General features: G+C 40.2%; 4 protein-coding genes, 1 long non-coding RNA gene and 1 other non-coding gene across 9 annotated transcripts; 4 read left to right on the top strand and 2 right to left on the bottom strand.

Moving 5' to 3' along the window:
* Positions 1–92,672: 92,672 nt before the first annotated feature.
* Positions 92,673–111,648, bottom strand: LOC132652474 (uncharacterized). The gene is made up of 3 exons (XR_009590108.1): positions 108,225–111,648; positions 97,385–97,464; positions 92,673–93,162 (listed from the first exon to the last, which is right to left on the bottom strand). It is a non-coding gene; the product is annotated as an uncharacterized LOC132652474 (long non-coding RNA).
* A 3,908-nt stretch (positions 111,649–115,556) lies between these two features.
* Pfn2 (profilin 2) lies at positions 115,557–121,417 on the top strand. Of its 2 annotated transcripts, none has more exons than XM_021646714.2 (3): positions 115,557–115,829; positions 117,775–117,967; positions 120,114–121,417. In XM_021646714.2, the coding sequence occupies exons 1-3, from the start codon at positions 115,698–115,700 to the stop codon at positions 120,209–120,211; spliced, it is 423 nt and encodes a 140-aa protein (XP_021502389.1). In that variant the 5' UTR covers positions 115,557–115,697; the 3' UTR covers positions 120,212–121,417. The 2 variants fall into 2 exon arrangements, with proteins under 2 accessions (XP_021502389.1, XP_021502388.1); XM_021646713.2 differs by having other exon boundaries at positions 119,793–121,417.
* A 6,208-nt stretch (positions 121,418–127,625) lies between these two features.
* Rnf13 (ring finger protein 13) lies at positions 127,626–217,179 on the bottom strand. Of its 3 annotated transcripts, XM_060378343.1 has the most exons (12): positions 217,024–217,143; positions 208,229–208,273; positions 205,966–206,103; positions 194,367–194,490; positions 190,874–190,954; positions 181,832–181,957; positions 163,658–163,745; positions 158,266–158,356; positions 151,337–151,442; positions 138,496–138,589; positions 129,705–129,785; positions 127,626–129,257 (listed from the first exon to the last, which is right to left on the bottom strand). In XM_060378343.1, exons 4-12 carry the CDS (start codon positions 194,478–194,480, stop codon positions 128,893–128,895), a joined length of 1,146 nt encoding a protein of 381 aa, XP_060234326.1. In that variant the 5' UTR covers positions 194,481–194,490; positions 205,966–206,103; positions 208,229–208,273; positions 217,024–217,143; the 3' UTR covers positions 127,626–128,892. The 3 variants fall into 3 exon arrangements, with proteins under 3 accessions (XP_060234326.1, XP_060234325.1, XP_021502390.1); XM_060378342.1 differs by lacking the exon at positions 208,229–208,273 and having other exon boundaries at positions 217,024–217,173; XM_021646715.2 differs by lacking the exons at positions 205,966–206,103; positions 208,229–208,273 and having other exon boundaries at positions 217,024–217,179.
* LOC132652685 (U6 spliceosomal RNA) lies at positions 165,359–165,465 on the top strand. The gene has a single exon (XR_009590262.1). It is a non-coding gene; the product is annotated as a U6 spliceosomal RNA (small nuclear RNA).
* A 27,731-nt stretch (positions 217,180–244,910) lies between the features above and the next one.
* Positions 244,911–273,290, top strand: Ankub1 (ankyrin repeat and ubiquitin domain containing 1). The gene is made up of 6 exons (XM_021646709.2): positions 244,911–245,470; positions 246,408–246,551; positions 254,880–255,096; positions 259,156–259,270; positions 263,816–264,751; positions 270,954–273,290. Exons 1-6 carry the CDS (start codon positions 245,378–245,380, stop codon positions 271,081–271,083), a joined length of 1,635 nt encoding a protein of 544 aa, XP_021502384.2. The 5' UTR covers positions 244,911–245,377; the 3' UTR covers positions 271,084–273,290.
* Positions 273,291–277,811: 4,521 nt separating this feature from the next.
* Positions 277,812–281,691, top strand: Commd2 (COMM domain containing 2). Its single transcript, XM_021646710.2, has 5 exons — positions 277,812–277,966; positions 278,047–278,124; positions 278,651–278,733; positions 279,173–279,346; positions 281,165–281,691. Exons 1-5 carry the CDS (start codon positions 277,900–277,902, stop codon positions 281,360–281,362), a joined length of 600 nt encoding a protein of 199 aa, XP_021502385.1. The 5' UTR covers positions 277,812–277,899; the 3' UTR covers positions 281,363–281,691.
* The last annotated feature ends 6,667 nt before the right edge of the window (positions 281,692–288,358 follow it).

Raw genomic sequence — 288,358 nt, 5'->3', positions numbered from 1 at the left:
CAGTTACAGAAACTGGAAAATTCAAGATCAAGTTTCTGGTAGCTGGTTAAATATTTTTCCTGCTTTTAGGAAGATACCTTGGCAAGATGGCCCCACTAGTATAGCAGTGTCCCAGCTTTTTGGGATGATGAAGTGCTTTCTGATGAGAGTGAGGACTGCTCCACAGGAAGAAACTTCATGCTGTAAACCTGCTCAAAAGCCCATGGCTGGTGAAGCTCCAGGGTAGAAACTGCTGTTGTTATTTTGCTAAACCGTCATGTTCTCAAATTGGCTTCTAAACACATTCATATCCATACACCTAGACTGCTCTCAATCTCCGTCAGAGAAGCTTCTTTTTGCAGGGGGCAGAAGCAGTCAGTATAGAGGTGCACACTGCTGAGAGTGATTGGGAGTACTCAGCCCTAACGGAGACATCTTTACCACGCCCTCCTTGCCCCTGCTGAGACTCAGAGAACACTGAGGAAGACAGGGTGGAAACCACACAAGAGCCAGAGGATGAGGCTGTCTCCTGCTCATGACATGGCTGCTGCACGTGTGAACTCACATCGCCGATGGATTGTGCATAAGAGCAAGCCAACTAGACTACCAGCTACAATGAGAGAGGATTTCTAGATTGTGCTACCTCTGAGGAGCCATTTGGGACAGTTGGAAACTGCTGGGGGACAGAGAGTCATACTTCTTTGGTGTGTGTGGCCACTGCTAGGATGACCCCTCACCCATGTACTTATGGATAGCACTAATTAAGCTTAGTGGGTTATTAAGGAAAAAAAGAGAAAAAAGAAAAGAAAAAAAAGAGGCGACGTGAAATAAAGCTGAAGTTGGGAGGAGTAGTTTGGAAGGAGCCTGGAACAAAATTGAGGTAGATATGATTTTATTTCATTGTATGTGTGTAAAAAAAAAAAATCCCAAAAAGTAAAACATTTAAAAATAGAATTCGTTGAATGTTATTTTCTCTCGAGTGAATGGATAGTGTGTTGTCATATAATGAAAATGCAGAAAATCCAATAGGGTCTCACTTTCCCTAATCCATTTATAGAGCGTTGGTTTCACCCTCTTAGGTAAGGTTTATAAGTGAGGTTTATGACCTGCTGTTTCTGAAAGTGCCACCATTTAAGACTGTTGCACTGAATTTAATTTTCAACGTGGCTTTTGGAGGCTACACAAACATTCCAACCACTTCTGTACTTTTCTAAACATACTTAATTTGTTTTCTCCAAGTAATTAGCATTTTGAGAAGCTGCTTCATGGATTGAGAGCCATATAACCTCCTTACAGTATAAAGGGGTTTAGTATTTCTGTTTCTAAAGAGATCAGGAAAACCTTGGAGGAAGTATCGCTTTTCTTTTTTTTCTTTTTGTTTGTTTGCATTTGTTTTTCCTTTGCCTCTGCTGGGAAGGCACAAGGAAGGCAGATATACCTTCTTTTTCTTTTTGTGCTGTTCTGGGCTTTGTGAGGAAAGTAGAAGGAAAAGAGATTGCAAGAGTGTGGTTCCTAACAGAAACAGAAATTTGAACACAGGGGTCTTCCCAGAGACTCATACTCCAACCAAGTACCATGCATGGAGATAACCTAGAACCCCTGCACAGATGTAGCTCATGGCAGTTTATTGTCCAAGTGAGTTACATAGTAATAGGATGAGGGACTGCCTCTGACATATCTGATAGGCCTGCTCTTTGATCACCTCCCCCTGAGAGGGGAGCAGCCTTACCAGGCCACAGTAGAGGACAATGCAGCCACTCCTGCTGAGATCTGATGGACTAAGATCAGAAGGAAGGAGAGAAGGACCTCCCCTATCAGTGGACTTGGGGTGGGGCATTCGTGAAGAAGGGGGTGGGAGGGTGGGATCGGAGGGGAGGTGGGAGGGGCTTATGGGGGATACAAAGTGAATAAAGTATAATTAATAAAAAATAAAATTAAATTAAAAGTGTGGTTCCTGCAACACAATTCTTAGGTGGAAATCATACTGATGGTAGGAGAAAGTGGTCTGAAAATAAATAAATAAAATAAGAAAGAAGTCTTATCCTAGAAAACCAAAAGGAAGTTAAGGCTAGACGAAGTCAAGAGGAAATAAGGAGACTGACTTCTGTAGCAAACACCAGCATTGGTCTCGAAAGCCCAGGTGAAGAACTCCAAGGGCTTGTTCAGTAGAGCTGGTAAAGCATCAGTAATTTCATGATCTGAAATTACTGTTTACACTCAGTTAAATTAGCGTTCCTAAGTGTAGTTAAGAGTAGCCCACATATTAACTTCATGGATGAACTAAGACAAACAGTCATTATCGTGTCTCACTTAGAGATACTACAAAGCAGTGTGTGCACGCTGAAAGTCTTGGCGGTCTTGCTATGGCTGCAAGGGACAAAGAAAGAGGACAGGTCAGAGGTGGTGATGTTCATCAGCCCTCTTCCCATGCTCAAAGAGACTCTTTTCTGCCCTACCCTTCCCCCAGCTGTAAGCATCTATTGAGAGAGCTGCCTGTGGAAAATTAGAGAAGTGTAGCTTCCTGTTGGATAGAAGGGAAAAATTACATAACAATTACAAGTATTTTAATTTAAAAACATTTTTTAAAGTTGAGAGAAAGGAAAAAAATGTAGATCCTGTCATGGTCTGTGGTCTCAGATATACCCCTTCACAGGCCTCCCTCCAGGTAAATAATGACATAAGAGACAAGCTTTAGTCAACTAAGAACCACCCACATTTCAGAATCAGGTGTCCCTCACCTCCCCACCCATCCCCCAACCCTGCTTCCATGACTCAGCACCAATGGCCCCATCATCACTAACAGCCAGTGCAACACGTTCTCACCTTCATCACTGTCTCCGTATTTTCCCACCATCCCTGAACAGAGGCAGCCGTTTTGCATCCTCCCTCCCCCATAAATCTCTTGTATGAGGTCTGTTGTGTGGTGTGATTTTTTTTTTATGGCATTCCTTGGCCCTTGATTTTCAACATACTCATTCAGTGGGAAAACCTTTTCATTGGTGACAAGACTTGGTTAGATAGTCTTTCCTGATGATGTCTGCATTCCCCATCAGGGTCTGATCTACACTGTACCCTATCCCTCATCTCCAGTCCACTTACAACAGCTTTACCTTTGCAAAAGACTCATCTTCCAGCTCACTGATTGCTGGGCTCCCGGACCATCACCAGTAATTAGCAAGGAATCCCTCTCTGTTGGTATAAACGCTTCCTGAGTCCAAGGAAGTGACCATTGAGTGTCTGGCACCCCTCTGGTACTCTTGAAGGCAGAGGTACCGCCAGCCATGGTCTTGACTCTGATGACTCTTCACTCTCTTCACCAACCCTGCTGCTGACCCTTTCCCTTAGGTAAAGCTTGGTTTGAGCTTTGGTTTTTGTTTGTTTGTTTGTTGTTGTTATTGCTTTGTTGTTGGAAGATTTCATATCATGTACTGATCATGCTCACTTCCCCCACCCTTGTGACCATCTGCCCAAAAAAGAAGAAGAGAAAGAGGAAGAGAATGAGGAGGAGGAGAAGAAGAACAAGAAGAGGAAGAAGAAGAACAATAACAACAAGAAAAACAAGAGGAAGAAGAAACAAGAACAAGAATAAGAAAACAAGCCCAATTTGTGATGCCTATATACTCACTCCAGTTAGTAAGGTCAAACTCCCAGTGGCCAGCTCCTTAAAGAAAATTTGAGTCCTTTTCCATCCCCACCCCACCCCCACCAGAAGCCATTATTTGTGGAGAGCTACACTTTAGGCTTCACTGCCCTGGTACCAGGTACCAAGTCTCTCTCCTCAGGCTATTTTCCCAGACTCTGAGGTGAGTTGTCACTGAGCAGCCTGGTCTTTTCTCAGTCCTCCCTAAGCCCTGGGGATGCCCTTGAATACTGGCTTAGAACCTTAGTCTCTTCCTTACCTATGGGAACACGGTCTGGGACTCCTCCAACCAGCACCAGATTTAAGGGCCTCTAAACTTAACCACATTTTCGGTCAGATTTTGTCCTCAAATATTCCTTAGATAACTGGTCCTCTCCCTAGATACCAAAATTATTCGAGCTCTTTACAAATACTAGGAACCATAGGGGAAATGAAAAGAGAGTCCCCATTCCTCATTTCTCTTTTCTCGGCTCCAAGCCATTTGTTTTTGTTTGGTCTATCATGGCTCTTATAGAAGTGACTCACTATGTGTAAATGGACTGTCTTTGAGTTACCATTGATGGATCTGTAAGTTTATTGCCAAGTGGGAGCCCGAGTCTGACCTAGCAGGAGCAGGGGATGCAAAGGAGTGGGCCAGCCGCAGCAGCTAGCACACACTCCTTGCTGGCTGGTGTCTCTGAGCTCCCTCCTGCAACATCCTGTGTCTTTAGCCAGGACTCAGAATTTCCAATATCTAAGTAATCTCTGCTCTTCCTGGTCCTCCAGATACCCTTCCCAATATAATCTAGGCATTTTGATTATCTGACTCTTTTTTTTTTTTTTTTGGCACCTTTTTTTCTCCTCCCTCTTCCCTGTACCCTCTACTCTCTCCTCACATGGCTGGGCTTGTGGTCATGTTCACTCTGGTCTCTCCCAGGTGTCCCAGGTTTATCTGCAATAAACCTTCTCTTCCACCATACCTAGGAGCACTCATGTCCTTCCTATTTATTTCTCCCTTTTGTTCATCTGCTGCCAAAACCCCAGAAGAGGCAGAAATGAGTACTCCCCAAAAGAACACAGCTGCTCTGAACCCAAATGCTGATTTGACTTTTCTGAGGTATATACATATCATTTGTTTCTGCTGTCTCCAACAAATGGGACCCCAAATGGACCCCCTTTCTCAGCTACTTCTTCTCTCCACAGTCTCTAACCATCCTCTCCTTTTCTATGCCATAACTGTCGTTCTGACTCCTAGAACCCGCATCACTCTCCTAAGGGACCAGCCTAGGCACGTCTCCCACATCTCTAGGCTCTGCCCTGCTACACCTCTCTGGGTCTCCCTGTTCCCCTGTCCTCTCATCTCTGCCCGGCTTTCCCCCACCTCTTCCTAGGAACTGCACTCCCTGAATCCCACCTGCAGTCTGGCAGCTTTTTCTCTCAGCTTCCTCCTAAGCCTGAGCCTGTCTGGGCCACCACATACTCTTTCCCAGCTCTTTGGAGTTCATAGAAATTCCCTCCAGCAGATTTTTGTTTTACAACCCTTTCTCTCTTCCTCCAGAGACTCAGATGTTATTAAAGCCTCACTGTCTTACTACAAACAGCTTGACCTCAGTACAGATCAATGGCCAAAAAGTAGGGCACTGGGTTTCTAAATTCTCACAAATAGTAGCAACTGCCACAGCACAAATGAATAATCCCCGAATCTCTTTTCTTTAAGCTTGCTCTGTTCTACATTCTCTCTACTTTCCACTCTTAAAAATCTTTTATCTCTATGATTTCTCTGTGCTCTGCTTTCAAAACACCTCATAAGGCTATGCTTTAAACTCTATCTTGGGATTTATTAGTTTATTGAGTATGATTAAAAGAATCTGTAAAAAATGGCTTTAACCTTATAACAAAGGCTTATGATTAAAAAAAATCTGTACATGAGTAATCTTACTTTGCTACAACATATTGTATATGTGAGTCAGCTCTTCTTTAGAATATACTATATATGTAACTTATATTCAACTCTTGTTTAAAAATATTTCTACAGAAAGTAGATATTTCAAATACCAACCACATCATTGGCAACTATCTTTACTAAGGTTAAAGGGTGCAAGCCATGTGACTTCACCACCATCGTATGATGAGCACATAGTATCAAGCAACTAAAGCAATAATTAAAAATAGACCTACAAAACTATTCGTTCATCATTGTACCTCCTTTTGGACTGAGGAATCTACAGCAAATCTCCAAAATATTTTAGATTGGTATGGACTTTTGTATGATAATAAAATTTTAAGGTTATAAAACTCTACTCTGATTAACAAAAGCTGATTTACAAAAGAGATTTGCACCTAACTACTTATGTCTTTACTAACTGTTCAATACCATGCTTCTAAACATTTAAGTAAATAACAACATATACTTGATCAATAATATATACAATAAATAAATAATATATATTTGATAAAGAAGATTTATAAATTCCTAAGGTCTAATCAGCTTCCCAATAATACTTGTCTACCTTCCTTGTATTAGCTCACTTTGTTAAGCTTTAGCTATTTAGATAAACTGATTCATACAAAAAACTATGGTATTCTACAATGGTGCACTATAAAAAGACCAGATAAGTTACCAGACTCCCTATGGACTGTATTTATGGTTTAAAGTTTACTGCGTTTGTGGTTTAATGTTTTATTTTGATGCTAAGAGATCTTTGATTAAATCTCAACTCAAAATTTTAAGAGCTCAAACTCAACAGGGTTCAAGCTATAAAGTCTTAATCTTATAAAAGTGATTAATTTGTAAACTGTTATGTAATTCATTTAGTGAAACTTTGTTTAATCTCCTGTGAGTGTTTTTAAGGTTAAGTCTAAAATCAGGTATACTTAGTAGATAGACGCTCCTGAAACTCTTCAGAGATCTGCAGAATATAACATTTAAAATGTTTAATAAAAAATATTCTCATGATAAACATGCCAGCTCCTCCTACCAGGAACCCTAGGGTCTCAAAAGAAGATAGATGGGCACAAGGACTCTACATGAAATGACGTGACACAAACCACTGGGGAAAACTGCCCATATTATCAGTCACAAGCTAAAGGTTTTAAACTTCCTGTGGTGGGCTTCTGAGAGCAGACTTAAAGGTGCTTCTCAAAACAGCTCTGTCTAATCCATACATCCAGGCCTCTGAAAGAGCGTTAAATGCTTTTAACCCCGAAGCACTTTTGGGTTCCTAAGCTTTTACTGTGAGTCAAAGGTGTGTGTCCACTACCTTTGGATTTCAATACGGACTACACACAGCGGTGATGCTAACATATCTAAAATTTTTATCTCTTTTTGTAAACTTAAAAATTCTGAGCCTGGGCATGGTGGCTCATGCCCTCAGGGAGGCGGAGGCAGGCAGATCTCTGTGAGTTTGAGGCCAGCCTGTTTTATAGAGGGAGTCCAGGACAGTCATGGCTACACGGGGAAACCTTATCTCTTAAAAAACAAAACAAAGAAAGAAAGAAAAAGAAAAGGAAAGGAAAGGAAAGGAAAGGAAAGGAAAGGAAAGGAAAGGAAAGGAAAGGAAAGGAAAGGAAAGGAAAGAAAAGAAAAGAAAAAGAAAAGAACAAAATGTTCTTGGAAGCCTCAGGGAATCAACTTGAATCCACCTCTCACAAGTCAAAAGGACTCCAGATAAGTACTCCTAAGTTTTCCCACCTGTTCCTGAAGGTGGGTGCTCTCTCTCTCTTTCTCTCTTTCTCTCCTTCTCCCTCTCTCTCTCTCTCTCTACACACACACACACACACACACACACACACACACACTCACCTGTCTTTGGACTCTACTCTCCGCCTCCCCAACTACTAGAAGTTTCAAATGTACACTCAAGATAAAATTTCCCCTAAACTCCTTAACTTTACCTTCTCTGTCTAACACATATTTGTTCCAGCAGCTTTCCAATCAATCAAAGACTGCCAAATGTTCCAGTGTGGCCTGTACTTTCCTAACCCCAGATGGTTCCACAGAGCCTGGACAGCAATTGAAACAGCCTGCTTCCTGACCCTGGCCAGCATTCAGATGTCTTGGGTCCCCAAAGATGTCAACACTCCGAAAGAGCAGAAAGCAGTGTTAAAGAGCATGGTACCCCGGTCACCCTTTCTATTTTCTTACCTTATATGACATTTTTAAAAAGAGAAAAAAGAGAAATCAACTAAGAACTGCCCACATTCCAGAACCAGGTGCTCCCCCACCCCCACCCCGCCTTTAATGGCTCAGCCTCATCATCACTTAGACCACTGTGACACATTTCTATGTCACCACTGTTGCCATATTTTCCCCATGTGAATGCTCCATAATCCCGCCTATAAAACATCAGGATATGGTTGTCTCCATCCGTGCTCAGGCATCCATTTTGCCTGCCCCGCTCAATAAATCTTTTGCCTGAGGTTTGTTGTGATGTGATTTTTGTGGCACTCCTTGGTCCCTGACTGCCAAAATACTCTTTCACCACAAAAACCTTTCAACAAGTCCACACCCAGGAGGAAGGAGACAGCCTTTAGAAAGGGCATGGTTTGAACTGTGGGCCTCCCACTGTCACTCATTTCAAACCTCATCTTTTCCTGTGAGAAAGAGATGACATCACTTGATGGCTTCCGGTGTGTCTCCCTCTGCATGATTTTTAGATGTTTACAAAGCAGTTTGTAGCAATTAGGCCTCAGTCCTTTGCGGAGTTTTGCCACTTGTCTGACAGTTGGCAATGCCAGAAAGTTTTTAGAAACCCTCATCACTTTGTAATAATAGAAACTGTCTTCTAGACATCCTTGTTAGTTCATGCCTGACATCCCGGCTTTAAAGAGGACAAGGCAGAAAAATGTGTGAATTCATGGCTTGTCTAGGCAACACAAAAAATCCTGTCTTATGAAAGAAGAGACATGGAAGGGCAAAAGAGATGGAGGAGGAGCAAGAGAAGGAGGAAGTGTAGAAGAGAGGAAAAGGAAGAGAGAGAAGTAAGAGAAGAGGAAATGAAGGGGTGCAGGGGAAGAAAGGGAAGGGGAGGGAAGAAAAGAATAGAGAAGAAAGAAGGGGAGAGGATTGGAAGGGAGGGGAGGAAAGGAAAAAGAGAGGAAAGGAAAGGAGGGGAGAGGAAAGGAGAGGAGAGGAAAGAAGAGAAGAAAAGAGGAGAGGACAGGAGAGAAGAGAGAAGAGAAGAGAGAAGAGAAGAGAGAAGAAGGGAGGAGAGGGGAGGAGAGAGTAAGAAAGGGAAGGAAAGGGACAGGAAGGGAGCAGAAGAGGTCTTCTATAACCTCAGGAAGATTTCCTAGCTTCAGCAAAAGCAGAATGGAAGGAGAGTGGGGAGTCATTAGCTATGCCAAACCCCAAACTTACTAAGACAGAATGTGAATTCTACCTATATTTTCCAAGTTATTTGGACATAGATTTTAAAACCATTGATCTAAAGTATTTGATAAGTTCACCTTTAATTTAACCGATCTGAGATCAAATCTCAGCTCCAGCACTTACTTGCTGTAGACTTTCAAGAGGAAGTCACTTCCTACCGAGTCTGAGTTTTCACATCTAGAAAATGAAAACAGTCCCACTTCGTTGGCTACTGTAATGAAGATATATGATCCTGTGCGTGTAAATCATGCTGCCTAGCAAAGGTAAGTGCTTAGGCAAAACTAGTTAACAGTAATGTACTTCCCTTTGATGAATTGAGGACATGACCACTCCTGGTGGTGGTTGAGAAGAAGGATTTTATTGTAGATATGAGGTGGAGTGCAGCCACAGGCATCTGGAAGAGTCCATGTCAGGACAGGGAGAGAAAGTAGTAGTCTAAACTTGGCCAGTAGAAGGAACTGGGGCATGAAAAGAGAAAGATGTGGGGAGAGCAAAAGTGGAAAAAAAAAGAGAGGAGAGAGGGACAAGAGGATCAAGAGAGAGCCAAGGGAACCAAGAGAGAGCATATGGCTAGAATAGCAGGTTATATATATGAATGTGAAGCTGAGGAAGGGAAGTGAGCCAATGGGCTGGAGAGGTTTAGGGAAGGGGGTTGGGTGAGAAGAACTGAGAAAAGCCGCAGGCCTGGAGGGAGCAGGCAGGTCAGTGTGCTCTTCATTATACCAATAGGCACCACAGCTTACTGTTTGTCCAGACACCCTTTGCTTGTAGAAAATCAGCATTCTACACATGAAAGGATGTCTTAGAGCTGGGACGATGGCTCAGCACAAACATGAGGAGCTGGGTTCAATCCCTGTGACTCATGTAAAAACCCCGGCACCCAGGTAAAAACACAGTATTCTAGCACGTGCTTATAACCCAGCACTGGAGGATAGATGAGACAGGTGAATTATAGGGCTTTGCTAGCTGAAAGGCTGAGCTCCAGGCCAACGGAAAGCCCTAGGTAAAAAAACAAACAAAAAAAAAAACTGTGGTGATCCATAGAGAAAGAGACCAAACCTTGACCTTCGGGCTCCAAAAACACCCAAGGCACACACACACACACACACATACACACACAAGGATGTCTCAAATTGCTTAACACTTTCTTCTCAGCCTGTATTCCTAAAAGGCTTTTAAACAAAACTTCATACCTCTCAAAGACCACAAACAGGACTCACTTGTAATTCACTTGCTAGCAGGGCTAAACCAAATAACTAACAAGTACAGAAATGAGAAAGCTTGGCTTTCCAGGAAATGTTACGGAAGCGTCGTACTGCTGCTTTGTTTGGCCTTGGGCCACTTATTCTGGGGAAGGCCAGATTCCATGTCATGGGGACACACAAGTATCCCTAAGAAGTATCCACATAGCAAAGAACTGATTCTATCCTCTGCCAGCAGCAGCTTATCAAACAAGAAACGGTTATCCCAGAGTAATACTCACAAAAGATGGCTACGATCCTCCTTATAGTGGATAATATATAGTATTGTTTTTCCTAACAAGATCCTCATCTCAAATCAGTAGTAGAAGTAAAAAGAAGGAAATAAAATTCTAATAAAGTATTCTGGAAGTTCCAAACAGGCACCAACTACACAGAGAAACTGGCAAAGGCAAGTGTTTTAGTTAGGGTTTCTATTGCCGCGACAAAACGTGAAGACCAAAAAGCAGGAGCCAATCACTTACTAATTCAGGGTAGATGGCAGGTCTAGCTGTAGATTCCAAGCTGCTGCCTGATGTGGTGACTCTCCTTCTTCAAAATCATGCTTAGCTTGAATTAATTGCATAACAGACTCAACCAGACATTGAAACACAGCTTCTACATCCGAGAAAAGATGGGAAAAGGATGTGTCAGGAACCATGCTGATTCCAGCTTGTTTGCACTAACAGCAGATAGCAATGCCCAAATTCAGGCTTGCTTCATTAGTTTCCCTTAGCCTGTAGGTACATGGCCACACAGGCTGCTATCATGGGTCTCTGGCCATAGATTCTTGGGTACGCTGACATGTGAGCAGCTAATGCCCCTGATGGAGCGGAACACCTCTAAGAGGGCTTTAGAGTTGGTGGGCCTCAGCCACAGTTTCTAGTTGGCGTGTTCTCAAGTGATACTGATGCTGTCTACCTGAGGTCTAAACATTTAAAGACTTTTATCACCAACTACAAGGAGCCCCATGGATGCTACAGGGAAGCCAAACCTAAGATACAATGTTTGGTGACAAAAAAGCAGGGAGGGAGCTAGTGAAAGGTGGGAGGTTCATTACTATTTGTGTGGGGATGGGTTGATACACTTGCAGGTTGTATGTAGAGAAACTATTTCTAGAAGGTTCCAACGAAAAGGCTAGTAGTTTCCTTGGGGATCTGAGATGAGAGCTCAGCACTTTTATCGTTGGTTGTTCTGTAGGCCCCACTCAATCCCAGTTTCATCCCTCCTGCCCTCCTTAAGCTTTTATACCCTCCGCAGAAGACACAGTCAGTCAACTATGCCTCCCTTGATGAATGCCTTGGGTTTCTCTAGTATGAGTCACAGCAAGAGATCTCACAGGGAGAACACGGACCAAGGATTTCCTCCCTTGCTCTCTCCTTCTTTGGTACCGGGCCTCTCAAACCAGTTCCTTCTCAACTCAAAGTAAACTACACTAACAATTCTTTCTTCTTTAGGCTACAGGCTAGTGTCTGGATTCCTCCATGTCTTATGTTTTGCCATTAATTCTGGCACACTACTGTAAATAGTACTTTCACTAACGCCTCTTAATTTGAACCCTCTATCCTAAGTAAGGGACATATATCCTTTTGTATCATTTAAATATTTTACATGTATTTGTAATACCTATCCAAAATGAAAATACTAAAAATAAAATAAAATCACAGGAGTAGAAATTTAATGTTGAGTAATCTTCAGCAGTAAGTCCCCAAAACTGTCTAAAGAAGACTGGTCAACTCCAGTACCTTCATCTTGTTTGGCCTTAATCTGATTTTAACAATGAGCTTCCATGTATCTACCTATACTATAACCCCACCAACATACCAAAGTTGAAAGCTCCTGAAAGACAAAGAGAGTCTAGGGCCTCTCTGTAATCTCAATAATCTACATGGTCCTCAGGTAGTTAGAGAAATACGGTGGGAAGAAATTTTCAGCCTTAGAGTCACATGCCTGAGTTCAAATGACATCCATGCCATCTTCTTGCTGGCTTCCCATCAAGTTACTATCCTTTCAGAGCCCCTTAATGGACTCACGGCAGCATAGGTGAGTTTGCATGGAGTCTCGGTCACAGTTCTACGGCTGCAAAGAGACACCATGACAAAGGCACCTCTTAATTGGGGGCTTGCTTACAGTGTCAGAGGGTCAGTCTGTTATCATCATGGTGTGGGCACAGTGGCACTCATAGTACTGGAGCTGTAGTTGAGAGTTACATCCTGATGCACACACAGAGAGAGGGGGAGAGAGGGGAAGAAAGGGAGAGAAAGGGGGAAAGACAGAGAGAGTGCCTGGACCTGGCATGGGCTTTTGACACCCCAAAGCCTCAGCCTCATGACACACTTCCTCCAACAAGGCCACTAACCCATCTTATTCTTTCAAATAGTGCTATTCTCTGCTGACTATGCGCTCAAATATATGAGCCTAGGAAAGCCATTATTGTTTTTGTTTGCTTGCTTGCTTTGCTTTTTTGGTTTTGGTTTTGTTTTTTTGAGACAGGATTTCTCTATTTAATAGGCTTGGCTGTCCTGGAACCCACTCTGTAGACTAGGCTGGCCTCAAACTCACAGAGATCCATCTGCCTGCTTCTGCCTCCGGAGTGCTGGGATTAAAGTTGTGCCGCAACACTGCCAGGCATGAGGGCCATTCTTATTCAAACCGCCACAAATAGCTTGGAGAAAGCCTCTTGGATGCCATGAGCAATATATAACACTTGTACATTATTCTGCAACACGAAGAAGAAAGTCATTACACTCTTAACTGTTCTCATTCCACACACACCCTTACTCCATCCCTGAGCTGTCTGGAGCAAGGATGGACAGAGCCACACTGGGGAAAGGAATTAGACCTGAAGCGTGGAGATTGGGAGGACACAAAACTCTAGGTAACTGTTTGGAAAGTTTAATACCTATTTAGCAAGAGTAATGATTTAACATGAGAAGCTGCCAGATGACATCCACTGTTAAGATCTCCCCTCTGTGAGCCATACTGTGAATTATCTCCCACTGTTTGCTTCAGGTGCCAAAAATGCCTCCCTACAGATTCTGGGTCACACATGTGGTAAGGAAGTCTCAAGGTACATCTTTCTTGACATTATAATAAGACTTGCACACTAATAGAAAAGGTCATGGGTGCTATTTAAAGGTAAAATATTTGTGGCATCCAGAATACCATGTTGACCTGTTAGAAGGCCCTGCCTTACACACAAACACGCCTCTGGAACCTGCCAGAATCTCAGCATGGTTTTGAACCCCCTGGCTTCTGAGCATGCCACCCTCACCGAGGCTCTCGACAAGACTTCAGACTCCCTCACAGTACGGGCCAGTTTGCTGTTGTGTCTCCACCTTGCCCCCAAGACTCTTCCCTTCCCACCATCAGAGCTGTAGTTGGCGAATATCCCCGCCGTTCTCTTTGCTCACTCAGGACCACCTGAATAAATGAGCCCAGCTCTCTGCCTCCTGAATCTCTTAGGGCCGGTGTCTCCATCTGTAATGCCAGAGCGGAAGCATTCCAGCAATGATTACTGAAAAGCACTTGGTGAAGGGTGGTAAGAGCAGCACGGTAGAGCAACCCTAATCCACTCACAGGACATTCCACTTACCGTTCCTTAGAACCAACCCCTAACCCTTTGCTTTCCATCTGTTTGCCCAAATGTCCACTTCCTACTCCCTAGGAAGCTCTAATCAGCCTCTTACTTTAAATCGTCCTTATTCCCCTCAACAATAGGATTTCCTTCCCAATATCCTGAAACAGCCTGGACACACATGACCTTGTGTGGCTCTTCATTACTTCACTTGTGCTTCTCCTACCTCTCAGACAGAACAGAAAAAAAGAAAAAAGAAAAAAAAATTGTCTCCTGTGTCTTTATATCTTCTCCCATAATGCATCTGACCCAAAGCTGGGAACAGGGGGAAACTTCGTTATTCCTGTTCAGTATGGAACAACCTTGTCCAGTATCAATTGTCTTTAACCCTTGCCGTACATCGGAACACCTGGTAATATTAAAGTAGTCCAGTTTTCAAGCCTTGTGCCAGAGATCCAGATTAGTTGGAATGGAGCCCGCTTTTAGGTATTGCGAGGCTCCCCAAGCAGATTTAATTCTCGGCTGAGAGCAAGAAGGCCTGCACCATCTTATCCAGGATGGCTTTGTCCTCAGGAGGGCCCTGTTTCCCATGCACTTGCAATTTGTCTTCCAGCTATGCTTTCTCTGTTTTAGCATTTCAAATTTTATCTTATGAATTAAATTGCAACCCTTAGCTCTCTTCTGATGTAATAACCAAGGGATCGTGTTTAGGCAAGTAACAACTTTCAGTCATTGCCTCATTGGGCAGAAAATCAGGCCCTGACAACAGCAGCGAAGTAATTCCCTTGAACATGAGAAGCCCATCAATCAATGATCTGTTCTCTAAGCGTCCGCATAATGGCAGGTCAGCACCGCTGATGGTGTTCCGCTTTCTCCCCTCCCCCAAATAAAGCAGACAGCAATCTAGCAAGCAATGAAGACCAGGGCTGACTTTTAAGAATTGGGGTCACTGGTGAATGATGATGAGAAAATGGGAAAGGGAGGAAAAAGCAAAACAAAAACCAAGGCTGATGACTTAATGAGGCTATGGTGACAAATGATTCGATGGTAAATACTGAACATGAAGGTGAGTCAACAGGCTTTGATGCTATCTACAAGTGTCATTTCACTTACATATCTAAACGAATTCAACACCTCCTGAAAAAAAAATCAAAAGGCATTATATTTTGAAGACTTTCTGCTACCAAGACAGAAAAAAAGCAACCTCAAGAAATATAAATCTCATTTTCACTGTAGAGACTTACAGCAGTTTTAATTACTCATGAGATGAAAACCATGATGTGAGAAGGGGGGAGAGAATCCCAACAACACACATCTCTGGAGCAGCCATGTGCTTTTAACTGTGTGTTTTTGCACAATAGTTAAAACAAAGAAGGAGAGGAACTCGTTAGGAAGCGTGTGTACTGCATAACAAACATATATCTCTAAATTATGTTTTTTAGAGTGGCCCAGGAGACCAGTGAGTCAGAGGCTTAGAAAGCAGATCTGCTGAGCAGTCGGAACCAGCCGTGTTCTCTCTTTACTGTAAACCACGAAGCTTGCTGACAGAGGTCTATCTCCTTCGCTTCTCCTCTCTGGGACACGGTCAGGACCACCAGATGACATTCTGTACATACACTTAGAGGTTTACACACTTTAATTCTTCTCACTAAAATGTGGACACTAAAATAAAAAAATCTACCAATGTGAAGGCAAGTGCCCCCTCCCCCTGGCAAAAATATACAGGCAAAAGGAATGTAGATAAATGAATGATTATGGAAAAAGCAGAGAAAAACATTGAAGCTGCCAGAATGCATAGCCTCTGGGGGAAAAAAGAAAGCTATTGCATTAATTAAATAAATCAAATATGAAAAATGATGAAAATCAAACAACAAGCTATATGATCAGGCAAATTAAAAATATAATAGCAAAAACTAAAATTTCAGACATTTTGGTTACTGAAAATGGAACAAAAAAGTCAAGGGTAGAATAGAGTCAAAGGAAATCCTCTATAAGTAGAGTGCAAAGAAATAAGAAATTAAAATAAAAAAAAGAAAAAGATAATAAATGACCCCAGATTCCAATGGGAATCTAGAAAGGGAAAACAAAGGGTGAGGGATGAGATGATGAAGGTAATTACACAGAAAATTTCCAGAGCTACTGGACCTGACAAGTTTATTACAGTGAAGTAGTGGATGTGGGATGGGGGCAGGGAGAGAGACAGACAGACAAAGAGAGAAGCAGTAAGAGTCAGAGAGAGACAGAGGAACCTCTAGGCAAATCATTTTAAAATTTCAGACCAACGCAGAAGAAAAAGACATGTGGCCATGTCTTTCGTGCTCATAGTATTCAGAAGGAGAATTAAAATAGCTTCAGCTTCTTCAAAGGCAACACTGAGTACTAGAAAACAGTACCACCAGATTCAAAATCCTCCAATATTTAGGCCTTACCCATTCTTTCCTAGAAAAGGATCAGAGATTATTTATGCCAGTAAAACAGGACATGAATCAAAACCTAAGAATTCCTCAGTGGAAGAAAGAAGGGATGCTTCCTTCACGTGAGAATGGCGACGGGAAGTCACGGAGAGCTGTTCTAGATCCTCCCAGCCTCCGTCGTCATTAGCTAGTGGGGTTTTTGTTTGTTTGTTTCATTGCTGAGTTTGGTTTTCCTTTGCTGGCTTATTTTCTCTGGGCTGTTCAGTGAGTGTATATTGGTATGCCTTTATGGTTTTTATTTGCATTTTTCCGATGACTAAGGTGCTGGGTAGCTTTTTGTTTCTATATTGCTCATTTACATAGTATTTTGTCTGTTCAAGCCCTTCTCCCATGTCATGAACAATATCTCCATTTTTTTTATTATTGATTTGTAAGAATGTGTAAAGTGTATTTTGAATGTGAGCCTTGGGCTCTTGTATTCCTATCCCAAAATACTTGACACAAACAACTTGGATGGAAAGACTTAGTTTGGATCCTGGCTTCAGAATATCCGTTTATCCTAGCAGGGAGGGCACTGTGGCGCAGGACCAGTCACATCCATCATGGTGGGCAGGAAGTAAAGAAATGGAGAGAGCGGAAGAACCAACCGATCTAAACCCCACTTACCCCATCTATAATAAGAGAACAGTGACATTAAGAAAAAGTTAACTATTACTGTCCTTGCCTGGGAGATAGATGGTATTATTGTTAAAGATCTGTAGATTAAAATACTGTTTGCGTAGACCGAATTTATGTTGGAAAGAATGTTGCCATTTATTATGATGTATTTAACAAGTTAAAGGTTGTTGTAATAAGAAACAAGGAGGAGATTTAATAAAGTTAAAATTTAAAACTTTTCATTTAGCTAGGCATGATGACTCATGCCGTTAATCCCAGCCTTCAGGGAGGCAGAGGCAGGCGGATCTCTGTGGGTTCCAGGCCAGACTGGTCTCCAAAGCAGGTCCAGGACAGCCAGTGCTACACGGAGAAACCCTGTCTTGAAAACCAACCAACCAACCAGAAACCACAAAACCACAAGAACCTTTTTATTTAAAATTAGAATATATAATATATATATATATATAACTATTTATAGTTATAACTATAACTATATATATTTTTTCTTGGCTCTACAAACAGTAAAAAGTGTTTTATTTCTCTAGCACTGAAGACTTGGAGGGAGCCAGATGTCATACATATATATTTATTTACTGGCAGGAGACCTGTCATTGTTTGGTGACAGGCGTGGTGTTCCACTCAGTGGGTTGAAATGAAGGCTTCGCAGCAGCTACTTTGGAGGGACTGTTATTCATCACAGCTGTAATGTTCCCTTCAGAGAGCTTCCCCTGGAAGAGAAAAGGCACACTGGCAATTTATATACAAAAACCAACCCACGTTTGGCTTTGAAAAGTACCTGGGAAAACTGTACTGTACGCAGTCTGTTAGTTATTCATGGACATGTTCTGACTTCTGACAGAAGGGCTGTGGTTTCATTTTGTTATCATCACAGTAAAGTCAGAAATCAGCAAAGACATTTTAAAGGACTGGTTTGTAGACTTCTCTAGCTGGCATGTATGCAAGTTTTCTTGGTTCAGTTGCCATGTAAAAATAGTCATAATCACACAGTCCTGTGTTTAGAATTAGTAAGATGGCCTTTGTCCCTATTATCTATTGCTGTCCTTACCCTCCTTGGAGATAATTGTGAGGTCATTCTCTTTCCTAGAAACACTGAACATTCCTTCCAGAACGCCCTGGGTCTGGGATCCACAGACTTTGCTTCCTTAAAGCAGGGCATATACCGAAACTATATAGAAAATATCTCTTAACATTGAAAGAAATGATGTGACTGAGAAATGTTTAAGTACAGTTTGGTTGGCAGGTGAATCTCAATTTAGAAGTAATAACATTTCCAGTTAAGCCCACAGCGTTACAGCTTCTCACTCTCCGATTCTCCCCAAATCGGAAAATCTAGCATTGGAAAGAGGGTCAGGTACTGTGCTGTTCAAAAGTACATTCCTATACATCACCAGGCCTAGCTGAAACAGGAGGTGAGAGACACGACTAAGCACATAGAGTACATTTTCAGATGGGAACCCTGAATCCCAAGAACACCTACCAATTTGCCTTACATCTCACAACTAGTACAGAAGCGGGGCTGAAACCCAGTAAAGGAAATGACCCGGCATGTAACACTATGTACCTGAAATGTTTGCTGCAAAGTAAATAAGACTCCATCTTCTGTTGTGGTGCACCCAACCTGAATTTATGTAAGCAATGAATCCGGAACATCGGTAGTTCTGTTCCGTCTTGGCCCAGAAAGTGTGATCCTATGAGGTACACGACGCTGCAGAGGCTGCAGTTCTGTCCATTGCCCGCTCTCGCAGCATCAGCGCTGTATCAGTGCCCGCTGAACTGGACCGCACTGTACAGCCAGCAGACAAGCAACAGCAATCACAGGGTTTCATTCGGTCCTTCTCTCACTGTCCATTAGAGAGACAGACATATACCACCAAGCGTTCTGAGCCCTGTGGGAAGACACAGGCATGATGCTTTATGTATGTCATCCCAGAACTTGGGGAACTGAGATAGGATTACTACAAGTTCAAGGCTAACCTCAGCTACAAAGTAAGACCTATCTCAACAAAACAGACAAACAAGCAAACAAACAAACAAAAAAACCCAAACACATCATCCCACAAATACCTAGAGGCGAGTTTAAGTGTGTCCGCTAAGAAAGATTTTTCTGGGGTTAGAGAGATGACTCAGCAGTTAAAAGTGTGTAATGCTCTTACAGAGGACCCCTGTTTGGTTTCCAGCAGCTACATGGCAGCTCTCAGCTGTCTTTAATTCCAGTCCCGGAAATCAGATACTCTCTTCTGACCCCTTTGAGTACCACACACACATGCGGTGTTCACATAGGCAAAATATTCATACACATCAAGCCAAAACAAATAAAATTTTAAGGAAGGCTAGGCTTTCTGTATGAGAAAATGACGAAGCTTGGTTGTAAAGGATGAGGAGGAATTCTGCGAGGAAAGAAGAGCCGAAAGCATGGTAGTGTGCCATAATACTAGCTCCCAGGAGTCTGAGGCAGGTACCAAGCCAGCCTGGGCAGCTTTTCTCCATAATATCATTGCTGTCATAATATCAGACGCTGTCTCAAAACAAAGACTAGACAAAGCAAAAACTAGAAGGGTGAAAGGAAATTCCAGGCACAGTCAGAGACAGAGTCAGGAGACAACAGGAATAAGTAAGCCTTATGGCGGGGGGGGGGGGGCATTTTAAAGGGGAATGGTACGCAATTATGATGGTCACTAATGCTCACATAGCATTTGCCCTGTGACAAGCTCTCCAAATGCATTTAATCACCATCATCACCCTAGGCTGGGAGCCACAAGGAACCGAGGGCTGCTAAGCGATTCACCTGGTATTTCACGACCAATGCTTCCAACACTGCAATACACTTCCTTCAAAGTATGTGCCTGAGTATGCGTGGGCAAGAAGAAAGGAGGACCAGGGAGATCCCGGGCACAGAGCGAACAGCCCTGGAAAGCGTGTGAGCAGGGGAGGGGGCTAATCCATTGAGGGATTTTACAGAAGAGGGCTGAGAGAGCGGCATAAAAAGCGAGTCTCGATATTCGTAAGAAAGCCTGACAAATTAAAACCAGGTGTGAGTTTCCAAGTGTGATTAGAAGTTGCATCACAAAGGGGCTTGACTGTGCTTCCTTCAGGATTTTGGGCCCCAAAATGTTCCAGGTTGTGTGAGTCGCACAGGAGTCTGTGAAACCGTGTTGCCCTGTGACTATAGGTGATCAGTGAAAACCAGCTACTCACAAGCTGAACTTAGTGCTGGAGGTGGTACGGGTAAGAATGCAATAAGGACAGGTTTTGTACTTTCCTTTTCTTTCTTCCAAGGAGTTTAATGGCTATCACTGGCCCACTAAAAAGCCCAAAGTTAAATTTGCTCTCTAGTTCCAGAAAGACAAAACTTTGTGACAGTAACTATCAATCTTGCCCTCTTTTGATCGGAAGTCTTCAACACTTATTTCCTCCCCACTGTTTTCTTTGAAATTTTTATTGTAATATATTTACGTATCTTCATGGATTCAGAGAAATACCTTTAAAAAATGACGCAGGTTTTTTGCAATGCAGTACAGTAGAATTAAACAAATACCAGAACCAGATGTTTCTTGCAGAGTCAGAGATTAGGTGAAAATTAGTTTATTTCCAACCCTTGAACCTCAGGGAGTCTGATTTTTACATTCCTGTGGGCCATGTCGGCTAAAGCCCATCTGCTTGTTACGTCTACATCTAGCTACTAACCACCAGCAAAATCCCAGCCATTGTTACAAGCAATGGCAGCGCTGTTTACACTACAGATAAATTCTTCTTCTGGTTGGACTGACATGCTGGCAGGAGGCAGGCAAACAAAACACGGAGAGGTGAAAAATAATTCAGAGCATGAAAAGACATTTTCAGAAGGAAAAAAACAATTGGATGAAGATAATGAAACAGGGCAAAGGAAGACCCCAGGTGTTGCGACTTGCTCTGCCCCTGTTGGGTGCAAATCCTCTTTGAAAGATGGCCTTGGACAGGGCCTGTGGGTGTGGGAGATGAATTCCTTGCAGAGAGAAAACACCCCATCAATGCTCCTGAGCCTGGCTGACCTGGGCATGTTTATGGAAATAAAGGGCAGGTGTGAGTGGCTAGGGTTGGTTGCACCCTGGAAAAAACCTTGGAGAACTTTGGTGGATTACGTGGAGGGGCATATTGCATAGAGATGGCTAACCAGAGTTGGAAATTTATCTGGACAGGGCATCTTATTCCTGACTTTGAATAGTCACCATTTCTGCTGGAGAGAAGATTGCTCCAAAACAGAAAAACCCATCAGGAGGCTCTTGTTGTTGCCCCGAGGACGGGGGGGGGGGGAGCTTCGGCTGTGAGATGCTGGACATATAACTGGCAGCGAATGGAGCAGGGTTCAGTTTTCGAGACACTGGCAGAAAGACAAGCCTCAATGTTAACCACACAACCTACTTCCCTGGCTGACTTCTGCGAGATATTCACTTGAACCAAGACTGCAATTTGATCTGATAGGGAAGGGTTCGCTTTAGGGGGACATGTGCGTATCTTTGGTACAGCTCACTGTGCCCCTTGTAGATGTGTGCTGTCCACTTATGACCCTCCGCTCTATGCAAATCCTCCCGCATAAGTAATTTCACCTCCTGCCCCTCATGGCAAGTACTGAAAATAATGCCACACTAAATCTCGTTTACGTGAGTTGACTTGTGGCTGACTACATGATAGGCTGTTGCGGTTTGTAGGCATTTAGTTGACATTTATTTTTATTTTATAGTTTCATTTTCTGACGTTGAAAGCTTTTTTTTTCCCCCTGTAGCAGGCCCCACACATTTTGGGAAGTTCACATGCTTTGTATGGCTGTGGAGCTTGCTGCAAATAGCTTGTGACCAGACCTATCTGTGTGGCCCAGTCTGGCTGGCACTCTGGTGAATAAAATTGTCTCCATGTCACTGCACACAAGATGAACTGCAGTGTCAGCAGGTTTCCATGACACCGAGGGTTGGGAAAGACACATCTCTCCCACACTCCACTTGTTACAAGGCCTTCATGGAGCTAACAGCACTGTCTATGCCCACCTCCTTTCACTTTTTTTTTCTTTCTCTCTCTCTCTCTTTTTTTTTTTTACTCACCAGTCTTCTGCAGCTCCTACGCTCCCAGCAGCCCAAATCTCAGACCTGTAGGCATTGATCCATAGTGCCCATGAGCAAAACTTCTGGGCACTGGGTTTCCCATGACTAGCCAGAACAATGCCATATAGATTTGCTCAGAAATCCACAGCCAGAGGCTACAGATAGAGGTGAGGCAAAGGTTAGAGCAAAGAGAACAGCTAAGACTCAAGACTAGGTGAACAGGAAACTAGGGAGTAGGCATGGAGGTGACATGGAGGAGAGAGGGCTGAAGCAGAAGCAACAGGGACACTGTAAATCACCGATATCAGGAAAACAGCTAAGAAGGCAAGCCCATGCCAAGAAGACTCTAGAAAGGACAGCCTCACTCACCCCCGCTTCAGTATAGCTCCAAGTGCCCCTCCCTTCCTGCCTAACAGTGTCCACCCAGCCTTCCCACAGCGTCCTCTGCCAGCCCACCACTTCTGAGACAAGGCCTCCCACCCCCACGGAAACCTTCAAAACCGAGGAGCAGATCTGAGGTTGAACACAGCAGGGTTGGACCCAGCCTTCAGCCCCATGGCTTACTCACCAATGGCCTTGAGCCATTGGACATTTGTTTTCATGGACCTGGGTCACAATTTGCTCAGTGGTAAAACAGAATGATAATTAATTGCTGCTTAAATTGTCTCGGAATTTTCAAAGACCCTAACATATGCTCTCCATAAATGCTTAGTTATTAATATTATGAAGAACTGTCAAAACAGGGTCATAAAACTGTAGTATGTTCTTAACATTATTATTTAACAAATGATAAGCTTTAATTTTAAAAAATGTAATGGTATGTAGCTGTGGAATTCATGGGTAATTGCAGAGTTTCATTGAGTGCTGTTTTTAATTAACTGAAAGCACTCTAGAGGTAGAATGGTACAATCATGGGACATGAGTTTAGCGCTGAAGAGAAGCATCTGTGGCCAGGACTGCAGTTATAGCCATATTTGGAAGCAACGTTAGAAGTCTAAGTTTGAGGTTCTTTATGAATATTTGCCTCCAAACCACATTCTTTTCCTGCTCTCCTCCAGGACTCCTGCTCCCTCCCCCATTCAAAGGGTAAGCTGACTAGAGCAGACAAAAGCAGCAAGCGATTCCAAGTGGCTGCCACTTTCTGTCCTCAAATTTCAAACCTAGATTAATAGAGCAGGGGCCGCTATTTCTCTAACTGGATGGTCGGAAGGCTTTTCTCTGTTAACATACACACGGAGGCGGGAGGGGGGCTCGCAGAAGAGGAAAATCTAGAAGGACAAATAACGCAGGCCTCATTTCACCTCTAAACAAAGCAGGTGGGTCCTGAGCAGGATCGGTAGAGGAACTTCCTGTCCTTACCTCAGAACTGGGTTTTAACTCACGCACAGCCGGGAGGGGTGTAAAAGGCAAGTCAAGGAAGTCTGCTTCTTGGCCGCAGCAGGGCCCTAAGTTACAACTGACCATAGAGCAGTAGCGTCAAGTGGGACACAAGGGGAGCCTCTTCCGGAAACATCTTTGCCATGCATTCAGCCGCGGGCTGGGTGTTGGCTACACAGCCTGAAGAACGTTAAAGCAGGCGCCTCACCAGCTCTCTGGGACACCTGGAGGGATGGTCCGCTAGAGCGCAGCAGGCCAGCTAACTCTCGAATTACCCTTTCACCTTCGGACGTCTGTGGTTTTGATGCAGCGCTGAATACTTTTCCACCTCTTCTTGCGGTGGGCAGTGGAGGCACACACTTTTAATACAAGCCCTCAGGGAGGCAGAGGCAGGTGGATCTCTCAATATGCACCCAGCCTGGTCTACAAAGAGAGTCTAGCATAGAGAGGATACACGGAGAAACACTGTCTCAGGGAAAAAAAAAAAAAAAGAAGATGAAACAAAGAAAAGACATGAGATAGAGGACCTGACACAATGCTAGTTCACGGTGCATTTTTCTAAAGGACTCAAAAAAAAGAATAAATATTGAAGTCATTTCCTAAGCGTGATGTGATATGAAATTTAATTTTTTTCTGCCTAGTAGATCTAAGAGTTCAGAATTACTTTTTTTTTTAGGGTGGGAGGCACACACACACACACACAAGAATTTATTGTTGCTCCATGCACCCCTTGGTAACTTAGCACCTTATTTTTTGTGCAAATTTTCAGTGTTCCCCATATCTTTTATTTATTTCCTGTGGGGAGCAGGAACCGAGGGGAAGGAAGGTGAGTGGCAACAGAGCCCACGCAGATTCTCAGGAATCAGAATCCAGCGACCAGACTCAAAGGTGCAGATCTAACTTTATTGTATAACAGCCTTTAAATGATCGAAGGACCAATCAGACCGTTCCAAGCACCAGTAACAATCAATCAAGGTTAGTGGGCGAGAAGGAAATGTGGGAGATGGGGGTTGGAGGACCAAGGTCACCTTAGGAGACTTCCGTAAAGAAGGGGGAAGCAGGCGCCACCATAGCCTCTGATCCATTTTGAGACTTCACTAGTGGGTTAGGAGTCCCTAGTGGATCACCACTGTGTGTAGTGGATCAGGATCTTTTGAAGAGTCTTAATGAGTTGCTGACGCTTCACTTGCCATTCCTTATGGGCCTCCAGAAGGCTTACCTCGGCATTCCCTACAATTTCACCTTGTTTATTATTGAAGTTGATAATAACTTTCTTCAAAGAAGTTAAGACATTGAATAATGATGACAACCTGAGACATAGCTGCTGTTTTTTGAGAGCACAGCATAAGAAGCCACCACAAAGGTTAATTTCTTCTTAGGGTTTTACGGGTAAACCTGGCTCAGCTGAGTAGTCTACCTACTCTGGTGGAAACGGATGGGGCTGAAATGTCTAAGCCAGCGTCTATTGCCTCAGCAAGACAGTGGGAAGGCTGGAGCTTGGCCGGTGATCTTCACCAGGTGTTCTTTTCCAGCAGGACGTCCCAGTGGCTTTATATGGTGGCTCAGGACTCCAAGAACAAGTTCTAAAGAGTTCAAACCCTTACTGACAAGACCTGGATAAAACCCTGCTAGTATCCCAACAGCCAGAGGAAAAGAGCTTAAGTCATAGGATTTAGGGCTCACTGGGGCTCACTCACACCAGCATAACAGCCAGCCATAGCCATATATACTGGATCTAATAGAACAGCCAGCCATAGCCATATATACTGGATCTAATAGAACAGCCAGCCATAGCCATATATACTGGATCTAGTAGAACAGCCTTATGCCTTGCATTAGGTGCCTTATTTCTGTTAATATTTGTATAAGCCCATACAATCTGGCAAAGAACACACTCAGAATTCTCATTCTAAAGTGAAGAAAAGAAGAGAATAGTAGACTAAGTTCCTTAATGAAAGCCTTACCGGGAAAGAAGGTGGAACAGAATTTGAATTCAGACCATCTAATACCAGAAAATTAACTTTATGTCTGAAGGCACAGCATAAGAAATTAACAACTTCAGGAAGTAAACGGTGTCTCAGAAATGCTTGGTTTATGGTTTGAGGCAATTTTTAGCTTGAGGTCTTATATACCCACTAGCAGTATAAAAATCCTGTTCTTTTTATAAAAGAAAAATTGCATATATCTTACTTCTTCTAAAAATCAATTCACAGTCAGGAATAATTCCCAGCATTTGGAAGGCAGAGGCAAGCGGGTCTTTGAGTTTGAGGCTAATTTAGTCTACAGAAAAAGTTCCAGGATCGCCTACTTAGAGAAACTGTCTCAAAAAAAAATTAATAATTCACATTGGCAACATTTCTGGCTTGATGAGTCCCCTTTGACCTGGGTTGAATTTTATTTCTCCTTATTTGTTGTGACTCAGTTTCCTCAACTATCAAGTAACAATGATAATACCTAACTTACAGGGCTATAGCAAGGGTTTAGTGAAGCGCCTCAGTGAGCATTAAGTACCTAGAATTTCTTGATGCATAAGTGTTCATAGCTACATGCAAAAGCACAGTGAACAGACAGAGTGTGGCAGGCTGTGAGTCAGATTCAGGGGTCTCATTATAGCTCCCACTGTCACACAAGTAGGGCTGTGAGTCTTAATCATAAGTAGACCTGTGAGGCCTGGAAGATGGGTCGGGCCACCAAGCTTAGAAACCCAAATTCAATCCAGAATACAGATGATAGAAGGAGAAAAGTAACTCCTGCAAATTGTCCTCTGACCTCTTAATGTGTCCCACACAGACTTTTGGTAGGCTTGGGCATCACCAGAATAAAGATGGAGAAAATGATTGGGTTTTTGAACCTGATCCTGGGAATACTAGGAAAACAAACATTATGGTTCTTGGAGAACTCAGAATTGCTCATCAGCATAGGACTAGTGTAACAGCGCCATTCTGGGAATGCTAGAAAAATAAACAGTGATCCTTGGAGAACCCACAACTACTGATCAATAACTAGCTCCCACTCTGTATCTGCAGGTTCTATGTAGGTCTAAGACTTTTCAGGGTATCTCCAGATGTGGCATTGGAAGGATGAATTCGTTGTGGAGTCCTGAGATTTTCCAGGGTCTGAAACTATTTGGATGAATATAAAGATGAAGAGACAGGAAGAAAGAAAAAAAACTTATTGTGGGTAGCTTTCAACCTTAGTTTCTGTTTCCTGGTTATGCTAGCAGCTGCAGGGGGATAGGGGAAATGAAACAATTTACAACCATAAGAAATAGGACTCCGTGCTTCTTTCTTTGGAATCTGAAAGATGGCCTTTTCCATAATATTATGGTCACTATTTTATACATGAGTGATGACATTTCTAAATTACAGCCACAACATTATGAGTAACAGGATAAATTTCTCACTGCTCCTTTTTTTCACTGAAGCCCAGAGGAAGAGGGGTTGGTGAGGCCACTTTCCCAGAAACAATAACATGAGGGTAGAGGATATGCCTGTGCCAGGAAAGGCAGGTGGCAGCAGACTGCATTGAAATGCTCACAGGACAGACAAACCTCTCCTCCACAGAGATAGGAGGAAGGACAACGTGGGGTATGTGTGTGGAGAGTGAGACTTTCTAAGAGTCACTTATTGCATTCTGTCCCTGGAGCATATTGCCCAGTCTTTTCTGAGACTCGGGATACTCTTTCCAGGGAGGAATTTGGTATTGTCTTTTAAATAGTCTTCTATAACTCACTTAACGTGGTCTCACAGGCCTGAGCAATTCCCATTTGTAGTTCTTAAATGCTCTGCTGCAATTTCTTTTTTATTTCATTGTATGTGCGTTGGTGTTTTGTCTGCTTGTATGTCAGTGAGAGGATATTGGATACCATGGAACTGGAGTTACAGACAGTGGTGTTCTGCCTTTGTGGGAGCTGGGAATTGAACCTGTGTCCTCTGGAAGAGCTACTGGTGCTCTTAACCACTGAGCTATCTCTCGAGCCCCACACTTTCTTTTTTTATTAGCTCTGTGAAGCTGTTTTGTAAAATGCACAGCACGATACCTTCACTGTAATATTTGGGAGTAGCCAAATAAAGCTGATTGTACGCTCCTGACCTTAACCCTTCTATATATCAGTGTGGCGTCCTACACACCTCTGGAGTGGACTTCCATTTTCATCCTCTCTGTATTTCTTCATGCTGGTGCACCATCTCACTTGGATTATGTCCCAAGCCTTCAACTAGGCTTTCCTATTTCAAATGCCACAGGGACCTTTCAGAATGCACAGTAACCATCCTCCTACCAAATCCCATCAGCAGGAGCGATAACTTAAATCCCAGCAGAGCACCGAAGCTCTACGGCTCCGTGGGCCAGCCATCTCCCCCTCCCACACCACCTAAGTGTCCACACACAGCTCCCCCCTGAACAAAGCACACTGCAGAGTCTGCCTTGCCTTCAGACTCTGGATCTCACAACTCTCTTTCTCTGCACGAAGGGCTCAACTTTCTTACACCCGTTGCATTTCCATAAACTTTTCAAGACTCCAGCCAGGAACCATTCCTTCTTCTCTTTCACCTGGGAAGATTCCCGCTCTCTCCTTTGCATGGTGTCCTGTATCACCGGGAGACCCCTTTCCTTTCTTTTTAGAATAGTTGTTTCCACTGTGTCATCACCTGCTGCAGCAACCAATGGAGATCCAGTGTGTTGCCTTGGTCTGCAGAGAAGATGGACTAGGGATGAACTGACAAATGCAAAGCGCCCCTGTGGCCTTCTTTCCCTCCCTTCCTTTTTCATAGCAGGTTTCCCTGTCAGTCTACTTTCTAGTCTCAATAAGTCAAACTTACCTTCAAGAGCAATGACTAAGTGAATGAATGAAACACACAGGACACTACGGAGCCAGAACATCAAGCACAAGAAGAGAGAGGGAGACTGAAAACAATCAGACACACAATGCTGATGATCCTAAGAGCTTTCCTTTTATCTGTGGGTGTACTCCATACATTTCCCCAAAGTATCTCGGACAGTTCTCAGCTACGAAAGTATCTAGAAAATATGATGCACTGTAAAAGGAAAATTGGAAACAAAAAATATTCTAAATATACCAGAAAAATAAATGTCTCTGTCTCTTAGAATCAGGACTGTTCTGTGAGAAAGAAGATGCTGGGTGGATGTGGAGGGGATCACCCTCCATCACTCTGTTGCTTATTGGAGAAATAACAGCTGCAGTAGTGGTATAACTGTTATGGGGTGAACAACTGCTTTTGTTGTTGTTGTTGTTTGTTTTTTGTTTTGTTTTGTTTTTGTTTTTGTAGTTGTTGTTGAATTTGTTGAGGCCTGTTCCATAGGTGGGAATTTCATGATTAGTTTTGTAATCCTGATCAACATCCCTTGGCTATGGAGGTCATAAGTCCTAGGGTAGAGCTTACTATTGTCATTTTGGCTTCATTCTCATGCTGTCAGTTTGATTTCTAAATATTGGTACTTATACCCACAGGCTTGGGCTGCTTTCAGCTGTAATCAGAAAAAGTGTTTGTTTGTTTGTTTGTTTGTTTGTTTTTATGTAGGCAGCAGTCAATGCAGAGACTCACAATTAGTCAAATCGAAAATAACAAGTGCTCAGTCCTAGATGAGCTAAATGAGGAGGCATCTTCATCCCTCTCTACCACTGCCAAAGCTTAGAGAACATTATGGAAGAAATGAAAATAATGCAAGAGCCGGAGGACAAAGAGGACTGTTACAAAATACCCTTCTAGAGGTGGCACGGCTATTGTCCTCATGAGCTCCCAACAGATGAGGTTACTAGCACAAGACCTACTACACAAGATCCAGCCAGAATTCCAGCTTAGATCAGGGAGAAACTCTTGAGGCCTCAACCTTGGCTGAGGATAGCTGTTGGGGGAGGGACGATAGTTCTTTTGGAGAGGTATGGTATGTTTCCCATGGACGGCTCCATGTCTATGAACATACAGGTATCATAAACTGAACTTATTGGGTTATCAACAAAAAGGATAATGACAAGAAGACATGAACATGGGAAAGCCCATATTGTCAGTGCCTGAGGAGAGCAAAGGAAGATAAATGAGCATGGATTTGACTGTATTTTACTGTATACATGTATGAGCTTCAATAATAATAACTGAAAACATTTTCTGTGGCATATTTTCTTTGAAAAGAGTTCTGAGGCTAAATACCAATGGCAAGTAGTCAGAAGCCAAGCCAACAGCATCAGATGAGTTAGTGCTCAAGAGTAGCTGGGGTCTGTTAGAAGGGCAATGCCTCTCTTTTGTCATTGTTGTTTTCCCAAGATCTAAAGGACACTATGCATATTTACTTTCCTGGAGTAACCCCAGTCTTTTCTTCTCAGGAATTCTGACTTAATTAAGAACTCAGTGTTCTCCCAGCTAAGGACCACAGGTGTGGGCCGGGAAGGAGCAGCCAGGTGTCGCTCTCAGTGGGAGAAGGTACAAGTGAGGAATACCATGGCTAACCCAAAATAAGCACCTGATAGGTTTCACTGGCTTCTGACCAGCAGTGAGAACACAGCAACAAACAGCTCTGGAAATTTCTGTTAGCCTGAAGAGCTGGCTGATCAAGTTACTGCTGACTTCACGGCTTGCCTCCACAAGCCTGAAGAAGGGGTTGGGCAATCATAACGCTGGAAGTCCTTTGATAGGCCCACCCACACTCTTCCACATCATTCCCACACTTGTTATTATCATTTGCCCACATTTTCCATTCCTGGCTGGGCCCTGGGTATTCTAAGGCTTATGGAAACTCCTGCAGTTTTGTTGGCAAATAATAGACTGCCTGAGGCTATCAGTTGGAAGAAATAAAATTCTTTTGTCCCTGCACCTCCACTTCACATCAAATATGCGGATCACCATGTGCTTGGCTGTTCTCTGAAGTCCAGGTCTCCCACGTTCCTGTCCTCCTCATGGGGCTCTTGACACAGCCTTACGGGAATGCCCCCTGTTACCTATCCTGCTCAACATGCTTAATGGTCTGGCAAGAATCCCCATCAGATGCCAGCTCCTATCCTGTGACACCACTGTCATGGCTCTGTCTCTTCCCAGATGCCAGTTACAGCTGCTCAGGTACAAGATGGTGATAACTTCTCCCTGCTGCTGCTTCCAGAGGCTTCTTTCTTGGTTTGCTAATCCCATCCATATCTTAGTAAATAGTGCATTTGTCTTTTTTTTTTTTAATTAAGCCCTTCACTATTTAAACTGACATCAGTCAGGAGAGGGATCACTCCAATTTCCCTATGCTGTGATGACTTCTCCAAGCCTTTAAGATAAACCTAGAACTTCCTCCTAGACCTCACCTCCCACTGTCCTCTGTCACTAGGCTCCATGTTATCTTAACTTTTTTACTTGGGGGACAATTGCATCCATTATCCCCTGTCTGGACTACCTCCCCACCCCTAATCAGTGTTGCTACAGCCAACCACCCTTCTCATTCTGGTTGTAGGTTACAAGTCAGCTCTTTAATAAGTACCACTCTGTATATCTCTCCTGTCCTAGGCTGCCTCAATGTCATTACTCCAAGTTTCTTTCTATTTTTTTCATCCTTATCACGATCGAAAGCTATAACAACTGTATATCACACATATTTGTTACCTATCTCTTCATACTAACTTGAGATCCAAACAGGCCAGGCCTTTTTATTATTTCTTATTACATCATTCAAAATTAGAACAAGAAAGTAATGACAGCACACCCACACAGAGTTAGATTTAAAATTAAGTAAGGGTAGCAAAGGTTAGTGCAGTACCTGGGCAAGCGAAGCCAGAGTAAGCAGAGAATCAAAACTCTACGAGACACCATTTATGGCTTTCAGCTGCAAACCCAGGGCAACCTGACAAGGAGGCAGGTACAAGGGCCTTCTCTTTCACAGCCATCTGGTATCCTGCTGGCTGTTTTCTTTATCTAGTAAGAGAGCCAAGGCATTGGGACAGTCCTCACAGGTTTGTTTCCTAGGACAAGGAGTAGAGGACAGATAATGTATCTGAAGATGTGGACAAGGCTAAACAGGGCCCACGAGATTCCACCTTCCCAGAAAGTACCACACACCTAGACTTGTGTGACAGGACAGCCTCTCTGGGCAATAGGATGTCATGGAAGGAACTATGAATGAATCCAGAATTCTTAACGATTCTCTCCACTTTTTGGAAGCCATTTTAGGAGACCATTCACTTTCTCTGACAACAGGACAATCTAGACAACCGAAGATTCACTCCATGGTTGTTCCCTGAACAGGGTTTCCAAGATGTTAGCCATGGCCCTGTAGGACACACAGAGAAAATTCCTGCGGCTGGCAGGACTGCGAGATCTGCGCTAACATTTCAGGATCTGAAGAACAATGTGCAACAGGAGCTTGTTTTCGTTGTGTAACAGGTAACACACTTGCAACATTTCTGATTCTGTAATGGAGTCTGGAGCTCCCCATCCTTGACTGGAGGTAGGTACAATATCAGGTTCTACACACAGGGTCAGTAGCTAAAAGGGGAAGATGCCAATTCATCACTCATTTCGGCCACCAGCTTTAAACAAGCTGAAGGGTTGTTATGGTGACAGCTGTGGGGTGGGTGTATCTAAGTGAACTGGTAATCAGAAGTCCCCCTTGAGTGCTTACAAGTTATGAGGCATGGTAGGAATCACAGCTATGTGAAGACAGAATCTTGTCTTCAATAATAGATGAAAAGAGCCATCTATGTGGAGTGAAGAGACAGCTATATACTATATCACCAAAGGGGAGGTGGGAGCCACTTCAAAACGCTTTGAACAATAAGCTAGACAATATATGAGATACAAAAAAACAAAAACAAAAACAAAAACAAAAAGCTGGAAGAACAGGTTTCTCCCTTCCTCAGGATAAGACAGATTGAAGGAGAAGGTGAGCTTGGATGTGTGGGGAAATGAAGAGGCCAGAGCAGACAAGACAGACTATGGAATATGAAACTCAGTCCAACTGCATAAGGACTGTGGCTTCTTATAAACACGGCAGAGTCATGCAAACAGCTATGCACACTGATGTTGCAGGTACCTGGTAAATTTAATTTTCCCAAATATCTTTATATTTGAGCCATCTTTACTCTTTGGATAAAATACCAGCATTTCTTTCAGTTGCATTCATTTCCTTTGTTACAAAATACAGATGAGTTCTCAGTATGTGTTAACTTTTGGTAGGAGTCCTAGCTTCTCACAGGCGAGGCTCTGGTGGTTTGTTTACTGACAAGAGTAAAACAAACAAACAAACAAAAAACATGTATGAATCTCGGGGAAGGAGGTGTTAAACCTTGTCTCCAGTGCAGAATCGTGTTTTTTTCCATTAACCCACAGGTACCAGATGGTGTTAGACTGAGCAGCTAAGCTTCTCAATGAAACTCAAATATCATAGGAAGACCTTGCCTTATATGCTACTCATGGAGCCTTTACTATGTGGTCTGTGGAGAGCATAAAAATAAAATCAAAGATAGATGAAAAGTGTCATAGGAGGTAGGGAGGGCAGGGAGTGATTCTGGGCTCGTGAGACTTATGGGGTGTTGTAAGACTTGACAAAAGTCCCCAGCGCTGTTAGAATACCTTCAACATGGGTTTCCTAGTGTACTCTTCATCAGTCCCTGGGGCCGATTCACAAGTTTTGTCTCACAGGGCTTCTGTGCCTGTTTCCTGTATTTGGATTCCACCAATAGAGTTCTTGGACAAAAGGGACAGGTGGGGAGTAGGGGATGGATCTCAGGGAAGAGAGTGCATCTGAGATGCAGTTTTCTGGGATTCTGCCTTTGAGGAACATTGCCTACTGTTGAAGGATGCAGCCCCCGTCAGAACTGATAGGGTAGGGGGCAGCTTCTGTACACTTTCCCATGAGTTCTCCTACGGTTCTTTCCTGCCTCTGGGAAGGTAATAGTCTTACTAGCCATGCAAAGCTTTGCTTCCACTTTCTGGTTTCCTTATGTCCTGGACACATCTTTTTTTTAAGTAGTCCCAGTAATAATTCTCTTACCTACACAATAAATAGGCTCCATCACTTTCCAGCAAGAGCCTGATGCTAGCTTGTCAGGGAGAAGTCATGCCTACACTGAGTGTGAAATGGGTGGAAAAGAAGAAAGCAGATGACTCAGAAACAATAGCAACATGCAGAGTGCAGAGATGTGAAGAGAGAGGCCAACGTGGTCCAATAGGCAACACTGGATTCTTTAAGCTTCTTTCTCTTCCCCCTTGGCATCCATGTGGACGTGAAGCTCCATAATCTCTAGTCCTTCACCCTCTTCCCAGCCTGCCCACTTCTCTCTGCTTCCACTGCTCTGTCACTTCATGACTGTTACTCTACCCTTTTTGTTGCTACTCCCAACCTTTCAATGTTTCCTGATCACCATGGGACACATGCAAAACCCCTGGGTATGCTTTCATAGCCCTGCCCACTCGCCCCATGCTCAGCCACACTGCACTTATCACTGCCCTGCTAAGGCAATCTATTTTCTATGCTTTCTAGACCCACTGCTCTCATCCACAGAACAAACCTCCCACAGGCAACCCCCAGGCTCACCCTGACACCTGCAATGTATAACACCTCCTTCCACAGGAAAGCAGCTGGGCCTGTCAGGAGATCCCACACAGTCTTGGCTTGTTTTAGCTCTACTTATAGATGCACCATGATCCCTTCAATTCTCTATCTCTATCCCAAGCTGCTGGCCATCCTAGGACTGAATCTCCATTAAACCCTGAATTTGCATGAATGGTTTACTAACAATGGGCAATTTTCTCACAGGAGGAAGAGAAATTCCAGCTAGAGATGTGACTTCCGATCTGTCAGATAAAGTTCTTTGGTGCTTATAAAACTTCAGCCCACGGAATCTGAGGAACCTGAGAACCTGGCCTGCCTCATGAGAGTTGAGAACATCTGTATTGGTGTGACAGGCTGAAGCTCCATGAGGGTGTTCTGCTGATTACAACTATGGCTGCAGGTCAGTGTTGAGTAGTAAATGTGGCACTTCTGTAGGCTTTGAGTTTTTTGAACCTACTTTATTTCCCTAAGTAGAAGAGAAAGAAGGTTAGTACTGATGGGGGATATAGACGTCTTTAGATGTAGTTCCTTGGGGCAATCCCACTCTTTGTTCTTAGGCTATTCAGCAGTCGAGCAAACCAGCAAACCAGCAAACCAGCAATCCAGCAATAGCAAAACAAGTAACAAGGACCACCAGCAGCAGCAGCAGCAGCAGCAGCAGCAGCGGCAGCAGCAACCTCATTGAAGTGTTCTCCACAACATTTCTCTCTAGGAACATCTTGAAGCAATCTCTCTATCTTTCTATATCTCTCTCCTTCTCTCTCAGGCTCCTATTTATACCTTCTCAGAGTCCTCACAAGAAAGTTTTTCAGCTGGAAAAACTATGCCCTCCTCTGAGGCAGTTTCCAGCTGACAAAGATTTCTCTCATTAAGCTGTTATCAGCAATGGATAAAGCATTCCTGCACCCCACACTTGGGATTACAACAAAAACATATCTCCATAACATAACCAAAACTTCTACTACACATTCATTCCACCAGCCCTTGTAGAAATGATTGTTAATAATTAATATTGAATCATATTTTATGAATACAGTGGTTATTTCTTATCTGCTCTTATAGAAATAAATGACACTGATGACTATTAGATTTTTGATATGCCTCAAAACACTGGGGCTGGGCAGATACTAACCCCCTTAGCTATCTTGTCTATTTCCCAGCCAAAATCTACATAAATACTTGCACATGTTTTCCATTTGAGCTACTTCGATCCATCATGCCAATCCTCAGAGCAAGTTCCTCCTGGCACATGCTTCTAGTTCATGCTTCTAGCACATGGCGACCTGCTCCTTTCTACCTCCTTTCTTTCTCCTCTCTCATCATGGTCCTTCTGAGACCCCAAGCTGTGAACCTTAGCTCTGCCTACCTTTCTTCTGCCCAGTCCAGACTGTAAGCAACTTTATTTAGCCAATCAGGAATAATTTGGGAGGCAAGGTTCACAAATTTCATTTTGAATACATGAGCATTTGCTAGTAGAACAGTAAAGATCTTGGGGACAAACAATTAACATCTGAATACACAGTAGCTCCAGATCAACCACAACAATCCCTCCCTGAGGATAAAAATGTAGTTAATGCTTGTTGGGAAAGACAGGTGTTCTTCGGTGACATAATCACTGGCAAGGTACCCATGTTTTTGTAATAACCCCTCACCCGTGTTCCTGTGGGCAACACCAGCTAAGATCAGTGGGTCACAAAAAAGACAGAGAGCAGGAGAGAATAAAGAGGAGAGTAACAGACAGGGGAGGAGAGGAAAGAAAAGAAAGAGGAAAATAGGGGAAAAAGGGGAAGGGACAATGGGAGGGAGATTGGTTAGGAAGAGGAAGATGATCTGAGAGAGTAATGGGGGACAAGAAAAGGTTATCAGAATAAATATAATCAAAACACATTATATACATGTATGAAATGTCATAGAGAAACCCATTATTGTATGAGATCAATATCTGCCTTAAAAAGCTTTATATTTCTAAAGCAATAATATATTTTGTTTGGCTGAGTTTGATTTAAATAAAAATAGTCAACAATCAAAACCTAAAATAAAACCATTCATTCTACCAGTGGTTCCAGCATTTTCTACCTGGATGACTTTGAGCACCATTGTTCCTCTCAGACCTTGACAATCTTTTTTATAATGAGGCAAATAATCATAATGATCATAGAAACTGGTTAAGTGGCTACATGAAACAATATGCAGAAACAACATGCTGATACTAGAGTTAGTTCATCCGTCTGTCCTTCCTTCTTTCCATCCATCCATTCAGTGTGTGTGTGTGTGTGTGTATGTGTGTGTGAGGCAGCCATTCCATTGGACCTGAGGTGGTCACGTGCATGCAAGTCATGCTGACTTGCTCTTCTTGTTGTTTTCAGCAGACACCTCATGTTTGGCTTGGTTAAGCCTCCTGTTTGGCTTGGTTAATTTTCCTGTTTTGCTTGGATATGTTTACTTGAAAAGTCCCTTGTGGTTTGCCTATATAAGTGGCTTACTTTGTAATAAAGATGGCACCTTGATCAGAGCACTGTCTTGGTGTCCCTCCTTCATGTTCTCTGTCTCTTTTAATTCCCAGCCCCTTGTGCAGGTGGTTATTATTGGTAGTCGCGGGCAACTACGTGTGTGTATGTGTGTGTGTGTGTGTGTGTGTGTGTGTGTAGAACACCTCGGGGAATCAGTTCTCGCCATCCATCTTGTTGAGGTAGGGTTTCTCTTATTTCTACTACTGTGAAACACAATCTAGGTTAGTTGGCCCAGGAGCTTCCAGTAAAAGCTTCTGGATGATCTTTTTGTTTCTGTCTCCCATTTTTTCCTAGAAATGCTTGGGCTACAGATGTTTACTACCTCAACTGAAAGGGTTAGGCTAACTTTGTAACCTATATATCTTCTAAAGCCTATAGTTTTGAGTTTTAGGTCCAGGTTAAGATAAAGCCTCTTAGTACCTTTCCAGAGAATGGAGGAATGTGACCCTATCTGTGAGGACAGATATAAAAAAAAAAAAAAAGCAAGCAAGCAATGACCTTCACTCAGCAAAAAGAACGACCAGACCCTTGTCTTCAAGATAGTGTTTCTTAGCAACTAACCCAGATGGCCTCAATCCTTCTTCTGAGTAGCTCCTGACCTCCAGCCAAATCTTCAAGGGTGAGCTAACCACCCCACCTTCAATTACAGCTGCATCCACACTTGGCAGGACTGGCCAAGCTTGAGCACCTAAGACTAACCAATTATCTTACTTTATAGCTTCCTCATCCAATCCTAAATTGCCAAAACTGCAGCTTCAAATTTCCCACAATTTTTCTTTTAAAAACCTAAAGGCTTTGTCTCCTGGGGCCACTCTTTGCTGACCTGCAGGGGTGACCCCATTGCACAATGGTTAAATTAAACCTCTTGCTTTTGCAATGAGTTGCGTGGTCTGTGAGAGTTTCTGGGAAAGGCGCGATTTTAAACTCCTGAGCTGTGAGACCCCAGGTCTTACACAACCAGCTTTTTTTTTATGTGAGCTTTAGATATCAAAATCAGGCCACAGGCTTGCATAGTAACTGATTTTTGCCCACTGAGCCATCTCTCTGCCTCTAGAGTCAGTTCTTGATGAATAATGCCAGAGCCAAACATCCTAACCGATTTTCAATGTGAGTTTCCCTCTAGACTATATCCCTTTATCCTTCACTTTCAAAATACAGATAGCACAGTATCTTGGAACCATTAAAAATGTCTTCTTTTAAAATCAGAAGAAAAAAATAAATGATGGATATATAACAACAAATCTTCATTTCAATCATCTTTATGTTGATGCAGTTGAAATACATAATTTAAATTTGTTAAATGGAGAAAAGGCCTCCCATGAAGGTAACATTACCTACAGCCCATATGCCCGTGGTTTTCTCTTCACCTTATTATCATCCCAGCAAATGATTTGACTTAAAATTCTGTACATTTAGGTGCTACTGCAAGCCGGACATCGTACTACACAGAGAAAAGCCTGAAGGAGCATGAATAGCCAGCAAGCATGGTTGGGAGAGCAATGAAAAGGGCAGATAGTATGGACTGATCCAAAGAGAACGTTTCACTGGACAGCTAACTATGCATAAAATGGAAAGTTCCTGCCATGTGACAGCAGGAGGCTGTAACGCAGCATCATGAAGGATGAAAAACATTTACAAACTGTGAATATAACAGGACATGGGACAGAAAATCATGGCAGAGATCAGACCATTTACTTCTTCGTGTTTCTGTCAGAATTAATCTGACATATATATGTATATATGTATGCACACACACACACACACATATGTACCAACATATGACACCTGAAAGAAAATGTGTGGTAATGGGAAAATGCCGAACATTTGGACATGTGATAAAATAGAAGAAAATGCAGTAAGCTCAGGCCAAGAGTGCATCAGGATGAAGAGCAGAAACAAAATTAAGCATGTGCATTGCTTTGGAGAACTGAGGAGACCTACTGGTTGAGTGGAAAATATGTAGGAGAAACAAGAGAGAGAACAAGAAAAGTGAGCCAGGTGAGAGGATCTTTAATGTTATTCAGAAAGTGATGGGGCCAGGAACCTGGAAGTTACAAAGTGACTGGTCATTGGAATTCTCCGAAGTCTCACTTGAGGGTTAAAAACAGAATGAACAAGCTCGCTATTGCTGTTCACAGCTAGGAGAAAAAGATATAGACACAGTAGTAATGCAGGGGGGTGGGGAGTGACAAAGGAAACACTATATTCACAAATCAGATTCAAGGAGTCTCCCTACAGGTGAGTCCCAGCCCTGAAGAGGCCTGCTTCCTGCTTCCCACACCACAGAGGACAGCTGTGACATCAGTCCTTGAGCTGTCACCAGACATGCCATGTGTCCATCACTCACAGCTACAGGCCCACATATTCAGACACATCTTTGGACATCTCAGTGAGTAGGTGTTCTGTTCTCTTCCCACCTGATTTAAAGGAGTCCAAAACCGTTATCAGACCAGATATAGCTACTAAGGGCAAACACACACAGGGAGGGTCCCAGATCCTAGCCTGGAGGAGCTACAGGGCAGTCACTCGCTGGACTTGACTGTGGTTGAGCTTCACAGTGGCCTGTAGCTTGTATGCTTGTTATCTCTGCTCTGTAGATGAGATCCTGGAAGATCACGGAGTAGCAGAATCACTCCCAAAGCAGGCGGTGTCTGCTGAATTTTAAAGTCTGGTGCTAGCATACATGTACCTTGCATACGACAAGTCTCACAAGGTCAGAGGGAAAATTTAAGACTGCCAAGGGCAATGAGCCGAACATATCCAAATTACCAGTGTAAACAAACCAGGAAACTCCAATGTTTTACCTGCAGGTATTTGAGGATAATGTCTGTTCTGCTGCTGTACCCATGGCTTACCCTAACTCATATCCTAGGGGTTTCTCTTCCCATTTGCACAGACCTGTTTTTAAGTGTTCAGCATTATAGGGAACCACAAAATTGCTTCATTTCTAAGATAACAACAGCGAGGGACCCACAGCCTACTTCCTTAAGAAAAAAGCTGTCTGGGGCTAGGAAGATGATTCCGTAGTTAAAGTTCTTGCTGTGCAGGCAGAATTCAGATCACCAAAACCCACAGAAGACCTGAGTGTGTGCGGTGGCACTCCTGTAAATCTAAAAAGGCAGACATAGTATATCTTCAGAGATCACTGGCTAATGTGACGAGCCTATCAGCTGGCTCTGGGTTTAACTGAGAGCCTCTGACTCCAAAAGAATAAGAAAATCAAGATCAAGAAAGATTCCTAACACCAACGTCCTGTCTCCACACACATGCTCCTGCATACACACAAACTCATATATACATATGAGCACATGCACCATACACACAAACACATGAAAAGAAAAGTGTCTGTGTAATTGGAAGAGTGTTCTTCCTTAGACTGAATCCAGACTCTCTAGCAAATAAAATAAGATCGACCCTTTGGAAACTTTCTCTCTTTACAGATGAAGGTTCCGAACAGGCTGTTTTGTAGTCAAGCTGCAGCTGGCGCCTCACAAAAAGTTTCAGCTATGCAGTTTCTGGGATAAGGAGGGCTCAGTGGATGTAGAGAGAACAAAGGAACTCTGAGAACACAGGGAGTTTCCCGGCTTTACTACTTTTCAGAGGAAGCAAGGAGCTAAAAAATGAATAGGGTTTGTTGGGACCTTCTTGTTCTTGAAGTAACACATTTGTTCATCTCTGGCCCCCATTGTCTAGCTACCCCCCATCCCCGAAAGGAAAAAATAAACAGAGCTAATATCCCATCAGTATCATATAAAATGACTCTGGCTAAAAGAAGTTCTATTTGTGTATTCGCTACACACCCAGACATGAATGTGTTCTCAGCTTTTGTCTACACTTGTCCCTGAAATTCAGGAGACCCTTCCTGCTACCCACAAAGAAATAGTTCACTTTCTCACACCACACCTTTGATTTGGCACTTGTAACCATAAACACTGGGAGGGTGGTTGGGTATGGGCACTCCTGAGGGCACAGAAACATCACGTGCCCGAAAGGAAAGCTGCCTGCCCTTCTTTAGGCAATCTGCTCTCTCTAGCTGGCTTGTTAGTCTCTTTGGGTAGGCAGAAGGCCCCTCACGGAGTTCATTTGTAGCTGGTGTTCACTGAAGAGGCTGGAAATTGTAGGCTCAGACAGAATACAAGGAGAGAGCCAGGGCAGAGAAAAGCCAAGCACTGAGGAACATGTAAAGCCTGAGAACAGGCTGCTTTGGCAGTGCCTGCAATAATACTTATTTGGATCTGATTTTGTCACCCAGTGGGGCAGGAATGGAGCCCAGTGGGGTATCAGGTATCTGTGACTAGGACACGAGGCTGCAGCAGGCTGGCAGCTTCTGAACTGGTCAGAATGATAAGGGAGAGGCTGAAGAGTGAGTTTCACCCACTGCTCCCTGCTAAGACCAGAAATGTTTAGAGATAATCGGTTAAAGCTTAACAATTAACAAGCACCCTTGGTCTCTTGCTTGGCCTTTCGGTTTCTTGGCTGTTGGCAGCACCTATGTGCAATAGTCACTAGGCCCTGCAAGGCTATGAGAGGGCAGAGAGGACACTGACCTGACCTCAGAGATTTCTATATTTAAGATGGTGTCTCTGCTGCTATTTTGAACCCAGTCTGTCACAACTCGATGATGAGGTCTTCTTCTAATGTTGCTTCTCTATGATGTTGTTTCTCTGCAGCTGGCATTATACATTGTGAGGGCACTTTTCTGTTCTTCCTATCAAAAGATAGAAAGAACCTCTAAGCATTGTACTATATTTGTGGTAAGGATTTTGGAGTAGGATGTCAATGAAAGCAGGTGTTGGCTGACAGCAGGGACACTCATGTTTATTGTGAAGACTACCATACGTGTGGCAGAATCATTAATCTTACACATGATGACTGGTAAGGGCAGCTCCAGAACATGTGCTGCAGGGGCTCACGGTGCTGGGAGCTACATCTGCAGCATCTTTTACCATATTCAGGAAAACTCAGCAAGTCCATTGTGTGTGTGGGGGGGATGGGGGTATTTCTTCAACCTTCACAGGCAGTAGAGAGATGAGCCTTAGGAAGCAAGAAGGCAGGTTAGCTCAGCCCTGTTCAGTAGCCGGTATTGGTTCAAACTTTGAGAGCCTGACTCTGAGTGGTTTATTTCTGCTATATTTAAGCACAGCACGATCAGATGAAAACTGTTAACTCAATCCCATGTGCCCATCAAAGCACATGTAAATCTCCTTGAGGAACATGACTATATCTAAACTCTTTGTAAAGGCCATAAAGATAGGTTCTATAAACTGGCTGAGAAAACAAATTTGTCTGAGAAGGGTCTGGAGGCGAGCCTGACGGTGGAACTGTCTCTAACCAAACAGACAACACAAACCATGCCTGCTCCAGCCTTGAAGGTGGAAAACTGGATTTGTCTTCCTTCTCTTGAAGGAACAACCCTGTGTGCTTAACATTGCTGGTTCCCCTAGTGCACGCCTTTGAGCACAATTACCTCCATACCCCTTACAGTCCAGGTGGGTGTGGAATAGCCACTGAGGCCCCCACTTACATCTCCCATTCTTCCTACCCCTTAGCTATTGATGCTTTTAGCTTAATCCTGTATTCAGTATGCTTTCCAATCTTGCCCTACTCCTTTCAAGGACTCTTGTTCCATTTCGGTATTTCTCGTTATAATCAATTTTGTTGGTGTTCAATGTTTATCCCACCCACAGTTCAGGTAGAAATTGTTCTCCATCTACCATAGTTCTGACCTAAAATGAGCCTCTAATTCTTTTTTTTCTTTTTTTGTTTCTTTCTTAGTTTCTTTCTTTCTTTTATTACAATTTATTCACTTTGTATCCCAGCTGTAGCCCCCTCCCTCATCCCCTCTCAATCCTGCTCTCCCTCCCTCTTCTCCTCCCTTGTCCCTTTCCTAGTCCGTTGATAGGGGAGGTCCTCCTCCCCTTCCATCTGATCCTAGCCTATCAGATGAAAGACTCTACCCACTCTCCTCTCAGCCTTCCATTATCAGAAGAGCTCTCTTAACATCTGGTTTAGCTAATCACTCCCTTTCTTTACAGTTCTCTGTAGTTTCCATCCTGATTCCTAACCACATATCTGGGCTTTTCTGAGCAGACACCTGACTACCAGTCTTAGGAAAATGAAAACAAGCCTTTCTGCAATCCCAGAGGTAATGATGTAATGGGTGCCTTGGCAAAGGATTCTAATGGTTTGATTACCCAATACTGTAGCACACTGGATTTATCTTAAGGAGAAATCTCCACCTAATTTTGTAAATAAAATGGTATTGGGCTAAATAATGTTTATTATTTGTCCTATGATTATTATGGTGGTATTTAACCCACTATCACAATTAATAAGACACAGACACTGGTTAGATTTTATAGTCACCTTATTTACCTTGGGCTGGGCAGATATTTTACCTGTGCTGTCTGAATAACCTCACCATTTATCTTCCAGCCCCTATCCAATGCCATCTTCCTTAACCATTCCTATCTGGGATACCTTCCATCCATAATCCTCTAAATACTTGCTTCTATTTTTTTGTCTTGGTGTTAGTTGGGTGTTAGGTTTTCTTCTTTCTTTCTTTCTTTCTTTCTTTCTTTCTTTCTTTCTTTCTTTCTTTCTTTTTGGTTTTTGGTTTTCTGAGACAGCTTTTCTCTGTGTAGTCTTGACTGTCCTGGACTTGCTTTGTAGACCAGGCTGGCCTTGAACTTGAACTCACAGAGATCCACCTGCCTCTGCCTCCCTGAGTGCTGAGATTACGGGCTTATGCCACCATGCCCAACTTAGATTTTCTATTTCCATGACCAAAAACAGCTTGAGAAAGAAAAGTTTTTATTTCAGCTTACAGTGTACCCTACATTGTTGGAGCTACCCTGCTGGTTGAGGTTGTATTTCTTGCCTGGACCTGAAAGCCATTAGGAGCTGGGTGCTAAAGGCAGAACTCCTTCCCTTCAGTGGGGTCCCCTGCTCTCTGCCTGACTTCATCTGGAGAGTGCTTTTAGAGACAGATTCCCCTAGCCAAGCTTGATATAGGGCCTCTGGCACAGCTCTCTGCTAACTCTCTCTTCCTGTGCCTATATGTTAATTAAGCACTGACATTCTACTCTTGTGATAGGAGCGTGCTGTATAATGCAAATCAAGCATCCTTGAAGTGCCTAGTCCCAACCAATTATGTACACCTATTCTTGGAGCCCCCACCCGCTCCCCTAGGGTTATAACATATTCTTTATTTGCCAAAGTTGAACTAGCCAACAGCAGTTCCTGGGGTGTGTGATCTCATACAGTTCTCACCTGCCATTCCAGGCATCCTTCACTTCTAGTCTCCTGCTCCTCCTGACTTCGTGGGCTGCTGGGAGGCAGCCCTCAGGCAGGAGAACCACCATAGTCCTGAAGTCCTGAAGGGAGGTCAGAGTAGGAACTCAAGGCAAGAACTGGAGGCAGGAACTAAATCAGAGATCATGGAGAAATGCCTCTTAATGCCTCATTCCCCAGGCTCACAGTCTGCTACCCTTCTTATGCCTCCCAGAACCACTTGCTCTGAGATGATACCCACAATGGACTGCCCACCCCATATCAATTGCTAATGAAGAGAATGTTCCACAGGCTTTCCTACAAGCCAGTCTGATGAAGGCATTTTTCTCAACTAAGGGTCCCCCTTTCTTGATTATCTTGTCTCGAGCTTACAAAAACCGTCACAGCCAAGTGTCCTCAGTTTCCTCCACCTAGTGAGTGCTGAGATTACAGGCATGAACCACTACATCTGGTAAAAAAACAAAACAAAACAAAACAAAAAAAACCCCACAAAACAAAAACACTTTTTACATGACCTTTTCCAAAAAGAATTTCTAGCTCCCTGACCTAGAATAAAAGGCTTAACCTCGATTTTATATGCTGAAAATAATGCTATTCTAAAAGGGTTTGTGATGATGTTAACAAGTGTTACACAAAAACAAATAAGTTTACTTAGAAAATCTAAATTAAATAAGAATGTGCTCCCTTACTGCAGCCTTCTCAGGGGCCTGTAAGGTGCTAGTCAGGGGATCAGGCATGAATCCTCCAAATTAACCTTCTAAGCCTGCTGTCACGAAATAATGTGCTAGAGTTGTTTTTACACATACGTGCATGTACCTCTAGGAGTCACAAAGGCTCCCCAAGGGATGTTGATAGTTTAAAAGGAATTCGTCCCCAGAGCTTAATTCTATACATATTAGTGTACACACCTCCCTTTTGCTGGAACCAAGCACTCTGGATCGCCTGTTCCTATAATGCTAAATTGTGTAGGCTTGAGGGAGTGTCTTAGGCAGATTTTTGTTAAGTCTGAAGTTTGCCTTAATGAGGTGTTTGGGGATTTGCTGAGACACTTCAAATTCAGTACCCGAAGTGGTCCGGGTTTGTGATCTATCATTTTTTGTTCTATGTAACTAGAATGTTCGTGAGACTACCAGTTTTTTGTTTTGTTTTTTTTTTTTTCAAGCTACGTGAAAGAAAAGTCATGAACAACAACAACAAAAATACCATTATTTCTTTCTGGTTTGGTGTTCTTGATTTTTAACAGGGTAGTTAGAACTCACGTGATCAAGTCATGTTGTGAAATATCAGCCTTCACCAGACTTCATCAGGGATTGATCTGTTCTACTCCGATTCATGAAAACAAACAGCCTTCACACTTACAATGAAAAACCATTAGCTGTTAGCTTGATAAAGTGTAAAATGGTAGGTGGCTTCTCAAAAGCCTCTTAGGAGGCAGGTGAGTCAAGACGTCTGGGTGTGTTTCTCCTGCAGGCTGAGTGTCTGAAGCACTATCTTGGGGTAACACTGATTAGACAGGCTTATAGAAAGCTGACCATTTGCCCCAAGTGCAGCAGCTACTTAATGGTGCTCAGTTCTGCTGGTCTGACCGATGGCTTCTGGCTTTCTGCACTCTCCAAAAGCTAAATGTGCTCTCTGGAGGTCTGATGAGTTCATTCGTATTGAGAAATTGCTTCATCTTGAGATCCTGCTCATATGTCACCTAGCACTTTTATTTCTTCATTGGAGGGAATAAAAGCCGGGAGAAGAACCATGGTAGCATGGGGGCACTTCCCTGCTCCCCCGGGGCCACTGAGAAAGGAGCCTGGTTTGTGCAGCATTCTTTTTCAGGGGACTGTTCGCCCTGTCCAGTGAGTGCCTCTTGAGTGCTAACTAAAGAGTGCATTACAAGTACGGCTCTGTCCAGGCACGGAGGCTGAGCCTGAAGGTAACACCCAGGTCTCAGAAGCATATTATTCCCTTTGAAAACACACACACACACACACACACACACACACACACACACACACACACAGAAGGAGGGAGGAGGTACTCCACTGGAACGCTGTGTCTTCTCCTGGCACCACCCACAACCCAGCCAGCCAGCTTGTGGCATTTAGGGCTGTCTTACTTTTTTCAGACATTAGAATAATTGGGAGATGCTAAGTCGATGAGTTTTCTGCAAGTTTGAAGATGAGTTCAGCAAAATATTAAGCAGAACAAGAGAAAACCTACCTCCTAACTGTTAAAAAAATCCCAGAGGGAAAAGCATCATTCAACCAGCTCCCCCCTAATACAGCCTAGTGTTCACTCCCTTGGAAAGGATTGATTCTTCTAAAGAGAAGTGCCAGTCATAGAGACTGTTCTCAAGTGATTACCCCAAATCCATAGTCCTAAGAAAGCCAGCTGTAATAAATATATAATATATAATATCATATATTATATATATTATATATGCATATTACATTTATGTATATATACACATTTATATATATAAAAACTAGAATGGCTTACAGGCTGTGGCCTAGCTAGTCTCATGGTTGTCTACCAATGAAAGGTATGAGAATCCAGTAGTTGTTCAGCCAAGAAGCTAGATGTCTTAGCCTGTCTTCAGTACATGCTGGAATCCCAAATAAGTAGGTTTTAATGCCAGTGAAGGAATGGGCTCGCCAACAAGAGCGAGAGCCAGAGAGGTTTCAGAACACAGAGAGGAAGCTTCCTTCTTGTATGTCCTTTATATAGGTTGCCATCGGAAGGTGTGGCCTAGATTAAAGGTGGATCTTCCCACTTCGAAAGGTCTGGACCAAACCTGATCTAATTAAGAAATTAATTTTCACTTCAAATCATCTAATAAGAAAAAACTTCCCTCACAGTTTGTGTTCATTAGGGCCTCTATCGTTATGATGAAACACCATGACCAAAGCAACTTGGAGAGGAAAGGGTTTATTCAGCTTTCACTATCACAACACTGTTCATCATTGAAGGGAGTCAGGATAGGAATTCAAACAGGGAAGGAACTTGGAGACAGAAACTGATGTCTAGACTATGGATGGGGGATAGGATGGACCCTCCCCCATCAATCACTAATTAAGAAAATGCCCTATAGCTGGATCTTAAGGAGACATTTTCTCAGTTGGAGTTCCCTCCTTTCAGAGGACTCTAGCTTATGTCAAGTTGACATAAAACTAGCCAGGACAAAGGTTTACCCAGCCACTTGGGATTAAGTTAACTCCAGATATAGTCACGCTGACAAGCAAACATGGCCATCACAAGTGGAGTCATTTATTAAAAGCCTTGATTCTTGCACTACTAAAGACTGTTGTGTCCCTTCACCTCTTCCTCCAGCCAATCAGTTAAGACTATGATCAAGAAATCCTGTTGAAATTAACTCAAATAGCTGGGCGTAGTGACACATGCCTTTAGTCCCAGCACTCAGGGAGGCAGAACAGGCAAATATTTATGAGTTTGAGGCCAGCCTGTTTGGCCTAGGACAGCACAGCCACACAGAGAAACCCTGTCTCAAAAAATCCAAAAAGTAAAAAATGTTCACGGAAACTGTAAACATTGTTTATTTATTTAAAATCTGCTGCCATTTTGATGTCTGACTTCGGGATTCATTCAGGAGGTTGGGTAATGCTACGCAAGTTCTTGGTCCCTCCTTGTACAACATACACTCCACTGTTAGGCCCCATGTGATGTGTGACTGTAACCACCCTGTCCACATGCCCTCGTGGTTTTATCAACTATAGGCCTCATACTCCATTGTCCAGGGAAAGTTTTGTCGAACAGAAAAAGAGATAGTTTCTTTCCTGAGAGTCTTTGCATGTGTATGGTTTCTTAATGTTCTTATGAACCAATCTCCTAGCTCAGTCAATCAGGCTAAGCTAAAATATGTCTTAAGGACTGAGTCTCCCTCAAATCATGGGTAGGCTTAGTTCCCTCTTTACCTGCAACTGAGTTCTTGCTAAATCTTGTCAACAAGTTATATTGACTGATCTTCTGAACTCTTGACTTTCACTTTGACATACCTTTTGGACAGAACCCTGTCTTAATGCCCTGGCTTCTACATACTGTATTTCTGGACCTAGAACAGACCCTAGGTCCCAGGCTATGACCTAGTTGCTGGTCTCATGTTGGAAGTGAGTTTTTGGATGGGTATCTAGTCAGTTCTCCCCTCCCTTCTCCTGTAGAGCTTCCCCCCATAGCAAAGTCTGTGATTGTTAAGGCAGAGTGGTCAGGGGAGTGACCAGCCCACAGCCTCAGACACTCTGACAGCTCGAAATGAGCATATATCACCACAGCCTGTGTTAACCCATAGGCTTCTTCCAGCTAGCTCCAGAGCAAGGTGAAGGAAAATGATGAACACTGCTCCCCTCCATGAAGCCAGTTTGTTCACACTGCTCTCTAGACAGTTCAGCTCAAGATTATCCAGGCTGCAACAGGGCTCAGGCCATGCAAGTACAGCAGAGGGCTGTTTCAGTGTAAGTTTCTCTGGAGGCTTAGGTGCTCTCGTTTGCTTCCTTGTAGGCATTTAGATTCTGAAACCTCTCTGGCCTTGAGCCTCATGGCCTATTGCCTGTGCCAGTGTGGTAAACTCTGACACAATTTTACCTTCATTCCTTTAGGATACTAGGGATCAGCATGCATGGCCAGCCCACAGATTAAGTGTCCCCCACCCTTTGGTAACCAGAGAACAGCTGGTTTTATTTGTGCTATCTCTGAACACCACATGACTGATTTGTCATCAAGTGACAGTGCCTGCTCTGCATACCAGCTTTGAAAGTCCCCCTTCCCTGGCCTCCATCAATGGAAACCAACCGTAACATATCTAGAATCCTTTCCTATCTGAGTACCAGGTCACCCTTTGACATTTGTAACACAGATGTTCACATAGCCTCCCTTGGTATACGAGGATTCTGGACTCAAAAATTCCTAATCCAGCTTCCTGTACATCCTGATCTGAGGAGCATGGCTCTGATAATACTCCAATCAACACAGCCCGCCTGCCCTTCTAGCCTTTTCCTCCCAGAAGCCACAAGTGTCATTAACACCTCCATCTCTGCCTTCCTCTCTGAGTGTCATCTAAAGCACCAGAGTGTCTTGTAAGAGGACATGTTGCCCCTTTCCCTTTCCTGTAGAGTCTAAGTTCTTGTCTCCTGTTACTGATACAGTAAAACCCTGTTATTTCACATTGGTTTACTTGCAGCCCCCTGCTCTGTAGTGCCCAGGCAGTTCACACAGTGGAAGGCAGTTCCACTTCCCCACAGGCCTTCTCAGCACAGAAGGTGCTCTAGAACTTATAGAGTCCCAAAACCATTCTTTTTCCTCTCCAATGAGTCCTTGAATACTCTTTTCATAAGCTCGTTCAACTGTGGGTGACCATCAATGTAGAATTTTTTTTGCCAAAGTATTTTTGAATGTAATGAATCATGTGCTTTTTGGAGCTCCAGTCATAGACACAAGCTTTTACAAGATAACTTTAAGCTAGGGAAGTGACCCAACACAATGTCTTCAGGACACAAGGCAGCAGAAAGCAAAGGCCAGGAAGATAAAGAACTGAGGCTCCAGTTAAGGAGAAACTGTGGTCCAAGGAGAAAGCCTCCAGAGGCCTGGTTCACTTATGGGTGATGGCACCTTAACAAGCCTAGTGTGCTTGGTAGTTTTTGGTATCAGCTTGACACAGGCAGTGTCATTTGGGAAGAGAGAGCTGAGAAAATGTCCCCATGAGATTAGCCTATGGGACATTTTCTTGATTAGAGGTTGATGAAGGTATCCAGCCTAGGAAATAGCCCTGAATACATTAAATGTATACAAGACAAGTAAATGTAAGAATTATGTAATGTGTGTATGTGTATATGTTTTCTTCACTAATTTAACATCAACTTGGCATAAAATAGAGTCATCAGGGAGCCTCAGTTGAGAAAATGCCTCCATAAGATTTGGCTAAAGCAAGCCTGTGAGCTATTTTTAAATTAGTGATGGATGTGGGAAGGCTCAGCTCATTGTGGGTGGTGACATTCCTAGGCTGGTGGTTCTGGCTTCTATAAAAAAGCAGGCTGATCAAGCCAGGTAGAGCAAGCAACATTTCTTCCTGGCCTCTGTATCAGTTCCTGCCTTTTTTTAATTCCTGTCCTGACTTTATTCAACAGTGAACTTCAGTGTGGAAGTGTAAGCCAAATAAACCTTTTCCTTCCCAAGTTTCTTTTGTCGTGATGTTTCCCACAGCAGCAATAACCCTAAGAGAGGTATCAGTGGTGCGTATCTGTGTCTATGTCCTGTCTAGCCTGAATCTATCTTAGTTGTTAACTTTGTCATTTTCTCAGGCATTGGAGGCCTGGTTAATATTCCTGGTACATTTAGCTTTTTCTTTCTTTTCCTTCTTTTCGGTTTTATAGTGCTGGGTAGTGAAAGCCAAGGCCTCAAGAACACAGGCACTCTACCAATTGAGCCATGTCCCTAGCCCTATCCTAAAACCTTTGAAACTATAAGTTGGGCCCTCTTCCCAGACTCCCCACTGTCCCAATAAAGACACACTGCCATTTTTGCCATCACAAATTTACTTCTCCACCACTCTTTGCAAAATTCTCAAGGATGATTCCCCAAGTGCCAAGCACAGACTGTACAGAGTAAGTACAAATGCTACAGCTCACCTTCTGGCTGAGGAAGCCTTAAGGGTGGACTAGTGTCATTTCACTCTAGCTCAGGTAGTCTGATGGCACTGGAAGGAAGAACTGACAGGAAGAAATATTGGATTTTTTTTTAGTAATTAAAATATTTGGGTTAAAGAGATGGTACAGTGGTTAGGGTCGTGTACTGCTCTTCCCCAGGACTCAAGTTCAGTTCCCACAATGCACATCACATGACTTACAGCTACCTGTAACTCCAGCTTCAGGGGCCCTGATGCTCTCTTCAGGTACCCACATACAACTGCACTGACATGCACGTACCTACACACAGATAGATACACACACGTACATATGATTAAAAATAAAATAAATCTTACCAGAACAAAAGGCAGGCATCAGTCATTAAATCATGCACAGCTGAAACTCGGAGCCTGCAATTTTTGTTTTTGTTACTTTAAGTCTCATGGTCGCATCGTTTACAAATTACCCCCTCTATTTTAATCCTCCTACCTAGTGAGTTGGCGAAAAGCACCACTCCTAAAGATGCGTGAACAGTAGTTCTTCTTTTTCTGAAGAGCCGTGTAGAAAGGACCCTGACTGATAACTTAGTCTGTCATAGACAACAAGCAGTTCCAGAGCAAGTCCACGCCTGCCACTGCCCCTTCTCGTGTGGATTCTCCGGGGCATCTGAACTTACAGGACATCTAGAAAATATGAAGTGTGCTTTTTCTCCATTTGACAAAAGAAGCCACATGAAGGCGTCTTTCAATAACCCAAAGGTGGCATTGCAGATACAGAAAATTCTTTTTAAATTGCCATAGTCAAAAGTAAACATATAATGTAGACATGGCTCCCTTATCTTTGACCATTTCCTGAAATAACATTCCCCATCTTTTGTGAAAAGTTCAATGTTACAGATTAAATCTGATCATATCTTGAAGACGGGAAAACAGTCACTGTGTTCATTGCAGTGAAATTATTACTTCTTCTTAAAGATTATGTTCACTTAACCATAAGCCAGTTTTACTTAAATCGGGAGTAATCAGCACAAACGTTATGTGTTTAAGGTGGTGAGATGACTAAGCAGGTGAAGGCACTTGCCACCAAACCTGAGGACATGAGTTCAATCTCTTAATTCACATGGTGAAAGGAAAAAACAAACTCCCACAAGTTGCCCTCTGACCTTTATATGCATACTATGTGGCACATATGCGCCCACATGTGAGTTTACACATACGCACACACTGCACAAATAAAGGTCATAAAAGGTGCTCAGCCAGCCATTTATGATTTGAACTCTGCTGTATGAGCTAGAATGATTGTGGCACACATTCAAGGGTGTGCAACATTTCTATTTTTTTTTTTTTAATCCATAAAGCAGCAGCTATTACAGTAGGCCCTCAGACCCTAATAAACCCCCAGACCTTAGCACAATTGATTCCATGATGGAAGTGCCATTAAGGTCATAAAACTCAGCATATAGACAGAACCATCTACCAAAACAAAAGCAGAGACCTAATCCATCAAACCCATAGTTCTGAAAAAGTCTCTAAATTTACTAGTCTTGCTTTTTGGCTTCTACAATTCTGCTTCTGGATAACTGTTCTTGGTAACTGAAGTGTGTCAACCAGGATGTGGTTTTCATTCTTAAAAACCCGTCCTGAGAAAGCCTCAGGGCTACAGTGGGATCCTAAAAAGCCAGTGTAGTTGCTCCAGCTAATAAAGACTTTCTATTGGCTTAAGCCCATGTCTGAACAGTCTTCTCTGGTGGATACCTCACAATTGTTTTTTATTGGTAGCTTTTAAAACTTCCCTTTCTCCCACTCTTCTTAATACCAACAAAGGTCACTTTTGTTCCAGTGGTGTGCTTTTGGGGATTCTATTGGGGTCTCTTTCCCCCAGGAAAGGAGCTTTTTGTTCTTGTTGGCATTTGTGTAAAATAAGCTAACAGCCAGTCTCTGTCTCTCTCTTTCTCTCCCTCTCTCTCTCTTTCCCAAATTCTTGATAGGAACCCCTTCCCCCCTCTCGTGTAAATCTTGAGAGGACTACACCCACACCCCCCCAGCCTTTAGGTTAATGGGCAGGAGCCTGATTTTAGTTTTCCTCTGGAATACCACTTTCACTTAAACTGTAAGTGACAGGCTTCAGTGAGGCCAGCAGCTCCGGATCACTGTAGAAAGAAAGTGGGCACACCCTCCGAGGAAGTAATCTGGGGTATAAGGTTGTCAAACTTAGCAATAAAAACAATGTTTGGTTAAATTTAGGTTGCAGAAAAAAAATACTGAGTTAAAAATTAAATTTTCAGGTAAATAAAGTATGTCCCGTATTGGATAGGACAATGCTACCTGGCAGCATCATGAGAACACAGGAAATTGCCAAACAGTGAGAGCACAATAGGAATAAGGACCACGTGGAAGAAAGAGCCATGTGACCATCCATCACTCCAGCTGGTAGAGCCAGCATGCACCAACAGAAGACACAGTTCTCCAGGGGCCGAGAATGTTATTGAAAATAGAAACATTGGTGCGAGCACAAGCCTGCTTTCGAATTAGCCTGAACAGCTTGGCACTGCATCTGGGAAAGACCAAAGTGGGGCAAAAAAAAAAAAAAAAAAAAAAAAGGAACACGGGGACTGTGTACCAAGAGAGTGTCTGTCATACCCGTCAGAGGCTTATCTTAGGACACCAAGTCTGTGCCTGAGAAGCTCAGCTGCTTCTGTGATTTCGTTCCTCTCCCTTTTTATTTTTATTTTTGTCTCTTATACTTTGTACTTTCCTCTTGTTCCGCTGTCAAGTTTCTTTGTGAATTTTTAAAATTAATCTCTAACTAATTAATGTCCATGTTATAATTATTAACCATCATCAACTCATTCTCTTTGTAGCCATCAGATCTCTCTCTCTCTCTTTCTCTCTCAACAAACATTACTGATTTATACAGTTAAAACTCACCAATTTTTTGTAGGCATTTCTAAGAGCTTTGTCAAATGGCCAGATAACCATTGCAGAAATTACAATGACAGGACTTTTGCCAAAGACTTCTTTTAGGCTCCCTAACGGACAGTCTCTTCCTACACTAGAATGGTGGCAATGGCTGATCTGTTTTATGCCACAGCTAAGTAGAATTTCTCTCTCTCTCTCTCTCTCTCTCTCTCTCTCTCTCTCTCTCGTGTTTGGGCAGTATATTTGTGTGTCAATGTGAGGGTGTACATGTGTTCAGGTGCTGATGTGTTCATGTGGCATTCAGAGATCAATGGTAGGTATATTCCTCAATCACTCTCCACCTGATTTTTATCCATCTTTTGATGTCCAGCTTCTTTCACTTTGTAAAATGTTTTTGTGTTCATTATGCTGTTATATATCAATCATTTCTTCCTTCCTTACAGTTGACTAATATTCAATCCTATTGATAATCTTTAATTGTACATTAAAGCAAGTACATAGAAGCTCTTACAATATTCAAAGTAACAGTTTTTGTAAATATTTTATATAGGCTTTCTTTGCTCTTGGAAAATGCCTACAAGTGGAATCTCTGGATCATATTATAATTATGCATTTAACTTATTTTAAATTGCCAGTTTTCTAAAGTGGCTTCACCATTTTTTTACCACTAAGAACAATGTCTAAGAGTTTCAATTATTTCACATTTTCACCATATACAGAATATGGTATTTTGACACTAATGTTGTGTAATATCTGGTGTGTGTGTGTGTGTGTGTGTATGTGTGTTAGTATATGTGTCAATGTGGGGTGTATGTGTGTGTGTGCACATGCTGATATGTTCATGTGGAAGTCAGAGATCAATGTTAGGTGTGTTTCTCAATCACTATACAATTAATTTTTTTTAAGACAGGGTAGCTCAGTGAACTTTACACTTAGTAAATTTAATTAAGTTTGTTCCTTGACAGTTTCGTATAATGCATCCCTTTTGCTCTTAACTCGACTCTCTTTCATCTCCCACCTTCCCATGTTTACACCCCCTTCTCCTTGCTGTCTCTTTCTCACACTTTTGTCTTTTTGTTTTATTTGTATCCCTTCAGGTTTGACCAGGACCATCCGTGTGGCCATGGTTTGGAACGATTCATTGGAGCCTGAGAGTTCACCAGTGGCTACACACCTGGAGACTTCCAGAGTTTATCAGTTAAACAATAAAGGGTATACAAAGAGCATGGCTGAAGGATGATTTCTTACCTACTGCTTGTTTGGCCTTCCGCTCTGCCTCCAAGTTGATTAATCTTGTTGTTGTTGCTGCTGCTTTCCTTACTGCTATAAGAATCAGAAGTTTCCTGGCTTCCATCATAGACTAAGGACCATTGGCTCTCCAGAACACCTTCAGGTTTTCAGCACTAGATTAGGACAGCCTTGTGGACTGAACAAGACCAGGTAAGACAGCCACTGTGTGACTGCTCCAGTTGCTGAGGCACCCAGCCTCAAGGACAGAGCCACTAGCAGGTTTGCAGCCCCTCAGGTGTGGTTCAGCTGTTGCTGTTATTTTTATATAAAGTGCGAATACACACACACACATCAATGATTCTGCTCCTCTAGAGAACACTGAGTTTAGTCTTTCACCATTAAAGATGATAATAGCATTGAATGTATAGGCTTTTGTGAATGATCCATTCACATTAGACAGAATTGTATATTCAACCACTGGGTAGAACAGTCAATATAATATCAAATCAGTCAAGGTAATTCTGTTTGCAAAGATAAGATTTTTCCTTTCTATTTCTGGATTTTTGGGTGTTTCTATTACATATTTACATTGTTATTAGATAAGGCTTTTTTTGACATTCTAAAATATTAAATCGTTTCTCTCTTCCCTTTCCTCTCTCCTAGCCCTCTCTTTCAAATTCATGGCCTTTTTTCTTCAATTGTTATAATACACACACACACACACACACACACACACAAAGAGAGAGAGAGAGAGAAAGAGAGAGAGAAGCACATACACCCAGAGGTATGTGTGTGTGCCTCTGTCATGCCTAAAGACATAAACACAACTTGCTCAGTTTGTATAACATAATTTGTATGTTCATGACTGACCATTTGGTATTGGATAAATAATTGCTGTGGTCTTTGGGGTTGGTTTTGTCAATGTGGGGTGCAATATTACTGCATCTACTAAAATGATCTTGAGGGTTTTTTCTTTGTAGTTTGTTATATGGCGAATTATTACTGATTGATTTTCAAAAGATCAACCAATCTTAAATTTCTATTGTAAATCCCACCTGGTCATGATTTACTATCTTTATGTATCACAGGATTCTGTTTCCTAATACTTTGCTGATGATGTTTGTATCTAGGAAGATTGATTTTTAGGAATATCCATCTGCCTTTTCTTTTCTTGCAATATCTTTGATGGTTTTGATACCATAATAATAATGGCATTAATGAGTTGAGAAGCTTTTTCTCCTTATACTTTATAGATTGTTATTCCAGTAATATTTGACAGCATTCATCAGGGTAGCCAACTGAGGAGGGAAAGTGCTTTGTTGGAAGGATTTGTAATCACCAATTTAATTTCTTAACAGTTTTAGGAGCACTCAAGTCACATATTCATATTGGAATAGTTGTGGTGCTTTTTGTGTTTTCAAGAAATTTGAGTATGCTACAGCTGTCTTGTCCTAGAAGAGTGGTTCATAACTTTCCATTATAAATTTTTGATGTCTCAAGCTATACTCAGAGCCTTAATTCCTTTCTTCTTCTTCTTCTTCTTCTTCTTCTTCTTCTTCTTCTTCTTCTTCTTCTTCTTCTTCTTCTTCTTCTTCTTTTTCTTCTTCTTCTCCTCCTCCTCTTCCTCCTCCTTCTCTTCTTCCTCTTTCTCCTCTTCCTTCTTTTCCTCCTCTTCTTTATTCTTCTTATTTAATGAGGTTTCTTCATTTGTTGATTTTTCTTTCATTCATTTTCTCTATTTTACCATTTTAAGTTTCATTTATTTCTACTCTTTTCACAAATATATGCTTTCTTCTTTTGCTTTTGCTTTTATTTTATTCTTTTTCCCCCTAGCTTTTGGAGATAAAAGTTGAGAAATGATATCAGAGTTTAACTCGTGGGTTAGCTCTATACAGTTTACTCTATGCATTCTTTTTAAACTAATGTATTAAAAAAACTAATGTATTATGTTTTTAATTTTTCTCTTATTGAAACAATTGTGTGATTTACCCGTTAGCTTATTCTCTTACCCATGGGCTATTGAACGCTGCATTGTTGAACTATCAAATATTTGGGGATTTTCCAGGTAGCTTTATATTATTAGTTCTGATTTATCTCAGTTAAAGAGAAACAACATCTTTTGTATGACTCCAGCTTTCACAGTAGCTGCATCAGTTTACAGTTCCATCAGAAGAAAATAAGTGTTCCTCTTTTCCCACATCTTCACCAGCATTTGCTGCCATTGGATTGAGGATATTTATTTATTTGATAGTCATTCTGACTAGGGTGAGATGGAGTCTCAAAGCAATTTTAATTTGCACTTATTTGATGGCTAAGGATGTTGATCACCCTTTGAAGTATTCATTGTACATTTGTATTTCTTTTTCTGAGAACTGTCTTTTCAGTTTATTAACCTGTGTGTTGATTGGATGGGAATTTGGTATTAACTTGTTTGCAATTATTTATATTCATTTGCTGTCTGATATGTAATTGCCAAAGACTTATGGTAAACTCTGTATGGGTCTCTTCACTCTCTTACTGGTTTTCTTTATTTTGCAGACTTTAATCCCCTGTGATCTCATCAGTTCTCGGGGCAGCTCCTGTGCTAGTCAGCCCTTAACAGAAAATGTTTTTTATGCCTACAGCTTGATGCATTTTATCTGTGTGTCCTCCATTAAGGTACTTGACCTATTTTGAATAAATTCTTGTATGGGTTGAGAAACAAGGATCTAGTTGTATTTTCATCAACACTGATTGTTAAATGGGCAGTCTTGTCTCTATGTATGTCTTGGACACTTTTGCAAAAAGTTAGGGGGCTGTAGTCATACGTTTTTTTCTTTCTGGCCCACTATTCCCTTTATTGGTGGCTGGCTTTGATGTTTTTATTACCATGGCTTGAATACAATTTGAGATGAGATGGTGTGACCCTTCCAGCTATGGATTTGTTGCTGCTGCTGTCTGGTGAGGATTGCCTTAACTATTTGAGGTTTTTGTGCTCCAATAAAAAATTTTGAGATTTTTTTTTAACCTCTAGGAAGAATGTAACCGGAATTTGGGTGAGCATTACATTAAATCTCCAGATTGCTTTCATTGATATAGTCATTTTTACAATATTAAATCTCCTTTTGTCAACACTTGAACATAGAGATTTTCTAGTATCTTCTTCAATTTCTTTTTTCACTATAGATGCCTTTTGCCTTTTTGGTAAGGTTTATTCCTTATTCTCTCTCATGTGTGTGTCCTGCTTGTGTTTGCTTGTTTGTTTGTTTTGTCAATTTGACACAAGCTAGGTTTATCTGAGAAGAGGGAACAATTGAGAAATGCGTACATGGGCAGGCCTTCAGGGCATCTTCTTAATTAGTGATTTTCTAGAGAAAGCCCAGACTACTGTGAGTTGTGCTATCCTTGAACAGTTGATCCTGGCGTGTTTAAGACAGCAGTCTGAGCAAGCTTTGGAGAGCAAGCCAGTAAGCAGCAACCCTCCATGACTTCTGCATCAGCTCCTGCCTCCAGATCCCTCTGCCTTGAGTTCTTGCCTTGGCTTCTTTCAGTGTTGGACTATGGTTATGTCAGCTGAAATAAACCTTTTCCTTCCCATGTTGCTGTTTTAACACAGCAATGGAACTAAGTAAAAAATTAGTTCTATTGTAGGGTACTGCTGTGACAATCCTGGCCATATTGTTTTAGGGGGGATTGTGGATGGAGTTTGGAACTTTGGGCCGGAAATGTCATTGAGTGTTCAGGTCTTCATCAGTTATTGTTGGAATTTAGAAGATAATCCTGAGAGTTGTGTGGATAATAGAGGTCTGGCTTGTGAATTTTCAGAGCAAAGTGTTCAGAGTCCCTTAAAAGCTATTATGGCTGTTTGATATTTTGAATTAAGAATCTGTGGTTCTGCTCAGCCAGGTCTGAAAAATTGCCTGTGATTAAGAAGAGACCAGAATCACTGAAGGGAAATGTTTGCTTTTCCAGGACAATTGATGCTGTTTAGCTGAAGCTGAGAAATTAGCCATGATCAAGAACAGGTCAGCATCGTTGAGGATCAGAAATCTGGGGTTTCTTTGAGTGAGCACACAGAGGCTATAGCCCAGCGTGGATGAGCACACAGAAACTGTGTTCCAGAGTGGGTTAGCACATAGTTCAGAGGGGGCTGAGGCTGCAGCTCACGTTTACTGCCAAACTTTGAAATGTGTAGGAGTCACCCAAGTGGTTCTGGCTTCAAAGTCATTAAGAGGCTGAGGCTTGGTGCTTGTGATGATGGAAGCCAGAAGAGAGTCCCAGAGCAGCCACTGATGGAGGTGCAGTCTCAGTGGCAACAGGAAGCCCAGGGATGAAGGGATCTTGGAGAGAAGTCGAGGCTAGGCACTATGAGATAGCGCCAGAATCCTTGAAGAAAGCCCAGGAAGGGTATGGTGAAACTGCCGTCCAGGTGAAGCCCTATATGTCAGAGATGCCGGTACCATGGGATGATCATGACAGAGAACAGCTGTGGGGTGGAGTGAGCCAGTAAGCAGCACTCCTTCATGGCTTTTTCATCAGTTCCTTTTTCCTGTTCCTTGCCCTTTCGCTTTAGTTCCTTTTATCCAATTCTTGTCCTGAGTTCTTGTTCCGCCTTCCCTCTTCCATAGATTGTTACCTGAAATGTTACGCGAAATAAAAACTCCCCCCCCCCCCCCCGTCAGGCTGTGGAGATGGGTATAATACATATCACGGGCTCTAGGACCCCGTTCTCTCAAAGACTTGAGAACTGAACTGGAAACAGATGGGCTTTTTCCTTCAAAACTAAAAACTAGATAATACTTGATTAAAAGTGACCCAGCCAACCAGTACGAAGTTGGACAAATGGGTGAGGTCTCAACTCACGTGAGAGCCAAGTTTGTTCAGGAGGGAACCTTGGAAGAGAAGCTACCTACTTCTCAATGACTCAGTTCTGACAGAGATGTGTGAGCCCACTCAGAGAGGAAGACATTCAGTCTGGGAGGAGAAGGGCTAACTGGGAGGAAGGGGAAGGATCTGGAGGAGTGTCTTCTGCCTATTTGACAGAGAAACTTAACTGTGGACAGTGTATCAACTTTGAGTTCTAAGTTGCTTTAGATAACTGGAAAGACACTAACACTTACTAAGGACCCCTTTTTGAGTTTGTTTGTTTGTTCCTTTGTGTTTGGTCAGGCTTCATAGCTTTGAAAACTTCATATGGTATCACTGTAACGGCAGTAATTATACTTTACAAGTGAGGAGACAAAAAGGTTATTCACCTGTATTCATATTGGGGTTCTACGCTCAACCACAGGCCAATAAAGATGAAAGGCTCTCGGTCTGTTTAGTAAAAGCTTGTCTGTCAGGTTGGAATCCTGGCTCCTACGTTCTCTGGCAACCATACAGAGTGTGGTAGATACTATGTGTGTGATGGTAAAAGGTAAATAGAATGATTTCCCTTGGAGAGTTAACACACTGTCAAAGTGGAATTTTCAGAAGTTAAGATATAACTCTTGTATAAATATAGAATGAACACATGCCAAACATGCTACTTACTTCATTAGCGAAGGAACTAGAAAAATGGTAAATCTGGTGCAAAGAATATTGGAAGAACTGGGTGTTTATTGGCAACAAAAACTAGGGACAGAATGAGCTTACTTGAATAGATACAAAATTGGTTAGTGTCTCAGAGAGCAATAAAATCAAAATCTTGGAGGGTGTATTTTTTATCAGAAGTCATTTGCATCTCCACCAGACACCACCTAAAAATTTTGTAAGTTAAAATATAGTTTCACAATGTCTAGGACCTTTAAACATCTTAAAGGAGCCAAACAAAGATATATTTCCTTGAATAATTAAATATTCACTGGTGAGTTTTTTTTTTAACAACTTCTAAGTATGACATCACAAGGATGCGCTTTCTCTCAGTCTTATTTTGAACATTGGCTTATTTTTCTTATTAATACAGTAGAAGACCTTTTATAATGGTATCAAAATCCTTTACAGAGTGATGCAGGAGTTCCATTTCATGGGCCATCAGACTTAGGGGTTATGCTATCTGATTGAATGAGAAATACTCCCCACAGCTCATGTATTTGAACATGTCTGGGGGAAGTTATGGAACATTTTGGGAGTGCAGACTTGTTTGAGGGAGCGCACCCCTAGGCAGGCCTTGAGAATCTGTAACCCTCTCTGCTTCTAGTTCCCTGCTCTGCTTCCTCTGTATGGTTGGGATGTGATCACTGAGCCGTTATGTACCATGCATCTCTGCCATTATGGGCATCTAACCCCCTGGAATCATAGGCAAAAAACCCCTCTTTCTTCTAAGTTCCCTTTGGACCTGGTATTTTATCACAGCAATAGAAAAGTAACTAATATACGTATTGGGATCTTTTAAAAATCTTAACACACAGATATATGAATATAAGAACACAGTTTCTATCCCTGTAAAGCATTGGAAAGTACCATACACAGGTGTCTTTATTTATTTTTCAAATATTTTTTCAAGTGTTCTATAACCAAATACTTTTAAGTCCAACTCAAGTACATATGACAAACCGAAATTCCTATGTTTTGTAAATTATGTAGCATTTTGTATCACCCTGGAATCATCCTGTTCTCTGCCGAGTGATTTGACTGGATGAATTCTCTAGGAAACGTGTGCAGGCGCTGAATTTTCGCTGGCTAAAAAGACATTAAGGACTGGTGCCAGCAAGTTGATTCCCTTGTGTGTCAGCTACGCGCTGTAGCTTTTGCGTGAATATATGTTCTTGTCAGGTTTCACTAGTGAGGCTTCTGCCTTCAACAGCACAGACAGTTCCCAGACCCCTCACACTGGCAGGTTTTGCCCTAGTGGGCTTGTACACCTTTTTGATGAGACACAGAATAGAAGGAAAAGGAAGAAAGGAAGGAAATGCGGTGGACATTCTTAAGTACCAGAGTCTTAAAAACCACCTGTAGAAGGGGCATTCTAGGAGGCCTGCAGAGCTCGGAGAACAGTCACACTGACCCGTCCCACCAACCTTAGGAGGTACTGTTATACCTGTATGAACCCACCCAAGGACAGCTTTATCCTTGAGTTATAAGGGAAATCAAAACCATTAAAGAATTTGACCAGCAAAAGCCAAAGGCTCCACATTTCTCTCTCAGAGCAAAGCGAGAGTAAAAAGAACACAGAGGAAAAACTTAAAACTCTAAAATTAGAGCTTCTGTTCCTTGGCCTCATCTGTTCACCAGTTTCCTCTTTATTGAGTCTCAAATAGCAAAATCAAACCCAAGCTTTCTTAAGCCAAAATGTTTCATTCAAGGAGGGGCATTCTTTCTTTAGGCCTGGCTTACATCCTCTGTGCCAGTATCTGACCTTTCAATGTGTTTCTTTCTCTTCCTCTCAGCTGGGCTTTCCTGTGCAGGGCTATGGAGAACTGCCTCCTGCAGCTTCAAGTTCAAACAACCCCACAACTAGAAACTCCAGAGTCAAATAGACACTGCCTTCCTCCTGGTCTTCACACATTCCATCATTATGAAGGCAGCCATCACCCTCAAGTAACAAAGACCTCTGGCTCACCACGCAGGATGTATATGACTGAGAAAGCCATGGGGAACTTAGACTTTGCCTGGCCACATGGACTAGGAGAGGCAAGGAACATGTTGCTTGACGAAAGGGAAAGAGCACTAATTGAATGAGGTGGGGAGACACCTGTGAGGGCCAGGTTGCAGCTCAGTTGCTAGATTGCAGCCATAAAACCCTGGGTCCATCCCCAGCACTGCAAAAACTGAGCGTGCTGGGACCTACCTGTCTGTAATGGCAGCACCTGGGAGGTGTGGAGGCAGGAGGATCCCAAACTGAAAGCTATTAAGCTGCCTACTATACAGTAACTTGAAAGTCAGCCTGAGTTATTTGAGACCCTGTCTCAAAAAAGCAAAACAGACAAACAAACAAAAACCAGTAGGGCTGGCAAAATGACTCAGCCTGTAAAGATGCTTACCGCCAAGCCCGGCAGCCTGAGTGTAATCCCTGGGGTCCTCATGGTAGGAGAGAACTGATGCCCACAAGTTGTTTTCCGACTCACGCACTCACACATAAACACACACACACACACACACACACACACTCATGCACAAAGTAATAATAATAATAATAATAATAATAATAATAATAAATAATAAAACGACAACACTTGGGTGGCACACACCCTAAAATTAGAATAACATGAAGAAGGTTAGCATAGGCCCTGTGCAAGGAAGAGTTTTATAAAGTGTTTCACAATTTAATAAAACAAGACAATGATATCCTGCAATGATGCTCTTGCCACCTTGCTAACCTAGAACTCCTGAGTCATTGGGAAACTTATTTCATAACCTAACCCTATGCACCACTCAGAACTCTCACCTAATTACATTTTTAATTTGCTACTCCCATCTCGAAAGTCTGCCTTCTGATTTAGATTTATATGTCAATCAAGTTTTAATTTGATCTTTTTTAACTAACAAACTTCGTCTCCCAATGTTTGAATTCAAAGCCCAAGCGAGCAACGAAAGCATTCATTCCCTGATTAAATTAAATTTGTATCAACAAACACAACGTGGGGGACACTGAGCAACAGTCCAACAGATACGCAGTTCCCTTCTGCAAGCCACTGTCACAAAGTGGCTGAGGACAGGATCTTCTACTGTCCACATAATAAATCATCAAAACCTCATCTAAATGCAACCCATATCCAGGGAATTCCTTCCACAGGCAGTCATAGGGTTTCTTTTAGATCTGGAACACATGGACCATTTCTTCCACAAAGAGATTTACAAGTGCTTACAAGTGCGTTGAATGACCTTACCTTCTCCGGCTTCCCCAAACAAATAGTTGACCTGGCCACATTTGTGCCGATGTCACCATCTCTGAATAGCCCTCTTAAATATTTCTATTTAATCTTCTTTATAGATCTCTCAGTTTCAGCGAAATGCTTTATAACCCATTGCCCTTCATCATTCTTGACCACTTAATGCCTTTAATCCTTAGATAAGGGCTGTCTACGGTCATAAAGGATAGGATTATAGTAGCTGGACGATGGAACAGCATTCCGGATGATGCAAACAGTGAGAGCAAGAAGGCACACTTCTTGTCCAGCACTGGGTAGAGGAGGGAGGCTGTCATTAAATTGACTGAGGGCTCTCGCTTGGAAAGCTGCATGGCTGAGCCAACCTTTGGTTTGTAAATACATTCTGCCCACAGGTGTCTCAGTATTTTCTCCAAACTGTTTCTCGTCACTTCCCACACCTTCCTTTTCACACCAAAGCAATCCAATTCCTACCTCTACCCTGCAGACAAAACAAAAGGTATTTCTAGAGGAGAGACACACTTTAGGTAGTCTTCTATTACCTCCACGTTCTTTTGGCTGGGTTGACACGGGTTCCTTTAAAGAACACTCCCCAGGGAAGAAGCTTTGTAATAATGAAATGCTAAGCCATATGTACATTATTCTGCCTTATTTCCTTCATTCTCTGGGAGAGATTGGCCTCTATGGGCTGCCAATCAATAGGAGCTTGTGTGTTTTTTCCTGAAAAAAGCTTTGCTGCATGATCCTGCCTTCCCTCCCCGTCTCTCTTGGAACAATGTTGCTCTGTCCGCCAGTACCACCAAAGCTGGGGCCTCAGAACAGCACAGGCTTCCTTTCCTGTGAACTCCATGCATGTCTAGGTTCCTTGGGAACCCTGTGGGACTGTAACAGGGATTCTTTTGAAGGTCTATTTGTATAGGGCTGGAAGGCGCTCATGGCGAGGGGATGGGGTGGGGACTGCTTTGGGAAGAAGTTCTGCCTGTGCAGAACAGTGCTTGATGAGGCCGTTTTGATTATGACAGAGTGCTGGCCTCCCGAAGCTCCTGCAGCCACCCCTTTGGCGTTGAACTTCATCACCCTCCAACCCAAGTCCAGACTTCTACTCAGAGTGGGGGAGAAGGTGCAAGTGCAAGAACAAAGGAGTAGCTACTCACTAACAGCTCTGTGAGGCTTTACTGGCAGGGAGACACCCTCCCTCCTCACCCAAGGGGGGGGGGAAGATTATCTTATTTTCAAGTCATAAGCACAATTTGTGAGCCTGCTATTGCTACCCGGTGGAGCAGAGCACCAAAGCCATGGCTGTGCTATGCGGATGCAAAAGGAGAAAGGAGGGTTCAGAGAGCCCTGGAAATGGGGAAACTGTATAGCTAGAGTTCTTGTGATTATATGACAAGAGACCCAGTCAATTAAAAAAATCACTTTATTACTGTTTCTGCAGCCCGATCTTATCCAAATGTGGTGGGAAGACATGAATCTGGCTTGTAATAAAAATACATTTATTCAATTGCCTGCCTCCCCTCCCCAGCCCAGCCCTTTTCAAAATATAATTTAACTCTAAGATATCACATTTTCTAGTTGGTAAATGAGCTGAGATTTTTAAATCAGTCTTTTCTTTCTTTCTTTCTTTCTTTCTTTCTTTCTTTCTCTCTCTCTCTCTCTCTCTCTCTCTCTTTCTCTCTTTCTTTCTTTCTTTCTTTTTTTTTCCCCAAGAGGTCTTTACACAAGTAGAAAGCCCAGGTGGGTCCCAAGATTACAATATTGATTTCAATTTACAAATAGACTTACAGTGCGCAAAAGGGCAGGTCAGATCTTTAGTCAGGCTTCTGGATGTCCTTCTTTGAAGCCCACAATTCAGATGGCTGCAATTACTTGCATTTTTGTTGCTAATTGTTCCTGCCATTGGTGCAACCAGCCACTTTAGGGTGCAATTACTCTCTTGTGGGAGCAATTATACATAAACATGATTCTGCACGTGCAGCTAATTGTGACAAAACAAAGGGAGCCGAGGAGGAGAATTTGGCTCATCAAATCATAACTCTAACTTCATATGCATGCCAGCTACAGGAAGAACAGTGGGACAGAGCAGTGACACCCACTCTCTGGAATATACCTATTTCTTTTACCAGTGAATTTTTAGAGGATTAAATTGTGAAGTTAATTTAAAAGGAACAACCTGTCTCGGCTACTCACGCACCTTTTGCTGACATGATATCTAGACACCAGACCAAAGTATCAAACTCTTTCATTAAATACAGTTTTACAGAAAATGCCAAATTTTAATAAAATTCTGTTTTGCCGTTGGTTTTATTTTCCCAAAAGCACTGATATATCCAACCCATTAAATTATACCATGTCCAGGTCTCCCTTTGTTTTTGTTAGACATGCCAGCAACCCTAAGACAGGGTTCAATGATATACTGAGCTGACATGAGGTCTGAGTTCCGGGAACATCAGGCCAATTGGCAGCCATTTACAAGACCCACAAAGGGGTCCAGGCAGCATGCACAATGACATCTGCCGCAACCCAGCTCAGTGTCTGCCATTGCGGACAACCGTGACCCCAGGATTTGGAGACAGAGGCAGAAAGACAAAGATTTCAAGGTCATTCTCAGCTACATAGTATGTTCTTGGACAGCCTGGGCTATTCCAGACCCTGTCTCAAAAACAAAACTAAACCAAAAAAAGCAACAAAGAGAGAAGGGGGAGAGAAGGAGAAATCAGAGTGCAGTGAAGTCCATCAGCAGCTTGTATTTCACACACACACACACACACACACACACACACACACAGTGGGGAGAAGGGGGAAGGAAAGGGGGAGAGAGAGAGGAAGAGCACTGGAGAGACTGAGGCTGGAGGATTGTCGCACATTTGAGGCCAGGTTGGGCTACAGGGTGAGTTCAGCAAGTCTGGACTATGTAGTGAGACCCTATCTTTAAAAAAATTAATAATAATAAAAGAAAGAAAGAAAAGAAGGGGAAAAAAAGAATTAACCCAAAGATCAAGGCTTTGTGGTGTTGATGGCATTAATCAGTTTTGCACTGACATTGCACTCTTATTCCAGCACTGTCTTTTGTTTCCTTGGCTGTATGTACCAGTTTCTCCTATCTTTTGGTGTTTCATGTTGACGATGCCTTCAGTAGCGATTCTGAAAATATCTTCAACAAGCATTGAGACAAGGTCTCAAGCACCCCACATAATCTTTGAACCCATGATTCTGCCTTTTTTTTTTTTTTTTTGCAAACTATCCTTTGTCAGGGACCCCAGGCTCCTTCCAGGCAGGGTTCTATCTTGGGCATCTTCATGAGCCTTTTCAGTGCTGTTGCATTTTACGTGCATCCAGATCAACTGAGAGCTTGTGACGGCAGGAAAGAGACCTGGGGTTTGACATTTCCCACAGAAGTTAGTCCCAAGCACAAGACTTTTACCTGGAAAATGTGCTCAGAAATGTTTGTGTGAGCATCCAGCTGTGAGAACAAAAGAGGTATCCTACTGCCATTGCCGACCCCTCCCCACACCCAACCTTTATTTTCGCAATATGTACTGTAACGCAGAGGGTCTGCTGTGTATAGGGACACTGTCAGCACACCTTGCCTATCATAAAGACTAGTTCTTAAAAGAGAGATTGGAGCCGGGGGCGGGGAGTACAGGAAACCACAGTTGGTTAGGATGTCAAAAGTAACCTCCTATGATTTGCCTATAGATATATGTATTTAAGAGGCAGCAAATTCCCAAAACCAGAAGGGAATCATTACGTGGCTACTAGAATTAGAAAAAAAATATATATGTATATATACACACACACACACACACACACACACCCTAAACCGGGTATTGTGCCAACACACCTTTAATCCCTGCACTCAAGGAGGCTGAGGCAGGCAGATCTCAGTGAGTTCAAAGGCCAGCCTGATCTACAAAGTAAGTCTAGGATAGCCAAGGCTACATGGGGAAACCATGTCTCAAAAAAACCAAAACAAAACAAAACAAAAAAAAAAAAACTAAAAGAAACCAAAAAGAAAAACCAACCAACCAAACAAACAAAGAAACAAACAAACAAAAAATGCCAAAAAGTCTACCCTAGTATTTCGCAGTTGAAGGCTCAGTAGAATTGGAAATTTATGAAGCTATATATTGCCTATGCCCAAGTCTCACTTCCAGAGAGCCCGTTATGATTTGTCTGGGGAGAAAATGAAGAACTATAGTTTTAATATTACACAAGGGCTAAAGGGGAAATAAATCCCCCAAGGTTCATATCAACGGAAACCTCTTCAATTGCTCCAGCCACCTATTAAGGGTGAACTAACTCTAGCCATGCTGCTAGCACTGCAAATAAAAAAAAAAAAAAAAGAAGAAGAAGACATTTTAATTCTCCGTGCTTTTAAAAGTAAATGTATTAAAACCACTCTCCACGGAACGTTCTAGCTGTTACAGGAATGGTGCGGATGATTTGAATCCTAGCTGTGAGAAGACACTTCCCCATGCAGAGAGAGAGGGGGAAAATAATGTTCCACCAGAGACCAAAGCTAATGGGAGTCCTCTAAACTGAGAAATATAACAAAGCAACTAGGAAATTATAAATTTGATTTGGTAATTTTTTTTGTTTTTAAACTATAAACACTTGAATTGCTAAAAGGATTAAACTATTTTAAAAAGAAACTACAATGGAGAAAGTCATATGAAATAAGAACATAAAACACCCATGTCTGTTTCTTCTCCCTCTTTTACTTCCTGTCATTTTCCCTTCACCTGCCAGACAGAGCCGTCACTGAGCCTGACCCACGCCTTGTAGATCTCGGCATATATTCCAGAACAATGGCTCTCAACCTGTGGTTGTGACCCTTTAGAGGATCAGGGTTGCCTAAGACCATCAGAAAACACAGATATTTGCATTATGATTTGCAACAGTAGCGAAATTACAGTTAGGAAGTAGCAATGAAAGTAATTTTATGGTTGGGGTACCACAACCTGAGATAAAGGTTTTTCCAGTGTTAGGAAGGTTAAGAACTACTGTTCCAGAAGATTGGGCATCTCTGTTTTCCTCATTATTTCCCTTCAATTCTGCTCCAGTTTTGCATCACTGGCAACATCGACAAAGCTAAACACAATGCGACCTTCAAACCTTCCAATTCCTAAACAGCTACCTAACAATCAGGCACTTACCTAGTCCTCACAAGGCACAAATGAACCCCCAGTACCCTAAACCAAAGAAACAAACAGAAGATCAGCTCTGGTGGTCCCTTGTTCCTGCCCGGCCTGCTGACTGATCCAGTCACTTTAATGTACTTTACTTTATGCTAATGAAGGGGGTGGGAAGAAGCAAATTGACAAAGGCAAACAGATTCATTTACAGTTTGGACAAAATGCAGAGAGAAAGACCTTGTCTCTGCCTTTGCTGTGGAAATGTTACAATTCTACAGAAAACACTTAAAAAGCCAGGAAATACCCAGTATGTTAAGTTGTCAGGATAGCGTTAAGTAAAAACTCTTTCTGGGAGGCATCATCCTCTTTTTACTACCATTGTGGCTTCACTCTTTCCCTTTCGCCAGCATGGGATTCCCGTGGAAAATTTCATCCTCTGCCATCCATGATTTCAATGGTGTGACAGATGAAGGGGGAAAGGACACAACTGTTTCTCTTTCGAGCGTTTCTTCTGAGAGGGACAGTTGCACAAGTATTCAATCCAGAGAGCAGGCCATTGACTCTGCATTCCAAATGCATCCTGGATCCCTCTCTCCGCTTTAGCTTCAGGGTCTCCACCATAGTCTCTGTTGCATCTGTCCTCTGGCTGGATTACTGGAATACCATGAGATTGGTTTTTTGGGTTTTGTTGTTCTTGTTGTTTGTTGACGTTTGTTTTGTTTTTTAACAGGTCTAAAGTAATATACAATGCACGACTCCCAGCAGCTCGCCCTCAAATCCCTCCACAGCAGCCATTCAGAACGCCTTCCTGGCTCCTTTCCTCGCTCTTTCTTGCAAACTCTCCTCTAAACCCCTCCAAAGTTGGCTGTTTCCCACCCCCACCCCCCTACCTCCCCATTTCTGAGCAGCTCTTCACTAAGGAAACAGGGCTAGCTCTGCTAGGCCTCTTTGAACCAAACCGCAGAGCACAGCCAGGACAGGGAGCAGAACAAAACCTCCTCCAAAAAGGAAGGAGGGGGGGCTGCAAACAGTTGACAGATGACACTTTTTCTTTAACCTAGGACACAAACTCTTCTTGCAAGAAGTGTTGTCCTCTGAAAATCTCAATCATAAACCCAAATGCCACCCCTATCCCCGAGTACCGCCATTATCTCCAGGTATGCCCCCCACCCCCATCTCGCCTTTGGATTGAGCCCAATTTTTCTCTTGACTCTGGATAAGGGGTAGGGGTGCAACAAAAGGTCTGATGCTGCTGATGAGGTCTGCGACCACCAGGCTTTCTTCTGGACAGTGACTTTCGAAGTGTTTTGAGAATAAGAAAAACATTTTCTGTTACAGCCAAGTATATTGTGTACATACAACTCTCCTACAACTGAAGGTTTAACAAAACATGGCTTCACGCTCATGGTCAAACACTTTCCTATCCCGCTTGTAATCTATGAAACATGGTACTTGTCAGCGTTTGGTGCTACAAACATACAAATAAAGTTAGAAATGGTCCAGAACTTGCTGGAAAACACCTGGGAGAAGGGAGTAGGGTGCAGCTGGAGGGAGATAGTGCCGAAGCTGGGTAATAGAGATCTGAAAGGAGAGTTTAGTATTCTCTGGAATAGTTCATATATTTGACATTTTCTACAATAAAAAAATTTTCAAAAAATATTGGTTATGCCCCCAATTTTCTGAGGAACCACCATACTGATTTCCATAGTGGAAGTTTGTATTTCCACCAACAATGGAGGAGTGTTCCCTTTGCTCTACACCTCACCAGCATGAGCTGATCTCAGCCATTCTGACAGGCATTAAGATGAAATCTCAAAATAATTGAACATTTCAAGTGTTTCTTGGCCATCTGAGAGTCGTCTATTGAGAATTTTTGTCTTAGCCATGTACTCCGTTTTTAATTGGATTATTTGATTTTTTTTATATCTAGTTTCTTATGTTCTTCATATATTTTTGAATAGTAGCCCTCTATCAGAAAATCTTTTGCATTCTGTAGATTGCCATTTTGTCCTATTAACGTTGTCCTTTGCCTTAGAGAAGATTTTCAATATCGTGAGGCTCCATTTATTAATTGTTGCTGTTAGTGGCTGCACTACCAGTATCCTGTTCAGGAAGTTGTCTCCTATGCCAATGCATGCAGGACTATTACATACTTTCTCTTCTATTAGGTACAGTGTGTCTGACATTATGTTGAAGTCTTTGATCCACTTGGACTTGCACAGTGATGGATATGGATCTATTTGCATTCTTCTAGACGATGACATCCAGTTAGACCAGAACTACTTGTTGAAGATGTTTTCATATTTCCGTTGTGTGTTTCTCCATTATTTATCAACAATCAGATGTCCATAGGTATGTGGATTTGTGTCTGGGTTGTTGATTCAATTCCATTGATCAATATGTCTGTTTTTATGCCAACACCATGAAGCTTTTATTACTGTTGCTCTGGACTACAGCTTGAAATCAGGAATGGTGATATCTTTGGAAGTTCTTTTATTGTTCAGGAATGTTTCAGCTACCCTGTTTTTTGTTGTTGCTTTTGTTTTGCTTGTTTGTTTTTGGTTTCTATATAAAGTTTAGAATTGCTCTTTCAAGGTTTGTAAAAAATTATATTGGTATTTTGATGGGAATTGTACTGAATTCCCATCAAAATAGATTGCTTTTAGTAGGATGGCCATTTTTACTCTGTTAATTCTTCCAGTCCATGAGCAGGTGAGATCTTTCCATCTTCTGATATCTTCTACAATTTCTTTCTTCAAAGACTTGAAGCTTTTGTCATACATGTCTTTCACTTGCCTGGTTAGAGTTACACCAGGATATTTTATATTGTATGTGGATATAGTAAAGGCATTGTTTCCCTGATTTCTTACTCAGTCTATTTGTCATTTGTATATTGGCAGTCTACTGATATTTTTGAGTTAATCTTGTATTCAGCCACTTTGCTGAAGGTGTTTTTTTGGCTACAGGAGTTCCCTGGTAGAATTTTTGAGGTCACTCAGGTATACTATCATACCATCTGCAAATAGTGATACTTTGACTTCTTCCTCTCCAATTTGTATCCCCTTGATCTCCTTCAGCAGTCTTATTGCTCTAGCTAGAACTACAAGCACTATATTGAATAGATAGATATTGAGAGACTGAACAGCCTTACCTTGTTCCTGATTTTAGTGGAATTGCTTTGATTTTTCTCTCCATTTAATTTGATGTTGGCTATAGGCTTGTTGTAAATTCCCTTTGTTATGTTTAGGTATGTCCCTTGTATCTCTAATCTCCCCAAAGGCTTTTTCAGCATTTAATGAAATGATCGTGTGTGTGTGTATGTTTCAGTTTGTTTATGTCGTGGATTACATTGACAAACTTTCATATGTTGAAGCATCCTTGCACCTCTGGGATGAAGCCATGAGAAAGATCATGGTGTTTTTTGATGTGTTCTTGAATTTGGTTTGGGGTTATTTTATTGGGTTTATGCATAAATGTTCATGAGGAAATTGTAATTATCTTTTCTTTGTTGAGTTTTTGTATAGTTTTGGTATCAGGGTAACTGTGGCCTCATAAAGTAAATTTGGCAATATTCCTTCTGTTTCTATTTTGTGGAATATATTGAGGAAAATTGGGATTAACTCTTTTTAGAATGACTGATAGGATTCTGAGCTAAAACAATCTGGCCCTTGGTTTTTAGAGGGGGAGGCTTTTAATGACCTTTTATTTCTATAAGGATTACAGGTCTATTTAAATTGTTTATTTGATACTGATTTAACTTTGAGAAGTGGTTTCTATCAAGAAAATTATTCATTTCTTTTAATTTTTTTCAGTTTTGTAGAGCACTGGTTTTTAAAGTATAACCTGATGATTCTTTGGATTTCCTCAATATCTGTTGTTATATTCCTTCTTTTGTTTCTGATTTTGTTATTTTAGATCTTCTTTCTCTGTCTTTTAGTTAGTTTGGCTAGGGATTTGTCTATCTTGCCAATTTTCTCAAAGAATGAACTCTCTGTGTCATTAATTCTTTGTGTTGTTCTCTTTGTTTCTTTTTATTGATTTCAGCCTTCAGTTTGATTATTTCCTTGCATCTACTCATCTTGGGTGTGTTGGTTTCTTTCTGTTCTAGAGTTTTCGGGTATGCTGTTAAGTTGCTAGTATGAGATAACTTCAATTTAATTGTGTAGGCACTTAGTGCTAGGAACTTTCTCTTAGTGCCATTTTCAATATACCCCATATGTTTGGATCTGTTGTGCATTCATTTTCATTGAATGCTAGGAAGTCTTTAATTTCTCTCTTTCTGCCTTGACCCAGTAGGAATTCAGTAGAAAGTTGTTCCGTTTCTATGAGTTTGTAGGCTTTCTGTTGTTTCTGCTCTTGTTGAAATCCAGCTTTATTTTGTGTGGTGAGATGTTCTGTGGATATTTGTTAGGTCCATTTGGTTTGTAACATCTGTTAGCTCCAGTATTTCTCTGTTTACATTTTGTCTGGTTGACATGTCCATTGGTAAGAATGGGGTAGTGAAGTCTCCCTTATCAATGTGTGAAGGTCGATGTGTGATTTAACCTTTAGTAATGTTTCTTTTACAAATGTGGGTGCTGTTGCATTCAGGGCATAGATGTTAAGAATTGAAACATCATCTTGGTGGATTTTTTTTTCTGATGATTATACAGTGTTCTTCCTTACCTCTTTTGATTAATTTTGGTTTGAAGTCTGTTTTGTAGTCTATTTTGTTAGATATTAAAATGACTATACAGACCTTTTTTCTAGGTCCATTTGCTTGGAAAATGTGTTTTTAACCCTTTACTCTGAGGTAATGTCTATCTTTGATGTTGAGGTGTGTTTCTTGTGTGTAGCAGATGGATGGATCCTGTTTTCACATCCATTGTGATAGTCCTTATCTTTTTATTGGGGAATTGAGTCCATTGATGTTGAGTGATATCAATGACCAAATATGGTGGTTTGAAAAAACAATGACCCTCATAAGTTCAGGAAGTAGTATATCAGAAGGCTTTGTTGGAGTGCTGTTTCAGAGGACATGCATCATTTCACGTCTTGCTGTCTGAAGATCTGGATGTAGAATTCTCAGCTCTTTCCTAGCACCATGTCTGCCTCCATGCTGGCATGCTTCCTGTCATGACAATAATAGACTAAACTTTTGAAACTGTAAGGTAGCCTCAATTAAATGTTTTCTTTATAAGAGTTGCAGTGGTCATGGTGTCTCTTCACAGCAATAAAACAAAAAGTAAGATACCACTCATTGTCGATTTCTGTTATTTTGTTGTTGGTGGTGGTGGTGTGTCTGTGTTTCCTACTTTTGTTTTGCTGGTGTGATATTATTTATTTCCGTGTTTTTATGGGTATAATTAACCTCCTTGGATTGGAGTTTTCTTTCTTGTATCTTCTGCAGGGCTGGATTAATAGATAGATATTGTTTAAGTTTGACTCTATTATGGAATACCTTGTTTCCTCCATCTATTATGTAATTAAAAGTTTTACTGTGTATTGTAGTCTGGGCTGGCACCTGTGGTCTCTTAGAGTCTGCAGGACATCTGTCCAGGCCCTTCTGGCTTTTATCGTCTCCACTGAGAAGTCAGGTTTAATTCTAATAGGTCTACCTTTATATATTGCTTTTTTCTCTTGTAGCTTTTGATATTTTGTTGCTGTTGTTGGTCTGTATGTTTAGGGTCTTGAAAATTATGTGGCAAGGGGCCTTCTTTTCCGGCTTAATCTATTTAGTGTCTGTATGCTTTTTGCACCTTTAAAGGCATCTCCTTTTTTAGGTTAGGATATTTTTCTCCTGAGATTTAGTTGAAAATATTTTCTAGGTCTTTCAGCTGGGAATCTTCTCTTTCTTCTATTTCTATTATTCTTGGGTTTGGTCTTTCCAGTGTGTTTCAGGTTTCCTGGATGTTTTGCATCAGGAATTTTTTAGATGTAATATTTTCTTTGACTGATACATCTATTTTTTTCTATCATATCTTCAATGCCTAAGATTCTCTTTTCCATCTCTTATTGGTGATGCTTCCATCTATTGTTCCTGTTTGCTTTTCCATTTTCAGAATTCCCTCAGTTTGTGCTTTCTTTATTGCTTTTATTTCTTTTTCAGGTCTTTAACAAGGTTATTTATTTCCTTCAACTATTTTACTCCCTGTGGCTTTCTTTCAGAAATGTCCTCAGTTTTCTCCGTTTTTATCTTTTCCTTGATTTTTTAAAAAGGGATTTACTCTTTTTCTTCATTTTTTTGTTTGTCTTTTCCTTGATTTCTTTAAGGAATTTATTCATTTCCTGTTTAAAGACAGGACAGGAAATGAATAAATTCTTTAAATCATCTCAAACTCACTTGAATTTTAAGCTGGAATACTGTGACAAGGAGGGGAGGGAACATTAGGAATGGAATGGGGGAATCATCTAGAGAGTGCAAGAGGTCTTTGGAGTTCTGATGGCTAGAGTGGCCTCTGGCCCAGCAGGTAGTATGCTGGGGAGAGGGGGCTGGCAGCCTAACTGTCTTCTGGCAGGTGTGGCCTGTGTTTGGGGCAAGGGGAGTCTGTCACAGTTGGGAGCTAGGTCACAGTGATGAGGCAGGGAGGAAAAACTGATGATTGTGTCTGTTGGAAGCTAGAGAGTAGGGAAGGTCCTTGGCATGAGGCCCTACCTGGTCTTCTGGCAGTGTGTCCTGTGTTTTGGCAGGGTAGTCTGGCTGGGCAAACTGAGAGAATGGGGAAGGTCCATGGGTGGCTGGCCTACCTGATCGTCTCATTCTCTGCTCCTTATAGAAACTGTTCAGCCTGTCTTACTTAGCTCATAAGCCAGTGGTTCTCAACCAGTGGATTCTCAACAACCCTTTCACAGGGGTCATCTAAGACCATCAGAAAACACAGATGACTTACATTATGATTCATAACAGTAGCAGAATTATAGTTATGTAGTAGCAACAAAAATAATTTTATGGTTGGTAGTCATCACAACTTGAGGAACTGAATTAAAGGGTCACAGCATTAGGAATGTTGAGGAAGACTGGCATAAGCATTTCTATACAGGCTCAAAGTCACCGCATTTCCTTTGGCAGTCCCATTATTGGATTCTTATTCTTGAATTGTATTACTAGTCTACTTCTATTGATCTCTTGCTTTTATAATTTGGGCACTGGGTGTTTGTACCCATTATCTCATTTGATCCTAATGAGGCAGATAATGACACAGCCTTCATTTTATGCTTGAGTTCCGCTCAGCTCATCAAGATTGATCTATGTGGGCCAGTGCAGTGACTCAGCAGGTAAAGGCATTTACTGCTAAACCTGACACACAAAGATTGATCCCTGGAACCCACTTGTGTAAAGGAAGAGCCAATTCTTGCAGACCGCTGCAGAGGCACTGTGGTCCCCCATGTATACATGCACACATACACATACACACACACACACACACACACACACACACACACACACACACACAATAAGAATGAATAAGTAAACATAACAGAGAATTTTAGAACTCATCAAAACTTACTCTTAGCAATGCCCTATTCGGATTCAAACCTAAGATCATCTAATGTCAAAGTTTATACCCTAAACTCCAATTTCTTAAACTGCGGGATATGCCCCTATATGGGGGTACCTACCCCAAGCAGCTAAACAACAGAGGAAGGTTTTTGAACATGGAAGTGTTACCAGGGAAAAGTGGTTATATTTTGTGGTATCTTAGATTCATGCACGAAGAAAATGAAGAAGAAGAAGAGGAGGAGGAGGAAGGAAGAAGAAGAAGAAAGAAGAAGAAAAAGAAGAAGAAGAAGAAGAAGAAGAAGAAGAAGAAGAAGAAGAAGAAGAAGAAGAAGAAGAAGAAGAAATGAGTGTCCTGTTATTGGAGTTTCAAAAAAATAAAAACAGGGTAGGCAAGCTGAAGGTTTCTGCAGCTGCCAGGAAGAGGGGGGTGGATAAGAGTTTTAGAATTTGGAGGGACCCCGGCAGGAGGCACAGCTCCCTCACTGCACTCTCAGCAGCCTGAAGGGTTTTCTACTTTTAGGGACCTTGACTCAGGCCAAACTGATATCTGTGGATATGACACAGAAAATAATTTTATGACTACACAGACTATGAAGCAGAGCTGAAGGTATGGTGGTCCCCACTAGGAGAAAGTCATGGAAAGTGAGACAGATTCAAGTGTGGGTAATGAGCTCCTCAAGGGAAAATCACAACTGTCTGTCTCTGCCTCTTTCTCTCATTGTGTGTCTCTGTCTCCCTCTCTCTGTCTCTGTGTCTCTCTGTCTTTTTGTCTCTGTCTCTCTTTATCTTTCTCTGTCTCTGACTCTGTCTCTGTCTCTGTCTCTTCATCAGTCAGATACAGGACAATTGTCGTGTGTAGGAACTATCATCCAAGGGTTTCTAGCAAACCTCAGTGAGGCACTGAGCAGTGAATAAAAGTTACTGAAAAAGAAAAGCTTTTACAAGAGCTCATTGACTGATTAGAACTTTAATGGTTGTGGAGGGTTGCAGGTTCAGAGTATAATCAAAATTGCAATCTTTAGTACCCTTAAATAGTATTTATCGTCAACCCCTGAACGTGACCTAATATCTTTGTAACTATTGGGTAAATCCTTTGACACTCATGAACAGACGTCTCCCCCTAGCTTCCATCAATACCCACAAATCTAAGGAATATAGCAGATTTCCCCACCTTGTTGTAGTCAGCCTACCTGGCATAACCAGTAATTTGGAAAGTGTGTTGGTTTATGACTTTCTTTGTTCTGTTACCATAAATACTCCATGAAGCTACCTGCTACAATGAAACATAGAATTTGGGGTACCCTGAATACGTGTTCATGGCCAATAACCACTCACATTTAGCTCCAGCATAAACTATCTCTCCCCTTTGAAAGTGCTGTGTCTTCCCCAGTTGCTCACCAGCCTATGTTTTTAGACAGTGTCTCTCGCTAAACCTGGAGCTCATCCATTCAGATAAATTGGCTGACCAGAAGCCTGGGGACTCAGAGCTGGGGTAATATATGATTGCTATCGAGCATTTTCCATGGATGATGAGTTCTGAACTCAGCCTCCCAAGCCTGCAAAGCAATGTCTTAACGACTAAGCCATCTGTCTGTTCCCCGCTTTCCTGCTCAGCCAGGACAGACCTATCTGAACTGACTCTTAAGGAAAGGGATCTGTTTTGTTTTTGTGTTTTTTGTTGTTGTTGTTGTTGTTGTTGTTTTTACAGTCTTTTGAATAGTTTAGATCACCATGCCATAACCCAAGGCCAAAAGTAAAACTTAGATTGTATTCTTCTGGCAAAAATCATGTAACAGAGTAGATAACAAAGGAGCAAAGAAAAGCAAAACGAAATCTACAAAATAGCCATGCTTTTTACCTGCGGAAATAACTTTCTCCTAAGGAGCTTCAACCAAGCTTCCTGCATGTCCTGGATATTTTACTTCTTCGGGGAGGGGGGAGATCTAGAATGCTTTTTTTACTCCTTTAACATGGTACTCTAAAATTTTTTTCTTGTTTAATTGTTTTTTTCTCTGAACATACATATGTATTTTTCTTTTCTTTTTTATTAATTAATTCAATTGACATCTCAGTCATAGTCCCCTCCTTCCTCTCCTCTCAATCCCACCCTCCCTCCTGCATCACCTCTCCCCTCTTCCTCAAAACAGGGGAGCCCCCAGCTCATCTATCCACATAAGAACTGAATACATCTTCCTCCTCTGTGGCCTTGGAGAGAAGTCCCATCAGGAGGAAGTGATCAAAAAGCAGACAACATAGTCTGTGTCAGAGATACCCCCCTCCCCTAACTGGTGGGCTGACATGAAGCCTAAGATGCCCAATGGACTTATCTTCTTGGGGTCTGTGCATTGTAATAGGTCTATCCTGTACTATATGACTAAAATCCACTTATAAGTGAGTATATACCATGTGTGTCTTTATGATTCTGGGTTACTTCATTCATTATGATCTTTTCTAGTTCCATCCATTTGCCTGCATATTTCATGATTTCCTTGTTTTTAATGGCTGAGTAGTATTCCATTGTGTAAATATACCACAGTTTCTGTGTCCATTCTTTGCTTGAGGGACTTCTAGGTTGTTTCCAGTTTCTGACTATTATAAATAAAGCTGCTATAAACATGGTGGAGTAAATGTCCTTATTGAATGGTGGGGCATCTTTTGGGTGTATGCCCAGGAGTGGTATAGCTGGGTCTTGAAGTATGGCTATTCCCAGTTTTCTGAGAAAGCACCAGATTGATTTCCAAGGTGGTTGTACAGCAAAGGAGGAGTGTTCCCCTTTCTCCACATCCTCTCCAGCATGTGTTGTCACTTGAGTTTATGGTATTGGACATTCTGAGAGATGTAAGATGGAATCTTAGAGTCATTTTGATTTTCATTTTCCTGATGACTAAGAACATTAAGCATTTCGTTAAGTGCTTCTCCACAATTTGAGATTCCTCTGTAGAGAATTCTCTGTTTAGCTCTGTACTCCATTTTTTTAATTGGACTATTTGGTTTGTTGCTGTTTAATTTTTCAGGGCCTTTGGAAGAACAGCCAGTGCTCTTAACCTCCGAGTTATCTCTCCAACCCAGCACTTTTAAATTTCAAAGTAGGCAATTATAATAACTTTCTTTTCTTTAAAAAAAAAAATCCGTATTTGTTGGGGGCTTAGCGGTTAAGAGTGCTCACTATGCTTTGAGGACTGGGGTTTGGTTCCCAGCACCACGTGGCAGCTCACAACCATCTGTAACTCCAGCTCCAGGGAATCCACATCTTCGTCTGGCATCTGTGGGCATCTATGCAGAAACACAAAATTTAAAAATATTAAAGTAGATCATTTGTTAAAAAAAAAAAAAATCAGTGTTTTACCATGAGTGGAGAAAAGGGTGCAAAGCTGATTGCGGAAACCTGTCCTCAGTGGCCTCAATGCTGGCTAGTGCAACCTAAGAAAAGGACTGAAAGTTAGTTTGAAATCAAGTGCATCATTAATCCAACTTTTGGGGGGCGTGTCCCCCTGTGTTGCATTGTGACTTCAGTTTGGTTCTGAACACGTAACAAGGACACACTGCATTCCCTCATGCCAAACAACCAAATCCTGCATGTGAATAATTATTTTGCTTATATATATACTATTTTCTGTTCTCGTAGAAACATAATGATTTAACTATGACTAACAAAGTCTTTTAATACTTTTGTCATTCTTCAGGATCTATCAAATTGGGTTATTTTGTCTTAGAAGGTTTTGTTTTAAAAATCACTGTCTGAGTTTCTCATTTGAGTTTCATTTTAAAATCTTTAAGTGAATTTCTGGCTCTGGATAATGGTAGAATTTCCAACAATTCCTGAAATGGTGCTAAGCATACTTCTGTCTATTTATGCAAACCAGTCTTCTTAGCACTAATAATTACAAATCAAATCATCAATCACTTCTGAGAAGATATTGAAAGATACTCTAGAACTGCTGTGCCAAAAATTCAGCCAAAATTTCATTCTGACCGAAAAAGAAATGAGCATTTCCCTTTCAGTAGAATGTAAATTTGCCTTCATCTTTGTTAAACTGTAAAAATTACATATGCCAAATAATTGTTTTAAATAACTTTCCTTGTGATTTATTATCAGTAAATATTTTAGTTGTAGACCTATATACTCGGAGTCATATAGAAAAGTCTTAAGCTACCGCGGATGATAAGTGGGACAATGAGAATTCCCTAGACCTCTGTTTCCCCAGAACAGCTTGCCTTCTGACAGAGTTCAATCCTGTGCCAGTGTAATGCTTCCCTGAGGAGAGGGGAGCATTCCCAGTGCATGTACATGGAAACCTCCAGTCTTCTTCAGTCTGGCTACTGCTGTTTATCTTGGCTTGATCTAGTTTCGTTAAACGCAATGGCCAGAACAACACATGATATTTTCAGGTTCAATAAATCGGCCTGGCAATGCTTATTTTATTCTCTATGTTTTCCTGATTAGAACAGGCGATAAAAACCAGCCAGGAAGTTTGAGGGCTGGGAGTACAGAAGCAGCTGTTCTGGAAATGGCCACGGTCCTGTCGGCAGTTTCTTCTGTGCTGAAGGCCAGAACACAGGTCTGATTCCTGGTTCCTTATTACCTCTCTGCTAAGTGAGCCCTTCCACCTGGGAGCCATACTTGACTAGTGACCCATACTGAGAGCAAGGGCTTGGGTACCTCATGAGTGGGACAGCTGGACTAATTATCCTACATACCTTACCCAATCTCTGCCACCAGCCTTCTAGAAAGTCCCCGGGCTAGAAGCTCAGTTACCCCCAGTCCCTGGCGCCTGCTCCAGCTCCATACATCTCTGTGCCTTCCTTTCCCTAAAAACTTCTTAAAACTTTCAGACTCATAACCAAACCTTTGGCAGAGTACAGGGAATAATATGAAAAAAGGGGCGTTAGAATGATGGGGAAAGGATAGGAGCTCCACAAGGACCAAATATATCTGAGCACAGGGTATTTTCAGAGACTGACATTCAACCAAGGACCATGTATGGATATAACCTAGAACCTCTGCTCGGATGTAGCCCATGGTAGCTCAGTAACCAATTGGTTTCCCATAGTAAGGGAACAAGGACTATTTCTAACAGGAACTCAATGGCTGGCTCTTTGATCTCCCCACCCCCCAAGGGAGGAGCAGTCCTGTTAGGCCACAGAGGAGGACTTTGCAGCCAGCCCTGATGATACCTGATAAAACAGGATCAGATGAATGGGGAGGAGGTCCCCCCCATCAGTGGACTTGGAAAGGGGCAGGGTGGAGATGAAGGAGGGAGGATGGGAGTGGGAGGGAATGAGGGAGAGGGATACAGTTGGGATACAGAGTTGATAAAATGTAACTGATAAGAAAAAAAATAAAATTAATAAAAACAAAAACAAAAAAAAACTTTCTAATACTTACCACTGCAGTCCATGAATGTCCTTTTCCAAATCTGTGGGACATGAATCTTTGACTCTGTCGAAGTCATGTGTGTCCGTGAGCTTTCCTTCCTCCTGAGGTAGGGCAGCCTTCTTCCTGAGGTAAAGCCACATGGGGTTGCAGAGAAAGCATCCCTCAAGCCCAAGTGTGCAAGTGTGCGTGTGTGTGTGTGTGTCTGTGTGGGGTGTTGGGTGCGTATGTGTGTGTCTGTGTGGGGTATGTATGTGTGTGTCTGTGTGGGGTGTGTTTGTGTGGGGCTATGTGTGTATATCTGTATGGTGTGTGTGCAGCTGTGTGGGCTGTGTGTGTGTGGCTGTATGGTGTGTGTGGCTGTGTGGTATACTTGTATGTGAATGTGTAGAGCTGTGTGTATATGCCTGTGTGGGGTGTTTGTATGATGTGTGTGGGTCTGTGTAGGATGTGTGAGAATATGAGTATGTGTGCCTGTGTATGTATATGTCTGCGTGCTGTGTGTCTGTGTGTCTGTGTAGGTATGTGTGTAAATCTCTGTGTATGCCTGTGTATGTGTGTCTCTGTGTGTGTTTCTGTATGGGGTGTATGTGGGGTGTCTGTGTCTGAGTGTGTCTGTGGTGTGTGTGTGTGTGTATGTGTGTGTGAGGCAGTGGGAATCTGTGTGGGATGTGTGTATGTTTGTATCTCTGTGTGTGTCTATGTCTGTGTGTATTATCAAAGACTGCCTGTTGAGGCAGGGACAATTTACTTTCCTTCACAAGAATCGAACATTTAACCATCCTCCCAGGATTTAAATACCAGATTTGATCATGGAGTTGAAAGCCAACAATTTTTTGAGTTGTCACGTCAATTACGTAGTAGGACAAGAAGCCATATGGAGATTAGCATAAACAAACAAACAAACAAAGAACAACAACAAAAAAAAAAACACTGACAGAAAAAGTGGGTCCTTCCCTCCACCGGGGCTCTTGTGTGAGCACAAGATGGCACATATGAGAAGAGCCTGGGGTAAAGTCACGCCAGGGAGTCAGTGCTGTGCCAGAGATCTACACAGAGGCCCTGACCTTGTGGCCAGCACCAGTGAGCTTCTAATCCCTCTCCTGCTCGGACTCACTTCCATTCTCAGACTGTGGGTGCCTGTTGCAATTCATTCCAGGACACAGGTGGGTGCCCTTGGATAGCAATCCATGTCAATACCCCCCCCCCCTTTTTGGCCAAAAAAAACGAGAAAGTTTTCCTTCTTTTTAATTTTATATGTATGAATTTTTTGCTTGCCTGTATGTCTGTGCTCCACGTGCAAACGGTGCTTGAGGAAGCCAGAAGAGGGAATCCTATCCCTTGGGACTAGGGTTACAGATGGTTGTGAGCCACCATGGGGGAGGGCGGTGCTGGAAATCAAACCTGGGTCCTCTGAAAGAGCTACCAGTGCCGTTAACCACTGAGCCATCTCTCCAGCCTCAACACATGCATTTCTAAATTTAATTTTAAATAGTGTGTGTGTTGCTGAAGCACAGATGTGGAGGTCAAAGAACAACTTTAGACAGTTGATTTTTTCTGACTTTCATAGGTTCCAGGGATCAAAGTCAGGTCACTGGGTTCGAATTGCAACTCCTTTTGACCACTGAGTCATCTCCTAGTTCAACAGACATACTTTTATTTATTTTTAATTATTTTGAAAATATATTTTTAAATGCAATGTATTCTGTTTATGGCTTCCCCTCCCCGTATTCCCTCTGAAATCCTCCCCACTACCTCACCCACCCAAATCCTCATGCTTTCATTGTAAACAAACAGGCACATTGAAAAGCATTATAATAAAATAAGATAAAAATAAAACCAAACAAATCAGAACAGAAAAAAGAAAACAAAAAAAGAAGAAGAAAAAAAAAACGAGCCAAAGAAGAATAAACCATAAGACACACATATATACCTAGAGAAATACACGTTTGCACACCCAGAAATTCTATAAAAACACAAAATTAGAAATCGTAATATACAAGCAAAAGATCCATAAGGTTAAAAAAGAAAAATAAATACTAGACAGAGCATTATGAGCCAAAAAAAAAAAAAAAAAAAATCTCTGAAAATACTGTTAACTTCATTTTGTTTTGGCTTGCCCTTAAGTGTGTTTTCTGCACCCACTAAGACTCCTTTGTGGAAAACTTTCTCTGTGAGCAGGTATCAGCTGGAGAGGGCTTCTGGGGTTGGAGGTGGCTCCATGCGCTCCCTTTCCCTTTCAGTGCTGGGACCCTCGAAGGCCTTGAGCATCCTGCCACGCTCTCTGTGAGTGTGTGCGTAAACCAGTTGTGCTATTGAAAGGGTTAGACTAACTTTGTAACCTATATGTCTTCTAAAGCCTATAGTTTTGAGTTTTAGGTCCAGGTTAAACTAAAGCCTCTTAGTACCTTTCCAGAGAGTGAAGGAATGTGACCCTATCTGTGAGGACAGATATAAAAAAAAGGGCAAGCAAGCAATGACCTTCACTCAGCAAAAGAAGGACCAGACCCTTGTCCTTGAGATAGCGTTTCTTAGCAACGAACCTAGACTTCTTCTGAGTAGCTTTTGACCTCCGGCCAAGAGCCCACAGCCCTAATCTTCAAGGATGATCTAACCACCCCCACCTTAAAGTGCAGCTGCATCCACACTTGGCAGGACTGGCCAAGCTTGAGCACCTAAGACTAACCAATTATCTTACTTTATAGCTTCCTCATCCAATCCTAAAGTGCCAAAACTAAAACTTCAAATTTCCCGCAATTTTTCTTTTAAAAACCTAAAGGCCTTTGTCTCCCGGTGCCACTCTTTGCTGACCAGCAAGGGTGACCCCGTTGTACAATGGTTAATAAACCTCTTGCTTTTGCAACGAGTCTTGGTCTGGGGGAGTTTCTGGGAAGGGCGCGATTGAACTCCTGAGCTGTGAGACCCCAGGTCTTACACTATGTTTAGTGGGCCTTGTTTACTTGGTGTTCTCCACCCCATCTGGCTCTCACAGTCTTTCTCCCTCCTCTTCTGCCGAGTTCCCTGAGCCATGAGAGGAAAGGTTTGATAAAGACACCTCATTTAGAACTAAGTGGTCCAAGGTCTCTCGCTATCTGCACACCGACCAGTGGCGGATCTGTATTTATTCCCATCTGGTGCAGAAGGAAGTTTCTCTGCAATAGATACCTTTGTACACAATTCATCCTTCTTGGAGCTGGAAAGATGGCTCAGAGGTTAAAAGCACCGGCTGTTCTTCTGGACGTCCTGAGTTCAATTCCCAGCAACCATGTGGTGGCTCACAACCATCTGTAATGAAATCCTGTGCCCTCTTCTGGTGGGCAGGTGTATTTGCAAACAGAAGATTGTATACATAATAAATAAATAAATAAATAAATAAATAAATAAATCTTAATTTAAACAAAACAAAAAACAATCTGTCCTTCACAGTGCAGGGGTGAGAAGGTTACCTGAGCAATTTAGCTAAAGCAAATCTTCTTAGGGCTTCCGTTTTCTTCAGAAAGAATAAAGATGATATTTTGATGTAGATATATTTTACTATTTTTTTCTGTTTCAGAAAATCAAGAGTGCCTAGAATTGTAAAAGTCATGTGTACTTCAACAGATTCGTACTGTGATGGCTAATTTTGGTTCATACACATTTAGCGCTGGCTAATTTTGGTTCTCAACTTGACTATATCTGGAATTAACTACAACCCAAAGAGGGCCAGTCAAACCCATGAGGGATTTTTGCTTAATTAAATCATTTGAAGTATCTTTAAGGCAGGATCTACAAGAGGCCACACCTTTTCCAGGAAGCCTATATAAAAGACATGAAAGAAGGAAGCCTCTCTCTTTGACAGCTTGCTTTCACCTCATCAGCAAGCCCATTCCTTCCTGGCATTAGAGCCTACTTCTTTGAGAATTCTAAGTATACTGAAGACCAGCTGAGATATCCAGTCTGGTGGACAGAACAACTACTGGATTCTCGGACCTTCCATTCATAGGCAGCCATTGTTAAACTAGCTGGACCATAAGCTATAAATCATTAAATCCTCTTTCTATATATAGAGAAATTTGTTCTGTAAGTTCTGTTACTCTGGAGAACCATGACTAATACATATTCCTAGTTTTACACAAATATCTTAATCTGGCAGGCTATACAGTCTCTCAGTAATAAGGTAACCATATGATGACTTGAGAATCTGGATTTAGCCCTCAGACATTTCTTTTTCTACAGATAATTTCTACATATCATTAAATAATAAAAATGACTTAAAGTGAAAGATTCTGCCGCTGTGTTTATGTCAGTGTGTGTGTGTGTGTGTGTGTGTGTGTGTGTGTGTGTAACTTTACTGCCTGCCATGTGTAAGATTATAATGCAAACTAAATTCTGAATGAATAGTTTTGATGTTTTTTGGAAATCATTCTCTTCAAACCTTTAAAGTATGTATCAGCTACTTTTCTGTTGCTGTAAGAAAACACCCAAAGCAACTTAAAAAGGAGAGAGTTTATTTTGGTTTATGGTTGCTGAGGGATAGGAGTCCATGAATGGCAGTGCAGAGGCATGGCATCAAAAGACAGGCATGGAAGCTGGGGCAGGAAAGATGCTGAGAACACACATCTTGACCCATAAAACCAGAAAGAGAGAGAGAGAAAGCAACTGGAAGTTGTGGGAATTTTTAAACCCAGTGAGAAACCTGTTACTTTGTACACTAATATGCTAACCTAAGAAACTAAATGTGAAAAAATTAAATAAAATAGAAGACAAATTAAGAAACACGTATCCCAATACATAATATAATAGCTTTAGGAAGACACACCAATGCTTTGTGGTGGTTTGAATGAAGATGTCCCCCCACCCAATATGCTTATATGGTCCCCATTTAGTGGTACTCCTTGGGAACAGGGTACGGGAGGTATGGAGTTGTTGGAGGAAGTATGTCACACTAGTGGCAGGCTTTGAGAGTTTAAAGACTCACTCCATTTGATTTCATGCTCCCTGCCTTGTGCGTGCAGTAAAGGATGTGAGTACTCAGTATCCTGCTCCAGTTGCTTATTATCCCCCCCCCCACCAGGAAGAACTCCTACCTCTCCGGAACCATAAGCCTAGGTAAAATCTCTTTCCAAAAAAATATTTTTTTTGGCCACAGTGCTTTATCACACAGTGGGACTAATACAAGTCCTAGACTGAGCTCAGCTGTCTCCTTGTTGTTTCAGGCCATTGATACTTTTTGCCAGAAAAGTGGAAATTTTCAAACCGCATTTTACCTATTTTCAAACTGTGGAGTCCAGTAGATGAAGAGTTAGTGCTCTTTTGGAAGTGTCGCTTTGCCTCACTTTTCCATGTTTCCTGCATTTCTGTAGGGTAATTTGCACATTCCCCTTTGGCCATCTCTTCTGGGTTTAAGAGCAGCAGCCTGCTCTTGAAGGATCTAAGACCACCCAGAAAGTAGTGAAGAAACTGTTGCATCTGTCATGATATCAAACCAAGCAAAATATTGGAATGCATTTAAAATCAATTCCAGGCAACTTTTACATCACAGTGATCATAGTGACTGAAAGTTGCAAATCTATCCTAGAATGTCCTAGGAAGCTAAATGTTGAACAGTTTTTAATTTTTTGGAGATTTTATTTATCTTTATTTTGTGTGTATGAGTGTTTCCTTGAATGTATGTCTGTATACCTGTGCATGGCAAAAGAGAGCACAAGTCCTCTGGAGCTGGAGTTACAGACTGTTGGGAGCCTTGCTATGGGTGCTGGGAACTGAATCTCAGTCCTCTGCAAGAGCAGCCAGTGCTTCTAAATGCTAAGCCATCTCTCCAGCACCTAAGAAGCTAAACTTTAATTGATGTGGAAACAGTACATAAGTAAGAATAAAGGACAGAGAGAGGGGAAGGAGAGAAAAGGTGGAGAAGCAAGATTTCAAGAATAAAGGAGAAAGGAAAATAAAGAAGAATATTATAGATGGGCAGAACAAAGAACAGGAAACTAGAACTGAAAAAAAGGAAAAACAGAGAAACAAATAACTTCATAAGAGTGACAAAGTTTACAAAAAAGAATTGCACAGAGCTTTTTGTTGTTGTTTGTTTCTTTTGTTTACTCCGAAAAGAGGAAATACAGGGCATGGAAAGGAGAGGCAGCTTTGGAAACATACATGTCTCCAACCAGGTAGCTGTATGGCTGAACCATGTTGCGCTCTCTTCTCTCCATGGTACATCTGTCCCTGCTCCTGGGTGGCACTCTTTCACTTCCTTCATTGACTTCTGACATTTTTTTATTTCTCTCCTTAGGATATAAATCTGTTTTTTGTTTTCTAAAGTAATTATCATTTACTTGACTACATGACTATTATAGTAAATAGTTTGACTAATAGTTTGTCAAACTATTAGTCAAACTGTTTGACTAATAGTAAAACAGTTACTATTCCAAAAGCTGTACCTGCTAATCTTCCAAAATTGCTTCTAAAATAAAATTGTTAAATTGTAGCAATAAAACAATGTGCTATATGTAAAAAATTAAAAAAAAAATAAATAAAATAACTGAACTATGGGTATTAAATACTAAAAAAAAAGTTTATTATAATTTGTTTTATTTAATAATCTAGAAACTTCTCATCTACCAGCAATTTCCAGTGCAATTCAGGTGCAACTGTGAATTCAGGAATCTTGGTGGATCTGACCTAATAGTATATATGAAGGGATTTCTCTAAAGTTGACCTCATTGGTTTCATTCTCAGCAAACTGCCCTAGCCCAGTCAATATGCCTTTATTGTTCCTGATGTTAACACATGTTCTCTTTTTACAATAAATTCATGACCATCAGAAGATATTAATGTGACATACGTGGCGCCAAGGCCTTCACAGCCACTACAGGTTTTCTCCTCTCCTTTCATTATCCCACAGGAATCTTAGATTTTCCTGGAGAGTCAGGGAGGTGGTATGCTAATAACTTGCTTCTAAAGGAAGTGCATCATGTTTTAAATTTATATTATATTATATTATATTATATTATATTATATTATATTATATATTACATTTTCTAAGTCTCCTTCGCCAACTCTCATGGAGGCAACCACAAATCTGTCACCTAACGCCATCGCCCCTCAATCTGATTTAGATATATGATAAACTTGTCTCAAATTTATTTTTTCTAATACATATTCCTTCAAAGTGTACAGACAAATTCACATAAGTCAGTAGAAGCCGCTCCTGTTGTAGCTTCTGAAGGTTTGTGCCCTAGCTCCTTGTGGTAATTATTTTCATAGGTGGTGTGACTCTAGATGATGTCATTTATCATACTATTTAAGAAACACAGTTCCTGTCTATTTATCCAAAGATTTCTTCTTTTTTTCTTTTTGTCTATTTACCTCCGGACATTCTATGGAGAAGGTACTTTCTAGACATTTATCCAAGTTTTCGAAGCTTGCATCACTTTGTTTCTCTCCTTCTCCTTTCTGCTAGTCAGGCTTTCTACTCAGTCAGCTGGCTGCTTGTGTACTAACTTCTTTCAGTCCCTTTTGGGAAAACCTAAAGAAAAGTTTAGCCACTGTCACTGTCCCAAACATTCTATATTTAGTTATTAACTTGATTGAAAGGAGAAGCACCCAGATTATAAAGCACACCAAAATCATCCGGATTGGAGTTTCTCTGGGCTTAGTGAAGGTAATATTCTCTGGGTACCAGAATCCCACAAAGGGAAAGGAAACCAACCTAGTGTTTTATAATGGATACCATTTTATTAGTAAAGTAGCATATGTATCATATGTCTAGAAGCAATTTAAACTTGGAAGTGGAGTTACATTAAAGAGAGTCTTAGACGAGGATTTACAGCACTGCCAGAAGTCCAAGGACAGTGGATCAAGATGTCTGCAAAACCTTACTTGACCTAAAGTCTACAGAGTTACTGGAAACCAAGATGGAAAGAGCACTGCTGTTTCTAGACTCAAGTATGATTTTACGAACACAGCCTGAAACCAGTCTACACTTTGTTTACATTGAAAGAAATCAGCCATGTTTGAGGCCTGTGTCAGGACAGAGTCCACAAAACCAGCAATGATGAAAAATCAAATTAGTTCTCTTCAATCATGTTGAAAAAAACCACTGCTGCCCTAGGAGGTCAGAAGGGGACATCAGATTCCATGAGACTGGAGTTAAAGACAGTTGTGAGTTGACATTCAGGTGCTGGAAATTTAACCCAGATCTTCTGTATTAGCAATGAGTGTTTTAAACCACTGAGCCAACTCTCCAGCTCCAATAAAAACAATTTTAGAAACGTCTTAGTGTGATGAAAGAGGCCACAAATTTGAGAGGGAGCAGGGCGTGTGTAGGCAGGTGGGAGGAGACACAGGAAGGGTTGGAAGGAGAGAGGGAAGAAATGATATAAATACAGTGTATAGATATATGTGTGTGTATGAAATTTTAAAAAATAATTTAATAATACATAAAGGCCTTAGTGGCCTATGGACAATATCAATAATTCTAACTCATTGAATAAGAGAGTGAAGAGGCAAAAAACATAAAGAATAGTCTGAAATGTTATTTTAGAGTCTCCAGAACTTCAGCAAATTCCAAATATATACAATGAAAATTAAATCTAGAAACATCCTCATTAAAAAATTAAAAACCAAAGACAAGGAGAAAAATATTGAAATCAGCTAAGGCAAAAGACATCTTATATAGGCATGCAGCATCACAAATGATAGCTTATTTCTCACCAGAGAAAAAAAAAGTCAAGAAGACAATGAAATGACATATTTTAAATGCTAAAATAAAATAGTACCAATTGTTATCTACACAACACTTGAGATAATTTGCTACTGCTAAACCTATTTATTAGGGATTTCTTAGAATGACTTATAGGCTGTGGTCCAGCTAATCCAACAATGGCTGACTATGAACAGAAAGGCCATGAATCCAGTAGTTGTTCAGTCCACAAGGCTGGATGTCTCAGCTGGGCTGAGTATATGCTTCAATCTAGAAGTAGGCTCTAATGCCATTGTGTGAATGGTCTTTCTAGCAATGTGAGAACAAGCAGGCAAAGAGGAAAAACTTCCTTCTTCCATGTCATTATATAGACATGTCATTATACAGCAAAAGGTATATAAAAAAGGTATGGCCTTTATTTAAGGCATTTGTCTTGCCTCCTCAAGATATAGATTAAAGGTGTGTGTCTTGTTACCTCACGATCCAGATTAGAAGTGGATCTTCTTACTTCAAATTAAGCAAAAACCCCTCACAGATATGATCTCCATTTTTAAATTTTAGTTGATTTCACACATAATCAAGTTGACAACCAAGAATTGCCATCATGGAAACAATATGACTAGATGCCTCCTGCTCTTGCTGCTATATCTTTCAACCCACAATTGCCTGTATCCCTTGAAATGTAAGCCAAAATAAATCAGTCATTTCTTAAGTTTCTTTTTGTTAGGCATTTGATCATAGCAATAAGAAAAGCAATTGATCCAAGCCACAAAAGACAGCATAATATTAACTAAGTAGGCAGAGTAAGATGCAGAGTAATGCTTAGACCAACAGTAACAAAATTAAATAAAGTATCTGCACTGATTAGCTTTAATGATTAGCTTGACACAACCAATGGAAATAGGGCTTTTCTGAAGAATTATTTAAATCAGGTTGGCCTGTGTATGTTTGTAGGGTATTGTTTTGGTTGTTCACTGATATAGGGAGGCCAAATCCATTCTACTACTCTGTTGGTGGGGGATTCTGAACAGTGTAAGGCAGAGGAAAGCTAGCTGAGTGAAAGTAAGCAAGGACATATTTATTCTCTCTTTGCCCTAGACTATGGATGTGATGAGATTAACTGCTTGAATTCCTGCCTTGACTTCCTTGACATGAAGATTATAACCTAGAATTATAAGTCAAATAAATCCTTTTCCTTTCCTCACTTGCTTTTTGTCAGGGTACTTTACCATAGCAACAGAAATGAAACTAGAACAATTTCTAAGTGGAATACTTGAGGATATTTGATAGGAATTTAAAACAAGTTAGAAAATAGATATAAATATATAATAGGCATAAAATTGTAGCTGTCTAGACTGCTCAAAGCTAGGTGGAGAAACGATGATGATCTGTGTTTCAGGAACTGTTGTGTCTGTGGTGGGAGTAATGAATGCTGGAAGCAATCAAACTTACCAGGTGCAGGTTTGCAGTGTGTTAGCAACAGGACTGTCTGGGCAGGAGCTTGTTAGAGATCCACAATGGATTTCTACCAAATCCAGAATTAGCCTTGTCTCTACTTGATTCTTACACAAATTTAAATTTGAGAAGTAGGGCCAGGATACGGTTTAGCAAGTAAGGTGCTTGCTGCAAAGCCTGAAGACCTCTGCATCCCACCCCCCAGACACACACACACGTGGTAAAAAAGGAAATAAAATGTTGAGAAACATTGCTGTAGAATTTCCTCCTGGGATTTGCTTGGAATATATATTAGTGATGTAGAGATTTGGATAATATTGAGTCTTTCAAGTGATAAATGTTTCCCTGAAAACATGACTAAATTTGGCAATGTTCCTAATTTTACTACATCTCAGAGACAACGTTCTATTTCTTGTATTTAAAAATATCTTTTATTTATTCTTTGACAATTTCATATATGTATATATCATAATTTTGGTCCAACCCACCCCTGCTCTCATTTTAAAAGTAAATCTGCACGAGGAATCACCACTCAGGTATTTCAGAAAGGGTCACTGACATTTCTTAGTCTTATTAAGCAAGGGATGTGTGCTTTTAAAAAATCATTTCTTAATCACAAGAGTTCAGATTGCAACTTATAAATTAATAGATATTCAGTTGGAGATAACTGAACAGGAGCCTCTGACTCATACTTCTTTCTGTTATAGTGAAGCCACAACTCACTGATTTAAATAGAATGTTTCAAGACCAAATATTTTATTTGGATATAGTTGAAGAGCTAAAATGTTTCTATTGAAACTGTCTGTGAAAAAAATATCCCCAATATGAAACATGTTTGCAGTCAGCCCTCTGGAGTTCCAGGCCAGCCTGGTCTACACAGTGAGTTTCAGACCAGCCAAGGAAACAAAGTGAGACCTTGTCCCACAAACACCAAACACATGGTGTGTATAAACGCATATATGCATATGACATGGTGTGTATGTGTGTGGGGCTCAGAGAACAGCCTTGTGGAGGTGACTCTTCGTCTATAAGAAGCTACTAATGAGTATAGACATTGCTTTCTTGATTACAAAGCAGACCTGTTTCAGGCCTTTGAATGTGTACCATAATTCTTTTCATCTCATAAACTAAACCATTTCCTTCCTAAGTTACTTTTGGCCATGGCATTTTATTATAGCAATCGAAAGAAAATTAGGACATTTCCTAAAATGTATTTATCTTCCCATTATACCTGTCCATCCAATTACTTACTTAATTCAATATGGACACATACAGTTAAAAAGTAAATTTTATTGTGTTTTATAGCATATTAATGATATTATACAATGGATATTAACATTGTTATTAAAGTGAAATAGAGTAACACTGACTCACATGCTTAAGTATGACAAGAATCATTAAAATCTACTTATGTGATCTAAATCCCTAAAATAATTTAACTAATCATAGTCTTTATGTTGTACATAATTGTTATTATTGCTGTTATTACTAGCAACAGACCCTCCAGAATTACAATTACCTAGGAATCAAGTCTGTATACACAGCAACTTTCTGTAGGACATCTAAATTTACCACTTGAGAATATGCTATTAAACACTCTTTGTATTTGAATGTTGCAATGGACCCTTAATCCTTTTCAGGGATTCTGTTATCATCTAGAAGCCAATACCTTCATAGATTCCATTTGTTTCAGATGAATTGCACGATATTTTCAGCAGTATTGGCCTCACTTACACAGGAAGTTTTGCATTGTGCAAATGTACAGAAAATGAATGGCATCTTTCTTCCTTGTCTCACCTTCAACAATTCTAAAAAGAAAAAAAAATGAAAATGAAAAAGAAAAAAAGAGACAGTTAAGGTAGAGTTTAAGGCACTGGGTGAAGCACAGGCATCAAAGAACATGCAGATTCCCCTTGAAGGTAATGGCGACAGTGATAGCCTTTGCTTATCTGTTCACTTGTTCCACACTATCTCATTCAATTACCTCTCAAGACAGTCTTTTGACTGTATTATGCAACCTTACCATACAGATAAGACACTAGTGTTTGGAGATTAGCCAAAATCCAGCAAGGTAGGTGGCAGCAATTTTCATTCCAAAGTATCTAACTAAAAGCCAGAGAGCTTTGTGTGTTTTTTTGTAAAATGCACATAATAAAAAGGGCATATAAACAGTTTGATGAGTTATCACAGAACAGATTTCCTGTATAAGCATCAAGCACCTCAGAAAAAGAATGTAACCAGAACCCCAGAAGGCTTCCTCTCATGCTCTCACTCACTAGTCCTTCCCTAACAAAGATGGCCACTACCTTGATCTCCAACACCAAAGACTGCTTTGCCTGCACTGTTGTTATATAAACCACGTCATATGGAATATACCCGCCCCCATGCCAATTTCTTGCTGTAAGCATTATTTTACAAAATGCTTTGTAAAGTTTTTGTGTGGGACAACTCCAAGGAGTCAACTATCTTCTTCCACTGTGGGTTCTGGAGACTGAGCCCGTGTTGTCAGGATTAAAAAGCAAGTGTTTCTACTCACTGAGCTATCTTGCTGGCCTGTAACATTTCCTTGATGTGGTCTATAGCAATACCTTATATATTCTCTTCACTAGATTGTAGGCATAAGGATATTGTGTAATTCAAATGCTGATTTCTATACCACCAATATCTGGTTGCAATCCTTGTTCTGAGAACTCCTGTCTCAATGTTGTGTAAACACTGCTCCCCAATTGTCCCCTGATATGCCAGTAAAGCAGTCAGTTGCTGAGCAGGAGAGATAATAGGGCTGGACTTCCTGCCAGACAGGAGAGGAGGAGTTAGAGGAAGTTAGGGGATTCAGCCATTGGCAGATGCCAATGAGGGACCTGGAGAGAGAGAGCTTGGCAAGAAAAGCCACAAAGTACAAGCATCTCCGGGACATACACTGGGAGGAAACCAAATTAGCTTAAAGGGTTAAGACTAGAGTAATAACTGCTCAGTTATTGTTTTGTGAATCTTATTATTAATCAAATATAAAAGTGTTTCAATTATTTATGTGATAGCTGGGTTAGGAGAGAAACTGAGAAACAGTTTTATAAAAATAACTTTTAACACTATGTAGTATTCATTGTCTGATATAATAGCATGTTTCATTTTCATCCCACTACTGATAGGCTATTTTTTTTCAGGGTACTATTTTTTAAAAGACAGTTGCATGTATAGTGGGAGCCACAACAGATAAGTCATAAGGCACATCCATGTCAGCTTTAGGTTTTGTACACATTGCCTCACAGCAGTGGGAAGATAATCTCAACATGACTCTGTTTATATTTTGATCACATAATAAGGCCATATTTGCCAGTTTCCTGTGAAGTTGCTCTTTTTTCCTTCTATATTTAATAAAAGGAAGTCACCAAGTCTAGCCCATGTTCAGTATGGGACAGATAATGAAAGACTTGACATGTTTGTGTTAAATGTCATAATATATATTTTGAGTTAATACCTTATGGTCATGCAAATATCTTCATGCTTTAGCATGTGATTTTATAACAGCGCTTGCTTACAGTAGTGATTACTGTGGTGTTCTGATAGTGAAGTTTCTGTTTCCTTCATTCCCTTTCCGCTCAGCACTTATAATTCTTCTGTAACAAAGATTTGTCCCTCTCTGTTTATGAATGCCACTCACTGTCATGAATAGTTGTTTTAGTTTGGGATTATATTCCAAGATCTTCACTTGATTTCTTGTTAAGTTATTTAAACTTTGGTCATTGGGAGCTTTCCATTGGTACTTATAAGCCTTTGGCAAACTTCCTCCTTTTTATTGTCTTTTTGGGCATTTTCTTAATTTTGCTGAAGCTTAATTTTCACATTAAAAAATTTCCCTAAATATATATGCTAGTTCAGTTTTCAAATATGATGTACATGATATGTGATATTTTAGTGACTTACAGAACTGTGAACTATTAACACAGTTTAATAATAAAAATTCATTTCTCCATCCCACCTCAAATAAAGCATATCTCCATCTGCTGTGAATTTTCATAAGACCAAAACAATCACTAATTTCTGTCTCTATAGATTTATTTTTACTGTTTACTTTCCTACCTCTCAGCACTGTAAGACACTCCAGGCTTTGGTCATATTTTCTGTTCCCTAATCCTAGAAACAACTCAAGGAAGACCCCTTTGTTTGTAGGAGAATGTAATTCAATAATCAAGACCTGAGGCTGTCTGTGGTAACACACACCAGTAATCCTGGCACTCAGGAAACTAAGACATCTTTCTGCTACATAGCAGGACCCTGTTTCAAAGAAAATCAATCAGTCATTCAGTTAATCAATCAGTCCACGATGTGGGTGTTAAGTTGTTTCTTTGGTACATTACTTCTAGCTTCTGTTAGTGGACAGAGGCAGGAAATAAATGCATGCATATCCATCTGTGTATATGTTTATGTGCTGGCTAGTTTTATATCAACTTGACACAAACTTGAGGTATCAATGAGGAGGGAGACTCAATTGAAAATATGCCTCCCAAGATTGGGCTGTAGGCAAGCCTGTAGGACATTTTATTAATCGTTGAATTCAAGGTTCACCTGAATCATTCAAGGTAAGGATTTTGAGATCTTAAATTCTCTTCCTTCTCTCTCTCCCTCCCTTCCTCCTTACCTCCCTTCCTCTCTCTCTCTCTCTCTAAAGATGTGATCTCACTATGTAGCTCTTGCTGCCCTAGATTTACTGTGGAGACCATGTTGGCCTTGAACTTACAGAGATATGTGTGTCTCTGTCTCCTGAGTGCTAGGATTGGTCTACATCAGCACAATAGTCAAAACACATAAAACAGATTGGAAGAGTGAGAGGGAGGAGAGAGGCAAGAGAGGAGAGAGAAAGAGGAAAAGAGAAGAGAGGAAAGAAAAAGAGACAGAGGAGACAGAGGAGAGAGAAATGAGAGAGAAAAGAGAAGGAAGAAGAGAAACATGAAAGAACGAGTACCATGTGATAATAGACACAGACCCGAGGAACATAGTCACAGTTTGCATCATCAGAAGCTAGAACCTTTGTCCCTATAGACCAAAAAGACTGAAGGCCTGAAAACACATTAATGTTAGGATTCTGATTTTCAAAATGGTGAAAGAATGAACTTCTTGTATTATATGCTACTTTGTATAGGACAATTTGTTATATCAACCCCCAGGAAACTAAAACGCATAAAAAGTTTCCACAAAAGTTCATTATAACCAGTATTCAGATCAAGAACAGGACATGTAAGGGCACCCTTCAAATGATTCACCTCAGAAGGATCTATTTATTTGGCTCCTATTCCTTAAAAATATGTAAGGCATAGTCATAGTTTTATTCATTTATATTTATCCCTCCCATAACATAATTTATTCATCTATACTGTAGGTGGGGATTTGGATAACTTCTAAAATGAGACTATTATGAATTATGCTGTAAAAAAAAAAAATCGTGTAGTCCTCTGCAAGACATCTGTAATAGTTACTTTTCTGTTGCTGTAATTAAACATCACGACCAAAATTATCTTACATGTGGAAGAGTTTATTTTGGGTTATGGTTCCAGATGAGTAGGAGTCCACCATGGCAGGGAGACATGGCAGCAGGCAGGCAGGGCAGCTAGGGCAAGAAGCTGAGAGAGCACATTCTCAACTAAAAACACGAAGCAGAAAGACTGAGAAGGTTGGAGAGGAGAATGAGAGACAGCTGGAAGTGAAGCAAGGCTATAAACTCTCACAATCTACTTCCACAGTAGGAAGTAGATGTACTTTGGCCACCAATGGCCACATCTATTAAACAATCCATACCATCCTCCACAGCCAACTGTTCACATACCTGAGCATATGAGGGATATCCTAATCCAAACAGATTTCAAGATGCCTATAGTACCTTACACTTCTAACAACAGCATATATATATTTTTCCATTTGCAACAATATTTTTAATTATTATTAGGCTCTGCAACCTAATAAGCATGTAGTTATTGTATGGTGGTTTTAAATTTTGTAGCAAAATACACATATTTAGCACCTCCGTTATCTTACCTCAGACAGTTCAGTGTGTTGTAGTCAGAACATGGTCCAGGAATAGAGTCCTGTGAGAATTCCGAGTACCTGTGAGAATACTCAAAGAAAACAAAACAAGAGTCTTGTGACATTAGTTTCTTTTTTTTTTTTCATCAATTACTCTTTATTCATTCTGCATCCCCCCATAAGCCCCTCCCTCCTCCCCTCCCAATCCCACCCTCCCTCCTCCCTCTGCTTGCATGCCACTCCCCAAGTCCACTGATAGGGGAGGTTCTCCTCTCCTTTCTGATCTTAGTCTATCAGTTCACATCAAAAGTGGTTGCATTGTCCTCTACTATGGCCTGGTAAGGCTACTCCCCCCCAGGAGGAGGTGATCAAAGAGCAGGCCAATCAGATTATGTCAGAGGCAGTCCCTCTTCACATTACTATGTAACCCAATTGGACTCTGAACTGCCCTGGGCTACATCTGTGCAGGGGTTCTGGGTTATCTCCATGAATAGTCCTTGGTTGGAGTATGAGTCTCTGGGAAGTTCCCTGTGTTCAAATTTTCTTGTTCTGTTGCTCTCCTTGTGGAGACCCTGTCCTCTCCAGCTATAATGGATGCAGAAATTGTGGTACATCTATACAATGGAATATTACTCAGCAATGAAAAATAAGGAAATCATGAAATTTGCAGGTAAATGGTGGGATCTGGAAAGGATCATCCTGAGTGAGTTGTCCCAGAAGCAAAAAGACACACATGGTATATACTCACTCATATAGACATACAACATAGGACAAACCCACTAAAACCTGTGCATCTAAAGAAACTAAGCAAGAGAGAGGACCCTAACAAAAATGTCCAATCCCCATCTGGAAAGGCAAAGAGGATGGACATCAGAAGAAGAAGAAAACAGGAAACAGCCTAGTGACATTAGTTTCTTAAAAAATATGGAGTTGTTCTTGGAATGTGTTTTTGTGCCCCTCCCATGTGTAGGGGATAGGAGTGAGCTTACTTCAGATTACTCATTATTGCTTGCTGGTGTTAGTCAATTAAATGTTTAAGCTACTTGGGACTTGTCCCTGTGATTGCGTACAGCTTGAACTCATGAGAATTCTACTCATGTGACCTTTCTTAACTCTCAGAGTATAAATTGTTCATGGCTCTGAATAAAGTTCTCTATCATGTTAATCTTTAGTTTATTGGCTCCATTCTCTCAAGTCCTACCACCTCTAGAGTGGTGACCCGTTAAAATTCATACTTTTGTACCACCATCACCACCACCTGCTTACACTCCTATCCCATGTGTAGGGGATAGGAGTGAGCTTACTTCAGATTACTCATTATTGCTTGCTGGTGTTAGTCAATTAAATGTTTAAGCTACTTGGGACTTGTCCCTGTGATTGCGTACAGCTTGAACTCATGAGAATTCTACTCATGTGACCTTTCTTAACTCTCAGAGTATAAATTGTTCATGGCTCTGAATAAAGTTCTCTATCATGTTAATCTTTAGTTTATTGGCTCCATTCTCTCAAGTCCTACCACCTCTAGAGTGGTGACCCGTTAAAATTCATACTTTTGTACCACCATCACCACCACCTGCTTACAGAACTCTCCCCCTCAAATTGAAGCTCCATACCCATTTGTTGTGAGTCAACTTACTGGGAAATTCCCTCCTGGAGGGGAGCTTAGGAAGTAACCCACCCAGTCAGGGAAAGGAGACTCTTAAGTAATTCACGAGGCCCCTCAAGGTCATGGGAACAGCAAACTACCACTGCGGAAGGAGACTCTCCACCTTCTCAGAAACCTGCAAGTTGTAGAGGGAGCTCCAGAGATATAGCTTCGTGAGCTTTGTTTTTGATAATGCTTTGAGTCATCTGTGCTCCTGTAACCAAACCTTTACCACTGTAAGTAATCCAATATACTCATGGGTTTGCCAAATTGGGAGTTTGGTGAATTTGTTACTTTGGTACCGTGTTTCAGATGAGCAGACATTTGTTCACATCTTTCCAGGAGAAGTCAGACATAACATTAAGCATTACCTTCTCATTTCCCCCTCACTTTGGGCCCTGGTACCACCCTTCTGTTTTTATACTCATGGCTACCCTTAAGTATTTCGTCTCAGTAGGAGTTTGAATCACACAATTGTCTTTTAGATTGGTTTATTTCAGTTAGGATAATATCAAGGCACATACACATCTAGTGTGTGTCAGAGCATCCTTGTTTTGAGGCAAAATAGCCTTTTATTGTATTGTATTCCCGTAGTAGTTTGTCAGTGTGTGTCAGTGGGCACTTGGCTCCTTTCACCTTTTGGCTGTAGCGAATAATATGGCCATGAACATGGGTATACAATATTTGAGTTCTAGCTTTCAAGAAAATCAGGGCTTAAACTTATCTATGGGGCTGGTGAGATGGCTCAGTGGTTAAGAGCACTGTCTGCTCTTCCAAAGGTCATGAGTTCAATTCCCAGCAACCACATGGTGGCTCACAACCATCTATAATGTGAACTGATTCCCTCTTCTGGCAGGTGTAAATGCAGATAGAACACTCATATAAATAAAATAAATAAATCTTTTAAAAAAAAACTTATCTATGTCCTCATCAAAAACTAATTTAAAAAATAATAGCCATCCTGATGGGCATTGCTGTGAATTTCCGTCTTCTGATTGCCAGGTGCAACTAAGTATCTTCTGTGGTTATTTGCCTCTTGACTTCTTTTATAAAGCCCTTGCCGCTTGGCTTATAAGTCACCTACCAGTTTTTATTAGAGAAGTTCTGTTTACATTCTGTAGTTATTACATTCTAAATGAGTAATGTGTCCTGTGTATGCTTCGTAATTGTATTTTCTTAATCTATGGACTACAACTTTTCTGGTAAAGTGGGAATCTTTAGTTTATTGTAGTGGAATTATAATTCAGAACAAGGTTACTCTAGAAAGAGATCACATCCAAACCTAGGTCTGTGTAATCTAGCTGGAATACAGACGTGCCTTTAATCCCAGGAGACAGAGGCAAGCAGATCTTTTTTGAGTTCTAGTCAGTTCTGTTTAGTCAGTTTGGTTGAGTCAGTGAGTTGCGAGGCAGTGCAGTGAGTTGAGTTTGTGGCAGTTCAGTCTGTGGAATTCAGAGGCAGTTTTTACCAGGAGAGCTTTATAGAAAGAGGTTGAAGAGAGAACAAGCTAGACACAAGTGAAGACAGAACAAGCCATAGAATGAGAAGGAGCCAGAGGATTAGAACAGATTTCTATAGTTAGTTTGAGGCCAAGCAGAACAATTCAGTCAGAAGCTGAGAGAGAAGCCATGTTTAAATCAGTCAGCTTGGAGAGGAGTTTGAGCCAGAACAGCTGAGATGACCCAGCCAGCCAGAGTTCAGAAAGAGCTAAAAATAGGTGAGCTTATTCAGAAGTAAGTCTCAGAGGCTGAACAGATTCTCAGTATATATTAGTTGTATGGAGGGTAGAAACTTCTAGGACTAGGCCTAGGTTAGCAGATGGAGGCAGTAAGCCTCTTTGAAGACATAAATCAGGTCAATAAAAGTCACATTTTACAGTTTATGCTCTTTCCATGGTTTTGAAAATCAAACATCAGTTCCACCTATTCAGTTAGTTGAGTCTTTTTTTATGAAATATCATCTTATAATTTTTCTTATTTCTCTAAATCTCCTTTTCTCCACTTCTGCTTTTGTAGAATGCTCACCATCTACTTTTATGATTTAATGTAATCAGGCTTCATTAAAGGATATTCATACCCTATAGCCAGAATACAATGCCTAAGTACTTTGTATGTGTCACTGTCCTCTCTCAGAGGGCAATAATCTCCTTTAATTTTTCATGTATAGCTGTAACAAAGAACTTATTACATGATTTGGGAAAAAATGGTTAATACTTTAAGAATATTTATGTCCACTAAGAACAGATACTAAATAGTTTAAATTAAGGGCATCTTATTAAGGACATCTTAAAAACAGAGACACAAAAATTATTAAATTAGTCTAATCTTTACAACATAAAGTACTTTTGACCTAGCTCATTAAACTAAATTTTATTGCTTATCTTCTTGGACTGAGATGAAGAAAAATTAGATGTGTTATCTCTTGGAGATGGGAGCACTCTGATGGAATGCCTGCATTTTTCTCACATATTAGATAACATAATGGTCATGCTTTTATAAGCTTTCTGTCCTTCCCATTGGAATTATACAACAAATACCTCTAAGGTTCAAGTGTAACTTTCTTGAAATGAAATGTTCCATCTGTAATCCCAGAATCTCCTCACACATTTGCTAAATCAGGGAAAGAAAGTTAAACCTCATAGGGATATCATGGGTGATATTTAGAAAAACACAGCAATCCTTGAAGCTGTTTAAGGCACTTATATAGTCTATGATGACCACAAAACTGACAGAGCAGTTTCTATGATATAGCCATGCCAGCCATTGTAATACGATGCAATAAGTATAAAATACGTCCTCAAGTGCTTAATTCATCATGAAAAAGCAACAGTGGATAAACTAGAATGCTTAGGGATCTGTACTTTATGGGGGGGGCGGTGAGGGGTTGGAGGATGTAGGGAATGGGGAGCAGCTGTGCTTCAGATAGGGTTTGCTTACACATACACAAGCTAGCTTTTGTAACTTAAGGAGTTTATTTATTCACCACAACAAAACACCTGAAGTCCGTCACAGAGAGCTAGAGAAAACAAAATTCCTGCCTTCCTGACCCGCAAGACAGAACAGGTACAAATAGCTGTTTTTCCTCACCGTTACAGAGTGAAAGAAGGAAGACAGGCTGTGGTGAAAAGAGGGTAACTATTGAACTGTCTTCTATGTCTATGACTAGACACTAGGAAAAAAGCCTTCCCATAAAGTAACTTTCTGATCAAATCATTTCACTGGCCAATGAATATTGCACCTAAAGGGGCATTTATAAAAACTTTTAAATCAGATTTCTCAGTACTCCAAGCAAATTCATGATTTTGTTAGTAAGGAATAAGACCAGCCATTTAACACATTTGGACTTTATGTTTTAAAGCTGGCTGTTAGATATTTTTCTAAAAATGTGTCCCCCCCACCCTTTTTTTTAAATCCACAACACAGACCCTACCTAAGTTTTCTTTACTTATTACTGTTCAACCTAGTATTTCAGTAAGGGAAGTTTATGACATATTCATCCAAAAAAACTACTGCACAACTGCACACTCATCGAAAATGACAAGCATACAGCAGAAGATTTTCACAAAAACTTCAGAAAAGTGTATCCAAACAAACAATAAACATGGCAATCATGCTCACCTCTGTCAAAACATGAAAATTAAAGCCATAGTGAGATAGCTACACACCCAGCATGAAGACACGCACACACATGCGTACACACACACACACACACACACACACACACACACACACGAAGAGGTGGTGGGGTATAGGGTGGGAGGGAATCTCATTGAGTCAAGAGATTCTCTTCAGGAAAGCAGGTGAGAGAGATGTAAGGTCTCCCAAATCAACAGCACAAGAGCCGTATCATGCTGCCTGGGGAAGAGCAGGAGAAACGACAAGGAAGGCTGTTCCTCATGCACTCCAGAGGGCAGAACCTAAGAGACCACAGAGCAGTGCAGGGGTCTGAGAGAACCACCAGGGAAGGGCTTCCGACACACATCCTCCACAGCCATAACCACACTGAACACAGAGGCTGTGGAGTCCAAGGCTCCCGTTCCCGTCTCCCATACAACACCCACAAGGAGACTTCAAGAACCAGAGATCTGAGAACTTCAGATGTTAAACAGTCCAGTTTGTCAGAAACTCACCCAGATTACTATTCATTTTAATTCTTAAACTATATTTAATCTCCGGCACATTCACCTCGAGATGGTTTGCTTTTGTCTGTCTATTGCTTAGTTAAGTCTTAGGACTGTGTCTTTCCCCAGAACATACTACACCTTTTACCTGTATCTCATATATTTCCCCTATTACTCTCACATCTTCTGCTTTCTCTCAGCCTCTGCTATGTACTCTGCCATCCTACGTAGTGGTTCTTTCACCGCAATAACTGTTTCAGGATAAATAACCAAGGGTAAGCATGGTACATACCAGATTTTATTTAAGAAGATTAGGTATAGGAGGGTACTAGGGTGGGTAAAGACAGGAATGCTATCTGAGTGACTTTAAAACAAATAAAAACATGAGTGAGTAAAGTAACTGAAAAGAGAAAGCTGGATACTGTTAAAGTCCATAGACTTTAGAGATTGTTGAAGCTGTGAGATTATTATTCATATGTAAAAAACAGGTGATGAGGATGCACGGACTTGCAGGCCAAACACCAAATATATAACCAAAAAAATTTTAAGCACTTGTAAACATTTTCAAAAGAAGTACAACAAGGATATCTAAGCTTGAAAAGAGGGTTGAATAACAGTAATAACCAAACAAAGGGGTGGGGGTGGGGCAAAGATAAAGCGCCAGCTGGAATTCCAAGACATATATGATACTCTGACAAGATCATGCCATTCAGGAAGGAGTGAGTGTAAGACTACATTAAAGACCAAATCTGCAGATCTTGGGCAAAAAAACAAAAAACAAAAAACAAAAAAAAACAAACCAAAAAACAGTCTTATTCTAAAGGCATAAAAAAAATTGTCAAAAGATCCATAGCAGTAAATTTCACATCTTACGAAAAGAAACATTAGTTGAATACAAAAGGCATTTAGGGAGCCAACAGGAAGACCAGAAAAGAACTCCTCTTACTTCAGGCATAAGGTTCTTGTGTAATTCAAATGCTGATTTCTTTACCCACCCCCATACCTGGCTGTAAGCCTTGTTCTGAGAACCTCTTGTCTCAATGTTATATAAACACTGCTCCCTAATTGTCTCCTGATATATCAATAAAGCAGCTTATAGCCAATTGCTGAGCAGGGGAGGAGGAATTAAGGAAGGAGAGGGGATTCAGCCATGGGAGAGGTCAAAGTGAAACCAGGAGAGGAGCTGGAGCAAGAAAGCTACAAAGGGCAAGTCTCTCTGGGATGTACATTGAGAGGAAGCCAAATTAGCTTAGAGGGTCAAGAATAGATTAATAGCTTCTCAGTTCTTGTGCTGTGCAGCTTGTTAAAACAATATAATAGACTCAAACATTGTGTGATAGCCAGGTTAAGAGAGAGACTGAGAAACAAACACACTTTTTTATAAAATTAAGTTTTAACACTCTTACCATAATTAAAACACTAAATAAAACAATAAAGAAAGTATATTTCAAGTGGCAAGAGAGAATCTCCAAGTCAGGTGTGAAGACAGGCTCATCAGAGGAACAGCAGATTTATCAACAGATTTATCAAACTTTAAAAGTCAGGAGTATCAGGACAGATGTACTTCAAGTTCTGAAAGAAAAATACATGCTGGCTACTATACCCAGAAAAGCTGCCATCATTGAAGAAAAATAAAATGTTTCCATGATAAAAATAGACTAGAGGAATGTCACATTGCTAAACTAGCTCTATGGACCTATATAATGGATCCTTGGAACTGAAGGGAAAATAATCTATTCAGGCAACCACAGGAAATTCTAGACCATGCTAGAATAATAATTGAACAAGAGAGGAAGAGGGAAAAAAAATCCAAACACTACAAAATCAACAAAATGGCAGATCTAAATAATAACCCTGAATATTAATGGCTTCAATTTCCCAATCAAGACACAAAACAATAGACTGGATCAAAAAGCAGGAGTCATCTATTTGCTGTCTCCAAGAAAATGCACCTCACCACAAAAGAAGATACTTTCTTAAGATAAAAGAATGAAAAAAAAAATGTATTCCAGGCAAGTGGACCTAGGAAACAGGTGCTGCTCTACCAGTATCTCAGAAAACAGACTTCAAACCAAAGAGATAAAGTGAGAAAAGAGAGAGAGTCAGTTGGGAACAACGAATCGGGAGGGCACTGAGTCTAAACATCTGCCCTGAGCACAGAAGATTCCAATTTCACATAACTACTACTACAGGTAAAGTTATTCATTTATGGAAGCACAATAGCACTAAGGAACTTCATTAACTGGTAAGTCTTCCCAAACAATCAACCCCAGAAATATGTGAATTAAATTATATCGCAGGTCAAATCTGGACTAAAGAGAATTCTATAGATCACTAGATCCAAACACTGAAGAATACATACTGTTCTTCACAGCTGATGGAAGTGTCTAAAGTAGATAATATATCATGATACTACATCTCATTAAATACAGTAAAATTGAAAGAATTCTTTGTATTACACCTGCTAACAAGAGAAGTCATAGAGCAAATACAAACTCCTGGGGGTTAAACCACATATTATTGAATGATGACTAGGTCCTTGAAGAAATTGCAAAGGCAGTCTGGAGATACAGCTCAGTGGTTAAGAAGCACAGAAAATTCTAGAAAATTCTAAAATCCCTCTTAAAGAAGACTCAGGTTTGGTTTCCAGTACCTTGGTTAGTCAGCTTACTACTATCTGTAACTCTGGCTCCAAGGGATCCAATGCCCCTTTTTGGGCTCTGTGGACACATGTATACACCCCTATACAGATATGCGTGAATACATGGGATTTAAAAAAAATTCATAAGAAATTAAGAAGGAAGTTCCTAGAATCAAATAACAACAAGACACAACAGATCAAAACCCATAGAAAACAATGAAGAAAGTTCCAAGAGAAGATTTAAAGCTCTAAGTGCCTACAGTAATAAATGAGAAGCCAGCTGGGGTCACACAGCACTCAAGGAGGCAGAGGCAGGTTGATCTCTGTGAGTTCGAGGCCAGTCTGTCCACAGAGTGAGTTCCAGGACAGCTAAGGCTACACAAAGACCCTGTCTTGACAAACCAAACACACACACACACACACACACACACACACACACACACACACACACACACAAAAGAAATGAGAGATATTTCAGATAAACAACCTAATGATAGGTGGGAGAAATCATTAACATCAGGGCAGAAATTAGTGAAATGGAAACAAACAAAAATACAAAAAGAAATCAATGTAACAAAGCGTTACTTCTTTGAAAAGATAAACAAGACCAACAAACCCTTGGCCAAACAAACTAAAATATCCAAATTAGCAAAACTGGAGCTGAAAGGGGAGTGACATGTACTGCAAAGTTACTGCTGAAGCTCAGGTCACTGGGTCCTACCTTGAAAATTTATATTCTGCTAAAATGGAACATCTAAGGGGAGTGGATAAGTTTCTCCACACACACGATCTAACAAGGTTCATTCAAGGTCAGATAAACAATCTAAATAGAACTGTTATAAGCAGTTATATTGAAAAGTAATTAAAAATCTTCCAATTAAAAACAAAAACAAAAAAAATGTCTAACTCCAGGTGGATTCACTGGTGAATTTTACCAGTCATTCAATGTAGAACTAATACAAATGCTTCCCATACCATTCCATCAACTGGAAAAGAAAAGTGTATTATCAAACCCCTTTTACCAGCTAGTGATATCTGATACTCAAAGCATAATAAAGGGACAACAACAAAATCATAGACTAAATTCCCTGATAAACATGAGAAAAAATTTTAACTAGAACTTGCAACCTGAATTTAAGAATTCATCAAAAGATCTATCACAATCAAGTTGGGTTTATTCCAGAGATGCAGGGATGGTTCTAAATATGCAAATCAATAAATGTTGCTAATTGCATAAATTGAATTAGGGACAGAAATCATATGTTCATCTCAATAGACACAGAAAAAGCTTTTGACAAAATCCAGCAACTCTACATATTAAAAATCTGGAGAAAGTCTCAATATAAAGTAATTATTTGCAACATAATACAAGCCACATACAGCAAGCCTACAGCAAAAAATTGAATAGGAAAAAGGATTTTCACCAAAATCAGGATCAAGAAAAACTCGTCTATTTTCACCACTCTTAATCAGCATAGTACTTGAAGCCTTAGCTATGAAATGAGACAAGAGAAGTAAGAGAGACACAAATAGAAAAAGAAGATATACAGTTATCTCTGTTTAAAGATAATATGATTTTATACTATTCAAGATTTTAACAACTCCACCCAAAATCTCTAAAAACTCAGCACTAAACATTGCAGCAAGATACAAATTAAATATAAAGAAAAAATAACCACTGAGAAACAAATCAGAGAAAAAAATATTCTTTCAAAATAGCCTCAAAAAATGTGGCAAACCTAAAATGTATGTAAAAGACTTATAATGAAAACTCTAAGACACTAAAGAAACCGAAGAGTGGAAGGATCAGTATTAATACCGTGAAAATGGTCATCCGATGAAAATGTAGCCTACAGACTTCATGCCATCCCAGTAAAAACTGCACTCATGTTCTCCACTGAAATACAAAGGGAAAAAAGAAAAACCCTAAAACACAAATGGAACATAAAAACCACCAGGATAACCACAAAAATCCTGAGTAAAAATAGTACCTCTGGAGGTATCACCATACCTGGTGTTTTAGGGTTATTATTGCTGTGATGAAACACTGTGACCAAAGCTGCCTTAGGAGGAAAGGGGTTATTCATTCACAGTTCCACAAAGGGCTCATCATCAAAAGCCATCAAAAGCTGTGTGGGCAGGAACTTGGAGGCAGGAGCTCATGCAAAGGTCAGAGAATACTGCTTACTTCCTATGGCTTATTTATTTGTTTTTGGTTTATGTGCATTTCTTTTTTTGCCTGCATGTATGTGTAAGGCTGTCTGATCCCCTGGAACTGGAGTTACAGACAGTTGTGAGCTGCCATGTGGGTACTGGGAACTGAACCTTAAGGTCCTACAGATTTCTTATAGAACATAGGCTTATCAGTCCAGGGGTGGTCCCACCCACAAAGGGCTGGGCTCCAGCACATCAAACAGCAATTTAAGAAAATACTCCACAGGCTTACCTGTTACAGTGTGGTGTTCATGGAGGCATGTTCTCAGTCGAGGCTCCCTCCTCTCCCATGACTAACTTGTGCTGACATAAACCAGCCACCACACCTGACTTCACGGTATGCTGCAGAGCCATTGGAATAAAAACAGCGTGATACTGGCACAAAAACAGACCAACAGATTACTGGAAGAGAAAGAGACCCCAAATACAAAATCATAGCCACCTAATTTTTTTTATAAAGATGCCAAAAGCACAATCGAAGAAAAGGCATCTTCAACAAATGGTGCTGGGGAAGCTGGACATCCACATGTAGAAGAATTAAACCAAGAGCCTTAACTCTCACCGTGTACAGAAATCAACTCCAAATGGATCAGAGACCTCAACAGAGGGTCTGAAACTCAGAAACTCTTAGAGGACAATGTACATTTTCAAGATAAAGCACTAGTTAAGGTCTTTCTGAATATTAGTCAGATCTCGGGAAATAAACCCAATAACCAACAAATAGGAACTCATGAAACTGAATCACTCCCATAAAGTAAATGAAATTGTCATCTGAAGAGGCAGCCCACAAAGTGGAAGAAAAATTGCCAGACATGCATCTGATCCAGCATTAGTATCTAGAGTAAAAGAAATTCAAGAAAATAACCCAATCAAAACATAGGCTAATGAACTAAATAAACAACTCTCAAATAAAGAAATATAACTACCAATAAATACTTGAAAAAATGTTCAGCATAGTGTGAAGCCAAAAACACACATTAAGTTTCACTAAAGACCATTAAAAGCACCAGAGTTGATACTTAAAATTAAAATTAGGGACTGGAGAGATGGCTCTGAGGTTAGGAGTACTTCTTTCTGTTGCCAAGGACCTAGGTTCGACTCCCAGCACCCACGTGGGAGCTCACCACCATCCAGTTCTGGGGCATCTCCAACTCCCAAGCCAGATCTGTAACATTCAGTTGCAAGGAATCTGACGCCCCCTTCTGACTTCTGTGGGCACTACACATATGCAGTATACAGACATGCACAAAGGCAAAACACTTGGACACATAAAATAAAATAAACATTTACCAAATTAAAATTAAAACAGAGACACGGGGCTGTAGAGATGGTTCACAGGTTAAGAGCACTGACTGATCGTTCAGGAAACATGGGTTCAATTCCCAGCACACACACAGTGACTCACAACATCTGTAACTAAGTTCCAGAGGTTCTTCTTGCTTCCATGGGCGCTATGTGCACATGGTATACACACATACAGGTAAGCAAGTATATATAAAGACATAATGACACGTATTGGTAGCAAATGAAAGTTTCACACAGAAATCAAAAACTTTTAAAATCCACTATCTACCAAATAAAGGGAAATTTATGTCTTAGAGAAACTACAGCGTCAGCCAGCATGTAAGCAGGAATATTGGGGCTGGTCTGAGGACAAATGTCAACAGCAACTATTACCTAGGAGTCAAACAAGGTTCATTTGTTTTCAGCTCACCACAGAAAGGGCTGGAGGAGCACAAGGAGGCTAACAGCCCAGGTCATGTGACAGAAAGGAGGAGAGGCAAATCTTGTTTGAAGTGACTCTTCACATAGTAAAGCCACACCCTGTGCTGCCACACTCCGGTAGCCTCGGTATTTGTATAAGCAAGAGGACTACCAGCTAGGTTACACAGCAAGACTCTGTTTCAAAACAAAACAAACCAAACAACCCCCCCCCCTAAAAAAACTAAGGGCTAGTATGTAGCTCACTGGCACAGTACTTACTCAGCAGGCAAAAAGGATTGGGTTCCATTCCCAGGACTACAAAAGCAACAAAAACATGAAGGAATATAAACTCAGAAGCCAGTATGGATAAAGAAAAAGTCAATATGCACGATTATTTAGAGGTTGGAATTGCCTGACAGATACAAACTATACAATAACTAGGTAACAGATGTCTAAAGCAATGGTCTAAGCAGCCACAAAGATGACAAGCAAGCACAGGACCACCAGGAATGATCTAAAGCAAAGGACACTGTCATCAGAATAAAACGACAGCCTAAAGACTGGGAAAGGATTTTTACCAACCCTATATCTGACAGAGGGCTAATATCCAGAATATATAAAGAACTTAAGAAGTTAAACAGCAACAAATCAAGTAACCCAATTAAAAAATGGGATACAGAGCTAAACAGAATTCTCAAGAGAGGAACATCGAATGGCAGAGAAACAGTTAAAGAAATGCTCAGCATCCTTAGTCATCAGAGAAAGGCAAATCAAAACGACCCTGAGATTTCACCTTACACCCATCAGAAAGGCTAAGATCAAAAAACTCAAGTGACAACACATGCCGGAGAGGATGTGGAGAAAGAGGAACCCTACTCTATTGCTGGTGGGAATGCAAACTTGTACAAACCACTTTGGAAATCCATCTGACGCTTTCTCAGACAATTAGGAATAGTGCTTCCTCAAGATCCAGTTATACCACTTCTAGGCATATATCCAAAACATGCTCAAGTACACAAGGACATTTGTTCAACCATGTTCATAGCAACTTTATTTGTAGTAGCCAGAACCTGGAAACAGCCCAGATGTCCCTCAGTTAGGAATGGATACAGAAATTGTGTTACATTTACACAATGGAATACTACTCAGCAATTACAAACAAAGAAATCATGAATTTGCAGGCAAATGGTGGGAACTAAAAAAGATCATCCTGAGTGAGCTATCCCCGAAGCAGAAAGACACACATGATATATACTCACTTATAAGTGAATATTAGATTTATACTATAGGATAATCATACTAAAATCTGATCTGAAAGTAAATGCTCGACAGCGAAATGTAACTTCAAAACTAAGAAAAAATTTTTTAAATTAAAATAACCTTAGAGCCTTTGAAATGTGGTCATTCTGCAGAATTTGCTTAGACATTTATCTTTATACCTATACACTCCTATTTACTTACTGTTCCTTGTCACATCTCAGATTATCCTTTTCCTTCATCTTTAATTACATCTTAATATCAGTCTTTGCTGTTCTGTGTTTTTTTCTGAAAATGTCTTTATATCATTTTCATTCCTTTCAAAATAGATTATATCTGTCAAGGAAAGACTGACTGTTTTTCCATATTTTCCACCTGTTTACTTTTGGTACTGTATTCCAGGTGATATTTTTAGCTACAGATTCCATTCAGTTGTTTTATCTGATAAACTCCAATATTTTACTTGAGGTAAAAGCTAATAGAAAGAACTAAGATACAAAGTACTACAGGAGTTAAAGAAGAAAACTAATGATAAAAGGTAAATTTAAAATTTTCCTGATAAGCCAGGTACAGTCCCAGCACTCAGGGAGGCAGAGGCAGGCAGATGTCTGTGAGTTGGAGACCAGCCTGGTCTACAAAGTGAGTCCAGGACAGACAGGACTACGAACAAACAGACAAAACCAAAACCAAAAATATTCCTGATTATTATACTACCTTTATAATAAATATACTTTCCCTAAAATGAAATATATAGGTGAAGATTTTAAATTATTTAGGTAGATTTAATTCTGATTTTTGTAATTAGGATCTATGCTTCAGTTTCTACTCAACTATTTATCAAATTGTATATAACTATAATAACAATTTTTTGTTGGCAAAATTACTATGGACTTAGAAAGTTTACATTATTTAGGTAGCAACTGACTTCTACATCAAAGTTGGTCTACATGGAAGAATTCTGGGAATAATGAACACAGCTAACCACACTCCAAATTTAATTTAAATATGTGACACAACATTCTGAATATTGACACCAGCATCAGGGCCACAACTCTCTAGACTTCTGCCCAGACATCACTCTCTGAGAAAAGGAGAAGATACAAGTTAGTGATGTTTTTTCTTATACTGATACTCCTCTAAGTTTAACCAATATTGTTATTCCTAAACCCAAATATTCTAATTCTACTCATCCTTTTTGAGAGGTGTGATAGGCAATAGTTAGCTGACCTAGAACAGACGTTGTATACATCTTATTGGCAATGTGCTAGGGAAATTGGCACTCAAGAATGTAAGAATAGGACACCTTTCTCGTGGCATTAAAAACACAGCCATGAATGGACTTTCTTAGTATACAAACCACAATACCTATATCTAACAAAATATAATATTCATAGCTATTAAATATTAGTATAGGCAATTGTAAAAAAAATAATACTGTGGTGAAAAAGTGAAACAGTAATTTAAATGCAATTCAGTTTGGAAAGTATAAGAAAGTGGCAGATTCTAATTCTTATGTTGTTTTTATACCTGATTTTAGGCAAACAAACAAAAAAACAAAAACAAAAACCTGAGATGTAATTAAATTTTTATGTTTTTTTTCAATGTATATTTTGGAATCTGAAGGTTAGGATTTCCAAAATACACAGTACTTCTAATACTTTCAATGTTTCAAACTAACAATAAAATAAATGAAGTAATATAGTCCAGAAATAAAAATCTTTGAAACGCCAGAGTGTAGGGGCACTCACAGGGCTGTGCCTTCAAAGGGAGGAATGCACAACTGGTTTTCCACCTAGAAGGCTGGGAACAAACATGCTTGACAGCCTGGCGAGCTTTGGGCTAGCCGTGCTGCTGAGAACACACCAGATCTTCCCCTGGATTCTTATCAGGACCCTGTCAATTATATAGCCCATCTTTACGGAAAATGCCACGTGTATTTTACAAAGAGTATTAATGTAGTTGTGACTTAAGCTTTATTGTGCACATGTAATTGAGTTACTTATCATTGGGAATATTTTCATCAAGTTGTGCTGTGCCCAAAATGAACTACTCAGGGTCAGACTCCCAGAATTTGAACCAACAGCAGCTACTGAGTCATGCTGAACAGCACTGCCTTCTCTGCTCAGGGGGTCATTACCTCTGGTGGCTACCCCACCCCACTGCCCTGCACCAGAGTAATAACAACACATAGCTTCTATAGTTCTGTAAGTTATCTTTTCGATTAACTTACTTGATGTTTAATGTTACTGGATTATAGAATACATAAAGAAGACAAATTCTAAGCTGTATCTCTTTATAAATTTTCACAAAGTAAGCATATGCATCTTACTGGCAAACTGTAGCCATACTTAATGTGACAGGTCTCGCCATGTGGCTCTGGCTAACAAACAGCACTCTAGGAAGACATGTCCTTAAGCTTGAGAGTTCCTCCTAACGCTGGGATTAAAGACATGTGACACCACACTGTTCCCATCTTTATTTTTTTAAAAAGACTTACTTACCTTATTTGTATAGGTATTTTGCCTGCAAGCACGTGTGTGTGTGTGTGTGTGTGTGTGTACCATGTGCGTGCCTGGCGCAATGGACCACCTGGAACTGGACTTGCAGACAGTTGTGAGCTGCCAACTGGGGTCTAGGAATTGAACTTGGGTCCTCCAGAGGATCACCCAGTCCTAAACACTGAGCTATTTCTCCACCCCATCCTTAGTTTTTAAGGTGAAAATAAAAGTTAAGAAACAAGAATTAAAATAGTTGTGACTACAAAAAGGCAGAATGATAAGTAAGAAGGGGCAAGACCAACTAAGTCAGGGGAGACACAGTTGCAGAAGTAGATGAACTAACTCCTTCATAAGCAGAATTCTCTATCTACCAAACGAGGAAACACACCGTCTCAACGTGATGGCTCACTAATTTGTAGTTTGTCTTACTCTAATTTCCATAGTCTTAGTTCTACTTGTGGTGATTGAATGAAAATGGCCTCCAAAGACTCATATGATCAGTCATCAGAAAATGGCACTACTTGAGAAGAATTAGGTATGACCTTGTTGGAAGAAGTGTGTCACCAAGGTTGGGCTATGAGGTTTCAAAAGCCCAAGCCAGGACCAGTGCTCCTCTCTTCCTGCTGCTTTTGGATCCAGAAATAGAACTCTCAACTACCCCAAACCATGTCAGCCTGTAGGCTGCCATATTCCTTGATCATGGTGGACTAAAACTCTGAAAATGTAAGCAAGCCCTAATTAAATGCTTTTTTTTTAATGAGTTGCTGTGGTGATGGTCATGCTCTTCACAGCAACTAGAACAGTAAGGTATCAGCGTAATTTTTAAAAGTTAAAAAAAAAAAAGTTCAACAATGTTATTATAAAATTGCCAATGTACTCCATAACTTTAAAATTGACAATAGTTTGTAATATATTGGAGCTTTTATTCCTTAATAGGCAGGTCAGTTTTGTTGTCTAAAACTAGTAATTGTTGGGGAACATTTGACTCTGGCTCTAGACCCAGTACCTAAAGTTAATAAAGACATAGAAAGTTCAGACACTTCCATCCTGGAAGTGGCCATCTTCCACCCTCAGATTTGGATTCTGAAAGGTTTTCATCATCTACAACAGTGGGTCTCAACCCCTTTGGAGTTGCAAATCAGACATCCTACATATCAGATATTTACTTTATGATTCATAACAGTAGCAAAATTACCAGTTATGAAGTAGCAACAACCTAATTCTATGGTTGGGGGTCACCACAACATGAGGAACTATATTAAAGGGTCACAGCATTAAGAAGGTTGAGAGGCACTGGTCCAGTTTAATGAATATAGCTCTGCTATGTCGGTTGTATTTTCATCGATGTAATATTCAACGCACAGTAATTTTCCCAGTTACCAAGGGCACACAGGTCTGTTTTGTTTAGAATTTCTTGACGACTGAGACCCACGCATGATTTGCAGCACCGGGTTCAGGGCAAAGGCTCCAGAGAGCCTCCGTACTCCTTGTACTCCAAGGAGGCAACAAAGAGCACAGAGCTGCGCTCAGCTGCCACTGCTCCGAATGCAGGAGCACGCGGGCGCAGCTGGCCAAGGTCCTCCGAGCGACACCTCCCCAAGTGTGGGCAACCGGCACCGGCCGCTCCCACCACAAAGAGCAAACCCTCCGCATCCCGTCGCCAGGGCAACCCCGCCACCCGACACCGAGGCTGTCTATACCACGTCCAGAGCGGGCGCCGGAGCAGCGCGCACCGGCACCCGGAGCCCCGGCGTCCCACGGCACCCACTTGGGCCGCCACCCCCGGCCTGAGGAGCGGCCAGCGCCCCCGCCGCGCGCCCGCTCGCTTCCCGCACGTGTCGGCAGTGATTGTCCCCGGCCGTATCCCTCCGCGCCCCCGCCTCGGCGCCCCCGCCCTTCCCGGGACCCTCGCCGGCTGCGCTGCGGAAGGATCGCACGCAGGCGCGCGCGCGCACGTCCCCCCCCCTCCCGGGCGCGGAGAGCTTAAGGAGCCGCGGTGACAGTCGGCCGCCGCCAGCCCCCGTCGCCAGCGCCGTTCCGCCGCCGGCTCCTGAGCCCCGCGGCCGCGGCCGCCCGGCGCTGCCCGCTGCGGGTCCTGTCCCCGCCCGCCGCTGTTCCCCGGAGAGGGGCGGTCGGTGCCTGCGCAGAGCCGCCTCCTCCCCGCCCCCGCCCCGCCTCCGCCGCCGCCGCCGCCGCCGCTGCGCCTCTGCTCCTGCCGTCCCCGCTGCAGTGCGAAGGGCTCGAAGATGGCCGGTTGGCAGAGCTACGTGGATAACCTGATGTGCGATGGCTGCTGCCAGGAGGCCGCCATTGTCGGCTACTGCGACGCCAAATACGTCTGGGCGGCCACGGCCGGGGGCGTCTTCCAGAGCATCACGGTGAGGCCCGGGGGGCGCCGAGCCGGCAGGTGTGCGCGGGCCTCGGAGGGAAGGGACGCCGCCCGCTCGGAAGGGGCCGCGGCCGGAGCCCCGGAGGCTGGCCGCCGGGACGGGGGATGCTGGCCCGAGGCCGCGCGGGGGCGGGGCGCCCGGCCTCCGTGCCCCGGCGGCGCCCCAGCTTGCGGCTGCCTGCCGGGGTGGAGGAGGGGACGTCTCCCCGGGAGGCCCCTCGGCGTTCGCGGAGGGAGCCCCGCGGTCTGCAGTGCGGGGCCGCGGGTGTGGGTGTGGGTCCAGGGCGGCGGGCTGGCCCTGGCTCGGCGGCGAGCGCGGGCTGTGGGAGGCGGCCGTGGCCGGGTCCCGGGAATTAATGGAGTGACTTTGCGTAGGCTTGCGGGTGCCCAGGCCTCCCGGGCTGGCGAGGAAGGTACGCGGACCACGTAGGTGGGAATCGTGAATCTACTTAAGCTGGCTCTATAGTTTTTTTTTTTTTTTTTTCCTCCAAGATGGCGAACTGCCATTGATTTCTCTTCTCCACCTATAGAGATTCATCGATATACCGTTATCCCCAGTTACGCAACGTAGCTCTAAAAAGGGGATGGTTTAAGGGTGATTAAAAAAAAAATTCTGGAAGTCGCGGGAGGGGTTGACACTTACCCAAGTCACTCTCTCTTTACTGATGGTAGTAAAGAACTAATACCGATTTCTGCTTCACATTGCCTCATTTTGTGACTTGATGGCTTTTGACTCGGTTGCCATACATTTGGGGAATATTCGTCATTCAGCCTCCAGCACTCCTTATTGTTATGCCCGTTTCTGTGCAAAGCTCTTCTTTAAAAAAAATGGTAACACTGTCAAGTACAAGACTATTCCCTTAATTTCTCAGCACCACGCTCCTACTCCTTCCCCATCACATAGCAAAATTCAAGCCCCAAATCATAGGTGTTGAGCGTTTTACTACTTAACATGGTTTAATACATTAGTGTGGATTTCCTTGATAGGAGTGCTTTCAGATGTCCTGTCCCGGTGTGGGAGACTACAAATCTTATAGCGAAATGACATTTGGTGATCAACTTTTTTTTCTGCAGTCTTGTCTTTGTGTGTGAGTTCCCGCTGTCTGGCTAAGAAGATTGCGGGAGTGTGCTTGGAAATGGCTGGGGCCTGCTATGACTCTGCAGTTCTGATGGGGGCGACGCCTTCCTTCTTATTCATGGAATGTTAGAATGAACGTTTTTCTCTTTTCCGGTTCTGGTGGCTACCTCACTTTCTTTACCAATGCCCCTCCATTTTCTCTATAGTTTTACTATTGCCTACTGCAGTGCTATAGACATTCCATTCTTAATTCCCATTTGTGACAATCCATTCAGCATTTGTCCAGAACGAAAGCTGATAATTGAATGAAAGGACAAGCAAGTTGGAAAGACAAGAGTAGTAGCTAGAAAAATAGGGAGGGAAATATGAATTTGGGAATGTCCCACAGTCTGATGATTGAGGATCATACTACCTGGGGTATTTCAAGCTGCTCCAAGCAAAGTGAGCAGGTATATCTGGATAGACTTTTACCCAACTTTAAATTTGATGCAACATGACTAATGTGGCTGAATAGGATAGGCAAGCTGTTGGAAGAGCTTATAGCTCAATCTTTACAATTACATAAGCACCTTCAAGCACCGCCTGACTTGATATAGTTTATAAATAACTCGTTTTCAATTTGTACCTAGTGTCAACTGCCAACTATTTCAGGAGAGTCTTTGTATGGCTGGTATACACTGGCTGTTAGCAGACCTCAGTGCTAAGTATAAAAGCAAACTACTTAATGTGTAAAGCATGTACTCATGTAGGAATAGACAATAATAGGACTAGGCTATCTGATTTTACATCAGCACAGTTTGTTGTATCAAACTCCAATTAACTGTAATTTTTCTTCTTCTTTGTTTTGGGTGGCCAGCCAGTAGAAATAGATATGATTGTAGGAAAAGACCGGGAAGGTTTCTTTACCAACGGTTTGACTCTTGGAGCAAAGAAGTGTTCAGTGATCAGAGATAGTCTATATGTTGATGGTGACTGCACAATGGATATCCGGACAAAGAGTCAAGGTGGGGAGCCAACATACAATGTTGCCGTTGGCAGAGCTGGTAGAGGTAAGCTAATTTTTTTTGTACCTAAAGGTTGCATGCCATATTACAAGTTGAGTCTCTTTAATGGTTTCAGTTCAGAATTAGTTCATACTGGCGATTAAGGTGGTTTCTGTGAACTGCTCAGCACTGAAGGGAGGCACTGCTTTTGGTTGGTCCGCTGTCTGGGGCTGCACGTGCGGCCTCACTGCTTTTACCCCGGCTTGTTTTCAGTACTAATATCAGCTTTTCATCTTCAGCCTTAGAAATGAAAAGCTGCCTTTAAACGTTTATATCCAACACGTTATAATCCTGTGGTATACACAGTTACTAAACTGTTCAAGTCACTTGGCTATTTTTGTGTCTAATTAGAGTCTTTACTTGTGAATTTTTCATGTTTGTTTAGATTTGAAATCAGTTCACTGCTCATCGTTATTAAAAAAAAAAAAAAAAAGACTGCATTGGTTCATTTTTCTCCCAGGAACATTTCTGAAGAAGAGAGGAATAGAAGAGAGTTTTAGAGTACAGTCTGCATTTATTAAACTACTTCCAAAGAATGAGATTTCAATTTGAAAGTAGGAAACTACATGCAGTTTACATACTTGGTCCACAAACTCTGGTACCAGTCTGACTTGGTAATAAAAATTCTGGTGTCAACATGGGTTAGGGAAATACTTCAAAGAACTTTTGAAACTGAAGTTTACTCTGACATCTCACTGACGCATAAATATATTTAAATGTATTAACTTTATAACTGCCTCATTTGACGAAGTTGGCACACAGAAGAACTCTACAGTGTGAAGACACACGAGCCTACGCTGGGTGTCTGATTGAGGTGTGATTTGTTTATAGGTTTCCATAAAATGAGATAACTTTAAAACAGACAAATCTTAAGTTTTAGCTGCTTCCAGTTGCATATGTTTTCTAAAATATGCTACAGCGGAAGGGCTGGAGACATGGCTCAGTTAATACCAATGACCTGTCTTCTCAGGACTGAGCGCCCACAGCTCACAATTGTCTGTAACTAGAGTTCCAAGGGTTCTGACACCTTCTGACCTCCACACACACATATTGCATATACATGACAAACACCCATAAGCATTAAAAAAAAAAAAAAAAGCATCAACACATAGCCAAATAAAGCCAAATGAAAATTTTATACCATAGAACACTGCTGCCATCTAGTGGCAGTGAGTACAACACTTGACACACACCTGTACTCATATTTGAAGGTAGACCTTTACAGTCCAGTCCAGAATTAGGTGCTAAAAATAGTAAACACATTTTACGATTTTTAGATCGGAAGACAGTCAGCAAAGGGAAGTATCTGTATAAGACAGATACTGTTAATGTAGCATTTTCTGACTAGCAGTAAAATTTGTTTAAAATTTGGTTTTCATTTTCCTTTGGAAATAACAAGTGTATTTACTCATTTATAGCCACACTTGTAAGACAATAACTTATATTTATCAAGCACATGAGATTTGGGGAGAATTTGTAAATGAAAAATATCTAAGTTTTTAAAATATATTTTGGGAGATAAATATCAACCAGAGAATTTTCCCCGAGTATGCAAGGTAAATGATCCCTTTTCTCCTGGCTCTCATAAAGATTCCTTTATGGAACTTAGGTGTTACATGGGGCTTCTAAGGGCGTCCACAGTATGCTCCTATTTTAGTATATTACGAGTCTGAAAGCTCTCCATTCGAGAGACATAACGGATTTCAGTGCTTGACAGTTCATTGAAAACTAACTTAATGTTAACTTATTAATCAGGGTTCTGTCTGCTTAAACTTATGTGATTTTCTTGATTAACACTTCTTTTGAAACCCTTTTCTCCTTTTTCTTTCAGTCTTGGTCTTTGTAATGGGAAAAGAAGGGGTCCATGGAGGCGGATTGAATAAGAAGGCATACTCAATGGCAAAATACTTGAGAGACTCTGGGTTCTAGCTGCTAGGCAGACTGTTAAGTATTAGGGGAAAATTGCTCTTAAATTTTCCTAGCTGTAAGCTTAAGTCTTAATTCTGGAAACTTTATTAGCAATGCAGGGTGATGGGATATGAACCTGTGTCTCCTTTGTATCCCTCTGTTGGTGGGGAAAGGTGTCTTTCTTTCTGCCCCTTCCCCTTAAGTAATTCTGTTCACTTTTGTTTTGTTTCCCTGTGTACTCCAGCATTGGTTATAGTCATGGGAAAGGAAGGTGTCCACGGAGGCACACTTAACAAGAAAGCATATGAACTCGCTTTATACCTGAGGAGGTCTGATGTGTAAGCAGCCTCTCCCCATCTACTGTCTTCATCAGCACCCAATTACGGTCACAGTGCTACCAGATTGTAGATGGTAGCTAGTTTTCTTTACCTATTTTCTAATGTCATGATTCCCAAAGGGTCATTTGTATGTTAACCACTGTGTGTAACCAACCTTTATCTGGCATCATAATTGCAGCACAATAATGATTTGCATGATATCTTGAAATTGGGGAAGGGGGCATGCCAAGTTGGGCATCACTTTGTCTTAGCAATTAATGGGATACTGATTACTAAAATAAGTTAATATTAAGCAAGGTGCCGGTTGTACAATCTCTGATTTGATCACTGTCTTTTCAGCACTTTGAGCGTTTACTTGGCTCATTTAGTCTTCCTTTTGTAGCGCATGGTTGGGAGGAAAAAGTGCATGCATCTTTACTTCACTCTTTTCTCACCCCCTCCCTTCAAACATGAGATATTTGGTTTGCTTCCATTCTCTTTTGTGTAGTGCCTGGTTTATTTAACCTAATTAATACCTCCTTTGTTGATGAGCTATTGAGAGTTGCAGTGATTTACTTTCAATACAGTGATTGCACTTGAGACAGACTATTTGTGGTGTCTGTAGGATATGAAGAGTGCAACTGTCAGAGCAAAGGCACTTCCTCCCATGACCTTACTACAGAACTATACCGATCAAATTCCCAGGGACATTCTGTCATTGAAGTAGCTCAGACTTTTTGTCTTTTCTTTGCACACCAGCTGTACTCTGAGTAAAATTGTAAAAGGCTGCCATTATGGATATTAGGTATCCCAACATAACCATCTGGAGTGTGTCCAGTTTATTTTTCATAGGACCAATTTTTATTTGCAGCTTAGGTTTTTATATGAAGTTGCATTATTGTGGACTTGGCTGTCTTGTGATGTATTTTTTTCATATGTATCCTGTGCCATACTATTGTTAAAATGAACTGTTGCTATTGTGAGATGGATTTTCTTTCGAATGGCACTACTTTAGGGACATTCTAGTATTTGCTTCTATTGTTTGGGCATTGTGGATAATGTACAGATTTAAAAACAAATCTTGTTGCTGATTTGTCCATTTCTTTCCCTGCACTTTGTTACATCTGGGATACAGTCTAACTCATCTGATTTAATATGCATTTAAAAAAATGCCATAACTATTAAACACCTTGTTTACAGACAGATGAAATAAATTTATTCCAACCAAATACTCTATCGACTCCTGTTATTATTATAAATTGTTGGCTTTAATGTGATTTTGGAGGGTGGGCTGGGAGATTCTTCCTCTGTAGCCCTTGTTGGCCTTATTCAGAATACTCCTACCTAAGCCTTCAGCTTAGGTAGCTGACAAGGGAATTTAAGCAATAGGCAAACTCAAAAGTGTAGAAATTTCTTTTTATTAAGCTTTGGTGTGCTACTATGATCATCCTCAGACTTACATGAAGAAAACTAACCTGCTAGAAACTAAATTTGTTGGTCTTTTGATGTGAACTCCATCTCATAAGCAGTAAGAAGCCCCATGGGCAAGAAGAGTTTCTGTGGAATCCATTATTGAGGGTTCTTCTGGATTAGCTGTTCCTGACTTTAGATTTGCAGTCTGTGTTGGCAGGCTGATGTGAGTCTCATGAAGGAGCAGAAGCCATTCCTCAGGCACCACTCGAGAACTGGACACTTCTGCATCTTCTGGTTTTCAGAGTAACGTGTTGACCATAGCTAAATATTTTAGTCCTCAGATTTCTTAAGTAAATATTTAAGTTCACAACTATTGAGACAAACCATTACTGCAAATCATCAAGCAGAAACCGCAGTAGGTGCACAAGTTATTCTAAGTGAGGCTGGGAAGCTGGTAACTAGACATGGATTCCAGGGTTCTAACTTAGAAATGGTGAGTCCACAGGCCCGAAAATAAGTGCTTAGAAACACACAGTATGGTTTGTATCAATTGACCTGTAAACTGTCCTTGAGAAAGAATGGGTTAGGGAAGAGGAATTAATCTCCTTCATACTTAAGTATACTGTACATTATGAATTTTCCTTTTATAAGTTGTTAGGCATTAATTATGAATTTAATTTACATAAAGAGATATAAAATATTTAGAAGATAGAAATCTGGTCTAGTTTAGTAATAAAAATATCAAACAGTTAAAACTGCTCTTAGTATTTGTCAAGAATAAAGGGTGGGCAAATGAAAATTTAGTGATAGGGTGATTTGAGTTTTCTGAGTAATCATTCACACACATCAGTTGTAGTAAAGCAATAGTTAAATCCTTAATGGTTATCCTTAATAGTTAAATACCTGTAAATCACAGTGTATGTTGGACATGCGGTAGGTAGAGGGTGATTGTCACATTGAAATAGTAAAAGTTTAAATATTGGCTCCTGTTCACAAAGGGAAATGTATATGAGGTGGTGTGTGTGTGTGTCTGTGCTTACGTGTGCATGTCTATTTTGTTATGTACTTAGTTCTGAGAATTTAGTAGAAGAAAATGGAGCAATACAAATACGTATATCAAAATGCCCATCACACTTAACAATAACCAAGCCTGAAAGCATAAGGTTGAGTATGTCTCTTGGACAGAACAGTTAGAGAAGGAGAAGATGCTGCTGCTGAATGGTCTAGATGAACATGTAACATAGTATGTATGTGTATATTTTACACTTTGAAGGCAGAAAGTCCAGGTAGAGTCATTCTTGAGCTACGTTTTCAGGTGACCATGATTCCCGGTGTTTTATGTTTAATATTAGAATTTTAAGTTAGACCCTTTAATACAAAGTGGATTTTGATTCTATTTAATGCCATATTTTAAGAGCTCAAAACTGATGGGAGCAGATGCAGACACTAGGCAGAGCTAGGGGAACCCCACCAAAGGGAGTGGGGGGGGTGACGGGGGGAGTGTAGAAACCGGAAGACCTAAGAACACCACTAGAACAGTCTACAGAATCAACTAAGCAGGGCTCATAGCGACTCAGACTGAAGCAACAATCACAGACCAAGTATGGGTCTGAGCTAGGTCCTCTACATATTGTACGAGTTATATAAACACAACATATAAAACATGACATTTTACAGTTGTATAGCTTGGTGTCCTTGTGGGACTCCTAACAGTTGGAGTTGGGTTGTTTTCTGACTCTCTTGCCTGCTCTCAGGACCCTTTTCCTCCTACTGGGTTGCTTTGTTCAGGCTTGATATAAAGGTTTGTGCCTAGTCTTATATTCTAACTTGTTATACTGTATTGAGTTGAAATCCCTGGGAGGCCTGTTCTTTTATGGAAGGGAAATGGAAGAGTGGATCCGGAGAAGATGAGAGGCAGTGGAGCGGGCTGGGAAGAGTGCAGGGAGGGGAAACTGAAGTTGGGATGTACTGTATGAGAGAATGAAGGGGGGAAGCTTAAAAACTATAAACCATAAAATTGTAGATTTTAAGTGAAGATTGAGAACAAATACCAGTCTTTGCCAGTGTTTTTAAAAGACAATCCAGAAAAACTCCCTAATTTAAATGTAGAAGCACTAGGTCCTTGTTCAGAACTAGGTTTAAAGACTAAAGGCAGTCACAATTGAAGTACCTGTGGGCTTTTCTCTAATAGCTATTTACTGTGTGTTTATTGGCAGACAGTGAGTTTTGTGTTATGTATTCTTTTCCCTTAGGTTAAAATAAATTATGCAAATCATCTAACTGGTTAAAAAGTTAGGCTGGGGTCTAGAGAGAGCTCAACAGTTAGCACTTCCAGAGGCTCTGGATTCAAGTCCCAGCAACCACCTGGAGGCTTACAACTGCCTATAACTCTACTCCCAAGGGATCCAACACCCTTTTCTGCCCTCCTGAGGTACTATATGCATATGGTGCGCAGATGCAGGCAAAGCACCATGCACATTTTTTTAAAGTTTAAAAAATTAAATATGTAAAATTGTCACATTTTAACTTCTACCTAATTACCATGGTGAAGTGTTTCTCCAGCCTCTGCTCGATCTTAGAGAATGATGTCATTTGTGTATGTAGAACTGAACCTTTTGCTTTCCAAAACAACTAATAGTTTGTATTTTCATATCCATACAAATTTTAGATTTTACAAGATACTACAGTGCTGCCATTGCTTTGTGTCATAAGATTATAACTTTTTGTTTCTTGTTTTTCTCATATATTCTATGTTTGTCATATTATTTTGTGACAAAATAGTTTATAGAACGAGAAAGTATATTTTGAAAAATCGTGTAAGTATAAGGACTTGATCTAATTTGAGAAGTATTTTCCATATCATTTAAAATATTTCCAGTGAAAGTATCCATAAAAGAACTGCTATAAAACCTAATTTAAAATTCTAAGGTCTGTTCCTCAAAAAATGTCTGCATAGGTTAGCTGTGACACTTTGTGCTGTCAGTTAGCAAAGGCAGAAAGACTGCATTATGGGTACAGTTCTCCACAAGGAGACCAAAGCTCTGGGATAGTTACAGTCCAGTTCTAGTGCAAAGGGATTATCAGAAAATACTATGGGCTCAGCCTTCCTTAATGTCTCACTGTCTTGTCAAGCTTTCAACAGCTGGTGTGCATGTGGAATTCTGGCTGGTTCATCTCCAGGCTGAAAGGCAACAAATCCTGCCATCTTTGTCATTGACACACACATTTAATTGGATCAAGACCTCTAAGTACCAAATAGCCTCCGTTTAAGTTTTCTATCCCATTCTTTCATCTTGAACTGATGGCTTGAATTCTTTGAACCAATGTTCAGATTTCCAGAAGTGTGTGTGTGTGTGTGTGTGTGTGTGTGTGTGCGCGCGCATGTACATTGAGTATAAATCCTTTTTTTAGTAGAGATCTCAAAATCTGAAACTAAGTCCAATGTTTCATAGTAAAACTTACTTTGAGACAGGGTCTCACATGTAGTCCTGTATTGCAGCTTATTAGTGTCTGATTTGAAGCCTACTGTAAACCTGATCTCGAGCCCATGACTGGGGAGATCACATCACTCAAGAAAATTATATCTCCCCTGACACTCATGATTGCCAGTAGTCCCTTGGGGGAGATGACGCTTATGAGTTCCCTCTCCAATCCATAATATAATGTTGCCAGGCTGGTCCTGGGCAGATAAACCACAACTGCAGTGAGTTCATGATTGTGACAGCCCTGTCATTTCCAGAAGTCATCTTTTTGCTTCGCTTCTCCCATGCTCTGGCTTTTAACATGCTTTCCACACTCTATTCCATGATGTTCCAAGGGCCTGTAAGGAAGTGATATTAGCTGCTCCATTTAGAACAGAGCACACCACCATCACTTACTCTCAGCATTTTGGCATTTAAAGGGTTTCTACATTAACCTCTGTCCACTGCTCTAAAGCTTCTCTGATGAATACTTCCCTGGGAGCAGCACTAATATATAAGTATAAGTATAAACAAAAGTATTAAGTCAATTTGATAATGACCATTTAGTAAAACAATAGAAGTAGCATGTCCATAGAGCCTATGATCTCTCTAGCCATGGACTCCTGACCAGGTTTACAGACCAGGCACATTTTTCTTCTTGTACAGCAGGCCTCAAATCACCAGTTGGAATCCCCATAACAGTCACTGCACTATTTCATAAGTGGACACATCTTACCTAGCAAGTCGTTATGACAGCTCTCAGGATTCCTAACTGAGTGACACCACTAATGACTTTTCTTACCCAGCATAGCCTGCACAGCACCTTCTGTCACTATGGAGGAGTAATCTTCCAAACTGGCTCCAGCCTGACTTCTGTCTTGTGACCATAATATGTAGTATTTCAGCAATAGTCCTAATTAGGTTCAAGGGTTCAGGTGGGCAACCCAGGCAAGTATCAATGACCTTGAATTGAGTCCCCTCCTCAAGTCAACTCATAGGAGATATCCTATATAGAGCACTGAGATTTATGTTTAATCATGATCGAACTTAAAAAAAAAAACAACCTTATAAAACGAGTACCCATATAGGTTTCCTATATATCTTTAGGTTTAACTGTCCTTCCCTCCTCCACCCTCCTCTTCCTGCGCACGCAGACCTTCCTATCCTTAGTATCCCCACTTCTTACCTTTCATGCCCTTTGGATTTGATCTTCCCTAGAAGATGCGTGGGTGCATGCAGTGTTTGGATTCTGGTTACCTCAGTACACTATTTCCCAGATTTGTTTGTTTGTTCCTGAAAGTTTAGTAATTTTATTCTTTATCATTGCATAAAATTCCATTTTCTATGTATCACCTTTTCATTATCCATTCTTCATTCATTGATATTTACACTTTTTCCATTTCTTCTCTATTATGAATAGATCTGCAGTGAACATGAAGTACAAGTAGCTCTGCTATCGGGTATGTAATCCTTTAGGTATGCATCCTGCTGGGTCATATGGCACAGTTCTATTTTTAGGTTTTTGAAACACTGACATTCATCTCCATAGTGGCTGCACCACTTTATACTCCCACCAACAGTGAGTAAGTTTTCCTTCCCCACAGTACTGCCAGCATTTAGAATCATTTGCTCTTGATAATAGCCATTCTGACTTAAGTAAGAACTTTGAACACTTAAAGTAGTAGATAATTGTGTTTCTTCTTTTGAGAACTCTGTTCAGTTCCCTCGACCATTGTTTTAATCAGGTTGTTTCTATTTTTTATTTTTTAGCTTTTTAAGCGCTTTTATATATTCTGTACATAACCAAACCACTATCAGCTACCTGGCAAAGATTTTCTTCCATTCTGTAGGCTTCCTCTTCACTTGATCAACAATGTCCTTTGTTGGCCTTATTTCCTTAGCAACTGGAGTCCTATACAGAAAATCCTTACCTATTCCTCTATCTAGTTTACTCCCAACTTTATTCTCCAGTAATTGAGAATTGCAAGTTAACCACTCAAATTGTTGCTTTATTTGGAATTGACTTGTACAAAGTACAGAGGTTCAGTTTTCATTCTTCTGTATGTGGATACCCAGTTTTCTTGGCCCCATTTGTTGAAAATGAACAAATGGGTATTTGTAGCATCTTTGTCAAAAAACAGGTGGCTGTAGTTTCCTAGCCCTGTATCTGGGATCTGGGTCCTCTGTTCTAGTCCATTTGTCTATGTATATTTTTGTGTCAGTACAATGTTCCTTTTATTACCGTAACAAATAATCTTGAAAGAAAGAAAAGAGAAAAGAATTGGTGGTGGTAGTGCAGGCATGTAATCCCAGCACTCAGGTGCCAGAGGCAGGAGGATCTCTGAATTCCAGGCTAGCCTGGTCTACAAATTGAGTTTCAGGACAGACAGGATATACAGAGAAACAGTCTCAAAAAAAAAAAAAACCTAAACCAAAGCAAAAAAACACAAACAAACAATATAAAAATTCTAAAGAGAAACCACTCAAAATTAAAATTTCTTTTTCTAGTATTACATTTCTCTTAAAATGCATTTAAAAAATAATGAAAGGTCCATACACCTCATATACTTATTCTACAACATGATTTTATTCAGTTTTCCATGTCACTAGATGCATCTACTATAAAGAATGTGCCACAATTTACAACAAAGTACCCTCATTTGCACTATTTGGGTGATGATTTTGGCTACAGTGGTAACTTTGGTGGATAAGACTAAATGCTTGCAAGTAGTAAGTAACCTTTTTATCAAATTCTTGGGTGATTTATGATCTCCATCATCTTCCTTTAGCACCCTACATATAAGGCTAATGTGATAGAGTTCATCAAAACAAATACTTTGTAGCTTTTAAAGTGGAAAACATTTATTAACATTGAAGCTCTCATCATACAAGGCCATATAAAAAGTCTTAGCATTCTGATTATATTTAAGTATATTTTCTACATAGTTACAGTGTTATATAATTTAGCTTTTCATAATACATTGCCTCGATACATTAGTTCTATTAAACAAAAGCACTTATTTTCAAATCCAATACTTGAACAATTCCCTCTGCACATGGTTCAGCGGGGCTAACTAGCATAAGATACTTTTATGAAGAGGTATATAATCTCAGTATTAACAGTTGCTGAAATTTGGTATTTTTATGCAGCATTTTTAAAAGTTGCAACACAAAAGGATACTGAAATATGAAAAGTAAGGTCCAAAGATGTTCCTGTGGAATCAAACTCAACACTATAGTGGTTTTGAAACCTTAAAACAAAGAATTTGAAATCTACACTAGACCTTTCTTATGAAGAATAACTACTTGGGAATAGGAAGGAAAAAGACAGCTTTTAGTTTCTCTGTGGTGCTATGAAGGAAAAAAAAAAAACCTAAATTGCCTGTTGTCACTCACTAATCATGACACAGGAAGAATATCAGAAGAGACATGTGCCAGCCCAACAATGCTAGGCAACTTTATGGAAGTGAGAGTTGTTTAGCTCATGCCAGATGACCATAGCAGACTTCATGTATAAGACAACATTTGCATACTATGATCTAAGCCTTCATTTCAAGCTATATTGAGAATTTTTAAAGTGTCTTGGCTACATTTCACCATCCCCAGAGAGCTACTTTGATGCCTGAGTTACAGCACCAGTCTGTTACTGTTAGTGAAATGGATGTATACTATTGGAGATAAGTATCAGAGATCAAGTAGACTGTTTCAGGAACTTGATTACACTAGAAAACTAAAAAATAAGTTATTTCTGCAGAAACTTCTAAAGGGAGCAGAAAAATTAACTCATATGCCTAAATAAACATTTCAAAGAAATAAACCAACCACCTGGAAGTCACACAGTATTTGCTATGTTGTAATCCTGTTCACCATTAGGCTGCAGCTGGACCACAACACTGTGTTCAGTAATTTCATTGTCTGCATCACTGCTGTCGGTCTCTTCATTGTCATCTTCCTCGTAGTCTGAAGACTCTGTCATATTCTGATGTGAGTGGGATTCTGACAAAGACCCAAATGACTGGGTCCTGACAGAAGCTGAAGGTGGAAGTAAAGGGGTGTTCTCTGACACCTCATTTTCTTCCTGACTGCTGTCTGTGTCAGAGTCCGAATCACCTTGGGAAGGAACAACTTTTTGTTTGCAGACTGGACAGGTCTTTTTGGTTTTAGTTAGCCAGGGATCTACACACTTGCAATGATAAGCTGTTGAAGCAAAATATACACCTTCAGTACAACAATTCTGGGAAAAACACTTATTTTCAAATACAATGCTTGATTTGGCTCAGCAGGACATACAATGCTCTTGAAGTATATGATCCCAGTATTAACAGGTGCTGAAATTTGTTATTTTTATGCAATATTTTCTTTTTATCACAACACAAAAGGATGACATTGCAATATGGAAAGTAAGATGCATCAACATTCCTCGAGTCAATCCTGCATAACACTATGTAGTATTAAGAGACTATTACATTTAATTTCTTGCTATGTTTATTCAGTGTTGTGATCTGTTCACATTATGTGTGCACATAAGTTACTGTATTCTTATAGACTCCCATCTATATTTCTGCGTTTCTGTCTCTTTTCCCTTGACACAGAACTCAAAATCGAATTATACCCAAGCTCAAAGCACTGTGTGATTACTCATACCATGGGAGCAAGGGAGGATCCTTAGCTTATCTCCATCTTCGTACTCCTCCAAACAGATGGCACACACATCATACTCATCTCCTGGAATAGAGAATTATACATAAAAATGTGTAGATAGGTTCACGGAAACTTTACAAACTTTTATTTTAAATAAAGCAATCAAAATGCTGTGATTGTCTCTAAATGATGCCTTTGTTGTTCTGACTGACGTAAAGAGCTACTTCAAGTTCTAGAACCTGAAGTTTTAATTAATTAGCCTTTTACCCAAATAAGGCAATTAAAAATAGATGTCAGAGTTGTTTATCTTGATTGTCTTTGTCAATGATTTTCATAAGAGTCACAATTACATTAGTTTTTTACCTAAGCACTCAAATATTAGTTTTGAAATATTTTATACTAACAAAATTTCACTAAACTTTTCAAGGTCTGACTCATTTTTATGGCTGGTGACAGGACTAAATTCAGGAATGCTAGGTAGGAGCTTCACCACTGACCTACATCCATGTCCCCCGCCCACGCACACACATACACAAAAGCACATTAAAACATTTAAACACGTGTAATATGTTAATCAAAGTAGATTTGAAGTGAAGGCACATTTGGCTTCAAATAACCAATGTGTAGCAGTTCTGTGGTGTCATAAGGCTGATATGCAAACAAATGGCCAGAGAAATAGGTATTCATCAAACGGCTACTTAACAGTAACGCCATTGCTACTATGTGTTCCCTTGTTTATTGCCTTATAGAGCTGGTTTCTTTAATTCATAGATCTTCTGGGATTCAAAGGATACATTTTAAAGGAAGCAAAGTAGTGCACTTTCAAATACAGCTACTTTTGGAGGGTAGATTTGAAAATGCTTTGTTACCTCAGTGACTGCTTTAGTTTAGTTTAGTAAAAAATTAAAAAAAAAAAAAAAAACCTTAGGAAACAGAAGTTTCATTGCCTGCCATACACAAGGATAACACCTTTAGAAGGTATTGGAAATAAATCCACTATCTGGGAAGATAGTCTGGATGGGCACCGTATATAAAAGGGAATAATAGCTCTTTTCAGGCAAGTCATTTGATGTCCTCTAGTCAATTTACACATTGTAAGAAGAATCCAAAACAGACAGCTTTAAAGAAACTTATTTTTTGTTGTTGTTTTACTAGTACCAAGTTGATTTTGCTTACTGTATTATCACTATCAAATACACTAACAAATTCATGTGCACACATGTTACATGCTCATGTGGAGTTTGGTCAGGCTGATTAGACAGGTCTTAATTAGAAATGTTAAAGAGCTTTAACGTTTATGATACCCTATAATTACACAGATTGATCGCTAACATGGATTTTGAGGGTAGAGTCTGCACACATTAAGCAGTTAAGTCATGACTGATGTTACCGGACATCTCAAACATTTCGTCTTAGACCTTGTAATATCCCTGTTAGAAACCACTGTGTTAATAGGGATCAAGGTAGGTAGGGAGAATGACTTGGATTTTTCACATGAATTCAGTATGGCCACAGAGACTGTATATAGAATTACAAGTAATATATTTGTTATACTTTTAAGCTACTGTGTTTGTCATAATCCATAACCCAAGAAACTAATGAAGAAGCTTTCTTAAAGAGGAATTCAAATAAGGCCTTAAGTGTACACTGAACTTACAAAAAGGGAAATACATTATTGGAAGAGTAAACAAATATAAAGCATTTTCAAATAAAAAATTTGCCAGAGTCATGCAGAGTAAATAATAAATGACAATGGAAGGTAAAGTTAATTGAGTATCATTGAGGCAGATTATGAAAAGCTCTAAATACCAACATGAGTGTTCTAAGGTAAAACGGCAGACAACAGAGGGCGACCAAGACCTTCCAAGCAGAGGAATAAATGGTGGATTAAAACATATTTCAAAACCATCAACAAAGAACTGAAAGGAAACAGGCCTGAGATATACAGGTAAATACAGAGACTGTAAGACTAACTTACTGTTTGGCACTTTCAGGATTTAAGTAATAAAGTTGGCTTGGGTAATACAGTAATAAGAATGAAAAGCAATGATCCAGTTCCCATCACCTGAAATTTTATGAACAAACAGCTAACAGAAGCTTGGGGTGAAATAAAAAGTAATGTATAAAATAAAAAGTTAAAGCTTTGGATGAACTTTTTAAGTGTTTTACTTGACATTAGAAAAATGTAACCTGGAATAAGAATGGGAGAGAGACTAGGAGAAAACCAACCACAAAAGGAAGTTGGCTGTAAGAGCCTTTTGTTTTAGCCAAAAATAAGTAAAATAACTAAATATGATGACCTTGTTCACATTTCTGTGAGTATATCTTATCCTAAAAAGTTGTATGACTGCTTTATTCAAAGACTAACTATAGTCTAAGAAGTGTGTTTATATTTTGTGCAATGATTATATACTAATAAAAAAGAAAAATATTTAAGTGTGAAAATAAAGAAGTGTGTTCAGCCAACAGAGTGATCTTATCAGTGGACCACTAACTACAATATATGAAAGTGGCATTGTGATAGGGAATCATACTTTCACGGAGCTACATATAAATTTATGTTTATCCTGGAAAATGAAAACAGGATCATACTTTTCCTCCTTGTAATTTTCTTAAGGTGCATCTAATGGTAACAGGCACATATTCACTTACAAAGGTAATGGGAAAAATCAACCTTGGCAACTGAAAGGAACCACCCTGCAGGACACAGTAGCTATGGTAGATCACATGTTCAGGTTCCTTTTTCTGTAGAAGTTAGGGCATCCTGAAGCTCACCTGCCCTACCGGATCATGGCACTACAGTTCTGGACTTGCTTTCAGCCCACAGGAACTCCTTATTTGAAAAGACATGGTTTTGCATTGCTTTTTTTCATAACTGAGCAAGATGCATAGCACAAATATTATCATGGAAGTTATGTTAAGTGGGTTCTCAAGGTCTTGTCCAATTTGTAGAATGAGGTCTTGTCCTTCATTCTTTCTACTGTATCATGCTGGAGGAAGTACTGGCCAAATAAAAACTGAAAAACCTAAAAGCCAATACTGAGACATATCATTTTATTAAATATTACTATATAGAAAATAAGAACTTTTAAAGCATAATCACATTATTGTCATGAATTTCTTAGTATCTGAATGTATTAACAGCATTCAAAGTAAATTCAAATTTCACCAACTGTTCTGAAAATGTTTTTTTTTTTCCTAGATGACTTGTCCTAAGCAGGGTCCAGGCTCTCAGCTCCTTGCTCCTGCCACTATGCCAGCTGCTGCTTGCTGTCATACTTCCCAACAATCATAGAATCTTCCTTCTAGAACTATATGCCCAAACAGACTTTCTTTAATTGCTTTGGTCATGGTATTTTATCAGAGTAACAAAAAAAAAAAAAAAAAAAAAAAAAAAAAAAGACTAAGACACCTATAGGTCCATGTCAATTCACTTCTTAATTTACTGTTTTGGATTTTTAGAAACAGTGGTTGGTAGCTAAGTCCTCTGACTGCAACATTCCTGCAGGGAGGACAGAGACTCATATTCCAGAAGCTCACAAGACTTTAAAAATTCCTATGACCCTTTTCAAAGATTATATATAAAACAGGAAACAATTACAGGAGACCTAAGACCCTCTAGCAGAGCTATCTGCTAGTAAGTTGTGTATTGCAGGCACTTGGGGATACAGCTTTTCTGAGTCATCACCCACGCTGGGGTGCACTGTAAAGACATGTGACTCTCTAAGTCACACACTCCTGTAAGTAACCCCAATAAGTTCACTGGGTCACCAAGCTAGACTAAGGTGGAGTTATTTCTGTGGTCTGTCATCAATGCCCTTTGTAGGGGGCATAAATGTTTATTCATGCCGTCTCAGGAAAAGCTGTGCAACACAATTGGCATCTGAACAGGGGCTGAAAGGTGAGTTGGGGAAATTGTATGGCCTGTGGTATGAATGATAGACTGTACCTGAGGGTGATCTGACTGAGGGTAGAGCATATGTGGGGTAATTTTGATATAGCCACTTCCCCTATGTAATATGGATTGTGTGCCTCCTTGCTGCAGTGACAATTACATGTTCCAAACAATGAGAGATAAGCTATAAAACAAAGGCCAAGCCACTTGAGAGCAGGCCACTTAAAGAGTGGCCATTCTCGTCTATGTGGTGTTAGGTGCCATGCCTCCTGGATGAACACAGGCCCATCTCCATTGCTAAATAGCTGATGGACTAAAGAATATGTTGCAATCCATAAAAGCACAAATGAGATGAGATCATAAGCAGTTTGTGACAGATGTTGTGGTTTCTGCTGTGGGCAGTAAGGCATGTAACTAAGGCTCAGCTATGTGCCAAGAAGGAAATTGTCAGAGTACAAGAGGAATTGTGTTGGGAAAAAGTCATATGAGTATTATCCTCTGATTTGGCAAGGAAGGTGGAAAAAGGAGAAAATGAGATGGAGGTTTTGGCCTTTCATCTAGAGTTGGCAGGATGCAAAGAAAAGAGCACAAATTAGATCTCTGTTACAGAGCTCTTGTTGGGTTAATTACCCAATCCTCTACATCTGAAATCTTAAAGTGGAGAAGATTTTTAAGCAAAGAATGCTAGTGTCCTCTGACAAACACTTAATGGTGCTGTGAGACATGGGTGCAGAAGGCATTAATACGAGTGACACAGAAGTGAAGAAAGAGAATTCTAACCACTCATCCGTCCTTGAGACAAAGACTGGGTAACCTGAGATGATAAAAAAGACATCAGTCTCTGATGGACTGGCCCATGCAAGTCATTAGGAGCACATGTTTATTGATGACTGAGGGACTGGAAGACAATAGTGAAAGGACAGGTGTTACTGAGCAAGCTGGGCAACAAGAAATGACAATTTGATGCATGACAGGACTATTTCACAGCACAGTTAGGAAGTTGCAGGCCTGGGGCTGGCAAGCTTGCTCAGTCGTTAAAAGTATTGGCTGCTCTTTAAAGGACTTGGGCTTGACTCCCAGCACCCACACCGCAATTCACAACAGTCTACATAACTCCAGTTCCAGCATATCTGATACTTTTTCTGACCTCACTGAGCACCAGGCACGCATGTAGCACACACACATACATTAAAGAAAACCACATAAAATTTCCTATTTAAAGAGAAGAAAAAGGATTTATTGTGGGGAAACAGTGGCCTGGCTCAGCAGATAAAGGCACTTGCCACCAAGCCCCTTGACTTGAGTTTGACCTGCAAGCTCACATGGTGGAAGGAGAGATTCAACTTGTCCTCTGACCTTAATATGTGTTCTGTGGCATCCATACTCCTCCCACCAATACAAAATAAGTGTAAAAAGAAGAAAAAAATAAAAGGCTTTTCCTGGATTTGCTGAGCTTCAGGGCAGAATGTAATCTTTATAAAATAGAAGGGGTTCTAGCACATCGTAATGGCAGGCCAGCATGTAAATTGAATTTATAAAGTCCTAAAGCAATGCAGAGTAGCAAAGAAGAACAAAACAAACAAAAGGGTCTATCTGGGCCATTTGGAAGATCAATGTGGCAAAGCCTGTCTTTGAAGTTCCTGAGCAAAAATTAAAACAAAACAAATGCTGTTATTAGTTTCTGGAAGGCAGAAAACTGTTGTCTGAGCAACAGTTCAGAGAAAATATAAGTACTAAAAATATTGCAGATGAAAAAGATTAAGCTTGGCCTAGGGGTAGTTATTCTCTCTCTCTCACACACACACACACACACAGTATTCTGTATACATTTCTCTCTGTTACAAAAAAAAAAAAAAAAAAAGAGTACATTGGGGTTGGAGATTGTTTACACAGACTGAGGCTTTCAGTAACCAATTGTGGCAGTGAAAAGGAAAGGGCCACAGATGAGCCTGTGCTTAAACAGCAGGCGCAAGAGACTGTTGTTCTTGCTTCCATCTTGGGCCTGATCCAGGTGAAACAGCACAAGCCAGCCTCACCTGGACTACTGAGTATTTAGAGGGATGCACAGAGTCTCCATAGCAGATGCAGAAACACACCAAGAAAAAGAGATCAAGTGGCTCATAGAAAATGACTGTTGGTTATAGCGTTAGATGGTTTAGTGCCCCATCTATTGCTGCTGTATAAACCACAGTTGATACAACTGATAGGATCTTTTCATGCAATATTGGACCTTGTGAACACTTAACAGCAGACAAAGACAGCAGCAGGCCTTCAAAGATTTTTCCCACCTTCTGTAAATGCCAGCCCTCTGTGTCTTACAGATTTGGAGAGGTGTCTGAAAGGCTGGTAAAACTATCACTTGAAGTGCCTGACTGAAGTCACCGTGCCTGGGTAGAAAAGGATACTCCCAGGAGTCACAGGGTTGCTAAGTAAGAACTTAAGTCCTGGGAGTAGGTTGTCTTCCTATGACTTGTTGGCAAAGGAATCTGTCCCCTGGCACCCTACAGACCATAAGCTTATTCCCACTGCTACTGGTTGCACACCAGAGCTAGATGGTAGGACGCTCTTTCTAAAGAACGCACGCACTGGCAGCAGGACATGGAGAAATGAGGCTGGGACCAAGCTGAAAGTTCCCTCCCTTTTCTCTAATTAGACTATGCAGACTCCCGAGAAGAACTGTTGCTGATAGTCCTGTTCAAATAAGGAAGCTATGTGCTACAAAGCAATGACACACCAGGCAAGCTGAACACCCTGGTGTAATAGTGGCATGGCTCTTATGGGTACAACCAACTGCTCTTTAAGATTAGATTTTTGTTTTGTACCACTAACCTGGAAATCACCGTATGGACCAGACTGGCCTTGACCTCATCTAGATCTACCTGTCTCTGCCTCCCAAGAGCTAAGATTAAAGAATGCTAAAAGAAAGAAAAAAGAAAAGAACTTTTCAATATTTAATTTAGGTGCTACTTGTGCTTAAAAATCCTACAATGGCTACTCATTTTAGAGAAAAAGCCAATGCTGTAAACCCCTTTTAAACTATTTTAACCCAGGGTGGTCTCAATATCTCTTTCTTTTTCACATTGTTTGTGTGCAAGTGTGCACACACTTGGAGTTAATTCTCTCCTTCCACTATGTAGATACTAGGGGTCAAACTCAGGTCATCAGACTTGGAAGCAAGCACCTTTACCTACTGAGCTAGCTATCTTGCCAGCCCTCAACATCAACTTTTAAAAACTACTTTGTTTTAGGGGAAAATGTTTTTAAGGTAGGTCATAGCACTGAGAGGGAAAAGCAGACATGGACTACCACCTCTGACAAGAAGCTATCTATAACTAATACACTCATGTACAGGAAAAATGAGTTATCTCCAATGGAGTTCCACTTTTTTTTTTTTTTTTTTTTTTTTTTTGAGACAAGGTATCTCTGTGTGGCCTTGGCTGTCCTGGACTCACTCTGGCCTGGAACTCCCAGGGATCTACCTGCCTCTCTGAGTGCTGGAGTTACAGCTGTGCGCCACCATGGCTCGCTTCTCCCTTGGTATATTAGCCACATGTAAGGGCAGGCCTCATGCTCAGGAGTAGTTAAAAACAGAAAGCAAACTCAAAGATATTTTTGTAGACTTTCTGACTCAAATTGCTTTATTTGGAAATTTTTTTTGTCTCACTGGTCTTTGCCTGTATATTTTGGTTTTCTTTTGTATGTGTGTGTTTTTGCAGAGTTTTGAGTGTGTGAATTTGTGTGTGTCTTTCTTTTGGTTTTGGTTTTGTTTAAAGAAAGAAAGGGCACGGAGTTGGGTCATTGGGTAGAATTAAGAAATACAAAACTAAATATACAAAATGGAGCTTTACAAAGTGATTCCTAAAGGTAGACTTTCACACTGATGTGGTCTATAAACAACTTTTAAGTAACTCACCTCATGTGGAGTACAGTTTTATAGCATCTCTGTCCTTTTTAAAACTGAAATATGTTTTCCCATTTTTCTTGTTATATTTTTCAGAAGATAAAATTATAAATGGTAATAAAGCATTTAGCTATATGGAAAATAAAACTTGCTTTTTATTTATTATTCATTCATTTATTTATACAGATGGTTTTTCTCTGTCTGTCTGTCCACGATGTACATGCCTGGTGCCCATGAAATCCACAAGAGAGTGTTGGATTCTCCCAGGACTGGAGTCACATATGCTTGTAAGCCACCATGTGGATCCTAGAAATTGAATCCCAGGTTTCAGGAAGAGTGGCCTGTGCTTTTAATCACTAAGCCATCTCTCCAGGCTCTAGAACTATGTTTTAATGCTTTTTCTATTTGAACCTTCTTTAAACAGTCTTTAAACAGAACATTTAATTTGTATATATAAAAACCTGAAGCCTGAGAAGTACTAGCCCAAAGCATTACCAAGTATGTACCCACATTTGAAGCTCACTAAGCGCAGAACACTGAAGGTGGTTTAAACCTCGACTCCTCTCCAGCTGTGTCAACACAGGTCCAGCCTCTGTGACTCTCCATGTCCTTGCATATTATTATGGAAATTAAAGGACATGAGAGTGCAACATGTAATCGCTCTCTAGGGCTTCATCAGCACAGCAGAGTAGTATAGAGCATGGCCGCTGCGCGCATAGGAGTGTTAAACGAGGGCGGACTACCTTAGGGAAGAAAGCACTTTTTTCTCGGAAAGTGTCCAGAGCTACTGGCACTGGTGGTGGCAATATACTTTTTTTTTCATTATTACTTTTAAGATTTCTGCCATAAAATATCTTTCCCCAAATATTTATTATTAATGTTAGTTAGTGTTAAGAATGGTATATAGCAGAGACTCATAAATTAGTATTAAGTATGGTTATCATGCATTCTGAAACACACTAAATGTTACCATTTAGGAAACAGAAATATTCACTTACCCTTCTTGAATTTATGTACAGGGAGTTTTTTAAGTTGATCTTTACGAAGTCTGTTTCTTCTGTTTCTATGTCTGTCCTGAACAAATTTTGTGATCTAAAGACAGGAAGAAAGAAAAAAAACCTAGGTCAGATATTAAATTATACAAATCGGAAACTGGCACTGAAATTTAAAAAAAAAAAAACTCTCTTTAAGTTTCTGGATAGCTTATGCTGTAACACCAATTCAGTTTATTTCAATCCTAATGACAATATTATTAAATCATCAAGTTAAAAGTGATTAGTTAACTTAAATATTATCCTTTGAATTTCTTATTAAATAAATTTATTGTCTTAAAATTATTACATTTATTTCTCTATGTATCTGCTCTGTATGTATATGTGCATACATGCATGTGCCACTGTGAGCATGCCCAACTCAGAGGATATCTTGGAGGAATGGGTTCTCCCTTTCTACCACCTGGGTCCCAGGAATCAAACTCTGGTCACAAGCCTTATTCTATGAGCTATTTTGGCAGCCTTGACTTTACCCCTCATTTACTGAAGGGCCTTTATAAATTATAATTGCCATTATAAATAGTCTATAACTATTGTTTACAAAAATATAAATAGTAGACTTCAAATTAGAAGTACATTAATTGGTCAAAAAAAAAAAAACCAAAACTGTGAAGTTGGGGCTGAAGAGATGTCTCAGTGGTTAAGAGCACTTGCAGCTCTTGCAAAGGAGCCTGGTTCAGTTTCCAGCACTCACATGGAGACTTATAACCACTTACAACTCCAGTTCCAGAGGATCCAATGCCCTCTTCTGGTGTCTGTGGGCACCAGGCAAACAGGTATAGAATACCTCAAAAATAAAAGAATGGCTAATCAATATACTCAACAATTTGCATAAATCTCAAAAATTATGTTGAATGATTCAAAAGACCACATAATCATAATACCATTAGTACAAAGCTACTGAAACAAACTGCAGTGACTAAAGTCAGGTTTGTGGGTTAAAAGAGACATCAAAGAGCAAAAGGAACTACTAAGAAACATGAGAATCTTTTTTTGAGGTGGACATCTCATCATCTTGATTGTAATGGTAATATTTTCATACCCGTGTTTTTGACTACATATGTATGTAATCATATAAGTGCTAAAACTTACTAAGATGTACAACTTAAATGTGTGTGGCCTATTTTATCTCAACCCTATTGACTTAATATCCATTTAATAAATTTATAATATTAATTAATATTGATATTAAAGTTAAATATTTTCAATGTCTTAAATAACCACTAAAAAATAACAGCATGAATGTGATGCTAGGCATATAATTCAGTAGTAGAATGGTTGACTTGTTTATACATGGCCCTTGTATAAATCCTTGGCTCTAAAAAGAAAAAAAAATCTACAGCAATATGTTATAAGCGCTTAAACCAAGAAGAAAAAGGTAAAGGAAAAGTTGTATAATCTAAATTTACATAAAAGAAAGCTGAAAAATACGTAGACATTAATCCAAATATACGACAATAATAGATATAAAAGAAGTAGGTTCATCATTTTTTAAGGAAGTATGTAATAGGAAAAATCCAATTCCATGCTATTTACAAGAGACAATTAAAACTGAATGACACCTTAGGGTTTAAAAAAAGAGGGGAATACAGATATACCACAGGCATATTAAAGTAACAGCCATGTACCAGGAAAAAAACAGAATAGTCAAAAGAATATTTTATCAGGAATATGCTAAAATTATGAGTGTAATATATAAAGTCAAACATTAGGAAATTATATCTAAATCAAACACCAATTTAAATAGTAGAGCTGCACTAGCTCCCGCTGTATGTAACAAACAGGTATTAGAGCATAGCCAATCCAAGTGAGAGTGTGCGCAAGACACAGTAATGAAAGACAAAACCAGAGTTAGATATGTGGTTTGAGGCCTCAAACACTTCAATCTTAAATAAACATAGTATTCAAATTAACCTCCCCTGTTTCTTCTTCCTTTGTTGAATTTGGCTATCAGAAGATTAAAAATAATACATTCTGTTCTATTGCTTAGCATTGTTTTAGAAACTTAAGAATTCAAAACTACAGACAACTATAGTCAAAGTTCCACAATTTTGTGAATATACTGAAATCATTAAATTATGCATTTAAAGCAGACAAATGCATGAACTTAAATGGAAGGACATGTAATTGCATTCCCCACAGACACAAATGACATTTATAAAATTTGAATACAAAAGGATGTCACAGAGCTGGAAGATTATATCAGAATTCACAACATGTTTTCTAACAATACAACTGAATTAGAAATATATAGAAAAAAGATACTGGGAAAAATATGTGTCAGAAATTTAAAACTATTAACATGAATCACAGAAAAACTCACAGTGGGTAACAGATTTTTTTACCATCCAGAATCTCAGCAACACAAAGAGATCATGAATTATGAAGGAAGGTGAAACACTAGCTCTCTGGGGAAAGAAAGAGCTTTTTACTGAGTTAGACAACCTTAACTACTCAAATGTCTGAAAGCAGCTTTGGATGCTGTGGGCTACTGTGTTCAACTCCGAGCAGCTGAACAACAGTTACAACTGATGGCAGGGTGGAGTAAAGGCAAGTATGCCTATTTATTCCTCTAAATGAACTCCAGGGACAACATTCTTCTCTCCTAAGACAGAAGGGGCAGAAGAACAGACAGAGGCTGGAATTGAGTCCCCTTCACATAGGAGAAACAACCAAAATAAACAGAAATGTCTTACAATAAAGATGATACTTTAAGCCTTAAGTAAGCTGTGCAGCCCAGTTTCAATGGATAAATTAAAATTAAAAATAAAATACAAACCCTGTTTGTTTGTTTTTAAAGATTTTAGTTCACCTAAATCCCCTAAGGAACAACAGTGTAAATAAGGGCAATAAAAATGACTTTAGGGGGAAAAAATAAGAAGTTTTAGCCAAGTGTGGAGGTGCACACCTTTAATCCCAGCACTTGGGGAAGGAAAGGCAGGTGAATCTCTAAGTTCACAGGCCAGCCTTGTCTACAAAATGAGTTCCAGGACAACCAGGGCTGTTAAACAGAGAAAACTGTCTTGGAAAGAGAGAAAGAGGTGGGGGGAAGGAGAAAAGAAAAAAATACATATTTTGTTCACTGAGAATATATAGATCCCAAAGCAGTGCGGGCCTGGTTTATTATGGATGTAGAAAGAAAGTCTACTTCTTTGAAAGACAACTAAATCACATAAACATCTAACAACAATGCAAGGCACAGATGGCTAAGAATATAGAGAACTCATTCTACCTGTGACAGAAATTCTTTTAAAACTGTTAGTAAAGTATATGAATAACAGAAATCACTTTATCTTATTACACTGAAAATGACTTAAGAATATAATTTATTAAAAAGTTGAGGCCTTCCAGGAAAAAATGGAAGACTTTAAGCTGCCTCCACATGCCAGGTTAAGGAGAGACATCAGGACAAAAAAGAGCAGACCTGATTCCAAAGGAAGAAAGTAGAAGTCAGCTTCAGAAACTCAGAATGGCAGTGACAGAACCAATCAGACAAGGTAAAGAAGAAGATGGGTAAGCACTAGGAAAAGGTAAGCTGCACCAAACAAAATTCCAGCCATGGCTTACTGGTGGGGTGAGAAGACACAGTCACCTCATTCCCCCACATAAGCTGGGTGACTCTAATCAAAGGAGACTTCCAAGGGACAAGCGTACAGCCGTCACTAGGCTCCAATGCAATTTCTGGTGTAGGTAAGAATGATACCTCTCCAAACCAGTGAAGTAATAGCAAAAAACCTCATTTTAACCCATATGACTGGAGGGTGAGATCTTGAAAGGAAAACTATGTTTAAAGCTGAGCTAGATTATGGACCTGAGAACAGAGAACACCCAGAAGCCCCAGGGACAAGAAACAGTCCTGGAAGACACTTGGGAAAAGCAGGAGGAACAGATGCTGACCAGGTGTAAGTATAGGTTACAGGAGGGTTGGCTCAGGGATTAAGGGATTGGCCCACCTTTGTTGGCTGGAACAGGTGTCTCAATGGAGATAACCAGACAGTCTGATGGCTCTGAGCATGGGTTCCAAGTCTGCAGACACTTGTATGCTGTCCATTACTGCAGAGCCCACCAGCTTGGGACTAACACTTATATCTTGAACATATGAACACAGGTCTTTCCTCTGTACACATCTCAAAGCTGCAGCTCCTCACGCATCTGACATTTGAGAGATGGTCCCTGCTCCCGATATAACTTTGGGAGCCAACCCACAGACTATTAGGACCAATAGAAGTCCCTGGTGCACAAAAAAGTTACATTAGTGGAGACACTTTGGTGGACACTTGAACAACACAAGCTCAACACCAGCAGAAATCACATGAAAGACAAGAGGCTACAGCTTCAACTGACTCTCCCCGCATGCCCTGCCCACCTCACACATGTAACTAGCACTCTCCAAGTTTTAAGGACTCTAATCCTTCATTCCTGCTGACCCCTATTTTTCTTCACTTTTTCTCTGTATGTGCATGTACATATGCACATATATGAATGTGTGTGGAGGACAGAGGTAGAAAACTGTCTTCCTCGATATCCACTTTGTTTGTTTGTTTATTGAGTCAGGGTCTCACATGAAACTGGAGCTCATGCATGCAGCTAGGTGGGCCTCAGGGATTATCTCATCTTCACCCCCAGCACTGAGATACAGGCCAGAGCTTCTGGATGCTGGAGATAAAACTTGGTCCTTATGGTTGTCCTTGAGGCATTCTTCTGACTATGCCATCTCTCTAGCCTCTGTTTTTATTTTTCCTTTTCATGTCAATTTTAGCAGTTAAATTTGATTTTTTAAAATAAAATTCCCAATCATATATTCTTCTAGTTTTTTAATGCTTTTTTCATTGTTAAATAATCTTTTTCTTTTTCTGTCTTGCCCCTCCCACCATGTTTCCTCCACCAGCTCCCTTGCTATACTTTAATACCATTTTATCTTTTTTTTTTTTAATAAAAAACTCACATGTATAGTGTGTGTGTGTTTAGGCACACTCATGATACATGTGAAAGTCGGAGGACAACATGCAGGAGCTTTCTCTTTTCACCATGTGGGTCCCAGGGACCAAACTCAGATTGTCAGGTTTTGAAACAAGCACTCTCTGATCCATCTTGACCACCCATGCCTTTATAGTTTATTTTCTTTATATAATTTGTTTTCCAACTTTGTCATGATTGTGAAATCTGTATGCTCGAGTTGTGTGTAATCTCATACTCTTTTCTCTTCCCTTTTATAACATTATTTTCCAATGTTTTTTCCTTTTGTATGTTTAATCTTGCTTCTCCTCCATTTTTCCTTTTCCCTGTCTTCTTCATTTTATTCATTCATCATTTTTACAATTATCTAACAATTCAGAATTAGTTTTCCCATTCTCTGTTTTATGCTCATCGGTGATCAAGTTGGCTAGGGTTTAATCTACTTTACTATATTTCTATATCTTATAATCTGAGTGGTAATGGGGACTGTGCCTTCATGGAAAATATCCATAAATACAACTAGAAATCTAAACATAGAAATGTGTAACATACACACTAGGAATACTGAGGCAGCATGACTCCATGAAAATATCCTAACTCTTCAGCCACTGAATTGAGAGATACTTAAAATGCAGAATGAAAATGTCAGAAGTTTAGTAGTAAAGATGATTGGTGACCTGAGCTACACCACAAACATGAAGAGTAATCAATTCCGAACCTGGAGAGGAAAATCAGCAAGAGAGGAAAATATCAGAAAGTTAACAATATGGATGAAAATCATAACATGATAAACAAGAAAAGAAATCTAGATTTAAGAAACTAAACAGAAATATTTGAAATTTTCAAGAAAGAAAGAGAACACACAGTGGAAAGCACCAATAGTATACTTGAGCAACCAGGAGAAAGAATGGAAGGGATAAAGACACAGTTGAGCAAACAGTACACTCAAATATCATAAGGAAAAATAAAATGAGCGTGGCCATGTCCCAGACTGCTAGGATACACTTGAGAGACTCGCCTAAGAGCCCACAGGGTGGGAGCTGAGCGAAGAACTAAATGCATGGGAATACATGTGTGCCTGCACAGGCCAAATGAACACAAAGCACTCAGGGAAACTGGAATGAATACTCTGAAAAATAGTCATCCCACCAAGAGCAATCTGCAGACTCAAGGCAATCTTACCAAAACTCCAACAGCATTCTTATTCTTCACAGAAAAAAAAAAAAGACTCAAAATTCACATGAAAACACAAAGCATAAATCCAAAGTAATCCTGAGCAAAATAAATAATGCTGGAAGCATCACCATACCTGGTTTCAAGTTATACTACAAAGCTACAGCAATAAAAACAGCATGATACTGGTACAAAAAGAGACAAATAGGTCAGTGGAACAGTGGACCCAAATATAAACCCATATAACAACAACCACCGTATGAGTTTTGACAAATTTCTTAAAAATAGTACTGGAATAAGATGGCTCTTCAACAAAAGTGCAAGAAATATTGTCTATCCACATGTAGAATAATGAAACCAGGTCTCTTATTTCATTCTGCACAAAAATCAGCTCTAAGTGGACCAAAGGCTTTAATATAAAACTTGAAACTATGAAACTGTTATAAGAAAAAGGCTGGGAAATAACTTAGTCCAGTGGTTCTCAACCTTCCAATGCTGTGACTTCCAATACAGTTTCTCATGTTCAAGTGAAGCTCCACCCTTTTCATGTCATCTGGACCAACAAGATGTTGTCCTGTGTTGGGGCTAACAGGCTCCACACAGGTATGCATAGTACCTTTGGGAACCCCCAAGGCATAGTGCTTAGGGTTCACATTGGCCATATTATCCTGTTTGTCCACACCAAGCTGCAGAATAAGGAATGAATTATTGAGGCTCAAGTTTCCTGGACAACAGAAGATCCACAACTCAAAGAAGTGGGGCTTCATCAAGTTAAACGAAGATGAATTTGAAGACTTGGTTGCAAAGATACAGCTCATTTCTGATAGCTGTAGGGTCAAATATGTCCCCAGCAGTGGGCCACCTTGACAAGGGGAGAGCCCTGAATTTTGAAGGCTTCCACAGTGTTCTCCTATACCCTTCCAAGTCATGTTCATTAACAAATCTCACATCTCTTACAACCAATCTGGAAGAAAAAAAGGGGGGGGTCCCTGTAGAAGGACATCCAAGATGGTCCTCTGACCTCTGCATATATGCACACAGTGACACACACAATACACACAGAGAGAGGAAGAAAGTAAACGATTTCAACACCAGCCAAGGCAAGGAGTTTCTCAATAGTACTTGAGTCACTCAAGAAACAGGGAATACCAGAACACCACCAACAGCTCCTGATACCTACAGCTAAGTCAGCCTCCTGTGAAACCGACAGCCTTCACTCACCGTGCTTACTTCTGGAAAAACAACCTTCAACTAAATACAACTCTACTCTACGATCATCACAGACATGGTCCAGGAATTAGTAAGTCACTGTGTGTTGGGAGAGATGGAGTTTGGGGGATAGATGGACTCAGATGACAAGCATCATGCTAGTGTATCCTGCCACGCAGCAAAATCTTGTGACACCTTGTGCTCCGACATGAGCAACTGTGGTCTGGAGATGAAGCTCAAATTCGTATTACCCTACAATAGAATCCAATCATCCATTTTCTTACCTTATCACCTCTGGTAAATGTTGAATTCTTCACCTCTCAGTCTTTATCCTATTTTCTCCCACCCTCAGTTTATCATTCCCTCTTTTCTGCGTCATATTTTTAGTTCATAGCGCAATAGAGTGGCATGTTTCTCTTGGTTACAAAATACAAACTTTTGTGCTAAAACAAAACATGCATTCCTTTAGAGGATGCTCTCTGGGTCTCTATTATAGTTTTCATTTTCATAATTTGAGGAATAAAGCCCACAAATGCAAAATAAAAAAAAAAGAAATTAAGTCAACAACTGACAAGTAGAATCTCATGAAGTCAAAAGGCTTGTGTACAGTAACAGCTCCCTCTGTGAAAAATAACCAGCCTACCAAATGATAGAAAAATATTTCCTAGCTATAAATATGACAGAGAATTTATATCTGGAATACTGAAAGTCCAAAAACTATACAAGAAATCAAACAACCCAATTAATAAATGAGCTAATGAAAAAAAAAAAAAGTTCTCAAAAGAGTAAACACAAATGGCTAATAACATTTGAAAGTGTTCAATTCACAAACGATCAGAGAAATTAAAATCGAAACGACCTTGGGATTCCGCCATAACACAGAATGTCAGTCATTAAAAAACCAATAACCACAAACACTGGCGTGGGTATGTACAATGTGAGCCCGTATAAACTGCTAGTGGGAATGTAAGTAGTCTAGCCATTATGGAAATCAATCTGGAGGTTTCCAAAAGAGCCTAACACTTATCTTCCATATGATCCCCATATGTCCTGGGGAATTTACTCAAAAAACTTCAAGTTGACATGTCATAGATAAATACACATATTCAATGTTAAGAGCAGCAGGATTTATAGTAGCTAAAGTATGGAACCAACGTAGGTGTCCAACAACTGAGGAATATATAAGAAAAATGTAATATACATACATACAAACACCAGGGTTTTATTTATTTGTTTGTTTTGTCAACAAAAGTTACACCACTTTCAGGAAAATAGATGCTACTGGACATAATCATATCAAGCAAAGTCACTTGTATTTGTGGTTACTAGATTTATGTTGATATACAAAGTCGTGTGTGTGTGTGTGTGTGTGTGTGTATGTGTGTATACATATATGACTTGAAAGTAAAGCTGTCTAAGGACCAATGGGAGGTAGAGGCATGAGAAAGGAGAAAAGGCGTTATGAGGAGGAAAATGTTCAACAAACAATAAATAGATGCATAAAAACTTTAAAAGTTTGAATGAAGATACCCTCTCCAAGGTGAAAAAAGCCACTCTCAAAAGTCATGATTATCAGCTGCAAATCTCAGGGCCAGTATGAGCTACTAACCTAAGAGTTGTTAGCTGGGTATCCCCTGAGGCTTCCAAAATAATACAGGCTATTTCTATTGCTGTTGGTTGCCTATGAGGGCTACATGGTAAGACCTTATTGCCGAGGCTGCTATAATTCTAGTCATACACAATACACAGAGATTAAGCTGAACTGAGGCGTAAGCTTCCTCACTCACAGTACTGGGAGGTGCTAATTCAATCTTATTCAGCAAGATACTTAGTACACCTCGATTCTGTACTACTGAGCAGGCAGGCAAGATGTGCCCACTGTGTAACTGGCACTACATGGGGTAACCACCATTTCCTTGCTGGATTTGTGGTCTTTTCCCCAAGAGAAAACTCATGTCTAGCACTGTAGACCTATAAAACTGTTAGCTAAGGGCTGGAGAGATGGCTCGGCAGGTAAGAGCATTTGCTGTGCAGGCATGAGAACCTGAGTTTGGAGACATTACCCCTATAAAAAGCTGCAGACATGGCTGCATGTGCCTGTAACCCCAGCATTAGTGGGCAGAGAAAGGCAGATTCTGAGAGCTCACTGGCCATCTAGACTAGTTGAAATGGTGAGCCCTTAGTTTAGTGTGAGACCCTGTCTCAAGACAAGGTGGAGAATTATAGACAAAGACACTTAACATCTTCCTCTGATCTCTACATTTACACAGCCACTTACTCACATATATGTACCACACGCATACACCATACATACATAAATACACATGCATAAGGAAAAAAAGAAAAGAAAAAGCCTGTAGCTAGGGAAATCACAGAACCTAACAAGGAAGCTTATGCTATTGTTTTATTAAAAAGACATGATATACCTATCAACTCACCTCTAAATCGTTATGCTTATGCTATCGGTTAGTATTCCTGTCAGCTTTGCTCAAAGAAGCTTTTTTCCCCCGAGTGGGAGGCAATTATTGCTGGGATGGCCAAAGTTCTGACAATACATCACTTATTGAATGTCTAGCCCTAAAAGGACATCTACATTTGCCCTCCAAGGTTTCGGCAGTATTGTAGAAGTTGGAAAGCACATAGGAGTTGGAGGAAGGAAAGAGAGGAGTAACCTGAAACGCTGCCTTTGGGACACGACATGGCTGTCATACTCATGATTATAAGTGTTACATCTCTGAGGCGAAAGGTATACTGGGAATTGGGAGTCAAGAAATATCACAGTCAGGCTACACAACAAACCTCATAGAGACTTATTGGGAAAGACATAGGAGGGAGGGTGGCTGCCTCTGCTCAGGAGAGAAGTAGGAAAAAACTGGCTTATATAAAGGTTTCCAGGGGTGGGAGTGGGAAGTGTCTTTCCAGGGTGGCCTGGGATTAGAAGGATTTTGTGGCCTGATCTTAGACCTGGCTACTCTCTCTCAAGAGTGGCTAGAAAAGGCGGTATGGCTGTTGGGAGTGGGGAGGGAAGGATGGAGGACAGGGTTTAGTCGCTCATGTCTCAAGGGGCTTAAGTGATCTCACACAGTTATTCTTACCTTCACAATACCTGCCTGTAAATATTCCTTCATGGATGAGGGTAAGGATCATGAGCCAAAGTGACCATGCTCTAGTAAATAACACCCCATCCATAATCACAAGCAACTCTAATTAAACTCAGTGGGGCACAAAGAGAGAAGGGGGGGAGAGACAGACAGACTACATGGAAGTAGGAAGGGGACTCATTGAGACCAAGGGGACAAAAGAGAATGAGCAGGATCAAAATTCATTACATACATGCATAAAAATGCCAAAGAATTAAATAAACTTTAGAAGAAATTAATTTTTGATGTGTCTTTAAATCAAGTATCCCTAGGATGTAAAATCTGGTTTACATATGTACTAAACACAAATATGCACATGCTGTTCATCATGCTTTTAAAGTCTATGACAAATGGAGGGAATAAAGGTTCTTAACGAATACTGGAATGTTGTTATCTAGTACTGTAGCACGCTAATATTAAATCTGTTATTTTATTTGTTAAGTTAGTTACATATATATTAATCTCTGGAAACTATGTACACTAATAGTGGCAGAGACAAGTCCATGGTGTGATCAGACTTCACAGACAGAGCTAAGCACATTAAATGGCTAAAAGTCTGTGTGTGTTCTATCATAACTTTTAAAACATAAAAATAACTATACCGTCATAATCATTCTAGTTTCACACAGTTAAGGCTTTTTCTTATTTTCTAATATAGCATATTTTTAAAATAAAATTAAGGATATCTACTACTTAACCCTCTCTTCTTCATTTCCTACAACCCCTGATCACTCTGATTTGCAGTGAATCCCCCTTTGACTTTTATGTCTTTTTGTTGTTGTTTGGTGCATAAGCCAATTTAATGAGCATAACTTTACAGGAGTGCAGGTAAAGGTTATTTCAGCAGCACAGATAATTTACCAGTGGCTACGGCACTGAAGAAAATGTTTCTTCTACAAAATCTCCAGGAGGGATGGTGTCTAATGAGGCCCTCTCCCCTAATTGTTAACTGCCTACAAATCCTCAGGGAAATGAGGATCACCATACTCCATGATGGAATGCTGACAAGGCCCAATACTGTTCAGGAAGTCAAAGCTGCTGAGAGACTAAAATGGCAAGAAAGAGTTTTCTATCTTTAATTTTTTCTGTTAATATTTGAATAAAGAATATTGAATAATTTTACATTTATTCTCCCTTCAAATATAACACATATTATATAGTCTAGAAATGTCCTTGATATAAACCTAAAAAATTTAGGACCTAGCCAAGTGTTGTGGCATACACCTTCACTTCCAGCACACAAATCTCTGAGTTTAAAGCCAGACTCATCTAATCTACATAGTTGAGTTCCAGGACAGCCAAGGATATACAGTGAGGCACCATCTTAAAGGGGGAGGGGAGGTGAATGAATTAGGAGTGACCCGAGCAAATATTACCTTATTATCATTTTGGAAACAACCTGGACCTCACAGACCCTAGTCTAGAGTCCTGCAACCACACTCTGGCTATAATGGTCTTAGAGAAACAATGTACCATCCCTTTACCTCAAGCCTTCAGAATATTTTAATTTACATTTTAATACACATTCTCTCAAATTTACTTCCAGGTGAACCTGGACAGTTTGTTGCTAATACCAACATACCACTACCCAGACTCAAATGATACTTTATTAGATGTCTATCCACTGTATGTGCCAATCAATACATCTCCCTTTTTTCTCTGTAGTTTTTAATTTTTATTTTGTATATGTGTGTGTTTCATATGTATGTATGTATGTGCACCACATGCATGCCTGGTGCCCACAAAGGTCAGAAGAGGGCATTAGACCCCCTGGAACTGGAATTACAGATGGGTGTGAACCGTTACTGTGAAAGTGGTGGGACATGAACCCAGGTCTTCTGCAAGAACAAGTGCTCTTAACACTGAACTATCTCTCCAGCCCTCCTTAGTTTTTTATTATCCATTTCAAGCTAAGATACAAATAGCAGTATATACCCCTCAAATGCTGTTTGTGCAAGTTTGCACATGATACACATGTATATACAATTAATAGATTCAGACAAACACTATGTATTTGTGTACCCCAAATTTCTATCGAGATACAGAGCACGCTTCTTACCTGGGAAAGTTTCCTTCTACCATTCCAGCAATCCTTTACCCATCTTCAGGTCCCTGATCACAATTACTGTTCTTTGTTTGTTTGTTTAGATTTTTTTTGTTTTCACACTATAATTGTCTTTTCAAGAACTTTATATAAAAAAACATACTCAACATGTACTCTTTCATATAAGGCATCGTTTACTTAAATTTTCAATGACTTTAGGTCTACTCATAGTGCTTTTATAATTATTAGAAGTCAACTGACCTACCATAAAAATGACTATGAGGATGAGGCAGATGCCCACTATGATGAGGAAGGGGATCAGATAGTATTCCAAAGGGAGACTCAGTTCTGGAACTAAGATAACGTGGCCCCTAGAAGAAAGAAAAATTAATAACTAGTAACAATTATCAAATCCCGTTATTTAAAAACAAAAAATAATGACATGGCCAATAAATCTACTCTGCATATCTCATTTTCTAAAATATCATTTACATAGTTTAAGGCAGTGGTTCTTAACCTGTGGGTCATGACCCCTTTGGGGGTTACATGGCTCTTGCTTTCATAGAGGTCACCCAAGACCATCAGAAAATACAGATAATTACATTATGATTCACAACAGAAGCAAAATTACAGTTATGAAGTAAGAATGAAAATAACTGTGGTTGGGGGGGTCACAACATGAGAAACTGTATTAAGGAGTTGCAGCATTAGGAAGCTTGAGAATGCCTAATTTAAGAGAGGCTTCTTACATTTTTGTCTATTTTGCACATTTTTCAGAAAAACCCCTCGAGGAACATTATTTACTGAATGCAGCAAACTATGCATAACTTGTATTTTATATGTAACATCAGCATAAAAAGCAATAATAGGGCTAGAGAGATGGCTCAGTGGTTAAAGAGTATTTGCTGCTGTTGCAAAGGACCTGGTATTAATTCACTGAACCCACATGATGGTTCAAAACCATTAAAACTCCAGTTATATGGGATCCAACACGTTCTTATGACCTCTACAAGCACCAGGCACACACATGGTGAACTTCCATATACATAAGAAAAACATGGTATATACTCACTCATATAGACATACAACATAGGACAAACCCACTAAAACCTGTGCATCTAAAGAAACTAAGCAAGAGAGAGGGCCCTAACTAAAATGTCCAATCCCCATCCGGAAAGGCAAAGAGGATAGACATCAGAAGAAGAAGAAAACAGGAAACAACCTAGGAACCTACCACAGAGGGCCTCTGAAAGCCTCTGCCCTTCAGACTATCAAAGCAGATGCTGAGCCTGATGGGCAACTGTTGGGCAGAGTGAATGGAATTTTAGGTAAGAACTGGGAAATAGTAAGAGCTAGAGAGGACAGGGTCTCCACAAGGAGAACAACAGAACAGGAAAATTTGAACACAGGGAACTTCCCAGAGACTCATACTCCAACCAAGGACTATTCATGGAGATAACCCAGAACCCCTGCACAGATGTAGCCCAGGGCAGTTCAGAGTCCAATTGGGTTACATAGTAATGTGAAGAGGGACTGCCTCTGACATAATCTGATTGGCCTGCTCTTTGATCACCTCCCTCTGGGGGGGAGCAGCCTTACCAGGCCATAGTAGAGGACAATGCAGCCACTTTTGATGTGAACTGACAGACTAAGATCAGAAAGGAAAGGAAAACCTCCCCTATTAGTGGACTTGGGGAGTGGCATGCAAGCAGAGGGAGGAGGGAGGGTGGGATTGGGAGGGGAGGAGGGAGGGGCTTATGGGGGGATGCAGAATGAATAAAGTGTAATTGATGAAAAATTTAAAAAAAAGGGAAAAAATAATTTAAGAACCTTAAATGACTTTCAAAATTGGAGGAAAACATGGAGTTAGTCAATTGGCATGGAGCACGTCTCGCCCCTGGGGGCAATGGTCTCCTGAACCTACTCAGATCTCGGACACCACCACTGCTAGTTCTAGAACTGATGCAGGATGTTCCAACGAGGGGGTTAAGGCTTCTCATAATATTTCCTATAAGCCCACACCTGTTTGTCTATATCCCCCATTTTTATTCATTATTAGCCAGATAGAGCCAAGTAATTGTGGTGATGATACTTGCTTTTTTGCCCAATGCTGGAATGCTAGTAAATTTAGGTATGCCCTGGTTACTCGCATGCCTCACTGCGTGCCTGTGCCTGTTGATGCCCCTCACGCTATGACTCTCTTCAGACAGAAAAGGGATCTTGGAACTATAGCCACCATTGTTACTACCATCTCATTGGCGGCTGTTGGAGCTACCACCAGGGCATTAGCCATGAGTCATACTGGAAAGACTGCTCAGACCCTGAACAATCATTTAGCCAATGTATCTCATGCCTTAGTTGTACATAAAGGAATTAATGCTCAACTAAAAGGAAGCTTGATGGTGTTCAATCAGAGGATTGACCTCGTGCAGGAGCAAATTGATACCCTATGGCAAATCGCTCAACTTGGCTGTCAATGAAACTATGCTGGACTTTGAGTCACTAGCATATAACATGCGAATTTTTCCTGTGCTGCAAATCTGTCTAAACAATTGTCGAGCTATATTTTAGGTAATTGGACTGGAGAATTCGATACTACGATGGAGCAGCTGAGAGTGGCCACTGTCACAGTAAATTCTACCAGAGTGGACGCAGGACTAGCCACAGGATTATCATCATGGATTGCTGCAGCCATGAATCATCTGAAGGAATGGGCGGGCATGGGAGCATTAGCAGGCCTTCTGGTGTTGGTCTTCTTGGTTTGCCTGTAGTATATATGCAAGATTAGAGTCTCATAACAGTGTGATGCAGCCATGATCATTCAGGCCTTTACAGCCATTGAAGCAGGATATTCTCCCCAAGCATGGTTGGATACCATAAAAAGCTAAAATGTTACGCTCAGGATGCGAGGCTAAGCACTGCACTCGGGGTCAGCCACTTTCGACCCAGAGAAGAGCATGTCTGGTTGCATGCGGGTTGATGCCCCAGGTCCCGCCTCTGAGAAAAAGGTATCAGACGGGTCTGATGCTCTTTGGGTGGATGACACCTAAACGAACATCGGTACAAAGTCCCAATTTATTTATAATATCAGAGATCAGACCTCTACTCTTGCCTGATGCGTCTAAAACAAAAAGGGGGAACTGTAGAGAGCTGCGGAATGCTATGCCTTAAAGATGGAGCTGGTTTCCGCCTTCCACCTTCCCGATGGTGAGTGCTCTCTGTCACGAACAATTCCACATTTGGCTAAGGCTGAGGATCTGGCTTGCTTCCATGTATGTGGACCTATCTACATTGCCCATGTGGCATGCTGGGGTTGGCTACCCAGAGGCTATTTAAGCTGTGGGCTGGCTTTCCCCAGGGTCCGAGGATTGTTCAAGGTTTCTGAATAAACTGCATTGAAAAAAAAGAAAAACACACAGAGAAAATAAAATAATAAACCTTAAAAAAAAAAAAACAACAATTGTACCTCCAGCAGCATGTAATAAAAAACTCTACCTCGTTCATTTCCATCAACATAAAAACTTAGAGCTAAAAAGAGGACAGCTCAATGCTTAAGACCACTTGCTGCTCTTGCAGAGGAACAGGGTTCAATTTCTAGTATCTCTATTGGGTGACTCACAACCACCTCTAACTCCAGCTACAGAGGACCAAATGCTTTCTTTGGGCCTCCACAGACACAGAGAATGGACTTGATGTACATACACAGATGTAGGCAGACACTCATAAATATAAAATAAAAACTAAAAACTTTTTTTTTTTTAAACAGTTTCTCTATAACAGTGGTTTTCAACTTTCCTAATGCTGTGGCCCTTTTAATATAGTTCTTCACGTTGTGGTAATCCCAATGATAAAATTATTTCATTGTTAAATCATAACTTTAATTTTGCTATTGTTGTGAATCACAATGTAAATATCTGATATGCAACCCCTAAAGGGGTCATGACTCAAAAGTTGAGAACCACTGCTCTAGAATAATTACTGACACAAATAATACCCCTTCCTCCTTATATACTTCACCTACTGTACCTGGTACAATAGACACAGTCCCTGTATCCCTGCAGTTATCTATGAGATGTGGAATGAAAAAAGAAATCTCATCAAGCAAATCCGAACAGCAATTTTTTTCTACATGTCCATGTTCTCCACTGTTTGGCTAGAAGTGTTACAGAAATATATACATTGTGGAGATTGGAATCAGAGAATATCAAATATCTCATTCCTCTTTGATATCACCATGTTGTTGGTTAGACATCACTTTCACAAAATAGATAGAATCCTATCAGATAAAAACAATAATAAGGAAAAGGGGAGGAGGAAAGGGGAGGGAGGGAGGGAGGGAGAGAAGAAGGGAGGGATGGAGGGAAGAAGGGAGAATGCAATTGGGAGGAAAGGAGGGATAGGGCTACAACAGGATGTAAAGTGAATTCAAACAAACAAACAACGATGAGGTCCAGGCATAGTGTTGTACAACTTTAACCCAAGTGCTCACTCAGGAAGCAAGGGCAGATGGATCTCTATTAGTTCGAGGCCAGCCTGAGCTACAAAGCAAGTCCAGAACAGCTAGAGCTTGCTACACAGAGAAACAAAAACAAAAGATGAGAATTAAGTTCACTATCTGTATTTCATGATTGCAATCACATTTGATATGATATGAAAACACTGTTTTACAACTACTCTGAGTCTAAGGAGAGGTATACTACACTCAGCAATGTGGATTTCTCTGAGGTACTAGACCAGAATAGTGTTGGCCATGTTATCCTACCTCTCACTGGTAGGTGATTTTCCCCCCTAAGGTGATAATAGCATATATTCAGTTCAAGGTAAAGCAATAACTTAAGTTGCTTCTTTTTTCACTAATAGAGATCTTTGGGATTTCACAATCTTATGATAAAAAAATGAATAGTTTTACTCCCAGCTATTTTTACTGCTATCATTTGTCAAATTTGCATGCAAGGAATTCAATACAAATATGGATAATATCAGAGATTTTTTTTTCCAAATATTGTAAATACCCTCTAAAACTTGCTAGGATTGCTAGAATAAAAGTGTCTCTTTCAGCAGAAGATAATAAATTATTTCACATATATTTTTGCAGCTTTGTATAAAATACCAAGGAAGGAAGGAAGGAAGGAAGGAAGGAAGGAAGGAAGGAAGGAAGGAAGGAAGGAAGGAAGGAAGGAAGGAAGGAAGGAAGGAAGCAGGCAGCAGGTTTGGGCCAACCTATTTAATTGATCATCTTTTTTAGCAAAAGGAAATAATTTTCCAGTTCTAGCCATGAACCCTCTTTACTACAACAAAGGTACCACTGATGTGAGACATTGATCTTCTGGTATGTCACTATCTCACTCCCCCATGACATGCTATAAATTAACAGTGCTGGGTCCAAAACCCAGGCTGCTCCATAACTAATTTTAACCATCTGTAGTTTCTTTCTTTTTCTTTGTCTTCCTTCCTTCCTTCCTTCCTTCCTTCCTTCCTTCCTTCCTTCCTTCCTTCCTTCCTTCTTGCTTTGCTTTTTGTTTTTCAAGACAGGGTTTCTCTATGTCACCTTGGCTATCCTAGACTCACTTTGTAGACCAGGCTGGCCTTGAACTCCCAAAATGCTGGGATTATAGGCATGCACCACCGAGCCCAGCTTCAATTATAATTTAATATCTTTCAGTAGAAAACTTATGTTTCATCGATTCTGAGTTTTATTTCATGCCTATGACTTATGTAGACACATTTTTCTCATATGACAAAACAAAGTGTCCTTGATTTAATATGTTGAATTGCTCAGACATAACTTGCTAGGCAAGAAAAAACAAGCTAAAAAAATCAAACAAGGAAGTTTCAATAAAGTATAAATTAACACATTAGAATGAAAATGCTCTGTTTATAAGTACAAGGCTGGAATTATTACAGACATTCCCAGATGCACTGATTCTACATGTCCTATTCATACTTGCCTGCCACATTTCAAATCATTTTAGCAATGGTCAAGCAAAGTGATTAAATTTTTAAAAATGACATATTATGAGAATTCTAAATACTGTAAAATTGACTATTTTAAGCATCTTAAATTATAGGTTGTTCTGACTTGTTTATTGTCAACTTCATACACGTTACAGTCATCTGAAAAGAGAGAAACACAACTGAGAAAATGTCTTCATAAGACTGGCCACTGAGAAAATGTCTTCATAAGACTGGCCTACAGGCAAGTCTGTGGGGGCATTTTCTTAACTAGTAATTGATGTGGGAGGGCTCAGCCCACTGTGGATGGTACCACCCCTAAGCAGCTTGTCCTGGTTGGGGTTTTTCAGAAAGTAGGCTGAGTAAGCCATCAGAAGCAAGCCAGTGAACAGTGATCCTTCACGGTTTCTGCTTCAGTCATGCTTCCATGACTTCTCTCAGTGTAGGACTGTTACCTGGAAGTGTAAGCAAAATAGATCACTTCCTTCCCAAATTGCTTTTGGTCATGGTGTTTTATCACAGCAATGTAAATCTAACTAAGTATTTAATTTTATTTTATGTACATAGGTGTGAGGGTGTCGGATCCCCTGGAATCAGAGTTGTAGACAGTTATGAGCTGCCATGTGAGTGCTGGGAACTGAACCCAGTTCCTCTGGAAGAGCAGCCAGTACTCTTAATCACTGAGACATCTCTCCAGGCGATACTGCTCTTCCTTCACCAAGCTGACAGCAATTACACATGATTGAGAACTGCTTCTTTTCTATTTTCATATCTCACATAGCTGAGCCTACAGAGTAACCCCAGATGAATCTCAATTTTTGAGGAGGAAAGAGGTACTTAAACAGTTTTAAGAATTTCTTACCGCATTACCTTCTATGATCATGCCTGAACACTGTAAACTCCATAGGTAATGCAGCTAATACTTTTACTAAGTATTGATGACAACATTAGCAAATCTCCATAGCATGAACATAATTTTAATATATAATCAAATTTGTATTTAATACAAAATACAAATCCAAATAAAAACAATTTTTTATAATACAGTGGCTTGTATTAAGAGATAATTTGGTACATATTAGCATATTAAAAACAATTTTTCCAGGATAGCCAGGGATACATAGTGAAACAGTGTCTTTAAATAAATAAACAAATATCAGTGTAACTAAAATTATATAATTCTACTCTAAAAAATAAACAATCTGAAGTTACATGACTTATTTTTTTATATTTATTACTTACCCTTTTTCATATGTGAATTCATCTTTCAGGGAATTAGCTGATGATTCACCAATAAAGACAGACGGAATGTCAATTTTCTTTAATGTATCAACTGTGTAAAAGAAAAGTAAGCTTATTTGTAAAAAGCCAATATTTAAGGTTCTCTCTAACAGCAACAAATGCAATAGATAACAATTACATCCAAATTCCAATGTCTACTGGTTGATCATTCAGACTGCAGACTGAACACTTACCGTAAAAGTGTTCAGAAACATATGATATTACAAAGTTGAGATTTGTCATACACACCTTCACTTAGTTTTCTTAACAGTCGTACAAGGTAGAGACATAATTTTTATCTTTAATATTTCCATTTGACTTAGTCTTCTAAAGATAAAACTTTATCTATCAAAGAACAAAGAAGAGGGCAAAATTTTAACCTTCCATCCCACACATAACTTAATTCCTAAGTATAGAGGAAATTTTACTTTACATACTCATTTCCAGGATAGAAATAAGCCACCAACGTAAGAAATCTCCACTTTAAAGAAGTCTAACAGACAACCCATGACTCTGGCTCTCAAGAGGGAGATGGTGACAGGGATTAAGTGGCATGAGGAAAGGAGCTAAGAGAGTTTCAACTTCCTCCTAGAGATCACAGCAGAGAAAGCTGACCTCCACATTTAAAACAAAAATGCCACCAAAATTTTTAACAATTACCCATTATTCAGGTATGGAAATAATCAGAAACAGAACTAAAAGCGATCTTCTTAGGGGAGGGATTTGATGGAGACAGCTTATCTAGGGCTGAGCGTTCCAAGGTCTCCCACTCTCTGCATAATGTCTGTCCGTGGGTTTCCATCTGCTGCAGGAGGAAGCTTCTCTTATGATGGGCGAACAAGGCACTGATTTATGAGTATAGCAGAATATCTCTAGGAATCACTTCATTACTATATTCTTTTCTTTCTTCCTTCCTTTCTTTTCTTCTTTAGACCAGTATTATTTGGTTTTACCTTAGTTCCCTGGGTTATCTAGCCTCAGGTTCTTGGTCACCCAAGCAGTGTTGGGTATGGTTTCCATCTATGGTATGGGCTTTAAGTCAAATCAGTGATTGGTTGTTTATTTCCACAAGCTTTGTGGAACCATTGCCCTAGCATATCTTGCAGGCAGGATACCTTATGAGGAGGTAGGAAGAGTATAAGAGCCAGGCAGGATATGGAGGACACAAGGAAAACAAGGCCCTCTAAATCAGCATGAGAAATGCTCATGTGAACTCTTAGAGATTAAAGCAGCATGCATAGAGCCTGCATGGGTCTGTACCAGGTTCTCTGTATATATATGTTATTATAAGAGGACCCCAGACCTCAGTAGGGCCCAAGTCCTTAGCACAACTAACTCAATGGTAGAAGTACCATTCAGGCTCTAAACTCAGCATGTAGACAGCACCACCTGGCAAAACTAAAACAAAGACCTAATCCATCAAAGTCCACAGTTATGGGACTTTAAATGCACTAACCTTGCTTTGTTTTCTGTAGTTCTGCTTCTGGCTAACTGTTCTCGTTCTTCTTAGCTGAAGTATGTCAACTCAGGACATGCTATCTATGCTTAAAAGCTCATCCTGAGAAAGGCTTGGGACTATACTGGGATCTCGAACAATAAATAATAATAATAAATACTAAAGACTTCCTATTTGCTTATACCCATGTCCAAGCATTCATCCAGGAAATAACCAATTGTTCTTAAAAGTCTGCTCAGTAGCATGGAATTCATGCATGCTAATGCAAACCTAGTCAATTACCCATGGCTGGTGAAGTCACAGGCTCTAGTAGAGAACTTACTACTGACAATTTTTTTCCTAAAACAGCATAATTTCTAACTGCATTCTGAATACTTATTCTTCTAATCACCGTAAGTGTAGCTCTCAGCCCTCCTCAAAGAAGCTTCTTTTTGCAGTAGCTGGAAGCTACTAGAGGAATCTACAAGTGGTCAAAATACAGAGCCTACAGTGCCAAGCTCTACTGATAGTCTACGACACAACCTCTATACCTAAGGGTCAAGAAAATGGAGGAAGGAATAGCAGGAAGATTCTAAAATACAGGACCACGATGTCAGCTGGAAGATAGTATCTTCTGGTCAAGACAAGAAAACTGTACTCATGAAATCTCAACAATACAGTTGCCCAAACAAGACCTGCTGGGGTCCAGCCCCAGGGGCGGTCAGGGCCAAAGAAGGGTGGAAGCAAGAGGAGGAAGGGAGGAATGAGTCAGGCATGGGGATAGGGAGGAGTTTTATAACCTGACTGATCGGCAGTCTGGGTGCTTATTTATTTATACAGAACTCAGTAGGTAGGGAGAGATGCATGTTGTTCCAAAACACAGGTCTATGATAAAAACAGAATTATCTTTTACAGTCATTTTCCCTCATTAACCCCACAATCCAACTTTTAAAAATATTGTAGTTGCAAGGGCATATTTTGCCAAACCAGGACAGCTCATTCTCTGGCTGGTAATTCTTGTGGTTTCAAGGGCACTAGACATAAAGAAAATCTCCAAGCCAGCCTAGGCAGATTGTCATGTCCAAAGCAGTGCATTATCAACTTTCAATAGTCAGAATACTAATTGTCATTATTAGGCCTAAGAAAAATTTTCAGGCCGAAGTTGCTGCAGTTATTATTTAATAATTTAATGCAATGTTCATATTTTATGTATTTGTAGAATTTATTTATATGTCTAATCTTGGTATTTTTTGTTCCTTGGTCATATGACACCACAGTGGCCCTATATGAGCTCACTTTTTCTAAGAAAGGGAGTCCTAATACTTTATTCTTTTATATTTATCCACACCATTCTTTGTCCTTTGGTATAAGAAAGAGGGTTTTAATTTGATCTGCTGCCAACGTCTTTAGCCCACCAAACACTGCTTACCTTTTTAAGTTTACTTTGTTCTGATTGTCTTGTTCCTGAGTAAGTGCAGGGGCAGATGTGCAAGGGTGTCTTTGAGTCAGAACCTCGTAAGGAGGTCTCTGTAATGTTTACTTGAGTCAAAACCTCCAGGGTGTAAGGAAAATCTTCAGGTAGGGCCAAATAAAGATAGCTCCTTAAAAGCAGGAGTAATATGGTCAAGACTTTCCTGGGGAAGCTTAGAAGCAGTACTCTTGGGAGAAGGTGTAAATGATTCATAAGAAAACGTCCATCAATCCACTATCCCATGTTGTACAAGTAAAAGATCCCCCAAAACATGTGACACATGGAGCTCAACACCAAAAAGTGGGAGACTGTACCTCAGCAATTGCATGACTCAGCTCAGCTTTGCTGGAGCTTTGTCAAACATCTGTTCTGGCTTTATGACTTTCACCGTTCCCATTAGATATGGCTGTATCAAAGACCTACACAATGACAACGACTTTATTGTCATGTTGAGAATGACAACAACTATAGTTAATGTCAACATCAATGGGAAAATTTTCACAAAGCTCCACCTCTACATGAAGAGCTATAGGCAATCAACAGCTTCTAAGAGAGAGAGAGGATAAGTTTTCTCTAGGATGAGCCCTTGATCAGTTATCCAATCCCAAGTGGTCAGCCCTAAACACATGTACACACAAACAACACTAAGTGACTCTGCAGTGTGTGTGTGTGTGTGTGTGTGTGTGTGCGCGCGCGCGCGCGCACAAAACAATAATTAGAGGAGAGAAAATCATAAATTTGAGAGAGAAAGAGGAAGGGACAAGAAATGTTGGAGAAGAGAGGGAAGGGCAAAAATGATATAGATACAAAACTCATGTGAAGTTCTCAAAAAAATTTTTTTAGTTAAAAAAAATATATGATAGTCCTGAGTTATAAAAGCTACATTGAGTGAAGGATAGAGTTTTAAAAAAAAATCACCAAAAAGCTAAGGTATACACCTTCAATTATGGCACCCTGAAAGTGGAGACAGGCCAGAGGCCAGTGCAGATCTCTGTCAGTTCACTATGGCTACAAAACAAGAACCAAAAAAAGGAGGAAGAGGAAAAGAATGAGAAAAGGAAAAAAGGGAGGGAGGGAGGGAGGGAAGGTAGAAGGAAGGGAGTGAGGAAGGAAAGAAGGAAGGAGAAAAGAACAAAGAAAGAAAGGAAAAAGGAAGGAAGAACGAACATCCATCCATTCATCCATCCACGGTCTGGTAAAATGGTTCAGTGATAAAGTGTTTGCTGTATTTATGAGGAACTGAGTTTGGGTATCTAGCACCAATATAAAAAGCCCAATTCTTCACTGTAACTACTGCAGTGGCAGCCAGACAGGAGGATCCCTGGGGCTTGCTAGGCATCACTCTAGCTAATCAGTACATTCCAGGTTCAGTGGAAAACCTTGTTTAAAACATAAAAAAGTGAAGAGGCTGAAGAGCTGCCTTAGGGTCAAGAGCACTTCCCTACTCTTCCGAAGGGCCCACAGTCTATTCCTACTGCCCGTGTGGCAGCTCACAACTGTCTAACGCCAGCTCCGGGGCTCTAAGGCCCTCCTTTAGACTCAGTGGTCACAGCATACATGTGGTGCATAAAAACACATGAAGCAAAATACCGTCTTTATAAGACAATAAAAGAAAATACAGTGATGAGCAATAGGAAAGACATTTGATGGTGGAAGGCTGCACTACTTACTGCTACTACTACTAAAACATACACACACACATGCATGCACATGCACAAAACATAAAAAAGAAATTATAAGGTATATGGCTTTGAAATTTCAACAGAATATAGTAGGTACTTTATCTATACATCTTAAAATTTATTGTGTATATTGAGATAAATTAAAGTTTCTACAGAATTCCTTAATTTGTATTACATTTACTTCGTGTGTGTGTGTGTGTGTGTGTGTGTGTGTGTGTGTGTCCCACAGCATGTGTGCAGAGGACAGAGAACAACTTTCAGGAATGGATTCTCTTCCTTCTATTACTCGGCTTAAGGAGATTGAACTTAGATGATCAGTCCCGTCAACAATGCCTCTGCTCACTAAGTCATCTTACAGGCCTTCTGTGGCATGCCTAACAAGTAATTAAATCACTATTTATGGCTTTTGACTTCTTTCTTAAAGAAAATATCAGCCGGCCATGATGGCGCACACCTTTGATCCAGCACTCTGAGAGGCAGAGACAGGGGGATCGCTGTGAGTCCAGGACAGCCATGGCTACACAGAAAAAGGAAGGAAGGGGGGAAAAAAGGAAGAAAACATCTACAAATAAACACAAAAGCTAAAACAAACAAATAAAAACCCAACTATTCAGAAAAAGGACAAGTCAATTCTATCTCAGTTGGAAATTAAAATTACCCCACGAAGGTTAACAGCTGAGAATTCTCTGACTAAGAAGAAATTCTGTTAACTCATTTCAAATGATCTGTCAATCAGGAGACAAGAGAAGTGATACCTGTACTTACTGTCGTTGGATCCCATGCTAATCAGGTCATCAGAGTCTACATTGTGAACTATGGCTGCTTTGTATCCTGCTCTCTGTGCATTTAAAACCTGCAGATGGAAAAAAAAAAAAGTCATATTATAAGGAATATGCTCACAAGTTTACACTATTTGCCCAGAAGCACACCATGTTCATCTTTAGGAATGAAGCACAGATGTTCTTGAAAGATGTGGATGTCTATAAGAAAACATGGAAGAGTTCCTTAGATACTTTCTCATTTTATTCAGGGCATTAAGAGAACTCAAGACAATAAAGGCCAGGGATATGGCACAAGTATCAAGAGAACCCAAAACAATAAGGAGTCCATTTCCAAAACAGAAACTTGCCATCATCAGGCTGAGTAGTCACTAGGCCCCAGGAATTCAAATTCATCTCAATACTTAATAGTGGCAAAAACTCAGGCAAATTACTTTCTCTCTATGTTAGGGTGACTACTTGTATACATGTTCATATATACGTGTGTGTGTGCGTATCTGTGTGTGAGTACATCTGGAGACCAGAGGTTGACATCAGCTGTCTTCATTGATCACTTTCTATTTTACTTACTGAAGCGAGGTCTCATTTTAAACCCAGAGCTCACAGCACTAACTAGTACAAGTAGACAGTTTACCATGGGAATTTTCTGTCTCCTCTTCCCCAGTGCTGGGAATACAGGAAAGCTGCTACACCTACCCAATACTTAATTTACATGGGTTCTTAAGATCTGTCTTCACAGTTGGGGGACAGGGACTAATTTCCTAAGCCATCTATCTACACAGTTCTGCTTTCTTTTTCAATCCTCAGTTTCAGAAATGTTCTCGTATATAAAAATATTTTGAAATGCTTAAAATCATTCACTACACATAGAAATGCAGCATATACAAGCAACTCAGGATTGCAGCCCACAGCTCTAGTGGAAGCACCCTGGATGCCACAGTGGCATCCAGAAACCCAGGCTAGGCCCCTGCTCAACCAGAAACCACCCCAGCCACCAGAAATCCAGCCCCCAACTTGGGTGGTGACCCTCTACTCAACCACAGGCCAGACAGGCCAGACAGGCCAGAAGACTAGAGACTAAACAGAAACCAATGGGGAAAAAAAGGCATCCAACAATGACAACTGCTCCAATTCCAGGTGCCTAGATGCCAGAGTAAGAAGACAATCAAAACCAGCCAGGACAGCATGTCAACACCAGAGCTCAGCTCTCCCACTACAGCAAGCCCTGAATACTCCAAAACAGCTGACGCACAAGAAAAAGAACTTAAAACCAACTTTATGACAGATCATTTGAAATGAAAGATGGCAGAATTCCTTAACCAGATAATTCTTAGCTGTTAAAAAGGAAATTAATAAAACCCTTAAAGAAATTCAGGAAATCATAAACCAAAAAAAAAAAAAAGGAGAAATGAATAAAACTGTTCAAACCCAAAAACTGGAAGGAATAAAGAAGACAGAAACTGAGGAATACTGGAAATGGAAAATCTAGGAAGCTAACAGAAACTATAGATGTAAGCATCACCAAGAGAATATGAGAGATGAAAGAGAGAATTTCGGGCATTGAAGAAATGACAGAAGAAACAGACACATCAGTCAAAGACAATATTAAATCTAACAAAATCCTGACACAAAGATTCAGGAAATTTGAAACACTATGAAAAAATCAAACCTAAGAATAATAGGAACAGTGCTTGCTTCGGCAGCACATATAATAAAACTGGAACCATACAGAGAAGATTAGCATGGCCCCTGGGCAAGGATGACACGCAAATTCGTGAAGCTTTCCATATGTTTTTCCTGACATGAACTCATGAGCTTCCCCTCCCGCCTGAGGGAGGAGCAGCCTTGCTAGGCCACAAATAAGGACATTGCAACCATCCTGAAGATACCTGATAAGCTAGGGCCAGACGGAAGGAGAGGAGGACACCCCGTTTCAGTGGAAGGGGGCAGGGAGGAGATGAGGGAGGGAGGGAAGGGTTGGGAGGGAAAAAAGAGAGAGGGCTACAGCTGGGATACAGTTAATGTATAAAATTATTTAAAAATAAAAAAGTTAAAAAACAAAGTGAATAAATAAGACACAAATAAATAAATAATGGAAAAAAAAGAATAATAGGAACAGAAGAAGGAAAAAATCCCAGCTCAAAGGCCCAGAAAATATTTTCAATAATATCATATAACATGGGATATACTCACTTATATAGACCTATAAGATATGATAAACATAATGAAATCTATACACCTAAAAAAGATAATCAATTGAGCGGACATGGGGTAAGATGATCAATCCTCGTTTAGAAAGACAGATGGGATGTGCATTGAACGTATGACAGGAGTCTACTGAGCGCATCTGAAAGACTCTAACTAGCAGTGTTTTCAAAGCAAAGACTCATGACCAAACCTTTGGCAGAGTACAGGGAATCATAAGAAAGAAGGGGAGTTAGTCTGATGGGGAAAGGATAGGAGCTCCACAAGGACCAAATATATCTGGGCACAGGGTCTTTTCTCAGACTGACATGCAACCAAGGACCATGTATGGATATAACCTAGAACCTCCACTCAGATGTAGCCTGTGGTAGCTCAGTAACCAATTGGTTTCCCAAAGTGAGGGGAACAGGGACTATTTCTAACAGGAACTCAATGACTGGCTCTTTGGTCTCCCCACCCCCGAAGGGAGGAGCAGTCCTGTTAGGCCACAGAGGAGGGCTTTGCAGCCAGTCCTGAAGATACCTGATAAAACAGGATCAGATGAATGGGGAGGAGGTCCCCCATCAGTGGATTTGGAAAGGGGCACGGTGGAGATGAGGGAGGGAGGGAGGGACTGGGAGGGAATGAGGGATCGGGACACGGCTGGGATACAGAGTTAATAAAATGTAACTGATAAAAAAAAAAATATTAAAAAAATGTTTAAATGCTAAAAAAAAAAAAAAAAGAAAATTTTCCTAACCTAAAAAAGGACATGCCTATAAAGGTACAAGCTTATAGATTAGGCCAGAAAGCAAAGTCCCCTTGCTTGCTACATAACACTCAGAACTTTAAACATAAAGAACAAAGAAAGAATATTAAAAGCTGCAAAAGAAAAAAAAAAGCAAGTAACATATAAAGGTACATCTATTAGAATTAAACCTCTGACTTCTTAAGGGAGATTCTAAAAGCCAGAAGGCCCTGGACAGATATGTGGCAGATTCTAAGCCCAGATTACATTACACAGTAAAACTTTTAATTAAATAATAGATGTAAAAAAGGAACATATTCAAGAATAAAGTCCAATTTAAAAAAGTATCTATCCATGTATCCACAGAAGGTACTAGAAGGAAAACTCCAACCCAAGGAACTTAACTATACCCATGAAAACAAGGAAATAAATAATCTCACACCAACAAAATCAAAAGGGAAACAAACACACACACTCAACAATAACAACAGGAATTAACAACTATTGGTCATTAATATCTCTCAGTATCAATGGACTCAATTCCTTAATGAAAAAACACAGGCTAACAAATGGATGCAAAACCAGGCTCCATCCTTCTGCTGCATACAAGAAACACACCTCAGCATCAAAGATAGGCATTACTTCAGAATAAAACAGCTAAAAAAATATTTTCATACTTATCAAAGAAAAAACCACCAAAATGATCTTTTAATTCTTAACGATCTATGCCCCAAACACAAGGGCACCTATGTTTGTAATGGAACACTACTAAAGCTTAAATTATACATTATCCCTCCCACAGTGATAACAGGAGACTTCAGCACCCCACTCTCCACAATGGACAGGTTATCCAGAAAAAACCGAAACAAAGAAATACTGGAGCTAACAAACATTATAAACCAAATATATCTAACAGATATCCACAGAACACTTCACCCCAACACAAAAGAATATACCTTCTTCTCAGCACCTCATGGGACAGTCTCCAAACTGACCACATACCTAATTATAAGAAGTCTCAACAGATAAGAGGAAACTGAAATAACCCCCTGCATCCTATCAGACCAATATGGACGAAAGCTGGATTTCAACAAGAACAGAACTTACTGAAACTGAACAACTCTCTACTGAATGACCACTGGGTCAAGGCAGAAATAAAGCAATTAAAGACTTCCTATGATTCAATGAAAATGAATGTACAATATACCTTAAACTTGTGGCAACACAATGAAAGCAGTGCTAAGAGGAACGTTCATAGCACTAAGACCCTTCATAAAGAAATTGGAAAGATCTCATACTAGCAACCCCACAACAAACCCAAAAGCTATCGAACAAAAAGAAGCAGGCACACCAAAGAGGAATAGGTAGCAGGAAATAACTACACAGAGGGCTGAAACCAATAAGATAGAAATGAGATACAGAGAGCTGATTCTTTGAGAAAAATCAACAAGATAGACAAACCCTTAGCCAAACTAATGAAAAGGCAGAGACAGTATCTAAATTAACAAAATCAGAAATAAAAGGGGGGACATAACAACAGACTCCAAGGAATACCAAAGAATCATCAGGTTTTACTTTAAAAATCTGTACTCCACAAAATCGGAAAATCTAAAAGAAATGGATAATTCTTGACATATACAATTCAGCAAAGTTAAATCAGGATCAGATAAACAACCTAAATAGGCCTATAACTTAGAAAGAAATAGAAACAGTCATTAAGTCTCCTAACCAAAAACAAAACAAAACAAAATCCAGTTTCAGCTCAGAATTCTACTAGACTTTCAAAAAAGAGCTAATGCCAATACTCCTCAAATTATTCCACAAAACAGAAACAGAAGGAGCAATGCCAAATTCATTTTATATGGCCAGTCATCTTCATACCCAAACCACAAAGATGAAATATAAAAGAAATTACAGACCAATTTCCCTTATGCACATAGATGCAAAAATACTCAACAAAATACTTGCAAATTTAATCCATGAACACATAAAAAAGAATAACCACCATGATATATATATATTGTGTATATATATGCTATTTAGATAAACTTGTTCAACAAAGTTACATAAAATTCCTTTCAAAAAAATTAGAAATAGCCTCCAATCAGAAATTACTTCCTCCAATTTTAGAGAGCTACTTAATCTTTTGAAAGACTGAAATAGTAACTAATAACCATGAGAATGAAGCTAGTTTTGTGGCAAGTTTCCAACATAAAAGATTTGAAAAGTGTCCAACAATGCTATTAAGTAGAAAAATAATGCATGATAAAAACAATAAATGTATATCTTTACATACATTTTCAAAACTTTGACTCTTTTAAAATAGAAATTATATTTAAAAACTATAAACATTTTTATATATTAAATACTTAATCTGGCAAGAAACTCTTGAAATATATCACTTTATAACTAATACTTTCTATAAACAGGCTAATTAAGTTTTTAAAAGAATTTCTAGGTCTAATATTAGTTTTATTTTGGTTAGCAGCACTACAAATACTGGAAACTGCTGAAAGTTTAATAGAAATAAAACCTATACCAACTTCCAGAGAGTCACAGAAAACCTAGGGTTCAGTTCTCAGTAAAAGCGATGTCTAATTATTCATTTTTCTGAATCTGACAAATGAGCTAAAGAGAACACGGCTATGTATTCATGGTAAGTCAGCTTTGCACAGCACATTTTCTTCCACGTTGCCCATGACTTCTTTAAATTTACCACCAATGCAAGTGTGGATTAATCTGAGTAATTTTATCATCTGTGGGAGATATGAGTATCTTCAGACAGGAATATTTTGCCCATATTTATGGCCCCATCATCTATAAAATAGCCTTACAAGAGTAAAACATCACTAATCAAATGTCACTGAATGAGTTAAGGAAATAAAATATTTGTTTAGATTAAAAGTTCACATAAGTGTAAAACTGGGCAGAAAGATTTTTCTAAAGAACTAGTTAAAAGAAACCACTCACTGACATAGGACCCTGAACACAAGACCTTTAACTACTTTAACATTAGGAACAATGACAAGAAATCTACCAGTTAACAAATCTAGCATAATATTTTGTATTCATGCAAAAAAGTCAATATTTAAGAATATAAGTTTATTATTTTATTATTTTCATGTGGATTTTAATTACCATTTAATTTTATTGCCTAATTCAAACTAAGAAAGCACAGGAGCCTCTTCCTCAGAGAAGTCCCTGCTCTCCCAGAGTAGGACCTTCTAGAAAATAATACTGTACCTTCTGGTCCTTGCTATGTCTTAAGTCATCATTCATTCACCATATCACCATAATAATAGAAATTTCAATAGTTTTAAATAGGTTTATTTAATAGTTTGTTGGTGTTCTGTTAGCTTTTCTGATATTTCAGTAACCAATTTAATTCTTCCCCCAAGCTAGCCAAGAAGCACATCAAAAAAAGCATCTTTTGCATACACACAACTTAAGAAATAAAAGACTGGATCGATATCAAAAACTATTTTCTGCTGACATAAAAAGACTTAGGTTTTGTAACGCTAACTTACTTCTCTGAGAGCAAAGATGCAGCATGTTAGGGCTGACAAAGCCACCACAGAAATCCCAGTGTATGTTGTGTACAACAGAGATGGAAGATGGACCAGAAGCACTGTTGTCCTTACAGAGGCCTGTCTTCTCAGACAGCCAAAAAGGCGACGTGTTGTCTTGCTTCTTACCACTGTCTCCAGCATGCTCTCTTTTGAACGTCTTAACATCCACACTAACTGTGAAGTACATCTGCCTCATGTCCCCTTCTCTAACCATCTCCATCCACAGCAGCCTTTCTCTGCTTAGAGTACTTTCACCAATCTATTTACTTAAGTACTAATATTGCATTAACCTTAAACCATGCCACATGTTAAACTTATGCATACATGTACCATGCCAGTTACAAAGCTGGCTATCAAAGGCTCTTTACATCTTTAGACACTCTCTACCTATGATGTTTTCTGGTGAGAGCCAAAGTAGCAACAGTTTTATAACATGCTTTCTCATTCCAAAATTATTTTTGAAATGTACTCGTTGTTTTGTTGTTCGTGGGGGTGTTAGGGGTGTGTGTGAACATGGGTGCACAGTGTGCCACAGGAGTAGTTCTCTTCACCTTTCCATGGAGCAGGGGATTGAACTCGGGTGTCAGGCTTACACAGCAAGCAGTATTTCCTGCTAAGCCGTCTCTCCAAGCCCTCACTCTCAAATTACTAACACAGTAACATGAATGAATGGCTTAACAACAGCATGCTAAGAAACTACACAAATAGAGCAGACACTAAGTTTTTAAGACATTATTAAGCAATTGAAGATAAATATTTATTTCACATACCTATCATGCAACTACTTCCACAAATAAATGCAAAATTTCATTACTATCAAAAGCTGTTTCTGCTAACAAAATAAAAATTCCTGAAATAGAAAATGTGAAACTATTAAAATGGGAAAGAACTCTGTGATCATAAGTGTAAACTCTAAAAATAAAATAAATGGTTCAAAATACAATTTGAGACAGGGTTTCTCTGTGTAGCCTTGTCTGTTCTGGACTCCCTCTGCAGACCAAGCTGGCCTCAAACTTAGAGATCCACCTGCATCTGCCTTCCTGAGTGCTGAGATGACAGGGGCGAACCACCATGCCATGCCTAGCTTATTTTCAAAAACTTAACAATCTTCCCCCAAGGTTTGTTTTTATTGTTTTATTGATTTTCAAAATGAAGAAGTTAACATATGAACCACAATGCTTGTGAAAACAAACAAGGAAAATATAGTTGCATTTAGAAACTATAAACCTCAAGTGTCAGTCAAATTAAATTACATTTTCAACTAAGCAGCATCTGGTATTTTTAAGAACACATGAGACAGAAATAAAACCTAAATCATTTAGTAATCATGTGAATGGGTTTTACATTCATAAAATGCAACCTCAAACATATGGTGTCAGATGGAAGTAAAGAACAAGAAGATTCATGAATAAAAAACACACACAGTGAATAAAACCTACATCCAAAACAACCATCAAAACTAAAAAAAAAAAAGAAATATGAAAAACCTGCCATTCTTCCCTTTAAGGGACTGGTCAGAGTTGTTAGCTCAAACTGCAGTAAATATCCTGAATACTTTACATCTAGTCTACAAATTAGATGCAACTGTATTATTTAGAGCAGGTACCTAGCAAAGAGTTTCAAGGAAATAAGGAATTACTGGCTTGTTCTTTTAAACAGGCAGCGTATCAGAATATAGCACACTGCTAATGATAAAGGCATCAATGAGACAAGTTGCAAAAGAAATACTGGAGGGCTGGAGAGATGGCTCAGAGGTTAAAAGCACTGGCTGCTCTTCCAAAGGTTCTGAGTTCAATTCCCAGCAACCACACGGTAGCTCACAACCATCTAGAATGAGCTCTGGTGCTCTCTTCTGGCACGTAAGCATATATGCAAGAATACTGTATACATAAAAAATACATATATGTATACACTGTATGCATATTAAATCTTTAAAAAATCCTGGAAATAAAACAATAGTTCATCTTTTTCAGTCCAAACCAATTGGTAGTAGCAACACTAATAAATATACCTTATAAGAAGGAAGAAGTGATTGTGTTCACAAGATGACCATGAATGAAGGATTCATAGGCATTAGAAACTGGGAAGCTGTTAATATGACATAAACAACTAAGTTCCAGAACAAAAATGGTAAGAACAAAAGGAATCTACTTGCTACACATTTTTATTATTATCTCCAATGTTTACCATGGTCCTACAATCTAGATATTCTTTTATATATTTTAGAAATGAGGCAAGATAGGCCCTACAGTCAGTCACACTTGGGCAGAGCTGATATGGACAGCATTTTATTAGGTTAGAGAGAAGTTTGGGGCTATAGTTTGGATCTACAATATTCCAAAGACCCATGTTAAAGGCTTGGTCCTTACCATGCCACTACTAGAAGGTGGTGGAAATGTTAAGAGGGGTATCTGAATGGTATGTTTTAGGTGAGTGGAAGCCTGACTTTGGGATGGTAGGATGCTAGTTTATTCCTCAGGCTATCTTTGCTTCCTGTCCGTGAGAAGTAAGCAGATGGTTCTGCCACACGCTCTCATGCAGAAGCAACAGAGCCAAAGAACCATAGACAGAATACTTGGAAACTACAACTAAAAAAAATCTGTTTTCTCTTCATAGACTACTTATCTCAAATACTACTTATCTCAAATAGTTTTCCTTTACTGTCAACAGTAAAGGAAACAACACAATGGCATTTGCTGATGGATCAGAACCAGGGCCAGGGCCAGGAATACCATCAGCACTTAGCATTTCACCAAGGCTGGAAAGGTAAACTAAAATGAGAAAGACGTGGGTATATTAATATTAGGATCCTATAGGAAAAACAAAACTTATTAAATAAACAATATGTGACAAGAAGAAATGTGTTAAAATACTGGGGTAAAGCAGAAACTTAAAAGAAGAAGCTGTTATAGCATGAAATACCTATAGGGCAGATTTTATAAAACTTGAATTGCATCTCTACAAGAAAAAATTTGATTTAATTGTAGAAAGAGGTAGAAGAATTTTTTTTCTTGCAGAAAAGACAGTAATAACAAGCCAATAGCATACCAAAAGACATAATGAAAACAAAATTAGAAACAGAAAGTGCCACTTGACTTGAAGAGAAGGGTAGATCCCAGAAGGGTACCCTGGAAGGCAGAACACTTGAGCAGCAGAACCTCACAACTAGACAGCCTGGCTTTGAATGTTGCTCTCATTATTACAAGATGTATCAGTTTAGGCAAGTAACCTTCATAAAATCAATACAGTATGCCCAACTAAGAAGGTTGTTCTGAGGATTTAGCAAGTGAGGCTTTTAAAGCAGTAGCTAGACAGTTCCTGGAACATAGGAAATAATGTTCATGTTGTGGTTAATGCATGGCAATTCATTTTTATTATTGCTGATAATCAGAGGGTGAAGAGATAGGGAAAAAAGAAGCATGTTATGGAGCTCCTTGAAGGCCATTCAGAACAGCAGCCTTGGAGTTTACTCTTGTGATGAATTACAAGCTGACATTTCTGTGCTTTGTCTTGTCCAACTTCAATGAGGTGAGTTTTTGTTTTACGTTATTATATTTTATTTTGTTGTATTCTTTTTATTATTTCTTAAAAACTTGTTCTTTTCTAATGAGAGATGGGGAGGCAATGGATTCCAAAGGGAGGAAGGAACTACGAGGAGACGAAGAGAGGAGAAACCATAATCAGGATATATTATGTGAGAAAACATTATGTGAAAAAATTAACCTTCAATAAAAGGATATCATTGTGCTACAGTGAGTTGTTATACCTTTCATGGAAGAATTAAAACATACTGAAATTGATTTATCTTTAAATCAATAAATAAAGTGATCCTTAAAAAAATTAAAAAGGAGTGGGGAGATAAACAACAACAGAAAAATAACATGAAGTAATAAACACTGTTTAGTAACTCAATATTCATGGTCTCAATCACCCAATAAAAGATACAGACTAAGAGACTGTATTAGAAAGCAGGATGCAGCCTTCCGCTCCTTCTAAGAAACACATCTCACCATGAAGGACACACATCACCTTCGAGTAAAAGGATAGGGAAAGGTATTCCAAGCAAATGGAACCAAAAAGCAAGCAGATATAGCCATTTTCATATCTGACAGAGTAGACTTCACACAAAAAATTATCATAAGAGATAAGGAAAGATGGTACACATTAAAGAAAAGAATCAACAAGAGAATATAATTCTGAACATTTATACACTAAATACAAGGGGACCCAATTTCATAAAAGAAATACTACTACTGATAAAAATCACATTTTGATCCGAACACAGTAATAGAGAGTAATTTCACTATTTCATTCTTAACAATAGACAAACTAAATATAGCAAATGCTAGAGTTCATTATAATGGACCTAGCAGACATCTACAAAACATTTCACCCAAACACTGAAGAATGCACTTTTTTTCTTAGCAGCCTATGAAACTTTCTCCAAAATTGCCCACATATGAGGACACAAAGCTGTGTTAACAGATAAAAAAACTGAAATAACATCTTGCATCTTATTTGATCACGATGGCTTAGAGCTGGATACCAACACTAGAAATCATGTGTAAAAAATCATGAAAGCTAAACAACTCACTATTGAACCAAAACTGGGTCAAAAGAGAAATCAGGAAGAAAATTTTAAACTTTTCAGAATTGAATGAAAATGGAAACACAATATATCCAAGCCTTTGAAATACTATGAAGGCAGTTTTAACAGACAAAGTCATGATACCAAGCGCCTACATCAAAAAACTAGAGGAATCTCATACTAATAACTTAACGATACACACTTGAAAGCTCTAAAAAACAGAACAACACCCAAAAAGAGTAAACAAAAAGAAATAATCAAATGCAGGGCTGAAACTAATGAAATACAAAAAAAAGAAATCTCAAAAAAAAAAACAAAAACAAACAAAAAACCAAAGATTCAGTGAAAGTTGGTTCTTTGAGACAATCAACAAGATTTACAAACCTTTAGTCAAATTAATCAAGAGAAAGGGCAGATCCAAATTAAAATTAGAGATGAAAGGGAGAGATTGCAACAGACACTAAGTAAATTCCCAGAATTCTAAGGACATATCTTTAAAATTTTATATTTCCCCAAACTGCAAAACCTAAAAGGCATAGCTGGATTCCTTGATATATTGATATATACAACCTACCAAAGTTAAACAAGCCCTTAGCCCCTAGCTTAAAAAAAAAAAAAGAAAAAAAAAGAAAAAGAAAAGAAAAGAAAAGAAAAAAGAACAGGTAATGTTGCTCTTTGTTGAGGTTTTTTGTTTTTGTTTTTGTTTTTGTTTTTGTTTTAGATGAAGGGCTACCATGTTGTCCTATTTGATTTCAAACTCCTAGGCTTAGTCAATCTTCCTGAGTCTTCCAAGAAACTGAAACTTTTGGAACTACAGGTGCACAGCTGTACCTGTCTTGGAGTATCATGACTGTGAGACTTTCCATTTCACGAGAAAGGAATAATCCTGATTACTTGTATACATTTCAGTTCTAAGAGAATATCCATCAAACAGCTGCTTAAACTGTAACAAGAATAACTATATATCCAGCTCTGATCCTACAAGATACAAGTCAGGAAAATACACTTTCCTTTTGTATGTGGCTTTGTTTCCCTAGAGCCATAAAAGTTTTTTTCAGTCATTGTAGAAAAATATTCCTCATATATATTGAATTTTCTAAGCCTTGTCAAGTAAAGGGCACCAAACATGACTAGCACTTCTCTGGTTAGTCACGTGGTACATGAAGCAGGCCTTTTCTCTGCGGCAAGTGTCAAATGTAAGTTCCTCCTTGCCTCAGTCCTCATTCCGACAGGCTACTAAGTCATATAGTTTCCTTCCACCCACATATTCATAGAGAAAGGAAGAACTAAACCTAAGAAGAACTACTCTCTTTAAAAAAAATAAAAATAAAAGTGCACAGACACCACAAGAGAGGCTGTCAGAAACATGTTTTAGTGCCAGAGTTTTGTGAATTTACAGTGAAGGTACAGAGCATGCTCGTTCCCTCCTTTGAGGTCATGCTTTCAGACTTGACCTTCTGCTAAGACACATGTCACATCTGCACGTTTTTGAAGGCTTAGCAATGAAGTGAATTTATTCCTCTAGAACATATTTTTGGACTACTGAAGCTTCTTTATTGTGTTGGAAATTATTTATTCATTTTGAGAAGGCCAGAAAAGAGAAGCTGCAGTACTTAGAAATTTAAAAAGTGAAAATCTTATTCTATGTCTCAATACCATACTTTTAAGTCAAATTGTGGCACATAAGCAAGGAAGTTTTAAATATTGGGAAATATATTTGATATTAAAATTAAAAATGAAAAAAAATTTGCATTTGCAACTGCTCAGGCCTGTTTCATTGACACAAACAAAAAAGTACCCTAATATCTTTTACCACCACATACACACACATAGACCTTTCACAACTTGACATTTAGCATTCAATAATATCTCAGCAGCTCAAATTAGTGACTATAGTGAAAAAGATGCCTAAACACTCAAGTACTAGGATTCCAAGTTAAGTTTACAAATAGCACTCATTAGGTTCTTATGCATATTAAAATAAAATCTCCACTTAAATTTATATTTATATTACTTTTTGTGTGCTGACAGGATTCATAATCCAACCAACCTAATATTTCTCAACCTAATACAGCAGAGGTAGCATTCCAAATGTTTATCACTGAACATAAGGTTTGAAGAATTAAGTTAACACAAGCAAAAGATACCTATCTGCATTTGCTATCTGTCAACTAAAACTGTCTCAAATGACAAGGATTCACATTGTCCTTGACAAATAACAGTGATAGAGCAATTGCAATCAGCATGTTGATTCTCAGTGCCACCCAGTGACAGATCTTGAGTACACATGTCCTTTGATGCCCACTCACTGTTCTGGTGGCCTAGGCCCGATATTTAAGGCTTAATACCCAAAACCATATAAAATATAAGCTAACATGCTAAGAAGCTACATTTAGAAAAAAACAAGCTCACAGACGTTCAGGCTAGCATCAAGCAAGAAGGGGGAAATATTGGACAAAAAGACTACCCTTTAATCACAAAAAGAAGTGTAAATGTGCACTCAAAAGGCAGAGGCAGACAGACATAATGAGTGACAACCTGTCTCAAAAAAGAAGAAAATGCTTTGCTATGATATTCCCTGACCTGAAGAAATAACATTTCTTTTCACAAGATTTTTCAAGCATAAGATGAAAGGTAAAAGGCAGGAGGATTACTCCAAGTTCGTTTGAATGTGGAATACACAGCAAATGTCAAAAGTCATGACAGTATGGCTATATATTAAGACCTTATCTTAAAAAAAAATGTAATTAAATGAAAAAAACATAATTCAGCAAGGAGGTGCTTGCTGCCATGCCTGACACTGGTACATCTCTAGAACCTACATGGTGACAGATGAGACCTGACTCCTACAAGTTGTCCCCCAAGGAATCTTAAATCCATCCCTAATAAGCAGCTTTTATAGGATGTTTTACTCTCACAGTTTGGTGACATAAGTCATCTTTCTCTAAGGTTACATGTTTTCTTCTTGCCTGGACATTATTCATCAAGGCACATCAGAGTGACCTGAGTATCTTATATTTGAAGAACATACAAGTAAGTTATTTGCTTAAGCCAGTGCAGTCATTCAAAATTATACACAGACATAAATGGACCACTACTGAACACTACAAAGATATGTAAGTAAAATTTTAAATTGGGGAAATTTTAAATTTTAAATTTTACTTACATATGTGTCCACATTATAAGTCGTTAGATTCTATATGTGATATAAAACTGTATATAATAATCAATCTGGAAACTCAGAAAATACAGTGTTTTCTAATCAAAGGATGATACTTATTCACCAAAAATTTTCTTTGAGGTAAAATTATATTTGTTTCTCCATTGACTGAGACAATTTTATCTTCCTTAAATTACCTTGATAGGTGGTTCATAATTATTACAATTAGGACTAGCCTGCATTTTTTACATTACATGCTAATGTAACTCAACTGCCCTTTTTATTCAATAGCAGAATTTTACAACTGATACTGAGTCACTAAATAAATGTCATTTATTTAAAACTACCATTGTTGCTATTATTATTAAATTTATTTAAAATGGGAAAAATTATGCAGTAGCAACAGCTCACACCTATCGTCTGCATCCTATGTTCAAGGCATTGAAAGGTATTTGGTATTCAAATGTATCTGATTTATTTTCAGGCCTTGATTATAACCACTTTTTCCCCTAAACTGATATCCCTGTATTTAATACAAGTATGAAGAAGATAAAAATCAATGGGAATCACCTGAGCGTCATTAAGCAAATCTTTGAAGAAAATATATTAGTTTAAAAGAAAATATGTATAACCAACAAAAATTTTATCCAATGACACTGTGTCTATATGGTAAAATCTATTAGGAAAAAAATGTTAACATCTCCCTTCCTAAAATGAAAGTGACTAATTTAAACATTTCTACAAGTTTTCCACATATATATATACTTTAGATTTAGGTTTACTTTTACTGTGCGTGTGTGTGTTGAGGTACGTGTACAGAAGTACAGGTCCCCTCACGGCCAGAGGCATGGGATCCCCAGAAGCTAGAGTTATCATCAGGTATGACCTTCCTGATGTGGGTGATGGGAATCAAACTCATGTCCTCCACAACCCATAGGCACTCTGACTACCTAGCCATCGCTCTTGCATCCCACATATATATTCTTTAAGGATGCATTATGCAAAAAAAGCAGAAAGCTAACTGTTGCATGGCTCGATTTCATAAGCCTTTTTATTAGTAATCCAGAGAGGGCAGATAAAGAAAAGTGAAGCGAGGAAGTAACATGTTCATCAACACACAAATAACCAGGTAAATGGATGATAATGATCATCTTGAAAAAAAATCTTGGACTGGGAAAATTATGTAAAACATGAAGGTGCTGTCAACAACACCCACAAATAGAGAGCTTCAAAATGGTAATGTGGCTGCAGCACAAAGTTAAAAGACAGGAAATGGAAAGCAGGTGTCTGTTAGACACACTTAGATTCATAATTAGGACACATTAAGGCATAGATAATAAATAGGAAGCTAAAAAGCCTGCCTGTCCAATCCATCCTTAAAAATGAATGGTCAATGACAGTAGTTTCCTAACGTCCAAAGTTCACTGTCTCCAATCTTCATCTAATAAGAAAAGTTATGATAAACAAGATAACATCCTAGCTTATTTTTACCAAAGACTGTGTGTAGTGAGACAGTTAGAAATTAATAAACTTGAGTCAAAATCATTAGTTCATTGTTAATTTCTTTATAGGAAAAAATAATGTTATATTTTATTCTGGTTAGGACAATTTGTATTAAGTTTATTTCTGGGTCAAATATTGAAATGGTTTAAGTTAAACTACATAAACAACCCGAGAATAGGCAATCCCGATTTGACTCACACACTATTTCTTATTTAAAGAAAACTGAGAGTCTAAATTCTGAACTAATACACAATACTAATACACAATGATACTTATCCTATGCAAAATTCTCTACATTTTCACATCCCTTTGCTATAACTATTTTTTTAATGAGTTTATTAGAGAGGTGTCATTTCTTCCATGTAATGGAAGTTGAGAGTTCAGAATGGCTTTTCTTACTGAACAGACTTAAGTATGATCAAAGTATGTAAAGTGTGTGAAAATGATATGCTGTGTCCACTCTGTGAGAGTTTTGAGTGTGTCTAGGAAATATCATTGAGATTCTGTTACACACAGGCTCAACACGGTTCTGCCAGCTGGTACAGTCTGCCCTACAGACTGAAGCCACACCTTAGAGCATCACGGTAATGGTCAATGTTCTAAGATCCCAAATGCATATCGTAGACAAAACAATATAGAATTCCATCAAAATACCGAGCTTTGAGGATTTCAAGATGCCCTGAGGCTACCTACACTAGCATCAAATGGCAATTGATTGACTAACTGTAGCAAATTAAGCCACTTTCTATGCCGTTACTTCTATTTCTTTACCATTGCTGAGTGATCATGGTGCTGGGTAGAATTCTCAGAATCAGCTGTGATTCTAGAAGGTGCCTGAGTCACAAATCACTTTTGTTTTACTTTGCTCAAATTAACTCTAGCTGACAAAACTGGATGAAAAAATTAGCCTTTTAATAATAGTGAGAGCCAGACATACTGGCACATGACTTTAATCTTGGCATTGGAAAGGCAGAAGCAGATGGATTCCTGTGAGTTTGTGGCCAGCCTGGTCTACAGGGAGAGTTCCAGGGCAGTCAAGGCTACATAAAGAGACCATGTTGTCGTTATATAGTAATAAATACAAAAGGGAGATAAGTTCTGTGGTGAGTTCTGCTTTACTGTCTGAAATGTCAGCTTCCCCCAACTGAAGGAAGACAAAGCCCAATACAGGGACAGAATAAGTGTATTAAAAAAGAAATGTCAGTGTGAATGTTGATAAAGGTAAGGGTTAAGCATTTATTCCATACTATAAAAGTTAAGATATAAAATTGAAGGTTGAAGTTGTTTCCATTCTTATATTAGATCAAGAATATTCCACTATTACTTGGTTTGCTGCTTTTCAGCTTCTTTAGTTCTTTATATATACTGGATAAATAACTAAAATGTCCAATCCCCATCCGGAAAGGCAAAGAGGATGGACATCAGAAGAAGAAGAAAACAGAAAACAACCTAGGAACCTACCACAGAGGGCCTCTGAAAGCCTCTGCCCTTCAGACTATCAAAGCAGATGCTGAGCCGGATGGGCAACTGTTGGGCAGAGTGAATGGAATTTTAGGTAAGAACTGGGAAATAGTAAGAGCTGGAGAGGACAGGGTCTCCACAAGGAGAGCAACAGAACAAGAAAATTTGAACACAGGGAACTTCCCAGAGACTCATACTCCAACCAAGGACTATTCATGGAGATAACCCAGAACCCCTGCACAGAGGTAGCCCAGAGCAGTTCAGAGTCCAATTGGGTTACATAGTAATGTGAAGAGGGACTGCCTCTGACATAATCTGATTGGCCTGCTCTTTGATTACCTCCCCCTGGGGGGGAGCAGCCTTACCAGGCCATAGTAGAGGACAATGCAGCCACTTTTGATGTGAACTGATAGACTAAGATCAGAAAGGAGAGGAGAACCTCCCCTATTAGTGGACTTGGGGAACAAGTGGCATGCAAGCAGAGGGAGGAGGGAGGGTGGGATCGGGAGGGGAGGAGGGAGGGGCTTATGGGGGGATGCAGAATGAATAAAGTGTAATTGATGAAAAATTAAAAAAATAAAAAATAAAAAATAAAAAAAGAATATTCCACTATTAAACCACAGCTCAAGATGACAAAAAAAAAAAAAAAACCCTAAATTCTTAGCACCAACAATAGCAATTTATATTCAATCTTACTAAAGCCAAGTGTCCTAAAATGGACAATATATTTCTTTCTTTTTCCCATTTCCCACTGTCCACTAAATGCTTAAAGTTTATTTTGAAACAAATGAGACTTAAGTAAGATTTCTTCCAATCTTCTATTTCCTTGGGCTGGCCTCATTCTTATTTTAATTTGAGTAATTTAGTATACTGACATATATTTCCTGAAAAGGGCAGAATTTAAATTGGAACTAAAAAAATTAATAATATCAAAAAGAAAATATTACCTTTATGTCAAAATTACAATCAAGTCTTCTAATCAATACGATGAAAGTGCCAGAAGAATTGTCTTTGAATGGAGGAGGTACTATGGGTTCACAAGCATTCTCTGGTTTGGAGTTAATCAAAAACCCCTGCAAAGGAATTAGTAACACATTATCTCTGTTTCACTCAATAAGTCAATTCGCCTACCTCTATGACGTCTTCCATTAGTTTTCTAGTCTAGATATATTTTCTTGTAGCTACAGTTGTTCACAATCCCACAACTTTTCAAGTAGAATCGGGATTTATAACCATTTCATTTTTTTTTATAGTTTCAGCCTTTCAGAATATTAACACTTTTAGGATTACACATAAATCAATTACACCAAAAAGATAGCTGTTCCTAGGATGTTGGCACTATTTCCCAACAATTTTACTAAATTAAGAATTTTTTTAAGTTAGCTTTTACTTTTTACATTATCAAACAAGAAAAAGGCACATATTAGAGCATAAATAAGGGGCTGGAGGTTAAAAGCAGTGGTTGCTCTTTCAGAGTTCTTGAGTTCAATTCCCGGCAATCACATGGTGGTTCACAACCATCTACAGCAAGATCTGACATGCAGGCAGAACAGTGTATATATAATAAATAAATAAAAATGCAAAAAAATTAAGAGTATAAATAAAATATTCTAGAATTTTTTTCTATATCAGTACTCGCCTGAGTATATAAAGACATATGTACAAATATGATAATTTCTATATTGACTTTAATAGTTAAAAAACAGAAATCAAGCTCATGAATGAGGTAATTAGTTTTAAGATCGTACTATACACACGATAGAAAAGTAATGCATTCATTTAAAAATGAAGGTTTAACACTAGAATTTCTTCAACTGTAAAGAAAAGTAAATTCCTGGAATTTTCAGGATAGAACTAATTTCATTATATTAAGCAAAAGCCAGATTCAGAAATAGTCCATGCTTTTTTTCATATGTGGAATCTAGGAAAAAGAGAGAGACAGAAACAGAGAGAGACTGTGTGTGTGTGTGTGTGTTGAAAATAGTAAGGGAACTATGATGGAGGAAAGAAGAAATATAATGGGATGGGAGGAGGAGGAAAAGAAAGCAATGCAATATGTAAGACATAAACACATAAGGAAGGAATACTTGGGAGATAGGAAGAGGCAAGAAGAAAGCAGCAGAAATGGGGTAAACAAGAACAGAATACAAACCATGTATTATGAAATGTCAAAATGAAATCAACTCATATATGAACATTAACAAGAATTTTTAAATTTTTTAAATTAAAATTGCAATGATAGCAAGATAACTATTTAAAATATTAAAAAGAAAACAGCAATCTGCTTTCCCAAAAATGTATGGTGGTCCATTATCAGAAGATGAATTCATTTGAAAAGTCATATTAACAAACTGAAATAAAAAAAACCAAATGATCCTGACATCGTGAACCAACAAACACCTAAAATAATAAAACTTATTTTTAAAAAGAGCTAAGCAAAGAAAGCTACAGCATATCTTCAGAGTTCTGCATGGTGTTAGAACTGGTCCCATGAACCAATTTAACTTAGCATTTAGGGATTTCTTCTGCCTTAAGCTGCACTGCTTGGCTTATAATATGAAGAGTGTTTTCACCTGCTTCAGGAATGAAAAATAACAGTCCTTCATTCACCCACAGAATGTCTCTCTTGACTCCATACAACACTTGGTTTTAAATGTCCCAGAAACAGGACTGTAACCATTATCAGAATGGCTATTTGTTTCATACATGTTTATACCCTGTACCTAAATCCCTGAATACTTTGCATGCCACTCTGCAAACACTTGCAGCCAAATCATGGTGCAGTTAGTCCTTTTCAATAGCAACTAAACTCAGTACATACTAAGAAGGCACAGAAATCAGTGAAGACACTATAGAACCAGGAGCTCCAGACATCTAGATCCGAACTACTCCAGGAGGCAGCAGCAAAAGGACAGATAAGTGAAAAGAGAGAAGAGTTGTTGCTTTTCAATCTTTTATAAATGAATCCAGTATAATGCATCCCGCTATCTTTAACGCAATACATACATCTCAAAAACACATACACTAAACGTTCTTATAATAATCTTTTTGCTTAAGTTGGCTGACATGTCTTAAATTATTAAGTATTATATTTCATATGGATTATACTGAAGAAAATAACTTGCTAACATACCTTGCTATTACTAGCCCTCAAATATGAGTCACTTAACAATTCCACGCAAATTCAGTCTGTGACAACCACAAAGCCAACCTGAGAAAGCAGTGACCTTTGCCAACTTGGCAGAACTCTCTGGCCCTAAAAAAGAGTAGCCAAAAAGGTGATGCCTTCAGCCAGACCTCATGATTAATACACTCTCCAGGTCCAGTCTCTTCTCATTAGAAGAATGCTTCCTTTGCTCTAAGGACTTCTCATACCTAGCTTCTGACAGAAATACAGTATAAAGCTACTTAATATGTAAGAAGTCTAAGGAACTACCAAGACTAAGAAAATGTTATGTCCATTTTCTCTGGTTATTTTAATCTTCTGATAAGTAAATGAGGATATGTAAAAGAGTGTAATGACATCTCAAAATCATCAGACATACAATTAAACACATAATACAGCAGAGTTATGATATAATCATATGTTGTAAAAGCTTTTAGGACTATGATATTCATTAATAGAATACATAAATCTGGCTTCCAGTGTATTGCGTTATCCTACACTAAACACATTTGTATCAGAAAACAAAACATTAACAGTACTTCAGAAGTTTCCTCAACCCTCCCTAATAGTCAGTGCTCCTATTAGGGAACGACATTCTGTGGACTTCCAACAGTTTATATTTGTTTTTGTCTAATTTTAAGTTTGACACAAACAGAAACAAACAATATAATCAATGTTTTTGTAGACTATTTTCTGTACAGTACTTCTGAGATTCACCCTATTGTTAAACATATATATCACTTTCAATTCTAGTTAGTATTCAAATGTGATATTCAAATATCACAAGTTATTCCACTATTAGTGAATATTGGAGTAGTTTCTACTGGGCTCAAAGAACCCCACCATAGAGAGGACGAACTGTCACAGTCAGAGGGTTCTAGGACAATACTAGAACACAGCAAACAGAATCAACTAAGTAGGGCTCATGAGGGCACACAGAGACTGAACTGGGAATCACAGACCCTGCATGGGTCTGATCTAGTTCCTCTGCATGTATGTTATGATTGTCACCTTGGTGTTTGCATGGGACTCCTAACAGTGGGAGTGGGGGTACCTCTGACTCTTTCTTGTCTCTGTCTGTCTGTGATCTTCTCCTCCTACTGGGTTACCTTACCCAGCCTTGATATGAAGGTTTGTGCCTAGTTTTATTGTAACTTGTTATGCCCTGCTTCATTGATATCCATGGTAGGCCTACTCTTTTCTGAAGGGACACTGAGGAGAAGTAGATGTGGGAGAGAGGGAAAGTGGTGGAGGGAGTAATCTGGGAGGAATGAAGGAGGGGAAACAAAGGTTGGGAATGTATTATTTGAGAAGAATTAATAAAAGAAGAATAATTTAAAATCTAAGAAATAAAAAAATCAAATAAATACTCTAGTCAAGTTTTTCAATGATCACTTGTATGTATATACATATATTTATAGAAATGGAATCACAGACTCTCAAGACTCTCAACAATTAGATCCCAGGGTATTATACATTATTAAAAACTAACAAGACATTCCCATCATAGTTTGAGCTAAATTTTCAACTGGAAGAGTCAAAAACCTGAACATAAAAATCACATTGAGGTAGGCATGGCAGCACAAGCCTGTAATCAATCCCACACTTGAAAAGGAAGATCTACAGTACATACAACATTAGAAGCTAGTCAGGCTATACAAAAAGACCCTTGCTCAAAAAAAGAGAATAAGAGAGCAAAAGAAGAAGAGGAAAAAAGAAGGAGGGAAGGAGGGAAGATGATCATAAACTGAGCATACATCTGTAATCCTAGTACTTGACAGGTGTAAGTGGGACAATCAAGGATTCAATGCCACATGAGCATACATGATATGGCACACATACGGAGGTCAAAGAACAACTTTTGAGAGTTGGTTCTCTCCTTCCACTATGTGGGTCTCACAAATCAAATTCAGATCATGAGTGTATATACATACACACAAACACAACATTCATAAACGTAAAATAAAACAAATCTTTTTAGAGAATAAACAAACTCAAATACAATGAAGTACAAATAACCGCACTAGAGTGGTTAAAGAAAAAAATATTGTATGACATGATCATTGCTTATCATGTTTCAGTTTGGAGACAAAAACCAAACAGACTACTGTCAACTGATCTGAACAATATGATAAAATAGAACAATAGAAATAAACTAGCACTTTTTAATTTGTTCTGAACATTAATCCATCATTATAAAAGTAAACTAAGTTTCGAGTAAACACATTGCAATTGTTGCAATACATTTCAGACAAACACTGCTACTAAGCAACATTTTCTTCTCTTAGGACAAAGTAAAATACAATATACTAAGTATTCCAAACCATATGCCTACCTATAAGCCTGACATATTTTCTATACATTGGAAGTTATATAGTAATTAAATATTAAATCTTACTGGATCAAAAGATTAGAAAACAATCTCCCCACAAACTCATTAATATAGTCGTAGTGTCTCAAACTCAGTTTTCACTTTGCACACTCTACTATAATTCTCAACAACTTATTTTGATTACATAGCTTACTAAGATTATTAGATTTTATTAAAATACTTGATTTTAATAAAAGCTGATGAGATATTTTTAAAGTCTAACAATGATCTAAATATTTTAAAAGAATACATTGAAGTGTCAAAACTAATCACTGTAAGTTAGCCAACTTATTAAAACATTATTTCTGAGACTGGGGAGATGCTCTTACTTCCTGCTCTTCCAGAGGACCAGGGTTCCATTCCCAGCATCCACAGGGCAGCTCACAACTGTCTGTAACTCCAATTCCAGGGGAGCATGACAACTTCTGGTCCATGCAGGCACCAGGCACACATGTCATAAAAAACAAGCATACAGGCAAAACACCCATACACATACAAATAAGTAAATAGAATAAAATGGAAAATTAAAGGACAAGCTTACTAGCCTGTTAGTTTCTGGAGTGAGTCCTTTTCACTCCTTATGCTAGAGGGAAAGATAGACTGCTAGTTCAAATCCTCAGCTATCAGAGAAATGCAAACTAAAGCAACATGGTATTTTTGCCTATCATAAAGACAGAGAGTATGATCCATGGTGTCAAAGGGATAGAGAAGTATATTCTCATATACTGCTAGTGAGAATAAATTGTTTGGTATTATCTGTAAAATTTTTAAATTTTTACATTTTGAATGTCTTTACTCTAAAGATATAGTTGAACTTGTAGTCAGAAACTAAAATAAGATCTAACAAAACAACTCCTGCACCTAAAGCTCATGGAACACCTCAGCAGAGGTGGCAGGGAAATTCTAAGTGCCAGAGAGCCAGGAAATCTGCTGAGATTGTGCCTACTAGAAATGACAGAGAAGCTTCACCTATGACACCTCAAGAATATGGCTGCCTAAACAAGACCTGAAGAAGTCTAACACCATTAGACATGCTAGCATAGAAGTGCAGGATTAATCTCAGTGGGTCCTATGCATAGACAAAGAACTACAGTTGACTAATAGAGCAGAAGAGAGAGTCATCTCCAGGCATGAGGCCCCTAATTGTATATCCAATACTGAGTGGTCAGTCCTAAAATCATATGCATACAGGTGACACAAAACAGATTCAGCGGGTGACATTTATATAGTTAGATATTTGTACAGACACGTCACTGTAATAACTAAAGAAAAAGGGGGAAAGAAACCAGAATATCGTGCAATAGGAAATAACTATGATTAGTTATAACATACAATATTATGCAGCACTCAAGAGAAGCAACTATATTTATAGGTGCTGCTGTGAAAAGATCTATAAGACACAGGAAAAACAAAACAAAAGCAAATTGCAAGGTAATTAGTGAAGTAGGTATCTGTAATTTATGGTACCACAAATATTCTGAAAGCCTCTCCCTATATGATAATTATCATCTTCTCAAAAAAAACTAAAAGTGACAACAAAATGCTATACGGTATTCTCTACCTTTCCTGTCTGGTAAATATTTTACCAAAATACGTGGTTAATAACTATACGATCTACTGTCTGTCAATCAACAAAAAGCAGGTGTTGTATATGGAAATGACCACATCAGTAGAGTGTGACAAATGATATCACTTTGCTTAGCTTAAGTAGCAGCAGGAGCGGATACTCTGAGCTAAAACTTCAAAAGTATTCTGACGTGCTTTCAGGATATAACAGGTGTATTTCCTCCTTAGTTTTCACTGTCAAGTTGACAGAGCCACCAGTACCTAAGCAGTCTTGACTGAGGGACTGCCCAGATCAGGTGGCATGTTGACCTGTATGTAGGAAATTCTCTTGATTGCTGGTTGATAGGAGAGTCTAGACCACTGAAGGCAACATCTCACCTGCACAAGTGGTCCGAAATATAGCCATGAGCCAACAGCAGCAATCTTCCAGCATTTCTACTTCAGATTTCTGCTCAGATTCCTGCCCTGACTCCCCTCAAAGATGGACTGTAGCCAGTAAGCTGAAATAACCCTCTCCTCCCTAAGTTGCTTTCAGGAGGAAGGGAACTAGAATACAAATCCTCTTTAAAACCTACACGATGGTTCTGACTTTTATCCACAAAGCAATGTCATCATCTTTTCATAAATCACCTTCCAAGTAAAACTACAAGAATAAACACTTCATATATGCAAATGATGCATTTTTGAAATTTGTAACTTCATAAATTTATGAACAGAAAAAATTAAAAGGGGAACGTGAGACGGTTCGGTAGATGAAGGTGCTTGCTGCCTAGTCTAACAACACTCCTTTGGCCCCACATTGTGGAAAGAGAGAAATAACTTCTGAAAGTTATCCTCAGGTATACCCATGTACACTGTGGTACACGTACATGCACATACACACACACATACATGCAGATATGTGCATTCATACACACAAACACAGTAAACAAATAACTAAATAAATAAACATAATAAGTTTTTTAAAGAACTAAAGAGTGCTTTACATTCAGAAAAGGACCCAAAGGCCTGTAAGTCACTGGCAATACTTAACTCTGAAAAGAGAGTACGACTGGCAGGCACAGCTAAGGAAGACACAAAGGAAAGCTTTTCTTTTTCAATACGTTCCCTGTTCTGTTTAAATATTCATTCCAGTGAAATATAATGACATGGTAGTGACAGTATTTTTTTTTTTTTAGTAATTTAAGTTCTTAAAGAAAACTAAAAGTGTATATGTACATTGCAGAGTTGACACCGTGCTGATTGAGAACTGAAAACATGTATGTGTGTTCTAGCTTATACAACAAAAACCTCACACTATCTTTGAGGAGGAAATTTCTAACTATTATGTTAGAGAAAGAAGGAAAACACAGTAATTTTTAACCACACAAATAAAATTGCTGAGACTTTAAACTCAAGAAAAAAAATATTCTGAAGCTAAGCAGAAAACAATTGATACTTCAAATACATAAAGAACTGTGGAAAAATAAAAATGCGTTAATTTTTAAATAGGTATAGAGCATTTATAGTCAAATAACTCAATGTATGAAGGCATGTGTGTGCATGTGTGTATGTGTGTGCATGCGTGTATGTGTGTGCTTGTGTGTGTACATGTGTGTTTGTGTATGCGTGTGCAGAAAATTAGGATGTTTAACCAAGTTAGATACTTCTGGTAAACTAGTGAATATTTAATATGTATTAGTGAAGATACCATAGTGGAAAGGATGGTTTCAGACGTGAAAGTGCCCTTAACATTCTATGGGGCCACCTGAAATCTATACCAAAATTTAAAACATGTACACCACAAAGAAAGCAACGCCGTGCTTGAAGACACGCCCCATAGACGGATGAGAACACTGACTAAGGAAGGAGAGCAGTCTTTAATCCTACACTCAGGGGGCAGAGGCAGGTTGATCTCTGCGAGTCTAAGACCTGCCTGGTCTACACAGCGAGCTCTAGAACAGCCCAGGCTACACAGTAAGACCCTGTTTCAAGGAAAAGAAAGGAAGAAAGAGAGAGAGAGAGAGAGGAAAGAAAATTTAAAAAGTCACTGAGGCAATGTTAGTAATAAGCTAGAAAATCTAAATATATACTTCAAAAATAAAAGCTAAAATGTTTAAAATCCATAGTATTTCATGAGACTGCAAAACCAAGAAAACCTTAAAAATATTAATGGAGTGCTCTTCCTCTCAGCAAGAAGCATGACATAAAGATGCACTTAGGGGCAGGGACCAAACAACAAGTTTTTATAAGTATAAATACAGCTTTATTATATACATCAGTATTTACACAAACATGTATAGTTAAAATGCATAACACACAACCTATGAAATAGGTCTGAAATACCATGTACCAAATATGAATATACCTAGTGTTAACAATACAATTACAGGCAATTTTACTTTCCTCTTCATATCTGTGTATGTACCAGTATATGCACACTACAGACCAAACTCAGCAGCGTACTCTTACACTTTAAAACTAGTTTTGGTTTTTATTTTGCTTTGTTTTTCTGAGAAAGGTCTCACTATGCATCCCTGGCAGGCCAAGAACTCACTTTATAGACCAGACTGGCCTTGAACTAACAGAGACCAACCTGCCTCTGCCTCCTGAGTCTTGGCATTAAAAGCATAGACTGTCTTTTCCTTATGTTTTAAAGACAGGGCCTCACTCTACAGCCTGATCTAAGCTCAACACTACCTCAAATTCACAATTCTGCTGTTCTACCCTCCTGAGTACTAGTATTACAGCTATACAGTACCATGCCCAGCTTGAATAACTTCACCTCTTTCAGATGACTACTTCAGGTTTTATGACAATAAATTCTAAGAAATTTTTTCACTCAATAAATGACCATTAAAAGACCCTTATTAAATCTCATGTTCCGCGACATTAGTATCTTCTCACCTTTAGGCCTTCAGTTGGTAGTCTATAACCAAATCTTGCTGGAAGGTCCTCAAATGTCTGAGATGCATTTTCAAAATTATACTAAATATAAAATTTAAAAGAATCATGTTAAAATCAATGTATATATTACATTTTAAGTTTATTAAATCATGTAAATCATCATTCTTATTTACTACTGCAACTTATCACAAAATAGTTAGAAAAAGAACATCAATTTCAAATTAAAATTATAAAGAAGAAATCAAAATACCAAGAATAATATAGTTTACATGAACCATTTAAATTTGATTGTAACGTCATGTATTCTCAAATACCAACAATAATTCAGTAACATTAGACATCTACTGTTTTCTAGGTACAGATAACTACCTAGCAAGGAAGACAATTTCCCCCCAGGAAAAAGCAACATCAACTGATTCTCGTATGCACTATCAATTTTCATAAAAGAGGAGCACTTAAGGCAGTGGTTCTCACCCTTCCTAATGCTGTGACCCTTTAATATAGCTTCTCATGCTGTGCTGAGCCCCAGCATAAAATTATTTTGGTTGTTACTTCTTAACTATAATTTCACCACTGTTATGAATCATAATGTGAATCTCTGTGTTTTCTGATAATCTCAGGCAACCTCTGTGAAAAGGTCATTGGGATCACAGCCACAGGGTAGGAACCACTGGCTTGAAGACTAAATTCCATGGAGCACATAATAGGGAACCCTGAAACTATTGAGGCATTTAAATTTAACTCACTATCATTGGGAATGGAACACACATGCCATGCACACGTACAGAGGTCAAAGGTAACTTTGTGGAAACAGTTCCTCATGTCCACTTGAGTTTAGCGCTCATACTTGTGAGGTGAGCACTTTACCCATCCTGCTAGCTCAAGTTATTCACACAATATCCATTTTTATACAGATATTGGTTCTTGTGCTACAAAACTTGAGAGTCTTCTAATATAATAAAAGAATGTGTGCTTTTAGACGATAATAGAAGGCTAGAGATATAGCTCAGTGGTAGAACCTTACCTCGCATGCATGGAGCCCTGAGTTCCATTTCCAACAACACACAAACAAACAGTTTACAGATAATCACAGTACTGACCTAACTGTGAGGTAAGTCTGCTGTATCATTTAATAATGATTAATCAGCTATACAGAAAACTAGAGAAACAAAAGCAACAGAAGAAAGTGAGCACAGATAATAAACAAATAACTTTTATAACACAGATGAAATCTGTGCTATCTTAAAAGATGGTCGTTCATAACCTCGCAGTCATGAATAGAAAATGCAGAAGACATTTACAAAGGGAATTACATGCCACTAATCACAACACAGAAAAGGTTGCAGGGGCTGAAGGGGTAGCTCAGAGCTTAGGAGCACTTGCAGAGGACAGAGGTTCCATTCCTAGCAACACCCACATGGTGGCTTAAAACACCTCTAACACCAATTCAGGAGGATCTGCCACCCGACTCTGGTCTCCACAGGCATCATAGAGTGCACATCCATATATGCAGGCACTCGCTAATACATAAAATAAAATAAAATAAATAGGTCTTATAAAAAAAAGATGTAAAGATCAAGTAAGCCTTAGAGTCATGAAGTAGAGAGGTCACACACAGGTATGCTCCCTAAGTCAGTCACCTACTGGACCACCGTGTTTGGCATCATCGGCCAGAAGCTTGAAATAAGTAGTACTGCATGCAGTTTAAGCAATATAATCTTCATGGCTGTGCCGAGGCACTGACATCTTTCTCTCTCCAACAGAAAAGCATCATTCAACCAGGACACCTGCCAGCTGCCAAGTCTCATGGGCTCACCCTCAGCTCATGTCACTGTCAACAGTGAAAGCTGATGCAGCCAATAAGAGATCAGGCACTCACAACAGACAGCACAGGACTGGAGTGATACAGCTCCTGCTGTAATAAACCCAGCTTTTCTCTGCTTCTCACTATGCAACTATCATCATTCATTCTGTTCACTTGGGTACCCAGCCCAGAATTGCACCCAGGGCCACCAGTTATACATGGGGACTTCTCTTCAGTGACTTCTTATTGCAACAGTAATTCATATTTCCAGAGTGATTTACAAAATACTTTAGACACAAAGTGCTTTCTAACAAACTAACACAATTCACGTTTAATCTCCTAAAGTATTATTTTAGTTATCCAGCCATACCCAGTTCTGTAGTGAACCTGAGAAGGTCATTTAACCCCTCCCAAAGACACCAATGTAAAAATAAAGAGATTACCTGAGATCAATGTAGGAAGAGCAAGGGAAGACACATGTGTGGAAAAGCAGCACTTTAAAATGTGTATTTTGAAAATTACGAAATGGAACAATCTACAAGTAAGTGTTTTTTGATAACTTATTACTAAATTTGCTTTTATGGCTAAATTTTTAGAAATACAACCTATAGCTTCGACAGTACTTGTAACATCCATCAGGGCTTAGAACACAGGTATTAATTTACAAACATAAACTATTACTATCATTCTTGTTTTGCATACTGAACACAGAATACTAAAAACAACTTGCCCTGTTAAATGAGAAGAACCAAGTGCTTACCCAAGGCAGTCTGGAAGTGAAGCCGGGTTCCTAAACTACTGGCCTACAAGATGCATCTGTACTTTCAGTGCATCTTCCACTTTCAGTGTCAAGTAACTGTGAACTAGGATGGTAAGTAATTTACTCAAGGTCATCCTACCACATGAACAAGAATATAACTCGGCTTGTAATTCTATTACCAACACTCCTAGCTACCATTATACATAATCTACCCATCCATGCCACTTCCTATTATGTCATTCTCTGATGCCAAGCATCAACTAATCAATTCTCTCTGACAAATACAAACAATGGAATCAGAGGCAGATTGGAATCAACTAAAATGATGATATTCAACTGTAATTAACAAAATAGTACCAGGTCGAGCATCCATGTCTAATACTGCCATATTCACATCATGATGCCTGCTACGAAAGAAAGAAAGAAAGAGAGAGAGAGAAAGAGAAAAGAAAGGAGGGAGGGAGGGACGGAGGGAGGGAAGGGGCAGATGTAGTGGAACATTCCTATAATCCCAGCACTCAGGAAGCAGAGAAAGGGCGAATCTCTAGGCCAAACTGGTCTACACAGTGGGTTTCAGGATAGCCAAGGTTCTTATAGTAAGAATATCTCAAAAATAAATACATACATACATACATACATACATACATACAAGGTATGTAAGAAACCAGTAAAATTCTATATAAAACATAAGCATGCAGGTATGGGCACAGAGTCTCAAGAACACAGCATTTTTCAGGTACTTAATGTACATGAAGTTTACACTGGATATTAACCAACCAAAAGAGAATAAGACACAGCAAATTTTCAAGTAACTGTGTATAGTTTGGCATGTTTATAAACACATTATAACACTGCATCATTTGTGGCTTTTTTTTTTTTTTACAGCATTAGAGATGTTTTCACACCTCAATAAATTATACTGTACTTACTGCTAAAATGTCTGCTTCTACCGGCAGCAGGTTCAGGAATGCAAAGAGCTGCACAGTCAAGATGGTATAGACCTGTGTGGCGGACAGCATGAGCATCCCTATGGAGAGCAGCATCTTGTGTCACCTAGGAGATAAGGAAAGAAGAGCTGTGAAAGCCGGTGCTTTCTCCCAAGAATAAATCACTTTCCACACTAATTCCTAACACTAAATTCCATATACTTTTTAATTACAAATTTGCTGGTATTAAGAGTAAGAAATATTTTGAAGCCAGACATGGTAGTGCACAAATTTAATCCCAGCACTCAAGAGGCCTTATTGTATTTATTACAAAGCCATCATAACATAACTGGCACAAAAACTGACATGGAATCACTGGAACAGAATAGAGAACCCAAAAATAAGCCCACACAGCTACAGCTCTCAAAAACATACATCAGAGAAATGACCACCTCTTCAATGAATAGAGCTGGGAAAGCAAAAAGCTGGAAAAACAAAATCAGATCTGTTCTCCGCTGTCCCCCCAAAAACTCAATTCAAAATGGATCAAAGGCTAATGTAGACCTGAAACTTTTCAACTGTTGGAGGAAAATATAAGTATATACTTCAAGATGTAGGCATCAGGCAAGGACTTTCTGAACAGAATTCCAAAAGCAAAAGAAATAACCACCACACTGAAGAAACAGCCCACGTCAATATTACCAAAATGTGAGCATTCATTCATGTTTATGTCTGCACTATTCAAACCACATAATGGAAACAGGCTAGACAACCATCAAAGAAAATACGGTACAGTTCTTTTACATACTTTTACAGTATGTAAAAAAGGGAAGTTTATGAGGTGGTAAACAAAAATGATGTACTGACATATTCAGGAAAATGGATATAAATCAACTGGAAATAAATCAAGTGAAATAAGTTAGACTTAGCAAAGCAAATACTATGTTTTCTCTCATACAGAAATTAAGTGTGTGGGTGTGAGCCCAGCAATGGTGGCACATGCCTTTAATCCCACACTTGGGAGGCAGAGGCAGGGGGAATCTCTGGAAGTTTGAGGCCAGCCTGGTCTAAAGAGTGAGTTCCAGGAGAATCCAAGATGGCGGCACTGGGAGGACACTCTTTCTAACCAGCAGTACAGCAGGGTCTGCACAGTGGCCAGCAGACAGAACTCTGGGTCCTAAAACACCATCAGTTATGTTTCCCAGGTGAGAGGATACCCCACGGTGTAAGGTGCAATTGGCTTCAGGTCACCCAGCTAAACTGCAGAAGAGTTCCCGGGTCCTGCCAGGCGCTAAGTTGCCAGCCCAGAGCCACACACCAGGGTGCTCTGATCATTGTCCCAGACTGAACTATAGGACCCACAATACTAGAGACTGGGATTTCCAGTCAAGAGAAAACCCCACAGTGCAGGAAGCAATCGGGACCAATCTTAGGTCACCCAGAAAATCCCTGGAAGAGGACCCCAGGTCCTGTGGGCGCCCCCGCGCCAGCCCAAAGTGAGGTGCTCAGCTGCCAGCACAGAGTCCTGCCTGCACACCCGACTCACCGTCCCAGACAGAACTGTGGGCCCTAGGGCACCAGAGACTGAGTTTCTCTGTCGGGTGGAAACCCACAGTGAGGGGAACAGCAGGTCTGACCTCTGAGACCTCAGCCAACACCAGCCCTCTTGAAAAGTTCTTGGGAAAAGTTCCCAGGTTCCTGCAGGCACCCAGGTGCCCAGTCGCCCAGTCATCAGCAAGGTGAAGCCACTCGCCTGTGCCTACTCACCATCACAGGCAGAACTGTGGACCCGAAAACACCACAGTCTGGGTGTCCCTGTTGGGAGGAAACCCAACAGTGGGGAAAACATCAGGTCCAACCCTCAGTACACCCAGGTCCAGAAAAGTTTCTGGGTTCCTGCAGGCTCTAGGCTATAGCCTTCTACAGCACATATGAGTGCAGTGCTCACCCGCCATTGATGACAGCTAGAGTACTGGTGCTCACAGCTCCAACCTCAGATCTACAAAAGCCTGAGAGCCATTGGAACAGCCCTCAGATACCGCTCCAACATGCGACCAGTTATCCCTAGCTAATCTGACAAAACCATGGGACTCCCTGGTTCTTCAAGAGGGCTGCACCCAGCAAATACAGATTAAGAGCAACAGCAGCAGCAACTCACTAAATTCAGAGGAAGAAATCCAGGAGCAGGGCAGCCATCTCCAGGACTTCCCCTGATGATTGGAGAGCCTTCCTGGACACAACAGTTACCACACAAGTCCATATGTGTGAGGTGAACTGTAACAATTCCTGAGAAGCACCGCCATTTCAGTTGACCATACCCAAAAACCTGAGGAGACCTGCTACAGAACCTGGCCAAGGGGATTCTCCCCACCCCAGGACTACACCAGGCACCAGAAATTAACAGACAACACCTGAGAAAGATAGATGGGTCGAGGTCAACATAAAAGCACAACCAACAAAAGGCAAAGTAATATGGCATTACCAGAACCCAGTTATACAGAGGCAAGTAGCCCTGGACACCCAATCATAAGTGAAATTCAAGAAGATGACTTTACATCTATGCTTATGAAGAGGTTAATGGAGGAAACAAATAAAATGTGTAAAGAATTAGAGGAAGATAAAGTTAAACAGATTTTGGCCATCCATAAAGAAATACATGAAGCTGCAGCCAAACATTTGGTGGCTTTCAGAGAGGAAATGATTAAATCACTGAAAGAAATAAAAGAAACAGAGGAATGTTCAAACAGGAGACAAAATTGAAGGAAAAACAGGAAAATACAGTCAGACAGCTGAAGGAAACCAACAAAATGGTTCAAGATCTGAAGATAGAACTGGAAAAATTAAAGAAAACACAAATGGAGGAAATCATGGAGAGGAAGAACTTAAGAAAGAAAACAGAAACTACAGAGGTAAGCATAACCAACAGACTACAAGAGATGGAAGAAAGAATCTCAGGTGTAGAAGATACAATGGAAAAAAAAAAACGATGTATCTGTCAAAGAAAATAATAACTCTAAAAGATTCCTTACACAAACCATCTAAGAAATCCAAAACAATATAAAAGACAAAACCTAAGAATAATAGGAATAGAGAAAAAAGATGCCTGTCTCCAAGGCCCAGAAAATATTTTCAACAGAATCATAGAAGAAATTTTCTTCAACTTAAAAGAGAGGCCTATAAGCATACAAGAGGCCTACAGAACACCTAATAAATTAGGCCAGAAAAGAAAATCCTCCCGCCAAATAATAATCAAAGCAGTAAGTATACAGAACAAAGAAAAAAATACTAAAAGCTGCAAGGTAAAAAGGCTAAATAACATATAATGGCAAACCCAACAAAATCACACCTGACTTCTCAACAGAGACTATGAAAGCCTGGACAGATATCATGCAGACCCCAAGAGAACACAGATGTCAGCCCAAGCTACTATACCCAGCAAAACTGTCAGTCCTCATAGATGGAGAAAACAAGATATATTCAACAACAAAAACAGATTTGAACAATACCTACACACAAATCCAGCATTACAGAAGATACTAGAAGGAAAAATAAAACCGAAGAAAATGAACTACGTTGAAGAAAATACAGGAAATAAATACCCACACTACAGCAAAACAAAAACTAGACAAGCACACAAACACACTACATAGCCAACATCAATATCAAAGGATCTAACAGCCACTGGTCCTTAATCTCCCTCAACATCAATGGACTCAATTGTCCAATAAAAAGACACAGGCTAACAAATTGGATGGGTAAACAAGACCCAACAATCTGTTGCATACAAGAAACACACCTAAGTCACAAAGATAGACATTACCTGAGAGTAAAGGGCTGGAAGACAGTTTTCCAAGCAAATGGATCCAAGAAGGAGTAGCCATTCTAACAGCTAATAAAATAGACTTTCAACCAAAATTAATCAAAAGAGGTGGAGAAGGACACTTCACTCATCAAGGGAAAATTCTACCAGGAAGATATGACAACCCTGAACATCTATGCCCCAAATACATGGGTACCCACATTTGTAAAAGAAACATTAATAAAACTGAAACCACACATAGATCTCCACACATTAAGAGTGGGAGACTTCAACACCCCACTCTCAACAAAGGACAGGTCAACAAAACAGAAATTAAAAAAGAAACAATTAACTCTAAAAAAGGTCATGAATCAAATGGACCTAACAAATATCTATAGAACCTTTCACCCAAACACAAAAGAATTTACCTTCTTCTCAGCACCTCATGGAACCTTCTTCAAAATAAACCATAGAGTTGGTCACAGAGCAAGCCTCAACAGATACAAGACAACTGAAATAAAACCATGTATCCTATCTGATCACCATGGACTAAAGCTGGACCTCAACAACAACAGAAATAGCAAAATCCTACACACTGAACAACTCCCTACTCAATGACAGCTGGGTCAGGGAAGAAATAAAGAATGAAATAAAAGTCTTCCTAGAATTCAATGAAAATGAAGGCACAACATACCCAAACTTATGGGAAATGATGAAAGTTGTGCTAAAAGGAAATTTCATAGCACTAAGTGCCTTCAAGAAGAAATTTGAAACATCTCATTCAAGCAACTCAATGGCTCACCTAAAAGCCATAGGGAAAAAAGAAGCAGACACACCAAAGAAGAGTACACAACTGGAAATAATCAAACTCAGGGCTGAAATCAATCAATTAGAAACAAATAAAACAATTCAAAGAATCAATGAAACCAAGAGCTGGTTCTTTGAGAAAAATCAACAAGATCAACAAACCCTTAGCCAAGCTAACTAAAAGGCAGCGAGACACCATTCAAATCAACAAAATCAGAAATGAAAAGGGGGACATAACTACAGAGACTGAGGAAATACAAATAATCATTAGGACTTACTTCAAAAGTCTATATGCCACAAAATTTGAAAATCTAAATGAAATGGACAATTTTCTTGATCGATTCTACTTACCAAAGCTGAATCAAGACCAGGTAAATCAATTAAATAGTCCTATATCCCCCAAGGAAATAGAAGCGGTCATCAAAAGTCTCCCATCCAAAAGAAGCCCAGGACCAGATTGTACCAGTGCAGAATTCTACCAGATCTTCAAAGAAGAACCAACACCAATACTCTTCAAACTATTCCACAAAATTGAAACAGAGGGAACACTACCAAACTCATTCTATGAAACCACATTCACCTTGGTACCTAAACCTCACAAAGACCCAACAAAGAAAGAGAATTTCAGGCCAATCTCCCTTATGAACATTGATGCAAAAATACTCAACAAAATACTTGCAAATCGAATACAAGAACACATCAAAGATATCATACACTATGACCAAGCAGGCTTCTTCCCAGGTATGCAGGGGTGTTTCAATATACAGAAATCCATCAATGTGATCCTCCATATAAACAAACTGAAAGAAAAAAACTCCTTAGAGAAAATAATCTCCTTGGATGCTGAGAAAACATTTGACAAAATTCAACATTCCTTCATGTTTAAAGTCTTGGAGAAATCAGAGATATAAGGCACATATCTAAATATAGTAAACACAATATACAGCAAGCCTATAGACAACATCAAACTAAATGGAGAGAAACTAAAATCAATCCCACTGAAATCAGGGACAGGGCATGACTGCCCACTCCATATCTTTTCAACATAGTTCTTGACACCCTGGCTAGAGCAATAAGACAAAGGAGAACAAGGGGATACAAATTGGAAAGGAAGAAGTCCAAGTATCAGTATTTTCAGATGATATGATAGTATATATCAGTGACCCCAAAAATTCTACTAGGGAACTTCTACAGCTGATAAACACCTTCAGCAAAGTGGCTGGATACAAAATTAACGCAAAAAAAAAAAAAATCAGTAGCCCTCCTGTATACAAAAGACAAAAGGGCTGAGAAAGAAATTAGAGAAACACCACCCTTCACAATACCATAAAGGACATAAAGTACCTTGGTGTGAACCTAACCACACAAGTCAAAGACTTGTATGAAAAAAATTTCAAGTCTCTGAAGAAAGAATTAGAAGAAGATATGAGAAGATGGAAAGATCTCCCATGCTCATGGCTTGGCAGGATTAACATAGTAAAAATTACCAAAAGCAATCTACAGATTCAATGCAATGCGCATCAAATTACCAATACAATTCTTTACAGACCTTGAAAGAAAAATTCCCAACTTCATGTGGAATAACAAGAAACCCAGAATTGCTAAATAATTATTTACAATAAAAGATCTTCTGGAGGTATCTCCATCCCTGATCTCAAGCTGTACTATAGAGCAACAGTAATAAAAACTGCATGGTACTGGCATAGAAACCAACTGGTGGATCAATGGAATCGAAGACCCAGAAATAAACCCACACACTTATGGTTTATTTTCAAACCTTTGTCAAAGATGCCAAAACCATACAATGGAAATAAGATGACATCTTCAACAAATGGTGCTGGTCTAACTGGATGGCTACATGTAGAAAAATGCAAATAGATCCATATTTATCACCCTGCACAAAACTAAAGTTCAAGTGGATCAAAGACCTCAATATAAAACCAGACACACTAAACCTGTTAGAAGAAAAAGTGGGGAAGAGCCTGGAGCTCATTGGCACAGGAGACAACTTCCTGAACAGAACATCAACAGCACAGGCTCTAAGATCAAAAATCAATAAATGGGACCTCATGAAACTAAAAAGCTTCTGTAAAGCAAAGGACACTGTTGTCAGAAGAAAACAATTGCCTACAGATTGAGAAAGGATCTTCACCAAACCTATATCTGACAGAGTGCTAATATCTAGAATATATAAAGAACTCAAGAAGTTAAAAAAACAACAAATTAAGTAATCCAATTGAAAAATGGGATACAGAGCTAAACAGAGAATTCTTGATAGAGGAATACTGAATGGTAGAGAAACACTTAAAGAAATGCTCAGCATCCTTTCAGTCATCAGGGAAAGGCAAATCAAAACGACCCTGAGATTTCACCTAACACCCATCAGAATGGCTAAGATCAAAAACTCAAGTGACAACATACGCTGGAGAGGATGTGGAGAAAGGGGAACCCTCCTCCGCTGCTGGTGGGAACATAAACTTGTACAACCACTTTGGAAATCAATCTGGCGCTTTCTCAGATCATTAGGAATAGTGCTACCTCAAGATCCAGTTACACCACTCCTAGGCATATATCCAAAACATGCTCAAGTACACAACAAGGACATTTGCTCAACAATGTTTGTAGAAGCTTTATTTGTAATAGCCAGAAGCTGGAAACAACCCAGATGCCCCTCAGTTGAGAAATGGATGCAGAAACTGTGTTACATTTACACAATGGAATATTACTCAGCAATTAAATAAAACAAGGAAATCATGAAATTTGCAGACAAATAGTAGGAACTGGAAAAGATCATCCTGAGTGAGGTATCACAGAAGCAGAAAGGCACACAGGGTATATACTCACTCATAAGTGGATATTAGACATATAATATAGGATAAACATACTAAAATCTGTACACCTGAAGAAACTAATCAAGAAGGAGGACTCTGGCTAAGATGCTCAATCCTCATTCAGAAAGGAAAAGAGGGTGGACATCAGAAGAGGGAGAAAACAGGAAACAGGACAGGAGCCTACGACAGAGGGACTCTGAAAGACTCTACCCTGCAGGGTATCAAAGCAGTTGCTGACTTATAGCCAAACTTTGGGCAGAGTGCAGGGAATCTTATGAAACAAATGGGAAATAGTAAGACCTGGAGAGGACAGGAGCCCCACAGGGAGAGCAACAGAACCAAAAACTCTGAACACAGGAGTCTTGTCTGAGACTGATATTCCAACCAAGGACCATTCATGGAGATAACCTAGAACCCCTGCACAGATGTAGCCCATGGCAGTTCAGTGTCCAAGTGGGTTCCATAGTAATGGGATGTCTCTGATGATCTTTGATCGCCTGCTCTTTGATCACCTCCCCCTGAGGGGGAAGTAGCCTTACCAGGCCACAGAGGAAGACAATGAAGCCACTTCTGTTGAGACCTGATAGACTAAGGATCAGAAGGAAGGGGAGGAAGACCTCCCCTATCAGTGGACTGGGGGAGGGGCATGGGTAGAGAAGAGGGAGGAATGATGGGATTGGGAAGGAAGGAGGAAAGGAGCTACAGGTGGGATACAAAGTGAATCCCACTGTAATTAATAAAAATTAAAAAACAGAAAAAAAAAAAAGAGTGAGTTCCAGGACAGCCAAGGCTACACAGAGAGACCCTATCTTAAACAAAAATAAAAGTGCCTGTGCCCACAAGCGTGTGTGTGCACACATGTAAATCACAGAGAGGGTAATGAAATATATGTACTGGAAAGCAGAAGGGGGAACTAACAGGAAAAGGTAATCAGTTGAAGCAGCAGAGGATGACAGTTAAGGAGACAAATACATGGCAACAATGTACAGTAACACAAATGCATGATGATTCTATAACAAAATGTATTACTTTTTTTAATTATCATTATTTTACAAGAATACTTTTCTAGGACACAAGAGATGCTCAGCAGATGAAGCACTTGCTCCCCAGCCTGGTAATCTGAGTTCCATTCACACGACCCACAATGATGGAAGGACAGAACTAACTCTTGAACGCTGGCTTCTGACCTACATATAATGCACACACATACAAAAATTAAAAATAAAATGTAATAATTGGTTTTTAAAAATGTTTTTCCTCTTCCCTCTCCCACCTTCTTCCTTCTTCCTAAAAGTGTCCTACTTTTTGTCTGAGAATTTGACAACTCAGGGTAACGTAAGTGGAATCATTCAGCATGTCTTTTGTGAGTAGCTCCGTTGACTAACATATCTTAAAGACTGACCTGTGCTGTAAAAGTATCAAATCTGCTTCCTTTGCAGGCTGAATTGTGCCCAGAGGCTTATACACATTACATCTTGTTTACCTACTCACCCATCAATAAACTTCAAATTACTTAACAAGTCCACTTCTTGACTTGTTAAGAAACCTTTACTTGTGTTCCTTCTTTCAGTCCACCCCCTCCCCGTAGTAGGATAGATTGCCTCAGTTGTAAAACCTGAATTCCTATGAGATTACAGCTGGCTTTGTTCAACAGTTATTGGTCAGTCCAGACAGAATGTTTGCTGAGACTGCATGTCTCCCATGATAGTCTGTCCTTCCTGACGCAAACAATTTTAGAAAAGGAAAGACCACAGAGCCACACGTAGCTCCCACAGCTGCATCAAACCCCCTCACCTGCCCCTATAGAGGGTTCCAGCCAGATTTTTCCCTTTGGGGACCCCTCCATTCCCATGGGAAGAGGTTATCCTTTGCTGTGTATGCTAATAAATGCAATCATGTATTGAGACTAGACTCTGTTCTCTTTCTACTTTCAGTCTCTTTACTGTGTGCTCCAAAATCAAAGGGCTCATGGCAGAAGTAGAACTGCAGGTCACAAGTTAACTCTGATTTTTTTTTTAACTATTAAAATATTTTCCACAGACACTGAAACATGTGAGTACCAACAGCCATGCAAAGGAGTTTCTGTATCTTCCCATTGTTATCAACATCTGTTATTTACTACTTTTGACACAGTCACCCTAAGGGGCACAACGCTCAGGTTCTGATTTGCATCCTCTATTAACTAGCAATGTTGGGCAGCTCTTCCTGTACTTTCTATGTGCACATCTTCTCTGGAGAAATATCCACTCATCTCATTTTTAACCAAACTGTTTTGTTGTTGTTGAACTACAGGTGTTGACGCTCTTTGAATAAACTTTATCTAACATATGACTAGAAAATATTTTTTTCTCCTATCTGGTGCATTACCTTTACTAATGTAAAAAGTAGAAAAGTCCTTAATGCCCAAATACTCAATTTTCATGAAACCCAACTCATCTATTTTTTATTTTGTTATCTGTGCTTTTAGCGTCCTAGTTTTCCCTGATTTCTTTATATAATACTTCTATGTTCCAGTCTTGAACACATTTTTTAGTTAGTTTTTACATTAAATAATAATATAAGTTATGAGGCCAACACATATTTGGAAAACACTTTCTTGATCAAGATTGAAAAGTGATATTGCATGTGGTTATTCATAAACACCTTACAAGTCAAAGGACAATGTATAGGTCAAACTAGACAAGAAGAAAATGCGGGAGTAGAAATGCTAACAAAAAACATACTTCATAGTTCTCTCAATGCTGCTATTGTCAACTGTGTCACAGGCTGTCAACCCAGCAATGACCCACACAGAAAACAAGAAATGAACAATTGACAATGAAACTTTTCCATGGATATTGAAATCTTGAGCACTAGGGAAACAGCACAAAATTCTGGTTTTCTTTGTTATCAAAATAAGCAGTGTACTTCAAAGTATCAGTCTCCTAAAGCAGCATGTTTAATTTTCATGACTTTTCACACAAATGTCAATCCTATTACTATGACATTGAAAGAAAACTTGACTTTATGCTAAGTTTTGTGTTAAGGATCTGATAATGAATGTTTTTCCCTCTAATCCTGTATGTAACCTTTAAAATAGAGAAAGTGATTTCTAATGTCACTCCGGCTCCCTTATTTTAGGGGACTGAACGTCTACTACATATAAGTACGAAGATCAACTGACTGAAAAATGAACAAATTTGCTTACTTATCATGCCTACCGCCATCCCTCATTTTTAAACTTTTGTGCAGTTCTTAGAAGGAAAACAATAATATGGTCAGTGATCTACAGAGTCTGAGTATATAAACATGAAGTCTTTTATACTGTTAGCTGGGGCGGTCACACCCCACATCAAGTTACATCATTGCCATTGTTACAACCTGTTTATTTTGTTTTTAATTACATGTATGTGGGAAAGGTGCACATGAGAATAGGTAGAGGCAGAGGCCAAAGACATGAGATCCCCATGGAGCTAGAGTTGCAGGGAATTCCCAGCCACAGGATGAGAGTGCACTGAACGGCTGGTCCCCGCCCAGGCCCCCCCTGTAATCTGCTGCTCCACAGTGTCCCCACGAAACATTCTTAACCTTCTTTTCTAGATGCTAGACTCACCTCTGACAAGTGTTTACAGTCAGTTTACACATCTACCATGACTCATTCCTTTTTATCTCCTGCTTTTGAAATGATCATTGCTTCCATCATAATTTTTGATTCTTATTTTTGTGTCGTGTTCTTATTTGCTGAAAGGATATGTATTTCTCAAAGACATCAATATTTATTTTACAGATATGTAAACAGTGCTTGACAAAAATTAAGTGCTTAACATTTGTAAAAACGAATGCATATACCACTTCTCTTTACACTGACTTTAATGAAACTTCTAAATGTAACTGCTAACTGCTCTTTAAAATGTCTTAACACTTTTATATTAAAACTGTCTTATTCAAGGCTCAGTAGGAGAACATCTGCCTACCATAAGCCTCAAAGAGGCACTGAATCCCCAGCACCACCAAAAACAAAAGCCCTGTTTCCAATAAAGGCAGGTGTGGTGTTTTGAACAGTAGTCCCGGCCACTCAGTGGAATTCAAGACCAGCCTAGGCAACACAGTGAGACACTGTCTCAAAAAGATTTTTAAATGAAAAATGTCCTATGCATATATTAAAAACATACAGAAATATACATACATTGAATACTATGGGGATGGAGAGATGGCTCAGCAGTTAAAAGCAGTTGTTGCAGAGGACCCAGGTTTGGACCCCAGCATCCATGTCAGGTGGCTCACAACCGTCTTCCGGCTTCCCTCTTCTGGTCTTTGAAGGTACCTGCACACATGTGGTACACATATGTACACTCTGTCACACACATAGACATATAAAATAAATAATTCTTCAAACATAGCGATAAAATAATCTGAAAATAGATGTTACTTCTGGGTGGTGGGTCTTCACATCACCTTTGGTTTGTTCTTCATACCTAGCTACTTGTTTCAGAGTAAAAAAATTCTAAAGTGTATCAATTTATGTGGCATATTCTAAAGACTAAACTACACATAAACCTTAATAAACCTGTCCCACCTATTCAAGAGTTCTATCTGTATACTGTTTTTGTACAATATAGAAAATTTAAATGAGCAAGCAACAAAGTTTGTAGTTCACAAGTCTACCCAATATTTAGAGGAGATAAAGTTAGTTCTTGTTAAGTACTAAAGTTAAGTACTAAAGTTAAGATAAAGTTAGTTCCTGTTAAGTTTTTTGTTTTTTGGTTGGGGTGTGTGTGTGTGTGTGTGTGTAGGGTTGGTTTTTGAGACAGGATTTCTCTGTGTAGCCGTGGCTGTCCTGGAACTCACTTTATAGATCAAGCTGGCCTGGAACTATAAAATGTACAATTAATAAATAATGATTTATGGCCCAGCATGACAGTGCCCCCTTTAATTCCAGCACTCAGGAGACAGAAGCAGGTTGATCTCTGTGAGTTTGAGAGCTTCTTGGTCTATATAGAGAGTTCTAGGACAGCCAAGGCTACATAATAGACTTTGTCTCAAAAAAAAAATCAAAATAATACTGATGGTGGTGGTGGTGAGGAGGGTGGTGATGATGATGATGATTCAGACATGTAGCTGCTGGTAGGTTGGCCATTCTCCATGGAGGCCCTGCACCCAATCACATGCAGGCATTTATTGGAGTTTACACATAATTGCATTAATTGGCGTTTGCAAAAAGGAAAAAGACATGAAGTTGGGAAAAGGACCTGTAGGGGGAGTTCTAAGGAGAATATAAAGGAGGCTTTGTGTGAATATGATCAAGATTGTACACATGTATGAAACTGTCAATAAACAAAAATATTTTACTATTTTTAAAAACAAAAAAAGGCAGGTCTTTGGAAAATAGATTTTTTTTCAATAAAAACATTTAATTACACACAAAATATTCCTTTTTAACAATTACGTATTTTTATGTGTCTGTGTGAGTCCTTGCCCACCAAGGCCAGAAGTCCTAGAACTGGAGTTACAGGCTATGACAGGGTTGAATGAGATGTTCCTCACAGTCCTGGGCATTTTAACCCCACTGTTTGGGGAGGTGTAGGCAGTGCAGCCTTGCTCCACTGGATGCATGCTTGGAAAGCCTGTGCCACTCCCAGTCTAGCCTCTGCTTTCGGGCTGCATTGGAAGATGGGAGGTCTCAGCTTCCTGTTCCTGGGGCCTGCCACTGCAGCTACGCTTTCCTCCAGAGTAGATTCTCACCCCTCTGGAATCCTAAGTCAAATAAACCCCCTCCTTCTACAAGTTGCTTCTGATCAAGATGTTTTATCACAGCAATAGAAAAGGAACTAATACACTGGCAGGTGTCAGCTATTATACAGATGAGTTATGGGTACAAGGAACTAAATCTTGGTCCTCTGTAAGTGCACACCTGCTGAGCCACTTCCCCAGTTCTACTCCCTAAATAGTCTATCCTAGACAGTAGTTCTAACAGGTACTGTGGGATACCTATAGTCTCAGAGGTTGGTAGACAGAGGCGGGTGAGGTCTGTGAGTTCTAGCCAGCCTGGTCTACACAGCAAGGTCCAGGACAGCTAAGACTACATACTAAGACCCTGTCTCAAAAAACAAAAAGAAAAGAAAAAAGCAATATAGACAGATAGCTGAAAGAGTTAAGATTCCATGTTAGCAATGAATTCTTAGAAATGATGAATAAAAGAACATGAATAAACATATAAATTCAGCTTCCTCAAAATTGAAAACACCTATGTATCAAAGAACATTATTAAGATAAAGAGACCACACACAAAAGGAAAAAAAAAATCTGTATATCATTTATCTGATAAGGATCTCATATCCAAAGTACAGAAAAAAGCTGGAGAGATAGCCCAATCACTAAAACTACTTATTGCTCTTTCAAAGGACCGAAGTTCATTTCCAGGTTCCCAGCATCTACCTCAGACCACTCACCACAATCTGTAACTGCAGCTCGAAGATCCAACAACCACTTCCAGCCTCCAAGAGCACCAACACATACACACAAGACACACAAAAATAAAAAACATAATAAATCTTTTTTAGTTGGTTGGTTGGTTGATTAGTTAAACTGTATTTTGGTTTGGGTTTTTTTGTTTTTTGTTTTTTTGGTTGGGGTGTGTGTGTGTGTGTGTGGGTGTGTGTGTGGGTGTGTGTGTGTAGGGTTGGTTTTTGAGACAGGATTTCTCTGTGTAGCTGTGGCTGTCCTGGAACTCACTTTATAGATCAAGCTGGCCTGGAACTCAGAGATCCACCTGCCTCTGCCTCCAGAGTACTGGCATGAAAGATGTATGGCACTACTGCCCAGCCAAATAAACTACTTTTTAAAAGAGGAAGGGTGGGACGGGAAGGGGAGGAAGGGGAGGTTTACAGGGGGATACAAAGTGAATAAAGTGTAATTAATAAAAATTAAAAGAAAAAAGAAAAAAGGAAAAAATCAATTATCAGAAAGATTTTTTTAAAGAGGCAAAGAACATAATAAACAAGTCTTCAAAAAATATGCAAATGGAAACAAGTGTATGAAAAATATTCAAAGTCATTCATATGAGAAAAACACAAATCAAAAACATGAGTAGGACTGGGCATAGTGGTGCATAGCTTTAATTCCAGCACTTGGGAAGCTGACAGATCTCTACAATTTCAAGGCCAACCTGGTCAACTATGCAAGTTCCAGGCATAGTAAGACCTTGACCAAACAAACAAAACAAAAACAACAACAAAAAAATAGGTACCACTTTACACTCACAAGGGTTACAATAATATATTTTTTGACATAGAAAAATAAGAAGCTAGAGAAGGATCAGGAGATAAAGTGCCTGCCACACAAATATGAGGAACTAAGTTCAGATACACAGCACTCAGAAAGTTAGCCATGGTGGTGCACAACTATCTCCCCATTGCTGAGGAGACAGGAAGAGGAGGACCCTGGAGCTTACTGCCCAGGTGGCTTACTTAACCAGCAAGCCACATGTTAGTAAGAGGCTGCCTCAAATATTATTGTAGAAAGAGACTAAGGAAGGCATTCACCCCACACATACATGCACAGGTAGAAACTACAGACATACACACACCAAAATGGAGGGAGGGAGGGAGGGAGGGAAAGAGAGAGGGAGAGAGGGAGGGAGAAAGGAAGGAAGGAAGGAAGGAAGGAAGGAAGGAAGGAAGGAAGGAAGGAAGGAAGGAAGGAAGGGTTACATAGATGTAAAGAAATTAGCAACCTCACACATTGCCAATGCCAATCCTTATTTAACAGAAATACTACATACAACAGGTAGAGTTGAAACAATCCAAATATCCATCAATGACTGAATTGTTTGCGTTTGTAAAGGAATATTATACAGCAGTAAAAAATGCTGGTACATGTTACTATATGTCACTAAGTGAAGGAAGCCAGGCATAAACAATCATATAACATGTGATTCCATATAAAATACCCAGAGTAAGTAAATACATAGAAAGAGAAAATAATTAGTAGTTGATATGGCTAAGGGTATTAGGAAATAAAGATAAGTGCTAACAGTATAGGATTTTTATTTTGCATGAGAAAAACGTCTTAAAACTAAACAAAAATGGTGGCAAGCAAAATTGAAAATATACAAAATGCCACTGAATTGCTAACTTTTAAAGTAGCGATTTTTGGAGTATGGGGCATTGCAGGTGTGTGGTGTGTGCATGTGAGTGTGCTGACATGCAGCACATGCACACATATGTGGAGGCCGGCAGAGGATAAGGAGTATGGTCCTCCATCCCTCTACGACTTACTGCCTTAAGACAGGCGTCTCACTGAAGCAGAAGTTTACCTTTTCAACTAGCGTGGCCACCAGCGAGCTCTCAGTATCTGCTTGCTATTCACAGCCTTGCTCAGCTTTTTACATGGATGCTACACATTAGAACTCAGGTCCTCATGTTGCAGGGCAAGTGCTCTTACCCACTATGCCACCTTCCCAGTTCCTAAGAGGTTAATTTTGTTAAGTGAATATAATTGTTTTAAAAAATCAATTAGCATTTATAATTTATAAGTATATAATGCTTTCTTTGTAAATGTCAAACATGGAAATTACAAGAACAGTGGCCAGATAATCTTGAACATTAATGAGGTGTTTTATATAAGAAAAGCTGAAGTTCAGTGTCTGCTTTCTCTTTCAGAGCTTCACTCAGAAATACTCATCTCTCATCAGCGCAACAGAATTTTTCCCCAGAGAAATTCACTCCCTCTGCAAAGTTTAAGTGGCTATTTCAATCATTAGAAGCTGAACTTAAACTAGACATCACTTACATAATGAAACATTAACACATTTCTAATTTCCTTAGAAGTTATTTTAAATCAAATTCTTTACCCAGCCAGAAGTCCTCATATATTAGTAAACAAAATTATCCCCAAATTTGTTGCTCTTTTAATTATGTAAATGTGGCTATATATATTTACATGTTTAAATGTGTGGATGTTTCATAATTATCAGCACTCTAAAAATAAAAACAACATTTTGCATTTAAAAGACTGATTTCCCCAAGAAGGTCTATGATCATTATTGAAATAGTATAAATGTCTTCTAGTCTCAGCTTCTTGTAAGAGAAAGGGAAAATTACACATAAAAATGTCTCAACAAGAGTAGAAGGGGTATAAGAAAGAATAATAGTAAATGAAACTGATCATTAATAAACATAAATGAAAATACCATAATGAAACCTACCATTATGTATAATTAATAGAGATTGGGAAAAAGGAAAAATGTCTGATCGTGTCATTTTCTGTGTAAAATTCTCTAACAAATTCACATGGATGTCAAAATACAGTTTGTTTCCAGCTTGTGATTCAGCCCAGGAGCTCTACATACACACTTGCTCTCTCTTAACTCAGTCCCTGACATCCTCCATGCTCTCTCTTCTCTTGTACCTCAATAAACTCTGTCTGCTCCTAGCCTCCCATTCTGTTCTTTGTCTGTACCACCCACAAGATGGTACGAACTGTTCATCCTCTTGTTCTGTTAGCCCCTCATGCTAGGGATCCTTTTTCTTTAAGCGTCTTCAAAACAGGCACTGACATTTTCTGATTCTATATGCCAGGAAATGACACAGGTGGGCACTGCATAAACTTAAAACATGAAAGGGTGAATAACTACCATGATCTAGTACTAAAGCTAAATAAAGTACTACGGCTCATTTTCCTCCCTATAAGAGAGCTGGCAATTGCATAGCAACTACATTTTACCATGTTTTTAAAAGGTACACAGCAGTCGTTAGTAAAGAGCATCAAACCATAATAATGATTTTCTAGAAATCTAGTCTTAAAACCTACTTTGTTAACCAAAAGCATTATTTAGCTTGATTTGTATTCAATGAAAGTTTATAATCAGCTCTATTTTATCTATGTTAGTAAAGCAAAATATTAGTGCAACATTTTTGTAAGGTACCTAAAAAGCTGGTCTTTTAAGCTGAAAAATTCCAATTGTCTTACCAATGAAAAAATTAACTGAAAGGTTTAAAAAATGTTATTTCTAGTGAACAATATCCCCAAATTCCCTTAATGCTGATACTTTTGTCTCCAATAACCTTATTTTCATTGGTCTCCTAGATCAGCAAGAAATACAATTCACAGCACTCTTCTCTTTGTTCAAAACCTGGTCCCTGCCTTGGCACAGCTTCTGCTTATTTATTGTAAGCATCTGATGTACACCTACATTTGCTGTACATTAAAAGCTTTCTGAATTGAAATGTTTTGTCTAGAGGAGACATTGAAAGTATATTTGGGAGAGACATTTAACATTCAACATATGTATAACATTTGGCACTGTTCAAAGGGTAAGCCATTGCACAGGGCACAGGGAGGGAAGAGAAAAGAGAGGAGACATAAAGACATGATCCCTTCCTTCAAAGTGTTCTACATGACCAACTGGGGCCTGGTATCATTATTCTTATCTGCATAGTATAGCTTGAACATGCAGTACAAAAAAAAAAAAATCTAATTATCATTATTAACAAGGTACCCATTTCTCTCACAAAAAGACAAGCTTCATACGGACAAGGGTTTCTGTCCCTTCAGTTAAGGGATGCTCCCTAAGTGCCTAGAGCACTATATGACAATGAAGGTACTGAATAAATATTTATTCGTTGAAAAGAATGCTGGAGGAGAGAAAAGAGAAAAAGAGGAGGAGGAAGAGGAAGAGGAGAAGAGAAATGCAAGCAGCAGAATTCAAGTAATGTTTTCTACTGAGATGGCATATATGCAAACCTTCTGCTCTCTCTTCATGCTCACTAACAAACACATTTTTGTTTGACTGGCCAGTTACTCAGGCCTAACATGACAGCAGAGAACTAAATATGATTCAGTGACAAAGTTCACTGCGTAATTTAAAATCAAGCAATTGCATGTAAGCCCTAGAAAATCTGCTAAGAAAAGAAACTTATGGGCCCTTCTATTACTTAGTTCTGAGTTCTTTTGATGTTAAAGAGGGCTTTCAGATATTGTTCCTTCTTTGTTACCACAGGTTCCATTAGCTCAGATATAATATATACAATTTTTCATATATTAACTAATTTTTAAAACAACTCCAAATCAGTACTGTTATCATCATTTCACAGAACAGTAAAAGTGAAGCCAGAGATTGGAAAGAACAGGCCTTTATTCTTCACAGGTCTTTATTTCGCCCACCGTCCCATGCAGCCTTCCTCGCCTTGAAGTTCTTTCTGTGCACTCTCGGGTAGAACAGAGTAAACACTTCGCAGTCGTGCACCCTTTTTGTTGTCTCCTAAAGTCTCACCCCATCTCTGAATAAAAGGATTGCTATAATCAATTCACGTTAACAAAAAGATAATAAAACTCGACTGGAAATGTTGCTGAAAACATGTTTAATGCCTTTCAGAAAACAAAAGTCAAAACATCTTTCAACATTCTTAGTATGAGAATCTCTAGCTCCAATTTATTGTTCTTAAGAAATGGGAGCCTTGTATGTTTACACAACTTTTCCTTCCCATCACTTTCCCTCCTGTTGCCCTGGAACACTAATAAAACACAGCACAGGGGAAATAATCAGTGCATTCTTACAAAGTGGGAAATTTTCAGTCCTGAGGAATTTCAGGACTTGAGTCAGGCCAGTGACCCAAATAAGATGGCTGTTTGGGCCTCATGCTGTGAGCATCACTCCTCTGTTCATGGAATACAGAAATTCCAGCATCCATTTTATCTTTCCACATGCTGAGCATCTTCTCAAGGTCCAATACTAAATGCTCCATCATTCAGTCTCTTTCTAAATATCAGCACACTAAAATTTGTTTACCACAATATCCTTTATTTACATTAATAGCTTCAAAACCCCACTAGGAAATTTGCCCAAAGCCATGTCAGTTCTTAGTGTTATTTTAAACATTTCAAACCTATCCTTCATTTCAATCTTCACACTTTGTCTTAACTCTATGGAACTCCCACCTGCAGGCTTCTGCTTTTCCATTCAGCCTCTGTTCCCAAGTAAATATTCGTAAAAGAGGGTTAATGTCAACTAAAAATCACATACAAAATTCTTAATCTGGAATTAAGAATCTCTACAATCTGTACCATTTATCTTCATCAGCCTGTTCCCTAAATATTACAGCCCTGGCAAATTTATTCTGACTCTCCTTCCTCTACACTTTTTCCCTGACCATGTCTTTATTGGGACTGTTCTATCCCACTCTCCTCTATGTCCTAACAATCATGCAAATAGCCATATCCTCGATGTAAGAACAAGATTGAGGCATATCAATCAATAAACACATTCTGTCTAGTGCTTTGTAAGTTGTCCTAGTGCCCACATTATAAGTAAACAGTTAAACAGACTACCCAAAGTCACCAGAAACTAAAATAGGATTTGGGAGTAGGGGTGGAGTTATGATGTGTTTAATATATGCATGTATACACGTGTGCATATACTTAAAAAGAGAGGGACATAGGGTGTCTTTTATCAGTCTACAAGTCTACACTTTATTTCCCTGAGACAAGGTCTCTTACTCTGCTTTTTGCTAGTCTGATGGCCAGCAAGCCCCAGCCATCTTCCTGTCTCAGACCATCTCCTAAGGCTAGGGTTACAGGTGTGTAGACCACTCTCAGATTTTCACATGTGTGCTGACAGCCTTATGCTTGTGCAGAACATCCTCCTTATTCACTGATCCACCTTCTCAGTCTCACCCTGGCTTTTGTTGTTGTTGTTTTCATGAATGTGACACAGAGAGGCTTTATACAGTCAGTTGCTGCCAAATTTGAGAGTTCATTTCCATCTACTCCACAAGCTACATGCATGAACTCATGTGTGATGCCTTAGCTTCTCATCTGTAAGAAAGGTATAATTGGCAGGCTCAGCAGTTATGAGCATGGTCTGCTCTTCCAGGGGACCTTGATTCAATTTCCAGCACCCACATGGCAGCTTCCAATTGTCTGGAACTTCAGCTCCTCCATTCTTCTCAAATCAATCTTTATGCAGTACAAAATCTTCATAAAAGTTTAATTCTATGTTTTATATGTGTTCAATAATTATCAACAGAATACAAGAATTTAAAACCATGTCTACTAATTCTGTTTCTTCTTCTGAGAAACAGCGCTTACTAACTTCCTTCCCCTTTTTATGTCACAGGAAACCACCATATGTGACATCATATAGTAACAAGTCAAACAGCGTAAATCACTATTTTGATTTACTCCTTTTGCTTTCCACTATACACTATTAATTCCCAATTTTAAAATGTCCAAAGTCATAATTTTTATTTTAAAAACCAACTTTTTAGTTAAGGCTAACATAAGTATATTTTATCAAGCCAGTTAATACCTATTCGTAATAAAAACTACAAAACATAAAGCATCTTCCTCAACCTTATAAGCTTACCCCTAGAGTCAAACCCCTACTCTGCCCTCACTTTGCTGAAATTGGGGCCTGAAAGCTGATATAAAAATCTGTTAATCTTAGATGTAGAAACATCAAAGGAAATAAGCTGCATGCTAGCAACAAGCTAGGCTCCTCTGAAATCCTTAAAGAAACGAGGATACATGAGAAGTTAGCCCCCAAAGCCTTCCATATTTAACTTCCCTAACCATGGTTTTCACACATTACACTTCACATCAAAACATCACACTGCCTCACATCAAGTAAAGCAGAGGAAAATATAAACATTCCACTAAGAGAACTGCCATTCCTTATACAGAGACACCTGTGGTTCTACACAATCAACTCAGTAAAGCTTAACTATGCAACAGACCGACTTTATTTCCTTTAACCTTCACGTTTCTTTTTTCCATTTTTTTTAACTTTTTTACTTATTGTGTGTGTATGGCTTGGTAGGTAAGGCACATACCACAAGGTTCACGTGGAGTGAGTTCTCCACTTGCACATCTACATGGATTCTGGAAATCTAATCCAGAAATTAACTACTGCTAGATTAGGGGTGCACAGCAAGTTCTATTGCTCACTGAACCATCTCACCAGTCCTTTAGCTGTATTTCATACATAACACGAAAGAGTTAAGTCTAGTCTGACTACCAAATTTGAAACTCCAGTCTTTTGAAACATTTGTTTTTCCTGAATCTGCAATGACACATTTTACACCTTCCTCTTGACCCACATTAAAAAAAAAAAAAAAAAGTAACTGAAACCAATTAATGAATCCCTGTGGTCCCGTATACTCAACTCCTGTTTAACTACCACAGTCCAGCTGTGTTCCTCTAAAATGGAGTTAGTTTTTTGAGCCATTAACAAGGCTTGATGGCTCTGCAATTCCAGTACTGGGTAGGCTGAGGCAGAAGAACGGCAAGTTTGAGGTCAGTCGGGACTACACAGAGGGACCCTGTCTCAAATATATAAATAATGACCTTCTGAACGATTAACTCGAAAAAATTCTTCCCTAAATCTTTAAATGACCTGTTTCTACCGCCTCTTTGGAGGCACGGCCACTTTATTGTATTGTATTGTATTGTATTGTATTTACTGTATTGTATCAGAAAGTGCAGCTGTCTTCCCGTCACTGCTAGAAGGAATGCAGTTTCCACCGTAACTGCTGCATCACTGGCAGCAAATAGTAACACCCAGGCAGGTTTGGGGCAGACATCAGCCCCTAGCAGCTGCCCACGGTGCTGAAACTGAGGATAAAACGGGAATTATGGAAATTAACTACTGCCAGATTAGAACAAAAATAGGACAATTTACCGTAAGCAAGCAGAGAACATGCAGCAGAGGCTACCGAAGTTGTCTCCCTCTTAAGTACAGGTCAATTCAACAAGCGAACTCACAGAAGTTCGGACTTTCAACATCGGTTAAAACAAACAAAATGCAAAACAAAACCAATAAAAAGGCGGTGTGCAGCCCCAGCAAGGTCACCTGCAAGCCTGCAAGCTGAGCTTTTAAGAAAGGAAAGGGGAGTGGGTGAGAAAGGAAGGCAGCGAGCGATAGCATTTTTTTTTTTTCAAAGACAAAACAGCCACAACCGAATCTTCGCCGAGGACTTAGAGAAGTGTTAGACTAACCGAAGTCTTCTAAGTACCCTTCCAGGCCACAGGCACCTCTGAAATGGAACGTGGGAAGCAAAACCCATAACCCGACAACTTCAGACCTACAAGCCCACGGGATGGGGTGCTAAGGACCAGTCTCCAGGACGGGCCTAGGCTGTCACAGCACCGAGCCGAGGGGCCGCCGCACCCAGGCCGGAGGGGGTGTGTTCTCCCGGCCAGGCCCGACAACCCCCGCCTACCGCTGCGGAGCCGCACAGGTTCTTACCTGAAGTCCGGCCCGGGACCCCAGGCTCGCGGCCACCAGGAGAAGTCGCTACCCGGACTTCATGACTGAGTATCCGCACTGAGCCGCTGCCCAAGCAAGTCGGAGAAGAGACGGCAACAGCGGGCGGGCGGAAGTCCCGCCTCCCGCTCCTCATTAGTCTACGCTTGGAGGTAGAGAGACACTATTGGTCCGTAACGTTGCCCGTCAAGGCCCCGCCCCTCTCGCAGAGTCGCACCGCCTGCTTCGGCGAGGCCGGGAAAAGTGCCCAGTAGTTGAGTGTCATTCTGAGCCTCGTGATCCATCATCCCTACTAGGGAACTGATGAGGAGGGAGGAGCGGCTTTTGGAAGCCCTGGGTGCGGTGGAGAAGCCACCCTGCACTGCCCCGGGCTGCTGGGCGGAGGATTGGCTGGCGGGGCGCGAGGCCCCAGCGAAGGTTGTGTGTCTGAGTGGCCCGCGCCTCTTCGCAGCTCCCACCCCGGCCCGAGGAGCCGCCGAGTGCCTCGCGCCCCTCTAGCGAGCAGGCCTGCGAGGGCGGGGAACGCTGGGCGACGCCTCGCGCTGGAATCCAGGTCGGGTTAGAGCGAGCTACCCCAGGTCAGAGCGTGAACCCCGAGGCCTGGCAGGGAGCCGCGCAAAAGTCCAAAGCACGTGATTCAGTCCTCAAAAGAGCCTTTTAAAAACCTTGTCACCCTCTGAGGAACGAAACTCGTCCCCCTGGCTTCTCCTTATACCTTTTCTCCCCTAGTCTGAATATTTAAGAACTTGGATTTAAATGCCGTATTGGGCAATAGCCCTGAACAGCTACTAAACTACAGCTGCTTGTTTTTAATGCGGTTTAATGCAAAGACTGCAAGATCCTGACATACCCTACTGGTCCTGCTGTAGCTTGAAATAATAAGGCGTCTTGGAATGATGCTCATTCTGGCATCAAATCCTTTAACATGGGTGTTAAGGAAGAGGAGTTATAAAAAGCGATATCGGTAGTTTATAGCCTCCTTTGCTTTAAGAGGCCTAAGTAAGTGGGGAACAGGAATAGAAAGATGTCCTGCTCTTTCTCCTTGTTCCTTTTTAATTAGAACCTACTGTAAGTAACACAAGCAATTGAAAAAGCAAGTCTAACGCGTTGACGACTTAATTCAGTGGCAGAGAACTTGCTCAGCAAGCAGTAGGCTCTAGGTTACAAAAACAGGAACAAAAAAAGAATCAAATTTGAAAATTTGATTCATCAAAAACATTTTTCCCTGGTAGTCCGCAGTTATACAGTCAATGTATTTCATTTATTGAGAAGACATTTACTACTTCATAGTTCTGCTGTGACAGAAGTCATAAATATCAGGATTGGGAATATTGCTATAAGGGCTAGAGTAACTACTATAGATAGACTTGCCATACCTTTAAGTGCATTTTTTAGTATATTCTCTCAAAATGATTTTCTATATTAAATCAGATTTCTTATGTGATATAAAAGCTTTAAAAAAAAAACAGCACACATGAAAACCAATTGTTAATTCCTTAGACTCTTAAGAGAACATTTCGCTTCTGTTTTCAGTCTGCTCTGTAGTTCTCTGTAGGTAAATATATAGTTCTCTCGGTAATAAGCATGGTAATGTATTTGTGTTGCAAATGGTATAGTTTATAAATATATATCCCCTTGTATTGAATGAAGGCAAATTAGAAGACAGATTGGAAAATTGTGGTTTCTCAAGAATATAAAAATCTTAATAGAGTACGTAATGATTTAAAACAAAACACTAATTATCCCCTCCTAAAAATAAATCATCTGGGTAGAGTGGGATAGGCCTAAATTCCCAGTCCTCAGTAGGATCAGAAGTTAAATGGCTGCTTCAGCTTTATAGCAAGTTCAAAGCCAGGTAACATAAGACTGTCTTATTTACTGTGTCAAAACACCATGACCAAGGCAACTTATGAAAGAGAGTATTTGACCGGGCTTTAGGTTTCAGAGGATGTATTAGCCACCGTTCTCTAAAGTAATAACTTATAGAATTTATCTCTATATATAAGGGGAGAGAGGGGGCTATTAGAATGACGGAAAAGCTGCTGTCTAGCTAATCCAATAATGGCTGGCTATGAACAGAATGTCCAAGAATCTAGTCATCTCAGCTGGGCTTCAGTATAAGTTGGAATCCCAAGGAAGTAGGCTCTAATGCCAGTGAAGGAATGGACTTTCTAGCAAGACGAAAGCAAATAGCCAAAGAGCAAAAACTTCCTTCTTCTACGTCCCTATATAGGCTTCCGGCAGAAGATCAGATTATAGGAGGGTCTTCTCACCTCAAAATATCTGGATTACAGGTGTGGTTTCCCAAATAAAAGCTGGATTAAAGGCAAGTCTTCCTATCTCAAAGTTCTGGATTAGAAGTGGGTCTTCCTACTTCAAATTCAGCAAAAATCCCTCACAAGTGTGTCCTCCATTTTGAGGTTTTAGTTCATTTCAGATGTAGTCAAGTTGACAACCGAAAATAGCCATCAGATAAGCCATTTATTGTAATTTATATTTAATTTTACTTTGAGACATGGTCTCTGTGTGGTTTGAATCAGAACGAACTCTGTAGGGTCACATGTTTGAATACTCAGGCATACATAGATAGATAGATAGACAGACAAATTCACTTTATAAACTCTGGAGAACCCTGACTAATACACAGCATATAAAAGTGACATATGCTGGTAATTCCACCAAGTGGCAGCTAAGCAAATGGAGTACTACCTGACCTATGAGGTAAGATTTTACTTCAAGAAAAAATTTAAAATAAAAATAAAAAGAAGTGAGATTTCCAAGCTTAGTGGCTGTTGGTTCTTGTTCTTCCTTAAACAAACAAAAAAAAAAAAGGCATCTATGGCAACCCCTACCCACACCCCCATCCCAACCTCCAACCCAAAAATGTAACAGCCTGAAAAGGAAGCCAGCAAAGAAAATCCTTACTCGTGATTGGGCTGCTGGGGTGTAGCTCTCCACAGCTGATGACATCTAGAGGGGGTTCAGTGGAAAAGGACTCAGTTCTTTCTAGGAGGCTGGCCACTGGGAGTTTGACCATCTCCAGTGAGTATACAGACAACACAGGTTGGCCTTGAGGTTTTCTCTCTCTCTCTCTCTCTCTTTGGAAGGTGGGGGTGGAGAAGTCATAAGAGTGGGGAGCAGACATGGGAAGACTGGGAAATGAGTGTGATTGGGACACATGCTGTGAAATTCCCAAATAATAAATAAAAATATTATGATAAAAAAATAAATTAAAAGAAAAGAAAACAAGCTGAGAAGCCCTGAGGAGCAATCCAGTACTCAACACTCTATCATGACCTCTGCCTCAGTTCTTGCCTCCAGATTTCTCCTTTGAACTCGCCATCTTTCTTCTATGATGGGAATTATAATGTGGAAGTGTAAGCACAATAAAGGCTTTCCTCCCTAAGCTGGTTTTGGTGTGGTGTTTTATCACAATACAAACCCTAACTAACATACCTCCCTAAATACAAGATAATATTGTAATTGTTTTTTAAAAGATAAAAGACAGAAGTTAATAAATGGAAAGAAAAGAATAGAATACTTCTAAAGGTGGCAGCCCGTTTCTCAATAACAGCAAAACAAACCAGAGTTCAGTAAAGCGTCTGCTAATACTACCAAGTAATTGCACTCTGAATTAAACATTTAAAAGTAACGGTAAAATAGACTTTTTTAGGCAGGGGGGGGAGGAGGTTGCCAGCATTTTTCACTAACTGACTTCTGCTTAAAAACAACTTTCAAGGATATCTTCAGTAAGATGAAAACCTCAGGGGGCAAAAGAGAATATGTATGCTTCAGTGGTGGCATGGGTAGCATTGGAAAAGCATAGCAGATAGAAATATTAAGTACAATTTCTGCACCAGTAGACATAAAAAATGGAATAAAGAAGTTAAGCATGGTGGCACATGCCTACAATACTAACACTAAAGATGTTGAAGTGGGAGGACTGCCAGAATTTGAGGCCGGCCTAGGCTATATAACTTGTCTCAGAAATACCACAAAAAGAAAAGGGAATAAAAGAAACATCATTACTGAAAAGCAGGGAAAGACTGATGCAAAAGAAGCAAATAAAATGTACTACAGACACCAAATTCAAAATTAATTGGCAGGGCATCACCATCAAAATGGCTGAACGGAATTGTGGTGATTGGAACGAGAATGGACCCCATGCAGTCATATATTTGAGTTCTTGGTCCTCAGTTGATGAGCTGTTTGGAAAAGATTAGAAAGTGCAGCCTTGTTGGAGGAAGTGTGTGACTAGAAGTTTGCTTTGAGTTGAACATCCCATGCCATGCCCAGTCTCTTCTTCTCTCTACCTCCCTTCCTGTAGATCAGGATATAAAGCTCTCAGCTACTGCTCCAGTGCCCATGCTACTGCCATGGTCCCCTCCACGATAATGGACTAACCCTCTGAAACTGTAAGCATGCCTCTAATTAAATGTTTTATTTTATAAGACATAGTGTTCACAGTAATAGAACAGTAAGAGAAGGAAGTTCCTTCTGTCATCCCCCTGCACCTTTAAAAGCCCAAGGACAAACATTACAAAAGAGTAGGAACAGTTTCCCCATATATGACACAGCTCCATTTTGATACTCCTTAGGTCTGTGATTTCTCACACAGAAAACAGCAAGAACTTAATGTGCATTTGGGACACTCCTCAAGAAGCCCATAGGGCAGAAAACAACAAATGGCAATAGAAAACACCTAACTACTGTGAAAGGAATTGACTCAATTCTTCAATCAAGAGTTATAGAAGAGATGACTCAGCAGTTAAAAGTACATGCTGCTCTGACAATGCCAGTTGAGTTCCCAGCAACTATGCTTGGCTCATGCCTGCCTGTAACTACAGCACAAGGGGAATCCCATGCATCTGGCCACTAGGGCATCTGAACTAATGTGCACATGCTGACACATAGACACATAATTTAAAAACAAAATACCTCTTTTTTAAAAAGAAAGATCAATTGTTTGAAAGATGAGAGAGCCAGCTAATAATGCCTACAAGAGACTCTAGTCAGCCTCCAGAACACACCTGGACTAAAAGTGAAGAAATGAAAACAAGATACTTCATGCAAGTAGAAACAAAACAAAAAATCAGAGTACATATGTCATTTAAAAGAAAACCTGTAAATGTTGGTCTGTAAACATTTCTTCAGCTGTACCCAAGCTCTCATCCTGCTGAGCCCAGGGCATTTCTTTCTCTGTTCTAGCTATTTCTAGGCCTAGGCCTGGAAGCTTCTAAGCTCTGTACAATCTAATCTTCTGTAAACCCAGACCTTGAAGGCTTCAGCTTCCAGCCTCAGTCTGCTAACCTAGGCCTAGAATGTTTACAGCCTCTGAGACTTACTGCTGAATAAATTCACCCTTTCTAGTTTGTTTGTTTGTTTGTTTCCTGAACTCTAGCTGGCTTGTTTAACTCTCCCCTACGTGCTGACTGATCCAATCCACCTTCTCTTACTTCTGACCAAATTGTTCTGCTTGGATAAACTGCCTCTGATGTCCACAAACTGAACTGCATGATTATACTGACTTCACAAACTGAACGAAAATGTACTGAAATACCTAAGCAAACTCTACTGTACTGTTTCCATAGACTCTTTCTCTCTGACTATCTGCACTGCTCTTAAGTAGCCTCTCTTTCCTGACTCTTCTCATGAGAGTTGGGCATATCCTATTTCTGACTCACTCTGTCAAATCATTTTCTGATTTGTCACTTTTTCTGCTCCGCAACTAGATGTCATTGCTTGGGATTAAAGATGCATACTAAAGGTGTGTTTGTATTCCAGGCAGAGGGATTAAAGGTGTGTGCTAAGGGAATGTCTGTACTCCACCTGGATCACAAAGACCAGGTCTTACGATGTGATCTCTTGCCAAAGTAGCCATGTTGCTGGATTAAAATTCCTTTATAGGAATCAGCCAATTAAGATGAAATAACTACAAATTATATGCACCCAACACTAAAATAGCAACATGTCAAAGAAATAATTAACTGATCTTCAGGGAGGAAAATAGTAATGTGATACTACACTTCAATATCCACTTTTAACAATAAATTGGTCAAACAAAAAAAAAATCAGTAAAGAGAGAGCAGATTTGAACTGCACTTCCAGGTGTGACTAGCCTTTTGACACTAGGATACCATATTGTCTTCTACAACTTGTGATTCACACTTGAAAACTACACAATAAAATAACCAAAAGTGCAAAAAAAAAGTTTAGGCCTGGAAGCCATCCTGGCACCAGGAACCCCAGGTAAGACCCTGTTCTATGCCCTTTGCCCACCAACTCCCCTTAAAGCACACCCAAGAGCCATAAACTAGACCACTATTTTCCAGCCCACAACTCTGCCCCCTTTCCATAGGCCACACTGGCACCAGGAACACCAGGTAAGGTCCGATTCTATGTCCTGTGCCCACCAATACCCCTCAAGGCACTCCAACAGTCATAAACTGAAACCCATCACCAGGTTCCATATTTTAGCTCTCAACTTCAAGAGAAGACCTCTGTTTTCCTGGAGTTTCCCAGGAAACTCTGCATTCCCAGAGGCAACCTTGATACCCATGACCTCAGAGGTCACTCAGGCTACAAAAACCCCAGGGGAGACACCCTCCTGGATCTGGACCTGAAGTCTCGCTGCTCACTAGAGTGCTAGGTCACTCAGGCCAGAAGACAGAAGATGAAACAGAACAAAAACATCCAAAACACACACACACAAAAAAAAAAACCCACCCATTTAAGAAAGATAAACTCAGAAATTGTCACCTAAACTCACAATAACCCCCACACCCAGGTAGCTAGAGACCAGCATAAGAGCACAACAACAGCCAGGGCGATATGGCAACACCAGAGCCCAGCTATCCTACAACAAGCCCTAGATATTTCAACATAGCTGAAGCACAAGAAAATGATCTTAAATCCAATCTTATGAAGATGACAGAGGCCTTTAACAAGGAAAAAAAGAAATCCCATAAAGAAATTGAGGAAAATACAAAATAAGGAAACACAGGAAAATTAAACAACTGCAGGAAATGAATAAAATTGTCCAAGACCTGAAAATGGAAATAGAAGCAATAAAGAAAACAAAAACTGAAGGAATCCTGGAGATGGAAAACTTAGGTAAGCAAACAGGAACTACGAAATCAAGCATCATCAACAGAATACAAGAGATGGAAGAAAGAACCTTAGGTATAGAAGATATGATAAAGGAAATTGATACATCAATCAAAGAAAATGTTAACTCTAAAAAGTTCCTGAAAGAAAATATATACAGGAAATCTGAGGTAGTATGAAAAGACCAAACCTAAGAACAATAGAAATAGAAGGAGGAGAAGATTGCTAGCTCAAAGGTCTAGAAAGTATTTTCAACAAAATTGTGGAAGAAAATTTCCCTAGCCTAAAGATATACATATAAAAATACAAACACAAAGCTTATAAAACACCAAATAGACTGGACCAGAAGAGAAAATTTACCTACCATATAATATTTAAAACACAAAATGTACAGAAAAAAGAAAGAATATTAAAAGCTGCAAGAAAAAAGGCCAAGTCACATATAAAGGCAGACATATTAGAATTACATGGAACTTCTCAACAGAAACTCTAAAAGCAAAAAGGGTCTAGGCAGATGTCTGGAAGACTCAATTAGACCACAGATGGCACCCTAGACTACTATACTTAGTAAAATTTATATAATCACCATAGATGAAGAAAACAAGATATTTCAAGACAAAACCAAATTTAAACAAAATCTATAAAAAACTACAGCCCTACAATAGATAGTAGAAAAAAAACTCCAATCCAAGAAATCTAAGTCCACCAAAGAAAACAGAAAATAAATGATTTCACACCATCAAAGCCAAAGAAGGGAAGAGCATGCGTGTGCACGCGCACACACACACACACACACACACACACACACACAAACTACCACCACCAAGATCAAAATAACAGGAATTAACAATCATTGCTCATTAATCTCTCTCAACATCAATGGACTCAATTCCCCAATAAAAAGACACAGGCTGACAGAATGAATGCAAAAACAAGATCCATCCTTCTGCTGCATAAAAGAAACACACCTCAGTATCAAAGATAGAAATCACCTCAAGAAAAGGACTAGAAAAAAATTTCCAAGCAAATGGACCCAAGAAGTAAGCTTGTGTAGCCATTCTAAATATCTAATAAAATAGACTTTTAACCAAAATTACTGAAAAGAGACGGGGAAGGACACTTCATACTCATCAAAGGAAAAATCCACCAAGATGACATCTCAATTCTTGCCCCAAATATAAAGCCACCCATATTTGTAAAAGAAACATTACTAAAGCTTAAATCACAATCAAACTTCACACATTCATGGTGGGAAACTTCAACACCCCACTCTCACATCTTGACAGAAACTAAACAGAGAAATAATGGAACTAACAGACATTAAAGAATATACCTTCTCAGAACTTCACAAAACATTCTCCAAAATTTACCATATGCTGGTCACAAAGCAAACCTCAAGAGATATAAGAAAATTGAAATAATCCCCTGTATCCTGTCAGATTACCATGAATTAAAGTTTGACTTCAACAAGAAGAGAGACAACAGAAAGCCTACAAATTCATGGAAACTGAGCAACTCTCTGCTAAATGACCACTGGGTCAAGGACCAAATAAAGAACTCTGACTTCCTCCAGCACCTCCTCATAGTGCACATTCATACATGTAGGCAAAACCATTTATGCACATAAAATAAACAAGTTTTTAAAAGAGTGTTTGGAATATAGTCCTATAAAGATCGAGGAGCCCCAATTGCTGTACCTACTCAATGTTTTTACCTGGTAGTACTATCCAGGCATTTTCATGATTCTGTTCCTGGTTGAAAACACAGTGAGATAGATATTTACTGAGGCAAGGTGAAACACAGGACCATCCCTTGCCTAAGGTGTTCTCATTAACTGCCCCCCCAAATCATCCAAAATGACAGAGGAAGGGGGGAAAAAAAGAGCCAATGTACATTCCGTAAGAATGAATGGCATGCTAGAGAGAACACACCTTCAATCCCAGCACTCAGGAGGCAGAAGCAGGTGGACCTCTATGAGTTGGGGTCCAGCCTGGTCTACATAAAAAGTTCCAAGACATCCAAGAGTACATAGAGAGATTAAAAAGAAAGGAAGGGAGGGAGGGAGAAACGGAGAAAGAGAGAGATTCAAAAGCCCTGAAACTGGTACATCTTGTCTCGCATACCTGAAGGTATAAGGATAAGAAAGACTTTTACAGGGGCTGGAAAATGGTGATTTAATGGCAGACTGATGGAAGATGAGCATGGAGTTGGCATTGTTGTTCAAAGTATGGTCCTTCACTGACCACATCAGCCTCATCGGGAGGCATGTCAGACAATCCCATTTTGGTCCAGGATAAGTATCAGATTTTCCAGGAGTCAGAGACAAGAATTTATGTTTAACCCACTTTCCTGGTGATTCATTATCCTGGAAGTACCTAAAATCTTTTAAAATAACAGTAAAAATTCAAGCTGTATTTTAAAGGCTATTGAGAAATTCAAATAAAGCTAGCCTGTAAGCCTAGCACTCAGGGAAGCAGAGGAAGAAGATCTCTGAGTTTGAGGCAAGCCTGCTCTTCAAGCCAGTCCAAGATAGCCAAGGATACACAGAGAATTCCTGTCTCAAAAAAAAAAGGAAAAAGAAATTCAAACTATAAATTTTATGAATTTTAAACTGAAGGAATTTAATTTTACTTTATTAATTTAAAACTAATTTTATTGACATCAATACACTTTAGAGAGATGGTTCCTTGGTTAAGAGCATATAATCTTTTGTTTGTTTGTTTGTTTGTTGATACAGGGTTTCTTTGTGTAGCCCTGGCGGTCCTGGAACTTGCTCTGTAGTCTTAGCTCGAGATCCGCCTGCCTCTGCCTCCCAAGTTCTGGAATTAAAGACGAGTGCTACCACCACCCAGTGGTACTGCTCTCATAGGTGATTCAAGTTCAGTTTCTGGCACACATGTGAGCAATTTAACAACTGCCAGCTCCAGGGGATCTCGTGCCTTATACTATCCTCCAAGAGCACCTGCACTCGTGTGCACATACATACATGAATATACATATAATTAAAAATAAAAATAGATTGGGGCCAGAGAGAAGAGTCACTGGTTAAGAGCACTGTCCGCCCTTGGAGAGGTCCTGAGTTCAATTTCTGGCTACCACAGAGGCTCACAACCATCTATACTGGGATCTGATGCCCTCTTCTGGCATGCAGGTGTACATGCTGATAGGGCACTGTCATACACAAAATAAATCTTTTAAAAAAATAAAATAAAATATTGAACCATCCCTGAATCCCTGGGATAAAGACTAATTGATCGTGGTGGATGATGGATGATGTGTTTGGTGTGTTCTTGGATTTGGTTTGCATTTTACTGAGTATTTTTGCATCAGTGCTCATGAGGAAGATTGTTCTGAAATTTTCTTTGTTGAGCCTTTGTGGTTTAAGTATCAGGATGACTGTGGCTTCATAGAATGAGTTTGGCAATGTTTCTATTTTGTGGAATAGTTTGAGGAGTATTGGTATTAGTTCTTCTTTGAAAGTTTGGTGGAATTCTTTGATAAACCATCTGTCCCTGGGTTTTTTTGTTTTGTTTGTTTGGTTTTTTTTTGGCAGACTTTTGATGACTGCTTCTGCTTCTATTTCCTTTGGGTTATAGGGCTGTTTAAACTGTTTATCTGATCCTGATTTAGCTTTGGTAAGTGAAATCTATGAAGAAAATCGTCTATTTGCTTTAGGTTTTCCAATTTTGTGTAATACAGGCTTTTGAGGTAAGACCTAATGATTCTTTGGATTTCCTCAGGGTCTGTTGTTATATTCCCCTTTTCATTTCTGATTTTGTTAATTTGGATACTGTCTCTGCCTTTTAGTAAGTTTGGCTAAGGGTTTGTCTATCATGTTGGTTTTCTCAAAGAATCAGCTCTTGGTTTTATTGATTCTTTCTATTGTTCTCTTTGTTTCTAAGTTATGGATTTCAACCCTCAGTTTGATTTATTTCTTGTTGTCTACTCCTCTTGTATGTGTTTGCTTCTCATTGAGCTTTTAGGTGTGCTTTGAATTTGCTAGTAAGAGAACTTTCCAATTTCTTTATGAAGTAACTTAATGCTGTGAACTTTCCTTAGCACTGCTTTCATTGTATCCCATAAATTTGGGTATATTGTGCCTTCATTTTCATTGAATTGTAGAAAGTTTCACAGTGGTCATTGAGTAGGGAGTTGTTCAGTTCTCCTGAGTTAGTAGGCTTTCTGTTGTTTCTATTATTGTTGAGTTACATAGCTGTCTTCTGAGAGGCTCCACCCAACAAAGGATGGAAACAGATGATGAGACTCACAGCCAAAGACTGGATGGAGAAAAGGGAGCCTTGTGGAAGAGTTGGGGAAAAGATAGAAGGACCCAAAGTGGACAGGGGCTTCACAAGACCAACAGAGACAACCAACCTGGGCTCAGGTCCGGCAGTGACTGAAGCACCAACCAAGGACCATTCATGGACTGGATCTAGGGCCCCTACACATATATACCCTATGGACAAGTTGGTCTTCTTGTGGGCACCCTAATAAGGGGAACAGGGGCTGTTTCTGACATGGACTCTGTTGTATGCTTTTCTATCACTTCCCCCAGTGGGGCTGCCTTGCCAGGCCACTGTAAAAGAGGATGTGCTCAGTCCTGATGTGACTTGAAGTGCTGGGGTGAATTAGTGGTGGTAGGGGAGGGGGAAAGTGGGAGAGGGTGAGACCAGCAGGAGAGGAGGATGGGGACTATGATTGGGATGTAAAGTGAATAACTAAATAAAGTTAAGGGTTTTTTTATGGAAATAAAAAATAAAATAGATCTTTCAAAAACATTATACAAGACTTTCACAAATTCATGTCAACCAACATTCTAGTATAAAGGGAAGGAGAGGCTCATGAGTCCCCATCCTTAATTGAGGAGCTATTGACAGCTGGTGGCTCCTGAGGGAGGAAGAGCAAGGTTTGTTGTTGTTTATTCAGAGCCTGACACCTGGTACTACACTCCAGTTGATAGCCAACACCTAGGAGCATTAGGACAGTACAAACTGGCTTCTATGAGTTATTAAAAACGAATGAAAAGACCACATGAAGTTGTGAGGGGTGGGGAGGTATGGGTAGGTCTGAGAGGTATTAATAAAGTTATAATAAAAAAAATTAAAAAGATAAAAAAGAACCTAGAGAAAGTAAAATTCCATCTGAAATCTCATCATTACACCAAATGGGAGATGATGAGCATTCTTATTAGCATAATATATGTTAATAAAACATAATATATACATATATGCACATAATTACTATGTGTAATAATTGGTTTGTTATGATATTTTCATACATATGTATAATATTTTGTTATCCTCTCTCACTCTCCCTGATGCCCTTCCTCTTGCCAACTAGTTCCCTTCAACTTACATGAGCACAAGCTACTTATCAATGGCTACATCCCTGGAGAAATTGTCTCTCCTTCCCCCAGTGAAGAATTAAGTACCTCTAGAGACTCTGGGAGGGGTCAACCTCATAAGTCCCACCCCCTTGCTATTGTTAACAGCCTATAAATTTCCGGGGGTGGGGGGAGAGTTCTCATGAGCTGATAGATTTGATTCTGTCCAAGTTATCCCAGGTGCTGAGAGTTCCAGAGTGCGAGTCTGTCAGTAACCACTGCCAACTACAGAGAAGGAAGCTTCTCTGGCCAAAGGTGACAGGATCACTAATCTCTGGGCATACTACAAATATTTAGAAGCCAATTTGACAGGCATGTGATGCCCATTTAGCAAAACAACAGCTGTAATTTCCACTCCAATGCCTATGACTCAAGCTATAGGCTTTTGAACTCTGCCCCATGGCAAGGGCTTCAAATCCTAACAAAAGCTGTTCAGTTACCCTCAGAACAGACTTTCTACTGTCGCAGTAGGTCCGCCTGTCTGATAACTCATGGGAAGATTACCCACACCTAGCACTGAAATTTTTGTTTATAACCTAATGGCTTCTGGGAGCAGCTTTATTCCCCCATAGGAAATACCTAGGTTTCAACGCACTTTTATGGTGGGTGTGTGCGTGCATGCGTGCGTGCATGTTATCGCATACACCTGGCAGTCAGGGCTGGTTCTCTCCTTCCACCAAGTGGGTTCTAGGATTCGAACTCAGGTCATCAAACTTGGCAGCATGTGACTTTACCTGCTGAGCCCACCTCTCCAGCCCCTTGCTTTCATTTTAGCTTATTAGTTTTCTTTGTTTTTTACTTGTTTTCCTGTGTGTATATGTATGCACACATATGATGTGTGTGGAGAGAGGGAGTGCACATGCCACAGCATACATGTGGCAGTCAGAAGGCAACTCTGTAGAGTCCTCTCCTCCTACCTTTCTGTGAGTTCTTGAGATCAGACTCACACTTGTGATGCAAGCACCTTTACTCACACAGCCATTTCAGTAGCCTCCACATTTTCATCTTATGATTTATTAGCTCACAGACCATCAGCTTTACTTTTCATGTCTTCGTACATTTCCAGTTAAAACTTTCCACTCCCAGGACTCCACCTCCCACTTTCTTGTCATAAGGGTACTCTTATCCACCTCCTTTGGGTGCCTTTCTCTTTTCTGGCTTCTATACTCATTCCCACATAAATACACATTTATAAGAATTAGAAGCTTCAAGACATACAAGTACAACTACATATATATAATATATATCCATATATATGGCATATGGATATATATATATATATATATATATATATATATATATATCTTGGTTGCTGTGAAGATACACTATAGCCATGCAACTCTTACTAAGAAAGGCATTTTAATTGGTGCTGGCTTGCAGTTTCACAAGTTTATTCCATTGTCACTGTAGCAGAAGCATGGTGGCATGGAGGCAAACATGGTATGTTATGCCTAGATCACAAGACCCCCCAGGTGACCACCAGGAACATGACTCTGACCCAAACACAAGAGAGTTCTTTTATTACAAGCTCGAGCCCAGATCGTAATCCTTCCTGACACAACAGGTTGGGAGAGCGACCCCAAGGTCTGGGGAGACAGGGTTTTTGTTTGTTTGTTTAGTAATTTGAACATTTATTTATTTATTTATTTATTTATTTATTTATTTCAGTTTATTTACTTTGTATCCCAGCTGTAGCCCCCTCCCTCAGCCCCTCCCAATCCCACTCTCCCTCCCTCTTCTCCTCTCATGCCCCTCCCCTTCCATCTGACCCTAGTCTATCAGGTTTCATCAGGACCGGCTACAATCTGGCACTTTCTCAGACAATTAGGAATAGTGCTACCTCAATATCCAGCTATACCACTCTAGGCATATACCCAAAAGATGCTGAAGTATACAACAAGGACATTTGCTTACCCATGTTCATAGCAGCTTTATTTGTAATATCCAGAAGCTGGAAACAAACCAAATGTCCTTCAGTTGAGGAATGGATACAGAAATTGTAGTACATTTACACAATGGAATACTACTCAGCAATTAAAAACAAGGAAATCATGAATTTGCAGGCAAATGGTGGGAACTAGAAAAGTTCATCCTGAGTGAGGTATCCCAGAAGAAAAAACACAGACATGGGATCTACTACCTTATAAGTGGATATTAGATATATAATATAGGATAAACATATTAAAATCTGTACACCTAAAGAAGCTAAGCAAGAAGGAGGACCCTGGGTAAGATGCTCAATCCTCATTCAGAAAGTAAAAGAGGGTAGACATCAGAAGAGGGAGAAAACAGGGAACAGGACAGGAGCCTACCACAGAAGGACTCTGAAAGACTCTACCCTGCAGGGTATCAAAGCAGATGCTGAGGCTCATAGCCAAACTTTGGACAGAGAGCATGGAATCTTATGAAAGAAGGGGGAAATAGAAAGACCAGGAGGAGACAGGAGCTCCACAAGGAGAGCAACAGAACCAAAAAACCTGGGCACAGGGGTCTTGTCTGAGACTGATATTCCAACTGAAGACCATGCATGGAGATAACCTAGAACCCCTGCACAGTTGTAGCTCATGGCAGCTCAGTGTACTACTACTACTAATGGGAACAGGGACTGTCTCTGACATGAACTCAGCAGCTGGCTCTTTGACCACTTCCCCCTGAGGGGGGAACAGCTTTACCAGGCCACAGAGACAGGGTTTTTAAAGGGAAAAACTGCAAGCAGGGACTTCCAAGCCTTGGCATTACATTATTGGGTAAGGGACAAAGGAATGCTATGTACTGTAAACAAATCGGTCAAACCACAGAGAAAAAGAGTTAGTCTAAAAGAGGTATCTTGATCTGGGAGCAACTCAGGTTTTTCTTGACCATCCCAGGTCGTTATCTTAGTTGCTATGTCTGGCTACAAGCTGCTGAGGACATTCTGCAGCTTTTCCTGGAATTCAAGCGTAGGGGCCAAGTCACTCTAAGGACAGTCAACTTAAGATGGAGTCTGAGAAAACAAAAATGGAGTTGGCCCTGTTATTTTTAACCTCTTCATTCTCCCCTCTTCTGGTAACTATGGAGGCCAATCTTGGGCTCCCTAAAGATCTGATATTTGAATATTATGTTTGAGTTAGGACTCCCTTGGCAATTCCTTTATGTTCATCCATGAACAAGTGAAAGGGCTTGGTAATGCCCAGCAACCCTAAAGCTGGTGCTGACAACAGGGCCTGCTTTAACTTGTCAAAAGCCCTTTGCTGTTCTGGGGTCCAGTTAAAGCTCTCAGACTCTTTTGTGGCCTCATAAAGGGGCTTAGTTATCTCTGCAAAGCCTGGGATCCAGAGCCTGCAAAATCCTGCTGACCCCAGAAACTCTCTTACCTAGCAAAGACTGTTTGGCTCTGGAATGCTGAGAACAGCCTCTTTTCTATCCTTGGGGAGCAAGCATTGTCCCCCTTTCTGGATGTAGCCAAGGTAGGTCACTTCAGTTCTGCAGGATTGCACTTTTTTGGCTGAGACCCTGTACCCTAGGTCTCCCAGGATTTGTAGGAGCCACTGGGTCCCTTCCAGACAGCTTGCCTGGTCTTTGGTTGTCACCAAGAGGTCATCTGCATACTGGAGAAGGGTAGCATCCGGGTTGTTAGTCCGGTACTCATGCAAGCCTCATGCAGGGCCTCAATGAAGATGGTGGGTGAGTTCTTAAATCCTTGGGGCAGGCATATCCAAATCAGCTGTTCATTGATGTCTGCCTCTGGATCGTGCCATTCAAAAGCATAATCCTGGCTTTTGGGTGCCAGGGGGAGGCTGAAGAAAGTGTCCTTCAGGTCTAGGATGGTATATTAGTCTCTTTAAGGTGGTAGGGAACTCTGCAAAGTATATGGTTAGGTACAGTGGGATGGAAGTCCATCACCCGCCAGTTGACTTCCCTCAAGTCCTGGACTGGCCGATAGTCATTTGAACTAGGCTTTTTAACACATAACAGGGGAGTATTCCAGGCAGATTGACAAGGCATGAGAATCCCAAATTTGAGTAATTTATGGGTGTGAGGATTTTATCCCCTTTTGCCTCCATAGACATTGGTTATTAGTGTACTCAGGCTGGATCCGCCCCTGGCTTAAGCTTCACAAACACTGGTGGCCGGTGTTTGGCCAGTCTCATTCCCCCTGCTTCAGCCCAAGCCTGAAGAAATTCTTCCAGCCAAGGATCCAGATTTTCCCTCTGGGCAAGGGGTTGCTCATATAATTTGTATTTAGATTAGGGGGCCAGTTATCTGTTAGGACTTGGATAGGCCTTCCTTTATCTCTAGTAGCTGGGCTCCTTGTGGCACAAACTGTATCTGAGCCCTCATTTTGGTTAATAGATCTCTCCCCAAAGGTGGATAAGGGCATTCTGGAATGACCATAAATGGTGGGTTACTCATCCTATTCCCAAGTCCACAGATCTTTGGGTAGTCCATGAGTATTGTTTAGTACCTGTGGCCCCTTGGACCCAAGATTTCTTTGAGGTGAGGAACCCATCTGCTTTTTGGAGTACTAAGTGTTGAGCTCCTGTATCCTCCAGAAAGTCCAAGGGTTTTCCCTCTGCCTTAATACTTACCCTGGGTTCAGGAAGGGGATCCGAACCCCAGCCCCTTCAATCACTCTCTCCTTCAGCAAACATGACTTTGGGCTTGGGTCTTCTGGGCACTCCCTTATCCAATGGCACTCCTCTTTTCAGTGTGTACGTTGATTCTTATTTAATGGTGTTCTACGTCTTCCCTCCCAGTTTTTCCCATTAGCAAGTTGTAGCTAGGTTCTGGGTAAGATCACCAGTATTCCCCAGAATATTCTTTCGGGCTTCCAGGAGGATGTGTTCCCTCTCTTCTGTGGAGAAAAGAACCTGCAAAAGCTGTTGACAATCATCCCAAGTGGGCTGGTGAGTAAACAAGACAGTTTCTAAGCGATTAATAAGTTGCTTTGGGTTTTCAGAAAAAGGAGCATTTTTCGTCCTCCGATTATAGAGGTCCACAGTGGCAAAGGGCCAATAATAGTGAGGTAAGTTCCCCTGCTGATCTGCTGACCCTGTTGCCCGCAAGGGAAGAACAATGGAATCTACCTCCCTCCCTCCAACCTCAGGAGACACATTATGCCTACTCCTTGTGCCCTGCACGGGGGCCCCTCTCTCTCCCAGAGTTGGTGCCACTGGAGTGGGTGGCGGGGGCTCCGGTTATTCTTCATTGCAGGTGGAGGGAGGCTGTAAGATGGTGGGGGGAAAATGAGATCTTCTAGGGTGATAGCCTGCAAGAGAGGATACAGGGGAGCTGTTGGCTTGGGAGTCTCTCGCTTGCCTGTTACCAGTGTTGGCATGGTTCCTGTTGATGAAGAATTGTGAACAGGAGGAGGGGAAAAGGTTTAACCCATGAAGGTGGGGTAAGAACTAAGTCCTTCCAGACTATTATATAAGGGGCCTGATCAGGATGTCCATGTGCTTTCTGAAACACTGTCCTCTACTGCTAATACACTAGGAAGATGGAAAGTTCCCTCCGGTAGACATCCTACATTAAAAGTTGGCCATCCCTAGCTGCAGTAAGAGGTCATCTTTCCTTTCCTTACATCAACTGAAAAATCATGAGCCCTAATCCTTCTTTGAAGTGAGCCAGAACGAGATCAAGGGGGTGAGAGGTGGTCTGTCCCATAGCATCCATCACAGTCTAATACAAACAAAGACACACAAACACAAGGAACAAAATAGAAAGACAAACGCAAACAAAGGAGCGGCTCTGCAACTGGAAACAAAAGTGGATCCAAGAACTCTGACTCACAGACTCCTGCCTCGGAAACCACAAGTGGCATGCCGAAGAGAGTAACCAATGGTGAGGCTCTTCATCCTCCACGAAAAGTCTTTCCAACTGACAGGTGAGCTCTCCATCAAACCACGGCTGTGACTCTCCAGTGCATCTGCTCTTAGCCACTTCTTGCCACTTGTGCAGACACCTCGAGGCTTTTCAGAATCAAAAGTAAGCACAGACACTATGCAGAGACACTTACAGGCTAGCACAAGATCCTCCAGGTCGGGCTTCTGGAAGTCTGGGGAATCTTGCTGGGGCCTCCAAACGTTATGCCTAGATCATGAGACTCTAAGAGACCACCAGGAACCAAAGTCTAATGCAAACAGAAGAGAATTCTTGTGTTTATTACAAGCTCGAACCCAGATTGCAATCCTTCCTGACACAGCAGGTTGGGAGGGACTCAGAGGTCTGGGTTGACAGGGTTTTTAAAGGGAAAAAACACAAGCAAGAACTTCCAAGCCTTGGGTAAGGGGCAAAGGAATGCAATGCACTGTAAACAAATTGGTTGATAACATCTGGTCAAACCACAGAGAAAAACAGTCCAAAAGAGGTATCTTGACCTGTTAGCAACTCATGTTTTTCCTGACCATCCCCGTCAGTTAGCCTCAGTTGCTGTGTCTAGCTGCAAGCTGCTGAGGACATTTTGCAGCTTTTCCTGGAACTCAAGGGTGGGGGCCAAGTCACTCTAAGGATAGTTAACTTAAGATGGAGTCTGAGAAAACAAAAATGGAATTAGTCCTGTTACTGTTAACCTCTTCAGGAAGTAGATGAGATACTTACATCTGGATCCACAGGCAGCAGGAAGAGAGAGACACTGGGACTTGCTTGGGGTTTTGAAACCCCAAAGCCCAGCCAGGCATGGTGGTGCATGCCTTTAGTTCCAGTACTCAGGGAGTACTCAGGGAGGTAGGGGTAAGCAGATCACTGTCAATTCAAGCCTAGTCAACAAAGTGAGTACAGAACAGCCAAGGCTACACAGAGAAACCTGTCTCAAAAGAAGGAAAGAAAGAAACTAAAAGAAAGAAGGAAACACCAAAGCCCACCCCCAGTGACACACTTCCACCAACAGTGCAACAGCTTTTCCAACAAAGTCACACCTCCTAATGCCTCTCAAGTAATACCACTCACTGATGACCAAGCATTCAAATATATGAGCCTATGGGGGCCATTCTTATTCAAACCAGCACACACACATATTTGTGTGTGTGTGTGTGTGTGTACGCGCGTGCACAATGTTACATTTTAAACAGAAAAATAAAATAAGGTACTTTCACTATTTTGTATCAAAATTTTCAAAAATGATTAAACAAACAAAAACATTACTTGACAACTCACAGAACATAAAAAAGAATTGTGTACATGATTTCTATCTTAGAGCTATCGAGGGGATATGAGGAAACAAACTAAAAGCACCAGTCACTGGTTGAGCACAGCCTTTTCTTCTCACCTAGACCTTCGTAATGATGTTATTCTCTTTTCCTTCTCCCTTTCTGCCATCTTCCCAGTTGCCTGTTTCCCCTGCATGTAAGCTGATTCTATTCTTTAACAAAAAAAGAAAGAAAGAAAGAAAGAAAGAAAGAAAGAAAGAAAGAAAGAAGAGGAAAGGAAAAAAGAGAATTAATGCAATTAATGCCCATTTCCATTCCTTTTACTCTTACAGTGAATTTTTTCTGACTCTTTATGTTCTACATTGTTTTACTTATTATAGCCTTATAACAAACCTTAATGTCTGACAGGTGAGTGCTTTTCATGACTTTTCTAGACATTTTTCTGTTTCTCCTTTTTTTTTTTTTTTACTATTTTTCTTTGTTAAAGAAATTATACTTACTTTTACTTTGTGTGTATGTGTGTAGGGGCAGAGGGTCACATGCCACAACCCACAACAACCTTCAGGAAACTATGTGGGCCTCGGGGATCAAACTCAGCTTGTCAGGATTAGCAAGGGGTAACTTTACCCACTGAGCTGTCTTGCCTGCCTCTTTGTCTATATTTCTGTGTAAATTTTAGGACTATTTTTCTCAGATTAAAAAAAAACAGAAACAAAGCATTGTTGGTAGTTTTATTAAGTTAATGTTAACGTGTAGATTACCTCAGGGAGAACGAGCTAGTTTAATGATTTGGGTATTGCTTCTAAGGTCATGTTATGCCAGTCCACACTTCAAGCTTTGTGTTTTATCCATCAGTTCCATTTTGATCCTTGTTTTCTGCAGATCTTACATGTGTCTTTTAAAGTTAATTTCTACTTTATTATTTTCTCTTCACAAATGAACTACTTTTTCTAGTATGTCCTTGTATCTGTTTCTAAAAACTCTTCACTTGTACACAATCATCAAATTGAATAATTTACAGCCATAAGACTGGTTGTGATTTTAAAATTTTCAGATCATTTCTTTTTTCTATAGGGATAATTTTAGTTACTGTTTTCCAGTGTTTATCTCTTTTGTTGGAGAATTCTGCCTAGCATCCCAAGAATAACACAAAATAACCATTGCTAAAATTATGGACATCCCTGTTCAGAAGCTGAATCTTAATGATGGACTCTTGGTTTTGAATCACTGTGACTAACTGTGCATCCTTATAAAGCATAGGATGAGTTCATGTCATAGAGAAAGACTATTGAGAAATTCAAAGCAGTAGGAACCAAAAAATTGTTTTCTCTCTCTCTCTTACCTTTCCCTTTTTCATATGTGTATATTTTTTTTATTTGTTTGTTTTCCTGGTTAGCTTTCCCCGAACTCGGCTATACTGGAATAAGATGATAGTTAGATCACAGTTCCTAATCTGATTACTAGAGTTTCAGCCACAAACTGCTATTTTCCTTCAGCACCAAGAGCAAGGATTCTCACTGTTCAGTTCAACCAAATGAAGCTGAAATGAGGTTATATACAAGCATAAGGTAGGGAGTAACTACCTAACATTGATTGTATCTTTCAAAAGGCAGTTCAACAACAGTGTGACAAATGCTTGTATGTAAATAAACTCTCAGTTTGGGAAGCTGCAAATTACTTGGTTGTTGCTTTGAACTTTAAGAAGCATATAAGCTTCTTAAAGTTCCTCTGTCTTATATGGAATTCTCTGGAAGGAGAACCTGAGAAGGGGATTTCAATGTGTTACAGTATCACTGAAAGTCCATTAAGAGGGAACTGGATGGGAGAAAGAGTGGGAAGGGGAACTGGGGTGAGGATCAGATGGGGAAGTGAGGGGCCTGAGAGAGAGAACAGAAATTAGTTGGGGGTGGCATCTCTGGGACAAGCCAGAGACTTGGGACAGGGGAGGCTCCCGCTAGTCTATGGGGATGACCATAGCTGAGACTCCTAGCAGCAGGAGATATAGAGGTGGCCACCTCCTGTTAGCCAGGCAGGACCCCTACTGTAGGGAGGAGGGCATCAACCCATCTACAAAACTTTTGACCAAAAATTTGTCCTCCCTACAAGAAGTGTAAAGATAAAGATGGAACAGAGATTGAGGGAATGGCCAACCAATGCCTAGCCCAACTCAAGACCCTACCCCATAGGAGAAAGCCAACTTGACACTATTAATGATACTCTGCTGTGCTTGCAGACAGGAGCTTAGCATAACTGTCTTCTGAGAGGCTTCATCCAGCAGCTGAAGGAAGCAGATGTAGAGATCCACAACCAAACAATAGGCAGAGTTCATGGAGTCTTGTGAAACAGTGAGGGAAAGAATTGAGGGAGCCAGAGGAGTCAAGGACACTACAAGAAGAGCTACAAAGTAAACTAACCTGGGCCCATGGGGGCTCACAGAGACTGAATCACCAACCAAAGAGCATGCATGGACAGGACCTAGACCCCCTATACATATGTAGCAGATGTGCAACTTGGCCTTCATGTGGGCCCCCTAACAACTGGAGTGAGGGCTGTCTCTAACTTTGTTGCCTGCCTTTGGATCTCTTTCCCCTAGCTGGGCTGCCTTGTCTGGCCTCAGTGGGAGAGGATGTACTTAGTCCTGCTGTGACTTGATGTGCCAGGGTGGGTTGGTATCCATGGGGAGGTGGGGGTTGGGAATGCCCGTTCTCTGTGAAGAAGGGGAGAGAGAAATGGGGGGAAGGGGTATGAGGGTGGGACTGGGAAAAGAGAAGGGAGAGTGGCTGCAAACAGGATGTAAAGTGAATAAATTAGTTAATGGGAAAAAAGGAAAGAAAAAGCCAGTACGTCATAACCAAAAGAATAGATCTGCCTCTGAGTGGAGGCATGCCATTGTCTCCTTTCTTAGGAGTTAATCAAGTTGGGCAGGTCAATTGTCTGGCTAAGAGACCCACCCTGAGGAAAATGAATTCACTTAATGCCAGTACAGAGATGGGAGGAATATTTACACCTTCATGTACTTTTCTTTCCCTGAACCCCCACCACATGCAGTTGCTTACAGGCTGAAGCCATGCAGCTTCCTAAGTCGGCCCGACTTTGTGAATTACTCAGAAACAGCTGTTATAAAAAAAGAAAAATCCCGATGGTTCATTCGGTTTTACCAATGAAGACTCATGAGCCACATGCTGGGTGAAAACCTGCTAGCTCAGAGAGGCAGAAAAAGTACCCAGCTGACCTTCCTCCTCAGCTCATGTCCTAAGGAAAAAGCCAAAAACCAAATGCTCAAAGCTAAAAGCCCCAAAAGCCAAAAGATCGAGGCCAAAAGCTTGCTAGCTCAGCTGACAGCATAGGAGGAAAAAGCCTGCTAGCTCACTCAACAGCCCAGGAAGAAAACCCCTAAAGCTAAAAACCAAAGAGCCTGAAAAGCTACAAAACCAAAGAACTAAAGAACTCTTTCTTTTTCTCCATGTTGTCTTAAATTCCCTTCTCTCAATGTCCCTCCTTTTTACTTAATCCCTGTCAGCTGATTTCTTGGTCTGCCTCTTGACCTAACATTATTAAATCTTGTGTATAGAAAGCTCTTGGTGTATCAGAGGGCTGAGCCACACCAAACAAGAAACAAGATTTTACAGTTCAGAATCTCGAGGGTCACAATGGGATTAAATACCCTGCAACTGCTCACTTTTTATTTTCTTTCTATTTGTCTAAAAGTTTCCACTCATTCTTTCTCTCCTTCCCTCCCCTCCTCTTTTACTATGTGAGGCTGTGTGCTACTGCTGCTTGCTGAAGTCCAGTTCCTAACTCTATCTACTTCCCCTAGGCAACTGCCAAAATTGACAAATCTCCTGCCCCAGGGTTTTTCTCTTAAATTTGAATAAAATTGTCTTTAGGCTTCCTTTTGAGGCTGTTCTTAAGTTCTTCTACCAATGAAACTACAATCTTCAGTGGGGACCCTGATTCCCTAGTAATAGGTAGAGACTCTGGCAGGACTCTCCTTAAATTTCTAGTCACAAATGCATGTCACTTTCAGATGCAGTATTCTTATAAAACCACTAAAAATGGGAGAGAAATAAGCAGGGGTAGGAAGAAAGAGCTGAACAAGGATGCAAATGTGAAGTCCAGCCACAGCCTGATATACAATGATCCTCTTCACAGTCATCTACCCTTAAGACAACAGGGCTGTGGGAGGTTGGCAGTCCTGTAGCACTCAGCCATTGAAAGAGTCCCTAACTCTTATGAAAAGTGCCCTCCATCAACTGAAGATGACTTCTTTTTGTCACTTTTAGCAATCAGCACATACAATCAATGGGGGAGGTGGGTGGGAGGGTATATTCAGAGAACCAAAGCATTAACTGCATTCTGCATTGTTCTGCTGTCTATCAAAATAGTGAAAGCATTGGTTATCACTCTATCACAACACATTTGAAAATTAATGTGACAAAAAAATGAAAGACCAAAGACTTAAAATCACTGGGTATTGTTTTTAAAGGCTAGCTAGGTGGAGACATGTCCAGTAATGCCCTGAGGGAAGGAACTAGCCTTACTGCATTCTTTTCCCCACCCACTAATTATACAGTTGCTAGGAAACCAGCCCATATGAGCAGGCCAGAACTGTTTGTAGTCTTGGCACCTAAAGTGAGCTAATAATTTCAAATGTCAATTTCATGTAACGCCAAAGCATGTAAGTCCCTACTTGCGTTTTTTTTTTTCCCCTTGAAAACTCTGTACCCCTAGACCTGGGGGCCACATTCCTTTCCTGTTTCCACAGGAGGTTTGCATCCCATGTTAGAACGCGTATACAATTAAAAAACCTCATGTATTTACAGTGAGGCTATTTATTCCTGGTCTTTTGGGGTTCACGAACTGGACACAACACTCCTCCTTCTTTTTCTGTGATAAATCACAACTAAATATAGTTTAAAATAATTTAAAAACAAAAAAACAAAAGAGAGAGCCTTGCAGCCAACTCCCCACACCCACCCCATTGACACTTCTACTTTCTCAAATTTCTTACAATTGGAACTTGGGCTGGGAATGAGAAGGAACTGAATAAATATGTCGGAGTTTTGTTCATTTGTTTTGTTGTACTGTTACTTCTGTTGTAAGACAGGGTCTCACCTCATAGATCTGGCTGGCCTCCAAGTCATGGCAAGTCTCCTTCCTCAGCCTTCTGAGTGCTGACCTTACAAGCATGAGCCATCACACCCAGCCAGACAAACATGGACTGAGCACCTGTCCTGTAACTCAAGTTGTGCTCAGTGCTGTTAAGAATCAAAAGAAGTTGTCTCCTGGGCCAATGAGTTCCAGGCTCTTTCCCACTTTTTTTTCTAACCGATTTAATATGTCTAGTTTTATGTTGAGGTCTTTGATCCACTTGGACTTCAGTTTTGTGCAGGGTGATAAGTATGGATCTATTTTCATTTTTCTACATGTAGACATCCAGTTAGACCAGCACCATTTGTTGAAGATGCTATCTTTTCTCCATTGTATGGTTTTGGCATCTTTGTCAAAGATCAGGTGTCCATAAGTGTGTGGGTTTATTTCTGGGTCCTCTGTTCAGTTCCATTGATCCACCATTCTGTTTCTATGCCAGTACCATGCAGTTTTTATAACTGTTGCTCTATAGTACAGCTTAAGATCAGGGATGGAGATACCTCCAGAACATCTTTTATTGTAGAGGATTGTTTTAGCAATTCTGGGTTTCTTGTTATTCCATATGAAGTTGAGAATTTTTCTTTGCAGGTAAATGGTGGGACCTAGAAAGGATCATCCTGAGTAAGCTGTCCCAGAAGCAGAAAGACACACACGGTATATACTCACTCATATAGACATATAACATAAGATAAACATCTAAAGAAACTAATCAAGAGAGAGAACCCTGACTAAAACGCTCAATCCCCATCCTGGAAGGCAAAGAGGTTGGATATCAGAAGAAGAAGAAAACAGGAAACAACCTAGGAACCTGCGACAGAGGGCCTCTGAAAGCCTCTGCCCTGCAGACTGTCAAAGCAGACGCTGAGACTTATGGCCAACTGTTGGGCAAAGTGCATGGAATCTTATGTAAGAAGTGAGAGCAACCAAACCAGAAAATTTGAACACAGGGAACTTCCCAGAGACTCATACTCCAACCAAGGACTATTCATGGAGATAACCTAGAACCCCTGCACAGATGTAGCACATGACAGTTCAGTGTCCAAGTGGGTTCCATAGTAATAAGAAGAGGGACTACCTCTGACATAATCTGATTGGCCTGCTCTTTGATCACCTCCCCCTGAAGGGGGAGCAGCCCTACCAGGCCACAGAAGATGACAATGCAGCAACTCCTGATGTGATCTGATAGACTAAGATCAGATGGAAGGAGAAGAGGACCTCCCCTATCAGTGGACTTGGGGAGGGGCATGCGTGAAGAAGGGGGAGGGAGGTTGGGATCAGGAGGGGAGGAGGGAGGGGCTTATGGGGGGATACAAAGTGAATAAAGTGTAATTAATAATAAAAAAATCAAAAGAAATGAAAAATAACAGCTTTATCCTGAGTCAGATATATTTCAGGAAGAAGGCCAATCAGCCACTGTTCTGAGTGTCTCATACAGAGGATTTCACAGGAAAGATTCAGTTCTAGGAAAATGTTCAGACTGTAGCTTGAGCAACGGTGCTTAGTATCATCACTTGGTGAATAGGGTTTGAAATAATTCCCACCCAGCATTGGTTGGCCACTCCCACAGGTTCTGCAGCACCATTTCTCCAGCACATCTTGTAGGTGGGACAGGTGGTAGGTAGAGGGTTTTGTGGCTGCCTTGATGTCCAGGTTTCTCTTTCATTTGTCTCCAGGGTGCCTTCTCATGTAAGAGACTAGAACAGTGGCTCTCAACTCATGGATTGTGACCCTAGTGAGGGTCAACCAGTCCTTTCTCAGGGGATACATATCAGATATCCTCCTGCATATCAGAAATTTACATTCATAATAGTAGTACAAATTACAGTTATGAAGTAGCAACAGAAGTAATTCTATGGTTGGGAGTCACCACAACATGAGGAACTGTATTAAAAGGCTGCAGCATTAAGAAGGTTGAAAACCACTGGACTAAAACATGGGGACAAAGTCTCCATGCAGGCACCAACTCAACCTCTCTACATTCAATGAGTTGTATGGATGTTGTCCTCAACAATGTTTGCTCTAAATTAAGGCCCACACCTCAAGAGGAAGCCCATGACTGATAGCCCTGAGACCGAGGGTAGAACCAAATACAACTGACAAAAGAAAAGGAAAGGAAAGCAACTCCGTGAAATGATTCCTAATGATAGTCTGCTGTACTCATGGATCAGTGCCAGGCCTTGCCCTGTTGTCATGAGAAAGACTTCCTCTGGCAGCACATGGGAGAAAGTGCAGAGAGCCACAGCCAGACAATACACACACAAAAAAAGAATCTAAATTTGGGGTCTCCATTGGTTCCTTCCTCTGGGAGATTGGGGAATCCCACAGAAGAGGGGGAGGAAAAAATGTAGAAGTCAGAGAGATTGGAGGATAACAGGAAAACCTGGCCTAACAAACCAACTAAGAAGAACTCACAGAGACTGAAGTGGCACGCATGAGGCCTGCAAGAGTCTGCACCAGGTTCTCTGTGCACAGGTTATGGCTGTCAGCTTGGTATTTTTGTGGGACTCCTAATAGTTGGAGTGGGTGTATCTCTGACTCTCTGTTCTGGGGACTCTTTTCCTCCTATTGGGTTGCTTTGTCCAGCCTTGATAGCAGAACTTTTGCCTTGTCTTACCATGTTTTGTTTTGTCCTATTTAGCTGTTGTCTCTTGGAGATACACGTTTTTTTCTGAAGGGAAAAGGAGGGGGAGTAGATCTGGAGGAGAGGGAAGGAAGGGAGGAGCTGGGAGGAGTGGAGGGAGGGGAAACTGATCAAGATGTGTTGTTTGAGGAAAGAATATATTTTCAGAAAGAAAGAAGAAAGAAAGAGAAAGAATCCCCACTGACATCAAGAAGGGTGGAAAGAGATTACAACAGCAAACAGTTCTGAGTAGTACAAAGGCTAAAAGAAATGTTAGTTGTATTGTGTTGCTATGCAGCAGATTTTTTTTTTATTATGCAAAGATGGGAAGGGAAAGCCGCATTCGTTTCCCTGGTGCAAATGGGTATTGTTCTGTGGACCCGGGGCAGGCTTGGACACAGAGACCGAGAACAAGTACACAAAGTTGTTACGGAAACTAGAATTCTTCCATGCAGATGTTTACAGAGAATTTTCAGGACCATCTCACTCAACAAAATCAACTCCATTTTCTTTGCTGTATGCCAATGAAACCTAATGAAGATGGCTTTCTTATGCATCCTTGAGTAAACTATAAATTCAGGAGCCTCTGGATGACGATTACATCACCAAGGTGTTAACTTGTGTGTAGAATCTTTGTATTGCATGTCAGAAGCTTGCTCACGCTTGTCTCAGCTATTGTCAGGTGCACTGGTTTCTGCAATCTGAGAACAAGGTGGCTGTTGTGAATGTCTTCTGAAATATTTCCTTCAGCAGAGCAACTGTCTGGGCTGTCCCATACTGGGACACTGTGGATGTGTCTCTTTACACCGTGGAGAATAGACAGTGACAGCTGCCTCTGGCCATCAACTTTGTCTTTAATTGTGAGTTGGAAATTTTTCCAGCTATTTTTAAAAACAGGTTTTTTGTTTTGTTTTGTTTTGTTTGTCTTGTTTTTGAGAAGGTACTTGCATGATGAGGATTTTCATAGCCTTTGAAGGATCTTTTGAGGCATTTGAAGTTTCAGCACACGAATCTGTGGAAGCCATCAAACAGATGGTAAAGGTATGTGCTTAGTCAAGGTCACCAAGATGTACTTGAGTTTAATTATGCCTAACAGTTTAAAAGTATGCATAGGATAGAGATATTTGGTATTTAAACATAAGGAAAAAAGAGGTTTCGGAAAATATCACTATTTGTTTACATACTAGATTAATAAGAATATGGTGTATTGGGGATCTTAGATAAGAAAACAAACTGAGCCAGTAAATTTATGACAGGGGGCAAAGAGAGCAGTTATCAAGTTTCACTTTTCTTTAGTGAATTCATGGGTTGTGTCTGGACCAGATAGCTTACCACATTGTTCATAAAAGGAAAAAAATATGACACTAACTTTAGCATATGCAAAGAGTGTGTCAGTAGTCTGACAGATATGGCTGTCTGTACAGATAATGGCTTCATTAAACATAATTAAAAAGGAAAAACATCTCAATTTCACGTAGAGTTAACAAAAATAAAGCTGTAGGGACTGCAGAGGTATTTTTGTGGTTAAGAGCAACGGCTATTCTTTCAGAGGACATGGGTTCAATTACTGATACTCACCTGGCAGCTTACTCCCATCTGTAATTCTAGTTCCAGGGGATCCTTTCTTTCTGGTAGTGTCCCCAGGTTCCAGGCACACATGTGGCACACAGACATACATACAAGCAAAGCACTCACACATAAAATAAAAATAATAAATTTTTAAATTAAGGTGTATGTTTTTTTTCCAACTAAAATCTATTTATACACTTGTAGAGAACAATAGGGCCCAAGTTAAGGACCTTATCCAATCTTTCTTCCCTTTGTTCTAAAACAATTATAATACCATATGGCAAGGGATGAAAGCAGGGAGTAAGAAAGGAAAAGAAAGGGAGGGAGGAAAGGAGAGAGGGGAGCACTGTGTTTCTGGTCTGCTGATAAAGAGACAGACTGTTTTCACAAGATGTCATTGCTCTTTAAGGATTACTTCCACATTCCTCTTTCTGAAGACAAACAAGGCAGGTGTTATCTAGAGCTGATGTACGCTGGAGCTGCCCTAAGGAACAGTTGGAGACTGTCGGATGTGGGAATATCTTTCTGTTCAACTCTCAAATGCTGTGTTAAGGTAAGGTAGTTGGAATAATCTTTGCCCAAGATGTCTCTCTCATTTGGAGGTTTGTTGTGGATAGTTCAACTGAGTAACTTCCTAACTTAGGAAAAGCGTTTCATGGGCTGACGTAGTTGATGCATACCTATAATCCAAGTGTTCATGAGACAGAGGCAGGTGGATCATAAGTCTGAAAAAAGCTTATGCTTTATAGCAAGATCCTGCCAAAAGGAATAAAATAAACAGGGCTTTCTTTTTAAAATTTTTTTTTTTTACTTTTAAACTTATTTATTACATTCTATGTGTTATGAGTGATGACTGCTGTTTGAGGAGGCCAGAAAAGGATGTTGTTGCTATAGTTGCAGACGATTATGAGACACTAGATGTGGGTTCTGGGATGCAAACTCAGGTCGTCTGTAAGAGCAACACATCCTATTAAGCTCTGAGCCATCTTTCCAGCCCCCTAAAGATTTATTCATTTGTATGTGTGCACATGCCTATGAGTGTACAGATGAGCCATTGGGTTCTGCAAGAGCTGGAGTTATAGACAGTTGTCAGCTCCCTTGCATGAGTGCTGAGAACCAAACTTAAGCCATCTACAGGAGGAAGAGTAGTAAACACTTGAGCTGGAGAGATAGCCCAATTGTTAAGTGCACTGTCTGCTCTTCTAAAGGTCCTGAGTTCAATTTGCAGCAACCACATGTTGGCTCAAAACCATCTATACTGGAATCATATGGCCTCTTCTGCATGCAGGCATACATGCAGATAGAGCATTTATGCATAAAATAAATAAATAAAATCTTTAAAAATTAAAAAAAAAGAGTAGCACATACTCAACCATTGAACCATCTCTACAGCCGTTCTTGTCTTGTGTTCTCCTCTCCATTGTACACAAGTTTTTATGCAGGCTTCATGCATAAAAAGAGCGGTAAGATACAAATACAACATTCCTCCTGACCTGTCTGTTCTCTATTTCTTGCCTTATCCCATGCTATCTGCCCCATCCCATCATTGCAGGACTCACCATAGACTAGAAAGTCTAACAGATGGCTCTGAAATATCTGTAGAGAATGCAGCAGATGAGGTCACTTCCTTAGTCATAAGGATTAGGGGCAGTAGCACGAAGAAGAGGGGATTCTCAGAAATAATAAGAATGATGGGGAAGCATCTGTACTGGCTAGTTTTATGTCAACTTGACAAAAGCTAAAGTTATCTGGAAAGAGGGAACATGAGTTGAGAAAATGCCCTACAAGACCAGCTGTGGGGCAAAGCTGTGGGGCATGCTTTTGACTGATAATTGATGTCAGAGGATAAGACACAGGAGGTGGTACCACACTTGGGCTGGTTCTCTAAGAACTGGGTTCTATAAGAAAATAGGATGAAGCCAGGTGTGCTGGCACATGCCTATAATTCCAGCACTCTGGGGGGGGAGGGGCATAGGCAGGCGGATCTCTGTGAGTTCAAGGCCAGCCTGGTCTACAAAGTGAGTCCAGGACAGCCAAGGCTCCACAGAAAAATCCTGTCTCGGGAAAAAAAGAAAAAAGAAACAAACAAACAAACAAACAGAAAGAAAGAAAATAAGAAAGGAAGAAAAAAAAGGAAGAAAGAGAAAGAAAGAAAGAAAGAAAGAAAGAAAGAAAGAAAGAAAGAAAGAAAGAAAGAAAGAGAAAGGAAAGGAAAGAAAGAAGAAAGAAAGAGAGAGAGAGAGAGAAAGAAAGAAAGAAAGAAAGAAAGAAAGAAAGAAAGAAAGAAAGAGAGAGAGAGAGAAAGAAAGAAAAAAAAAAAGAAAGTGAAAGAGAGGAAGAAATCTCCAGATTCCTGTCCTGCTTCAGTTTCTGTCCTGACACTCTAGTGATGGATTGTGATGTGGAAGTATAAGCTGAAATAAACTTTTTTACCTCCCAAGTTGCTTTTGGTCATTGTGTTTTATTACAACAATAGAAACCCTAAGACAGTGTACCCTAAATAGAGCCATTTGGGTATATTGCAGAAGAAATGTCTTTTCCCTTTTTAGGGTGTCCCTAATTAATAGTGCATAACTAGGGATCCTGGACTCAGCTTTCACTAAGAATTTTATGGAACCCTAGTCCTTCAAAACTGTACAAAATGTACAAAGCTGTGTACTTTTGGATTGCCTGGCCTCAGTATCTCTAATTTGTAATTAGTTTTTAGTGGAGCAAGTTTATGCTGTTTATGCTAGAGTAAAAACAGCACCTTATGCTCTTTTATTTTTTACCCATGCAATCTCTCATCCCTTTTAAACATGACACTTATTTTCTCATATTCAGCATTAAAACTTTTATGAGACTCAGAATTAACTCTTAATATGTTTACATGAGTAACTAAGCCAGAAACTCTTGCTGAGTTCAAAAGCTTACCAAGTTAAGCAGTTTTCCTTTTAAAATGTGTACAAGTAGATATATGTCATGAAATAAAACCAACATAGTTGCTTTTTATTGTGCTTATTTTTTGTGTAGTTTATGAAGTATTGCTTATGTGATAAAAAAAGACTTTAAATATTTAGGGGATGTATTGTTAAATACCTTTTAAGATAGTCTGTTTTACAGTATTTCTGCACATGAAAACTTCAAGCGCCAAGGATGAAAGTTAATGCAGAGGTATATGATCACTGTTGAGACTTCACTTGAGGTTACTGTGACACTTTCAGAGCCCGGGTTCCCTTTTTCTCTAACCTCAAGCACCATGCTCCCCAGTATTCATAGACGTTTCTCCTTCCACAACACTGTTCTTGGTTACAAGCAGCGAAAAGAAACCACAGAGAATTAAAACAGAAAAGAAACATATTCAAAGGCTACTGGGTAATTGACAATCTTTTGAGGAAGACTAGAAAGTTAGGATCTGCAGTTCCATAGCCAGAAATGGCATCTAAATCTGGCCATAGAGATAGTTCTGAGAGCACACCCTGGCTTAGAACATTTTTTAAATATCTATTTGTATTTTCATTTATGTGCATTTGTGTCTGGGAGCCCTGAGAAGAAGAAAAGGTCATTGGATCCCCAGGCTGCAGTTCTCGGTGGTTGTAAACTGCCACATGGATGCTGGGAACTAAACTCAGGTTTTCTACAAAAGCATCAAGTGCTCTTAACGGCTGTGTGTGTTTGTGTGTATGTGTGGCCATCACTTAGTCCCTATAGTATGTACTGGACATGTTGTCAGCCTTGTGACCAGGCCAAGGATGCTTCTGAACCACCATTACTAGGATAATCCCAAGTTCTGCTGTTACTTTTTGGTTTCTTTTCTATTTTTTTCTTTTTTTACTTTTCTTTTCTTTCTTTCTTTTTTTTTTTTTTTGAGAGAGAGAGAGAGAGGGTTTCTCTTTGTGTATCCCTGGCTCTGTCCTAGACTTGATTTATAGACTAGGCTAGACTGGAACTCACAGAGATCCACCTGCATCTGCCTCCTGATTTCTGGGATTAAAGGCATGTGCCACCATGCCCTGGCTCAAAATGTTGACATCTTCTTATAGGATGTTCTTATTTGTTTGTTTGTTTGTTTTTAAGAATTGTTTATTTATTTTACATATATCAGTGTTCTGCCTGTATGTCACTTGCATGCCAGAAGAGGGTATCAGATCCCAGTAGAGATGGTTGTGACCCACCATGTGGTTGCTGGGAATTGAACCCAGAACCTCTGGATTAGTAGACAGTCCTCTTAACCACTGAGCCATCTCTCCAGTCCTTACTTTTTGGTTTCTAATTATTTTTTAACAAAATAAAATATAAGAAGATAAAACAAGTCTGAGTATTGGTGGCACACACCTTTAAACCCAGCACTCAGGAGGCAGAGGCCGGTGGATCTCTGTGAGTTTAAGGCCATCTTTGTCTACAAAGTGAATCCAAGACAGCCAATGCTACACAGGGAAACACTGTCTTGAAAAACCAACCAACCAGAGAACCAAGAAGATAAAACAAAAGCCATCCTATCAAAGTTGGAGAAAACAAGCCCACAGTAAAGAAAAGAGCCTCAAGAGAAGACATACGAATCAGAGACCTTCTCATTCATACATTCAGGAGTCCCATGAAAATACTAAGTTGAAAGCTATAGTATATATGCAGAGGACCTGGTACAGATCCATGCAGGCCCTGGGCTCACTACATCAGTCTCTGTGAGTTTGGATGAGCTTTGCTCAGTTGTTTTAGAGGGCCTTGTTCTTCTGGTGCCCTTCATCCTCTGTGTCTCCACCATTCCCTCTACCTCCTCTTCAGGAAGGATTTGATGGTACCATCTCATTTAGAGCTTTGTGTTTTAAGCACTGTCTCTCTCTCTCTCCCTCCCTCCTTCTGTGTGTGTGTGTGTGTGTGTGTGAGAGAGAGAGAGAGAGATGTCTGGACATAGATCTCTGTATTTGTTCCTGCCTGCTGCAAGAGGAAGCCTCTCAGATGATGGCTTAATAAGGCCCTTTCTATGGGTATAGAAGAATATCATTAGAAGTCATTTTATTTATTTTTTTTTAGACCAGTATATTTGATTTTACCCCAGATTTCTGGGCTATCCAGACTCTGGTTCTTCATTACTCAAGCAGTATCAGATATGGGTTCTATCTCATGGAACAGTAAGTCAAATCAGATACTGGTTGTCTACACCCACAAACTTTGTGCTACCATGACCTAGCATGTTTTGAAGGCAGGGCAGATTGTAAATCAATGGTTTTGTGTTTGACTTGGTGTTTACTTTTCTCTTTTGGTAGCCTGTAGAGTACTTTCCTATGTCATAGGCACAGAACCATAGCAAAGTTACAGAAATAATTGTTTGGCCCAGCTTCTACATACACCATTTTCTGAACAGCTGCTATACAAAAAGGGAAGTTCACTTGATTTCTCAAGGGAAATTCAGTCCATTTAACAAAACCAGACATTACTTTCCCCTTCGTTCACTCTGGAACAGGTGGGGCAGGCTTCTGCTTTTTTGCTTTCTGCATTTTTTAAGGCAGAATTATAGCAGAATTTTTAAAGCAAAATTATATATACACTGACTGCCATTTGTGTTGTCTGGTTTAATAAAACATTTCTATACCACTGCTAATGTACACATATCATTTGCATCTACTTTTTGAAGACTGAATAGGAATTATATTGAAACAGAATATATTTGTTTGTACTGAAAAATTGGATATTTTGAGTTTGTCCTCTACTATGATGGTTTGTTTGTGGTTTTCTTTCCGAGGAGAAAAATCTACCCTTTTTGTTGTTGTTTTTGTTAGTGAGTCCTTATTCACTTGTATGTTTGTTTGTGGCGCAGAGGGTTGGAGGTGGATTCCAGAGCCTCGTGCATGCCACGCAGCTGAGCACTTCACCACTACTAAGCTCCATCCCCGGTGAATTTCTTTCTTCATCTTCACAAAAGTGAATAATTTGGTGCTCATTGTTTGAACAAGTTGAGAGACATGCTGATGTCCAGGGTGTAATTCATTGTCTTTGTGAGAAGAACTTATATGTATCATACTCTTAAAAAGGTTTTATTGATTCTTTGTGCATTTCACATCATGCACCCCAGTCTCACTCATCTCCTCATCCCTTCATATTCGCTCTCCACCGTTGCAACCTCTGCTCCAAAAGAAAACAAAAAACCGAAAACAAACAAGTAAACAGACAGAACAATAACAAATCCTCAGTGTGTCTTAGTGTGTGCCACAGGACACCCTCTACTTGCAAACGCCCATTGCAACTTTGAGTCATTGGTCTGCTTCCAGCCTCCGGCTTCTACACTACCAATACTGGATCCTCCCCAAGGCTCCTCTGCGATATCCTGTTGTTGCCCTGTGTCATGGAGATCCTGCAGTTTTGGATCTGCAGGGATGGCCCCTTCATGCACTCCAGGAATTCATAGATGGGGTAGATGTTGGAGTGGGCCAACTCAAAGCCCTGGATCTGGGCCTGAGTGGGAGCTGAGTTGGTCAGTTCACAAGCTCTCTTTATAATCATCGGATAATTAATATTCTGGCCTGCTTTTAATTATACATATATAATATATATGTAAATATATAAAATATATATAGTTTGCTGTTGAGATCAACTTAGCGGTTAAGATGAACTTAAACCTCTAAAGTTTTGTTTACGTGCTGTTATCTGTTTATTTGCATTTCATTTGCCATTTGCTTGCATTTACTGATAAATTTAAATTAAAGAGAGCTAGAGAGAAATCAGGGGATTCTAAAGAAATAAAAAACCACTATTGTATAAGTTGTAATTTTTCTTTCTCCTCCACTACTTTAAAAAATGTATATGTATGTGTCTGTAAACACACAAACCATATATGTGCACATGCCTGCATGTGGGGCTAGGAAGACGTAACCAAGGGAGCTGGCCTGGAGCAAGACTGAGGTTGAGATGTGTCCAAACCCCACAAACCTTATTTTGAGACTGGCAAGAGTAGGACTCCTCCCTCCCTGCCCTGGGCCTGCATGTCCCAGTGTACTTACTGCCCCCTCTCCCCCCATCTGCCACTTTTGAGGTGGTCACATAGCCTGGTAGCCAGATTATAGGTTGAATTTCCTTTCTCCCTGGTCCAACAATGACCTGTGATTCCTCTTCCTGCAAATAAGGCATTCCCAGCACCTCGGCCCCTGCCAATGTTGTATACTCAACCCGATAGTCCCTACCCACCCCCCCCCCCCAAAGGTTTAAATGGCTTTGTTCCCTGCAATTAAATGAGCTGTCTCCCTGAAGCTGTCTCCTGAGAAGGCTATTTCTCCAACACTCACCACTGACCAAGATTCTGAGTTGTGCCCACCCATTCCAGCTAACCTTCACTTCCTCCAGTCCAACCCTGTGGGCAAAGAGCCTGGATACCTTGAGAACAGAAGCAGACACAGGGTGGTACCCAGAGGCCAGAAGAGAGCATCAGAGCCCCTGAACAGATTTACAGGTAGTTGTGAGCTGCCTGATGCATTGATGTGGGTGCTGGGAACTGAACTTGGGTTCTCTGGAAAACCCAAGTGCTCTTAACCACTGAACCATCTTTCCAGCCCCTCTCCACTGCCTTTTAGTTACACATTTATAGTAATTTCTGCCTGACTATCAATATTTCAGGGATAAATATGGAAGACCTTACCTGAGGGAGCAGAAGGAAAGCATGAGTATTCTTACTAAGTGAAATTATTATACCTATATTCAGAACATTTAGCCTACTCAGCACTAATGGCATCTCAGCTTGTTGGGCTGGCTTCCTGTGTTAGAGAAGAAACCCTGAACTTGTTCAACCGGTTTGAGTCAATGAAATGGGCCTTCAATCAAAACATTGGAGAGTCGTATTTCATCAGTAACACCATTCCTCCAAGAATTTTTAAGATGTGTATATTGATTATATTATGACAACGATATCATAGAAAGTTTTCTACGTAAATGAGTCTGGTCTTGAACTCCTGATCCTCCTGCCTCTACCTCCTAACCTCTCAAGTCCTATCACTACAGGCAAGATATGGTAAGTACCTGGGTTGGCAGAAGGGTGCACCTAGAAGCCAGTATTCACTTCTGAGAAAGCTGCCATGATGGGGAAATTCTGGGGCAGGGCCATGCACTTGCACATGCCCAGTAAACAACAGGCCACTGAAGAAAGTGGTTACGGTCCTGCCACCACTGAAGGGGAAGCAAAGCCGGTTTCACTTCTCTAGACTGATGGAAAGGTATTCATCTTTCCCCACCTTCTTCCAGGGCTTGCTTGGTTAAAATGTTGCCGAGAGGATTAATATTCCCCCAAACTTTCCATCTTTACTTAGAATGTCTCAGATCTACTTGCATTCCTAATTGGACTCTAAAATAAAAGGAGTAAAAAAAAAAAAAAAAAAAAAAAAAAAAACTTAAAAAAAAAAACCTATATTTTGTATTTCTGTATTTAAACAGCAAAAATAAATGTCAGTGGTTAGTGAATTTTATAAAAAGGCAAACCACACAGACAAGGAAGAACACACAACAGTAAGAAAAATGTCCCTCCTGCTCTCACTTGGATCCAGCCTCCAGAGTGAATCTCAGAAAAGGGCCTTTTTTTTTTAATTGGCCAGAAGTTAAGAGCTCACTGTCTCTCCACCTTATGCACAGCATAGTAGAGGAGTGTTCTCTGCACTGTCTCCTCAGTAAGCACATGAAACAAACTGGCAACACTCGCTTCTGTATCTGGATCTGTAGAATGTCAGAGCCCTGGAGTTTTCATCCCTTCACTCAAAGCAGGGGACATGTTATGTCTTCAGGGCAGAGAGTAAAACAAAGTCACAGAAGAAAACTGGTTTTATTTTCCCCCTCTGTACACATGTCGTAGGAGGTAGAGGTGCTCAGGGTCTAGTGTCCCTAACACAGCCTTCAAACAGTGAGTGCCCCCTCTTCTCTCATGCAGAAAGAAGACAAACCAACTCTCTGCGTGTTCAATGCTGTGACCCAGGAGATGATGCCAATAATGGAGGCCATGTCTATCCTGGAGAAGAAGGTGTCTGACCTGAGGATGCTGGTAACTCAGAGATGTGGCTTCCCCGTGAGTGTCTACTGTCTCCGGACACCAAAGGGACAGGAGATGTATGACTGCAACACCCTCAGGGACTACCACACTGATATCGGTACTGGCACCAACCAGATTGTGCAGCTTTTAGAGAAAATAGAAACCTAGATTTTTATAGGCAGACTGTCGAGCTTGCTTATTTAACCTAAAAGAACTAACATGTCATGTGATTTAACTATCAGAAATATAAAAAGATGTATAATGATAACTCTCCCGGGCCTCCTGGCCCCCTAAGCGCCCGGATGCCTCCCTACAGGAAACGATGATTGCTATCAAGGTTTAAAATCACAAATTAAATCACGGCAAGTGGAGCTGTGGCAAACTGAAACCTCAGGAGGCACACCGAGGAGGTGAATTACCAATATCTTGTTCTTTCATTTGGTTTTGTAGAATAGGAAATAAAGGTCTCATAGCTTTGCTTATTCCTACACTTAATTTAAACTTTTTATTTGTGTAAGCATATGTATATGGGCACATACGTGAGTTTATATATGTACAGGTACCTCTGAAGGCCAGAAGAGGGAGTCAGAAGCCTTAGAGTTGGGGTTACTGATCTTCAGGTCCTCTGCAAAAGCAGCCCTCATGCTCTTAACGGCCAAGCCATCTCTCCAACACTGCTTTGCTAATTCTTAAAGCAGCATTTTGCTAATATCCTCAGGGTGGAAGGGCAAAATTCAAGGAACATCATTTTTGTCTTTCAAAGTATATTTCAAGCACATATAGGACTTGAGGGTTTTTTTTTTCTTAATGCAGGTGGCAGCATTATAATATAGTTCTGACCCTTGATTTGTATAATCTCATTTTAAAATGTTGCCAGTTATATTGAAACAACCTGCTGTGCAGGATGACAAGTTGCCTTAGTTGACTGGAATTTACCCCACACATCACTCAGCAACTTCTCTTTCAATACCATACATTCAGGTTACATCCTCTGTGGCCAAACATCAACAAGGAAAAGTACTAGATTTGGCTTACTGTGTGCTAGAGACTGCATCCTTGGATTACTCCTGAGAGGTGAATGAGCCCTTGCTGAAGAGCCCCCACCTCTGAGTGTGAAGGTGCTATAACACTTGCTGCAAGGGATTTGGAGATCTACACACACACACACACACACACACACACACACACACACACAGCTCTGGAAGGCATGCTTGAGTTAAAGAGTTTTGCTTTCTGTAACTGCTGAATCTACACTTATTTGGAACTGAGGATCTAAAAACTTTGGTATCAGTTATTGTCTTCTTTTTTTTTTTTTTTTTTTTTTATTCTCTGTGTAGCCCTGGCTGTCCTAGACTCACTTTGTAGACCAGGCTAGCCTCCACTGTGCCTGGCATTGTCTTTATTTTTGATCAGAGAAAGTAAATTTGTGGGATTTGTCCCCAGAGTACTACTGTAATTCTGAGTACTTGGTGGAGGCTCACTGGCCTGAAATGTAGGGTTCACACTGTCATCTGTGCTCAAGCAACTGATAATCTAATTCTTTAATTAAACATCAAATGACAGAACAAAAATAGGATAATTCCTGGAGGGCATTTTTTTCACTTGCTTCTTGGATTGTGACATTTTAAAACTGGAAAGAATTTAGAAATTACTTGGTCCAAACTCACATTTCACAGAATTTTTAAAAAATCAAACTTTTTTAATGTTTCACTCATGATATGTTAAAAGAATCCCTTAAAATAAGCATTTGAAGATGTGGGGGCAGTGCTTTAGAGAGAGGATGTCAGATACAAAGTCTAGAGTATAGGAACCATGTAGGTAGATCTTCTGACTACTTGAAGAACATAGAACATTGAAGGAAAGGCTCAAAAAGAAGAATGGGGATGGAGTAGAGAGACTTTGGCCTGCTTCTCACAATTCCTAAGGCACACCCAGCTTTCTCTGGGTACCCAGCCCACTTGCTTTAACTAGAGAAATTCTGGCCAGCATTCTCATTGGAAAAACTCTCCACTCTTTACTCAATCAAGGATTTACTTAATCCTTGCTGCTATCTACAGGTAAACTCTGAATCACACTCCAAAAGCAGTGGAGAATACACTTTCAGATATGCAATCGAGTCCAGGTTGAGAAACCAAAGATTTAAGTTTCTCGTGAGTCAGTATACATGCTAGCTCATACAGAAATGTCCAAAGCTGCCTCTGTACACTGGGCACTTACAGTAAAGTGGAAGAAATGAACCATGGGCAGATCTTCAGTTATAATCCAAGTTGGTGTCAGCTAACAGGATCACAAGGAGGCATCCAGGAGAATGTGGGTTGGAGTACATGAGATACAGGACTATGGACAGTCAGAGAGGAAAGGAAGACATTCTGGGCTTCCAGGCCGAGAGAAAAAGTCTAGCTACAACAATGTGAACATACACTAATCCTAAGGAGATGCTGAAAATAAGAGCCTAAGCTGAGAGGATTTCCCCGACAACACAGTAAGGCACAGTTCAGTGAGGCAACCATGATGTCCCATGCAGATAATCCTAGCAGTCAGGAGGCATAGACAAGAGGATCACCATGAATTTAAGGTTGTTACTCTGGTCCATGTGTCAAGTTCCAAGCTAGCCAGAGCTACATAGAGAGAGACTGACTGCCCCCACCTCAAAAAGAAAAAAAAAAGTTAAATGGTAAGTTGAGGAGAAGGCTCAGCTGACAAAGCGCTTGCCACGCAAGCAGGAGGACCCATGTTTGATCCCTACTACCCACATAAAACCCAGCTGCAAGTGCATGTCCACAGCCCCAGCTCTAGAGGACACAGGCAGGAGGCGCTGTGGAGCTTGCTGGCCAGCTTGTCTGGTTAAATTGCTGAGGTTTAGATCAAGTAAGAGACCCTGTCTCAAAAAATAAGGTAAAAAGTAGGTTAAGAAAGAGCCTCAACAATGATTTTTAGCCTCTACACACATGCACCTGCACACACACACACACTTAAATGAATTTTGGCTTGAGATTAGGGGCAGAATTTCCAATGATTCTGAAATGGCAGTATATATCCTTCAGCATTTGTGGTACATAGCTTTGTGAAGCAACACTTTCAGCAGTGATAATTAGAAAGTTAAAATATCAGTTAAATCTGAAAAATATAGAAGATAATCTAAGTCTGGATCAAATTTCCAGCCAAGATTTAATTCTTTTTAAAATTATTTATCTGTCAGGTGGCAGTGTCATGCACCTTTAATCCCACCACTCTGGGAGGCAGAGGCAGGTGGATCTCTGTGAGCTCGAGGCCAGCCTGGTCTAGAATGTGAGTCCAGGACAGCCAAGGCTACATAGATTAAAAAAACACAAAGATCAAAACACAAAGATTAAAAAAAATCATCTTATTATTATTTACATATGTGGGGGGGTGTATGTTCCCAGAGAAGGCAGAAGAGGGTATCAGACCCCTCAGAGCATGAGTTACAGGCAACTGTGGCCCACCCTGTGGGTGGTGGAAACCAGATTCGGGACCTTTGCAAGAGCAGCACATGCTCTGAACCACTGAGACATCTCTCTAGCCCGAGATTTAAATCTTTATGTCAAACTAAATAGGGATTTAAATCTTTATGTCCAAATCTTTATGTTAGAGGATACTTGCAGGAATCAGGTTTTGGTTTTTTTCCTTCCACCGTCTGGATCCCAGGCTCAGAATCAGGTAAGCAGGCTTGGCATCCAGCGCCGTTGCTTACTGAGCTATCTCACTGGCTCCTAAAATAATATTCTCATGATTGATTATAAGTAAATGTCTGATAGGTATACTTATTTGGCATACCTATTCATCCAAAACTGCATAAAATTTGTTGGGCAAAAGGACTTGCTATTGCAAAGAGTTTAAGAAGCTCTGCTTTAGGTGTGGGCATTAAAAAAAAATGAAAAACTACTCATAAGTGATGTAGTTTTTTTTTTTCTCATGAAAATCCCTGGCATTTAGGCATTCCATGCATACACTCAACAGAGGAGAAAGCAGAAGTTCATGATGTTAAAGGGCTTTTCCCAACCAACAAAGCCCTAAAGGAAAAAGATAGCATCCCTTCCCTGCCTCCTGATTCCAAGGTTTCATCTCACTATGTTTGGAGAAAGCCATCATTAAAACTTAATGTATTACTGAGCCACAATGACAGACTGGACCATAAACTGTCTCTCTTGACCCACAGGTACAACACTTCGTTTGGATGTCTGGGATGGATGGAAGGAATTTCTCATGGGATGTCTTCTTGGGCAGAAACTTAAAGTCCAACGCTACTTATCAAAAGAAGGACCAGTACTCAAGTATGGTAGCTAATGCCGATGTTATCAGGATTTAAGTCACTTTATTCTAAGCCTCCATTCAACCTTGAAACTGAATTCTCTCTATAGACATGGTCCTGCTGCTAACCAATTTCACTCTACACAATTCAATAAGATTGTTTTATTATTATTGAGATATTTGATGAATCAAGATAGGAGGAGTGTCCTCAAGACTGTTAATGTTTGCAATCCAGGCAGATTTATCCTCTGAAACACTAATTAAATCTGTGACAAGTTTAGTTTGCATATTATATTATATTTTGTTTGTTTGTTTGTTTTTCAAGACAGGGTTTCTCTGTATATCCTTGACTGTCCTGAAACTTGCTCTGTAGACCAGGCTGGACTTGAACTCAGAGATCCTTCTGAGTTCTGGAATTAAAGGCATATGCTACCACCACTCTAAATATCCTTATCTTCAGGATAAATTTCTTGCCACTCACATTTAATTATTTTATTATTAGGTAGCAATAATTAAAAAAAAATATCCACCGAGTAATAGGCTGAAAATAGTGGCTACTTCATCCTAAGCCCACGAAGGTTTTTTAGCTAAATTCAATTGTTAAAACAGCTTAACCCCAAATACAACTGTTGGATTTGCATTGAGTTTTGACTGTAATTGGTTTTTTAATTGAAATGCCAGGGTTTAACCTCTGGCATTGTAACAAAAGCATATGCTGTTATTCAGTTTTAAACGTTTGGTTGTATTAGAGCTTAGAAATGACAGTGAGTCAGACTTCTCTGTTAGAGGCCTTATTAAGAGCTGACTTGGCTAGTGTCATTCCCTCCACCCAGCCCCAAACAGCATATCCCAAACAGGATACCAAGCTGCACTCTGGGTTTCTCTGACATGAATCTCATTCTGCTTGAATGAATGTATTTGCTGAGGACTGGATAAAAAGCTCCTCGCTCACTGGAGCATAGTTCACTCTTTTTCCTTACATGAAGGGGTATTGTATGTCTAGGGCTGTGGAACATGGTTAGCTTGGAAAACTGGGGGCATTTTACTGTGTTTTCACAGCCAGCTGCTACCCGAAGGTCTCAGTTGGATTAGGTGTTAGTGGTCGCGTGTTTTAGAACAGTGCCCTCTTGTGGGTGGCTTAAACACGCTTTACCTTTTTATGGTAGACAACCATGCTTGGGGAGAATGTCCTGCTTCAACGGCTGTAAAGGCCTGAATGATCATGGCTGCATTACACTGTTATGAGACTCTAATCTTGCATATACACCACAGGCAAACCAAGGAGACCAACACCAGAAGGCCTGCTAACCCTCCCATGCCTGCCCATTCCTTCAGATGATTCCTGGCTGAGGGAATCCATGGTGATAATCCTGTGGCTAGTCCTGCATCCACTCTGGTAGAATTTACTGTGATAATGGCCACTCTCAGCTGCTCCATCGTAGTATCGAATTCTCCAGTCCAATTACCTAAAATATAGCTAGACAATTGTTTAGACAGATTTGCAGCACAGGAAAAATTCTCATGCTGTATGCTAGTGACACAAAGTCCAGCATACTTTCATTGATAGCCAGGTTGAGCGATTTGCCATAGGGTATCAATTTGCTCCTGCACGAGGTCAATCCTCTGATTGAACACCATCAAGCCTCCTTTTAGTTGAGCATTAATTCCTTTTTGTACATCTAAGGCATGAGCTACATTGGCTAAAAGATTATTCAGGGTCTGAGCAGTCTGCACAGTATGACTCATGGCTAATGCCACAGTGGTAGCTCCAACAGCCGCCAATGAGATGGCAGTAACAATGGCGGCTGTAGTTCCAAGATCCCTTTTCTGTCTGAAGAGAGTCATAGCGTGAGGGGCATCAACAGGCACAGGCACTCAGTGAGGCATGCGAGTAACCAGGGCATACCTAAATTCACTAGCATTGCAGCATTGGGCAAAAAAGCAAGTATCATCACCACAATTACTTGGCTCTATCTGGCTAATAATGAATAAAAATGGGGGATATAAACAAACAGGTGTGGGCTTATAGGAAATATTATGAGAAGCCTTAACCCCCTCGTTGGAACATCTTGCATCATTTCTAGAACTAGCAGTGGTGGTGTCCGAGGTCTGAGTAGGAAAGCTAAAATGTTATGCTCAGGATGCGAGGCTAAGCACTGCACTCAGGGTCAGCCGCTTTCGACCCAGAGAAGAGCAAGTCTGATTGCATGCCAGTTGATGCCCCAGGTCCCGCCTCTGAGAAAAAGGTATCAGATGGGTCTGATACTCTTTGGGTGGATGACACCTAAATGAACATCGGTACAAAGTCCCAATTTATTTCTAATATCAGAGATCAGACCTCTACTCTTGCCTGATGCTTCTAAAACAAAAAAGGGGAACTGTAGAGAGCTGAGTAATGCCATGCCTTAAAGATGGAGCTGGTTTCCGCCTTCCACCTTCCCGATGGTGAGTGCTCTCTGTCACAAACAACTCCACATTTGGCTAAGGATGAGGATCTGGCTTTCTTCCATGTATGTGGACCTATCTGCATTGCCCACATGGCATGCTGGGGTTGGCTACCCAGAGGCTATTTAAGCTGTGGGCTGGCTTTCCCCAGGGTCTGATGATTGTTCAAGGTTCCTGAATAAACTGCATTGAAAAAAAAAAAAAAAAAAAAACATGCTTTACCAAAGAGCGAATACCACCAGCAGTGCCAAGGGCTCCATAGAGTGGAAGGCAAGAGGCAGAGTTCTTACAACCATGAAACATACCAAAATTTCCATCAATTTCTGTTTAGGGTTAGCTGTAATCCTGTTTCATATTCTAAATCTGAACAAATAGTTGTGTTACTTTTAATATTGTGCTATTGAGTGTACTGCCCGAGATCAAACACTGTACTGTATGTGTTCATCACCTTCACACATACAGTAATTTTATGACGTGGGTACTCTTTACTTTGTTTTACAGGTAAAACAAAACAGAGATTTCAAAGTTCATGGTCAGACTGAAATTCTCTTTTTATTCCTCTCTACCTAGTCAGCACATATTTATTAAGTACTTACTATGTACTGTACAAGTGCCTAAGAATTCAGGAGAAAAAAAAGATGGTTGCTGTATTCTGTAAGTTTACAGTACAGAAGAGAGAGAGACAGAAAGAGAGAGAGAAAGTGACCAATTCCTGAAGAAGCAAAATTTTGAAACATTTGGGGCTATGAATTCCAAGACTCTTTTGTTATGGTCTGAAGCCCTGTTCTCTCAGTACTTAGCTAGGTACACTTGGGCATCTATCTCAGAGAACCTCATAGGCGTGAAATGAGTCAATAATTCTAAGTATGTTTGGCACACAGTGATCAGGATACAAAGCCACACTTGGCGGAGATTACTATTGAGTATGAAAGGGGCTATGACAGGGCACAATGCAGATGACACATCCTGGGAACAGTTGTGAAGAGTGCCCAAGAGAGGTAAATATGTGTTGGGAGCCAAAGGGCTTGATTCAGATAGGTGGTGAGAAGAGTTGAAGCAGATCTTCCAGAGCGATATGCAAAGACTCAGGGGCAAGACCATAGCTCTGAGGAACTGGATGGCCTGTGAGGGATGAGTAGGCAGAAGTAGCTGAGATCTCTTCATGAAGGCCTCTTCACAGAGAAATATGAAGGAATTTTAACTCATCTTCCAGGTTTTGAGAAGAAATTGGTAGTGGGAAGGACCAAGATTGATCTACTTAAACAACTATAGCTCAAGCTAGGTGCAATGGCTCATGTCTGCAATCCCAGCACTCAAGAAAGTAGAAGCAGGATCAGGAATCCAAGGCTAGATTTAGTTACATAGTGAGTTCAAAACTAGTGTGGGCTACAGGATACCCTGTCTCAAAAACAAAAACAAAAACAAAAACAAAAACACCTAAAAACCATAGTTGCTGCTGCTGCTGCTGCTGGCATGTGTGTGTTGGGGGGATGTATGTGTGTGAGTGTGTGTGGTGGTGGATTCTCGAATGTGTGGGCTCACACATAGGAGCCAGAGGAGGATGTCCAGTGTCCTGCTCTATTCCTCTCCACCTCGTTTTCTTGAGATTCTCCCTCTCCCTCTCCCTCTCCCTCTCCCTCTCCCTCTCCCTCTCCCTCTCCCTCTCCCTCTCCCTCTCCCTCTCCCTCTCCCTCTCCCTCTCCCTCTCCCTCTCCCTCTCCCTCTCCCTCTCCCTCTCCCTCTCCCTCTCCCTCTCCCTCTCCCTCTCCCTCTCCCTCTCCCTCTCCCTCTCCCTCTCCCTCTCCCTCTCCCTCTCCCTCTCCCTCTCTCTCCTCCTCCTCCTCCTCCTCCTCCTCCTCCTCCTCCTCCTCCTCCTCCTCCAGCCAAGCCAGTAGGCAGCAGGTCCTAGCAACAACTCTGTGTCTGCCCTCACAGTGCTGGGTTGGTTACCGATTTACCTGCAGTGCTTTTATCCACTGAACCAATACCCGAACTCCTCTAAACCACGTTTAGAGCTAGAGCAAGGAATGAGCATTGTAAGGAGAATTTTTATCTAGCACAGCTGCTTTTGTCCGTTTGGTGACTTAATAATCCTCTCCGCCAAACTTGCTCCCCTCGTTCAGGTACCAGAAAAGGGTAGCCCTGTACGTCGCTGCTTTTCACGGACACACCGAACTCACGGAATGGGCTCTGAAGCAGGGTGCGCAGCCCCACGAAGCGGTTGGTGTTCACCCTTACCGAGCGTGGTGCCATGAAGCCCTTCACACAGATGTCTCTAATTGCCCTATTCATGCAGCTGCAGAAGCTGGCCAACTGTTAATTCTGAAGGCCTTTGTCAACTGCAACGTCCTGTGCCTGGAATGTAAAAACGCAGCAGGACAAACGCCGCTGGCCATTGCCACCAAACACCAGCATAAAGACTGTGTATTGTATTTACTGAGCAAAACGTGGTCCACGGTTTCCTTTCTAAAGCTTTCCATCTCGATGAGGATTTATATTAAAATAAAGCAGTGGATCCTCCGAGCTCAGAGTCACGGGTGCCATAAAAGCCAGCTTGGAAGAACAAAGGTCTCTGGGGCAAAAGTTGGAGACACTGTGGTGGTGGATGGCTTCACTCAACCGAAAATGACCTCCAAGAGCTGGTCAAAGGCTGGAGACAAGAACTGGCAAAGCACCCAGAGCAAACTACCACCCTGCATGCAACAGTCAGGCAGGGAGCCTGTCGATTCTTTATCAATTTCACAACAGGGCACCAGAAAACAAATCCTCACATTTCCATTGTTAATGGATACAAACACGTTTTCAGAACTACAAAGTAATCAACAAGAAAACCAGAAAAAAGACTGTGCCCCAGCTAGGATTAAAGAAAAGCACATAAAAAATAAGTATCTTCCCCAGGTCCCCCTCCCTCCGGTTTCAAGAGTGAACTATTCACACCCCCAGTTCTACTGCACTCCACCCAGTGATGACCGTTTGGTGCGGTCCTTCTTCAGGTCTTTCTCAGAGTACAGTGGGAGGACCCCGAGAGAGAATGCCATCTACTGCTTGGCTGTGGCAAGGTAATGTTTGCTCTTTAAATATACAAGGCAAACCTTTAATAAGACAGGTCTAGGACAGAGAAATGTCTGTGAAGCCCTACTATGGTATACTAAGTAATTGTTTTAAATTTTCAGTACTTAATTAGCATCAAAGACTTTGTCTCACTGAGCCTAGTGGCACTTGCCTCTACTCCCAGCACTTGGGAGTCAGAGGCAGGGGGGAATTCAAGCCTGAGATTCATTCTAAGACCCTGTCTCAGAAAACAAAATAACAATAACAAAAGGATCTCATCTCAGCCTTAGATCTAAAGAAAATCTCAACTGGTGCTATCACCCAGCGCGTGTCAGCCTTTGCTTCTCAAGGTCTTGGGAAAGGGATACAGAACAAAGAAACTTGAAACATGGGAGGGTGTCATCAAAACTACCCCCCAAAGGCTGACCAGCCATGGAAGCAGAAGGGGAAAAAAGAACAAAATAGCAGATTGAACTATAAAGACTTAAGGAGGCTTACAAGACAAGATTTACGGGAGGGAGCACATCCGTCCTAGGTAGAATGGTAGGATTGGCATTGATACTCAAGGTGATGGGACTCTCATAGTTGGAGGACACAAGTCTATCAAGCAGGCTCTCTGGCACAGTCACTTCCAAAACAAGTTAAAACTTTCCCGTGAAATCATTTATGTCCTACTTTACATCTGAGGCATAGTGGGGTACCTAGATTAAAGAGTTATAGATGTATGATTGGCCTTTTCTCTTGCTCAGTATCTGGAGAAAGAAATCTAAAACAAGGCTACATCATTTAGTTTTCCTTCCTGGTTTTGTTTTGTTTTTCCCTTCTGACTTGTTGCCATCTAGTGGTGAGAGTAATTTAGGCTTTCAAATTCAGAAAGATCCAACTTTGTATGTCAATTAAAAAAATTAAGGATTAAAGAAAATTCAACATATCCAAGTGTAGTGGCTTATGCCTATGATCCTAGCCTCTTTTTAACTGACTCCAATTAGAAGACTAGTCACCTGCTGTACTTTGTCTGCATTTATTAAGCTAATGTAACTCTAATGTAGAGTAATGTACTAATGCAGAGTTCAGCAGGAAAACATTATGTTGATCAATCTAGTTAACATCAAGGAAAATCTTGTGTAAAATATGTTTTGAAAAAAACAGTAAATCTTTTCAGAAACAACCATCAGTCTTACTCAAGATTTATCCTGTTTTTACTTCCTCTATCTGGCTATTTTGCTGAACATGTCACCTATGAGACTAATTTGTATTTTGTGGGTATTAATTCTTCTCATTTTTGCATATTCCAACTCTCTGTAATATCCCATATCCTAATGTATTTATCCATTTTTTTGTTCTTGGTTTTCGAGATACGGTTTCTCTGTGTAGCTTTGTCTGTTCTAAACTCACTTTGTAGACCAGGCTGGCCTTAAATTCACAGAGCTCCACTTGCCTCTGCCTCCCCCGAGTGCTGGTATTACAGGTGTACATCACCATTCCTGCCTAAAATTTATTTAAATGTTTATTTTATGTGCATTGATGTAAAGGTGTCACCTGGAACTGGAGTTACAGACAGTTATGAGCTGCCATGTGAGTGCTAGGAGTTAAATCCAGGTCCTTAGGAAGAGCAGCTAGTGCTCTTTGCTGCTGAGTCATCTCTCCAGCCTGGTAGTTATCCATTTTTATTGAGAGAAATCTGGGTTGTCCTTAACTTAAAGGCTGTTTTGAATTAAAATACATGATTTTGTTGTTTTTGTTTTTCGAGACAGGGTTTCTCTGTTTCCTTGGCTGTCCTGGACTCACTTTGTAGACCAGGCTGGCTTTGAACTCACAGAGATCTACCTGCCTCTGCCTCCCAAGTACTGGGGTTAAAGGCATGCACCACCATGCCTGGCACATGGGTTTTTCTTAATAATAATCTGTTATTCTTCTCTCACATATTGGATTCTGACCACAGTTTCCCTTAGGGGCCCTCCCCACAGCCTCCACCCACCTTCACCCCCTATTCATGTCTCCTCTCCCCCAAGGTCCCCACCCATTTTCTCCTCTGAGAAGAGAAGGCCCTCTAGGTATATCAACCAAACACAGCAAAACAAAAATAAGCTACAATAAAACCAGGTTAGGCAAGGCAATCCAGTAGAAGCAAAAGCATCCTACCAGTAGGCAAAAAAGTCAAGGACAGCTGCTGCTCCCACTGTTAGGAACCCCACAAGAACACCAAATTACTCAGCCATAACATATATGAAGAAGTCACAGGTCAGACCCCTACCGGCTCCCTGATGTCTTGAGTCCCTCTGCCCTCAGTTTGATTATTTCTTTCTGTTTCCTCCTCTAGGGTATGCTTGCTTCTTTTTGTTCTATAGCTTTCAGGTGTGCTGTTAAGTATGAGCTCTCACTAATACTTTATGAAGACACTTAGTGCTGTGAACTTTCCTCTTAGCACTGCTTTCATCGTGTCTCATAAGTTTGGATATGTTGTGCATTCGTTTTAAAATCTAGGAAGTCTTTAATTTCTTGCTTTATTTCTTCCATGACCCACGTCATTTAGTAGGGAGTTGTCCAGTTTCCATTAGTTTGTAAGCTTTTTGTTGTTTCTGTTCTTACTGAATCCATGGTAGTCTGATGAGATACAGAAGGTTATTTTAATTTTTTTGTATCTGTTGAGACTTGCTTTGTGACTGAGTATGTGGTCAATTTTTGAGAGTGTTCCATGATGTTCTGTGAAGAAGGCATATTCTTTTGTGTTTGGGTGAAATGTTTGATAGATATGTTAGGTCCGTTTGGTTCATAATGTCCGTTAGCTCCAATATTTCTCTGTTTAGTTTTTGTCTGGATGGCCCATCCATTGGTGAGAGTGGGTTACTGAAGTTTCTATAATTGTGTAATTTAAGCTTTAGTAAGGTTCTTTTACAGATGTGGGTGCCCTTGCATTTGGGAAACAGATATTAAGAATCGAAATGTCACCTTGATAGATTTTTTCCATTGATGAATATGAAATGTCTTTCTCCATCTCTTTTGATTAATTTTGGTTGAAGTCTATTTTGTTAAATATTAGAATAGCTACACTAGCTTTCTTCTAAGATCCATCTCCTTGAAAAATCTTTTACCAACCCTTGACTCTGAGATACAGTCTATCTTTGATGTTGAGATGTGTTTCTTGTATGTAGCAGAAGGATGGATCCTGTTTGTATATCCATTCTGTTAGCACGTTTCTTTTTATTGGAGAATTGAGTCCATTGAAATTGAAAGATATTAATGACCAATTACTGTTAACTCCTGATGTTATTTTATTGTAGCAGTAGTAGGTGGTGGGGGTGAGTAGTAGTAGGTGGTGGGGGCTGGGTAGACAGTGTAGGATTAACATAAGTCAAAGGAAATGTCTATAGTGTTAAAAAACTAGCCTTCCCTGTGGCTTATCAACAGATTCCAATGAGCTGTATGTGATCCGAAGTCCCGGTTCTAAAGGCGGTATTTGGGCATCTTAGGCTTCATTTTGACCCACTAGTTAGGGAAGTGGGGGATATCTCTGACATAGATTATGTTGCCTGCTTTTTGGTCACTTTTCCCTGATGAAACTGTCCTCCAAAGCCACAGAAGAGGAAGATGAACTCAGTCCTCATGTGAATAGATGAGTGGGAGTGTCTCAGTAGGAGGGGCTCCCATATTCTGAAGAATAGAGAAGAGATGATGTGGGAGGGAGTGTGGGACTGGGACGAGAGGAGAAAAGAGCCTATTACCGAGATGTAAACTGAATTAATTTTAAAAAGATTTTTTTAAAAGAAGAAGAAGAAGAAGAAGAAGAAGAAGAAGAAGAAGAAGAAGAAGAAGAAAGTCATGTTAGAATTCACAGAGAACAGACAGCCCCCAGCATGCTCCCTCTGACGGGCTCTGTGCTTGCAATGCAAGCAGACCTCTCTGCCCTGCTGTGTTGATAGTTTTAAAGGGCATTCCCTATGTGTTCTGTTCATGAATTTCCTGTTTCCAGTGCATAGAATGGTTCTTGGTACATAAGTGGCACACGGTAGACAATGTGTGAGTGAATGTAGAAGAGCCAGAGTTCAGATACAAAGGTAAAATTAAGGATGAGCTCTGAACGGGAGAAGTGGAGCTGTGCATCAAAATGAAGGAGAGGGGTCCTCAAGTTAAGTCAGGTGGAATGTGAAGAAAAGATAAGGAAGTATGGGTGACAGTCTCCAGGCTTGAGAGTTATGGGTGGCATAGATGGGTTAACCCACTTTAGAAGGTTCAGGGAGACATAACCACAGAGAGAAAGCAAGAAGTTAAAACGGAAATTTGACACACATGGACCTACAGACCACTCCTAATAGACACAACACTTTAAAACCTAAAGGAAGGGTTGGATCTATGGCTCAGTGGTTAAGAGAACTTATCATTCTTGCAGATGACCCAAGAGTTTGGTTCCTAGCACCCACATGGCAGTTAACAACCATCCCTAACTCCAGTTCCCAGGAATCCAGTGCTCTCTTCTGACCTCTCCACAGAGGTCAGAGCTATATATAAGACAAGGCAAATATGTGATACTCATAAATTTATATATACATATACATGTGTGTTTGTGCATGCACACTCATGAAAAAACACTCACAAGCATAAAATAAAATACAATTTTAAAACAAAGGCTCATGAGACTTCACCAGACAAGAGGAATAATTAAAGAAAGGATCTGGGCAAGTTGGCAGATGACATAGTGACTACACTGCTTTGTGAAAGGGTAAGTAGGAAATTCAATAATGAGTAAAGTAAGTGGATCTGTAAAAAAAGCATTTTAGAGGACCCAGGAAAAGACTGGCTGGTCATACAATCAGCAAGGTAGATTCTATCTCTATTAAGCAGCAACATCTCTGTCCAAGTGAAGAGTTGGTTTTTATTCTTGTCCCTGTAACGTAGGGAGTTAATCAGGAAGACCATAGAGGTGGGACTTTAGTAAGGCAAGTGAAGTAGTTAAATGTGTTTGCTTTTAAAATAGATCTGGTAAACATCTGTGAAAAGCAAAATCCCAGTAGAGGAAGGAAGCAGCAATGTGACCAAGAAGAGACAATGCAGATAGAATAGCAGCAGTTAGGGGAGAGGGGAACTGCCAAACATGAAGAAATGCTTCTGAGGAATAGGCTATAAAACCCTCACTGATGGTGTGTGAGAGTGAGTAAAGGGAGAAAGAAGTGGGGTTTGCTTCTAGCTTTATAGGTAGAGAGGAAAGCAGAGAACAATGATAGAACAAAGATATTATAAAGGGAATATACTCAGAAAAGCCACAAAAGATGTGCTAGATTGCAAGTATATAGGAGAGAAATATTCCTACTTGCTAACTGGAGATATAAAACTTGAAAGATCAGGATGTGAGAGTCATGGGCCTAAAGAACTGAGGTAATGAATAGAGGGGCCAGGATAAGGTCACTAAAGGAAAAGAAAGATCTCTACAGATAGAATCTTGGATGACACCAACATTTAATATGGTGTGAAATCCTTTTTCTTGAATAAGATTTATTTTTATGTGCATAGGTGTTTGGCCTGCATATATAGGTGTATACAATACACATACCATCCCTGTGGATCAGAAGAGGGCATCTGATCCTCTGGAATTGGAGTTATAGATGGCTGTGAGATGCCATGTGGGGCCAGGAGCTGAGTCAGGGTCCTCTGCAAGAGTAGCCAGGGCTTTTCACCACTGAGCCATCTCTCCAGTCTGTAAGGTCCTTCTTTAATGAAACATATTTTAACCCTACAAAGTGGAGCAGTTGTATTGAAACTTCCAAAGACATGGAGCAAGTGCAGTAAGGAATTAGTTCCCTAGCATTTCAGTTGAAGAGTACCAAAAGCAAAGCTGTTTTTAAATGTAAGAATCCTACCGGGGAAAGGAAGGAAAAGTAGTGAGGAAGGGGGTGCTACTCAGAGTTGCCTAGGAAAGACAGAATTTTCTGTTATAGCCCAGAAAATTCTACATGACCTTACATGGCTGTCAGTGTCTAGGTGTGGACTCTAGACCTCTAGCACTAACTGAAGACTATCTTTCCTGCCTTATATGAGGGATTAGCTTTAGAAACACTGCTGTTTATATGTCCCCTCTGACCTATGTGACAAGTAAATTAAGTGGTAATGAACTCTCCCTCAAGACTTCCATTCAGCAACGTACAGGAAAGAGATTGAGCCTCCTGTGAGTTACATCTTTGTATTGTTTTGTTTATTTTGCTTTGTTTTGTTTTGTAGTGCCTTTAAAGAGAAGCGATGGCTTCAGCAGTTAGGAATAGCAAGAGTCCTAGCCAAAAGGAGCATTGCTAACCTGACTATCCAAGGAGGTCCAGCAAAATGTGAAAATCCTCCAGAAATTATACTTTGAAAAGTCAATGGCCGCCCTGGTTTGAACAGAGATATGGTCAAAGAGAATCTCCAGTTCTATGTCAACATATTTAATAACAGTTCTAATGCTACACAAGTCCAATGGGATGTTGAATGTTTAACAGGAGGCTTTCATGGACACTGCACTGCTCAACCTTCTCTAGAGGAGCAGAACCCATAGGATGAATACGTATTAAAATTGTTTATTGGATTAGCTTATATGATGATGTTTAGATAATCCAACAACAGCTGCCTTCACACTGGAGAACCTGGTACCTGCTCAACCCAAGAGGCCAGATGGTCCCACAATTCCAACCTGGTGCCAAATGCATGAAGGATTCCTGGTCCTTCCTCCACATCAGTAGCCAGAAGAAGGTGGATTTTCCTGTCAGGGAAGAACCGCAGAAGCAACAATGGTAAAACTGAGGCACAAAGGCAAGCAGGCAAGAAGCAAAGCTTTTCCCTGGGATCTCGTTACATATGGCTGCTGCGGTGGTTTGAAAAGAAGCCTCCCCACCCACCCCACCCCCCGCCGGCTCATATATTTGAATGCTTGGGAGGTGTTATTGTTGTTTGTTTATTTTGTTTGTTTTGTTTTGAGGATGTGTGTTACTGGGGGTGGATTTTGAGACTTTAAAGCCCATGCCAGGTCCAATCTCTCTCTCTGCCCATGGATCAGAATGTAGCTCTCAGCTACTGCTCCAGCACCTGACATGCTCTCCACTATCATGATAATGGACTAAACCTCTGAAACTGTAAGCCAGTTCCCAACTAAATGCTTTCCTTTATAAGAGCTGCCTTGATCATGGTGTCTCTTCACAGCAACAGGATCATCCCTAAGAGAGCTGCCATTAGAAGATGCCATTTAAGGTGTATCTACTCACTTTTAAATAACCCAGTAAGAAGGCCCTTGACACACATTCTTAGGAGCTAACCTTTATCCTTATATCCCCTCACAGCTGTGCCCTGGAGGCTTATCTCTTAGTCAATTCTAGATCCAGTCAGGTGCACATCCAAGGTTAACCATTAAGGATACAGGCATCCAAATGGCACTTAAACCCTTAAAGAACACTGCTGTCTTCTGATGACAAAATTTGTAAACCCCCCCACACACACCCCAGAGTCTCAAAAAAAGAACTTATAGTAAAAACAGACAGACATAAGGACATAAGGTGACAGCAGAAGTTGCCTGTGGGTTAGGAAACTAAGGCAGATGTAAGAATGGGAGTTTAGAATTATTATTGTGTTTTTTACCTTTGTTTTTTTTTTCTGGGTTTGTTTTAATGTCCTGGAGTTTGAAAGTCAAGTAAATGAAGAAATAGCAATATAACTTTTAAATTACATTTTTATTTTTATATTAATTACGGTTTATTCACTTTGTATCCCAGCTGTAGCTCCCTCCCTCATCCTCCCATTTCCCTCTCCAGGTCCACTGATAGGGGAGGTCCTCCTCCCCTTCCATCTGACCCTAGCCTATCAGGTCTCATCAGAACTGGCTGCATTGGCAAGATAACTTTTAAATAAAATTCTGCATGTAAAAAGGTCATGAGAAAGTTACCAAAAGCTCCTAAGTTCAGACATTATTTGAACTTCTGCTGGAGCTTCTCTTGCTATTATTTTTTTCAAACTGATGTTTGAAAAAAGCTTACATACAATGGACCACATGGATGTTACATGGCCCTGTAGTGGATTTAACAAGCATGTGTCTGGGATGCTCCAGGGGCATAATCCGTTAGTGTTAGTGCGAGGTACTTAGAGAACAAGCAAATGTCTGTGTAAGGAGCACCCAGTCAACATGTAAACAGCTTAGTTACCCCTAGCAAGTTTGTTCAAGGTGTTGAATAAATCTCAACCTTAAAGAACAATGCTCTTCTGATATCAGTTTATACACAGCAAAGCATTTGGAGATCTGCTCTTTTATGATTCTTTCCATTGCTGCATTTATCAATGGCACTTTCTGTTTGGCCTTAGTTGTTTTTATGAGACATGGTTTAATATGCAGTCCTGGCTGGCCTGGAACAAATTTAGTAGTCCAAATTAGTATAAAACCTGTTGCAATCCTCCTGCCTCAGCCTCCCAAGTGCTAGAAATTACAGGCATGAGCCCACATGACACCCAGTATTAGGTTTTTAAAAATTATTTCCTGAGTAGTTAGGATTTTGTTTATGGGTGTATTATAATAGCTATTGAAATGCATCGAGATTTAGACTGTCACCATTTCTGAGATATTACAAATAAAGCATTTATGGACAGTATATCAAAGTGTCTTATGGATATCTGTTTTCAGTTCTTTTGGGTAAATACCAAGGAACAGAATTATTTGATAATAAGGTGAGTACAAAATTAACATTATAATATACTGTCTAGGAGTTCTCATGGTACCTTTGCAATTTCACACTTCCACTGGCAACAGAAAAGAGCTCTCATTTCACATGCTTCCTTAACACTTGCTTCAAGGCCTAACAAATGCATTCAAATATTTCCAAGCAGCTGGCTAGAGTCCTTTTACCCCACTCAGAAATCACAGGCAGGAAAGAAGTTCTTCCTAAGAACTAGCCTTTGGCAGTTATTGTAATCCTTGACAGCAGAAGGCAGCAGTCGATGGGCCCAGGAGCAGGTGGTAGCCTCTACTGTCACAGCTCTTGTGCAGGTTTCTGGTAGCAAGATTCTTAACCCTGCAAGTGTTATGATCCGTGGGCAGGCTTTAGGTGTTGGAATAAACCTTGAGCGAACACTGCCAGACCCTGACTAAGAAACCTTTCTCCCTGAAAGCTTGCTGGAATGCCCCTATGCTTAAATTCCATCCTGTTGCCAGGCATGTTTTAATCCTACCATGGACACCTTTAATCCTACCGTTTAGGAGGCAGAGGCAGGCAGATCCCTGAGTTCAAGGCTAGACTTTCTGCAGAGCAAGTTCCAGGACAGCCAGGACTATGCAGAGAAACCCTGTCTCAGAAAAGCACAGAAACAAAACAAAGAGCTCCAGTCCTTTTTCTCCTCACTGCCATTGCCAAACTCAGTCGCTCGCTATGCCTCTGCATCCTGATTACCTGGGCAAGGCCGTTCTAAAGACAAACCAGGCTTGTCTGGACAAACAATTCCAGGGGAAGAAACTGCAGGCTTTCATGCAGCCTCAGCAGTTGCATTACCCAAACCTCCTGGATAAGCCCCAAGTATCCTCTTTCTCTGTTTGAAGATAGTAGTTTCCTGCTGTGCCTGTCCCTCAGTGTTTGAAATAAACAGTCCCATCTGCTGAGGGATTGGTCAGGCTGGTCTCTTTTCTGCCTCCTGTCTCTTTAAACTGCCACATAAATTTAACACTGTACTGCTTCAGAAATCTAAGATTAGGTAGTGGAATCCTTACTTCTACAAGTTTCATGGCTCTTGTGTAGGTCTACAGTACCAGGGTCCTTGGGGTTACAAGGATTATGAGTCTATGATAGGCTTAGAAAATCAAGATTCAAGATTCCTTAGTCAGGGACAGTAGGCAGCACTGGAGATTCTAAGTAGAGAAGAGTCTGAGTTCTCACCCCATTGGTGAGAGCCAATGTCACAGCTCCTGGGCCCAGGCCATTGAAGGGCACTGGCTTAAACTCAAGAACTCTTCCAATAACCAAAGCCTGCAGCTACTCTTTGATTATCTTTAAAATAATTTTGTATTACATTAGGGAGAGACAGAGGGCAAGAAAGAGGGAGAGAAGGAGAGGGAAGGTGTGTTTAGAGTATGTGAACACATGTACTACCAAGTGCTTTGGCAGTCAGAGAACAACTTATAGAAGTCAGTTTTCAGTGGGATGTGGTGACACACACCTGTAATCCCAGCACTTGGGGAAGCAGACATAGGTAGGAGGATCTCTGTGAGTTGGAGGCCAGCCTGGTCTACAAAGCAAGTCCAGGACAGCCAAGGCTACACAGTGAAACCCTGTGTTGAAAAACAAAAACAAAACAAACAAAAAAGGAAAGAAAGGAGTCAGTTTTCTCTTCTACCATGTGGGTCCCAGGGATTGATCGGAGCAAGCTCGTTTTACCTACCGAGCCATCTCACACAGCCAATCTGTTTGGTTCTTTACAATCTTCTATTCCTCTTTAGTTATGACAGAGCCAGCTATTTTACCACTCTTGCTTCTCATATCCCCCTCTTCTGCTGTGAAGCATCAGGCTGCTCTGTTACTTCTATGGCTTGATATTCAGGCTGCTTTGCTACAGCAGCTACTGCCACTTGGCTGCTTTTATCATTGCTGCTGTTGCTGCTGCTGTGCTGCATCTGCTTCTAGAAGTGGGTAAGATAAGACCATTGGAGAGAAGCCTTTTATTGAGTCCAAAGTTGCAGCAGCAAGGGATGCTGTGTGTGTGTGTGTGTGTGTTGTGACAGGGGTGGGTGGTCTATCCCAGCCAGCTCACTAACTGAGCAGCCAGCTTCTAAATCCAAAGAAATGGTGTTTGCACCATTCACCGCAAACCTCACACGTAAATGAAGGTTTGTTTGATCAGCATCTTCCCTTTTGTACCATATATAGCAGTCCTTTGGCTGGACAACCAGAGGAAGTGCTCCCTTTCTGGCCGAAGTACAAATGGATACAGGCTCATTTAGTGTCCACAAAAGCTTGAAATAACACAAAGTCCTATACACACTGCTTTAAAGCACCCTGATTGGCGGCTGGACTTTCAGAAACCAATGCAAACGCCTGTGCTCATTGTGTAGTTTCCTCAAGGTGTATGTGAAGTGTATAAAATAGTTACTACTTACATAAGAATAGTGCATCTGTCTGTCTGTCTGGCAATCCTTTTGCTCAAGGCATACAGAACAGAAAGTGACAGACTTACAGCTGGCAGCTGGGAAATCAAGCTTCCCATCCCTCAGCATTTCTGCTTCTTACTGAACAATGAACACCAGAAGCCTTTCTTACAAGAACTTAAAGATTTTATCATTAATGTTAATAACGGTTTCAACAGCACTTTAACAGTTCTTAACATGTGACCACCAAAGAGCAGTGGTCATTCGTCTCTCAGAGACATCAGTGGAGTAAACAGTTATAATTAGACATAAAGGATATGATAGAAGTTATAAAAGCCAACTTTCACTTCTGTCTGCGTCGCAGATTATAGAAAAGGGTGTCTCTAACTGAGGTTGAAGAATAGCACCTGACTAGCATTTAGGAGGTCCTGGGTTAAATCCCTAGCACTCCTAGATGAAAAGACAGTAATGAATTCTCTCTCTCATTTCTCTCTCCCTCCTTCCTTTTCATTTTTTCTCCTTCTCTTTCTCCCTACCATAGGAGAGAGATTTGGAGAGTCACTATCAATTATCAGTCTATAGTTTCTTATATATGAACCAAAGAAAAGGAGGTGAACAAATTCTCACACATCACCAAAAGATAGAAATAAAGGATTCGCTCTGAATTGTGCAAGCACTTGTTATTTTCACCATTACTGTTGTCTTCATCATAATTTAGAACCATACGTAAAACTTTGTTCAGGGCTGATGATATAATTAGTAGTAGAGTCCGTATTTACCATGAAGGAAAACCTGGGTTTGGTCCCCAGTACCCCAAAACCAAGCTAAACAAATGATCAAAAAATGCCGGGGAGACGGCAAGCTTAATGACCAGAGTTCTATCCTGTGATACCACAGTGGAAGAAAAGACACTATTGCTGAAGGCTGACCTCTCCCCTTTACACACCTGGACTCACATACATAGTATACACATGTAATAATGATAATATACATTATACTAAATTAACATACATGTTAAATGGTTCAATTTTTAAACTTCCAGCCTGGTGTGCAGAAGGGTGTGCCTCAGAAACAATAGGTGAAGCTCCTAACAATCTTTAAATTTTGACATACAATATTCTGGGTTTTGTTTCTTCATTTTAAAAAAGGAAGCCATGGCTATTGAAACTACTAAGTGAAAGTACAAAAGTTTCATGCAGGGGCTGGAGAGGTGGTTCAGCGATTAAGAGCACTGGCTGTTCTTCCAAAGGTCCTGAGTTCAATTCCCAGCAACCACATGGTGGCTCATAACCATCTATAATATGATCTGGTGCCCTCTTCCGGCCTGCAGGCACATATGCAGACAGAATACTGTGTGCATGCATGCATATGTATGTGTAAATAAATAAAATCTTTTTAAAAGTTGTGTGCAAATGAATAGTCAAAGTTGCTTCACTTCACTGTTTCCTTATAGCTAATGAAAGTGGTTATGGACCCACATAACAAGTTTTGTATGAAGTGTGAGCTTAACATCAAAACATTCCTGACACTGATTAACAAATGCTGGCTATTTATATCATTCACCTATGTTCCACAAGTAGGCACATGCCATGGATGCTAGAGTTGTGCACCCAGCAAACACTTATTGCACTTAAAAAATACGTGCATAATTATCTTGCTTGCATATATATGCGTGTACACCGCGTACTTGCCTGGTGCCCATGGTGTTCAGAAGAGGGTGTTGTATCCCCTGTAACTACAGCTACAGTTAGTGATGGCTGTGAGACACCATGTGGGTGCAGGAAATGAGCCTGGATCCTCTGCAGGAGCAACAAGTGTTCTTAACCACCGAGCCAGCTCTCCAGCCTCGCATATTACACGTTTTCAGGAAGATTTACGAATGGAAGACTTGCGCCTTCAGCTCTTCAGCGTCCTACACCTTTACAGTGAACCCTGAGATTTAGCGCTAGTAGGACTGCCAGAGACCGGAACCCAAAGCATGAGCTGTACAGCGTCGCCGGACCTTGTTTTTGCAGGCACAGAGGTCGGAAGTGAGGAGGGCGGGGTCGGGCGCTGTGTGGCCAAGTCCACGGACCTGCTAAGATGCTGCTGGATTTGTCCGAGGAGCACAAGGAGCACCTGGCCTTCCTGCCGCAAGTGGACAGCGCAGGTAAGGGAGTGCGGGGCGCTTGCGGCGGAGACAGTTCGGGGGACAGACCGGCACTCACGGCCTGCTGACTTCCGTTGCAGTGGTCGCTGAGTTCGGGAGGATCGCTGTGGAGTTCCTCAGACGGGGATCTAACCCGAAGATCTACGAAGGCGCCGCCAGTAAGAAAGGGGAGAGACAGGCTCTGCCTGTCGAGCTGGAAAGGGCTTTCCATTCTCTTTCGCTCAGCCCTGCAGGGTTCTTTGGAAGTCCTAGGGTCCTGTTCCCTTTAAAAACCTGCCAAGCTGTCAGCCACGGTGCAGCCTCTGAAAGCAAGCTGTGTGATTTTATAGCTCATCTGAAATAAGTATCTTCATATTTAAAATGAATTCAGTACCACCTGCCTTCCAGAAATACTGTAGTGCTTAATAAAATACTGCATGCTGAAGAGGTGGAACCGTTAGATTAGCTGAAGGCATCATTCAAGCCTTTGGTTGACATTTGCTGCCCAGAAACTGCTTTTGCTAAGCAGGAAGAGGGTGGTGGTGAGATTGAGAACATGCCTGTTGAATTCTTCTTCTGCCCGGGCTTGAAGGGCCTTTGTGCCTCGCTTTCGTTATTTTCATTGTACTGTTTGAAAACACAGAGTAATTGAACGTGTTTATTTTTAAACAAATGGGTAATCTTTTCCTTTTTTCTTTTTCTTAGGAAAACTCAATGTGAGCAGTGACACTGTCCAGCATGGTGTGGAAGGATTAACCTATCTCCTCACTGAGAGCTCAAAGCTTATGGTAAGGCTTCTGGGAACGGTGTTGTATTAGCCAGATCCTTTCAAATAGGCACCTGTTATAATACTAGTAACTCATAATCGAATTTGTGCAGTGTTGATGGCATTATAATTGTCTCTAATTCTATATCATATGCCATCATACATGTATCCTAGGAGAGGAGAAAGAAATACTGCATTTTGTATCAGTAGTCAGTATCTGGCTTGATGAAAAAATAGTAAATAAAATTGGGCATCTTAATTCTTTTTATATTTTAATAAGGTTATTTTGTGTGTTAGAAATTTGGATTTTGGAATGGGGTCAATGACTGTCTTTAACTATAAGGAACATTATAGACAGAGCTGAGTTAGATGATAGAGTGTCCTTTTGTGTTCAGAAGTGTTTTAGCATTTATTAGACAAAGATAAATTCCAGTGTTCTTTTGCACTCAATCTATCTTTAGATTTCTGAAGTGGATTTCCAAGACTCTGTTTTTGTTCTGGGATTCTCTGAAGAACTGAACAGATTATTGCTTCAGCTTTATCTGGACAACAGAAAGGAGATCAGAACGATTCTGAATGAGCTGTCACCCAGTCTTCCCAGTTACCATAGTCTTGAATGGCGGCTAGATGTGCAGGTATTGCTTGCTTGATTCCTTTCTTCCTACCTTCCTTCCTTCCTTCCTTCCTTTCTTTTAAATCTGACATAGACTATAAGAATTATTTATGTGCTCTGTTACTTACCAGCTTAACCAAGCTCTAGTTTGAAAAAAAAAAAAGTAAATTTTAATGGTTATTTTGGGGTCATTTCACAAATAGCTCGTTACCTTTTATTTTTAATATGATTTACTGAGTTTAATTTGCAAAGGTTTTTACTTTGTTTTTATTACATGTATTTATTTAATATAAGTGTATATACATGGCACTTGTGTAGAGGTCAGAGGATAACTTTCGGGAGTTTGTTCTGAGGCATTGAACTCGGGTAGTTAGGCGTAGCAGCAAGTGTCTTAACTTTGAACCATTCCAAAGACCCTAATTTGCAAAGGTTTTAAGAAATTATTTTAGAAAAAAGTTAAGTTTTAAAAAACAGATTTGTTTGGTTGGTTGATTGGTTTGGTTTGGTTTTATTTTGACAATGCTTTATTTTTTTTTTTAATTCTCCTTAAACACAGCACACACAAAGAAAAGTGTATAGGTCCATGTGCTCACTAAGTATCACACAGTCACATACTCATAAAATGCACGTGACTTCAGTTCTAATAATATTAGTATAAAATTTAGCCTGCAAAGCAAAAAATTGAAAATCTCCCCTTTAATCCAGGTATTGCTAATAGGAATCAAAGTCTGTGAACCATTATCACAGAGGAGCCTTTGTGATATGAAGTAACTTAGTCAAAATGGATCACAGAAATTTGGTAAGAATTTAGATGAGGTGTAGCAGATGAACGAAAGCCCTCGTAGATTCTTTGGTAAAGATTAAAGCCTCCATCTAAAAAAGTTAATTTGGCATCCTTGGGTGAATCTGTTTTCTTATCTTTTAAATTGCAGTTCATTCATTCATTCATTCATTTTGTTTTGGGAGTAGGGTTTCTCTGTGTAGCCCTGATTATGGAACTCAAGCTATAGATAAGACTGGCCTTCAACGCAGAGATCCACCTGCCTCTGCCTCCCAAGTGCTGTGTTTAAAGGCATGCATCACCACCGTCTGCTTTAAATTACAGTTGGATTAGGACTCAGCAAACTGGCCACATCTTACCTACTACTTATCTCTATAAAAGTTCAGTGGATGTAGCCATGTTTATTTGCATATATGGCTACTCTCAAAACACAAAAACAGAACTGAGTCATTGTGCCAGAAACTTTATGGTATGCACAGTCTAAAATACTTGTTATCTGGCTTCTTACAGGAAAAAAATGTACCAACCTCTCCTTTTTTTTTTTTTTTTTAAAGATTTATTTATTATGTATACAGTGTTCTGCCTGCAGGCCAGAAGACAACACCAGATCTCATCATAGACAGTTGTTGAGTCACCATGTGGTTTCTGGGAATTGAACCCAGGACCTCTGGAAGGGTAGCCAGTGCTCTTAACCCCTGAGATATCTCTCCAGCCCTTCTCTCCTATATTTTTTATTTAATTTAATGAAAGAATGATTTTGTTTATTATATTTTGGCTCTTTGAGACAGGGTCTCCCTGTGTAGACTGAATGTCCTGAATGTTGCTATGTAGACTAGGCTGGCCTTAAGTATGTGCCTTTTTATCTTACCTAAGGAATCATTCCATACCAAAGGTTTCATTTATAGTCTAATTTTTTTTCTTTCCAGATGTCTTAAAGCTACTTTTCATTTTGAAGTTTGTGATTCATCTCAAATTTGATTTTCATGTGGCATAGTGTAATTGTAAATGCTATCTACACAAAATAATTATTAGTTACTGCGCTCCTTTTGTGTTTCCAAGCTTGCAAGCAGAAGTCTCCGGCAACAAATTAAACCAGCAGTGACCATAAAGCTGCACCTCAATCAGAATGGCGACCACAACACCCATTTTCTGCAGACAGACCCAGCCACCCTGCTTCATTTGGTGCAGCAGCTGGAGCAAGCGTTGGAGGAAATGAAAACGAACCACTGCCGGAGAGTAGTCCGCAGCATCAAGTAGCTCTGAGTTCACTTCCTTTCAGCCGGCAGCACAGGAGTCGCAGTAATACGTCTGGATTTCATGGAGTTTCTTTTCCTGTTCAAGATGTTGAAGTCTTGATCAAAAGCTAAAGTACAGTTCCTTTCTGGTGCTAAATGCAGTCAACCTCTTGACAGATTGAGATACATTTTCTATTTTAAATATGTAAATAGGATGGACTCAGCTCAAAGGAATCAGTACTGTTCATGTCTTCTGTTTATATGTAACTCTTTTGGCTTGGGTATTTGTTGTCTGCTTTATTTTGTCCTTGATCAAAATTTGAAAATAAAAGTCACTGTTACTACTTAGAACTGTGTCTAGACAGTTCAATTTTTTTTTTTTTTTTTTTTTGCTTCTAAAAGCACTAAACAATTACAGCCATAGAAAAAGATTTTTACAAGTTTGTCTATCTTGTTACAGGCAGCTTATGTAATCTTGTTTGTATGTGAAGATGACAAATAGCATTTACCATATGGCTTACATTTGAGTTAGAGCTAATTGATTTAAGTGATAAACCAATCTTTGTGGTCCTAACGTGCATTTTATTCTCCCCATTCCCAAAGCAACTAAGAGACACACCATCTTTTACATTTGTAAACAATGGATATAAGGGTAGTATGATCAATTCTTTCTTAAATTTTTATTTGTTTGTTTGCTTGTTTTGTGTATAGGTGTTTTGCCTACATGTATATCTGTGTACCATGTGTGTTCAGTACCCATAGAGGCCAGAAAAAGGTATTGTATCCCCTGGAACTAGACTTACAAAGGGTTGTGAGTCTCCACGGGGTTCTGAGGCTCAAACCCAAGTTCTCTAGAAGAGCCGTCAGTGCTCTTAACCACCAAATGATCTCTCTAGCCCCAAAAAAGCCTTTTTTTAAAAAATTATTTTTTTTTATTAATTACAATTTACTCACTTTTTACCCCAGCTGTAGGCCCCTCCCTCAGCCCCTTCCAACCCCATCCTCCCTGCTTCCTTTCCTCCCATGCCTCAAACCCAGTCCAGTGATAGGGCAGGTCCTCCTCCCCTTCCATCTGACCCTGTCCTATCAGGTCTCATCAGGACTGGCTGCATTGTCTTCCTTGTGGCCTGGTAAGGCTGCTTCCCCCTCCGGGGTGGGGGGAGGAGGTGATCAAAGAGCCAGCCACTGAGTTCATGTCAAAGACAGCCCCTGTGCCTATTATTAGGGAACCCACATGGACACTGAACTGCGATGGGCTACATCTGAGTAGGAGTTCTAGGTTATCTCCGTGCATGGTCCTTGTTTGGAATTACAGTCTCAGAAAAGAGCTCTGTGCCCAGAGTTTTTGGTTCTGTTGCTCTCCTTGTGGAGCTCCTGTCCCCTCCAGGTCTTTCATCTCCCCCTTATCTCTAGCCCCAAAATAGCCTTATTTTTTTTTTTTTAATTTGTGTGTGTGTTTATCCAAAAGCTCAAATGTGGAGTTAGTTCTCTCTTCCCATGCTGTGGAGCCTAGGCATAGAACTCATGTCATCAGGCATATTGACAGATACTTTTTATTTGTCATCTTAAATGTATAGACATAATTTTGTTTTTGTTTTTCAAGACAGTTTTCCTGTGTGGAGCTTTGGCTTTCCTGAAATTCACACTGTAGATCAGGCTGGCCTTGAACTCCCGGAGATCTGCCTCCTGAGTGCTGGGATCATATAGGTGTGTGCCACCATGCCTGGCTGAGACATAATTTTTAATTACACTGAGAACTAAGTTAATGAAGTTAGCACACAAACCCGCAGACAAACCATGAGTTAGCAGTGCATGTCACTGGGTTTACAGGTAGCCTGCCTGCCAAGCTATGTGATAGCTCTGTGAGGCGTACTTGTCCACATTTGATAGAAGATGAACTAGACTGGAGCCACCAATATTGAACTATTAGCCTGTGTGCCTGAATGCAACCTTTCTTCCACCTCTTGTTTCATGGCTCTTAGCCCAAACAAAAGGTGAATGCAGTTGGCCATAGTGGCACGTGCCTGTAATTCTAATGCCTGGGAGGCAGATCTCTGGGAGTGCCAAGCCATCTCTATAACAGGTTCTAGGCCAGCCAGGGCTACATAATGAGACCCTGCCTCAACACATACCAAGAAGAAAGCATATGCCACTTAGAAAAAAGAGAAAATCCAATTCCCTTAACTATTTTCTGTCCTGGTTATTTCTTTGGGGCAAAGGGGAGTTGTGAGTGATCTCCCCCCACCTTTTAGACCTTGTGCATCATCAAGCATATTCTTTTTTGTTTTCCTCAGACATTTTTTTATGACACATTTGTTAACTTTCAATTTTTTAATTCCTTTTTAAAAATAAATTACCTTCGCTTACAAATTAAGGGGTTTCATTGTGTTTTCTTTTTTGTTTGTTTTTTTGTTTTGTTTTGTTATTTGGTTGTGGTTTTTTGTTTGTTTTTGCTTTTCTGAGACAGAGTTTCTCTGCGTAGCCTTGGCTGTCCTGGACTCACTTTGTAGACCAGTCTGGCCTCAAATTTACAGAGATCCACCTGCCTCTGCCTCCCAGAGGTATGCGCCACCACACCTGGCCATTATGGTATTTTCATACATACACATCATTGTACTTTATTTCATTTCATCCTCCTCTCCTCCTGTCACCCCCTCTACACCTGACCCACTCTACTCTCTTCTTACTGGGCTCCCTCTCTGAATCACCCCTCTGCTTTTATATCATCTCTATTCCATCATCCTCTCTGTTTCCCTTCTGCAAGCTCTTTTTATGGCCCACATAGATCTATGAATGCATACTAATTTAAATCTAGACTGCATAATGAAAATATGGTATTGGCCTATATTTTTCTGTTTAACAATGATTTACAGTTGTATCCATTTCCCTTCAAATGTCAAAAGTCCATTTTTCTATATATCTGAATAAATTCCATTATATAGGGGCTTGGAGAGATGACTCACAAGTCAAGAGCACTAGCTCTGCTTGCAGAGGACCTTAGTTCAAGTTCAGTTCCCAGAACCCACATGGCAGCTCACAACTGTATATGAAACTCTAGTTCCAGGGATCTGACACCCTCTTCTGGCTTCCTGGTGGTATAGAAACACACATGCAAACAAGGCACCTATGTGCATAAAAAATCTCTTAAAAATTCCCTTGTGCTTATGTATTACATTTTCTTCATCCACTCGTGGCATTAGTTTAAAAAAAAACTTTTATTTACATTTCTTATATCTTTTTCTCCCTTCTCCACCCCAGTCCCTTCCAATACCATAACACTTGGTAAGAGAGAGAAAGGGTTAGTGGGAGAAAGGCCACAGTTCTCCTGCTGCTTCCTGCTAGTTAGGGTCATAGGGTTCCTTGGAACCGGTCCAGTCCTTGTTTCAGGAGATCTCCAACTTCTTGTCTTAAAAAGAGCAACCAGGAGCAGCAAGGGGGAGGCAGGAGCAGCCTTGTTCTTCCTCTGGGCTCTGGCACTTATCCTCTCTCCAGAGTCCTCAGATTTAAACCATCTGCAGCTGGCAAAGAGCTCCTCTCAGAGCCTGAATGAAGCAAATAGTCTGCTGCTGTGGACCATCTGAATCAGTCCCATATCACACCTGGGACCAAAGCAAAAACATGTTTATATCCACAACAATCCACTCATCTTAATGGACATGTAGACTATTTCTACTTTTTAGCTGTTTCGGGCAGCACTGTTGCAAGCATTGCTGTGAACGTATTTCTGTGGTATGTGGACTTAGCATCCTTTGGGTATACTCAAATAATACGACAGCTTGTGGAGCAGTTCTCTTTGTCGGTGTTGAGGGACTTCCACATGAGTTTCCATAGCGGCCCTACCAGTTCACATTTCCATCAGCAGTATAGAGTGCTTTCTCTCTGACAGCCTCAGCCTTCATTGTCAATTGTTTTCTTTCTTTGTCAGACAGGATCCTTACCATGTAGCCTTGGCTGACCTGGAATTGGATGTTCAGATCAGGCTGTCCTTGAACTTGCAAGTTTAATTTGTTTTCTTGATGATGGCCATTCTGAGGGGAGTGACACAATCACAAGGCAGTTTTAATTTGAAGGATTTTTAATATTTATTTATTTTTATGTATATGAGTGCTCTATCTGCATGTACACCTGCAGGCCAGAAGAGGGCATCAGATCACATTATAGATGGTTATGAGCCACCATGTGGTTGCTGGGAATTGAACTCAGGGCCTTTGGAAAACCAGACAGTGCTCTTAACCTCGGAGCCATCTCTCCAACCCAAGAGTTTTTGGGTTTTTTTGTTTTGTTTTGTTTTTATAACAAAAAACATTTATGACTTTTAAAGTTTATTTTTAGATATTTGTTTTTTTTTTTTCTTTTTGTTCAATTCCTTAGCCTATTTATTGATGGTATGATTTGGGATTTTTAATGATGTGGTTTGTTTGGTTGTTGCTGTTGTAGTGGCTGTTGTTGAGACGGTCTCATGTTTTGTCATCCAATAATAGCCTTGAATTTCTGACCCTCTTCTTCCAAGTGCTGGTATTGCAATTCCACCACATTCAATTTTAACATGCTTTGTGCATGCTAGGCAAGCACTCTGACAACTGAGATGCATCCCATACCTTTCTTTTTAAAATTGTTATTTTTGTTTTGTTTTGTTTTGTTTTGTTTTTGAGACAGGGTTTTGACTGTCCTGGAGCTCACTCTGTAGACCAGGCTGGCCTTGAACTCAGAGAACTGTGTGCCCCTGCCTCCCAAGTGCTGGGATTAAAGTCATGTGCTACCATCTAGCTCACTGAATTTCTTTCATGTTTAATTTTTATAGTTCTTTATACCTATTAGTCCCCTTCCTGAATGAAATTTTATTATCATTCTGTGTCTCTACTACTGATTTTTCTGTTTGTTGTACAGAGGCATTTAATGTCATGTAAACCCATTTGTCAATTCCTGATTTTTTTTTCTCCTATGCTGTTAGAATTATGTTTTGAAAAGCCTTGGCTATGTCTTGAAGTATTACCTATGTTTTCCTCTAGAACTGTCAGTTTCAGATCTGTAGGCCATTTGAATTATATTTGTGCAGAGTGAGAGACCTGTGTCTAAATTCATTTTACAGTTGTTTATGTTGTTGTTTGGTTGGTCTTTCCTTTCTTTCTTTCTTTCTTTCTTTCTTTCTTTCTTTTCTTTTCTTTTCTTTTCTTTTCTTTTCTTTTCTTTTACAGGGTTTCTCTGTCTAGTCTTGGCTGTCCTAGACTTGATTTGTAGACCAGACTGGCCTTGAGCTCACAGTGATCTGCCTGCCTCTGCCTCCCAGAGTGCTAGCATTACAGGTGTGCACCACTGCTCCAAGGCTTATAATTATATTAAAGGAACTTTCTTTTCTCCTGAGGTAATTCTTGTCTTGGAGGCTTACTGCCTCTGTCTTCTAACCTAGGCCTACTCCTGGAAGCTTTTAGCCTCCATAAAATCTAATCTTGACCTAGAATGCTTTCAACCTCTGAGACTTAGTGCTGAATAATCTCACCTTTTTTTTTAGCTCTTTCTGAACTCTGGATGGCTGGTTCAACTCAGTGGTCCTGGCTCAAACTCCTCTCCAAGCTGACTGATTCAATCTGGCTTCTCTTAGCTTCTGACTGAATTGCTCTGCTTGACCTCAAACCAGCTTTAGAAATCTGTTCTGTCTTCACCTTGTCTAACTTGTTCTCTCTTCAAACTCTCCCAGTGAAACTGCCTCTGAATTCCACGAACTGTCACAAACTCAGCTCCACTGCACTGCCTCTCAACTCACTGACTCAACTGAACTGACTGAGCAGAACTGACTAGAACTCAGATCTGCATGCCTTTGTCTCCTGAGTGCTGGGATTAAAGGCATGTACCACTATGCTTGGACCTAAGCTTTTCTTTACTTAAAACTTGCTCTATACCAGGTTGGCTTTGGACTCAGATATCTGCTTGCCTCTTCTTCTTGGATTAAAAGCATGTCTGTATCCCATTTGGATCACATAGACCTGGAAGATCTTTGGAGACTGGGTTACTGAGATTTTGATGCAGATTGTGTTGAAGGTTTTGCCAGAGCAGCCATATTCTGAATTAAAATCTCTCTACACAGTTGGACCTTCAGTTTTTCCAACACTATATGCTGAAAGGCCATCTTTTTTCTAATGTATGTTCTTTACAACCTTGTGCAAAACTAGGTGGCTGTTGTTATGTGGCTTTATTTCTGACTGTACTGTTCCATTGATCTACATGTCTAATTTCATGGTTGTCTTTCTGCCTTTGCTATTATGGCTTTATAATATAATTTGAGATAAAATTTTGTGATATTTCTAGTATTGTTCTTTCTGCTTAAGAGTGTTTTGGATATTGGTGTGGTGTTGTATAACTTTACTCCCAGTGGTCAGGAGGCAGAGGCCAGCCTGATCTACACAGTGAACTGCCAAGGCTACATAATGAAACCCTGTCTTAAACAAACAAAGGTTGGTTGCTTTGGCTATTCTAGGTCCTTTGTGCTCTATATGAATGGTGTTTTTTTGTTTTTTTTCTAATTCTTTAAGGAACGTTATTGGAATTTTGATGCAGATTGTGCTGAATCTATAGATAACTTTTGGGAATACAGCCCATTTTTACAGTATCACTTCTGTTCATCCATGACCATGGAAGGTTTTCCGTCTTCTAAAATCTTCTCTACTTTCTTCTTCAGTTGTCATTGTAGAGGTCTTTCACCTCTATATGAGTTACATTTTTCCTTGTGATAAAATAACAGTGACTGAAACCAACTTGAGGAAGAATTATGTTGGCTTATGTCTCCAGAGGGTTAGTCCACTATGGTTGGGAGGCATGACAACATGCAGCAGATCAGGAAGCTGGGAGACCACTCATAGAAAGGAAGCAGAAGGAATGAACAGGAAGTGAGGAAAAATCTGCCCCAGTGATGCACTTACTCCGTCAAAGTTCATAACTTCTCCAAACAGTGCCAGCTAGGCACCAAGTATTCAAACACATGTGTCTGCAGGAGATATTTTTCTTTCAAATCCCTACAACCTCC

Source organism: Meriones unguiculatus, chromosome 2, assembly GCF_030254825.1.
Source record: "Meriones unguiculatus strain TT.TT164.6M chromosome 2, Bangor_MerUng_6.1, whole genome shotgun sequence".
NCBI lineage: Eukaryota > Metazoa > Chordata > Mammalia > Rodentia > Muridae > Meriones > Meriones unguiculatus.
Note: the sequence above shows the minus strand (reverse complement) of the source record. Positions and strands in the feature narration are given on the sequence as shown.

What these genes read in the sequence shown, in the direction of transcription:
- Commd2 (XM_021646710.2), top strand. Translation starts at nt 277,900, where the DNA reads ATGCTGCTGGATTTGTCCGAGGAGCACAAGGAGCACCTGGCCTTCCTG. An exon ending in GCCGCAAGTGGACAGCGCAG is followed by an intron (nt 277,967 to 278,046) that starts GTAAGGGAGTGC and finishes CTTCCGTTGCAG; the next exon opens with TGGTCGCTGAGTTCGGGAGG. An exon ending in GATCTACGAAGGCGCCGCCA is followed by an intron (nt 278,125 to 278,650) that starts GTAAGAAAGGGG and finishes TCTTTTTCTTAG; the next exon opens with GAAAACTCAATGTGAGCAGT.
- Rnf13 (XM_021646715.2), bottom strand. Translation starts at nt 194,480, where the DNA reads ATGCTGCTCTCCATAGGGATGCTCATGCTGTCCGCCACACAGGTCTAT. An exon ending in ATTGTAATTTTGACATAAAG is followed by an intron (nt 163,746 to 181,831) that starts GTAATATTTTCT and finishes TTCCATCTGCAG; the next exon opens with GTTTTAAATGCACAGAGAGC. An exon ending in TAGCATGGGATCCAACGACA is followed by an intron (nt 158,357 to 163,657) that starts GTAAGTACAGGT and finishes TCTTTTACACAG; the next exon opens with TTGATACATTAAAGAAAATT.
- Pfn2 (XM_021646714.2), top strand. Translation starts at nt 115,698, where the DNA reads ATGGCCGGTTGGCAGAGCTACGTGGATAACCTGATGTGCGATGGCTGC. An exon ending in GCGTCTTCCAGAGCATCACG is followed by an intron (nt 115,830 to 117,774) that starts GTGAGGCCCGGG and finishes TTGGGTGGCCAG; the next exon opens with CCAGTAGAAATAGATATGAT. An exon ending in CGTTGGCAGAGCTGGTAGAG is followed by an intron (nt 117,968 to 120,113) that starts GTAAGCTAATTT and finishes TGTGTACTCCAG; the next exon opens with CATTGGTTATAGTCATGGGA.
- Ankub1 (XM_021646709.2), top strand. Translation starts at nt 245,378, where the DNA reads ATGATGAGGATTTTCATAGCCTTTGAAGGATCTTTTGAGGCATTTGAA. An exon ending in CCATCAAACAGATGGTAAAG is followed by an intron (nt 245,471 to 246,407) that starts GTATGTGCTTAG and finishes TTGCTCTTTAAG; the next exon opens with GATTACTTCCACATTCCTCT. An exon ending in AAAGAAGGACCAGTACTCAA is followed by an intron (nt 259,271 to 263,815) that starts GTATGGTAGCTA and finishes CCCCTCGTTCAG; the next exon opens with GTACCAGAAAAGGGTAGCCC.